At 39.6% G+C, this 274,767-nt stretch overlaps 4 protein-coding genes across 15 annotated transcripts; 3 read left to right on the forward strand and 1 right to left on the reverse strand.

Annotated features, from left to right (window-relative positions):
• The first annotated feature begins 776 nt into the window (after window positions 1-776).
• Window positions 777-54,632, forward strand: ttc27 (tetratricopeptide repeat domain 27). Of its 3 annotated transcripts, XR_010910738.1 has the most exons (21): window positions 777-1,080; window positions 7,843-8,026; window positions 10,578-10,701; window positions 13,505-13,645; window positions 14,639-14,741; window positions 17,803-17,961; window positions 18,045-18,187; window positions 19,516-19,628; window positions 22,815-22,881; window positions 28,117-28,230; window positions 29,166-29,261; window positions 30,546-30,668; window positions 35,465-35,692; window positions 36,446-36,544; window positions 36,689-36,741; window positions 37,298-37,463; window positions 42,332-42,529; window positions 42,918-43,029; window positions 48,838-48,923; window positions 53,435-53,535; window positions 54,316-54,351. XR_010910738.1 is itself a non-coding variant. In XM_067475941.1 (20 exons), exons 1-20 carry the CDS (start codon window positions 990-992, stop codon window positions 54,439-54,441), a joined length of 2,541 nt encoding a protein of 846 aa, XP_067332042.1. In that variant the 5' UTR covers window positions 778-989; the 3' UTR covers window positions 54,442-54,632. The 3 variants fall into 3 exon arrangements, 2 of the variants coding, with proteins under 2 accessions (XP_067332050.1, XP_067332042.1); XM_067475941.1 differs by lacking the exon at window positions 48,838-48,923 and having other exon boundaries at window positions 778-1,080; window positions 54,316-54,632; XM_067475949.1 differs by lacking the exons at window positions 48,838-48,923; window positions 53,435-53,535; window positions 54,316-54,351 and adding an exon at window positions 50,443-53,428.
• An 11,343-nt stretch (window positions 54,633-65,975) lies between these two features.
• ltbp1 (latent transforming growth factor beta binding protein 1) lies at window positions 65,976-208,143 on the forward strand. Of its 5 annotated transcripts, none has more exons than XM_067475988.1 (31): window positions 65,976-66,741; window positions 79,108-79,178; window positions 105,726-106,056; window positions 122,008-122,153; window positions 138,056-138,223; window positions 146,572-146,769; window positions 148,768-149,069; window positions 150,799-150,901; window positions 154,139-154,198; window positions 159,246-159,368; window positions 164,555-164,722; window positions 168,735-168,902; window positions 171,163-171,185; window positions 171,682-171,784; window positions 173,051-173,137; window positions 174,329-174,454; window positions 175,784-175,909; window positions 177,737-177,856; window positions 180,237-180,359; window positions 184,444-184,569; window positions 184,728-184,856; window positions 187,426-187,554; window positions 195,450-195,587; window positions 196,283-196,444; window positions 197,787-197,876; window positions 198,067-198,195; window positions 199,910-200,050; window positions 200,785-200,961; window positions 202,379-202,540; window positions 203,599-203,748; window positions 203,839-208,143. In XM_067475988.1, the coding sequence occupies exons 1-31, from the start codon at window positions 66,395-66,397 to the stop codon at window positions 204,009-204,011; spliced, it is 4,599 nt and encodes a 1,532-aa protein (XP_067332089.1). In that variant the 5' UTR covers window positions 65,976-66,394; the 3' UTR covers window positions 204,012-208,143. The 5 variants fall into 5 exon arrangements, with proteins under 5 accessions (XP_067332089.1, XP_067332068.1, XP_067332079.1 ...); XM_067475967.1 differs by having other exon boundaries at window positions 65,977-66,741; window positions 138,053-138,223; XM_067475978.1 differs by having other exon boundaries at window positions 65,977-66,741; window positions 138,053-138,223; window positions 171,166-171,185.
• A 1,417-nt stretch (window positions 208,144-209,560) lies between these two features.
• rasgrp3 (RAS guanyl releasing protein 3 (calcium and DAG-regulated)) lies at window positions 209,561-233,225 on the forward strand. 6 transcript variants are annotated; one of them, XM_067476059.1, is made up of 17 exons: window positions 209,561-209,675; window positions 220,401-220,542; window positions 221,596-221,698; window positions 222,524-222,586; window positions 222,997-223,128; window positions 223,619-223,766; window positions 225,065-225,238; window positions 225,593-225,709; window positions 226,537-226,815; window positions 227,215-227,295; window positions 227,464-227,577; window positions 227,680-227,795; window positions 228,001-228,148; window positions 228,376-228,412; window positions 230,413-230,562; window positions 231,193-231,557; window positions 232,583-233,225. In XM_067476059.1, exons 2-17 carry the CDS (start codon window positions 220,473-220,475, stop codon window positions 232,589-232,591), a joined length of 2,106 nt encoding a protein of 701 aa, XP_067332160.1. In that variant the 5' UTR covers window positions 209,561-209,675; window positions 220,401-220,472; the 3' UTR covers window positions 232,592-233,225. The 6 variants fall into 6 exon arrangements, with proteins under 6 accessions (XP_067332160.1, XP_067332151.1, XP_067332133.1 ...); XM_067476050.1 differs by lacking the exon at window positions 209,561-209,675 and adding an exon at window positions 210,998-211,240 and having other exon boundaries at window positions 220,326-220,542; XM_067476032.1 differs by lacking the exon at window positions 209,561-209,675 and adding an exon at window positions 210,998-211,240.
• Window positions 233,226-236,123: 2,898 nt separating this feature from the next.
• LOC137099321 (B-cadherin-like) lies at window positions 236,124-249,685 on the reverse strand. Its single transcript, XM_067476021.1, has 18 exons — window positions 249,305-249,685; window positions 248,048-248,162; window positions 245,803-245,891; window positions 245,230-245,448; window positions 243,249-243,389; window positions 242,597-242,752; window positions 242,175-242,319; window positions 241,689-241,861; window positions 241,452-241,580; window positions 241,011-241,196; window positions 240,684-240,928; window positions 239,342-239,484; window positions 238,968-239,059; window positions 238,741-238,873; window positions 238,202-238,420; window positions 237,325-237,455; window positions 236,926-237,069; window positions 236,124-236,800 (listed from the first exon to the last, which is right to left on the reverse strand). Exons 1-18 carry the CDS (start codon window positions 249,353-249,355, stop codon window positions 236,588-236,590), a joined length of 2,724 nt encoding a protein of 907 aa, XP_067332122.1. The 5' UTR covers window positions 249,356-249,685; the 3' UTR covers window positions 236,124-236,587.
• Window positions 249,686-274,767: the final 25,082 nt, after the last annotated feature.

A 274,767-nucleotide genomic window follows, 5' to 3' on the forward strand; every position in this document is an offset into this window, starting at 1 on the left:
ACACTGGTCTCCTCACTTCCCAGACATTTACAATTGTTAAAAGTGGCCTAGTAGCTCAATGGGGAGAAAAGCAGGATGGGTGATGCCCCGAAGCCTAAAAAAGACAATTATGTTTTGAGATGGTATTAGTACACAAACTCACTCACAGGATAAGATGTCAATTACTTCCCGAAAAAAGTACTCCACTACTAGTATCACATCAAATTCTTTACTTAAGCAATTACAAGTAGAAATACTCCATTAAGAAAACAATATATTAGGGTGCACTGATAACATAAGTCATAGGTTAATGGTCTGCACCTATATAGCACTTTTCTATCTATTGGCAGTGCTTTACACTGCTTCTTATTCACACACAGATATTGAGCAGCTATGTAATTTGCCATCATTCACTGGGGGAGTTGGGGTTCAGTGTCTTGCTCAAGGACATTTCAGTGTGTGACCGAAGGGATCAAACCACCAACTCTGGGAATGGTGGACGGCCGTTAGACCTTCCTGCGCCACAGTCACCCCAATAATATTCATTAATAATCCATAGTAATAACTTTAAAAACTTGATTTTGTAATAAGAATCTTCAAAATCGAAAAAAGTGACTAAAACTGTCCAAAAAACGAATTGGAGTCAAAGTACTTTATTTTCCTCTAAAATAGTAAAAGTACAGTACAAAATGCCCAACAATCAGTATAACATTACTTTTGGAAGCACAGCGCTTTGCGGTAGGAGGAACCTGGCATCAAACGGGTCCGTTAACATGAACATCTACAGACCTACGTTCATTTGTGTTCCCACAATGCAACGCGCATCTGTCATGGCTGCTCACTGACTCAACTCACAGCACATGGGTGGAAATAAACATTTTATCTGCGACTGAGAACCACCGAGCTCCGTCACTTAGCGCGATTCGCCGGCGCTGCTCATTTCCCGACTGAGGTCCCGACTGAAGGCAGCATCTCCTAGAGAACTGAGCAGGACCCCGAGGTGCTCAGCGATGCCACTGAACCTCGAGATCCCCGTGCTCCGAGGCTTTCTGACACCCAGTGAGGCAACAGAGTGGAAGCAGAATGTTTTTATTGCTGCAGGTAAGACTTGCTGATAATCACTGAAGAATTCCGTCCCGTGGAGGTGACACGCTGAGCGGGCTCTGTGCTGTAGACATGGCCGGACAGACAGGCAGTGACATTTCTGATTAAAGTTACGCAGCGGTGTCGAGGCTTTTCCCCGCTAGCGATCACCAGCTCCAGTGTTCGAGTAACGATCGCTGTGCTCGCAGTTGTGTTACAGCGAACTCTTCTGAATTTCATGACTGGATGTGAGCTGTTAGCAAGAATACGTGCTTAAACATTCCACCAGATTCCATTCATAAATGTGTTATTTTAACTGGCATTGCTTATGGGCAACAATGCACATTCTAATGAATAATATATAGCAGAAAATGCAAATCATTAGGAGTCGATTTGCTATTCGGCGTCCGCATAACCAACGAATTTGTGGTATTTAAAACGGAACATCAACTTCTTTCACAAAACCCGTCGTTAGCTTTTGTTCGTCCCATTCGTTCAACGTCTTTGAAAATAACGTTAAATAACGTTTTTAACCTGTATAAATATGTTGCCAAGCAGAGATGCAACTCGCTTTCTCTGACAGACTTAGTAATTGAAGTCTGGCGCGACGTTGCGTTCATGTGTCAGTCGCTGCCTGTGGAGGCTCCACTGAGGCAGCGCTGCTTGCAGCGCGTCCCATTCACTGTACTGTGCTGTCACGTTAGTGGATCCCTGTTCGCCTTCCTGTCGGGTAGTTTTAATTGCCTGGCTGTCGGCTTTGACTGAGACTGCTTTACCGAACTGCAACTTTTGGTCATGTTTGCGCCTCCTCAGCAGCGGTGAAGCACTGATGGAGGAAACCTGAGTAGAACTTAGTCCACTTTCACATCAGAGCCTTTTTCAGCCGCTCCTCTTAAAACTGCCATCGATTATTTTTAATTGAGACTCGATTGCCCGTCAGTGTCCAGCAGGAACTATATGTATGGTGTTAGTTTGAAGCAGTCATTTTTGCCTAATTTGGTCTGGATGCTTGCTATTGACTACAGAGTCAAAATGTTAAAAATCATTCCGTCACTATCCCAATATAAAGAGCTGACTAGTATTCCATCCTAACATATTCAAAATTAGACCTCTATTCAATACTGTTAAGGAAGAAAAGCCATTCAACCCTGCAGATACATTCTGAGCTTTTCCATTTTGTTCCCATGCGTTGTGCATAAAGCGGCTGCAGTTTTATCTGGCAGCATTTTCCTCTGTAGAATCTGAAATGTTTCAGTCCTTCAGTTACCACAGCAGGCTTGTTTGTGAGCTAGGCTGCTAATCCTGCAGTTAGGGAGCAGACTTGGACTTTCTGCATGCTGGGGTGGTAACGCTACCTTTTCGAATGATGGTAAAGCTTCTCTTACATCTTACATTTACATGTACTGATTAAAAATTACTCATCAGTTTATCATCAGCATCATTGGGATTTGCAATTGTAAGATAATTTTATCACACACTCCAAGCTGGAAATGCCAAGATGTAGAACTTTGCTTGGAGAAGGCGCGAGAACCATGTAGAGTTAGAGGTGTAGTAGGGTGTAGGTGATTGATGCATAAAGTGTCTGCAGGTGGATGAAGGGAAATGATGAGGGTATAACAGAATTTCTCTGCAAAGAAAGCAGAAATTAGTGTCTCCACTGCATCGTCACATTTCAGGACTCACGACTTCAAGTAAAACAAATGAACTCAGGTAAACATATAATTACTGACTCTAAATTGCCTGTGAGTGTGAATGGTTTGCTGTCTGTGTATGTCTCTCTGTCGGTCCCATGGAGACCTGTGCAGGGTGGACCCCGCCTCTCGGCCTATGACAGCTGGGATAGTCTCCATCCTCCCTATACAGGATACAGATAATGGATGGATGGACAAATGAACTCAAACACGTCATGCTACAGTTTTTTGTTGACAGAGAAACTTGCACTGTTCTTATTTTAAAAAAAAGGTCTGTTTATTATAACATCTTTTGCTCTGACTGAAGAGTTCTTGGATAGAGTTTGGATCCTGGAACATTTAATTCCCCCCAAAAGCTTTGTCAGTCATTTGATAATTCAGCAAAACAAATCAGCTGTGAATCACAAATTTCATTGGAAATCACAGGTGTGAATTACAAGTTGTCGAAACCTGAACCAACCAAAGGGGGAAAAATAAATCTCATTAGTTCCACGACCTAAAACACAAACAGCGCTATAGATCAGAAAAACACTAGAACCACCTTCTAATATAACCTATAACATTATAAAAGTAGAAATAATGATGGAGCTGCTGTATTAGATTGCATTAGATAGAACAGGTGTATCTAATAAATTGGCCAGTGAGTGTGTAACAATATCCCAAAGGATTGGTCTTTGTGATCTTTGTAATGATTTAGTTCCTAAACAAGAAACAGCCACGACTGTGTGCGCGATTGTTCATGTTGGAGCCACTTTGCTGCTCAGCCCTGCTCACCTTTGCAAATTTTATTTGCATTGCCTTATTAACTGCAGCTCATTGCCTGCGTCTTGATGAATTATAGACTAATTTTGGGGCCACTGCCTTTTTCCCCACAATTGCTGCCATTTCATCTGTAGAGTGGAAGAGTAGCTGAAACGCCATTAAGCATGTGGCCATACCTCAGGCTCTAATTTTTCCCCCTCATAAAGCCAATGCCTTCCTCTTCTGCTCATCCTCTCTGCGCGCTATTAAGACAGTCCCTGGGTTTCATTAGATCAATGGCGAGATGAAATTTTCCATCATTTTACAACAACAGTCATGCTGTAATTGCTTATTAAACCTGAGTGTGCAGTGAAGGGGTCATGTGACTTGCATGGAGACGTACCTTAGAGGGCTAGGTATCTGGATTTGTGTGGGAGTGTTAAGTGTCAGGAGTTGGTAGCAGTAATTACTTGGGCTCAGCTTAAACATCACAAAACCATTAAATGAAAGGTTAGGTGTACAACATTATTGCATTGGCTCTCTGTCGGTATCACTTAATGACAAGTGAAGAAAAGGCACAGGATGCCGCATGTCACTCAGTCCCCCATTGTATGTGACCACCTACATTGGTATAGAAGAAGGAGGGGAAAAAAAAGATGAAGTCAATAACAGGGATGGAGGCCATTTAGATGAACTTAGCTGTTCTTTGAGTGATCAGGCTTTTGGTCTTTTTGTCATTTTCTGTATATACATCACCAGGGTGACAATGTCAGAGATGAAAGTGTGTTGTAGTAGGTTTTAAGTGTGGACATTAAAACCTACTACATAAAACATGACTCAGGACTGTCCTTAAACTGAATTTAGCTGTCATGGTGTGAGGAGTCTGCATCACGCTGGCAGTGGAGGTGCTAAAATTGGCAAGTTGATGCTGACTCAACATCTATGACAAAGCAGAGAGGTGAGTGTGGGCCTGCATCCAAACGATTGTGTTGCTTTGAGGTATTTAAGTTTGTTTGCTTTACGTTGTGAGACTCTGTAGCAACTCTTACAATATCTGAACGTGGTGGGTTGAGGTAACTGGTTAGGGTTAAGGGATGAGGTTAAGGTTGTGCTAGGCTTTCAAAAAGTAGCTGAGCACCCGTGCAAGCCCATAAATGTCGAAGTGATGCTTACGATAGTCTTTCCTTCAAAGTAAGTCTAATGCTCACATGAACCAGTGTTTGTGAAGACCAGCAAAAGCACATGAATACAGGGTTAAACCTGCCATTGTTTTGAAAGCAGAACTGACATACTTTGTTTTGCTGGGTGTTACATGTTCCAATAAATGTCAAACCTTTGCTACAGAGATGCAAGCAGTTTCCTAAAAGGAACATTCAGCTGGCTTTTTTAAAACTTTCTTAATAGATTCACTGTAAATGAACAGGGCCAACTTAATGAGCAGTAATCCTAATGTGGACATTCTGAGGTCAGTTATCATCGGTGGTTTAAAATGATTTCCTAAAAATCTCCTACACATATTCAAGGTTCCTAGCGTCAGCAAGTCTAAGTTTGGTCAAATTTAACTCTCCTGTCTGTCTTGTGTCTCCATCAGGGAAATGCAAAGCAATCAATGCTAATGAGCCAAGCAAGTCTCTCTCCTCGAATAAAACGCTAATGAAAGTCAGGCAGATGTTGAACCGAGCACACGAGCACAATTATTCTTAGCCAGGAAGCAGTGGCCCAGTGTACATGCTGCGTCCTTTTAATAGGATAAGATCTTTCACCACCTTGCCTGTTCAAAACACAGCCCTCATGGAATCTGGTGGTGTGAGAGGGTGGTCTCACCTAATGCTCACGTGGCACATGTCTGTCTTAATGAAAATATCCAGTTGGAACGATGCTCAATCCGAAACACAGTAGACAAGTGAGGGAGGGAGAGTTTGCCGGAGCTTTGGGGAAGAATGCGGTGCTTCATTTTCTCCACTCACCAGTTTCTGTATGGCAGCAACCGGGAAATATGTGACTAAACTCATCAACACAGGAATGTTCTCAGTACTGTCAAAGACAAATGCCCCTGTTATCCACTTTTGACTCATAACCTTGTCAAGTCACATTTGCATAGAAATATAAAATCCAGGGAGAGGAGTGGAATTACACCTCACTGTACATTTATGAATGCAGATGAATCTGGATTCATGCACAGAATCTAAATGTCGTTCCTTTGCGTAAAGAAAAGCGGGATTCAAGATTAGACATTCTATTTGACAGAAAGAAAGATAATCCACTTACTTAAAAATGTTCACAGCTGTCTGTCAGCAGCTCCTGTCCATTTTCAATTCCATATCCAGATTTGCTCCACTCTACTGTTTTTTATTTTACACCACTTCTTCTCAACCAGTTTAAAGTCTGTGTAATGTTGCATAAAGTTGTAACTCTGCATTTTTGTCAGATACCTTCTTCTAAGAATAAGTGTGTGAGGGCAGTTTCCGACCTGACGGTGGTATTAGTGCATCTTTAATTGATTTAAAATGCGATAGAATGTTTTTTTATTTTTTATGAATGAGAAGACTTTATAGACTTAGCAATACATTACATTTTGAGTTTCACAGTGCATTTACATTAGTGCATTTGGCAGATACTTTTATCCAAAGGTGCAAAGCAGCAAAAATCTCAAGTTAAGGAGAAAACATCAAAGCAACGTCCCATCAGAAGAAGTGGGTACGTTTACAGTGGTTCAGTTGTATTTGATTATTATTTGACAGGTCCATGGCTGTGGCATATCGTATAGAACATTGTATGTCGTGATTAATTCCTCTCCATGATTAAATATCGGTCATATCATGATATTGATTATATAACTGTGTTATCACGTGCACATGCATATATGTCGATGTATATGCAAACCTGAACCAACAAACACCTCAAATTTGTTCCACCACTTCAAAGACCAACACCACCAATAGAAGGATGTGGCAGATGGTAAACTGACAATAGTAAGAAATTCTTATTATACAGAACAGTTGGTCTGAATGAATGAATGATACCTCGGTATGCAGTATATTTGATAAAGTCATGTGATATGCTCCTGGTCCAGGGGAACCTAACATGCTGCTTTCTGACTTTGTGTTTGTGTTGGAGCAGAGGGACAGTGGAGGGGGACAGAAAGGGAAGAAAGGGTAGACATACAGCTGATCCACAATGGGAAGAATATTTTCAACTAAAAACAGTTTTGACAATTTTTTTGCAAGTCCAAAACTTTTGCAGATTAAAATCTTGTGCTTGTGAGTTCAGTAGTTTTGCAAGTTTGACAGCCGTGTGTAATGGTGCATCTCTGTTGGCTACTCAACCAGTCAATCACAGTGGCTGCAGGTCTCTGACTTCAGAGCCCAATTCATTCATGTTCCAGGGTCCCAGAGCAGTACGACACGAAGTCTACTGCAAACAGACAGAAACAGAGCAGGATGTGAGTTCACACAGAAGCCGTTAGTGTTGAGAGATGAAGCCACTCATTGTGTGTATTAGCTATCTGTTGTGTTTACTACTATGCTTGGATGCAAGTCAGTGACATCACAGCAGCTCAGGACAAACCCTCTGACAATCTGATGCAATTTCGTTGTACACCTGTATGTATAATGATAAATAAAGCACTTTACTTACTTTACTTTGTTTACTTGATTAAGAATCACCGTCATACAACATCACCCTGTTAACGATCTCTCCTTTGATTCATTCTTTCACTCAGTTGCGTGTAACTGTCTGCCTTTGGTTACACACATGCAGCGTTGGAGAAAGCTGGTTACACACATACATGGCAAAGAAATTGGCTTTTTGTGACAGAAATCAACCTGGGGAAACCATGTTTTCCTAATCCCCTACCCTGATTTCAGAAACCAGCTTTTCCATTTACCTGTCACTTTCCTGAGAAATGTTTTGGGGATGATGATCACTAGGAGACACAGGTCAGATCCCTAGTTAATAACCTACAGCTTAATGAATGGTTTGTGTTATTTTTATAATCTCTTTACAGATTGTGGGTGAATTATTTCTCTATGAACAGAACAGCAGAAATCCCTGTATTACCACAATCAGTTCACCGTTAACATGCAGTATTAGAGAACACAACACCAGGATTATGATGGCACTGGGATTTATTTGAACTCAACTCTCTTGTAATTAATAGTCTTTAAGATAATTCTGACTGACTATATTTTAATGTATTTTCCAAAATGTCTGACACAATGCTGCTAGTTTAATTACGCTTTTCTGATGCAGTCACTTGAACAAAGTAATTAATTAGCTGTAGGCTGATGTAACACTACTGAAAGGCTTGATGCATAATTTGAACTCCTTGTAACCTCTATTCTTTCAGAGGTGGGGCCTCTGCTGGAGTCATTGATGGAGGGGGACTTTGAGGCAGTTTTGCTGAACCCATTGGTGTTAGAGTTACTCACTGGAGAAAGTATCTTCAGTGAGGGGGAGGACCTTGAGACCTACTTGGAGAGACGGGTCCTAAAGTACATCGATGGTGGCACTAACTGTGACCAAGCAAACAGGTAATGTGCAACGACAACACCCGCCAAATGAGCCAGATGATGTGAAATCTCACAAATGTGTTTGAATGGAGTCAGAGAGCTGCTGCCAAACATCGTGTAAATGTCCGCATCACAAAACTGACATTCTATTCAACACAAACCTATTCTGACGTGTTCAGCAGCTCTGTCCTCAGAACGACAGTTTGTCTGTGAGCAGAGCTGGGGGACAGAGTCAAAGCATTTGCCTGGAGACTATCCAGAGCGTCACTGGTCCACGTCTTCACTGTCCTTGTTACATGTGTAGACAACTTTAATTTCCTACTGTATGTAGGAACTAAGTTGACCAGGACATGGTAGCAGTGGCTCAGAGCAGCAGGGGAAAACGACAACATAAGAGTCCTGTCCACTGTGGTCTGAAATGACTTTGTTAGAGTTGCCCAGGTTAATGGAGTCTGGATCCCCTTTTAGACATGCACTGACATTATCTGACTTTTTTTAGGAGGGGGTGTATGTGTGAACAAAAATGTCAAATGAAATGCTGCCCACGTTATCCAGACTTTATCCTTTGAGCCCCCTGGTGCAATGTCCATATTATGTGCTTTAGCTCGTGCATGCAGCACATTTCTCTGCTCTGAATCGTCAAGAGGATTATACGTGTGGGTGTGTTGATGACTGAACCTTTTTGATTAGTTACATGGCTCTGATGTGCTGTAAACAAAAGAATGTCTCCCAAACTTTTAATTTTATATCATGTTATGGCTCCTGTGAGTTATGCGTCTAAAAGGCCACTCCGGGCAATGTCTGGAATTCTCCAGCTGAATTTTCCTAACATTTGCTGGAGTTCATATGTGAAACAAGCTTGGCTCTGTCACACTCTGTATCTGGTCAGCAGGTTTCACCAACTAACCACAACAGAGGATGCAAACTCCCAGGAGGAATAGAAAGTTTTACACTTAATAAAAAAAGATTCCAGTCAAACACAATCATGGATTCACTGCCACAGCAGAGAACATAGAATGTTTTTTGACTTTCTCAAGCAAAGTAACTGAAGAAAAAGTTAATGAAGGGGTCTGAAAAAGTTGCTGCTTAAACAAAGACTGACTAAACATAGTTATGATCAAATCTTTTATACTTTTATAATAATCTGCAGCCTTATGCAGTTTTAGAATTGCTTACACTGACATCACAGATGCCATTGAGAGTTTTTATCATCTGTGAGCTTTTTGTGCTTCATGCTGTGTTACACAACAGCTAAATGGAGCTTGAGCTGGCTCATTTGTTTACAGTGGGGAACAGTTGATTGGGCTGCAGCAGACCGACACCGTGAATTTAAGTTTCGTTCTGACTTTAAACATCCCAGACAAAATAAGGATCGGAGGAGGACAAAAAAAAGAAAGGAGGGAGCCTGGTGGTGTCATATTGCTCATGTTACTCTAGACCTGGCATCCTGATACTCTTTATGACCTCTGGTGATTTTAACCCACATCAACACTCTCCCCACCTTCACAGTATGTGGATTGTCACATCAGGGGGAGAAGACACTGGACCAGGTTGGACCAAAGTGGTCAGTGGTGGACAGTTTTGTTGACTGGGGTGAGCACCATCATCTCCAGCTCAATATCAGCAAAACAAAGGAACTGGTGGTGGAATTGACTTTAAATCTACAAGGTAGTTTGACTCCCAAAGGTTTAGTATTCACTTTAACTGTGAAGGACCACTTTGCAAAGCCTGTTTAAAGCTGAGCAGCAAGTCCATAATCAGTCGTGCTTATGTGTGATTAAAATCTCCCCAATGCATCACAATCAATAAATCTTTTCCTCCATCTTCTTTTTTTCCACACTGGAGTGGACACGAAAATCAAAGGGACGTGGTGAATAGTACGAGTGGAAATGTGGTTCATGCAATGTGCCCTCGTTTCCTCAATGACTGATATTTAAAAAACAAAACCAGGCCTATAAGTTCTGTCTACATTTGTAGTGAGTCTCTACTTCTCAGCAAACAAAGAATTCTTGTGTTTAGTTTGCTCGGGTCAGTTGAGTTGTAGCATATCAGGCAGCTTAAAAAGTAAACTGCTAATGTCATTCTGAGAGTTTACTTTCTAAAAATGTGTACTTGTTGAGCCATTTGAGCGATTTTTAAATATAGAAAGTACAAAAATAACTAAGATTGGTTTTAATAAGAATTATTCAAATAGGTAAATAAGATTGTATAATTGAGGGTTAGTGAAGCGAGCGCTCTAATTAAAATCTCCACAGTGGAAGTAACTCACATGTTTGGCCTTTCTGTTTTCACTTCTTCTGTTTTCTTTTTGGTCATGAATTATTAATATTTAATAAGGACAGATTAACATCTCTATTCATGCTCTCAGAGGAGGTGTGTGTATGTGTAAATGTTGAATGCTGCATATATTGCTGTTTCTTGCCTGCTGTTGAAGCCTGTTTATAAGCCAGTGAATGTTCCTTCAGCTAGAAAACACACTGTGTGAGCATATTTCAAAAACCTAAAGATATCGGGAAAGTGTGTTTTGTCCTGTTCACTAACTCAACTGTATATCTTGTGCCCCGTGTTGCAGGGAGCTGGTGGTGATGGTCTTGGCCGTCTCTTGCCTCCACATGTTTGTCCAGAGTAACTGGACTGGTCCTCCAGTCTCCATCCATATGTCTGACCTGCTGCCCCCGGCTCTGGTGTCCTCTGAAGTATGATATCCTCTCCTTACACTGTCTCTCTCTACGTGTAACGGGTGGTTGATGTAAACGTTGAACTCTTCTGAAGACCATGCATTGTTAACAAAAATAATTTTTTCTTTCATAACTTTAGATCTTTCATATCTAGTCCAACTGTGGTTAGTCATAAATTCAAAAAATGAAAAACTATTATCATTTTAAATGTCAACAACAAACATCCACAATATATTTGTGGACATCTGCAGTTGCATTGTTTCTAGTCATAATCCTAATTGTGGATATCTAAGGGGGATATAAATATTAATATTTTTACTAGTCCAAATATTATTTTTGAATATTTAAAAATAGAGCATTCCAGATATTCATAATCTTTTAATTTGAAATTAGAATTATGACTATTAACAATTTTGGAGTGTAGATATCTGAGAGTTTTAAGAATTAAGAAATCAGAATTTTATTGCAGAGCACTAGAATGAACATCCTGGAAATAAAAAAATTATGTTGTGGAGATCTGAAACTGAATTTCCAATTCACATAAATTGTTGTAGAACCAATAGATATTTAGTATAAAATAAGATGGTAGATTGTATATTGGCATGATGGCATAAATGTTTAATGCGTTTATCAGTCTATATTGTGTTTTCTTACATTTGAATCGTTGTTGATTAGCCCATCGAATCGTGGTCTTTGCTCTGTAGCACATCTAGAGAAAGCTGTCGGCAGACTCGCTGCAGATACAATAAAGCATCTCTGGGGTCCTAATTACACCTGGTTGTGGAGATTGCTTCCTCTCGGCTCTGTGCCACGGAGACAAGGATGGTGTGTTACACTCGGCTATTACACCAAGAGAAAGGCATTTCTTTTATCAAAGTAATTTGTTTTGTATCGGTGATTTATCTGTGCTGTCACACCAAGGTGCCTGTGTTATAAAGCACGGGGTCTACACATGAAAGACGGCCCAGGTTAGGGGGAGGACAAACGGGCACTGCTGTTGTCATGTGGATTTAATCCATCTGGAGACAAGAAAAGACATTCAGTGTACTTTGCCATACAATTAATACAGGTCTTCTTTCGAGATGAAGGCTAAGTTGACTGAAAGTTTATGTGGTCACCTCCGGGACAGTTGCTCATTGTGACAGATGCTTAGGCTGAACGACATTGGAAAATAATATAATTTAACCTGCTTTTTTCGTAAGGTTCCTTTTTATTCAGTATTATTTCTTGTGAAAAAGGTGCGAATAATGGTAAGAAAACCAACCCAACGTTGAATAGCTTGCCTGCCTCATATAAACTGCTCGTTCATGTGCTCATAGACACACTCAAACATTTGACCACTGTGCCAAGGCGGCGTTCAACATGTTTATTTTACCATCTTGTTCCACATGTTTTCGTGGTTTTGTTTAACTTTCATGTCCCTGGTCTGTTTCTCCTTGTCTATCGTTTATTTAGTTTACTTCCTTTACTACTTCGTCACGCATCCAAAATTAGTTTGTGTATTGAAATACTGGGACTAAACCTCCCAATGACAAGATGCAAACAAGCATCAAGATTCCTACTGAATCCATTATCCAGATCCAGAAGGAGTGATGCTCTTGCACACCTCAGCCAGTGATACCTGCTGAACTAGGCATGGTGTGGTTGACCCAGATAGAGGCTGGGGTGGGGCGAATATTATATACACATACTGTGTAAAGATCAGTACTCTATAAGTCCTAACAATAAGCTTACATTTTTATATAAATGGGGTCAACACCAGGTGTTCTCAACAGTGATTGAGGAAGACAGTGATTGTCTTGTCTCACTCTGCCCTCATCTGAAACAGGTACTCAGCAGTGGGTAGTGCAGGGAAAGAAAGAAAAGAAATGCAAAGACATGGTCTGATCTGCAGCTACTTGTGACTTCAAGGTATGTTATCAGATCACACAGCCAGAAATAATCATAGGAATGGTGGCTGGTTTCCATATAACTGCATGATAAGTCAAATGTCTGTCGGGAAAAGCAGTTACTTTTCAGAGAAAAAATAGGGGTCAAGTTCAGTCGTATGACCCTGAAGCAGTAGCTACTTGCTGCGTACAGGAGATGCAGTAAGGGACAAGATAAAGTGTTTGTGGGCAAATGCAGGCACCTTGGCAGATAAATTGAAGTGGATACTAACCAAGAGATGACCAATACTAATTCTTAATAATGTTGCCCAAGAGAGACGTGTGTATATATAAAGTGAAAAGTATTGGTCCTAACACAAAGCCTTGTGAAGCTCCATAACTAACTTTGTGTGTGTGGAAGATGCATCATTAAAATGAACAAATTGGAACAAATTTAAACCAACCTGCTTCAAGTCTCTGTAATAGATTGTTGTGATCAATGGTGTTGAATGCAGCACTAAGCTCTATTATTTTTTAAGCTATTTAAGTTTATTATTATTTTGATTAGGTAATAGTTCAACTATTACCTAATCAAAACCAAAGTCAATGAGAAAGCTGCAGTCTAAGAAGGATCTAGGTTTTATTGTGTATATAAAGATCTATCTGTGATAATTATAGGTAGGATCTGGTTTTTATTTTCTAATATTTACAATCTAATTTATAGAGAAACTCATTAATGCTGAGAGTCGAGGGCAAACTAGGCTAAACAGAACTTTGACTGTCAGACTGTCAGACAGTGCTGAATAGAAACCAAACCTTTTCTCTCTATTAATGATGAATAGTTTGTGGTACTTGCATAGTTCTTTATTATGCATTTCTAACCCATTTAACCCACCGTGTTCATTTGGCAGAAGCGATGACTTAACACTTATCTCCATATCTTTACCTGGCAGCCCCACACTCTGCTGGAGACTGTCCACTCCAGCCTGCTACTAGATGGGGAATCGTTGTACAGCCTGGTTGCAAACCCCTTCCTCCTCCTGCTGGCCAGGGTTATTCTCACCAAGTGCTCCTCCAAGATGGACAGCCTGCAGGTAAGAATGCTGCTTTATGATTAATCATATACTCTCATACAGTAAATATCTATGTTTCCAGAACTGCTTTCTTGTTGTTGTTTTACATTTGTCAAAGTCTGTTCAGATCTTTCAGAGGCTGAGACTTCTGAAACAGTACCAATGGTTTATATCCTGTGGTAAACCCTCTGTTGCATCTAGTGATGGCTAAGTTAATCTTCCAAAAGGATTTATTAATTTTGTTCCGCCCCAAAAAAAGAGTGTGACGGATGAAAGTTAAAGATTAACTTTAGGAACCCACTGATGCAGGATGTGATCAGAGATGAACCATGCTGGAGTCTCATCCAGAGTGAGAATAACCTCACTTTTGTCTCTGGCTCATCGTCTCTGAAAAGGCATGTGCTGTACAGTCCTCTGAGAATCAATCCTCTGGTCTGTAATAGTTCTATAAATAATCAAAAGGAAAATAATTCATTCATTGGCCTCAGCTGTCCGTATCTCCTAACCCCTTAGAAAACGAATCTGAAATCCTCTAAGAAAAGGAAGATCGGATTATGTGTTCTGCATCAGCTTTTAAATGCCTGCTCTGACATGTGAACTCAAGAGCAACAAGCATTTCTGCTGTGATTTGTTGGTGATTTGCTCTTTAAATGCTAATGATGATGAATGATGCTGTTTTCCACCTGATTTGGGGAGGGGGGATTTAACACATGACTTTTCGCCCCTGTACACTTTTTTACCTTAGCAGCATACACAAATACTTCCCGTTTAACGAAGAACTATTCTTGCTGTGAAATAGTGGTTTAGATAATGTGGCAAAACTATGGGCCTGATTGATTGATTTCACTTTTTGCACTACTCTTGTGTCTTTACCTCAGATTTTGTTTAACAGTCTTGTTGTCTGCCTGAGCAACACTAATATTTCAATATAAAAGCCTTTTCTTCCACATTCTTATTGTTATATTTTGTTGTTGCTGTGTTTTTATTTTTTATTTTTTTCATATGTATGTGTAGCTGCTGCCCTTCTGGACCCTACGCTATGTCGGCCTGCACCAGCAAATTCTGGAGGCTCGCTCTCAACAGCTCCTCAACTTGGCTCACAGCAGCATGGATACAGGTCTGTGAAGAACGAAATGTGGACAAATCCCTGTGAGACATATTAATCCGATAACTTAGGTAGTTTTATTTGGAAAGAATGAATCATGCCACAGTGAGTTGGGTGATTTTTGTATGTTAGTGCTGCAAATGTGCTCCTGTCTTTCTCCACCTACCTCGATTTATTCTCAACCCCACAATTTTAAGAACCCACTTTAATTATGTGCTGGAGAATATTTAATCTGTCAAACAAACAATTAAGCCTCTGACTACTGCACGTGCAGACTTGACTTGGTCATGGATATTTTCCCTTTTTGTATTAGGCAGCAAAGACATTGCACGTCCTGCACTGACTAGTACTAGTTTTTGTGGTGTTTGCCAGGATTGTCTTAGTACTGTGTACAGTATCTTATGTTAATACACTCTTGCCATTATCCTTTGCAATAAATTCATAGGTGATTGTGGCCGATTAGATAAATATTGAGCTTTTTGTTCATTAAAATGGACCCAGTGACTCATTAGGAACCCTGGCAGCAGTTCTATGTTCTTCTTCCTGTGTCTCCTATAGCTCCTTCGAATGACTCATAGCTGCTCTTGGCCTCTGTCACTGCTCCTCCTTGCACAGTTTTTCAGTTTTCATTTTTCTAAAAATGCTTTTTGATTCTTAAAGATCGATTTAACTGTACTCTGAGAAATATTCTGTGACTTGAAAATGTTCTTGTGCCCCTCCCCTGACTTCTACTAATAACATATTCACGGAATTACTTAGCAATTCTTTATTCTAATGGTGGAGTTTTTCACCTGATACTGATTCACCAGTAACTGGACTCTCCAGACTATAGTCTGTTGAAACACATTCATTGTATTCAAGTGAAAGTCTGAATGATGTTGCAATTCTCCGACACTTGGGTTACATGATATTGCTGTAGCATCAGTTTCAATATACAGTATATTGCAAATGACTATTGCAATATATCTTTTTCTGTGATAAATATATTGCTAAAACACACTGTCCTGTAGATGCCTGGCCACAGTGTACTGTAAGGAGCCTAGTGCAGTTATTTGAAGACTGCTGTTTACCCAGAGCTGTGTGAAACACAAAGATTCCTTTCACCCTGCAGTATCTGACTTTGAGAGATTCGGGCCCACTTTACCTGTACTGTGGCACTGAGCCACAAGACATTAAAGAAATACCATTAATCCACAAGCTCTTGTTTACTTTAATTAGAACCACTGTTAGATTTATTGGTTTAGAGAAGATTTTGTGCCTCGTTATGTGCATTTAATTACCTAGTTATTTAGTCATTGGAACGAGCAGCAGTGCTGTTTACCAGAGGACATTTTAAGATGTGTTGTTTGTGTTGGCTTTTTTCTCATCTTTTGGAGTTTTGCTTGGTAGAGTTATTGTTTAAAGGCAGAGTAGCGTCTGTCGTGTGATGGTTAACAGAGTAGTGAACAGTATGTGCAGACTACAGAACAGCCCGATCTGTACTCCAGAGGAGTTCGTGCCCATTCAGAATTTTTACGAGTAACATAGGGGGAGGGATGAGACAGTGAAATGTGTGAAATCTGTTCCCGTCCACATGGTATACAGCTATGGGGAAGTGCTGCCATGATGTCTGCTGTGGGTTTCTTTAGTTTGGTGCTCAGATGAAAGAGTGTTGTCGCCTTTATTTCCTGACCTTTTTAATTGCGCAGCTCCTAAAGAACAATAAAAAAGAAAAATATTATAAAGCCACTAGAAATTTTCTGGCAGTGTGAAATCACTGGTGCTGACAGTCATACTGCATGGAAATCGCTCTGCTTATTGTCTCTGGATACTGCAGTTTCAATTCATTATGGTTGAGTAGGGATCAAAGTCGTTCTGATTTCTGTATTAAACACCTCCTGTCTGCTTCTTTGCTCAGCTGAGAATAATCTCTGTGTTTTCATGATGGGCCTTCATCAAGGCTGAATTAATAACGAGATCAAATGAAAATGGAGAGAACGAGCCACAGAGCTCAGAGATTCGCTTTCATGCTCTGTGCTCTCTTTGTCTTTTTTAATGTGCCAATGCTTCTGGGGACTGGGGCTGTGACGACTGCAGCTGTTTCTGGTCTAGGAGTGGTGCTAAAGGGGCACCTTAGATTCCTGTTCCAAGTCCATGTTCTCTTTCCCGAATTGCAATGTTCCTATTACAACCTGCTTGATTTATGGGTTTGCGTGTAACTATGCTTGAGGTTTCCAAAAAATGTTTTGGTCTTTGGGCTTTGTGCTCTCATATCTAGACCCATGTAACCACAGCTATATTTAAAGAAAACAAAATGATCTGGACACTTTACACAAAAAAAGTCTCAAAATTACTGCTTGAAATTACAGAATGTGTTTCTGAAGTCCTTAGGATAACTGGCTTTTTTCTTCAGACCCCGTCCCTCCTTTTTTGTGTATTCTGTCAGTGACAGGCCAGGTGTGCAGATGACTCAGAGGAAGAACCTGCACAGCTTGAAATCTTCTTGCCTGAAACAGTTCTTGAAACAATTAGAAAATATTAATCGATGTAGGTGTATTACCAGCGCAATGATGTCCTGTGTCAGACAGAATAAAAGACCAAAATAATTTCTACAGCAGGGCTGCTCTTTGTCTGTTGGCTATGTGTACATTTATCCCTCCATGTGAGAGGACATGGTGAAGAGAATGGGACATTTATAGAGAAATTCATTAGATGTGACATTTAGTAGCAATAGAGGATTGTCAGGAAAGATATCACTGAAGTACTGAACTGTAGAAGTTGTGCTGAAATATGATGATAGAATAATCTGGTGTCTTGAGGAATTGACATGTCATGATGACCAGGATGATAAAGATGGTCCTGTAAATGGATTATAATTTCTTTTAAATAGTTTTTAAGAGAAAAAGTCTAAAATAAATTTAGCTTGGAAACCCAGTGTTCAGTTGACATTACATGGAATAAACTTTTAAAACCAAATATTTCAACACTAGTAATGAAGTTCTGATGACATTATAAAATTACGTAGCATACTTCTGGAAACTGGGTTGTTGGAAGACAACATTGCTACAGTGGAATTCTCTGTCCTCTTTAACAGTCCTGAAATGCCAGGCTCTGATGTCAGAACACAGAAACTTGGCAATCCAGTTCCACCTGGAGTGTGCTTACAGTAGTCTGACGTACTACGAGTACCAGCCAGCCAAGGAACACATCAAGAAGGCCCAGGAGCTCTCGCAGCTAGAGATCAACATGACTGGTAAGTAAAGTACAGCAGTGTCCTGCCCTGCCATCGTACTTGGTACTGAATTGAAGGTAACTGATTGTGTTTGGCTGATCAAGGTGCCCTTGGCAAACGAACCCGTTTCCAGCAGACATACTTGGCTCAGCTCATCCTTGAGGTCAAGAGGAAGCAGCAGCAGCAGCCTGACCAGATGAATGATGAGACCAGTCCCACCCCCACACCCCAGACCTGCCTACCCAAGGTATGAGTTCCTGTTGTCTTCTTTTTAACCTAATGTGCTGTTTGCCACTTTGAACCTTTTGTTTTTCAGCCTGGCATGTTCTGCTTTAATAACACCTACTGTACCTTTACTCATTTGTATGGACCTTCATCGTCATCACTTGTCCTTCAGTTCAATTCAGCTTTATTTATATAGCACCAATTCACAACAAATTCATTCCATTTTATATATATAATTACAGACAGCTGCATCAGGTTGTCATTATAAAAATACACCAAATAAGAAGCTGCAAAACTTACTAATGTTTAGCAGCTGCTAAACAAGGTCCAGTCCATCCTGTCTGACAGCTCCCATCCATTTCTTCCCCTCAGCCTCACTCTTTAGTCAGCCACTAGCCCACACACACTGCTATCACTATGGTAAATTTAAAATTAAAAAATACCGAAGGTACCATAATACCAACACACACCCTCACACCAGAACACCGACCAGCAAAAAATGGAATCATGGCAATTAAATGGTCCATTGTGATCATCAGGAGCTGCCAAGGCACTAAATGTGTTTTTGAGAGGCCGTTAAAATACACACTCACAGCACTGTGATTATCTAATCTTCTAATTTCTGTCATACCTCATAAGTCTCCTGTTCAGCCCTTCTGTGCATATTCTCCATCTCAACACGTTTTATTTTGGTCTCTTCACAGTCAGTCTCCTTGCTTCTTTTCTTCTTACTTTTTTTTCTTACCTGCAGTAAAGCTGGGTTCTGTCATCTAGTGTGTCATCAAGCCACATGTCTGAAGAGCAGATTTTTGAGAGAAAATGTCTTTTGGTAAACTTGCTGTAATCCCCCGTAGCTGGTAAAAACAATGTGATCTCAGTGTAATCGTCTCTGAGGGGGTAAAAACACAAAGCACAGGAAAATGATGTCAGATCAGAAAGGGCTCTTTTTTATGGAGAATTCAAAACGTTTTGTTGTTGAAATCAAATTTTTCCTCTAATAGCCCACAGTACATAAGTTAGAAACAGTAAAGGGTTTATCCATAGCTATATGGTGAAAATCCCTGAATCCCTGGGATGAAATGGAAGTGCATCTTTAGATCTCTACCTTGACTTGGGCCACATTAGACTCCTGGTTACTTGATATCTTGTAAAGCTGGCTGCTTATTGAGTGGTAGATAAAAAATGATCTGATCACCAGCAGCATGCGAGACAAAAACAGTCAGAGCTGGATGTCTCAGTTGTACTTATTGTCTTTAAGACTTAATCTGAGAAAGCTTGCTAGTTCCCTCAGAGGGTGTTATTTTCATGTGCAGTGGTTTATGGCTGTTACATGTGTTTCCATGCTCACAGGACTACAGTCTGGGTGACGACACCGTGCTGGATAAGATCAGTTTAGCTGAGCCGGATCAGTACCAGCTCCCTGACCTGACTGCAGAGGAGCAGGCTGTCATCCTGGTTATTTGGTAAGTCTGCCTCCTCTGAACTCTGAAATCTGTTTTTTTTTTTTTTTTTTTTTTGGTAGGTTTCTGTGACATCAATAAGTCTAAATAGAAACAGAATGCTTGATGCAGTTGTTAAAAACATCCTGCACTTGTGTATTATGCTACTCTCCCAGTGGCTGCACCTGAAAAACTGGATGGTTTCATGAAAAACCTAGAATTCTCAAGTTATCTGTCAAAAGTCAGGAGACATTGCCTCCACAGCCTGAAGACAAAAATACCACCATCCTGCACATCGGTTCAGAGCTAATGAGCCACTCAGCTCAAGTTCCTTTTCCTTATCTATCATTTTCACTTTATGAACATATTGAGAAAGTGGGTACTTGGATTTGTTAACTCATTGACCTTAAACATTCCCACATCACATAAGAGATCACTGGGTATTATTTAGGCAAGTTAACTGTTGTTGAGATTCCTCAACAATCAAAAAAAAAAAATCAAAAAAAGCACTAATGCTGACAGAGAAATGCCATGTGTTCTACATGGACACCATCTGTGGCTTGTCCAAAGAGCCATGAAGTCCAAAAGCTTTTAGACTGTATGATAAAATCCAGCCATCCTCAGAAAGTGGCTTTTCCCAACTCACACTTTGCCAGGTTAAGAATGAGGGTGGTGAAATGCTAACGATTAAAAGTTTTCAGAAAAGGTTGCAGAATAGGCCACTATGTCATCTAAGTAGACTTCAGCTCTGATTATTCACACCAGAATGTGTTTATGTGCATACGGCCTGACATGCACTCACTCTTTTTTTTTTTCTTTTTTTTTTAAAACACTACTGTCATCACTCCAACAAATATGCACTTAACTATATCTGAGTGCTTTTATACTTACTGTTTTGCACTTCAGTAACCTGGTTTTTGCTAATCTGCAACAGCCACATTTTTTGCCTCCTCATTTATACCTTAACTTATTTTAAATCATGGTTCGTAGAATTTTCTGTGTAATGACAGACAAATGCTGCTTTCACACTTTCTTTAAAAGGCGAGGTAGCATCGCTCTGTTAATAACCTCTCTTTTTATTCAGCCTTTCACCCAGCTGCCTGTCAAATGCAAGTAAAGGCTGAGAAATTCTCAAACACACAAACAAAACAGTAGAAACACCAATTCCACTATAAGAGCATTGGTCTCCAATTTCCCTTGGGTCCCATGTTAACTCAGCTGGTCACAGCTGTAGTGTGGGTAGAGCGGTCGTCCATCCATCCCACAGTTGTTGGTTTGATCCCTGGCTCCTCCAGCCACACATTGGCAACTTGCATAGCAGCACCCCATCGGTGTGTGATTGCCAGTGGGAACGAGAAGCAGTGTAAAGTGCTTTGAGTACCAATAGGTAGAAAAGCGCTATGTAAGTGCAGACCATTTACCATTTAGTCAGAGGAAGTAGAAATACACAAATTTGTACCAAAATTATACTTTACTATAAGTAAAACTAGAAGTCCATTGCTAAGTACATACACTCAAATGTAAGTACAGAGGTACACAAAACTAGGAATACAATAATAAAAAAAGCAAAGTTTTTTTTTTTTTTTTTTTAGTACTAATGATGATGTGAATGTACTGTACAAGTTTAGTCCAGATTTCACTTTCAAAAGCTAAAATTCGACTAAATACAGTATTTAATAAAAACAAATCAGGGCCAAAAAATCTCTCCCACTTTATGTATTTAATTTAATTTTTAATTTTAGAAAAATGTACGCATTTCCAGTATGTTAGTTACTTATATCTTTTATTAGGAATCTGCATCTGCAAAAAAAACAATCAACTTAAACTGCCATATAAATGCAGTATACTTACCACCACTAGTTGTATTATGTAGCAGTAAAAAGATGATTGAAATGAAGTTCAGTCAATAAGAAGAAGAGAAAATACCTTTTTATTGATTCAGTAATGACAATGTAGTACACATTTTCAGACTGTTGACCTTTGTTCACTCTTTGGAAGGTCCAGCATATAAATTTCTGAGCTGGTCCTGGAGCAACATGCAGGTGTACAGATCACTTCTAATTTAGACAGACCTAGTGCTGCTCTTCAATCATCTCCTAGCAATCTCCCTGACTGCTCCAATGACCTTTACCTTAACCTTCCAGCCCCATCCATGGCATGGGAATTAATCACTGACTCACTGGGAAGCTAACCAATTTTTTATGATGTCCAGGAGCCTGAAACCACTAACAAAAATTCACTACATAGGAAGTAAACAAAGAAAAAACTGTGATCTGCAATAAACAACATTAAGACAAAAACACTTGAAACTCGCTGCAGAGTTTATTTTCTAAAAGACAATCTGAAGGTACTTGTGTTAAGTTATGTGTGTGTCATGACTGTGAAAAGCCATCATCAGTGGAGCTCTGATACTATCATTCATCATGACGGGTAACGGCGCTCCCGTTTTAATCCATTGAAGCTAGATTGTCTGAGTTTGAAGCACATTTATCTTTAAGTCCAACAGCAGCAAAAGAGCCTTAGCTAGAAGAAAAGAGGTCAATAATAGACACTATCACATTTTCTTTAGTGTACTTCATTTACTCATTTAGTAGAAAACTTTCCTTTATGTATGATGGAGTGTTGGAATCTAAAGTTGGCACATTCATTTATTAGATGTATTTCTTAGTCATTTTCTGAGTGGGCACAAAGTGCTGTTGGAAGCAGAAGATGAAATTAGACAGCCTGACAAACGAGTGCATGTATAGATCTCTGATTGTTGCCTCTGACCCACTAATAATGATTTTAGCCAGTTGTGTGAGTGTAAAAACTTTGAGAGATGATCACTTGATCTGTTACATGGCTATGATTTGTATATAGGGTTTGAGAACTTAGGTGGTCATCAAGGCTTTGTATATTCTTCTGAAAGGGAGGGATTAAAACATATGCAAACAATTTTTTATATTGTATTCATTTGTAATATGTTTTTGCTAAAAAAATAACAAACTTAAATTTGACCATTATTCATGATGATGTAACATAATAAAAGATGAAAACTAATATTGAGTCATTTGTCATTAGATTTGGTACCAACAGCTTTGTATTATATTCATAAATGTATTAATTGTGAGTAAAAACACACCTACAAGTTTTAGTAGCCAGATGTCATTTTCCCACAATATGCTATATTTTCCCACAAACTGTGTCTTGACCGTGAGTGTTTTCTTGCAGCAATGACTTCCAGAAGAATAACCCTGTCTACAAACTTACTGAAGAGCAAGTCCTAGCCTTCACATCTGTAAGTCCATGTTTACTGTTTCTAATCGATTAGGTCATTCTGTTAATTTATTAGGTGAAAGTACCACACTCTAAGCAACAGTCATCAATTAAGGCCTCCTTTTATTTCTTTAAGTGAAAGTTTTCAGGGTCTTTTTGTTTTTCGAGGACGCTCGAAGTTTTTGAACTGTACTGCCACATGCTGACAGGTGGTTCTTTCAGACATGAGTCACTGATGGCTTTATTCAGCAGCTAAAGTGATGATGCGTTAATCTTCTTTCAAACATGCCAATACAATAACAGAGAGCTATGTGGTAGTGTGATGTTTGGAATGGAGACATTCGAAGGAGACATTTTCATGCCAATTTCATTGCTTCATATTATCAGGGACTCAATTCTGCTTCTTGTGTCACAGTTTTCGACAGGACACAAGAAGTGAATGACGGAATATTTGGTTGGAAGTCTAAAGAGAGGCTCTAAAGAGATTTAATAAATAGGGCATTTATTGCACTTGGCAGGAATAAACACTGAGAAATCAGGTAGGTCAGACTAATACTGTGTCAATAGAAAAATGGTAATAATAGTGTATTATTCTCTAGTTGATTAAACTGGTGGTGGCTGACATAAATGAGTTGTAGATGCACATTTCTCTCTCTTGCCCCCTTACATCAATCTGAAGTAACATAACTCACACATGCTTTGAGGACATTTCTGCAAATTTAGCTTGAACGTCTTTTCAGAGTGGGTGCTGGTGGCATTGGGTTGGGAAATAACCACAATCAGAATCTCTTCTAAAGGGAAAAAACGTTACCCAGGTAAACAGTGTGGGAACCTGTTGCCATCAGTCTGAAGTGAAAGTGAAGCCGCCTCTGATCCACACACACATTATCACACATACCATATTAGAGAGGAGGGTTTGGCCCCTTTTGTCACAGCTGTTCTTCTATATCACTTTAAATTTGAAACCCAAGCTGAAATTTGTTCAACAATGTGGACCAGCCAGATTCACATTCTCATCAGACATGAGGTTGTGTGGACACTGCTCTACTATGTCAGGGGAGAACTGATCCTCTGAAAACATTCAGGGTTGGAGCCATTCAGGTTGATGAGAATACTTGGCCGGATGGAAAACTGAAGCTGGCTTCCTGCTGGACTGATTGTTAGTCTCATAGTAAAGATGCATTAAGGTGCTTATCGTCTTCTTCCAGTAAAGAAAGCCACTGCTATGGGTTTGGTAAAATGTAATGATTGTTAGGCCCAACTTGTTATAAAGGTGTATAAATTACAGACTTGCAAGTGTGTGTGTGTGTGTGTGTGTGTGTGTGTGTGTGTGTGTGTGTTTCTTTCGTGCATTCAAAGTATGAAACTTTTTTTTTTTTTTACATTAATAAAACTATTATTTTACTAAAAATAAAAATTTGAATTAAATTCTTCATTATTATACATCAATTATTTATATTCCAATATTTTATTCCTTCATCTTCTCTTTAAAAAAACAAATTATGAACAAATTATGAATTATGTACAGGTCTTTATTCCCCAAACAAAAAATTGGGCAATTTAAACAGTGATGGTTTTACAGACTAATATTAAGTCTCTTCACAATATAAGTAAAGTAAGACCTTGTTACAGTGAAGTTAAAGGCATGTGGTGCAATCAGTTGAACAGCAAAATAAATCAGTCTGCTCAGCTCCTTATTGTTTGGTCTGTGCCAATATCTCTGTAGATGGTCGTGCTCAAGTTTTTTTTTTAGCTCGCTCATTGTAGATTCCTTGCTCTCACTAGATACAGCATCACCCTTCCTACTTGTGCCACATTGATTCGCTTAAATTTATATATTTATGTCATAAATTATGTAGACACGTTGCCCTGCCCCTACAAACAAGTCTCATGTACAACGCCAATTCAAAAATAAGTTGGGACAATGTGTTAAATGTAAATAAAAACAGAATGCGAGGGCAAATGTTCTCAACCCATATTTAATTCACAATAGGATGTAAACAACATACCAGATGTTAAGCAAACACGTCTCCAAAAAGTTGGAACAGGGGCAACAAAAGGCAAAAGTCCTCTACTAAAACTCCAGCGACTGGTCGTCTCACTTTCCAGACACCCTGATATGTTGTTTATGTTCTATTGTGAATAAAATATGGGTTGATTCATCTGTTTTCATTTACGTTTTAGACATCGTCCCAACTTTTTCTGGATTGGGGTTAGATTAGTTACATAAAGATTAGTTTCAACTGCAGGAGCAGAACCTGATGTCTGCCTTTTTAGTCACTGTGATTGTTTGACGGCAACCACACCAATCACTTATATTTATCAAATTAATGTTTTTTTTCTCAATGGGTAAGTAAATCAAAGGTAAATAAAACTTCCTCTACCAATTGCCAATATTTGTAGGGTGTTGTCTTTTTTTTTTAATTCATTTTATGTAAAGCACTGCTGAGGTTTTGGCTATAACATCGTGAGGCTCTGTGAGGGTTAACAAATACGGTGACTAAGTAGGAGAAATTTTGGCCCCACAGTTTTTTTTTTTTTTTTTTTTGGGGTGTTTTGTTTTATTGCACAGCCCTAAACCTGCACCATAGATGGAAAAATTAGATTCAGGGTAAGTGGGCACAGATGGTAAATGCATGTTGGTCTTATGAGGGCACTGCAAAACTGTTTCTGTCCTGAGGTTTAGCTCAGGGTGGCGAGAAAATGAAACGACCTTGGAAAATGGCAAACGTGATGGGAGTTTTGTAGGAGACCATTAGTCTCGTTGTTAGTCATGCTGAGACATGTCTCTCGTTATAAAACCAGAGATCTTTAATCCGTTTAGCTTCTGAAGGTATATCAGTTTGCCAAAACCTGTCTGTAACGACAGGGACAACCTTTGTGGGAAAAATATCTCTGACCTTTTAGTTGGCTCATGTCCCAGTCTAGTAACCTGGAAAGCAAACTTGCAGCTACTAGAGGGTCAACAAGATGCTTATGCTTCATACTGTCATCACTACAAACTTTGTCTTAGTGCAAATACACATATACACAAACATCAAGCCTCACTTATCACTAACTTAGGTTATTTTTGACATTTTATTTAATTTTTCCTGTGTCTTTTCTGTTATTCCTTCTTGTTGGGTCTAGTGTTTGCTCTTTTCAATTTTTTGACACAAATTTGTAACATGAAAAAAATCAACATTCGTTAAACAAATGTAATAAAATGTTGACACATTTAATGGAGCACATGTTGCAGTTGAGCCCACCTCCTGTTTGCAGTTACCTGGATTCTAACCAGTAACTGCAACATATTTGTGAAATCATTTATATTTACGTAGCTGGTGATGCCGTCCAAATAACGATCAGATAATGTTGTGATGTTCACTTTCTCAAAAGTTGAGTTTTGGTTGTCCCCCCCCCCCCCAAAAAAAAATTTGGCTGTGAGCTTGCGCTTGTTCTCACCATGTGATGGAGAAACTACTGGCTCTGTGAGCAGGCATCTTCCCAGCCTACATGTAGATCCAGGAATCTGCAGGCTGGTTAGATGGTTGTCACATGTCTGGCTGTTTTCATCGATAAACAACTTCTGTTGCCTTTTTTGAAGAACCAGAGTTAATTTCTATGATGCAGATTGGAGATGTTGAGCTCACTTTCAGGAGGAATCATACCTTTATCCATACGATATCTCTGACTGGCTCTGCTCTTTCTGTATTTCTTCTTCTTCTCCTAATCCCAGCTGTTCCCTTTCAGCAGGCAAAAAGCACCTAGCTCACACCAGTCACCCAAACATGCCAGCACATCAATGTCTGGCAGGTCATTGTTGCCAGCTTCCCTTTCTTTTCCCTTCCCCCCAACCCCAGACAAACACTGGGGGCCTAATGCTGTCCGTTATGTGAGTAGTTTAGGAATCTGATCACTTTAAAAACACAACTGTTTGGCTCATGGCCAGCTTATGCTATTTTCTTGATGTAAAGGGCGACTGTGGCACAGGAGTTAGAGCGGTTGTCCACCAATCCAACAGTTGTTGGTTCGATCCCCAGCTCACATGTAGCAAGACACTGAAACCCAACTTAGTTGCTCACGGTGAGTGTTGACCAGCTGCATAGCAGCTCCCCATCGCTGGTTGTGTGTGTGACTTTGGATGAGAGGCAGTGTAAAGCTTTGAGTGCAGAGCAATTACCATTTTAAAGTGTACACACAAAGGCAAGTGACAGGTCCAATTAAGATATAAGGAGAAATATCTGGTTTGAGATTTTGTTTATGCTTTGTGGGCATCAGGGAGATGCTGTCAATCTATGGGAGAGTCAGGGAATGTTTGTGACCAGAAAATTTCTGTAATCAAAAAATGTTTTTCATCTTTTGTAAATATGGAAAAAAGACATGGATGACGCAGGTGATGTCAAGGTTGAGTTTGCAACAAAGAAATTTCAGCTGGTGGAACTGCAGTACTAAAATTGTTTGAGGAAAGATGCTCCAGTTTTTAAAACTGAGTTTTCTCTCGTCTGCTCAGTTTTGATCCAACACTTCATTGATGTACTTAAATAAATTTTTCAGGTACCTCAACTTTATTTAAGTATGTTTAATTAAGGCTACTTTGACTGTTTGTTCATTACATTGAAGAGCATATATCTGTACTCCAGTACATTTCTAATCAAGTTGCTTTACACGCTACAATCACATTAGTTTACACATTGTTTTTTTTTATAAAACAAATCACTAACAAGACAGAAATCCCTTCACTAAACCAGGATCAGACATAGTGTCAGTTCCTCTTATAAGTCTTATTTGACACATTAGCATTACTCCAAGTGAGCCGATACACAGTAAATAAGTCTGGATCTCTACAGAGATCTGTATTTACTGAACAGGAGCACACACAACTAGAGTGAAAACCCCAAGACTGATGGTCTTATAGACATAAAGCTACTGAATTCATGGTAAAATGTGGCTTGAATTGGGGATCATTGAAAGCGGCGTCAGATTCACTCTGCCATGTCAAACTCCGGCCAAAAATGTTTCCTGAACCTGAACTTGGTGTTGACTCCTTCTCCTTCTCTCTGTGCCCTGCTGTAGGAAAGGAGTTATAGTTCCAGGAATCTCTCAGAATTATATTTGTGGAGGATGTTTTTGGATTGGCATTATTTTCCCTGACATCACATAAAAAAAATGACAGGCTTGGTTTGTTTAAGTGTTGGAATTGTTTGAGTCTTGAATGAGTTCATAGTGACTAAAAGGTGATCTGCTATGTCCCTGCTCCCCATCCCCATCCCTGCAGTGTATACTGTCTCAGCCTAAGTTCTGGGCCGTAGAAGTTACAGCACTATGCCTCAGGACTAAACTCGAAAGAGGAAGGTCCCGGTGTGTTGAGAGAGCCATGATGCAAACCCAGGTAAGGGCAGATATTATATATATATATATATTCATTAAGACTGCAAGTATCAGGAGTACTGCAAGTGTTCTTTTCATGCTGGCTTTCACAATCTGCCTCTTCTACATCTGAGAGCCTAGATTTTGTTCTAAACCCAAACGTGTTATTTGTTCACTGTAAATACTAATTAATTAACCTTATTTTAAAAAGGATGCAACCTGATACCTGTAAAGTGCCAAAAATGGTGAAATTGATTTTAGTATAAATAATATTATTTTGTACTAGCAAAGTACTTGGTAATTTACTTTTGGTGTACTCTTGCCTTGGTAGAGTATTCAGAATTACTATTTTATATAACTAAATAATTGTTTCCTGTCTAATTCATGTCATTCAAACATCCATTATACATTAACCACTTCACTTTCATTTACATGGCCTTAAGTCATGATTTGACTTTGACAACCTCACTCCCTAGATTTAACAAATGCTAATTACCACAGCAATTATGTTATGGACTGGAGAGAGAGCTAATCCGGTCCTCCATTAGCATATTTATCACAGCCGAGTGAGGTACCAACCCACCAACCTAACTGCAGGCTGCTGTGGTCTTGCCCAGGACAAGACGATCTTCAAAGCCTGTAATAGTCCCTGACTAAAATGTACACACTTTTTTTAGGGCAAGTGTGGAAAAAATGCTGTAAAGCAAGAGTGCTTTCAAAAATACACTTGGTAATAGGTTTTTTATAGTATTTCTATCAGGTCACACAATGGAAAGTAAATGAACAGAAGAGAAATCTAAATCAGATCAGTATTTAGTGTGACCACCTTTTGCCTGCTAAACTGCATCAATTCTTCTAGGTAGTGGAGAAGCACAGTATTGTTCTACATTATACATCTTGAGGGTGGAAAATAAAAGACCCAGTTACAGACGTTTATCTCCTCTCTTCCTGTTTTAGGTTCTACTAGACCACTTTGAAGACAAGAAGTGTCCTGTTACAGAGCGACTCAAAGTCTTCTACTGCTGCCAAGTCCCACCCAGATGGATTGTCCAGGTAATATTCAAACACATTTGAAGACATGAGGAGAAAATGTAAACATTGAGACATCTAGCCTACATTTACTTTATTATTTATATGTTTGACATGTGTGTCTTGTTTGTCAAGCTGACATTTGCTAATTAGAATCAAACGCAAAGCTAAAGCACAACCCTCTGGACTTTCCTGCATTATAGCCTGTGACAGTATAAGTGATGTATGAACTGGATAGAGGGATCATCACTGCTGAGTAATTTCCAGCCTCTTTCTGATTTGCTTTTAGCCAGAAAATGTCCATTTTCTGTTTTATTATAATAAGAAGTGCAGAAGGCGACAGCTCAGAAACAACAGGGAAAACCAAGGGTCTCACAGGGCTTTCGACAACTACACTGACATTTTGCACCATATAACATATTAAGATCTACAGCACAAAGACAAACCTCAGACATGCCGAAGTGTAACACTGCCCAGGAAAGAGCAGAGGCAGAATAATCTCTAATAGAAATGTTTAGGTTTGTCCAAGATATTGAAGGAGAGAGTTTAGAAGAGAGAGAGAGAGAGAGATCAGTCTGGGAGAAGACATCACCCAAGCAGCATATAATAACTGATAACAGCAATAAAGCTGGAATTGAGGAGTCTCTATTGCTGCCTGGGGACTGGAAAGTGGGTTGAGGAGGAGGATTGCTGCAGCTGCTATGATGCATTTTCTCCACACAGGAGAACCATGGCCTGTATTAACAAAGCACTGAAGGGGTTTTTATGGCTGGGGGAGAATTGTGCTTGTGTGTGCACAACTGACTGTTGTCCTTTGTTCCTGTGAAACAATTTTATTTTTATGCCTTTGAAGTGAGGCTGATTTATACTATATGTACTTTTTGTTTTTATGATTTCACATTACTGCTGGTCATTTCTTACATTTTACAGGTGATTCCCTTCTTTTCAGCTGTATAAAAATCTACTTTGAAGCCCAGAGCTCTGTGAATAAGGAGCAACCGTGTCAGTATTTTCAGCCTCTTTAGTAACATGGCTCCAGGGACAGTAATGTTGTTTGAAATATGTCAAAAATACTGGATGAAGTGTTTGAAGGCATTTTCTTTTGACACAATCACTAGGTCAAACCTTTCGTTTATCCACTAAAATATACATCTACCTGGTGGACGTGTTCAAAGTTTGGTAACAATATTCAAGGTTCCAAAATGGTGCATCCCTGTGACTTTTCATTTATTTCATGTTGGCATGTTGACAACACTACAGAACTGCTGCCATGGCTGTAGACCCGTAATGCTGTCTCCCTCTCTACAGAAACAGCTGGCCAGCCTGCTGATAGACCTCGGCTGCATCAGCTCAGCTCTGCTCAATTATGAAAAGCTGGAGCTATGGGAGGATGTAGTTATCTGCTATGAGAGACTGGGCCAACATGGAAAGGTATGTCACACACCCACATGCTTCGTATCTTTTCTGAAGACATTCACTGACATGTTCTTACTCTAACCTCATCTAATTGGTTGGCAGATACACTGGCACAAAAAGGTTTGAGAACTGTTTTTTGATCCATTTACAACCCTGTGATTGAACAGACCAACAAAAGAGGATAGAAATACACACACAAATGTCAAACAACTAATGATTTTTCAAGTATATTTGAGCAAAGAATACTGGTTATGTTGAACGTGCATGTTAAACTTTACTTTCATCAGAAAACTGCTAAAGGGAATAGCCTGCCTCTTCAGTATGGAGTGATATCCGTGCTGATTGAGGATACGAGGATCATTACACCTCAATGCTTCACTCATGGTGTCTCTGGAGACTATAGTGTACATCTTTGCAAAGCAAGCTTTAGAGCGCATTCAGGAACAACGGAGCAGCATGGGAAATTTGATCCCGCTGAAAAAATTGAACAATAGTAGAAAAAGTCATTAAATCAGTTTTCCCGGCCATCTCACCAAGAAAAGGCTCCGGACATTGACTCCCCCACTAGTTTGAAATACGCTGTTCTAAACAATACTGAACTACATGTTGGACACACAGTAGCCTGGTGGAAATAATAATAAGAATTATTATAATAAATGAGTCTCAGCTGACAGATTGATGGAGGCAACAGTGTAGTGATAAAAAGAGCAAATAAAAAGGTTACGGATTCATAAACCGCGCTTCTTGTGAATTTTTACATTTTAGACTTGTACAGGCCACTTTGTGTTAGTTTCAGTTTTAATAAAATGTGGTGAGACTCTGATGTAAAAACAAGCTGACCTCATTCCATGGTGATTATGTCTCTTATTTGCCTCTCTGCACTCTTACAAAGAGCTGGTTGGTTTTTTTAACAGCTGATCTAACAAATCTACACACCATGATAAAATCATGTAGCATATTCCCTGTTTAATACACGTAAAATCTAAATGGTCAAATCATGATAAGATCATTGACAGCAGTGGGAGGTGGTTTTTGTAGTTTAGCCAACAGCTGACACCAGCTTTTATCTTCCAAAACCAATTACAACATTTTAAAATGCTATGAAAACGAGCCAGTGCTGGAAACCAGTCAGTCGTTCTCTGGCAGAGAAATCCGCATGAAAAACTTAACACAGCATCATCCTAGCATTGAATTTATCTTTGAGCTTTAAAGACCCAGACCCAAAGCGGTTCTTGGACTTTAGCGGAGTAGTTGACTTAGATCACAGCGAATCACACAGGGCTGAAAATGTCGGGTCAAATGTATTAATATTGAGATTGATAAATTATAAATGAATAAATTGATGGATAAACTATTATACTCAAACTCATTGCATGTTCAGGTCAGACCTGCAGTTTTAGAGGCCGACATGTGAACTGCGATCACTTCAGTAGAAGAGAGAGATGCTAAATTAATTTTTTTTAATAGATCACTTGTCATTGTGTGAAACAGTCCCTGAAGTACATTTTGAGATGAAAAAAGAGGAGCTGCTCATAGCAGCCCATGATAAATAAAACTAACCCAAGTAATTCATGGAACATTTAACAATATTTACACACATCTATTATAGTGTGAAGAATTTCCACCATGAGCATCTGTGTAGTTTGTCCAACACTGGTGATCTGTAAACTTGTGCTTAGAACCAGAGGAAGAGAGGAGAACTTATTTTAATAAATAATGACCACTGGTTATGGTTCTTTGCTGGAACAACGTTGTAATGAAACTCACAAATCTGGTATTAAAGCACCGCACTTTACCAGCTCACCACTCTGGTAGGGAACATGATCAGATTTAAAACTAGTTTTCATCCACAGACAGTAGGATTCAGTACTGTTGACTGGTGGCTAAAAAGATCAAGTGCAGGTTGGATTTAATGAGCCTTTTTCTGAATGAATCACACTGCATTCCTGATGGAACCAGTAGGGCACCGTGGACACCAGAACCATGATACTTTCTTTTTTTTTTTTTTTTTAAAGCCCATTATTTGTAAATTATCTTTAATATAAGCATAAAGGACACAGGTATTTTGTCATTGTCATTTGTTCTGTTTTATTCTAATCGTATATTTGTTGTAAGTGGTGGTGGTGCACTCATTTTAGTGCAAATTGTAGCTAATGGGCTGTTGGGATTCTGAAGTAATTGAAGTGCTACTTCTGATAGTGTTGATGAGCAGCCACATCAGTGGGATGGCATGTTTGCATACAACATGTAATGTGGGCATCTTGGGCTCCTACAAACAGGACCATTGTTGAGGAAGGTGGAGATGCCTGTTTGAGTTTAAAAAAAAAAAGAAAATGATCCTGGTTCTGCAACAAATCAGATGTGAATAGGCTGTAATCTGTTCCAACAAAGGATGTCAGCATATTTACTTCACATCTTCATCTCAAGCAGAAACACCAGACTCTTTTAATTGAAAAGGTTTGGTCGCTATGTTGGAAAGTAGTTCTCCCTGCAATAAAACAAGTTAACTCTGGGACAAACTGATGGGAGATCGGTGATATTTTGTGTAGCCGAAGAAGCGATGTCAATCCAAAATAATGACGAGGATGAATTCCAGTGCATCACCAAAAGATTATCCCAGGTGCAACATGCTTTCAGTGAAAGGTGAACTTTAGTTTGGCTTTAAATGATGAAAAGGCTTCATCATTATTTATCACAAATTCTGCACAGCTCCTAGGACTGTCTGGTGCACTAGTGGCCAAAACCTATTCAATAGTATTATTTTCATACCATTTACTGTAAATTGTTACCTCATAAATACTGCAAGATATCTTGACATATAATAAGTCTAATTATTTTTAAATTGCCCAGCTGAAATATAAAACCACAGCTACATTACACAACAGAACGCCTTGCTCTGCTTTCATGCATTCCACACAAACTAGGGAACTCATACCAGTATTAGATCAGGTTTGGCCTGAATTAAAAGCTGTACTTTAAAAAAAAAAAAAAAAAAAAGAACAAAAAAAAAAAGGGACCACCCAGTGTTGATTAAAGATGTAACATTTAACTGACCGTGTTACTCTAATAATGGCAAACATGCAAATGAAAGGGGAAAAGGAGTCTGCTCATGTCATGTATGTGAATCTAATAATCGATTGTCTCACTGAGGATATATCTAATGTCCGGTATAAAGCAGCTGGCTATATCAATATCTACACTAACACACAAGTATAAAATGGGTAAACACTCATATAGATCAGCAAACATGTGGCTGATCAACCTGATTTGAAAGTACAGAAACAGATTAGCTGTAGACATCACGTGTATGTGGGGGATTATTACTGACCACACTCGTCCCCTATAGGATACCAAGCCTTTGTTAGTCAGTAACAACCTGCTTTCTTTCCAGTTCCATGACTTGGGTACTAATGGTCAATAATAAAATATCTCTCTCCTTATCTTCAAACAAGAAGTAGTCCTAGTCCATAGTTTTGTGGGTAATATTAATTTACATTCATTTGAATAGCTCTGGAGAGTGAATAATTTTTCCCCACAGGCCTAGTTGGTATAACACCACTTTTTGCTTCAACAAATATAATTACCATTTAAAAGTTTCACTTTTGCATCCATTATAACCTTGTAGTGAACAGACGCTGCATTGATAAAGTCCCCAAGTCCCTCAGCCACTTCCAGTTTTCCATTTTACTCACTTACAGTAACTTACAGTGCTTATAAAATGGACTTTGGAAGTCCTGTATTTTTTTTATTTATTTTTTATTAATGACTTTCTCATTTAAGTCTACAATGCTTCCAAGCAATACTTCTCCGACAGCGTCATGTCGTCTGTGTTGCTGAAAGGGTTGGGATGAACTGGGCTGAACACAGGATGTGGCTGTGTTCACTTTTTTGCTCCCAATTTTGAGTTTTTTTTTCTTTTTTTTTTTTCCAAGCATGATGAACACAGGTTTGCAGCTCATTTACAACTTAATACTTACTGGCAGACATGCTGACTATATTTCACCTTTTTGCTGTTTTTTTTAATAGTGTATAGCAGGAGGAAAACCCCATCCTTCAAATCTTTCAGAATTCATCAAAAAAACCAACAAACAAAAAGTTTTTTTGCATTTACATAAATGCAAATACAATTTTGCATTATATGATAATAAATCGTTTCATTTCAGTTACTGCATGTACCCATGATGTAGTGATGATGATTATGAAGGTTTTAGAGTTAAATAAAAGCAGTCGAGAAAAATAGGCACTTGTCCTATTGTGGACTACCTTTAATTTTTCACTGTCTAAGGTCATATGTGTGTTTGTTACTGTAATTTGAGACCACAGTCATGTCAGCATGAATGTGACTGTGTGGGTGTCTTCAGTACACACGGTGTAATAGAAGCTTGTCCATTATCTTTAACCTGTTCAAATGTGAATGTATATGAATGATGCAGTTTCTTGCTCCCGGGGCTCTTGGCCCTGACAAGAGGTTTCAGCAAAGGAATGCAGTGAAATCAAGACTCTGTCAGGGGCCTGAGGTAGACTAGTGATCGCACAAACTAACACAAGTGTGAGCCTTTGTTCCTCCAAGAACAATCCAGAGCATGTGGTGGCATGGTGAGGTTCAGCAAGTGATTAAACTGTCTCTCAACTTGTAACACGATCCTTCATTTAAATCACTTTCTGAGCGTTTTCTTCCAAGCTATGTTCTCTAATTGCTTCAGTTGTGGTAACACACCTTATTTTCCTGTCCTATACACTCTCTGTTGGTCAGAAGCTGTCCATCTTCTCCATCACTTACCTTCCTTTTTCAATGCCATCCATCTTCTCAGGCTGAGGAGATTGTTCGCAGAGAGCTGGAGAAGAAGGAGACACCTAGTCTGTACTGCTTGCTGGGAGACATCTTGAGGGACCATCAGTACTATGACCGAGCTTGGGAGCTGTCAGGCAGACGCAGTGCTAGAGCCATGCGTTCCAAAGCCCTGCTGCATCTCCATAACAAAGAGTTCCAGCAGTGTGTTGACTGCTTTGAGCAGTCACTCAAGATCAACACCTTGCAGGTACGTCTAAAGAACTGGCTCTGCTGGGGTCATGGTGAGCTTCACTAAAGTCTGTCACATGCATTGTATCAAGGATTGGAATCCGGTTTTGTGGACAAGAAACGTCAGGTTCGGCAGTCTGCGTCCTATTCATGAATGGCCATCTAAAGTGTGGCCCTCGATTACTTAGAATAAATAATTAGGATACTTTAACTTTATTTAGCTGTTAATCAAAGTCCGGATTTTAAATAGTTCAAAAGTAACGGACAGTATAAGTTCACATATACAGATACTATTATCAAAATTTCATGTATTTGCCTGTAGCTGGGCTTTAACACACTTAATATTTTTTTTCTTTAGACTAGAATTTGTTGTCATTATATTCAGCTTAGATTTACTGAGCACTGATTCCAAAGAGCTAAGAGTCCCACGACACAGTGATCAATATTCAGGTGACATCCTGAATGTGTTCCCAGTATTATTAATAAATTATCCTGTTAGTTAAATTAAATGACTTTCTGAACACAGATGACGTCCTATCAAGGTTTAACTAACCACAGAGGTGTTTGTCGTAATTGCAGTAAAAGATTCCATTTGGATGAGAAATGGAAGAACGAAGTGAATGAGTCCCAAAGAGATTCACACCATGACATGATATTTTGCAAAGACAGCATCTGTTGAGCCCTGTAGGCTAATATATCTGTACTGATAGGTACCGTGTGTGTGTGTGTGTGTGTGTTGTGTGCATGCCCGTGTGTGTGTGTGTTTGGACAGCTTGGTGTGTGGTTTTCTCTCGGTTGTGCCTACATTGCCCTGGAGGGCTATGAGGGGGCTGCCAAGGCTTTCCAGAGGTGTGTGGGGCTGGAGCCAGATGTAAGTAGTTACTCACATGCACATTCAAAACAAAATTAGAAACTAACTGATAATAATTTTATCATGTAAAATGGTGGATTATTACAGCACAGAACACAGGTCTACAGCTCTGCCTTATTATCTTCTTCTTCCTCATCATTGCAGAATGCAGAAGCTTGGAACAACCTGTCTACTGCTTACATTCGCCTCCAGAAGAAGTGAGTACACGTGTGAGTCTAGTGTGAATTGAAAACATTCTTGAGGAAGTGTGTGTTAACCTGTTTGCATGAGTACATGTGTCATACAGCATGACAGCTTGAGCTTTTCAACAACCAAGCACAAGCAATTTCAGAGAAAACACCTGAAGTTTCATTGTCATGTATCAACATGTTCAAGTGGCGTTTGTGCTCTCTTAATGAAATGTATAGGCCGGTTCACAGTCCTGATTGGTCTTTTGTTTTTTCAACATCATTGAATTATGGTTGATTTAATTTGCCTTTTTTGCAAAAAAAAAAAAAAATTCAAAAAGATTTCACATTGTGTTTTATCATTAATTTAATCAGTCAATCGTAAATTGTAAATGGCGATTTTGTGATTGGCCTTAGACATTTGGTTGTGATGGTTAACGTTAAGATTAATGGGTTTAAGTGACCTTAAAACGTAAAGACCCCACATTTGGAATGAATATTGCAGTGAACACAATTCATGGTATAGAATTGAATTAAATCTCCTTCGGTCTGTGTTTCCATTTGTTTCTATGCCTGTTGTTTGCAGACAAAAAGCCTTTCGTGCCCTACAGGAAGCCCTGAAGTGTAACTACGAGCACTGGCAGATCTGGGAGAACTTCATCACTGTGAGCATTGACACTGGGGACTTTGCTGAAGCCATTAAGGCCTACCACCGTCTGATGGACCTCAGGGAAAACTACAAGGACGTCCAGGTAAAGGACTTCATTTATGGCACCTTAGGTGTTATCACACTTAACCATCTGACTATATGAAGTATAGGGAGTGTGACCAATGTGACAAGATGCGACCAGGTCTGCAGGTTTTCTCTTTGGGTCTGTTCAGTCAGTTGTTGGCCAGGAAATGGTAAAATGTCTTAGTTTCAACATCGGATATGTTGTTTATGTTCTATTGTGAATAACATATGAGTTGAATTACTGGATTCTGTTCTACATTATATTTTACAAATCTACTCAACTTTTTTGGAATTGGGCTTCTACTTAATGACGGAAGACAAATCCATAGCATAGCAGTCCTTCAATAGTGAAAAGACAAAAACTTAGAATGTGGTGCTTTCAGTAGTAAAGCTACATGGATTTACAGGAAGTTTGCTACACTTTGCTTTAACCCTTTATTTATCTGATATGATGGTCTTGTGGTTTTTAAAAATAAACTGTAAAGAAAACATCTCTTAGCCTGTTGGAACGGTTAAAAGTCTCTTCTTGGAGACACGGAGACATCCTGTTCTCTTTACCCAAATGACATTACATTGTCTTTTTTTTTAATCTACACTGTTTTATGTCATTTTTTCTCCCAGCTTATTCTGCATATCGTGTAGCGATTGGCCTAATGAATAAGGCTGTGAGATGTAACAGCTTTTACTTCTAAGTACATCACTTAGCAAATGGAGTTTGGCTCAGTTTTTCTCCTTCAATCTTTGTGTTTCATGTCCTTGCCCCAAATAAATGATGTATGGACTAACTCCTCAGTCTTACAGTGTGAAATTCAAATTTGTTCGACTTAGAAAGGACAGGAAATTCAACATTTTATACATGAACGATGAATACATTAACATATACAGTAGTATTTGTCTAAATCATCCTCATTCTTATTAAAATTAGGAGAATGTATCAAAAACTACATCTCTCTTCGGGGCCAAACCGTGACAAAATATCTTTATTTTCTCTATTACCCACCAGTCAAACAAGGATTTAAAATACTAGATTTATAAACAAAATCAGTCAATTCCATGGTTGTCATGGCATGTTTCAGTGGCCCCAGCCCCCTTTTCTACTGAAAGCACTTTACACTGCTTGTCATTCACCCATTCACACTTACAACTAAGTTGCGGTTCAGCTAAAGCTGACTCCAACATGTGACTGAAGATTGGTGGACAACTGATCTACCTCCGGATCCACAGTCACCCCATCCTACCATGTGCCTTGGTCCTTGGTTAGTTATTCAGTTTTGGTGGACAGCCAACTCTAGGAGATGGTTTCAAGCATCGTCCATTTTATGCACTCGTAAACACTTAGCACTTTAAAACTTGGCACAGTATGAAATTCTTGTCCGATACACAGTAGCATGTTTCTTGATCACCTGATAAGGACATGTCACTGCACTGTTCAGATAACTGCACCGACTTCCGGCAGCCATCTGCATCAGGTTGAAGCTCTGACACTCTCCTACAGAGTGGTCAACTCATCAACAGCACCTTCCTTCAGGTCCACAATTCCTCTCTCCCACTATGCTCTGCCAAAAAGCAGCTGCCTGTGGTCCCTGAATATTATTATTATTATTATTATAAGTTATTGAAGGACTGTTAACTGACATAGAAAGACCTATACACAAAGACCACCAACACAGGTCTGAGCGGTGCCGCTGTGTCAGTCTTGGTGCAGCTGTGAATAAATGGACTGCTGTCCAGCTAGAGGACAGTCAAATTTTATTCAACATCATATTTTTACTTCCTGTGTATGAGAGCTGGAGCTGTAGTGAAGTAGAAATATTGGCAGGGACCACCATGAATTATCAGTTATCTGTTATGTGTAGTGGCCTGTTGAAAGAAGTGCTTTGGCTGGCTGAGGGAGGCTTAGGGTCACATTGTTCAGCTTTGTGCCTCGTGGGGTTAAACAGGATACACAAAAGTACATGCAGGCACAGAATTGGTTCAGAAAGAAAAGGGTAAGGTCGTCTTGTTGTCCACTGTCCAAAATCTGAACTTAAAAGGACACATCAAACACAGTCTTGTGGATGCCTGTATTTTCACATCAAATAGACTGATCATCCAAATAAACCTGTGTTGCTGTTGACACCTCTCTCTTTGTCTTCCTCCTTGGAGAATATAGAATTCAATTCCAAAAAGCTAGAAAGATGTGAAAATGTAAATGAGAACACAAAACAATGATATGCAAATCTTATCAACCCATCCACAATTTCATTAGAACATGACCAATATATCGGATGTTGAAATTTAATTGAAAATTTTAGATCATTTTGAATTCGAAAGCAGCAACACATCTCTAAAAAGGGGCTAGAAAAGTAATTGCTGCAAATAAAAAACAAATTAAAGAGAATTTGACAACTAATTAGGTTAATTGGATCACTTTGATGATCCCAGCATCTACAATGTATAATATAATCAAAAGATTCAGAGAATCAGGAGGAATCTCAGTGAGCAAGGAACAAGGCCGAAGATCAAAACTGGATAGATGTCATCTTTGGGCCTTCAGGCGGCACTGCATTAAAAAAAGGCTTGATTCTCTATTGGACATCACTGCAAGAGCTCAGGAACACTTCCACAAATCACTGTCTGTGAACACAGTTCACTGTGCAATGCACCAATGTAAGTTAAAGCGGTATCATGCAAAGAAGAAGCCATATGTGAACATGAACCAGTAAAACCTTTTCATTGCTGAACAGTACATAGAGGTTTTAGAACAACATATAATACCACCCAGACAATGTCTCTTTCAGGGAAGGCCTTGCATATTTCAGCCAGACAATACTAAACCACATGCTGCACCCATCACAACAACATGGCCTTACAGGAGAAGAGTCCGGGGGCTGAACTGGCCTGCCTGCACTCCAGACCTTTCACCAATAGAAAAAATTGGGTGCATCATAAAACAAAGAATCCAGCAACTTAGGCTGAGGACTGTTCAGCATCTAGAATCCTTCATCAGACAAGAATGGGACAACATTCAGGTCTCCTCAATTCCCAGATGTTTGCAAACTGTTGTTTAAAGAAGAGGGGACGCAATGAAATGTTAAACATTGTCCTTTATTGAGATGTGTTGCTGCCATCAAATTCAAAATGAGCTTTAATTTCCATGGTAAAATGTATCGGTTTGAGCAGCTGATGTTTTTTATTTTCTATCGTGAAGATAATAGGGGTTTATGAGATGTGTAAATTATTGCATATCTTCCCAACTTTTTTGAATTGGGCTGGTATATACTCTGGTGCAGCAAGTCACTAAGGAGCCCGTTTTGACCAGTGTGTTGAGGTGGGAGCAAATGCGGATGATGTGGCCGTCAAACTCCCCTGCAACAAGTTTCATGTCACTCTTGATACGACAGCGTTAGTCTGATACTTAAGATTCCAGTTGATTTATCTTGCCACTGCAGTGAATGGCCTCCCAATTACACACCAATGAAGTCTGACAGATGTGTCATTCATTACTGGATGGAGGGGGAGAAACTGTCTATTGCACATTTCAACTACAACCGAACTCAGGAGGCCAATAATGTTAAAGGAATGTTTAAACCCATAAAATCAAGTATTTTTGCCTCAGTCAACAAAGATTTGTTTGGGGAGACAAGGAGACAAGAACTGTTATTCAGCTTTGATGTTATGTTTGCACCCTGGGAACATTGCACAGATGCTGGAGAATACAGAATGGATTGTGAGCAGATTGTGAATGCAAACATCATGTGAAAAGAGTCTGGCTTCTTCAGCAGGACGAAGATAAAGCACAGACCTCAAAAATATTGCAAACCATTTAAAGACACATTAGCTGTTGCTTTTGGAAAGGTCCCCACCGAGCCCCAACTAAGTACTGAACTAAAATGTGCACACTTTTGAACATGCTACAATTATATTTGCTGGGTGACATTTTGGTTAACATTTAGTTAAATATGAGTTTGCAAGGCTGGAAGTGTTCCAATCCAAGTTTGAAACCAAATGGGAGAAATTTGATTGTGATGCTTTCTGCTTTGTGGTTTTAAAAAAACTGTTTTTTTCTCTGTCACTCACACTCAGTCACACACACACACACACACACACACACACACACACTGCATCCTTACTGTTCATTTCCAGCCTCTTTTTATTTAATATGGTTTGGATCTTTGGCTCTCTTGTCTTCTGAGTTGCTGATGAATGCTCAAACAAAACTCTATAGATAAACATACAAGTCTGTAATTTAATAATAGAAAGATTAGATCCAATTAATATCACAAATAAGGAGTTGATCATTTGTGATAATGAAGAGGTAGCTACTGTAATGTAACATCTCTTTAACTGCAAACAGTTTTTGATACGAGGAATATGGATTCACACAAGCAGCACTACAGCACTTAAAATAAGGATAAATTACGCTTTAATTTACTACAAAAATGCTTAATGTTAAATCTTCCCAATACCAACAGATCTGATTGCTTTCTTAGTCACAGCATGACATGAAGCTGTAAATAATTAAATGACACTGGCATTTTGAAAAACACTAAATTAGACTTCAGTTTGCTTTATACAGAATAAATAAATGAACATTTAAAAGATCAGCAATCCAAGAAAAGAGCCTTTAGGGTCCATAGGGTATTGTTACTGTGTCAGGCTTTAGTATTACATTTTTAGTACTTTAGTATTATACTCTTCTATTATAGAAATAATCTACGAGCCTTTTCAGAACTTTATCTTGAGCCACATCCTGATAATGCAACAAGCAAAATATTGTGACCAACTGTGTCAAAGACTTAGTGAAAGTCATGATGTTCCCAAGACGGTGAAGACTTTTTACAAACTCCTTATGGACAACCAGATAGTTTGAAATTTTGAAATATGTTTATTACATTTTTGTGGCAGATTCTCCAGATTCTAGTCAGAGCAGTTGTGGAAAACCTGACTGACAGCCAGGGGACACAGGCTGTAACCTTCAAGCCCAGACTAAAGGAGCTCTTTGGTCGGGTTACTTCCTGCCATAGCAGCAACTCTGAGGTGTGGCGGCAGTACGCTTTGCTGTATGGTGACGGCCACAGCTCCAACCCAGAGGACAATGAAAAGGTCAGTGCCAAAAATGGCATCGGTTTTCCATCACTCTTACGTTCCACATAACTGAACAAGTTAAATAATTCAAAGTCAAAGAGATTCTACTTTAGGCAAGTAACCATTAAACAATTGATTTTACAATGTATTTAATCCCATTTTATGACTAAAACCTCATCAAAACTTACCATGGTAAGGTAAAACTGTAAATGTGGATGAGAAAGACTGTCCAGTTGTAGGTGTGTTGGGTGTGCAAGAAAATATTTTGACCTGCAACAACTCAATTCATTCTGATTCTTTGATTCTTGTTGTCAACCCGTAATTTAAACTCCTGGACAAAAGAAAAGAGTTTGGTTTCTTTGTGTGTAAGTTATTCATTGGTGGAGTTTCTGTGGTGTTTTTTCAGGCACTACAGTTCTTGTCCAAGGCCCATCGCTGTGAGGTTCAGGCTGGTGGCTGGGAGAAAGAGCCCGGTCGCTTCAAGGAGGTGATAAAAAGAGCCATTGAGATGGGGGAAGGTGAGAACACCATCCACACAGAAACCATGTTATTTTATTCCACAGAATCTTTACACTTGCAAAACCAGGGCTTTTTGGCCTGACTGAACGACGTAAGCTCCATAACTGGGGGTCCAACCTTGGCTTTTATGGGGGCGGCTGCAGCTCAGTTGGTAAAGGCAGTCGTCCACAGACCACAGGGTCAGTGGTTCGATCCCCGGCCCCAGCTATATGTCGAAGTGTCTCTGGGCAAGACACTGAACCCCTAACAGCCCATTCCCCTCCCCAGCTGTGCAGTGCCGGTCCAAGCCCGGTAGAAATTGGGGAGGGTTGTGTCAGGAAGGGCATCCGGCGTAAAAACTGTGCCAAACATGCGGACAATGATCCGCTGTGGCAAACCTGAACTCACGGGATAAACCAAAAGGACAAAATAAATATGTTTGCTTTGGCTTTTACACCCCCACCCCTTTTCTTCTCATGCTCTGTGTATGAAATGCTGAACTTTATTTAGCTCAGATATTGGTATGCATGCACACAGAGGGTTGTCATGAGACATCATTTTAGTATTGTGATACCAAAATTTTAATTTGAATAAACAGAAAAGTAGAAAATGCACCCAGTAGAATGCATACATTCACCATGGAGGTGTATTGAATCATTTATTGTATTGTAATACTGCTGCAGTCAACCAATAAAAACCATGGTGGGCCACACTAAAAGTAGCTTAAATCAAGTTTATTATTTTCATTTTTCAATAACAATAAATAATTTAGGTGGCTGTGGCTCAGATTGGCTGCATGGGCACAACACTGAACCCACAAACTGTCCAACCGAAGCCATTGAGGTTGTGTGTTATCTTGTCTCAGTATTTTTTTCATGCATGATTTGGAATTTTAAAGCTTACTAATGCTTTTACATGGTTTTTGGAAATGTTAATGCCTACACATGGATTTTTGTCATTTCTTTGATTATTAACTGCAGGCAAATGGCACTTAAGCTGTGCTGAGTAAGACTCAAAATGCCTCCTTGTTAGAGGTCTCCACTCTGCTGAGCCCATTGTCAAGCAATAAAAATAATGATCTGCCTGGCTGCTGGAGTGCAATAGCAGCTTCTGATGAGGTCAAGATGACGGCTTCCCAATGAGAGAAACTAATTCTATGAAAGACCCCTGCTACTGTGGATGATACTTGATAAAAGCAACACCGTGTGCTCTTTGTACTGTTTACTGGTTCAAATCATAACTCACTGGGAAGGTTCAAACTGATGTTGGAGATGACTTCAAATCATATGTCCTGGTTTTTAGATAAAGGTTCCACTTGGATCAATTTTAGGCACTTTGTTTTTTATGTTCTGCACAGAATATGCTCCTACCTCCTGAGCTGTGTGAAAAGGTTGAGGTGTTGGCATGTAGCAGTCATCAGCAGACACACTTTTCATCTGTACAGCCTTGCTCTCGAAGTTGCACAGGTGTTTAACATCATTAGTGAGGTTTGGAATTGATGGGACGGCAGTGACTCAGTTGGTGAAGTGGCTTTTCTCGCCCTGCTGTCCCTGACCACAAAGTGTCACTGGGCAAGACACTGAAACCCCAACAGGCCATCCCCATCCCGAGCCAGGCAGTGCTGCTCCCAAGCCCAGTAGATATTGGGGAGGGGTGCGTCAGAAAGGGCATCCGGCTTAACTGTGCCAAATCAACATGCTGCGGCGATGGCATAAGACTGAACTTGCAGGATAAGATGAAAGGACCAAAAATAAATAGAATATAAAAATCATAAAGACTTGTAAATTATTTTGGCAGGCAGTAACCAACTTCTGCAACATTTGCATTTTTGCAGTGACCATAATACTGTGTCAGAGAAACATGGCTATTTCAGATTTTGCTGCAATATATTAAAGCCTTAAATGTGTCATATTTCAGGAAAGAATTTGGCTAATTATCAGACAGGTCATCTGTAGCCATCTCCTTTTTAACAGCATTCATTGTGGCAAGAAGTAACAGTCTGTACCAATTTATTGTGAAAGGTCTGGCAGCACGATGGTGGAGTGATTAGTGCTGCCACCTCACAACTAGAAGGTTGTGGGTTTGGGCCCTTACTGCCTGTGGTCTTTCTGCGTGGAGTTTGCATGTTCTCCCTGGGTGCTCCGGTTTCCTCCCTCAGTCCAAACACATGCATGTTAGGTTGACTTGTGACTCTGGACCCTCCCTCTCGCACTGTAACAGCTGGGATAGGCTCCAGCCGTCCTACGACCCCAATAGGAAAAGTGGTTACAGAAAATGGATGGATGGAAAAAAAAATATTTATTTATTTATTTATTTATTTATTTATTTATATTACCATAAGCTACTGGCCATGACCTTGTTACATTACACTGTATAGAAATGTATCTTCTGCGATCCCATGTTGGCCTTCTAACAAACAATATAAATGGCAGATAATAGGTGTTAATGTTGTTTATCTGTGGGTGTCTAATTATTATCAAATGGAACATATTCTGACCTGCTGTTTTACTTGAAAGTACCCATTTGTTGTTATAATCATTTTATAAATATTAGGTTGGATACAATTTTTTATTTTATTTATTTTTCTACTACCTTTCATTTCCTACTGTCTTTATATTGAAATGATCTTCCTTCCCACACATATCCCCTAGTAATCAACACATAATGGAATGTATCTCATTATGTGTGCATGATTTTTATTGCTGGTGTTTTCTTTTATTAGAGACCTAGAGATCACTAATCAAATAGGTGCAGTAGTGTTCACCTTTATGTGTGTGCATTACTGACCAGTTTAAGAGGTTTTTTCATATACGGCACAGTGGTGGGATTTGAGGGGCTCACAGGAAATACTACAGTCTTGAGGACTTTTCTAAGCAGCAGATTAATTCACGAAGGGACTCATGTTGTCGGTGACTTAAATGGATGAGTACTGTCAGGGTTTAAAACAAACACAGTGCACGGATGGATGTATTCAATGTCGCTTCGAAGGCTTTTGGGGCCAGTGACTCTTCGCAGATTCAGTCTCAGCAAGTTAGAATTATGTGACTATGCTACAGAAGAAGCTGACTACACCATGGGTGAGGGTGCTGTATTCAACCACATGACAAGACTCTAAAGGCAAAGAAACCAAAGGACAAATAAATCAGATACAGAGGAAAGAACATTCATCATTCATCACTAGGTCGACCTTTGCAGTCCTAGTAAAAGCACACGAACACACACACACACACACACACACAGAGAGAGAGACACTACAGTAGCAGGGAGGAGGCAGGAAAAGGCTGTGGAGGTTTACCTCCATATGATAGAAAGGAAGGAAGAAGGGTGTGCTGAGCTGGTAAATGGTGAGATACAGGAAGGTAACATTACATAAATATGGGCTATATCAGCCTTTGTTTTGGGAGGGCAGCAGCACTGGTCCAATCAGAAGCAGGAATGAACCTGAATGAGCTCTGAACGGGACAAAACAGCCAATTACTTGTCTTCTTTGATTACCTGCTGAACTACGTCTCCTTTATTTTTATTACAGTCAAAGTAAAGTGAAGTTGCCTATTTAGGTATAAATTTACTCACACTACCGAGCTGTGACTTTGTTTTAGGTCTGATTTTTGGATTCACTCTATTAATCGTATTTTAGTGTGTTCGGTCTACATGTAAAGCTTTTGATATTAGAACTAGATTAGATTAAATATTATTAGATTTTTTGCTGGCTTTACTTAATTGTAAGTTGCTTTGGATAACAATGTCTGTCAAATGTCTAGATGTAAATTTAAAACTTGTTTAATATTTCACCTTAGACACTATAAATAATTTTAAAAATACATCTAATTATTAAAAAAATATTTTTAGGAGTGAACATAATTATTAGGTGTGCCTCCTTTGATATATATTTAGCAATATTTCCCACACACTTGGACAAAAAAGTATATTAACAGTACAGTATGTTTTTATAATCTGTAATAACTTTGAAGTAATAAATTGTCTCTGAAGTCTCCAAAAACTCTCTTGCATCAGTTTCAGAACCTCTCATTTAAAATTTTTATATCATGTCAGGACATCAAACTTAGTTCTGAATTAGAACCTTCAGTGGCCAATTTGAAGCAAGCAGCTTGAACAGTAAGTACTTTCTTCCAGAAGAGGCAGGAACATAGGGTGACATATAAGAGCAGAGGTAGAAACACTCAGGTGGACGACATCTTGTGTAGACATTGTAATCTGAGAGAGATCAGTGACTGTAAAGTGTTGGTAGAGGACAGTGTAGCCAGACAACACAGGATGGTGGTGTGTAAAATGACTCTGGTTTTGAGGAAGATGAAGAGGACAAAGGCAGAGCAGAGGACGAAGCGGTGGAAGTGGAAAAATGAAGAATGTTGTGTAGTTATTAGGGATGAGATGAAACAGACTCTGGGGGGTCAGGAGGTGCTTCCAGACTGGACCACTACAGCTAATGTGATCAGGGAGACAGGTAGGAGGGTACTCGGTGTGTCATCTGGAAAGAGGAAAGTGTACAAGGAGACTTGGTGGTGGAACGAGGAAGTTCAGGAGTGTATACAGAGAAAGAGGTTAGCTAAGAAGAAGTGGGACACTGAGAGGACTGAAGAGAGTAGACAGGAGTACAGGGAGATACAGCGTAAGGTGAAGGTAGAGGTGGCAAAGGCCAAACAAAGAGCATCTGAGGACTTGTATGTTAGGTTGGACACTAAAGAGGGAGAGGTGGATTTGTACAGGTTGGCCAGACAAGGAGATAGAGATGGGAAGGATGTGCAGCAGGTTAGTGTGATTAAAGATAAGGATGGAAATGTATTGACAGGTGCCAGGAGTGTGATGGAAGATGGAAGGAGAACTTTGAAGAGTTGATGAACGAGGAAAATGAAAGGGAACGAAGAGTAGAAGAGGTGACTGGTGTGGAGCAGGAAGTAGCAAAGATTAGTAAGAGTGAAGTGAGGAGGACATTGAAGAGGATGAAGAGTGGAAAGGCAGTTGGTCCTGATGGGACAGGTGAGGTGGCAGTAGAGTTTCTGACTAGTTTGTTTAACAAGATCTTGGAGAGTGAGATGATGCTGAGGACTGGAGGAAAAGTGTACTGGTGCCCATTTTTAAGAACAAGGGAGATGAGCAGAGCTGTGGCAACTACAGAGAAATAAAGCTGATGAGTCACAAAATGAAGTTGTGGGAAAGAGTAGTGGAAGCTCGGCTAAGGGCAAAGGTGAGTATTTGTGAGCAGCAATATGGTTTCATGCCTAGAAAGAGAACAACAGATGCAGTATTTGGTTTGAGGATGCTGAGGAAGTACAGGGATAGGGAGGTACTTCCGGGTCACTGGTTGTGTGGTTGACTAGACAGCACGCAGAGTACCCTGTCTGTCATTTGCGTGTTTTTTTTGTACGTTTTATACAAGTTATGAAAGTGCTGTGCATTATTTATATTAGGAATATGTATTAAGTTCCTTGCTCCTGTGTAGTTTGAGTACTTTTGTGATGTGCTGTGCCTGTGCTGTCTTAACACAACACTAACAGGCTAACACTAATTAGCCAGCTAGCAAAACTAGCAAACGGCTTTAAAGCATGGGGTGACTGTGGCGCAGGAAGGTAGAGCGGTTGTCCACCAATCACTCAGTTGTTGGTTCAATCCTCGGCTCCTCCACTTTCAGGTGTTTCCAACTTAGTTGCTCTCGGTGTGTGTGTGTGTGTGATTGTGAATGAGAAGCAGTGTAAAGTGCTTTGAGTGCCAATAGGTAGAAAAGCGCTATGTAAGTGCAGACGAATTACCATTTACTTCACAAGGACTTCGTGCTTCTTTTGTGCTCTTGTTTTCATCTTGGATCACAGAGAAGCTACTGGAGAAGTTCCAACTCAAACTCCCACCCGACCCGACGGATACCCTGCACAACAATAAAAAGAAGGGTGGAATTAAAGTAAGACTTAAGCGAGGAGATGGTAAACAACACCGTGCACTTCGCTCAGTTATCTTTGCAAACATGCGTTGATTGCGCAATAAGACTAATGAACTCCAAGCACTCAAAGGATTCCATCAGTATTTCAATTGTACTACCCATCTGGATATATGCTATTGTTCAGTCATAAATGCCTACAGAGCTGTCTCCCTCCCCCCTCTCGGCCCCTCTGACCACAATAGCATACTGCTTGGTCCTGCCTACTTACCTGTGGTTAGGTGGACAGAGAAAGTACTAGGGACATCAAACACTGGACCCTGGACAGCATAGACATGCTGCAGGGTTGTTTTGAATCCACTGATTGTCTCAGGATACATCTTTCTGTGTAGACGTCATCCCCAGCAAAAAGGTCCCAAGCTTTCCTAATAATAAACCTTGGTTGACTAAAGATTTAAAAGTTGTACTAAATAAGAAAAAGAGAATTTTCTTTACTAGTTCAGAAGGTGAAAAGAAATGTCAACAGAGAGGTTAGGCAAGCCATAAAAACTGCCAAACAGAAATACAAAAACAAAGTTATGGAAACTTTGCAAAAGGCAACCCCTGCCTAGTTCGGCAGGGCCTTAAAAACATGGTAGCAATGAACTCTGTCTAGAGGAGCCGCAAATCCATTCAGGTTGCAGGCAGTAGTTTCACCTCCCTTCCCAATGACCTACATTTTTTCTTCACCATATTTGACAAAGGACAACAGCACCCGGTTAAATTAATTCATCTCCTCACTTAAACCTGACGTCCTCACCATTAACACATCAGAGTTGGTGAGAGCCCTTAGAAAGACAAAAACAAACAAAGCTTCAGGGCCAGATAACATCTGTCGACCGACCCAAAGGCATTGTTCTGAGCAGCTGGAGGGTGTGTTTCAGGATCTGTTCCGGAGCTTGTTGACTTGCAGTATAGTCCCTACAGTGTGGAAACACTCAATAGTGGTTCCTATCCCTAAGAAGGATACGGCTAATGTCCTGAGCAATCTTAGAGCTGTGGCTCTTACCTCTTTGATAAGGCCATGGAAAGGATCACCAGAAAATCATATCACCAAGGTAACTGACCTGATGATGGATCCGCTGCAGTTTGCTTACCGGGCTGGCAGAGGGGTCGATGATAAGATATTTATCTTGAATACCATCCACAAGCATCTGGAGACAGATGGCTGAATCAGTCACCACTGTCCTTCAGGGGAAGCCAGTGGAGATTGTGGAGGAGTATAAATGCTAAGGAACAATTTTTGATAGCCTGCTGAAGTTCTTCTCTAACACAGAGGAAATTTTAAAGAAATGCAGGGACTGTACCTTCTCAGGAAGTTGAAATCCTTTGGGACTAACAAGGACATTCTTATCATATTCTATTATGCTTTCACTGAAAAAGTAATAACTTTTTCTTTCACCTGCTGGTTTCACACTATTACTCTGCAGAACAGAAACCACCTGCAGAACCTGGTTAACGTCTGCTCAAAAATCAGTCAAGCGGCCTATTTGATCTCTTATAGGCTTATGTGACCAGCAGGCTGTGAAAATTGGACACAGGATTATTCAGGACTCTTCCCATATTCTGCTTCCTGAGTTTGAGTGGCTCCCCTCAGGACGCAGACTTTGCTGTCCAGGTTGTAGGACATGGAGGAGGAAGACAAAATTCATCCCCAGGGATGTCCAGGTTTTACGCACTGAACACTGACCTAACACTAAGAGAGCTACACTGCCTCACTTTTTTTAACTTTATTATTATTATTTTTATCTTAAAAAATATCCACATTTCATTAGAAGCGCTTTATAAACTATTTGTGTCTTTTTCATGAACAATGTCTGTTGTACTGTGTGGGTTGGTTTTGTGTCTATTTGATGTTTTTATGAGCTACTTTTATGATCTTTTAAATTGCCTCTAGGGGACAAATAAAGTGAATTGAATTGTGTCTTTATAGATTTATAGAAAGCGTATAGCGGGCAGAGAGAGGAGCTGTTGTATTGTATGAGGACGTCTGGAGTGGCAGAGAAGTATGTTAGAGTGGTGCAGGACATGTATGAGAGCTGTAAGACAGTGGTGAGACTGTAGGTGTGACAGAGGAGTTCAAGGTGGAGGTGAGTCTGCATCAAGGATCAGCTCTGAGCCCCTTCTTGTTTGCTCTGGTGATGGACAGACTGACAGATGAGGTTAGACAGGAATCTCCGTGGACTATGATGTTTGCAGATGACATTGTCATTTGTAGTGAGAGCAGGGAGCAGGTGGAGGAAAATCTAGAGAGGTGGAGGTCTGCTCTGGAAAACAGAGGAATGAAGCTTAGCCACAGCAAGACAGAATACATGTGTGTGAATGAGAGGGACCCAGGTGGAACAGTGAGGTTACAGGGAGCAGAGGTGAAGAAGGTGCAGGACTTTAAATACTTAGGGTCAACGGTTCAGAGCAACGGAGAGTGTGGAAAAGAGGTGAAGAGGCGAGTGCAGGCAGGTTGGAACGGGTGGAGAAAAGTGTCAGGTGTGTTGTGTAGATTGTGTTGTAGAAGGATGCTGAGGTTGGAGCTGCCAGACAGGACGCCAGGAGAAAGACCAAAGAGGAGATTTATGGATGTAGTGAGAGAGGACATGAAGTTAGTTGGTGTGAGAGAAGAGGATGCAGAGTATAGGGTTAGATGGAGGCAGATGATTTGGTGTGGTGACAAACAAATGGCACACAATAAATATTTGTACAAATTACATTGAGCATCTTTGGCATAAAACCTAGATAAACTCAGACTAAATAAGTAAATTTATTGTTGTACCCTGCCAAACACAAACAGTCACAGTGTGTCGAAAAAAGTATGCAAATGACAGAGCTACTAACTTTGGGCAATTGACGTCACCAAAGTGAAAGTCAGGAGTTAATCTGATTTTCATACATTCAAAGAGTGGATAGAGGAAAATGATTTAAACAAACAGGCCAAAAAAATTGTTTTTGTGCAAAATACTCTTCTTAGATATTTGTGAGATGCAATAGGATGTGACCCTTTCCAGTTCATGTTTCACTCAATAAGACAGTCAACTGAGAGTCTGGGTTTTTACTGAAGTCTGTGATCCTGTCTAGACAAGTTTGTAGATGTGTGTCATGGCTCAAATAAAAGGAGATTTCTGAAGACCTTAGGTGAAGAGTTGTTCACCAGGTTGGAAAGCGTTAAAAAGAATTTTTTTTTTTTTTGTAGATATCATCAATTTCTCTTTAGAAACAGGCTATGTAGCACAGGCCTATAAGGAAGCTGTAATTAAACCACTACTTAAAAAACCCTGTCTTGATCCAGGTGTTTTAGCCAATTACAGACCAATATTTAATCTAACCTTTATTTCTAAAATCTTATTAAAAAGTATTTTCAAAACAATAATGTTTTGCAATTAATCCAAAATGCTGCAGCAAGAGTGCTGACTGGAACTAGCAACAGAGATCATATTTCACCCTCACTAGCTTCTCTCCATTGGCTTCCAATAAAATCTAGAATAGAATTTAAAACCCTGCTTCTTACATATAAAGCTCTGAATGTTCAGGCTCCATCATATATAAAAGACCTCATAGCACCATATCATCCCAGTAGACCACTTCGTTCTCAGAATGCAGGCCTACTTGTGGTTCCCAGAATGTCCGAAGGTAGAATGGGAGGCAGAGCCTTTAGCTATCAAGCTCCTCTCCAGTGGAACCAGCTCCCACGTCAAATTGAATATAATTGAATTGAATGCTCCAATAATATTCTCAGTCACATGAGGAAGAGTTCTTCTTCTGTTTTTTCTCACTCTTTACTACTTTTTCCTGACAGTATTTACTGGTGTCTTTCCCACCGATCTAAATGCAGATTTTCAGTCACTGTTTCCATACTAGCTGGGTGAGCAGTATTTGTGACTGAAGCTCCTGCACCAATGGACCATCTTTCAAATTTTTCTTTCATATTTTTCTCTTGATCCAATGTCAGAATCTACTAGTCTTGTTCAGGATGTCATACCTGCCTCAGAGCACGATTGGCTGGTAATTATAGTACCATGCAGTGTGGAAGCATCTACATTTGTTTCTCCACTAATCTATTATGGTTTTACTTGCATTTGTCACGCAGCCTTTGCTTAAACAGAATAAACAGGGCTGACATTAGCTTTTTTGTTTGAATTGCCTGAACACCTTGCACAGAGCTGCTTTCTGACAAAATACAGACAATCACTTTGTAGGGTCCTTAAACAAAAATCACCTGCAGACCCGAGCTTTTTGACAGAAGCAGATGCTACGTTGGTGTTTCTTTCTGTAAATCTCACACACAAAGCGAAACGATCCAGAGGAACTGTGCCTGTGTAACAAGCCACTGCTGAAATCTCCCCTCATTTCGGGGGTTGGTGGTTGTTAATGTCTAGGCTTGAATATAAACCTTTGAAAGTCATAAAATATACATATTAATGTACCATTTCAGGAAAATTTAAAAAATGCATTAGCAGTTTATTCATCACACTCAACTGTTCTCTTTCTGAATCTTTGCCTCTCAGTGACCATCAGTTGCAGTAAAAAGAAGAGTAATCTAAATGAAGCTCTTCAGATGCTCTCCTCCACCCGCCTTAGCCTCCGGAGTCTTGCTACCAAAGCTAAGGTACAGTCCACCACTTAGTGATACATGTCCAACAGACAGTATTTAGGGATTCTCTGTTATGATTTTTGTAGTTTCAGACATTGTCAGTTGATATCAGCAGAGCTTAAAACACACTGTAAAACTTTCTCCACCCCTGAACATTAGGTTTTGAGGTTTTTCTTACCGCAAACATGTAAATAAGCTGTTTTGCAGGAGAAGTCTTTCCAGCTTTTCATTTCCACTATATAAACTATCATTAAAATGGAAGTTAAAGAGATTTATGTCAGTAAAATCCTAAGATGTAACTGATGCATGTAACTGTTTTACTTTATATTTAACAAAACAGAATTTTCCAATAGAGCGATAAAATGTTTGCATACAGTTGTATTTTGGTGACCGTTTACACGCTGGCTGAAACTGCAGTGATGCCAAAAAGATTATTGTGACAGTGTTGCTGTTACACAGTTTGTCCACAAGAGAGCACTGACAAGTGTGTTTTTCAAAAATGTACTTGGTGAATGCAGGACATTAAAAACAGCAGCATACACTTAATATTGAAACCTAAACTATGCCACAGTCATTAGGTCATTTTCATAGTGTATTTTTTGTGCCACAAAGAAATGTGCTAGTGTGTGTTTGTTCACATATTCAAGTTAAAATGAAATACAGTAATAGTAATGCTACTAACTCTAAATAAGCTAATAAGAGCATTATTAAATCCCACTAACCTTCCAATCAAACAATTTGACTATTCAAAAATGTACTTATTCCATCACTTTCCTTTGCATTGTTCTCCTCCAGCAAATGCACACAGATGTGGCAACTGGTCAGATACACGGCGAACTGCAGGACAGCGTTGCTTCTCTGGAGCAACTCATCACAGAACTGCAGGAGCTGAGTGCGGAGCTGCGTGGACAATCACAATGACCATGGGCGCAGAGCAGGCCCAGCAGGACCCGTGGCTAATAATAAAGACAGTTGAACCCCAGTGATCAGCCTGGTGTCCAAGAATAGACTGTGGTCTCTGTGATCATGATGTTTCTGTACCTCTCTCTGTGTCCACAATGGGATGTGATCAGTGGCTGTAAACGTACAGTAAAATATTTTAAAATTTTAAATACCTGAATCCTTTTTGTAACTGTGTGGTTTGGGAAAGCATTGGTCTAAAACTGCATGAGCAAACATTTTAACTTGACAGGGATCTAGGAATGTGTGTCTCACTCAAGGACAAACCTGTGTATGTGGGCTGGGATTTGGTCGTGGAGACTATTGTGCCCCTGATGGTCTGAGAGCTCATCTCTCCACTCATCTAGAGATGAGTGCTCACCCTCACACACAAACACTAACTTGCTAATAGTCTGAGGCCTGCTTCTGCAGTGAGTACAAGCAGGATTCCACTATCTTTTCTCAATTAGTTTTCTCACCCATCAGCAAAATGACCTTCATCTTGTTTTATTCGAATGGAGCTTGTGTTTTATTTTGCCTGGACCTTTTTATCACAGCACACTGAGCCTTTACTTCTGCTTTAAATGGAAAGACTCCTGCAATAGACTGATAAGACTGGGAAGGACTTGCTTGACATGATGAGACATGAACACTGTTTATGAAATCCAGTTTCCATGGATGATAGGGTTCTTAGCATGTGAGGGATTAGAGTGTTTCATATTGAATCCAGAATATTTAAATGCTGCTGCTTTTCCTCCCTTTACTCTAGAAGTCTACACAGCAAACTAACTCCAGTTAAGAATCCACATTGTTGCCTCACACACTAAAGTCAAGAACTAAAAAAGGCAAAATGGGATCAGCCAGCAGTGGTGACTAAGCTTCCTAATATGACTGCACCATTCCTCAGTCTAGTGAGCTGAAGTATATGAGAGTGATTTGCTGCTGCTCTGTCAACACCAAGAGCTCAGCACTACAATGAATTTGTGTGACTCCCAGAATTCCTGGTATTCCTCTGGAGGGAAGCTCTGGAACTGACGTCACGACTCACAAAACTCCCGTTACATCACATTCCATTGAACATGGGACAGTGAGACTTTTTTTAGTCTCAACAGAATCCTGTTAAGGTTGATTCATGAGCAGGCTTGTAGCAAAGGTGAAATGTGAATTATTTTCCATGAAAGTTCAGACAAGTGACTCCAGGGTTTGGTCTTTCCTGTTCAGGATGTGTTGAGATGTATTCATGAAGGCACGTCACTTAGAGTAAAGACGAATTTGAACGTGGTTGTTCAACATATAGAGCCTGTTCTCCACTGACCAAAGGCTTACAGGTTCAATCCCCAGCTTCTTCTGTCTAAATGTTGACCATGAAAACTCAAATCAGCTTGAGTTTGTGTTGACAGTTGGAGAAAAGCTTCTGATAAATGTCTACATTTTATAAACCAGTCAGTGGACGGGGATGGATACTGTACAGAATGGGACCGAATGGACAAGTGTCAGAACACACAGTGTATCACAACCGGCTCTGGAGCTGGTCTCTCAGTGCTCAGTGGGTTTGAAACCCCTTTTCAGCATGTAAAGAAGCCCATTATGTTTCTTTGTATTTAGTTTTTCCGTGCTGAGCCAAGACCCGACAACATGTTTCCACTACAGCCTCACTATGACGCACCCCTCTGCTCCTGCTCTCGAAAAGGGCCAACCATGACCAGCTCCTGTCTGTACCTTCCCCTCCCCTGTGTCCTGAACCTGTCTGTCTGTGTGGGAGACTAGAGACTATACACTCTGTGCTTCTGTGGCTTCTCAGGGGTTTGGAGTCGACTTTCACTTCTGTGTTCCTGTTTGTAGTTTGAAACATCTGCCTTATTGTTCTGTTCGCTGATTTCTTTCAGCTGTATTAAAGTGATGTGTCCCTGCTGTTTCTGCTGCAGACACTTAGGAAGGTTTGCTCTGCCGAACTTAAAGAAATGGACACTTTCTGTGCAGCTCAGTTTTTATTATTACAGGGGGGAATTGTACAAACTGGAAGAGCCTCAGCGACAGACGGTTATCAGTGCCTTACCACAGACCCCACACCTGTAATGTTTTAACATTAAATCCTAATGGATTTAATTAATACTGGTCAATGGAAAAGACTCATTCATATCAAAGTGAAAATAGGTCTCTAAAAAGCATTTTAAAATATGAAGCAGATTATTGAAATGCAAAAGTCGTTGGTCTGTTAAGAGCACAGTTAAGTCCATCATTAAGATATGGAAGGAACATGGCACAGATATAAAACTGAATTGAGCAGGTGTCCACACAAAACGGTTAAAGAAGGAGACTAGCAAGGGAGAACATCAAGACAGCTATGACTCCTCTGAGTCGTTCTCAAAATTAAAAGCTTAAGATGCTGAGATTAGAAACTGAACGGGGATGACTGTGGCTCGGGAGCATGAACTAGTGAATGAGAAGCAACTGTAAAACTGCAGCCCCTTTAACTGTTGCCCAGCTCCTTCACAAGTCACATCTCAGAGAATGAGTCTCAGTCGGAAAGATGGCGATATGTCAGTGTCCCTGGGCAAGATGATGAACCCCTAAACGACTCAACCCCAGCCATGCAGTGTATGTCTCAGTTCCTGTCCCAAGCCTGGCAAAAACTGGGGAGGGTGCCCGTCAGCAAGGGGATCCTGCATAAAAATGTGCAGATCAACGTGCGACCCTGGGAAACAAAGTCAAAGAATGACGCTGACATTAAAGCTTAGAATTGATCAGTAGGTTTGTGGGAGACTCTCAACTGGAAGAAGCTTCTGCAAGAAGATGAGACCAAAACTGACCATAAATTCTTGGGTCTGATAAGATGTCCTGTTTGGTGGGATTCGAACACTGCACATCATCAGACTCCCTCCCTGCTCTGAAGCCTGGTGGTGGCAGCACCGTGCTATAGTGGCTGCTGATTAAGACTTTTCCATGCAGGCTCAATGATGGAACAGTGGTCAAAAGTTCATCCGCTAAGTATTAACTCAATCATTTTCCACTTGATAAATTTCTATACTGTAGAAATGTTGCTACTATGACATGTGGTGCATGCGATGATTAGTGTTAATACATCATCATTTAGTGAGTCTGAATGAAGACTGGCCCACTGTTAATATAAAAACACTGATTAGGGCTGTACACTGGACACAATCAGTGAAACCTCCTCCAGCTTCACTGCTCTCAGCTTCAGTCCGTTCAGCAATGGCTCTTAAAGACACAGTTACATTAAAGTGACTTCTCTGTCTCTCAGCCATCAAAACTCTCACTATTGTCTATTCTTGAAGACATCCAGAGGACGTGAAGTTGACAGCACCCGTCACTCCTCCTCACAGGCCCCAGCACTCTGCACAGTGTCTGCTGCAGCTCACAGCTGAACACATGCCCTTAACTAATGGGGAACGTGAGCTGGGTTTAGACAGTGGTGAGACATGTTAGTTTTACCCTACTGATGATGTGTTGTTGCAGTAGTAATCCTGATCCTTGGTGACTGGTTACAGGCTCAGTGCAACTGCATTGCTCATAAAGATGTACTTTATCAACAGTGCATTGTTTTTATTTCCGGACTGAACCATTTCTCTCCCTCCCTTTCCTGAAACCAGTCCCACAATGAATGAACTCTCTGCCCTGATTCGAAAACATTGCATCATGTGTGAGTCCACATTATGGCTGTTGTCCTCTGAGTGTTACCATGTCTTTCCTCACAAGTCTAGCAAAGACAGCTTCCAGCCTCCACCCTCTGTTCCACAGTCTGCTGTTGGGTTCCCCTTACCTTCACCCATCATGGCTCTAAATTCAGCAGCAGGGTCCACAGACCCACTCTGTGTTCCACGCTCAGTCTCCATTCTGACTCTAAGGGGGAAAAGTCTCTCGGTTCAGTGTGTGAAGCCACTAACTAATCACATATTACATCACTGATCAGATGTAGATGTAAGAAATCAGCACGGTTCATTTCTTATTAGTATTGAGGCTCAGTGAGCAGCAGCTTCATGCACCATTTTCTGATTATTATATTTAACATGAGAGTAAATAAATTGTACAGATCAAAGAACGTGTCCTCAGCAGACTTCACACTAGTTAATCCAGCCACGTGTGTAACCAGAGAACCATTTCTTTATTGCTGGAAGCAGTTTGAGAAGTGATGGTAAAATACATAAAATCTCAACAGTGTGGAAAAATATGTGTTTTAAATGACTTTATGTAACCCAGAGGAGGGAAGTGTCTGGCTGATGCGTTTTTAATCATTTTCTCTGTGGCACAGCCAAACAAGCTGAGTAGAGACAAGTCATTTTCACTGTTGTCTGACTGTTGTGTGTTATCTTGTGTTGGGTCATAATTCTCTCTGCATCTGTAATCATTCTGCGGTCTGAGTTTGATTTTATGTCTGAAAAACAGTTTTTATTGGCTAAATAACTTAAATATGTTCTGTTCCAGGATTTTTCCTCAAGCTAAATTGCAAAGAAGTGAAATGATGAAGTCCTAATGTCCAGTCCACAAGACATACGTAAATAAATTGTTTGTGAAAAAAAAAATCACTCTAACTTTTCAGAGTGAATCCACAACTTACTGAAACAGAGAAACTTTTTTCTGAAGACAGGGGGTTAAAACGTCTGGACACCCCCACAGGGAACAACCCTTACTGCTTAAGAACTTAAGAACAGCCACTACACAGAAATGAGGCTGCTCTGACAGCCACTAGTAAAGCCTGAACACTGTATGAGGCTTCAACTCATTATTAATATGCCCAGAAATCAACAGAGACTGTTCCAAACTGCTCGAAACCATTTCAACTAAAAGGACCCTGTTAGCAGAAAAATCCCCAGTAGAAGCACAACACCAAACAACAGAGGAGAAAGAAAAAGACATCGGTCCCCCTCAACCTAAAGGAAGAATCCACTCTGGCATCCTAACAAAAGAATGTCTCCCCTCTTCAGTCTATACTGTCCCAGCACCACAAAAAGCTACGAGCAGCAGACAAAAGTTAAGTGCACACTTTTTATTCATGTCATTCCAGATGTGTGCCAGCACAGGTGAGAGTCATCAGTCAGTGTGTTCATGCAGGCTCATGCAGCCCCTTCGCAGAGAGACCCGTGACCCAAGTATAAGTAGAGGTCAAAGTGATGTTACGGTATAAACCTTACAAGGCTTTATTACAGCTGGTGGTAAGAAAATCCATCTCACAAACAGTACTCAGACCTTCATACAAAGACTGAAAAAGGGACAAAAGACAAACCCTACAATTAGGGAGACCAGGAAATAAATAGCTCAATAATTGACTGGTGGATCACAGGTTTATATAATCTTCTGACTTCTGACTCACACTCTCATCAGATTGCATCCGATTAAAATCTGTAAAAATGAGAGACTTTATCATCAGCCTCAGCTTCACAGTTTTTGCTTCTGGTTTTCTTAACTGTTAACACGCTAAATGAAGTAGGTGAGTCTCATCATTACCTGTTTTCTTTCTCCACTGCTCATGTTGCAATCATCCCACAGTATGAATTTACTGATATTTGTAAAATTCAGTTTTCACTTACAACATGAAAAATTGTGAACACTCTGAATGCACTTGAAATTCTGAGTTACAACTGCAGCAGTTTTAGATGAGAGACGAAATGCCTTGAACGTCAAAAAGGTCCAGTTGCCACTGAACAAGCAACAAATTTATAGTCCCTTTTTACCACCTCCACCTCCATGCTTGTCTTTCTGTACAGACATAGTTTGATAAAACAGGCCTTCATGTTGTAACAGCTTAATAGTCGAAATTAATTCCAAATATATTTAGCATGTTACATTCACAGATTTAAAGATTCATTTAATAATCCAGTTTAGGCACTTGTTGCTTTATATTAGCTAATTTCACATTGAAGGAGAAATATGTCTAAAGGCTGCTAATCGTAAAACATTGTGTTGCCACAGTGCAACAGCAATATTGATGTGCACTGACATTAAACAGTTGCTCTTGTTTCCATTAGTTTACATTAGTTGGTAAACAGTTGGTAAAGGCAGTCGTCCACAGACCACAGGGTCAGAGGTTCGATCCATGGCCCTGGCTATATGTCAAAGTGTCTCTGGGCAGGACACTGAACCCCTAACAGCCCGTTCCCCCCTCCCCAGCTGTGCAGTGCCGGTCCAAGCCCGGTAGACATTGGGGAGGGTTGTGTCAGGAAGGGCATCCGGCGTAAAAACTGTGCCAAATCAACATGCGGACAATGATCTACTATGGCGACCCTGAACTCACGGGATAAAGCCGAAAGGACAAAAAGAAAACATTTATTTGACCATGATGACAGAGAAAATGGTTGTTTGCCAACTATGTGCAGCACCTCTTTAAAGACTTCACAGGTGTGGGCCAAGACTTGTGTAGAGACTGATGGAAGCTCTGAGAAGGCACCATAGTGCCAAAATATCCGCTTATGGAATAAAGTCTATCCCTTATAGATGTCCAATCAAATCAATTTTTATTAATATACCACTTTTGATACAGGTTAATGCAAAGTGCTTTACAGATGATTGAAAAGGTAATAGCCATATCAAGCAAGGGTCTCTATTTGTACCCTAAGCACTTTACACTGCTTTTCATTCACCCATTTACACTCACAATCGCACACCAATGGGGGCCCTCACCAGGAGCACCCAAGGTTGGGGTTCAGTGTCGAGAAAAAAATACCTAATCAATGAAACATGCTAAAATAAAATTGCATGAATGTGAAAATTTGGATTTCACTAAGTTTCCACAAATCCAAACCTGATTCCTGTACCTGCAGGATGTGGACATACAGGGTGTTGGATCCATGGTATTTATTCTGGCTGTACCTGACTGGGCCCTGAAGATGAAGGTCCATCTACTAGATACTCACCACAAGCTCCCCTCCCAGGTCTGGCTCGAGAAGGGGGCCCCGTTTCCCTTTTCTGGGCACATTGCCATCTTTATCAAGTGTCTATGAATCTCACTTTGTGTGGACTTTGTACCCTGGAACCGTATACAAATGCCCCCTACTTTGTTGCTCTAGACAAAACAGCTCCCAGTGTTATGGCAACACAAAAAACCCCTCTATCACATTAATGCAACGATTCTTGGAGGGGGAATTTTGGGTTGTTTGGTATAAAGATGCTGAAGGATACTGACAGAAATACTGACTGAGCTAACGCATACGTTTTATAACTTGATTATCAGGTACAGGTACGTCACAAGTCATGTCACTATGACATGACTCAGCTGTCACTGGGCAAGAGGCAGGGTCCACCCTGGACTGGTCTCCATTCTTTCTCAGGGACAACACAGAGAGACAAACATTCACTCTCACATTCACACCTACAGGCAACTTAGAGTTACCCACTGACCTAACATGCATGTCTTTGGACTGTGGGAAGAAACCAGAGGACACCCACACAAGCACAGGGAGAACGTGAGAACTTTACACAGAAAGGCTGCAGCTGGCAGGTAGATTCAAACTGGAGAAATAAATCTTAGAATGTTGCATCAGAACCAAAAAGTTTTAGCTTTTAGCTACTATGTGTTACACAGATGGAGCTAACTTCCTGAGGGTGTCCGGCCACTTTTAATGCCAAATTGAACACTGCAGTTTTTCAGCATGTTGATTACCTGTTTTTTTCTGCTGCACTTTTATTTGCTCCATTTATATGGGGGACATTCATTTATGCACTGAAACTGCATTAAAGCTGCATTTCTGATCTACTTTTATTTTTGCCTAATTGTATTTTATTTTCAGTTTTGGTTTATTTCATTTTATCTACTTGTCTCTTTTTGTTGCATTATAAACAATTTTTTTATTATTGTTCTTAATCCCTATTGCTTTTATTGTTCTATTCCCTTTCCCTCACCTATATTATTCTCTGTGAATTGCCTCTTTTTGGAATCTGCTATATAAATAAAATTGCCCTGCCTTGCTCTAGACTAGCGATAAATGAACGTTTGTTATTAAAGCCACACCCGACCTTAACTATTATTCTTAATGACCCATCTGGACCCATTTTTGTAGAACACAATAACAAACTTTGGCATTGGACATTTTGTTTTTTCTGGCAATGGTGTTTTGCCCCACAGCAGTTGTACTGTGAACCATTTAACATTCACATGAATGAAGGTTCAAAGTACTGAAATGTCTTTTCCTGCATTATTTTCTTCGTTGTGAAAACACACACACACAGCATTTATCTGTAGGACAAACTGCTCTACTTTAGACAGAAACTAATTCATATTGACAGCTATGGGATGATTTAATGTAACTGTGAAATCGCATTTTTGTAGCCCTTGATATGAGATCAAAGCCTGGTACACCTCTTACAACTTTACAAACCTCTGGTGCAGAGGCACATTGCCAAAATATAAACTGTGAATATGTGGTCAGAGGGAGCAAGTGCTGCGCTTCATGGATGGTTTTAGGCTACAGACTAAGAGCCACTCAAAGGTGGTCCAGAGGTGTCTGCCTGTCAGGATGAAGGAGGGGAAGAAGCTGGAACAGAGACTTCAACAGAACAATACAAGGTAGGTATGGAGGTATCGAGGGGCATGAGGAGCATCACAGGCTACAAGACCAGCAGCCAGGTGGCTGACAAGAGTGTGAATTGTGTTATTAAAATGTATTTTTTAAATATATTTCTTGTTGGACCTCATATCCACCATCCATTCACACCCAGTGTGGCTTAACTCCCCAGTCTCTCCCCAAGATGACCCAGCCACCCTCTGGGACTCTACATACTCTCACCACATCAGGTAAGGAGTGAGCTGAAAAGACTTTGCCCCACCCACAGATTCAGCCTGGGGATGCTCAAAACCTCCCAGTTCTGTGGTGTGTTCCAGCACAATCTCCAACACAAACCTGAGCCTGAATATGAAGAGGGTTCCTGTGGGGTGGAAACTGTCGTGCTTGGTTCTTGTAGCTGGCATGTGTAGTGTCCCCAAACAACCACTGGTGTCATCTTCTCACATTCTGGAGGCTTTTGGGAGACTGATTGTCCCACTGGCCTCTTGTCAAACCCTGACTTGACCCCAACGAGTTCACCTACCAGCCTAAACTTGGAGTGAATGATCCCATCATCTGTCCTCTTCTATGCTGTGGTCTGCCAGGGCGGAAAAATGAAGGTGGCAGACACTAACAGACTGGACAATCTAATCAGGAGGGCTGGTTCTGTTGTGGGAGTAAACTGTTCATTATTTTTATCATTCATCCTCACATCCATCTTTTACCTACCTAGACTATCCAGCCCGTGGTTCCATTTATTAGTAGCCGGATCATTTACCTGCCATGCACTTATAGAGTGAAGTTAGCTTTATTAGCCAGTAGGTGTGGATCATATTAGGGCCTGGAACTGTCCAGCTTGTCCTACTTGAGAAACTCTCTTGGATGTCTTCCCTTCTTATTATTACTGGATTGTGTTCAGGAAGGTTGCTGTTGTCTGCTCTCAGGTCGACTAGCAGCTGAGTATTGTTGTCATGTGATACTTCCTTCTGCTGGATGCTATTCAGTATTGTTCACTCTCCAGCCATGGTGGGTCTGCCCTCATTTTTTACCTTACAACTGTGAGTATGCTTTGGATGGCTCAGTGGAGAACAGCTCGTTAACTCTCATGGCTTCAACTTCTCAACTACCTCTTCAGCCAGGTAGCCAGAGCTATGAGCCATTGCTTGGCAGTCTTTGGTATGGACAGTGTGTTGTACTTATAAGGTAGCCCTTTCATACTTTTCTGCAATTTTAATAGCTGCCTAACTTCACTTCAAGTGTCCTTGATCTTGGTCTCCAACCAACTTCTCCATGGAGTTTCCTGTTCCCTATGGGTTATGTTAAATCATCTCAAGGATCACAGTTTCTGTGGCTTATATTAGCTTGTTGGCCACATAGGTTACAGGTCTCCCTCTTATTATATTAACAGATCGTTTCTTATATTTTGGCCACCCTGCATAAATGAACGTTAGAACCACCTCTTCTTATAATGCACTCCAGTACGGCTCCACTACCCACTATGGCCTCAATAATAAACAGAGAGTAGATTTATCAGCTTTCTGACTGTTTCAACTTATAAACTGAGAAATTATAACACTGTAAAAGTAGAATTCATGGCAGAGCTGCATGTATTGGATTGCATTAGATTGTACAGGTGTACCTAATAAAGTGGCCACTGAGTGTATTTACAGTATACATAATTACATGTAGTCATTTGGCAGATGTTTTTATCATATTATTTATATGGATGTATGTATATATGTGTGTATACATGTGGAGCTGTGACAAAAATATTAAACCTTTTTATATTTCTACAGGAAATTTGCCCCTAGTTGAATACAATGAACTATTCAAATTTGGCTGTAAGAATGCAACTTAAAGACAGGTCACAAAAGAAAGGTTGTACTATTATTAAATGCGTTATTATGAAACTCCACAAAGGCAAATACATTTTAGTAAAAGGGTATTATGAATAATAAACTCACTACCCTCTTTTTGTTTCTTCACTCCAAAAGGTGAAGTAAAGTATGTATGAGTATAAAGTATGAAGAAAGTCCTCAAGGTGCTGAGGCATATTCATTTGTGCAGGAGACTTTAGTACAGTAATGCATAGCAAGAGGGATACATGCAGTAATAAGAAGAATATGTTGCTCCTGATTAATGAGAACTGTTCTGTATGAAACTGGCCCCTTGGGAAAAAATAATAACTGTAAGGCAGAGATTTGTTTCATTTAAAAATATTACAGACATAAGATAATGGATAGTTGGACTAAAATCTGATGTTACATTTGGAAAGTGAACATCAGTTCATACAAGAAATATAACTTGAACTTAATAATGTTCTTGAAATTAATGATAATGGCCAATTGAAATATATAATGGGAAACATATAACATGGGAATGAGATCCTTCAGTAAATTAATTTAAAAAAAATAAAATAAAAATACATCTAACGAATTCAAAGCAAATGTAATACTACTGGGGTGAGACCTGTGTAGACCAATTTTAATTGTAAATCAGGATTAAAAACAGTATACATGCATAAAGCGAGTCTAGAGACATTTATTACAAAACTGATTTAGTCCAGGGTCAGCAAACACAAGATGCTCTGCATCTTATATAACATTAGGAAAAGTTGACACCAGTTGGTGTAAATGCCTGAGTGTCTGATCTTTGTATTTACACTGATAAAACACTGATATTTCAACTGAGATTGGAAAAGCACCGATAGCAGGATCTGATGGACAGGCCTTGTGGCCGACTGCCTCTCTCAGCGTCCTCAGCACAGAAATAAAACCCTGATCAGTGACCTGCTGCCTGCTGACCATGCTGGACACATAGTGGACACATGGTGGACACAGACAGAAAGAGCTGTCACAGTGCCCACGCTGACCCCTGTCCACCCCAACACCACCACCAGGTGGGGTTACTACTGTGGCTGATTGGTGCCTGAATACAAGAAAGGCAGTCAGAGAGCCAGCGTGTGGGTGGGGGCTTTGCTTTGGCTCCCTTGACACCCTTGAGCCCCAAGAAGCTGTCAGCCAACTTGGGGTTGGTGTGCAGGCTCCCCCCTCCTGACGTCACGTCTGGAGGCAGGCTGCTCGCGCCGCTGACACCGTTCACCTCCAACAGAGAAACTTCCCCGGAGTTCTCAGGCTCCTCTGACTGCGAACCAAGTGAAACACAGCTCAGCAGCTGCCCCGAGACCCTCTGCGCCACAGGAAGACAAAACCCGGGGCTGGATCCACTTCTACAGCCGAGCAGCATTGTTACGTTACATGTTACTGTTTTCTTTCTAACTTGTCCAAGTGAAAGTCCGCGCTTTTGTCTGGGCAGCATTAGCTTCTCCCCACACCGGGCTGGAGGTCGGTAACTACAGGGATATGCTGAGGAATAGCAGCGTTTTTCTTCCTCCAAACAAGTGAAAGCTTTTCTTACGGAAATTCACCCTCTTCTTAGCGATGGACATGGCTTGGATTAAATGGGGCCTCTTCTTTTCAATGGGCTTGTTTCTCTCCCTGGTAAGTGTGTCAGTGGAGCAGCAGCAGAGCCAGAGCGGCTTCAGGAGGCTGTACGTGCTCCAGCCCGGGCCGGGGTCGGTGTCTGCCGGAGCAGACGGCGGGGTGCGAGTCAGCTCCATCTCGACGCGTCACGGCGCGGCGGGGCAGCCGCACACGTACAACGTGGAGCTCACAGCCAACTTCGGCGGCCAGATCCGGACCCGCCGGATGGGAAACCAAGCGGCTTCAGCCCCGCAGCAAACGGGATCGGAGCAGAGCCAGCAGAAACAGCTCACCAAGCTGTCCGGGTAAGAAAGTCTCGGGACAGAGGAATGTAAGCTAGTGGGAGAAAGAATTTAATGACTTCCTGTCAGCATTTATCACAAACCAAACAAGCAGCAGACACTTGGATTTTCTGCTGGTTTAAAATGCTGTAAAAGTAGGACACTGCTGTAAAATAGTGGATACTACACTCATTTGATCTTAACACTAGATTCTGCACATTCACTTCAGGTTCAAACCTGTTGGGAGGGGGGTCTCAAACTCACCACTGTGTGTCCCAGTGCTGTCAGCTTCTGGCTTTTCAGTGACACCATTTGGAGTTGACAGTGATTGGACAAGTTTAATTAATCCAAAACCTCTGATTTGCTGCATGGCAAGTGAAGTTAACAGCATCAGTCTCCAGGTGGTCATGTGCCTTCCAGTAAATCCCTACACTCCACCGAATCTTTGGTTTTCCAAGTGTCCCACCTTCAGCAGTATTCCTGTGGTTGGCTCAAGCTTTTAATCACTTCATTCCTGTGTTGTAATCTACATTTAGTGTAGATATCAGCGGGAAAGGTGGTAGAAGTGGCTATACAAGCTAAGTAAGTAGGCTGGAGCACTGGGCTACTTGCTACAAGAAGAATGAATCACTTCCAAGTTTTTACTGCAGTTTAAGTACTACAAGTCCAGAAAAAAAGTGTTTTAAACACTGTTGTTGCTGTTAATGGCACAATGTGCAAGTCGAAATTTAACCGATATGTTCTGACAGGTGGTGAGTCCAGTATAACACATCATTAGGTAATTATTTAGGTAATTAGAACATGCTTTCCTACATGATATGACCGGAGTGAACAACCGTTAGCTTTAATTCCTGATGTTGAAGCCGTCACTATATTCAGATTGTTAAAAAATAGGCATAATCCATGCTTCTCCAAAGATCTTGCAGATCTGATCAAAATACACAACAAACAATAGTCCTTAGCTAGAAAGACAGGTGCTGCAGCTTATTGGTTGACCTTCCGCTCACTGAGGAATAGATGTACTGTTTTAACCCAAAAATCCAAATCTGATTACTACTTGTCCATAACAGATGATGGCATAAATGTTAATTTGAAATTTAAAACAATTGTCAAATTAACACAAACTAAAAATTCCTCATGCCCTCTTCAACAAATTAAAGTTAGCAATTTCATCATTTCTGATAAAGTATCCATATCAAATGTCTTCAATACTAATTTTAAAAAAGCTGGCCGCATGTTTGAAGAACAATCAGCTCCTCCCAGCAGGAACCTGTCTTTGTCTTCACTCCATTCGCTGTTACTGAAGTTTGACATGCGCTTCAGTCCTGAGACTCTAAAAAGGCTCACGGTTCAGATGAGCTTGATCATATTTTCCTAAACTGCCTGCAACAATTGTTGCAAACCAGTAACTGATCTCTTTAATTGTTCCCTTTCAAAGGGTCCATTGCCTGCACTGTTGAAGTAAGCCTAAGTCAAACTGCTGCTTAAATCTGGAGATCATTTGGCTAATTCTAGACCCATTTCGAACCTCTCTGCACTGAATCTCTTGTTTTCCGATCAGTTGATATTACACCTGGACACTTATAGCATTATGAGCCCTTTTCAGTCTGGTTTCAGATCTGGATATAGTTCTGTGCCTGCAGGTGTAAAAGTGTTGGATGACATTAGGTTTGCATTTGTTAAGAATCACTGTGGCGTAACAAAAGCAACTGACCATACGCTTTTGTTGAACATCTTGGTGAACCTTTGTCGTGGTGCTGACGCAGTCAACTGGTTTCAGAACTAACAGAGGGTTTAATTGACCGTGTACAGTTTGTGAGGATGGGTAACATAATTTCTGATCCTGCTGTCTTATCAAAAGGTTCCTCAGCGTTCTATTCTAGTCCCACTCCTTTATTTTACTACATGTTAATAATGTTCATAACGGTATAAAAAAACTCACTGTATCACATGTATGCTGATGATGCAGTTTTTTACTCTTTTGCTTCATTTAACTTATTTACAGGATTCTCTTATTGACTATAAATTGATTTTAAATGCAAATAAAACATTTTGGTATTTTCACCAAGTAAAGGTAAAACACCGACATTATAACTGAGGTACAAGGCAGCAAAAATCTAAGTCAAGGAGAAAACATCAAAGCAAAGTCCAATCAGAAAAGTTTTTTTTAATAGATTTAAGTGCAATTATTAACTAATATTAACTATTAAAACCATAACTGGTATTCATATTACGTTTGTACATTCAAGTATTTCCACTTTTGGTTGGATAGAAATCTGAATTTTAAATACCACATTATGTAAAAAACTTAAATTCACACTTACTTTATTTTACGGGCTTAAGTCATGTTTTTTATATTCTGCTCATAAACATTTGGTTATTAGTTTGTTTCTGTCGCAGCTTGACTACGGTACAACTACTGTACTTCAGTTCTGGCTAAACGTGATCCTCTGTATCATTCTGCATTGAGATTTATAAAAAACTCTGGCTACAGAACACATCACTATGTGCTCTATAACCTGGTTAGTTGGACTTGTCTTTCTAATTGCAGGAAGCAGCAGTGGTACGTTTTTATTTATAAGGCCCTATTTCATTATATTGAGTCCATGTTTGTCCCTGTGCAATATTCAGACAATCTGAGATCCACCAACCAGCTTGTTGTTCCATCTGTGAGAACTGAAGCTGATAGAACATTTTTTTCATATTTTGGTTCTTGTTAATGGAATGGTTTGCAGACCCAATCCAAATTTTACTTTTTCATTTCATTATCCTCTTTTAAACAGAAATTAACTACAATTTACACCACGTCCTGCTCCTGTTTTTAGTGATGGTTTTTATTTTACTTTGTTTTGCCTTTTGTGCTTTACTTTATTGTCCTGTATTTTTCTTAATAGTTATGTGATAAACTTTTCTTTTTTAAACTTGCCGCCTTTTTGGCCAGGTCACCATTGAAAAAGAGATGATATTATCTCAACTGGTCTTTTTACCTGCTTAAATAAGCGTTAAATAATCTACAAAGTAACTAAAACTGTTAGATTAATATAGTGGAGTAGAATATACAATGTTTCCTGTTGAAATGCAGTAGGGTTTAAGGAATATAAAAAGGAATAATCATAAAATAAAAAGATAGGCTGAAAATACCTCAAAACTGTACTCGCATATAACACTTGAGTAAATATACTCTATTATATACTTATTTACCACATCTACTGCAGAATAGTGCAACACATATGAACTGTTTAACAGTGTAGAATAGTAGTTGTGAACATTCTACACCCACATGGGGGTTTTTACTTACTCTGCCTAATTGGATCCCTCCTGGACTGTGGGCTGTGTGGGTGGGTACTGTTATAGTTACATTGTTACACTGACATCTCCATGACCTTACTATTAGTTTGGCACCTGTTAGGGATTTTTTGGAACTTGTGTTGTTTTTACTGAGACTAGTTCATCATTGCTCCAAACAACAACTTGAGCAGAGATTTAACTTCTTTTCTTCTGCTTCTCAAATCATTACCTTATTCACTCATTCAGCAATGCAGTGTTTACTTCCACAGAGGATATTAAATAAAATGGACTGGTTCTTCCTCTATTTCTGACTTTTTCTGTCTCTCTGTCCCCTTAAAGGTCAATGCTGTCAAGACAGCTTGTCACTGGTCAAGACTGTTTATTTGTGTGTTGAAGTTCTCCAGTATTTAACTCTTTCACATTGATTTATGAAACTCTGGTCAAGTAAATTATTTTGCCTGGAAAATGAACCAACATGGACAATACTAGAGTTCATACACCTTTAACTGTATTACTCACACCGGTGTTTTAGTAGTGTCACATGTGAAAATGGCCTGTTAGAATTACAGGTTCACCATTATTAGTGGTTCAAAAAGCAGATGTCTAATTAGCCTGAGTATGTGTGTATGTATGTGTGTTTGTGTGTGTGTGAGTGTGAATGCAGGGCTTTTAAAGTCAGCCTGTGCACAAATGTAAATAGGGATTTCCTGATCAAGATTATTTGGCTCCAATCCTGATCCTGGTCCTTTAATAAAGCGAACTGACAGGGCTGTGTAAGAGAACTAGAGTTACCAGGAAGAGAAACCTACTCCATTCTCCAGAGAAGGATTTTGTTTTAGAGTAAACTAATATTTTTAGGCAATAATCTCTATGTCAATCATATGCGTATGACATTAGGGACACATTCAAAAAGCAGACAACTGCAGGCTACCAAGGACAAACCAAATGGGCGCTATTTTATTCCTGAAAGTAACTTTTATGAATTCTATATTAAAATATTAAAATTTAACTTTGACAAAATAAATAATCTCAAGGCACTTTAAATAGTAAGGTAAGGCCTTTCACATTTACAGCGGAAACCCCAAAAAATCCCTCTTGAGCAAGCACTAGGATTTGAGAGAGAAAAACTTCCTTTAATGAAAGAAACTGTGGGTGGGTGTAATATGTAAGACAAAATTTGAAGTATGAGAATTTTGGTAAATGTTTTGGTGAAAATCCTCTTAAATGTAGACACTCACAAAGATTTGGTCTACTAAGAACCATTGCCTGTTTTTTTTTTTGTTTTTTTTTAATCATTCCACAAAACTGTACAAAGAAACTATTTGTTATATTTCATGTGGCCTCTCAGTAGTCAATTTATGTAATGTGACACAGTGACAATGACATTGTAGTTCATATATGTACAATATGTAAACTACACTAATTGCATAAATAATGTATTCACAGTACAACATAAATAATCCTACTGTAAAATCATTAGTTCAAATTCTTAGTGAGTAATCTTAACTCAGAGACCCTCCAGAGTCATCGGGAATCTTAAGAAACAGATGTAAAATACTTGGTGTAGTGGCCTAAATTAGCTCCTGGCCAGTCCCTGTTATAGAACGTTATAGACGATACATTGCAATTTAAAAATGAGCATGTCAGTGAAAAAACAGCTACTTTGTTGTACATGTTACATGTACATGTTAGTGTCCATTAAGACAGAACACAGACGTGAAAAAAAAATTACTTTGGGTGAAACGTGCCATCCAATCCATAAACACTGCTCAGTGATGACGATACAGGGTTTTATAAGTCTTGAATTTGATATTATCATGCATGAGGGGGAACAGTAGAAATTAAGTGTTCATGTTATAGACTTAGCTTTGAGCTACACAAATTGAATGACCACCAGATTGCCTTGCTGAGTGATGGTGTCTTGCAACAGAAAGTGAGCCAGGATTAGCTTTTTTTGGACACTCTTTGCCTGAGTGCTTTGTGTTGGATCTTTCCTGCTCTGAGCGACTGCACTAATTTGAATGAATGATGGCTGCATTTTTTTATGCAGAACTACAGTTGTTCTGACCATGAAATAACATAATTACATGACTGGTTACCTTGGCCATCTGTGAAGTCATAATCATGGTAATCTCTTTCATCATTTCTGATTGGTTTTCCATTGGTGTGTTTGTGGATCTCACTTAAAAACCCTTTCTACAAAATCCATAATGCTTTTACAGTTGTAATATTTGACTTATTTCAGTGTTCAAATCCAATTAAAGTGATGTGTGTTGGTTATACTGTATGTTGACAATGTAGGTGCCATTGTAAGTGAGCCAGTGAAGGAGAAGTCACTTCAGATGTTAAGATCGGTGTAACAAGAATGGAAGGTGACACAAAGTAAGGAATGAAACAATAAATTGGTGTGTCTGAAAGAAACAGACCGGCAAATTCAATCAAAGCCAGTGAATTCGGCCTGACCTCGTAATCACTGTTCACTGCAGGTTTTCTACCAATTTGACCTAAACGCTGTACTGTCTCTGAACACATCGTGCCGGCGCAGCTGATGAGAGCTTTGTTGTGCTACCTTGTTATTAGTAAAACCTGCACACAAAGGGAAAAATGGGGGTAAACCGCTTTGCACCACAGACAATGTTGTGGTAAAAATAGACCTCTACCGCAGAAAACCAGGAGAATGACTGAAATGTAGTAACAGGAGAAATGAAAAAGGCTGTTGCATCTCCTTTTTTACTTGGCACTGCAGTTTTTTTGCAATGAATAAAACTGGCATTGCATTTTTACACAAACAAACCAGCAAAATCCTGGAGGGACTGAAGAAAGGCCACTGTATGGAAGAAGAAGAAAACAATGTGGAAAATATAGTTTTGAATATTTGTGTTCAGCTCTAAAAATGTATGAAGTAAAACTCAGGTTTGTTTTCATTGTTTCATTACTTTGTAAATGGCCACCTACTGTATATCCAAACTGCTTTACTATGGTCCTTCATTCACCCTTTTACACACACTCACACACACACCGATGGCAGTGGCCGCCATGCAAGGTGCTCACCGCACCCATCGAGAGCAACTTGGGGTTCAGTGTGTTGCTTAAGGACTAGTCGACACGTAGCCAGGACTGACCAGGAATCGAACCACTGACCCTGTGGTCCATTGACCTGAGCTACAGCTGGCATATTGACTTTGTCATCTGGGCAGCACAGTGGCGGAGTTGTTAGCACTGCCTCACATCTAAAAGGTTGTGGGTTTGTGTCCCTGACCAACTGTGGCCTTTCTGTGTTGAGTTTGCATGTTCTTCCCATGATTGAGTGGTTTTGCTGTGGGTACAGTCCAAAGACATGCGTGTTAAGTGGTGACTCCAAATTGCCCGTCGGTGTGCATGGTTGTCTTTCTGTGTTGGTCCTGAGGTAGGCTGGAGACCTCCTACACAGAATAAGCGCCTAAAGATGATGGACGGATTTACTTTCTTCTACTAAGCAACGGTGAGCTACACATTAATAGAACTACAGTTTCATCCAGGTACTTGATATGGTTTTTGCTATGTTTTCAATCATTATTTTCTTATCAATTCCGGTTCTTCTGATTCCAAAATGGTAAAAAAGTTTCCATCCATCCAGCCAGTATCTGCAGCCACTTATCTGACACAGATACAATGCACCTTAAGTATCAGTGACAATACGTTTCATGGCACGTGGGCTTGTGAACCAGTTCTTTCCCTCTGGGGAGCCGTCACAGAGAAACTGTCAGCATCCCACCATCTCCATCATTCTGTTTGCTTGAAAACACAGATGTTGACCATCTCACAATCAAAGATAAAAAACCTCTGCTCATTTGTCTAACTATACTGACAGAAACACTACAATAGAAAAAGTAGCATTTACTCACAGAAGGAATATATCAGCCTTTAAAGAATCTACATCCTATTCCTAATTAATTTGAATGTAACCCCTGACACAACTATTGATGATGACAGTAGTGATTTTAATAATTTACCTTTTACCTTTTCACGACAAATCTGCTTCTTTCTTATGCCTCGCTGGTAGGTACGAAGGGATCTGAGAGCCGTTCTTGTTAATGTGCCCAAATTTAACTAGCTGTTGCATAGAGACAGACGTTGTTGATTTATTAGAGGCTATTGTTTGTTCCATTGCTGTCCTTAAATACACCATTTAATTGTCCCCTTCTTCCTAGCTTGGTAAAACCAAGAGCAGCAATGAGTGAATGAAGAGAGGGAGCAGTGTTATGAGAATAAATGTGTAAATCAGAGTCTTTACTGATGGTTACACAGTGGTTACATTCTAAAACACAAACAAACTCGGTCACACCTCCACATAACACTGTAGGAAGGAATTTGTATGAACACAACTGAAGTTTACATTTCTCTTGTCTTCTCCTCTGTGGCCTTTTTGGTCTGCAGGTGTGTGCGCATGCACAACCTCACACTTAGATAGATGCATGAAATGTTTACAATGCAGAGCAGTGACTTTCAGTCTAACAATACGATCTTGGGCTGTTAAACCAAGTCCACACATAAGCGAAAGTAAATTATATATAACTGGCATGAGTAGCAGGAATATTCTGTTGTATATGCCACCAACATAAACAGCTTGTAAGAAGAGGAACATTCCAAAGAGCTTTACATGAGGCTCTCACTGAGACTTACAGGAGAAATTGTTTTTGAGCAATAAATATTCTTATTCTTAATAATATTCACTTTGTTTTCTAAGGTAAATACTGTATTTTATTTATTTTTATCTATTTATTTAAGTAAAAAATAAATCAATCTATATAATTTTGCGGAAAGCCAAGCAATGGCAAAAAAACCCAAACAATTAAGTTGGGATTTTATCATCTATAATGATACATTTTTAAACATTCATACAAGAGACAAGACCAAAAACCAATATTGTGGGTATGTGAGCCCTTAGGGGCACTGCTTAAAAACATGATTCCATTGTGAAAACTACTGAATGGGCACAGGAACACCTCTGAAAATCTTGGCCCACAGTTCTTCTTCCTGCCCTGGACTTTTATTTTGTTGCCCCTTTTCCCTGCTTCCTGTTCCTTGTCCTTTCCTCTAGCTTTACCTTTTGTTTTCTCTCATTATTGTTTACGCCTGTTCCCCTCACTATTTAGGTCCAGCTTTCCCCACAGTTCCCTGCCAGATCCTTGTTTCACTCCCCGACTGCACCTAGCATGATTGACCTGACCTGTGTCATAAACTGTGTAATCTTGACTCTTGAGATTTGGACTCTGTTTTCCTCTGGTTGGACTTTGTTACTTTTTGGTCTGAGGTTAGGTGTGTCCTTCATTCTTTTTCATTCGTTCTCCCAAGTGTTCATTTAAGGCAGGGGTCTCAAACTCAAATTGCCTGGGGCCTGGGTGTGGCTGGGCCGGGTCAAAAATTTCCCAAGCTAGTCTGCTTTTCCACTCACCTACCCAACAACGATGTTCCGTTGACTATATAACCGAGGTGGGTAAGCCCCTGATGAGGCTCCAGCCTGACTCCGAAGTGGGGCGGCGGCCGGGAGCTGGCTGAATGGCCCCATTGAAGGTCCACACCCCTCAGTGACTTCTTCAACGAAACATTGGTCATTGGTGGTCGTTGGTCATTAACGCCGGTAACATTGACTTTGTCCAGCTTGAAGTCAAACATGCTAATTTCAAACACAGTAACAAGTACTAATTCTATGACTGTAATGTGATGTTACACAGGCACCTCCATAGTTGTGCAATGTTTCTCCACTTGCATCAAGCCTGGCCGATGGCCTCGCCCCGGGAGCCATATACTTCACTGTGATTGGTAGAATTGTTCAGCTCCAGCTTGCACAAAAAAGGAACCTTCCTCACACGTGGCGGTACAGTGCCATTCTTATAAAACTCGCGAGCCCCACTAACATTGAGACCCCTGATTTAAGGTTTGTGTTCATTGTTTATAGTACATGTTTAGTCTGTTTTGCATTGTGTTCCGAGTCATTTTTCCAAGTGTTCATTTAGAGATTATTTTCAATAAACTGGTTTATTAGCTTTACCCTTCACTTGGGTCCACCCTAATTCAAAAACACATTGTTTGTCACTGCATCCATAAATGTGAGCTAACATCCTACAGTGCAAAGAAACAGGCAAACAGCCATATATAAACAAGATCATGAAATGCTGCCACCTTCTATCAGCCCAGGCTTATTTAAGTTGACGTAAGTTGAAGCAGAAAACTGTTCTGTACTGAGTGAAACTGAAACTATTGTTAGAAATTGTAGATGTTCTGTGTAAACAGATGGTGGGATTATCTGAATTGTTTTCACTGTTCAGTTCAACAGCACAAGCAACACCAGCAGTGGTGGTGTTGGGGCTAATTAGTGTGCACAGCATGGGTAACTTGCACATTTGTGAAGGCTCCATTACTGGTGAGCCACATATACAGGTTTTGGAGCAACATATGCAGCTATCCAGACATCTTCAGGGAAGGTTTTGCTTATATAAGTAAACACTACAACAGCATGGCTCCACAGTAAAATAGTCTGGGTACCATCTGGCATGTCCTTCTTAAAAACATTTGTTGATCGGCAATTTACAAAAAAATCTATCAAAAATAGGTTTTAAATGTTTTACAAATCATTGCATCTTACATTTTACAAAGCATTACACCTTTTCTGGTGATTTATGATGTATATAAATGAGAGAAAAATATAAGTAATCAATCATTAGAGTTGGCTTAGGTGCAGACTGTAGCTTTAAGTTATAAAGGTAGAATTGTGTGAGACACACTAGAAAACACACAGCTCTAAAGCTGGGGACACCTGCAGAAAGGGACAGAGAGAGGGAGACAGAGAAGGAGAAAGAAGACACAAAGTCAGACAAATAAATATGAGGTGAGGAGGTGGGTGCCTCAGCAGTCTAAGCCTATAGCAGCATAACTAGACTATAACTAATTATAAGCTGCCTCCCATTCTACCTTTGGAAATTCTGGGAACCACAAGTAGGGCTGCATTCTGAGGTCGAAGTGGACTATTGACATGGCATGATACTATGAGGTCTTTTAGATATGATGGACTGTTTAGAGCTTTTATATGTAAGAAGGAGGATTTTAAATTCTATTCTAGATTTTATTGGAAGTTGTAAAGTTGCTGGCTAAATTTTAAGCAGCCTCCTTTAATTCATTTCAGTTTCATTAAGTCATATTAATGCACTTTACATAGTAAGGTCAAGAACATGTACATCTTCCTTACAAAGGTGCTAACATCTCACATTACTCACCATTATAAACATTTGTCTTGCATTTTCACATTTCTAGTTCTATATTTAAACCTGTCGGCACAGTGTTGCTACTCTAAAAGTGAAGGTTGGCACAATAGGGTTACTTTCTATTGCTAACAGTGTATTGTGAATGCAAGCAGTAACATTAGCATGTGTATCGGAAATGTGAACAGTGTTACAGAGCGTTGTACAAGGGACTCTTCAGCAAACAAGACCGCTCATTCTGTTCTGATGATGCACAGGGGTCTTGTAATGCTGTCTCAACACTCTGCTACCTGCCCTCTGATGTCTGTAGAATCACAGCAATGCTGCCATTTTACACTCACCAAACAAATGTACTATTTATTAAACTTCTGTAACCGTAAAACACCTGTGGAATGGATGGAGGCCTACAAGTGTCTTCACATTACTTGCACATTTAGAGGCACTGTGTGCATTTTTGTACAAGTAATAACTCAATTATTAAAATTTCTTACAGTCATACAGCCGTATTAACCTAATTACTCCTGCCCCATCATCATCAAAGCTGGGGCTCAAAATCAGTGATGGAGTGGCATCACCAAGATAGAATTTAATATGTACATCATTTGTATCTTAAATTTATGCAATATAATCAAGGTGAATGGAATTTAGCGTGTGATCCAGCATTAAATAAGTGGCGGCTCAGTTGGTAAAGGCAGTTGCTTACGGACCACAGGGTGAGTGGTTTGATCCCCGGCCCTGGCTATATGTCGAAGTGTCCCTGGGCATGACACTGAACCCCTAACAGTCCATTCAAGCCTGGTAGAAATTGGGGAGTGTTGCGTCAGGAAGGGCATCCGACGTAAAAACTGTGCCAAATCAACATGTCAATGAAATCAATTATCCGCTGTGGCGACCCTGAACTCATGGGATAAAGCCGAAAGGAGAGTAGATCCAGCATCAAAGAAAAATAAAAGCGACAAATTAAACAGCATCTCATTCCTCAGTCACTCTGACTCTGGACAGTTAATTAATTGCTTCTGAAGCAAAGATATATATGGTAGGACTCCTGTTAACCACTTATGTGTGTGGAAGGAAACATTGATAACCATCTTAAATTAACTAGTTGAGCATGGATTTAACATGTGTTACCTACCATGTGATTCCACCTCTCCTGATGCAGAATTCAGTCTCAATTTGTATCTTAAAACTCTTCAAGAGGTTAAAGAGGCAGTGACTCACATAATTAGGTACACTCTTTGGTAATGATGATTATGATGATGATGAGTGGGTTGTGAGTTTCCATGCTGGTCTGGCTTTCAACAGCACCACTCAGTGAAGTCCCTGTGAACATTTTCCAAACCAAAGTTTTATAGTAAAGCTAAGTTTGTGCCTTTGCAAGACTAACAAACCACAATAAACACTACATGTTACTAATTGTATGATAGAAAATTTCTGCATTCCCAGACATGCTGGAGTTAGTATTTCAAGGCCACATCCCGTGAGCTCTGCTATTGGAATAGTGTTCAAGTCTGGAAAACATTTAGTAAGAATTGGTGGAGCCCATCAGATTTGTGCCAAAAATCAAGTAACTTTGGATGAACATTTTGATGATGACGTGACTTGTCTCAAAGGAAGAGTTGATATTGGCATCTGAGTAAAGGTCAACTGTCAGTCATCTGAAGTGCTCACTATTAGAAATATTATTTCTCCAGAAGTAGGAGTTGATTAGGACTGCAGTTTTGTTGGAGTCTTCAAACACACCTGATTTTGACATACAGTAGTAGAACTAAAGGGAGGAAAGGAAGGTCTTATGTTGATCAACTTCTGTTTTAGATTTTTATCTGTGTGTGTCTGATTGTTTCATCTGCTTGGTTTCTGTTTGCAGGATGAATGTCTGTGGAGGGCAGTGCTGTCATGGCTGGAGTAAAGCTCAGGGATCGCAGCGGTGCACCAAGCGTAAGTACACAATAGTACAAAGCACCATCCTCACAGTAATACAGTAGCACGATTTTACACGTTACATCACTTTGTGACTTTTAAATATCTGTAGAAATATACAAATGATAAGACATGAGAACGTGTTTTTAGATCTTATTCCATTATATTGTATTGAAATGTTTAAAATACACACACACCTATAGACAGATTGGGGAGCTGACATGCAGCTTACCAACCCTCACCGGGAGCAACTAAGTTGGGGTTCAGTGTCTTGCTCAAGGACACTTCAACATGTGACTGGAGGAGCCAGGGATCAAACCAACAACAGTGGGGGATTGGTGGATAGCCACTCTACCTCCTGCTCCACAGTCACCCGTGATCAATCACCCCTGGTCCCTCTGGCCATATGTTGTGTGTCTCCTGTGTGAGGGAGTCCACCAGTATGTGCTCGGTTTTAAGATATATGGCTAATTAAGTCAAATTGTACGCTATCAGTCAACTTTCTGTACAGTTTGTATTATTAACACATAAGTGGAGTAGATGGAAAACTGAAATATCACGTCTAAAATTTACATGTTTAAACTTAAAATAGGATTATTGTTTGCAAAGCGTTAATTACATGTAATTATCATAATTGTCTCTAACCAGACATTGTGTATATAATCTAAGTGTTCATAGCTTTAAATTCCATAGAATAGAGACATTGGCAGTGCAGATGAAGTTGTGAACTAAAGCCAGACTACACTATGGTCAGCTTTACAGGTTTAGTTTCACGTCATGTCCACATATCCTATATCCGCAATAAAATAAACATTTTAATCTGCCAAAACAATCAGAAAAAAGTAGCAAAAAAGTACTGAGATGAACCCCATTAGTTCTGGAATGGTTCTGGAAAGTTTTATGGACTGATTGGACCAAGATGAACCTCTACTGAAGTGCTGAAAAGAAAGGATTTGCTCATGATCCCAGACTAAGAATTTTTTAAATATATTTAATGTATTTATTGATACACACATGAAGGGGGCCTGAGTATTGGGTTGGAATACAGAAGGCTGTGGGTTTAAATCCTACCCCACCAGGAGTGGCCCTGCCCAGCCACCGGAGGCGAGCTTGGTGCCGGTCTTGAGTTCCACTGTGGAGACCCCTGAAGGGACAAGCTGAAAGCTGTTGAACTTTTGATTTGTATATACACAGTATAGCTGCTGGGTCTGCTGACTTGAAGATAGACAACTGGACGCTCTTGAATAGTCTGCTGTCTCTGACTCTATCTTTCTGAATACAAGTTCTCCTATTGTTTGTTCCCTGGAACTTTTTTGTAGTTAATTTTAGTTTCTGCAGTCAGATACTAACCTTTCTATTAACCATTAAACTCTTAGGAAATTTCTGAAGCGACTTTACAAACCCCCTTCTCTCCTCCTCAGCTGTGTCGTGCGGTAACTATCTCAGAACTGAGGTGGACAGTACCATCCAGATTGTAGCTAGTATCAAACAAATAAAACAAGGCTTTTACCTATACAGTAGACTGTCTGCTTAGAATCATGTGTTTCATAGTAATCCTCGTTTCATAACCACACTCACCGCAACAATTGCTGTTTTAACTCATGATGATAACAGCAGAGGAATGCAGATGTCATGAAAAAAAGGGGACATGTGGGGAGAACAAAATTTTAATCCACGCTTGTTTTATGGATGTATGAGTACTGAGAAACAACAGACATTTGTGCCTGATAAACACGCACACATTTAAATACACAGAGAACAGACCAGGCCTATTTACGCATATGTACAAATGAGACAGTAGCAGCACGTGACAAATGTCCGGTCCAACTAAAACACAACACATGTCACCAGTCTAAATGAGTCCTAATGTCTGGGCAGACTGTTAATATACTGTCTGACTGGCAAAAGCATGTGTCCCAGGGTAACATTCTTGTGATACATTATACCACTTGGCTGAGATCCATTGACCAGACCAGTTTCTCGTTTCCAGGTTCTTACTAGTGAGTTATTTAAGATGTAAACAACTTTGTCCCAGCGCTGTGCTCATCTGTGGGGAATCACAGGGAAAGACTGCTTATGTTCTCTAGGAAACATCACAAGTCCTTCGTGCTTTTGTGTTCAATAGATCCTGCTCACTTGCTCTTTAATCTTTAAATTACTGTAAACCATGGTAGGAACTGCCACCTTGTGTGTGTGGTCTTTCACAACAGAGGAGCCCTGTTCTGTACATGTTACAGTCAAATGCATCAAGTGGGTGCACTTTGAGAGAAAATGGATTTAATCATGCAGTGACACAGCAAAACAGTCTATATGCTTACTTTCATTGATAGGGCCGCTGGGGTCACTAAAACAAAAAGAAATGAGAGGGTCGACAGGTCATCTGGGCTGCTGTGTGAGACTTAAACTGGAAAGGCCAACAATCAGCACTGGCTAAAACAGCAAGGTGCTAACAATAATTGAACTTAGAATAACTCCCATGTGTGTAATGCTGTGCAAATCCACGTTATTGCTGCTCTTTGAAGATTTACATACAGGCTGACTAAGAATGTTATGTGAAGCAAAAGTGCAAAGATATTTTCTGTTCAGTGTAAAACTGGTGTAATGTACACCATGGTGGTCCGTGATAGTCTATGTTATTATGGAACACACTTATTGTTTAGAACCTTAGCAAACTGTGATTTATAGGATTTGACCGTGAAACTGAATATAACCCTTGCGATTAAAATGTAATCTGTGGAGTTTCGTGCAAACACACCTTATAACAACTTACAGCGAGCTCTAACAAACATTTTGACTGTGCTTTTTTTCCTTATTAATGTTTTGTACACAGTATATTGAAAATCAATATTGACCAATATGAAAAAAAGGAAAAATCCTACGGTTTATTTACAGGGGGTGATTTGCAGGTTATCTGAGATGATTCATTGATACTGGGTGAGGAGCTTATATCTCATCAAGAACTTCTCACTAGAATAGCAATTCATTCCTGTTAAATCCAGAACCAGCTAGTGGGGGCTGGTGGCTTAACGGATAGAGCATTGTTTGGGATGTTCGTATCAGCTAAAGACATTGTTCAGCATGGGTGGAGAGGCTCCTTTTATCAATACAGAAACGAGAACCCAAGCCATTTATTCATTGACCGACAGGACATTCCTCTGGTTCTTTGATAGTCTGAGTCATCTACAGTATACTTCTTACTGCCAGAGGCAAAAGGTGGCAAGATATGTAATGTAGAGGTGGCTGATGTCTCACATATACTCAATGTATTGGGACTTGGTCTCTGTGGGATGTATTAAATGACTATATTGTGAAGTTTTTTAGGGTTCAGACAGGTTCAGACTTGCTTTGGAGTTATGCTGTTGGGAGTGTATGTGGCAAATAAATCAGATGTGGGGTTCGGGGGGAAACAGGAAAAACACCTGGCATTGTTTTGCTTATATTTAACATTTAATGTACCACCACTGGAATTTCACATGGTTCCTCGATATTCACGGCGGAATGTATTGTATCATTAATCATAATCTAAATCCAACTCAAGAATTAAAGCCGCTATAAAATAACTGAGATATTTTGAAATAGGCATAAACACTAAAAGTATGCATGTAGACCTAATACTTGATTTCATTCCACTGATGCTAATATTTGCCTAGTTTGAATAAATACTGCTTTGTTAAATTTACCTTTTTAAATTCATGTTTAATACTATTACAATTGAAACCCTTAATGATCATAAATGGTTTAATGCAGACTTGTGTTTCAGGCATTTTTAGAATCATAATATTGGTGAGACTGAGTTAAATCCCACATTTATGAAATTACATTAAAATATCAAGATATACAGTATATCATGTATTGTGATATAGTCTAAAATTATTACGATACATGAAAGATCATAGTACCTAGCTTTAATGATCGAACTGTGCAATAGTGACATTTGTGGTATAAAATATATATACACAACATATATACTATGGTATATATGTTGTGGTATATAAAGGTAATGCTGTCCCAACAGAATAACTGTGTGAGTTATTAATTGGCTGGATTTTGTTCCAGCTCTACCTTACACATGGCAACAGGAGTCTATTAGTTACAGTGTATGAAAAGTTCTTTAAGATAAGTAGTTTTTTATTTATTTATTTAGATACAAGTACAGAGAACAAGACAAAAAACTAAACAAAAACAGGCAACTGAAGCTAATGTGTGTTTTAAGATTGTGTAGTGTGAAGCATCCTCTCAAACACACACTTTAGTGAGACACAGGCCATCCATCATCCACATTCAGCCATCAATCCTCTGTAAGCGCTTATCCTGTGCCGGCTCGTAGGTCAGGGTCCACCCTGAACAGGCGTTCAGTCTGTCTCAGGGCCAACACAGAGAGACGTACACAGACAAACAACCATTCACACTCACATTCACACCTACAGCCAATTTAGAGTCACCAATTAATCTAACATGCATGTCTTTGGACTGTGGGTGGAAACTGGAGGTTCCCGGAGGTAACCCATACGAAGTTCACACAGAAAGGCCAGGGTTGGTCGGGGATTCAGACCGGGCACCTTGTAGCTGTGCAGCAGGAGCACTAACCCCTGCACCACTTTACTGGCCATACCTAAAAGTATTACATTTTGTCTGCATCTGCAAGGTAACTACAGCGGTCACATACATGTAGTGAACTCAAATTATATATAAACTCAGTTGTGTGGTTACTTTTGAGACTGTAACTGCTTTGTTGTTGTAGCTATAGGAATACAGTCAATGTAGAATCTGCAAAATTAAATCAAAAATAGACTAATCATAACATTGCAAAAAGACCTACTGTAAATGCTCCTGATGTTGGTATGGGTTGTAGGCCTTGAGAATGTGAATCACCACATTTGTTTAGCTTTAGTCTGAGTCAGAAGTCATGATTTTTATTCCTATGCCAGCTGTCCTCATGAGAACAGAACAGAAACTTGTCTAACTTTACATGTTACAATGATGTTTGTGCTCTGCATTTAACACATTTAACACTCCCTGGGGGAGCAGTGGGCAGCCACAGGTGACTCAAAGTGTCTTGCTCAAAGAAAAAAATTTGGTCCTGGAGACTTCTGCATCCCAGCCTGAGGCCTACAGGCAACCACATTCTGTACAATTGGATTCAACTGAAGCATGATGAGGTGAGTTTATAGATGCTATCTGCCCAGGTACAACTAGTTCATTGTATAAATTAAGATGGTTTAGTTCCAGGCTCTGTGAGAAGGACAAATTAATGTTTGAATGGTCTGTATCTGAGCTCTGGAGTTGACTAACATTATGTTGTTGACCAGTTATGAAATGCATGAGCAATGTAAATGTAGAGTTGTTTGGCTTATATTGTAAAGTGTTTTGTAACTGGGGTTCAATAACCAGGGGTTTGTGTATTTTTCAATATTGGTTGACAAAAGTGACCAAGGAGAAAGACATTTGTATTAATTAGACAGATTAGAGCATGTAACAACTTTGTAACTGTAGCAGGCTTCTACTGCTCACATGGACAGTCTGACCCACTGACGCCACCCAGAGATTTGTGATGCACAGTTGTCGCATCCACTTCAGTCCTTCTCCACCTTTCCTCCACTGATCTCCATCTGTGTTACACTTCATGGTATAGTCAGTGCAATCTCACATTATAAATGTGTTAAATCAGCTTTTAGGAGGTAAAACCATTTTTTTTGGTTGTCATTAGTGACTGGCCCCAGGTTATGACTTGCAATGATTGTGTGCCTATGATAAGCTAGTAAAAGTAAATCTGAACTTAAAGGGTCATTGTTAGGAAACTTGTGCTCCCATCAAAATAAGTGTGAACACTCGCAGCATCATCTAGGAGCCTTAGCACTGACTGGTCTTGATCCATCTATTAACTGTGCAAATAGGGAGTTAAATTATTTTCTGGGTTATTTAACTCATAATACAAATCTTTTAGATTGCAAACCTTGCAATTAGTGTAGAAGTTTTTCAGGAATCAATCAGATATTCCTCTTGTGTGCTTTGACCCCAAAAATAAGAAACATACAGATAGTTGTTGGTCTTCTACTTGTTTCTTTAGATTTGTTTTTGTTTGCTTCTTTTCTTGACAGTCGTAGTTGACAACATGTGATTTATCTATGCATAACTCAACCGAGCTGAAGAAATGATCAGGAGACATTCCAGTTCCTCCTCCGGGCTGAATGCAGTCAAATGTCGGTGGATTATTGAATTGCAGGTCAGAATAGCGCTTTGTCAAACCCACCTAAATTGACATCATTGCTACTTTACAGACAAAACATCTTTGTAGCAAAGAGTTTTTGTAAGAAAAGAAAGCAGCCAAAATGTCCCTACACTATTACTGGATACACTATTTACTGTTTACTTTAAAAATCAAATGTCGCAGTGTTCTTCATATCACTAGTACACAATTCATCACCTGACCTCAGTTGACATTAGGACATTGTGGTCCTTATGTCCTGAGAGTCACTATCAGGGCCAAAATAATTCAGGCGCATATGATGAGGGACATTTTACTGTATAGGAGGCACATCAATTGATTTACATTAATTCCATGAGCAACTTGACAGCAGGCCAAAATGAAATTGAGGACAGACTGCACCCAGTTTGTAGTCTGCCAAACATATTTTGTGAGGGGAGTTGTACCCCGAGGAAAGGAAATTTACTAAGTTCTTCAGTGATATATTTTGTTGAGTTTTTTTTTTATTGCGCAAAGTTGGACTAAAGTTCTATCACAAATATTTATGTTTTATTACAAGCTCAAGGTTAAAGTCAAACCAGAGATCCAGTGAATTGAATTTGTATCTAACAAATTGTCATGAGGTGAAGGTAGTTGTGTCAAAACAAATTAATTTTAATTAATTGCCATTTAACAGAACTAATACTGTGGATCTTTGTCAGTTTTAAGAAATCACATCTTTTAGTGATATCAATAACTGTAAAAGCTCAGAATTAAAGCACATCCCTCGTTTATGTTAGAATTTAGTGGAACTGATTAACTATTAATAAAATCACAAAACACAATTGTCAAGCATTCTTGGGTTTTTGGAGCTGTTGAATGTCTTGTGCAACAGGGTGGTTGCCCATTAGTTTGTCATTAAAATGAGAGCCCATCCAATGTGGAATTCATGTGTGGAATTTGCATGTTATCCTCATGCTTTGTGGGTTTCCTCCGGGAACTCAGTTTTCCTTCCATAGTCCAAAGACATGCATGTTAGGTTATTTAGTGCCTCGAAATTGCCCATAGGTGTGAATGAGAATGTAAATGGTTGTTGGTCTGTGTATGTCTCTCTGTGTTGGCCCTGAGATACACTGGAGACCTGTCAAGTGTGGACCCTGCCTCTTTCCCTATGATAGCTAGCCCTTCATGACCATGAACAGTATTCACAGTTAAAGATAATGGATGGATAGGTTATAGTTTTTATAGTTTTTTTTTTATCATAGGCTACTCCCATGTCAATTTAAATTAAATTCAATTCAACTTTATTTATATTTCGCCGATTCACAACAAAGTCATCTCAAGGCACTTTACAGAATAAACTCAAGACTATAAAGACGTATAGAGAGAACCCAACAATTCCCCTTTGAACAAGGCAAAAGAAACAGTGGAGAGGAAAAACTCCCTTTAACAGAAGGAACCTCCAGCAGAACCAGGCTCAGGGTTGGCAGCCATTTGCCTTGACCGGTTGGGGTGAGTGGAAAGTGGAGAGAGAAAAGAAAAGAGGAACAAAAAGCAACAACACCACATTGGGCAGGTTGGTAGGACCAGTAGCTGCACACTGGAAAACACACAGCTCCAAAGCTGGGGACACCTGCAGAAAGGGACAGAGAGAGGGAGACAGACAACTACGAGTGAAATGGTAAATGTTCTGCACTTATATAGCGTTTTTCTACCTATTGGCACTCAAAGCACTTTACACTGCTTCTTATTCACCCATCCTGAAAGTAGGGAATTACAGTAGTCCAACCTAGAAGTAAAAAATACATGGACTAGTTTTTTGGCATCACTTTGAGACAGTATGCTCCTAATTTTGGCAATGTTCCGTAGGTGGAAGAAGGATGTGTTAGAGATTTGTCTTATATGTGAGGTAAAGGACAAATCCTGGTCAAGAGTGTAGTGCTTCTTTTTCTTTTTCCTTTCAGTTGTTCCCTTTCAGGGGTTCACAGCCAATGTCCTCTATCACTACCTCCATAAATCTCCTCTTTCTTCATCCTCTAGACCTCCTGCCTGGCAGCTCCAACCTCAGCATCCTTCTACCGATATATTCACAGTTTCTCCTCTGAACATGTCCAAACCACCTCAATCTGGCCTCTCTGACTTTATCTCCAAAACATCTAACATGAGCTGTCCCTCTGATGTACTCATTCCTGATCCTGTCCATCTTCATCACTCCCAAAGAGAACCTCAACATCTTAAGCTCTGCTACCTCCAGCTCTGCCTCCTGTCTTTTCTTCAGTGCCACTGTCTCTAAGCCGAACAACATCTCTGGTCTCACCACCGTCTTGAAAACCTTTCCTTTCGTTCTTGCTGATACTCTTTTATCACACAACCCACCTGACACTTTTCTCCACCCGTTCCAACCTGCTTGGTCACGCCTTGTCAACTGCTCTTCACACTCTCAATTGCTCTGAACCGTTGACTCTAAGTACTTGAAGTCCTGCACCTTCTTTACCTGTGCTCCCTGTAACCTCACCATTACACATCCAACCCTCTAACTCAGACATATGTATTCTGTATTGCTGCGACTAACCTTCATTCCTGTGCTTTTCGGAGCAGACCTCAACCTCTCTAGATTTTCCTCTATCTGATCCCTGCCCTTAGCCTAGCTTCCACTACTCTTTCCCACTACTTCATTGTATGGTTAATCAGTTTTATTCCTCTGCACTGTCTCTGTCAATCAGATAAACTTTACTAACACTGTCCTTTGTTCAATCCGGATTCTCAGGAAGTCCTACCATTGATAATTTGGTCTTGTATCCCTGGCAGACAAGACAAAAGGAGGTAAATGTGGTCCTCACAGTGTAGTTGATGTATTGCATCCACAGGTTGTACATCATCCATGAAGGGACTGTGTAGAAGAATATGGGTCAAGTGAACGTGCAGTCTCAGCCGTCTCACCTTACTTGTCATATGTAAGTGAGATGCTGGGTGATCTGTTGATTGTGCCAAGATTCATGGATCGTCCATGGGATTGTTGCAGCTATGGTGAAGAGGAGAAAAATGCAGGACCTGATCTTCCACTCTTTTGTTCTGAGTGGTTGCTCTTGTGTAGAATTCTCCATCGTTGGGCACCAGATGTCGCCTATGTCACCATCCTGTATTCACCCTTCTTGATGTTTGTTGGAGCTTGGGTGGGCTGAGCCCAATCTGCACTTCTCCCCCCTCACCAGGGTGAACAATTCAGGGGACGAATTTGATTGTCTGTACCTTGTTGGTCGTTTTCCACGGCCGTTGTCTCCTTGTCTAGTCGGTGTACATCTAGGTGTAGTTCCTTTTCTGGTTCCGGTGTGGGGATCCTCTGGCATTGGCTGGCGTGGACCCAGGCGACACGTCACTCCACCTTCACTGCTGTATTTGAAGTCAGTAGTACTTGATTTGGTCCTGTGAAACGTCTCTGCATCCAGTGTTTCCTCCGGTGGTCTTTGATGAGCACCCAGTCACCTGGATTTAGGTCATGCAGGCTGGTGTCTGCAGGAGTAGACAGAGCTGCTTAACCTGGGGATGAAGGGCTGAGAGAGAGGCAGAAAGTTTTGCACAATAATCAAGCATCATATCTTCATGACACCCAGTCATCAGACTTTGTTTGATGGTATTAATCCCTACACTAGGAGGTTTTACAAATCTGAGATGGACTTAACCCATGTGTTCTTCTTAATCTTGTACGCATATAGAATAACACCAATGGTAATGCTTCGATCCATGTCAAACCTGTTTCTTCACAGCATTTTGTTAGTTTTGTCTTGAGGATGCCATTTTGTCATTCTATTGCACCTGCACTCTGAGGGTGATAAGAACAATGATATTTGAAATTAAATCCAAAATAATTTGACAAATCTTTCAGCACTTTGTTGGCAAACCCAGGACCATTGTCGCCACTGATTGTTTTTGGAATACTCCTGCAAACAATGATATATCTTGTTAGGGCTTTTAGCACTGTGGATGCATCTTGTTTGGAAGAACGGAAAACCTCTACCCACTTTCCAAACATGCAAACCATGGTCAAGCAATATCTCTTGTTTTGACATGGTGACAATTCAATGAAGTCAATCATTCAATGTTCATAGGGCATTTCAGGTGGGGGGTGACCTTGCAATGGCATTTTAATGGAACCAGAGGCATACTGCACAGATTATACATTTTCTGCATATTCAGCTGCATATGTTGAAAATACCCTAGTGTACCAGTGAGTGTTGACATATGCACACCCCCCGCCCTTGCAGGTGTGATCTTTACCATGAGTTAATTTTGCATACAAATGGAAATAAGCCTTAGGCAAGAAAGGTTTATCATCTGGACCAAGCCATACCCCATTTTGTAAGGTTGCACCTGATTTTCTCCATAGAGTTTTTTCAGATCTGCTTGCCAGTGACTGCATGGATGACAGTTCAGCCTGTGGGTTGAGTTCCTGCGGGAGAGAAAACTGAGTTAGGCAAAACATTTGTTTTGTCCTTGCTGCTGCTTTTGCTGCAGCATCTTCTGCTGAATTTCCTGCAGAAATGGGATCTGTTTTGTTAGTGTCAGCATCACATTTTATTACTGATAGTTGTTTAGGCAACAGAATTGCATTTAAGAGTGCTGCAACCAGAGTATGGCGTACAATTGGTGTTCTGGCAGATGTCATAAAAGCCCTTTGCCTCCAGAAACAACCATAGTCATGAACAACACCAAATGCATGTGAGTCAGGGTAAATATTGGCTGTTTTTTCTTAGGCCAAATTACATGCTTCTGTAAGGGCTATCAGCTCAGCTGCCTGTGCAGACAGATGAGAAGGTAGTATACCACTATAAATGACAGTATGTTTAGTGACAACAGCAAATCCACCTAGATTTCTACCCGTTTTGATATCTCAGGAAGCAGACCCATCAACAAATAACTGTAAGTCAGCATTCAAGATTGGTGTGTCTGTGAGATCAGGTCTGGGAGTAAATACGGTTTACAGCACCTCAGTGCAGTTATGAGGATCTCCATCCTCCACTGTGAGAAGAAGAGTAGCAGTGTTCAACACATTACATCTTTTCCCGGCAATGTTAGGCATTTCAAGCAATACAGTGTGGTATCTTAACCAATGGTGAGTTGACAAATGTGCAGTTTCTCTGTGTGTAATGTGTGAAACAGTGTGCGGAACCATAAGAATCCAATCAGAATAGCCAACCAAATCATGTGATGCTAAAACAGCTTTTTCTGCTACAGCAACAGCTCTCAGACAGTGGGAGAGGCCTGCTGTTACTCCAGCTTTGATGAGAAATACACAACAGGTCGCTGTGAGGTTGGCATAATACAGAAGTCATGTAACTGTCTTTTTGATCAACAAACTGAGTAAAAGGCATGTTAGGATTAGGCAGACCCAGTGTGGGAGCTACAGTTGTTACAGTAAGTCAGACCTCGACCCAAAAGCAACACCAACACACACACCGGCTGAGGTACTGAGTAAGTATGGTTTTATAAGAACTGCCCGGAGGCTGGCAAGTACAGGGAAAAACATGGGCTGGATACACAAACCAAAAGCGCCTCTGAGAGCGAGGGATAACGTTAGCAAAAACAGGGGGCCAATACCTTATAAAAGTAAACTAAACAGACAGAGCAAAACAAGGAGGGTCACGTTTAGAGCATAAGCAGTTCAGACCAGGCACTTGCAGTGGGCAAAGGAAAACCAGACAGGCAGGACGGTCAGTGCCAGTAAACATAGACAGACGTGTAGACGGGAGATCTTGACTCCGGAGCAGGCAGAGGAATTCCCAACCAACGTAGAGTGAGCTCCTAGGCAGGCTTAAAAAGGTTACTGTCAATCAGCAACAAGTGCGGGCACCTGTGCCTCCCTCCACAGCACCAATCTGGGATGAGGCAATGACAGGGAAGGAGGGTGGCCAATCTGCACAGAGGGAGACAGGTTTAGAACAATAATAAATAAAGCACAAAACCCCTAGGCCTTGACATAACAACCAACAGGGGCCAGAACCGGGCTCTCCCGGAAACGCTACACTTTAGATACGTGGAACACAGGATGTATCAGTAGGGAGGAGGGAATCCCCAGTCAGACAGCAATGGGATTAATGACTCCGGTGACAGGAAAAAGGCAGAGGAAGCGGGGTTGCAACTTCCCTGCTCCACCCTTGACAGACACATCTTGTGAGGACAGCCACACCTTGTCTCCCACCTGGTACTCAGAGGCAGGAGTGTGGCGTCTATTAGCAGATAGGCGGATATGCTCCTGGTGCTTCAGCAGAAGAGTAAGAACTTTCTCTACTTACACTGGCAATGGCGCACAAAGGGGGGAAAGGGGCGGTTGGTAGCCGTAGGCAGCCTGGAAAGGGGAGTAGCCAGACGAGGGGATGAGGGAGTTATGGGCATATTCAGCCTACGGAAGTTGAGAAGCCCAGGAGCCAAGGAGATCAAGCTTAGTGAATATATTAGCCCCCTTCAACAAGTCAAAAGCAGTGTGTAAGAGAGGTAGAGTATATGTACTCCTTACAGTGACCTGGTTTAATAAATGATAGTCAATTCAGGGAAGTAGTCCTCTATCCTTTTACCCACAAAAAAGAAGCCAGCACCCGCAGGGGAGGAGTACGGATGGATGATGCCCGACTGCTGCCCCTCCCCGAGATATCGTTCCATTGCCTCTTGCTCTGGCTTCGTGAGGGGGTAGAGGTGGCCCTTGGGTGGCTGTGCACCAGGAAGGAGTTCAATGGCGCAGTTGTAGTGCCGGTGAGGTGGTAAGGATTGTGCCTTAGCTTTACTGAAGATGGCACCGAGGTCATGATACTCAGCAGGGACAGTACAGTGGTCTGGATGAGCTGGAGGGGACTTAGGCAAGGGAGATCATAGTAGAAATGCCAAATCTCTGAACTACCTCAGAAGATATGGGATCCCCATGTGACCCGGCGTCTATGAGAGTAAGGAACTCATCCGTATGCTCCCGGTGGGAGATGCGGATCCTCACAGAAGGTCTTGAGGGCGACTTAAAGGTTGACATGCAGCTCACCAGGTGCCCCCTCACTGGCGAGCCCCCCCCTTTTGCCAGACAGGACTTAAAGATAAAGTTTCCGGACTCTCCACAATACAAACAAAGACCTCCCTCCACACGCCTCTGCCGTTCCAATGCCGACAACTCTTCTGTGAACAGCTGCATGGGTTCCTGTGGTGGGGGAGGCTCGGATGTGGTGCAGGCTCCCGACCGGCCAACTCATCCTTGACGGGACCTGCCAAACCCTCATAAAAGACATCAACCTTGTAGTCCAAGACCATACGATTACCCTGGGATAGTCTGAGGAGCTGGGAGGCTGCGGTACGGTGGCGAGCCACCAGATCAAAAACGCTAATTAATTGAGTGGAGAAGTCTTTGAAAGAGAGCCAGTGAGCTGCTTCACTTTCCCACTCTGCAAGCCCCCAGTGTTTTGCTCTGCCCCTTATTAAACTAAGCGCATAAGCAACTTTACATCATTGGGAGGAAAAATCTCGGGGATTAAACTCAAATTGGAGCGTGCAAGCTGACAGAAAGGGACGACATTCCAGCGCACAACCATCAAAAGGCCCCCGCTGTCCTAGTCTAACAGTTGGGGAAGTAGGCTCAGGCTTTTGCTCCATAAGCGAGACATGGTTGTGGAGAGCATGCACCCCAGACAAACAAAACTGGAGCCGGTCACTAAACTCTGCGAGTGGCACCTCAGAGGGCAGCGGGGTTTCGCAAGCCAGGGGAGATATTGCTGGGTCAGACATCATTGGTTCGTAATGTTACAGTAAGTCAGACCTCGACCCAAAAGCAGAACCAACACATCCATACAATGGCTGAGGTAGGGAGTAAGTGTGGTTTAATAAGTACTGCCCGGAGGCTGGCAAGTACAGGGAAAAACATAGGCTGGATACACAAACTAAAAGCGCCTCTGAGAGTGAGGAATAACGTTAGGAAAAACCGGGGGCAAATACCATCTAAAAGTAAACTAAACAGACTGAGCAAAACAAGGAGCATAAGCAGTTCAGACCAGGTACTTGCAGTGGGCAAAGGAAAACCAGACAGGCAGGAAGGTCAGTGCCAGTGCCAGTGCCAGTAAACATAGACTGACGTGTAGACAGGAGATCTTGACTCTGGAGCAGGCAGAGGAATTCCCAATACGAAACAACATAGAGTGAGCTCCTAGGCAGGCTTAAAAAGGTTACTGTCAATCAGCAACAAGTGCGGGCAGCTGTGCCTCCCTCCACAGCACCAATCTGGGATGAGGCAATGACAGGGAAGGAGGGTGGCCAATCTGCACAGAGGGAGACAGGGTTAGAATAATAATAAATAAAGCACAAAACCCTTAGGCCTTGACATAACAACCAACAGGGGCCAGAACAGGGCTACAACAGTAGGTTCTGCCTTAAGATCACTAAATGCTTTTTCTCCTTCAAGAGTCCACTTAATTTTGTCACGTGCAGAAAGTTGTTAACCATGCACCATAGCAGACAGGGAAGCTTCATGCATAAAATAATTTGGGATCAACTGTCTGCAGAATGATGTCATGCCAAGGAAACTCATCATCTGTTTTTTGTAATAGGCTTAGGAATATTTTGAATTGCAACTCTCAGAATAGCCTTGAGGACAACGGGTCCAGGTATAAACCTTTCCTTCAAATGAAAAAGCAAACCAGTACTGCGTGTCCTTGTGTACAGGGACAGAGAAGAAAGCATTGGCCAGAATACTGAAAAATAAGTTGAAGTTACTTCTGGTGCACTTAGTTGGTCGACCTTGGTCTGTTATTTTTTTACCAGGAAATATTGCACTTCAGAATTGTTACATGGAATTATTACACCTGCGTTTAACAGAGAATTGAACACCGAACTTATGCCATCGATGGCTTCCTGCTTTAAAGGATATTGTTTCTGACATGGCCTGTAGTCTGATTTTGGATGTAGTGCATCTCTCATAAGACCTACATCATATTTATGGGCTGCCCAGAGAGATTTTGGAATTTGCTTGAGCTCTGGTGGTGAACTAGTTTCTGTGATGTTATAGGCTGCAGCCTGTGCGGTGTAATGGCCATCAATGAGCTCAAATGTTCTATAAACTTGTACAACTGATGTAAATTGTGTACGATGTACATCACCCTTCCTGCTGTATTCTGTCCTAGGATCTGATGCTATTGGTTGGAAATCCTCGAGGAACAGCCTGCTCTGCAACCATGGGCCCAGTTCTTGCCAACTCCAGTCAGAAGGTTTAGCCAAAAATGTGGAGTATCCCGCTTAAATAGTACTTCGTATTTAGTGGAGAGTGAGACAGAGGCAACCGCAGCAGTTTCCAATACATATTTGTCAAACATATCACTTCAGATTTCCCATTTTTTACATACCACTGACTTTCATATTCATCTGGTCCTACATTTATGTGTGCTGTGCAGTGTAGTGGATGTTGGAATGTTTCTTCATGTGTGTGTGTGTGTGTGCGCGCAAAGTCAGTAAGCTGCTGTGTATCAGATGTGTTGTCAACAAGTTGCCACATATATGCATATTTTGAATGGATATTAATCATCCGTGCTGTGATAGATATTCTTTAACCAATCAAGAGATAAACATAGTGCTATGCCAAATTCACTTCTCTACCTAACGGATTTACAGTTTACTGGACAGTTTTGTGACATGTGTTTGATGTTCTGTTTTCCCAAAGTGAATTTGAGAAGAACAGAGCAGTTCTCTAAAACAGGTTTTCCACTAGCACCTACTGTAAGACATGATCTACCACTCAGTTTGGGAGGACTTGGTAATGAGCCAGTCTTTAGAACAAAGCTTGTAGCTCCTGAATCAACTAAGAAGGTCACTTCATGATTTTCAACTAAAGGCAAATCTCTGGTAATATCTTATACTTATCAGAATGACTATACATGGTAAAATTTTGCAGATGGTACCTGGGTTTTGTTTTTGTGTTTGTGAATGTGCGGGTCACCTGATCTGATGTCTGCTCCTGTATGGGTGTCACCTGATCCAGCGTCCGCTCCCCCTGCTCTCCCACTCAGTCAGCCTGTTGCTTATTCACAAAGCAGCCACTTCTTTGTCCTTGGCCACGAGCTGTCATGTTGGCCATGGCACTGAATATGGTCTATTGTGCAGAATCAAGCTTATGTTGGCACCTGTTTTTTTTTTTTTTTTGTTCTTCATTTGGCCTCTGTGTCTCTTCTGCGTTTTCTCCATGTTGCAGAATGTCTCTAAGTGGACAGATTTTCCAAGTCAAACAACTGTTTTACTGCCATTCTGTTTAAAAATGCTGTTTCCCAATCCGTCCTCTGGTGGAACATGACCACTGTGAATGTCATATGCCTCAGTTAATCGGGTGAGAAATGCTCATTTGGCTCCTGCTGTATGGCAGTGATCACACTCATGTCTTGCTTAAGTGCGAACTTTGCTCTCACAACCTGCACCAGTAGTGTTATAGCATTTTTGTATAAAACATTGTCTTTATGTTCCCAGTCTTGCTGCTTCAGATGGAGCTTAAGATTGGAGTTGGTAAACAAGTATCTGACCTTTGTGTGGCTGCTTCATTGGGGAGGGCTGTCTTGGATTTCCTCCTGATGTGATGGCTCCTCTATGGTGGGGGAAGCAGTGGAGTCCAGATCTGGATCCATCTTATGAAACTCAGACAATACAGGATACAGTGGTTTAGTGTCAGGACAATATATTTGGTATATACGATATGTTCTGGTTCAGGGCTTTCATGTTCGTTTGTATTCTGTCTTCTAAACACTCCATTTTCCCTCACATGACATTCATCCTTCCACATGCTAAATGCCTGCCAGTCAGCTTGGAACACCTTGTGCTTTGTTTTATTTTGTCTGGACAAGGACTTGTGATGCTCTGCGCTCTCCCTTTCTTTCTTTTCCAGTTTATCTTTTAACTGGGCTAACTGTCTGTTACTCAGACTACCTTTTTTTAGGAAAACCCAATTCCCACCATTCAGTCAATTGGTTACAACTACCCTTATACTTTTTTGACATTTCTTCACACAATGGTGACAAATTAGTTGGTAGACTGTGCCCAGGCCAGGTGCTTATTTCTCTTTTAGGACCCAGTACTAAACCCATTTCTCTAGTAGCGCATTCTTTAGCGCTTTCTTTCCTCGTGCGACTCAGATTTTACTGCACTGCATACAATAGTAGAATAACAATGTTATGACAACGTCTTTTCAACTACCCATCCAGAAGTGAGTTTTATAGAGCTCTCTTACCTAGTTCTTGTCTGATTGTGTTTCTCCTTTGCTATTTCATCGCCTTATTATGGTCTGTATCGCTCCTTGATTGGAGCGGCGGTTGGGCTCCTCAGAAGAATAGCTGTAGGGAGGAATTGTGTGCACTGCTACTGTACGTCCCTCAGAGTCCAGACTCCATCCCACTTCTGACACCAAATTCCGTTGTGGCAAAAACTGCAAGGCAAGTTAAGAGGCGAAAAGCAACTCACAAGTGAATGGTTATGGTCAATTTAATTAGCAAAATAGAGAAAACATGCAGCAGAACAATACTACACTCTAGAGTGGGCCAAATCAGATTTGACCCAGCTGTGTAGGCTGTTCAGCCTTTAAACATTAAGCTCAACAGCTGGGTTTACACAAAGAACAAAGGGATGAGTAAATGCAAATCAACCTTTATACATTGTGCTCAGGATTTTAATTAACAAGTTCTTGTCACTTTGTCCTTTTGTCTTCAATGTCTTTGAAGTCCTTGAGACTGATCATCTGTGCTGGTTCCCGTGGGTTCCCTGATAGGAAGCAAATGTTCAGATGCAGGTAGTTTTATGGTTGATATCTAGCTAACACACTTCTATGTGAAGCCAGATCTTTTGCTGGGGAACAAAACGTGAGGAAGCACTGGTGTAAGCAGGTTTGATACTGGGTCTGTCAGACGTGTGAAAACAGTGTTACCTAGATTTTGAAATTTCTCTCACAGTCCACTTTTCCCTTTTCCAATACAACACAGAGTACCCTTTTAACTGTCTCCCTGATCACATAAGCTGTAGTGGTCCAGTCACCTGGAAGCACCCCTTGGCCACCCAGAGCCTGTCCCATTTATTTAATTGAATGCAGTCTTGAGGCAGTTACTGTCAACATCTACATGAAGTGGCACAGTTGGTAGAGTGGTCGCCTGCCAACCATAGGGTCGGAGCTTTGCGCCCCACTTTTCCGAACCACATGTCGAAGTCTTTCTGGGTAACCCCCAACAGCCCATCCTCATCCCCAGCCATGCAGTGGCAATCCCAAGCCTGGTAGAAATTGGTGAGAGATGCATAAGGAAGAGCATCTGGTGTAAAAACTGCCAAATCAACATGCGGACAAATGATCCACTGTGGCGTCCTCTTTGCAACAAAGTTTAAGTAAGACAAAATAAATTGAATTGATGATCACTTATTAAGTCATTTGCTAATAGATTCAGACAAGGGAGATCTAATGTTTAATAATCCACAGTTAATTGTTTTGGGGTTTTGTTCTGTAAGAGTAGTGATCTTAACTTTTATTAGGTTATTTTGTTTAATAATAATAATAATAATAATAATAATACATTTTATTTATAAGCGCCTTTCATGACAGAGAGATTTCAATGTCAATAGAGATTTCAAAGCTTTCAGATTTGGTTAGGGTAGATTTAGTTCTAATAAGTAAGATTTATATTTTATATTCATTGTTTAATTTGAGAAAGTTGCATTTGAGCCAGGATTTTATATCAAGGAGGCAGTCAGTGAGGGAAAAGGGAGGCAGGGTGGAAATAGATTTGGAGATACAGAACTGGGTGTCATCTGTGTAACAGTGAAAAGTAGCTGTTAGGATACTGCAGAGAGGTGTGTAGGACTGGATCTCTGAATCCTAGGCCCAACTCTGGATTGTCATACTTTTGGTTGTCTAATAATACCAGCCATAAGACAGCTACATCACCTAAAGTAGGATCGATGCCATTTGTCCAGATCAGCCTAGGTTTGCCCCAAAAATATTTCCAATTATTTATGTAGCCCACATGATTTGCTGTACACCACCTAGACAGCCAGTGGTTGAATGGTGACATGCAGCTGTACGTGTTGCCACAGGTCAGATTTTGCAGGAGTCCGACATTGTTTTGGCAAAGTTGAACACCAATTTAACATTCATTTTAGTGACCTCAGATTTGCATAATTGGGCAACATTAATAATCTTATGTATTTTCATTTATCTTCAGCTTGAAGCTTAAAATATGATTTATTGACGTCCACTCTGGTCCCAGTAAAACATATGACTATGGCCATTTGAGACTAACTTTTGCATTAGATCTCTTACGAACCATCACTGAGCCACCTGAGAGGGAGACATAGAAGCCATTGCTAACAGCTACGTGCTAAGCTAGCTTAGCTAAAATGGGTAAAATTTGGAATTAACGTTAGTTAGTTATGTTATGTTTTAGAAGAACGGATGCTTGTGTAATACACTCATATGTCACGTCTCAAGTAGTAATTCTTGTGTAGAGAAATCACATATTTAAGTAAAGTAAGAGCTGCGATTAATCAGTGAACAGTCATTTAGCAGAAACCCAACAGTGTGCAGAAACAGGAAGTGACATAATAAGGTTACCGAAGGAGGAGCCAACTGGGACCATAGGATTATGGGACTGTTTTTGTGCATGAGTGTGTGGTTTTGTCTTAGGTCCAACTAAATAATAAAAACTAACACCAATTGACTGTAAGAGTCTACAGTAATAAGTCATTTTCCTCTGCAGAGCTTTTAAAATGCACACATGGTTTGTGCCGTGATGGAGCTGCTGACGCTTCGTTCTTCTCTTTTCTCACTGTGTTGTGTCCTGTTCCAGTCTATCAGCTGTGATTAAAATAGTCTAGTCTTACTATTTCTACACATGTTTTAGGCTACTCCAAAATAAAATTAAGTGTTGCTTAAATACAGTTAATTCTGAAATAATCAAATAATCTGAAGCTATTTATGCGGAATGATTGCTGGATGGTAAACTACCAGCATGATCCAGTGCATGTGCTGAATTGAACACAGATTAAGAATAATGCTTAAAAAACACACTGATTGGTTGTTGTGTCACAGATTTGCAGCTGTGTGTTTGAATTTCAGATATCACTGCATCTTCTAAATCTAAAATGGAAAAACATGAAAAAAACTCTAAAGTCAGCAGATCTTGGATGTTATATTACAACAGGTAAATAAAGAGTGATAAATGTAGTGCTGCATTCATTCAAAAGTATAACACATCCGAATGTAACCTCAACATCAAATATGTTCTCTACAAAACGAATTTAGTTGTGAAGGTTGGCTTTTTTATGTAACATTACTTGATAGTATCTTCAATAATACTCACGGTTTACAGTAGACCTTGATCATGGGTTTTTCTTTAATAAATTTTCTAAGTAGATATAGCCCTAAATTGTGCTGTACCACACTAGTGTAAGGTGAGAGCCGCCTACAAACATTATATTGTACTTTACTTTGTACTATACTTTGACTTGACTTAGGTTGGTTTTACTTGGGACTTTTTATTCAAAACTTAAGACTTATGACTTGCGAAACAATGACTGGCATTTTTTGTCTTCATGATATACTCAATTAGTGCTGTATGAGCCAACAGGAATTTTCTTGGTTTGTTTAGTTTTTTCCGTGGTCGCTGTGTCTTGAAAGGTTAGGTACATTAACAAGTGTATGTATAAGCGTACTGATGATGTCATTGGTGAACGACATAACTGCCACTGAAGTTTTTGCCTTTGCAGTTTGCCTAATGAAGTTTGGATTTAAAAACCTTTTCAGTGTTTGTCATAACATGATCTCTGGCGTGGATCATTTTTGGACCACTGGACACGGGGAAACACTGACTTACACAGATATGTAATTAGACTCAAGTGATCAAAAATGTTTTACTTTTTACTCATCAAAATAAACCAGATAATTCTAGTAAACCTGTTGCCTTTAATCATCATCACAGTCTGTCCTTAATTATACATTTATGGTATATTAGTTTATAAAATTCTGAATCAATTTATAAGTTGTGCAATTTAATGAAAGTTATTTCGGTTTATATCTGAAATCCAGATAGATAAATTGACAAATAATATTCAAAAGCTCTATTCAAGTGGCAAGATGGCAAAAATGACTACTTTATCTTTATTTGGTTTGGCAGGGATTGATTTTAGGGAGGTTTATATTATACTTCACAGAATCCAAATCATGTTTTCGTCTTCTGATCTGTAAAACTTGACTATGGACAGAGTCCAACAGGCCTTATTCAGAAACTCTAGTAATGTCTCAGGGAAAATGACCTTTAATACAAAAAAGGTAGACACCAAACAAATGCAAACAAAATAATCTTCATAGGCATAGTAGCAAAATAAAATCGGTGTTTCACTTAACTGTTTGTGCACATCTGATGAGAAGTTTCTAATGTTATTTTGCTATTCTTTGTTCTTGCAAGATTTTTCATCTGATTTTCAAGACAAATAGGAGAAAAGTTCCTGATAAGCTATAAATGCATTGGGCAAATTAAGAGCACCCTTTGAGGACAAAACAATTATGTCAAATTATCTCAAAGCAATTACGTGTGCCTGTCAGCACAAAAAAGCCTTTGATAGACTGGCAATCTGTCCAGGGTGTATCCAGCCTCTTGCCCAATGACAGCTGGTATAGGCTTCAGTGCCCCCACGTCCCACATAGAATAAATGGTGACAAGCTAAATCAAACATGCTCTGATGAAACCTCCAACAGTAAGTGTAATTTTTGTAGCAAATATGACAGAAATCTGTTTTTGTGTATCATCCATGTCTGAGTATTTACAGTATGGCAATACTTAGCACAAAAATGAGAGAGGTGTTAACCCCCATCTCCAGGAACACCTGGCAACTTGATGACTCAAATAGCTTGCAGCTCGTTGTCTAGTGGCCAACCCCCATTACAGGTCATTATTGTGTCCATCAGCGTTGGCTCATTGTCATGGGAGTCAAAGCATTTAAGACGCAGCTAGAGCTGGGTATTGTGTCTGGAGGAAGTCCAATGATTTGCTGCAATGAAAGCTAATAGTTCATCCTGGCATCCTGGTCATATTGGCTAGTTCCAGGTTGGGTTGGTAGGCTTATTTTGTCATGACCTAAGCAGCTAGATGTGTTCTCTGTTCAGATTATTTCAATTAATGTTTTGCTGTTGATTTTAACTGTTCCCTTTAAAATGGCACCAACCTGTGCAGCTGCATTGATTTCATCCAGACCTTTCTCTTTTGGTCTATCTATATAAGTGGATATTTAGTAGTATCATTCTCTCTCCTGGAAAGCATTAAAATAACTTAGATGACTCACTGTATATTCAGGGGCATATATTCATTATAAGTCATACATTGATCCCATATCCTTATCTATCAAATAAAACCATGTTTGACCTGGAGTTGAAGGGTAGGAGCTAACACAGCAATGTTATAGCAGCAGCTGTGTGTTTGAATTCCAGCAAGCAGGTTGAAAAAATTTAATTAACCCTGAAATGGGAAAATCTTCCAAATTATAGATGAGAGTGAGTTCAATCAACTATTATAATTCAGTGGAGATAAAAATGTCAATGTGTCAATCAGCTGCAGCAGTGCAAGAAGTTGTAGAAACATTTTATATAATATCTATTCATTCATTATTTAGCAAATTTACATTTCCTCAATAAATGTTGCAATCAGTATAATCTACTACTCTCCTTTAGGTTAGAAGTGAACTCTTTACATTACTGTGAATAACTGCAAATAATAATAATGATTCCTCATGAGTAGAGGAATAGTGAGGCTCAGAAAATCTTATCAAAGCTCATCTCAACTCTCACAGCCAACAGTGACTCAGATAATGTGGAATTCAATACCTTCATATATCAGTGTCACAGCTTTCCACTGCTACCTGCTCCTGAATTCAGTCCACATGTGTCCCATGTAGTTAAAACAGGCGGCTGCAGTTACCATGAAGTCTGAGCAATTTTCTTTTCTCCTTTCAATGCGAAGGTCTTGCATCAAGGCAGTGTCACAAAGAAAATCATTCTGCCTCCCTAACACAAACATGACCACACTCACACACCAAAAAACTTTAACTCTTGCAGAGCTTGTGGGTGTAGAGGGGCACTGTAAATGCTAGGCCAACATAGTTTGATCAAAAGCACGAGAGGATCAGCAAGGCTAATCTATTTCCTGTCCCCAGCAAACAACTAAATTACCGTCACTTAGTCTGTCACCATCACCACAGAAAAGAGCTCTTGTGTAGCTGACCTCAGTCTAAAAGAGAGAGGGAGAACTATTCACAGACCAGATGGCAGCCTTGGGTCAAGGCCAGAGAGGCGTGGGGGGGAAATGAAAACTATTTACACTAGTTGGTAAAGAAAGCAAAAGAATCTTTGCCCAATGTGGAAAATTAACTGTGGGGTTATTTCAAAACGCTAACATAACTGGGGGGGGGGGATAATACAGCAATGAGGTAATCGCTCAGTGGAAGAGGAATGTAACTCCACTGATATTACATGTTGGTTGCATGAATTGGTTGCATAAACCAATTTTCTCATACTTCAGATTTTCTTTTACATTTACATTTAGTCATTTGGCGCTTTTATCTAAAGTGACTTACAAGTGAGGTACAGAGCAGCAAAAAAACAAAAGTCAAGAGAGAAAACATCAAAGCAAACTATCAGAAGAACTGTGTCTATTTCATGAGATACAAGTGCAAGAAACCCAGTTTTGTTGGGTGTCTTCTGTGTGGTGCTAGGACCACCAGATGTGTTTTGTTGGCAGATCCTAGCAGATGGGAGGAATTGTTGACCTGAATGATGACTTTAAGGTTAGCAGGAGCTCTTGAAATGACCACCTTATAGGCAAGAGACAGAGCTTTGAACCTGATGCGGGCGTTTACAGGAAGACAGTGTAGAGATCTGACACGAACCTTTTTGGTTCATTAAAAATGTGGCAGCACGCCTCATCATTAAACAGCCAAAAAAGATTAATCTCACATGATTAGAAATGTGGCAGCACGCCTCATTTTTAATCATCTGCCGTGGTTTCCTTGTGCATATCGGTAACCCCCTTAACAAGGCATTGCAGTAATCAAGATGAGATATGACCAGCGCTTGCACAATGAGCTGGGTTGTCATTTTGTTTACATTTGTATATTCCGTGAGGTAGGGTCTGATCTTTATGATATAGGACAAATCTGCATGCCCCTGAGACTGAAGAGATGTGGTCAGTAAAGTTCAGTTGGTACGATGTTGGTTGTCGGTGGGAGCAATACTGCAGATCCAATGCTTGAATTTCAATTTAATTCACCTTTATTTGTATAGCACCAATTCACAACAAATGTTGTGTTGTGTTGAAGGTCTGGCTGGGAAGTAAAGAAATTATGTCTTAGAGGTTGAGCTGAAGATGTGTGATGAGAGAGTGGAGTCATCCTGTGGAAAGGACAGGAGGAGCTGTGTGTCGTCAGCATAGCAGTGATAGGAAAAGCCATGTTTGCAGATAATAGAACCCAGGGATGGAGTATAGATGGGAAAAAGAAGCGAACCAAGAACTGAGCCCTGCGGCACATCAGTAGAGAGGCCAGAGAGGTAGATACATGCCCCTGCCAGTATACCCTGAAGGTTCATCCCGATATGTAGCCAGGCTAGAGCTGATCCAGACATGCCTAAGTCAGAGAGTGCGGACAAGAGGATCTGATGGTTCAAATTTTCAAAGGCTGCAGATGGATCAAAGGAGGATTAAGATAGTGGCCAGATTACACAGGTGAGAGTGGATTCAGTTTTTACACACACACACACACACACACACACACACACACACACACACACACACACACACACGTAACAAGTACCAAAGTAAAAACACATAGTACCAGCTGTTCATTAATTACTTTCACAAATCTTCAGGTCTCTAATTAGACAAAAAAAAACTTTGTGAAGAATCAGAAGAATGGAGAATGAATGAATGGCCGAAGTTTTTCTGAGTCATTTCTTCTCCTGGTTGCACACACAGTCAAACACCCACACACACAGTGGAATGCTTTCAGTACAGAGTATTACTCAGAGATGGTCAAGTGTGTGTGCATGTCCTTCTGTTTGGGCACAACCGGTTAGAGTTATAGTAAGAAAAGTATTTAGTTTCTATAGTTTTAGTGAGATTACTATTACTATTACTAAATGACTATATTCAGTTTGAGAGATAAATACAGTGATATTAAGGTCCAAGGGTGTGTGTGTGTGTCTGTGTGTGTGTCTTATCTGCTATCAGCTTCCTTGGTATGGGTTAGCCAACCACATGTATGCATGTATGTGTGTGTATGGAGGTGTAGCATGTAAACTTCTGCATGCTGCCTCTTACACATGCTTTGTAGCTGATAAATGGATGCTCGTATCATAGGCCTGGGGCAAACAGAGCCTGTGTAATTACAGGCTTTTTGCTGCTTTCCTGTGCAGATACATAAAAGCCTGCATGCACACACACACAGAGATTCACATATAATTCCAGAATGACATCACTTAAACAAGTATCGGGAGCTAGATTGATCAAACATTTAACATGCCTTTAATATGTTGGGTCTGTTTCAGTCATTAGGCCTATTACAATAATTACGCTACCTTATTATATCATATATGGAGGATTTAAAAACGTTTACCCTGGCAGCCTTACTTGTCATCTGTGTTTTTGATGTAGCTGATTAGTGTCGAATGAGTTGACTTTGTATAACTGCAGTTTTTTAAGGCCACATTAAATAAATAAATAAAATTCAGGCCCATATTTATTGTCTCCTCAGGTTTACCATTATTTGTATGGACCCAGTATTATCTGAAATGTTGTTTCAACGTTGCAAGAATCAGATAAAATACTGTTGAGGTTTCAAACTATTTTCATCAGTGAAATATTCTTTTGTAACAGTTTGGGTAGTTATCGTGATTTTAACCTTAACTGGCCTTTATGATGTCACAGTTTATTAATTACCCCAGTAATGTTTGGGAAGCATCTGTTCACCAGTGGTCTTGTGTCCACTAAACTTCTTAGCTACCTGTTTGAAATTGATGGGATACCGTTAAATCATCTATTCCTATTAATACGCACCACTTTTTGGGTTGGTTTGTATCTGGACCCTTGGGTCATAAATTGTGCATATGTGGATAAGGGACAAAAAAGAGATGAGGATGGTGGGCTGTTTCATTAAATTTCACTTTTATATTACTAAAAACACATTAAATTATGAATTCATGACTGAGATGCAGTGTGCAGGAGTTTACATTTCAAATAATGAAGTTAAGTCTTGTATCATAATTGTTTGTGTGAGATCCATGACCATCATCACTCATTTTTCATTCTCCACATGTCTTTCCTTCCTCTTTCTTTCGCTTCCTTCTTGTTTTTGTGCTACAGCCAACTGCATCCCTCAGTGCCAGAATGGAGGAATGTGCCTCAGGCCTCAGCTCTGTGTCTGCAAGCCGGGCTCAAAGGGGAAGGCATGCGAACAGAAGATGGTGCCCGCACCCCCCTTTCCAGCACTGCCTGGGAATGGACCTAGCAATGGGCACACCACTGGTAACGGACATAATGTGGTACCCCAGCGGCCCATACCTCAGCAAGCACCTCCCAGTGGTTATGCCTCAGCCCCATCACCATCTAGCAACACAGCTCAGATGAAACTAACTGTTAAGCCACCCCCCCAGGGTGTGCGACCATATTACATCCAACAGCACATCCAACAACAGTAAGTACTGCCAATGCAGCTGAGCTCCATGCTGTTTCACTAAATAAACTATAAAAACACACCAAAGGTTCTTGATTCCATAATGATTTTTTGCTGTACTCTGAAGACATTTGCGTTGAAGAATGATATGATATGTTGATAGGTTAATATAGCACCGTTTGCATCAGATGGCCCAAATACTTTTAAAGTAAGTAAAATGTGGTTGCAATAATTGCATCAGGCCTGTGATTCACATAAATAAATATTCAGTTGGGCACAGGTCTGGTGATTGACCTAACCCTAACCCTGCTTACAAAAAGCCATAACATTTTTATTTATCTAGTGATGTTACATTTACGACTAATCTGCTTTTCATTAAGCATTTCATTAATCTGCCTGTCCTACATCCACTTCTTTTTTTATTTGAATGACAACCAGCTGTTACAAAGAGACAGGCATTGTTGACTTACTAAAGGCCATATGATTTGTTCGTTGCTGTCCTTAAACACAGCATTTAATTGTCTCCTCCTCTTGCGCTCGGTGAGACTGAGAGCAGCGGTAGATCGACATAGTGAGTAAATCAAGAGAGCGAGACAAAATATGTAAATCAGAGAAATCAAACAGAGTGGTTAAAACCCAAACAAACATGGTCACACCTCCACACAACCCTGCAGGAAGGACTTTGTATGAACACAACGGAAGTGCACATTTCTCATGTCTTCTCCTCTGTGGCCTCTTTGCTCTGCAGGTATGTGCACATGCACGACCTTCAAGTGAATGCATGTAAAGTTTACAATGCAGAGCAGTGACATTAGGTCTGACAATATGATTTTGTGCCGTTAAACCAAGTCCACACATAAGTGAAAATAAATTATATATAACTGGCATGATTAGCAGAAATATTCAGTTGTATATGCCAACAGCATAAATAGCTTGTTAGAAGAGAAACATCCCAAAGTGCATCCAGTGAGACATACAGGAGAAATTGTTTGCGTGCAATACATACTTGACCCTTATATGGACTTTACTAAGCAATGGTCCTGCACACCAATGTGTGTGTGCGCAAAACCTCTATTATCCTTATGCCACCTTGCCTGAGAAATTTTCTAGGGGAAACACTGCAAACATGCATGTCTTTGGAAGGTGAGAGGAAACCAGAGTACCTTGAGGAAAGAAAGGCGACTGCTAGAGGTAAATACGAACCGGAGACCTTCTAGCTGTGAGGCAGCAGATTTTCTGTCATTTCTCTTGAGTCTTTGTATTTAGTCTGTTTATTATAGTGTTAACAACTGTAGCTAGAAAGATTTGCTCTTCTGATGAAGTCGATATTTGCTGTTAGTTTTAGCTTAGTAAAGCATTTACACATTTGACCTAGAAAAGCATTTATCTCTTATCAGAAACTCTCTTATTCCTTCTTGTAATATTTTTCATCTGATAAGATGAAGAATAGCACAGTAACATCTCATCATTTTAAACACATATTTGCAGAAAATCTGATTTTATTTGGCTACTGTGCCTATAAAGGTTATTTTGTTTGTATTAAAGGTCATTTTCCTTGAGACATTCCTAGAGTTTCTGTATAAAGCCTCCAGGCAATTTAGTCACAAGTTGTGTTCAGTTTGGCGTGTGGGAGGAAACTAAAGTACCTGGAGGAAACTCATGCGAAGAGAGAATATGCAAACTCCAATCAGAACGGCTGCAGACGGCCGGGGTTGCGAGCCCACGATCTTCTAGCTGTGAGGTGGTAGCGCTGACAGAATTGGTCAAACACGCTAAAATTCTAAGAACGGCCTGCTTTTCCATGGGCTATAGAGAAAAAAAACACAGAGCCACATTATTACGTCAATGTATCGTAGGGCTGTGTTATATAGAAAAATTATGCAATTGTTTTCTCTCTGCAATATCTATTGTGATCTTTCTATCTTCCTTTTGTATCCAGTTCATTGCACATGCACACATTGCAATGACAATGCTGAAACATTATGGCCGTTTCTGATTATGCGATATTCTCTGTACTTACATTCTCACTGACTTATTAAACGTCATCAGTCCAAGTCCAAGTACTGTTCCAATTCAAAGTTTGCATATAACCAAGTACAGATCAGAAAATCGCAAGTGTTCTCACTTGGCCCCTATGTAGAGGATGCTTTGGGAGCGGACCGGACTTATGGTAGCCAGATATCCCCGAGTTCCTTGAATGCCATCCAGCGGTCAACACAATAGAAAACATAACAGCTAACCAGCGGTCTTGGTGGAGGGTTTCAGCTAAGCTCAGAGCTGAATAAAAATTACTTTTAGTATTGCCATGCACCACTTCATCAAGTTTTAATATTTTTTCATGTGAGAAAGTACCCCTTTAGATTTTTAATACGGCCCGTTTGTCCAAATCATTTATATTTGTAAATTTGATCAGATGTTTTCGGGACTCTGAGAACAGTTAATTCAGATGTGGTAACGTCAGCAGGCTGCAGCCAAGCTTCTGAGAGGATCTGAAGGATAATATATTAAAAGGTGTCTTGGATTCACACAGATCAATATAGAAATACATGCATGCATATAAAAGGTTATATAATTGAAAATTTTAGTGCAGTTTAAAATGCATTGTTTTTAATATACATGCCTACATACAACCTACAAGTTTATTCGTTATCACAATCAGTGTCAGTTGTTTTTTTGTGAAAAAGTCAGTTTTTGTAAAACGTAAAATGATTTTGTCACTGTATATCAACTACTGTACAGTTGTGTTTCAGGGTAGTTATCACTACTGAGCTAAGCTGCTGTTGTTACATTTACATTACATTTAGTCATTTGTCAGACGCTTTTATCCAAAGCGACTTACAAGTGAGGTACAAGGCAGCAAGAATCTAAGTCAATGAGAAAACATCAAAGCAAGGTCCTATCAGAGAGTGTTTATATTTTATGAGATGCATGTTTTAGATAGAATACATTTACATGTGGGAGAGTTCTGTTTTATACTTGGATGCAAACTTGGAGTCCGGAGTCCAAGTTTGAACTTGCCAAGTCTGAACTCCGGACTTAGCGTACTCTGTATTAAGAAACGCCCTGTGTAACACAGCCTTACTGTAAATATCTGTAGTAATGTGAGTCTACAGATGTAGCCATTGAAGGCGTCAGTCTCTGCCACGTGACTTTGTCACTCTTACAGTGATTGCTCATCTCGATTTTTCATCCATGGCATCTGCAGTTGGCCCTCAGCTTACACGCAGAGTTACAGCTCCCTGGTGCATGAACACATCATAGTCCCTACCACAACCTATGGTGCCAGTAGTACTGTATTTGTACACAAAAATGTGATGGAGTAGAAGATAAAGCCAGTATTTTTCAATAGATAGGAGAACAACATACTTTTCCCAAACATAAAGTTTAAAGGATCCTACATATGTTGTTGTTAATCTGACTTTATCAAGTGATCCCACAGATTATGACTGTTCAGACATGATGGCTGCTTTCAATGCTTTTATGGGAGATTCAAAACTATGTGCACTTTACTGTGTTTATTTTTTCCAAAGCCTATCCTCATAAAAGAAAAGTGAGGCTTATATGCAGTTATGTAACAATGTTCAGTTAAAATCATATGCGTCATTTTTAATTCTCAAGTAAAAACTGGTTTTACCTGGGAATAAAAACAATGACTTGAATAATGCGAATTGTTACGTTAATAGGAGCGACTGTGGCACAGGAAGGTAGAGTAGCTGTCCACCAATCTCGTAGTTGTTGGTCACATGTCGTAGTGTCCTTGAGCAAGACACTGAACCCCACCCCAGGTCCCCCATCAGTGTGTTTGTGATTGTAAGTGCGAATGGGTGAATAAGAAGCAGTGTAAAGCACTTTGAGTGCCAATAGGTAGAAAAGCGCTATATAAGTACAGACCATTTACTAAACAAGAAAAATGTAGTGAGAAAACAGAAGATAAACTGCACCTTAAATACTTTACTGGTAAAACATGAAAAATATGAATATGTGTGGTTACAGGAAGAGAGAGAATAAACCTTGTTCATATTCAGATTTCAGGAGACTAGGTGGAATCATAAGGCTCTATTAGACATTGCTAGGACAAACCAGCCTCGGACATTGTCCGGAGAGGCCTATCAGACATGATTGCCCGAGTGAGAAGCGTCCTCAGGTGTAAAAGTCCGCTTAATTTCCAAGTGCGATCATTGTGCACAGGAGGCACGTGTTATAAAATGTGTAATTTTGGAAACAGTGTTTTGTTTACGGCACATCAGAGCCCTGCAACTCGACTACAGTTGTGTAACACAAACATCATGAATACGCCCACTCAATTGCTTTTAATCCTCCAAATGATTCTTGAGCAAGATGCTGCACAAACAAGCGTGCATTATATGGACATCGCTTGAAGGGGCTTGTAGGATATAATCAGCAGCGTTTATTCGGACATTTTCTTTCACACATACAACGACTCCTAAAAAAGTCAAGATAATGTCAGAATTCCATTCCATGTCTGAAAGGGGTTATAGTTACTGTAGTTTCTGTATTTGTGTTTTTCCCTAACCTTAAAAGGATGATTAACAGCTGCTCCTTGTGTCCCTGTTATCAGAGACACTTTTACAGGTGGAAACTGTCTGTTAGATGTTAATAACACTGCACATTCAGCCGGGTTACGTGCGATTTCTTTCCCTGAAAACTCAAACAAAACCAAGTATGCAGGTACACAGCAAAATCACCAGTGTTACATTTATTCTGAGTGTGTTACACTGGTGATTTGTATATACACAGGAGAACAGGCTGATCATCTCCTCAGCTGCGGACAGGAGCTGCTGTAACATACATGTAAGAGGTTTTACTTTGATCTAATTTGATCGCACTGTAAGAGTAGAACAATTGTCAGGTTTGGTATTAGGCTGGACTCAAGTGCAACAAGGCGAGAGGGGTTTGGTGAGAATATAAGTTTTATTAATAATTATAAAGAAAGACCATAAGAACTACTAACACAAATTCAGTCCACGAGGAGGAAACTGAACTAAACTGACACAATTTCGGGAGGAGACAATTAAACTAAAGACAAGATATTAACTCTGCCATAGGCACACATATGCAAACATTAAGGGGCTAAACAAGGGTTGAGCTGACGTGCTGAAGAATGAGAATGAAAAGAAAACATGGACTAAACAGGTGAGGCAAAAACTAAAACTGAGGTGTAGACACTAGAAACCGGAAGACAACCTTTACTATGGACTGTGAAACAAAAACCTGAACCTTAATATAAACACAAGAGAACTAGGACTTAAACACAGACAAGGGCTAAAGATACTACGGAACTCAGTAAAGGGATAGGACCTAAAACTAAAACATCAATGTGAAATCATTAGCGAGACAAATCATGAACAAGGAAACAAGGAATTCTCAAAAACCCGAAAACGAGCACAGATAAGGTGACTAAGACCAGAAATGCAAACCAAACCAAAGCTCAGACCAAGACACAGATAACAGAAACCCACATGAACAGGAGTCAGGAGTCCAAAAACCATGAGACGGGTAAACTTGAAGACGCGGTGTGGCATGGATCACAGAGATGAGACAAAGACAATGATCTGACAGGGAGTGAAAGGGTGAAAGGGGAGGAAAGAGGTACAAAATAAAAGCCCATGACAAAAAGTGCATGTGAGGGCCAGACCGTGACAACAACAGTAGAACCAACCCGAGGCCTGCAAAGGTTCGGGGTTTTAATTCATATTTAAATGAAGTCATCATTCACATCTCAAACTTAGATTCGTACAGGCCACTTTGTGTTACTTTACTTTTATTCAAATGTGGATGAAATAATTTAGCATATTCAGAGTCTAAATTCTAAACATGATGATCTCATTGACAGCAGTGGGAAGTGGTTGTTGTAGTTTAGCCCACAGCTGACACCAGCTTTTATCTAACAAAACTAATTACAACATTTTAAATGGCTATTAAGAAAGCCATCACCGGAAACTGGTCGCTCGTTCTCTGGCAGAGATTTGCATGAAAACTTAACACAGCGTCAGTCCTGGAATGGAAGTTAAACATCTTTGAGCCTCGAAGATCCAGACCCTGCAGTTTTAGAGGCCAACATTTGATCTGCCTGTGATCACTTCAGGAGAAGAGAAAGATTTGAAGTGAATTCTAATATTAAAACATAAGGAAAATAACCGCAGTATTTTTTATAAATCATTTGTCATTGTATGAAAAATTCACCACAGTCAATGTTGAGATGAGAAAGGAGGCGCTGATTAAACTGGTTAGTTCTTTTGTGGAACAACATTGGAATCAAACTCACAAATCTGGCATTATAGCACCTCACTTTACCAGCTCACCACTGCAGTAAAGCGAAGGACAAGTGTTCACGCCTGTCTGGTAAATGTATTGATTCATTGAAGACATTTTAATCCAAATATCACATGTTCCCTTCAAAATGATTTTGCAGTGTTTTAGGAAACAGGGTGACTGAACGTGTATGAAAGAGTAATGTAATCTGATCACGACCCACATAAAGAGATAGAGACACACTCTATTGGAAATCTGTCCATCACATCATCTGACACAGTCAAAATAAACACAGGGTTATGGCAGCAGCTGTGTCATAGATCAGATTTAAAACTAGTTTTCACCAAGAAGTTATTAATGCATATACAGATATTACATAAAATTCATGGGCTGGGGACGAGGACGACACTTTGCAATGCCTGGCGGCTGCAGCAAGGATTTAATGAGCCCTTTTCTGAATGAACCCCACTGCACTGATGAAGGAACGCCCCCAGTAGGGTACCACCGACAAAAACCATGACACTTTCAATGGCTACATCTGTACATTTGCATTCAAACACGATTGGTGCAATGCGTTTGTGCTGCTTGTGGTAATTGCTATATATGTTGATTACATTTAATAAGAAATGTATTACCTAATAGGGCATCATGCTTTTTACACTGAATTTTGTGAATGTTTGTGAATGTAAGCCTTTGTTAGTCATAGCCTTAGCTTACCCAATTTAGTATTATGCTGCAGTTAAATAAATCTAATAGGGGTGCATTCATTCTCCAAATCCACGGTACATTTTTTGGTTTGTTTGTTTTTTTGGTGGGGAGCAGTGACGGTTGATTAAGAAAGGAACAAGGAAACAAACAAAACCTACAGAACACGGTCGCAAAGTTTGTTTTGTCTATGACACAATTGCCTGAACTGGAAAACCAAAATGTTTGTATCGTCAGTGCTTATCTTTACAAAGATGCAATGGTTGGTCTTGTTAGACCTAATGACTCTATGCCCAGCCCTTGTGGAAAGTGGTTCTTGGCCAGCAAAGATTTGGTGTGAGGGCTGGTGTTTGGCTTGGACCCAAAACGTGAGGACATCAGAAGTGAAGCAGTTATTTTTTACATAAGGGAATTAAAGCAGGTGCGGTGGCGACTGAGGACTAGGGACGAAGGGAGTGATGTCACGGGGAATGTCTGTGCTGGTGGGGAATCCCCCTCTCAAAAATATTGTGTAAAGAAAGCAGAGGTTAGGAAGGATAATTAGGTAACAGGACTGAATGTGAGGGTGAGTAGAGAGTCTTAGTACTGAGAGTAATGAAGATCTCCAAGGTGACGTGGAGAAGTCCCGAGGTATGAGAGGTAAGGCTGGGGTCCGGTGGTGGCCATCGGTGCAGGTGTGGGAGTCCTGAGTCCAAAATCCAGTGACAAAGAATGTAGGCAAGAATCCAATGTGGTGGATTCAGTGGATTGTCAGATAAGTGGAGTGGGATTGGGAGGGTGACAAGTGAGGAGGCTGATGAGACAGAGAGTCAACAAGGGGCGAAGGTTAATAGCCGACACAGGTGTTGAAATATTGTGGTGACACAAGCTGGGTGAGAACAGTGATCAAAATTAGAGCCAGAAGTGGTCAACTCCATTCCAATACAAGCAGAAATCAAAAGTCCACACAGAAGCTTTAATCCGGGTAGTCCAAGATAGTAGTCCAAGTTTAAGATTAACAAAAGTTATGCATCCAATAAATACATCCGAATTTCCACATCCAATAGTCCATCCAAAGAAATAGTAAATTTCCAAGTCAAATTTCCAAATCCAAGTCTCTAAATCCAAAAACTCCAGAATAGAAAATGTATGATTTACAGAATGGTGGGTGGCAGGCTTGCAGTAGTGGCGTCAGATAATCAAGGAGCATCAAACAAACAGGCAGGGAGATAAACAATCAGGTCAAGTAGTCAAAAGTCTGCCCATGTGACAACAAATGATCGCAGGGGAGCCAAGTAGGGTGAGTACAGAAGACAACGTGGCGGATAGCATTGATGAGACGTGCTATGCTGAACCGCATATCGAAGCTTGTCCCGATGACGTCTGAAGCCTCAGGGGTGGGACGTAGCACGTGACTGGTTCAGTAATGGGCTCGTGATTTGACGCGCCATTCAAACTATGGGGAAAATGTTTTATTTCCAAACAAAAATGAATAAAAGAGTTACAAATACACTGTCATCCCCCCAATTTTATTATTTCCACTTTCCTTGGGTCCATTGTAATTTCAAAAAGTTAGCGTTTAAATCCAAGAAAAATACACATTAGTATTGTTATGGGTGCAAATTTACTGATAGATTTATTTATTTATTTCAGTTCAATTATTTATTTATTTTAATTCAAAAACTATACACAAACCATGTTACAATGAACCCTTGTAATAGCTTGACCTGTTCCAGTAGATGGCTTAGTAGAGTAAATGAAGCCTCACCAAGCTTTGCCCTTGGGTGAATGAAAAGCTTCAGTGCTTCATGAAGCTGGATCTTGCCATCACTACTGGATAATGAGAGTTGTGTAAATAGAAAAGAGCACAGGTGAAGTTAATCAGAACTGATGATGGGAGGTAAATCTTTTGAGAAAAAAATAACCGGATGTGTGAAAGAGGGACTACAAAACGGGCAGGAAATGAAAACGGGCGGTGATTTGGTGCCGCTCCAGGTTTCCTGACCGAGAGCTTTGGATTCTGTGTTGTGAGCGTAAAAAAACGTTTTGGACATTTGGCACTGGCTCCAAATTAGCCCTTGGAAAAGAGGCATGCGTAAACTAAGTAGGAACCAACTGCGTATGCACAGCATTTCTGGCAATTCAGAGCGTTTAGGACATGACCAAAATTATTCTTAAAGATATTTGTGGATTCTCCTCACTTAGATTTTCCAAACTCAATTTAACCCGTTATTTTAAAAAATGCACCACTGTACTTTAGGTGGAAGAACATTGACTCAATACAGCAGATGTATTTCCTATGACAGCTGAGGAAGTTCGACCTGCCAGAGGAGCTGTCATCGAGTCTGTCCTGTGCTTCTTCATCCCAGTCTGCTTTGGAGCAGCCAACAAACAGGACAAGAACAGACTGCAGGGGCAACTGTGGCGCAGGAAGATAGAGCGGTTGTCCACCAAGCTCGCGGTTGTTGGTTCAATTCCCTGCTCCTCCCTTCACATGTCGAACTGTCCTTGAGCAAGACACTGAACCCCAACTTAGTTGTTCCCCGTTGGTGCGAGTGTGTCTGTGTGTGAAACAGTATAAAGTGCTTTGAGTGCCAATAAGTAGAAAACTGCTATATAAGTGCAGAAGATTTACTGCAGTGGATGGTAAGAACTGCAGTTCACGCTCCCGCTCTCCAGGACTTGTACACATCAAAAGCCAGGAAGATAACCAACACTGACCCCTCTCAACCTGGACACAACCTCTTCCAGCTTCTCCCCTCTGGCAGGTGCTACAGAGTTCTTTCTGTCAGAATCATCAGAGGCCATCACCCTCATTAACACCTGACCTGATACATGGCTGCTCTCCCTTCTACTGTATACACTGGACACACACACTTAACCACTACATGCACACACTGCACTTTAAGTATACACAAGTAATTACATTGGAACTGCCACACGCACTGCAGCAGGGTCTTATTTCTTTAGTCCATTCTTACATTGTTCGTAGTGTTTTTTTTGTAGTGTTATTTCTTCATTTTCATATTGTCTCTATTGTTACTTTTTACTCTATTGTCCTTGAGAGCAACTAATACTTGGTCAATAAATCTGATTCGAATTCAGAGTAAATCCTTTAAAAAACCTGGTATCGTGTATCTTAGGACACAGCTAATTTGATTTTAATTATTGACTGTAACATGATGCTTACATTTATTTATTACATCTCTTACTTATCATGTAGTATGTAGCTAGTACTTAAAGAAGAGAAAGGGTGCAAACAAAAAGACAAACGTCAGGGGAATGTGTTGTCTTTGTCAATAGTAAGACAAGGAATTACATTGCTGTTATTCACGTGTTTTTATGTCCCCGTAAGACCAAGATGTGCAGAGCTCGTTCTGCTGTACCACATGGGACCACTGAGCTGAAGAGTGAGAGCTTATACTGTGTGGTCTTGGAAGGATCATGTTTGCAGAGCACAGATTTGGGGGCATCATTTCTGTTTTACAGCATAAATGTAAAAGATAGAATACAAATTATTTACAAATATCCGAAATGAATAGATTTATGATAAAAGCGAAAGAGAAATTGATATTGTACAATGTGCTGAACTTAGGCTGATGAATGATCTCAACTCTCAGCAGCATTGTAGAGTTGTTTAGTCATTCATGTAGGTATGTGTTTCATGGATGGAAGTCATTATGCGCCTGGGAACAGTTCTCATAAGACCTCAGTGAGTTGGCAGAACGTTATTCCCTCTTTAACATTACCCACTGTTAAGAAATGGTGTTATTTCCTCTTGTTTTTGTTCTTTTTGTGTAACAGTCAAACTACGAATGCTACACATAAAAAAAGTTTCCTCTAGTTTTTTGCTTGGATGGTGGGGGGAGCTGTGTAATACTTGGCTCTAACTTGTGTATAACCTGGAGGAAAGATTTTATAATGGGCAACATCTGTTGTCAGCACTTGTGTATGTATGCGTCAGTAGGTGCATATCATCTGCCATCCTCAGCACAGGGCTCTTGACAGGGTCCTTCACTGTACCACGTGAACCTTAGTCTGTTTCAGCATCACGGTGTGAAAGGTTCTGTCACGCTTTTAAAATCGCAACTTTCTTACAAAACTGTAACTCTTCTTCCTTTACATTAATCTGAGTGGTCAGAAAACAGGAAGATGGAAGGATTTAACTCCAATATGTGGGAAAAAGGGAAAGCATGCAATTCTGCATTTGGAAACAACATTGTTAACATGTTCAATATCAACTTTTGAACATGGGTTAAATTTTATAACCGATAACGATTTAACTGTAAACCTGCATATAAATTATGTTTGGGGTTTGTCTCAAACCATTAAAGCTGTTCCTGCATTTTTGTTGAACTTCCTGTTTATTTAGGAGGTTTATAATTTTTTTTATAAGGTCGCTGTATTCAAATGAAAAAAATTATAGATGTTAGATTTCATTTGCAACATTTTAGTAATAATGTTGAAAAATATATACTATATATATATATATATATATATATTTATTTGCTACTGTATATAATAATGCCCAAAACATCTCCCTCAGTAAGGAAAGCTAGTGGTGGTGAAACAACAGTGGCCTATACTTTTAAAAAAGTAAAAAAAAAAAACAAGCAGCCATTATAACCATATTTAGATTTTTTTTTCATTACAAGTGACGGTGGTCAATCTGCTCATTGTGATGACAAGAGTAATATGGGGCTAAAACATTATGTGTGAATAAATAATAATTATTTATCTCAGGTGCAGCAAATTTGTGTGTATAAACGACACTGGCTAAGCTCCTATGAGCTGTATGAGAGCTCCAGAGTGGACATCATCGCTGACCTATAATGAAAATATGAGTAGATTATATTTAGCAGTACTTTTGGTAACTGGAGCTTCATAACTTTATACGAACTTTACTTTATGTTTAAATCTTGGTTTATGGTGACTTTTTGCAACAGCAATGAAGAAGAAGCTAAAAAGTCATGTAGTTAGTGACCTAACTCAATCAGCAGTAATAAGTAGCATGTAATAAATTACTTTTGAAAAGTCATAGTGAGTAATTGCCAAATACCAGTAAGTAGGGTTAGAAGAGTTTAGTTAATTTTAAAATATTACTCAAATTTTATCCATTGTTAAACGTAAATGTGGAAACTGGGGCAGACAATTGAAATTTTATATGACTTGAGACTTGATTAATAGTTATGACTTGAGACTTGCACGTATCTGACTTACTCCCATCTCTGCAATCAACACAATGCATTTCCAGTGTTTCCTTTAGCATTTTTCTTATAATGCAAACCCCCATTGGTGTGTGAGTGTGTGGGTGAATGAGGATGAATAAGAAGCAGTGTAAAGCACTTTGAGTACCAATAGGTAGAAAAGCACCATAGAAGTGTAAACCATTTACCATAATAGTCTGAGATACAAAGCCTTCACATTGCTTTACCTCCGGAAGAGCCAGGTGAGGCTCAAAGCATTGTTCTCTCTTAAAATGCACTGTCTTGCATAATCTTTAGTATTTATACAAGTAGAGCCAGGATTTCTTCAATCTACCAGTCAGAATAAAGCTTTGACATACACTGCAGAGATAGTGTTTTTCATCCATGCAGTCCTGTTCTTACCTTAATATTACTAATATGTGAGAGAGCTCTGAGGTTCAGTGGGTTCGTTATGGTAGACCAGAGTATGTCAGCACTCGTGGGGAAGTAGACTTGGACGACCGCAGTGTAGAGATTGGTGGTGAGTATGATTGCGGCCAGAGCAGTGAAGGCCGAGACTGAACAGATTCACCCTCCACACACACCCACACACACATGCACACACACACGCACTCACAACCCCTTAACCCTGACTCATAATCTGTTTATGTAGAACTGAGTAAAACTTTCTTGCTGATATTTAAGACATTCCTTGGACCCTCTCCAAACTCTTCTTATTTTTTCTTTTAATGGTGCAGTCATTGCCAGCACACGTGGTCATGCCAAATATTGTGTTGAGACTGGAATGAGATCTTATGTTTATAACTTCTGTCTTGACATCACTTTTCTCTCTGTCTCACAGCTCATTTTTGAAAGTTTTGTTGTTGCCATATGGACTGAGCTTGTGTAGATGATAACTCAATACCATAACATTTTGTGGACAGAACAGTTAGTACTAAAGTTCCTTACTGCTTTGGCTTTTCACAGTATTACATTTGTTTTTACCAGGCCCTTGACTCACACAATTATGTGTGTCTGACTAAAACATTAAAAGCAAAGCAGCCTCACGGTAGTAGATATAGAACAAGGAGGAGAGAGTAAAACGTAGCACCACAAACCTCATTCATTTTAAATAGGGTGGCCAAAACATTAGAACCACCTCCCCTTATAATGCACTGCTGAAATGCAGGATGACTCCACTACCAACTTTGGCCTCAATGATAATAATAATAATAATGCTCGATCTCTGTACATATATAAATAGTATCTTGTGCTGTATTTTAGGACTGCTAGATATGCACCTGTCATTATAGAGGAACACAAGTGGTGTGTCCCAACTCTAGACAGGTGTGTATTCCAGACAGAATAGCGAATGTATTAGTTTTAACACTGGAGATACAGTAAACATGCTCAAACCAGTATCAGCATACATACAGAATCATCTTCAATAAATAGTTCCTATTCTCCCAAAACAGAGTTTTGCTTTACATCTGACAGTCACTGATATTCAGCCCATAGGGGGAAGTACTAAGGGGGGAAATGCTAAGTGCTGTCAAGAGCTTTCGCAAGAGTCACTGTCAGGGTTGAATCGTTCCAAGTTCGAAAATGACAAAAATCTTGAAGTACGCTCAGAGCAGCCTACTACTCAACTCTGCTTGAGGCAAGCAACTTGAGGTTAATTTTGCACCATGAGAACAACAAATGTGAGTCTCTAACCAAATTGTCAGTGGCCAAATTGCACTGCTGTTAATTTAGGCATTGAAAGTTAAGATGAATGCTTAGAATCAAAACATGAGATTGTTTGCATCTTTTTAGATTCTTAAAAAAAAAACTGTACATTGTGAATAATCGCACAATAATCGAATAATACATTGTGTGATAATGTTATTAGTAAACCATGTTAACTCAGTATTAGGGCTAAACCATTACTCATTTTCAAACCAATTTTGTAATTTAATAGGTCACAATTTTTAAATTACAAAAACGTAATGTAAACGACGAAACTTTATTAATGCTACTTTTTATAAGTTACTGCAGACTTCACATGCAAGATTTCACCTCCATGGTCAGAGGGATGTTATTTTAGGTTTGTTTCAAATGAGAGGATGTGCAGAAGGAACAGGTGATGTAGTGAAGTGACCACACAAGGTAGCATCCAAAAGTCCTCCAACACTGGTTTATATCTAATACTAATATCCAAATGCTGGGTCAGCTAAGCCAGGTATCAGCTGACAGGCATCTTTTGCCGAAGTGTATGAGAGCATCACTTCAAACAATGGATCAAAACTGACTTAATTTAATGTAGTATATTGTCATTGTTTGCTATGTTGCTGTCAGCGTGAGTAATCACCTGGAACCTTGGCAACATTGTTGCTTGTTTTTTGAGTGCTGAAAAAGGGAGAAGTGCAGAAAGAGAGTTGGTAGGAATAAAAAGAGTCTGAGTTAAGAACAGAATTAGTGTGTGTGCATGGTTAACAGGAGAGAGTATTTTATATTATATCCTGTGAAATCCTAAGTATTATCATTTCTAACTTGTTTGCAGTGAAAAATACAGAAGAGGAACTATAAAATAAAATTGCATGTTAAATCACAATGTTCAGTTAGGAAGGTGCAGTTGATTTGGCCCAGTCGTAGTTGTAGAGTGTCATTTGCTATAACGTCATAATCCTCTCAGGTCACATTTGGTGCTGCAGTTGAAAATACAGTAAGACTAGGTGACTCAGTGCCTCAGGAAGCAGCAGCTGCAAAGCAGGAAGTAATAAGCATAGCATAGAAATTCCTCCTGCTATTATGGTGCAATCTTCACCCACGGCTGTCTTTATTAAAATAAGTGGCATCAGGGCAACTTGCTGCCTCACAAGGTTACAACACATACTGTACCCTCAGCCCACTAAATCTTGGGTTTAAAATTAGCCGTGACACCTTTATGACATGCAATTTCCTTAATATCTGTTCAGTGCTGTCTGTCTAATGGGCCAGAAAGAACGATTTATGATATGCATTCTGGAAAGGAAGGAAACCATAATTTCAGAGGATTCTGTTTCCCTGCATCACAATTAATTTAGATATGCAAAACCAAAACCATTAGATGACTGCCTTGAGAATTTCTTGCATTAATTGTAATGTGTGATATTTTCAGTTAAACACTAAAAACTACAACCTCAAGAGTTTCTTTATAGTTAGTTCAATGAAGTTTTAAAGCTTAGTCTTAGCTAAAACTGACCATCGTGAGCTAAAGTGTCTAGTCTAATGATGGATGGAACTCATGGTTGGAGGCAAGGCAAGTCCTCTAAGTCCTCTGGCAGATTGCATCTTCACAGGTATTTTGTGTACTTACTTTTCACCTGATCACATATATGCAACACCTAAATCCAGTATTTTCACAAAAACTACATTCTGCTGATCCTCTTTGTTGGACTGTCGATTCACATGTTGCACATATTCTTTCATTGTACATTTATTTAAAAATGGAAAAATGCACTTTTTTTTTCATTTTGCAAATGTAAAATCAAAAACTGAAATCAGTTTTTTACAATGTAGAACTGTAATTAAGTACAGTGGACGTCACATCTATTTTGCCGTAGTTACAGTTTTAAGCCTTTCTACACATGGAGGCAGTGTTTCCTATTATTCAGTAATGAAGTTGTACTATGTCCACCACAGAAAACAATGAAGGGTCAAAAATGCCCCCTGATGGGGGTTTTCTACCTTGTATCCAGAACGATGTGCAGGACATGGCAATAATTCCCTCTTGAACTGGTGTAAAAATGTTATTTTCTATATCAGATTATTTAGCTTGAATTGACTATGTTTTCCTCTTCACCTTCAGGATCCGGCCCCTGCATCCACCTCAGAGCCAGCAGTATGTTATAAAACCCAAATACTACCACACACACACGACACACACAGAGACGCACGTCCAGTCCCACCCAGATAGGCCGATCCCACTAGCAGTTGGACACCACCCCATCCATGGTAAGTTGTCCTACAAATCACGTTGTTACTTTAATGTGGGCATCTTAAATGCATTTTCTGGTATGTCCAGTTTTATGTGTCCAGTTTTTAGTTTTTGATTTATTTGACTTGAGATACATACTGCTATCTATTACAGTCATATATTGTGACATTGTGGCTTTCTCTCCATCTATCGTATGAATGTCTTGATTCTAAAGAGTGTAGGTCATATGATAATAACAGTGAGATACCTGGATACACTTTTCAGCAAGACTTGGTTTACAATTAAGTTTGCTATTAAAACATCAACTGACAGGTCGAATGTGGGGCTAAATGTTTTAGTAGAGAAGTGAAAGTGCAGAGTAACATCTGCAAATAAAATTTGGCTCAATCAGAAATGAAGACCTTTATTCGGAATTAGAGCCGTAGAGCAGGGTGGAGAGTGGTTCAACACATTCAGCATCCGCAAGAATGTCTGAATGTTATATCTAAATAGTAATAAACAACCCTTCTTCTTTCTCAAATCACTAAACAACAGGGCAGAATGGCTACAGCAACAAATAATCATATATCACTACTGCTAGCATTGACATGTTCAGGTCAGTTTACTGTATGAAGATGCTCAAATGCTGGACCATGGTCACTGTAGATGGGATCTTATTCGAATCTGATCGGATTTATTGTATTTGCTTCTCAACTTAGCCGAAGACGGGTCATTGTACAAACAAGTATAAGTACAGTAATCTCACAAACACATCCACAAACAGCTTCAACAAACAAGTTTCTCAAAGTAGAGAACCGTGTGCCTCCAAAGTTACACACTGAACCTTTCTCTTCTACCTTGTTGCAGTCCACACCCCCTTGTAGTCCGTTCCTCTGCTCCAGTTACCACGTCACATCTATAGCCTTCAGTAGCTGAGCTGAACAGCATCTCTTGTAACAAACCCTTTGCATTGCATTGTTCCCTTAACCACTGGACAACACCCTTAAAAGGTAAACTACAAAGGCAACCATCAAATCTATATGGTGTCCCCAGGAACTAAATTGCGGTTTGCATGTTTCCATTTTTGCCACCTTTGGAGCTCAGGTTGGTAGGTACTCTTTAGCCTCTTTAGCCCAACTTTTACTCTAAAAGAGATCTGCAATGTACTGGAATTGTCTCCATCTATGGCGGGCAAAAGGATCATCTTTCTGGAAAACTCCCAGAGGTATCAAAGGCTGTGTTTTTAAGAGAAGAAGGTGATTTGGTGTCAAAGTCCCCACGTCATTTGGATCATCAGAAGGTGTAGTTATAGGCCTACTATTTATAATGGCTTCCACCTTGCAGAGTAATGTCTGCAGACTCTCTTCATCCAAACGTTGATCTTTCAATGTAGCTCCGAGTACGTTTCTAACCGATCAAATAAAACACTCCCACACCCCTCTATAATCAGAAGCATATGGAGGATTAAACATCCACCTGATGCTACACTGAGTCAGCGTATTTTGAGGTGAAATTTCATCCTGAAAACTCTTCTGCTGGCAATGACGAATTATTTCAACCTCTGCTTCCAGGAACTCATCCACAGTAAGGTTCTTCTTTCTTGTTTTGTAGTTCAGCATTTTTCTTTGAAGCTGAATATCTTGGACGATATTTTCTAACAGCTCCCTTTTCCTTCCGGACGTTGTTAGAAGCATATCTTTAAACCTAAGAATCCAAGCTACAGCCCGCTTTAAGCATGTCCATGATAAGTACTTTATCACGCTTTGCATTACATCAGTGCTTTCTTCAACTGCGAGAACATTATCTGTGACATTTCTTCTCACCTCAGGATCGGCTACATCAATCTTTTGCAAGTCTGGATTTCTTGGCCACTTCTCAACTGCTTGTGTAAGGAAGTCAGGTCCAGATATCCACAGTTTATTTCGCAGAAAGGCTTTCACGGTCTGTCCCCTTGATGCACCATCTGCCAGATTAAGGTGAGAGTTCACGTAGTGCCACTGTGAAACTGTTGAGGTCTGATGAATCGCAGACAAACCCTATTAGCTACAAAAGTGCGAAACCCTGATGTATCTTTGTTGACGTATCTACAGCACCGCTGTACTGTCAGTCCAATACACAGAGTCCTCCAGTGGAAGTTCCAACTCCTTCCTTAAAACTGCTAAGGTTGCTGCAGTAAGCTCCAAACGAGGGATAATCATGGGCTTTAGGGGGCAACTCTTGCCTTTCCCATCACAAAGGCACTGTGAGCTTGGGTACTGATGTTTCGCTGGACTTTAAGTTACGTTTACGACTTTACTGTTACTTTAAGTTACTGTCCCATAGCCATCCTCCCTAGGGTCTCCAAAATGATGCAGTCGAGCAGACACGGTCTGACCAAAGTCTTTTGGTTTCAAACGTCTCACAATTCCAAAGTTTAGCTGCTCTAGAATTTGCACCCAATGGGACCACATTTGGGCAAGGTGTTCAGGCACCGTCTCATCCCATCCCAATCTCATCCTACAAAGCTCCTCCATTATTTTCCCAGCATATAAATTCACAGTGGCAAGCATTCTCAATGGATCATACACTTAGCTCAACATGGATAAAATCCCTCTTCTGGTGGGGGGCTTACTTTGAATAACGACCCTGAACTTGAATTGACCTAACTGAATGCACCATTGCATGCCCAATACCCTTTCCATTGGAAGTGCATTTTGATCCATATCTAGATCCATTATTTATGTTGCCTTCTCCTCCTCCTCTGGAATGGCTGCTAATACCGATCCATTTATTTAACCTGAAGCCACCCATCTGACATACAGTCTTCAAACTGTGGTAAAGAGACTTTTTAACAGTCTCAACTAATTTTAGACAGTCGTCCTTACCGTATTTACTGTGCAGGCATCAAACAGATTTGTGTTTTCTTCTGCGCATGGCCTGACTGCATAGCTAGCACAACTGGGTGATGAAGTGGCTCCGAACAGATGCACCTCCATCCTTTATTCTGCCATTGGTTGACTAACGTCAACATCTGGCCACCATAAGAATCTGATTGGTCAGCATTGGCTGACGAGACCTTTACCTGGTGGAACATGGCCTCCACATCTGCCACTATTGCCACAGGCTCTTGACGAAACCTAGTCAGAACTCCAATTATTGTGCTAGTAAGATCTGGTCCCTGAAGGAGCTGGTCATTCAATAAGGTTACAGTACCTGATATGACGCGCCACAGTCAAACACCACACGGAACTTAAGCTTTTTAGGATGGTACACCCCATGATGTGGAATATACCAAACCTTTCCATCACTGCGGCCAAGGTCCTTATCTGGAACCTTCACTGCAAATTGTTTGGTGATCGTATCATTCATGAAGGAAATATATAATCCACCCTGAATGAGGGATTCCTGAGAAACTTCTTCTACAGAGTTGTAGCACATTGTTCTGCTACTGGCTGATTGTTTGGCATTTTAATGTCCAAATCCTTCAATGGCAGATTAAGGCAGTAGTGTCCGTCTACCTATCCATGAAAAGACAATCTGCCTTAGACATCTCATACTCCTCCTCATGACCACCCTCAGGAAAGTCATTGATTGATTCCACAGGACTTCAAGCTTGGCAACAATTGGATGCAACTTGCGTTATTTAATTTTTGGCTCTGTTGCAACCGCCTTCTTTCATTGGTCCATTGACCATCCAACCCAGTATAGATCTGACTGCATAAGGCCCCTTGTTGACGTTAGGAATGACCTCCACTGCTTCCATTGCCTTTGCAACATTAGTTCCAATCAACTGCCCTATATCTGCGCTGATGAGAGGTATTTGCACTGCTTTAAAATGTGGCCACTTATCTACATCTTCTTGTCATGGGATGTTATCGTTGCTCCCTGGAATACCTTCTGTGAAAACACCTCATTTAGCTCTATGAAGTTATTTGATTCCAGTTGACTTACCTCTAACTCTGTCACCATGTTACTGGTCACAACATTGTTTTTACCCATAGTTGTAAGGAGAAGGCTAAAATTTTTCCCATGTAGCTTCAGCACATCAAGAAGTTTATCTGTGCAATACATGTGCTGCCAGTATCCAAGAATGCATACGAAGTAATTACTTTGTTGCCCTTTTTGCCTTCACTTGGACAGGAATTATGGCAAGGATGCCCTCTGTGCCCTCAGACCTGTCATCGAAGTTTTGATTACGTTTGCTGTTCACAAATTCGCTGATCACTGTTCATCACCATCCAGGGACTGCCTCTCCTTCTTGATCTTCAGGTGCAGCAAAGTAGGGTGCATCCCTGAGCAGAACTGATAGTTTACCACCCTGTGACAGCGCTTGCTCATATGTCCTGGTTTCAGGCATCTGAAGAATAAGCCTTCCTTCCTGAGATCTCTATCTTATCCTTGTCAGAAAAATTCTGGAGCTTTTTACAGGGCTCAAGAATATGCTCCTCATGGCAAAATAAAACAAGACTCAGGTGAGGCTTTGATGGTACTGGAAGGGCCTGCCGTACTAAAGCCAGGCTTGGAAATCACAGCAGGGTGCCTCAGCTTTTGTGCTTCCACTGTATCCAGCACCAAAAACCCTCCTATCACTTTCTTCTCTTGCTTCCGCAAACTGTACAGCCGCATTGAGGGAAACAGGCATATGTTGTCTGTGCCTGACTAAGATTTGTCATTGCTGACGTTCGGCCCACATGACGCAGCGAGGCCTGCAACTTTCCTTAAGATCTGGCTTCGGGCATTATCAATTATTCTTTCTCTGCCTGAAGCTTAGCCTCTTGCTGCTCCCTTTCTGCCTGAAGATTAGCTTCTCGCTGTTCTAGAGCGTGTCTTTTTCTTAATGCTCCCACCCTCAGAGTAGAGTAGATTAGCTCTTTCTAGTTCAACCTCAAGGCATGCCTTTGAAGCTGAAGATGCTACAGAACATGTTTTGGACTTCCTAGATCTGCTTGAGGAACCCACAGATGCACCGTCCTCAGGATCAACGCTTTCATTTGCCTTACGTGCTTCCTCAAGACGTAGATGTGCCTCTGTTTACCAACGTGCAACATCGTCACCAAGTTTTCTGAGTGAATTTAACCTTGGCTCGAAGCAGCCGTGCTGATCGGCATTCATATCCTCTTCGAGCTTAAGCTCATGGAATGTTTCTTTGAGTGAGGTATTTATGCTACAGAACTCACCAAACCAACTTGTAGCAGTTAAACAGCGTATCTTGCTCTTTTGTGTCACCAGCTGGTCCAACTTGGCCTTTCTTTTGTCAATCAGTTTTTTCAAAGCATTCTTCACGGCCTTGAAACTTGGCTTTGCCTGTCCTTTTACCACATTAACTAATCAATTTCTTCGACCATTGTTCGCTGAGTAGTGTTTAGCCCATGTAGAAAAGGTTTCTTACTAATGTAGAGGCAATTTTACTCGAATCTGATGTTCCAGCAAATACTTCACATTGAACATTTATTGTATTTACTTCTCAATTTAGCTGATGACGGATCAATTGTACATTTCCTAAAGTATGGTTTAACTCACAGAACTCGGTAAGTTGAGCTGAACAGTGTCTCTTCAAACAAACCCTTTGCATTGCATTGTTCCTTTTACCAACGGACAACAATTTTAAAAGGTAAACTACAAAGTCCACCATCAAAACATAACACGACAATACAGTACAGTTCACAATACAAAATATATACTTTTAAATTTTTATAACTCATAATTATTCCCAACAAGGAGATAGACTCAATCAGTGTCTAACTGCAAATTGGATTTTGATGCCGAAGCTGTCCCACAGACTGACAATTAAACTACAGTTGAGTTAGGAAGATGTCATCTGGAGGCACAGATCAACCTTCACAGTATGAGGAACCAGATGGCATCACCCAAGCTGAAAACCTCCTTCAGATTATGTCAATTGGAGGGTTGTTTTTAGCCAGAAGCAGAGAGATATTTTCATATAGGAAGTAGGTGCCCAAGTAGTACACTGCTGTTTGATAATAGCAGAGATGTTGTCCACAAATAGGCAATTTTATGACACATTTATCCTGAGCTGGCCAAACCATTTTGACAGAAATAAAATATGTATTTTTATATTTTCCTAGCAGTTAAACCTCCTAATAGATCTGAAAGATCAAAAACACTCATAATTCACAACCTCGTGGTTGGTTATTGTGGCTTGTTATAAATGGAAGGCTGGACTCTTCACAATACATCTATGAATAAGTCAGTATTTTTCTAATATTCTTCCACTGAGTGGCTGTGCCTGTGGCCACAGCCAAACAGACTGACTGAGGGATTCTAATGTGGAGGTCAGCAGACAGGCCAATGTTGATGTTTGCTTCTGTCGCACTACAGACTCTACAGATTCTACAGACCAGAACCTGGCCACAGTGACCCAGAGCCCATTTCAAAATAATATCCTTGTTTTATACTGATTTAAATTTGGCTATCAGTTTGTACATACAAGGGAAATTGCCACATATCAAAGATACAGAGGAAAGAGGAGCGCAGACAATAGTAGAGAGCAGCCACCAGATTGTCCACATCATTTATATTCAATTTGCTAGTGGGGAAGCTATAGAAAAAAATAACCTTTTTTTTTCTAAACAGCTTCCAAATTGATATTAAGCAATGTCTGGTCTTATTTTATTGTTTGCTGTATCTGATGTACTATGTTTGATGTACAAGAATGTGGCCTTATACAGGCTGAAGGTTTCTATTGAACAATTATTCCTTTCTCGTTGAGAAACCAGAGGGTTTACTGTAGTATGAAAAAAACAGAGCTTTCTAAAGTAAAATAAAATACAATGTAATAATCTTATGTAAGTTCTGTATATAAGTATGTATTAGTTATTTACATGTTTTTCAAAAATGTAACTATAAAGTTAGTTTCAAAATAAAAGGATCTGATAATCTGCTTGGCTTGTGATGCTGTGTCTCCACAGAAGGCATAGTGTGTCCACCGAATGTGAGACTCATGTTTGTGTCCAAACCAAGTACATGCTCACTCGTACACGGCGCATTTTGTTTATAAAGAAGAGTCTACAAGAACAGACCTAATAAGAGAAAACTGTTTGAAATTCAGAGAAAGCACTAATAGTGTTATTATGAGGTAATAAAGCTTTCTGGGTTTTTTTGGTTTTTCTGTTTGATCATGAAAATGTAATAGTACAGGTTGGGCAGCAGTTGGGCAGCACAGGCCCAGGTTCATATCCCGGCTGGCTGTGGAGTTAAGATGCTCAGTCCAAAGATGTACACGTTAGGTTAATTGGTGACTAAATTGCCTGTAGATGTGAATGTGAGTGTGAATGGCCGTCTGTCTTTGTATGTCTCTCTGTGTTGGAGACCTGTCCAGGGTGTCTGCCTTTCGCCCAGTGACAGCTGGGATAGGCCCCAGTCACTGCGACCCTGAACAGCATAAGCTTGGCTAAGGGCAGATAACGTTGGTTACAGATAACGTTACATATTGTAACTCCTATATCTTTTAGTATAGACAGTAGCATTAATGTAAGAGAAGCTAAATAATTAGTTGTAACAATGTGTACTTGATGTATTTGTCTGTATTTTTCTGCAAAAATATTTTTGTTTGGGTGGCTCTCTGTTCAGTGCTTTACGCATGATCTGCACACTAGAATGCACAAGTGTGAGTGATACGTGAGTCAGCAAACGGTTAGTGTACAATAGACAGCTGGGTTGATTTTAATAAGAGCATATAACTTATGTTATGTGCATAAGATGCATTTTTCAAAAACAGGGACTTTGTAGCCTTCAAATGATTAAAATACATTAGGGGGGACTGTGGCGCAGGACAGTAGAGCAGTGGTCCACCAATCTTGCAGTTGTTGCTTCAATCTCCGGCTCCTCCAGTCACATCTAGAAGTGTCCTGGAGTATCCACAGCGTACCATGTGCCTCCATCTAACCCTGTCCTCTGCATCCTCTTCTCTCACACCAACTAACTTCATGTCCTCTCTCACTACATCCATAAATCTCCTCTTTGATCTTCCTCTAGACCTCCTGCCTGGCAGCTCCAACCTCAGCATCCTTCTACCGATATATTCACAGTTTCTCCTCTGAACATGTCCAAACCACCTCAATCTTGCCTCTCTGACTTTATCTCCAAAACATCTAACATGATCTGTCCCTCTGATGTCCTCATTCCTGATCCTGTCCATCCTCGTCACTCCCAAAGAGAACCTCAACATCTTAAGCTCTGCTACCTCCAGCTCTGCCTCCTGTCTTTTCTTCAGTGCCACTGTCTCTAAGCCGAACAACATCTCTGGTCTCACCACCATCTTGAACACCTTTCCTTTCATTCTCGCTGATACGCTTATATCACACAACACACCTGACACTTTTCTCCACCCGTTCCAACCTGCTTGCACTCGCCTCTTCGCCTCTTTTCCACCTTTCTCCGTTGCTCTGAACCGTTGACCCTAAGTACTTAAAGTCCTGCACCTTCTTCACCTCTGCTGCCTTCAACCTCACTGTTCCACCTGGGTCCCTCTCATTGACACACATGTATTCTGTCTTGCTGCGGCTAAGCTTCATTCCTCTGTTTTCCAGAGCAGACCACCACCTCTCTAGATTTTTCTCCACCTGCTCCCTGCTCTCACTACAGATCACAATGTCATCAGCAAACATCATAGTCCATGGAGATTCCTGTCTAAGCTCATCTGTCACCCTGTCCATCACCAGAGCAAACAAGAAGGGGCTCAAAGCCGATCCTTGATGCAGACCCACCTCCACCTTGAACTCCTCTGTCACACCTACAGTCTCACCACTGTCTTACAGCTCTCATACATGTCCTGCACCACTCTAACATACTTCTCTGCCGCTCCAGACGTCCTCATACAATACCACAGCTCCTCTCTCTGCACCCTGTCATACACTTTTCTAAATCTACGAAGATACAATGCAACTCCCTCTGACCTTCTCTGTACTTCTCCATCAACATCCTCAAAGCAAATACTGTTGTTCTCTTTCTAGGCATGAAACCATATTGCTGCTCACAAATGTTCAGCTCTGCCCTTAGCCTAGCTTCCACTACTCTTTACCACTAATTCATTATTTGGCTCATCAACTTTATTCCTCTGTAGTTGCCACAGCTCTGCACATCTCCCTTGTTCTTAAAAATTGGCACCAGTACACTTCTCCTCCAGTCCTCAGCATCCTCTCACTCTCCAAGATCTTTTTAAACAAACTAGTCAGAAACTCTACTGCCACCTCTCCTAGACACTTCCATACCTCCACAGGTTTGTCATCAGGACCAACTGCCTTTCCACTCTTCATCCTCTTCAACGTCCTCCTCACTTCACTCTTACTAATCTTTGCTACTTCCTGCTCCACACCAGTCACCTATTCTACTCTTCGTTCTCCTTCATTTTCCTCTTTCATCAACTCTTCAAAGTTCTCCTTCCATCTTCCCATCACACTCCTGGCACCTGTCAATACATTTCCATCCTTATCTTTAATCACACTAACCTGCTGCACATCCTTCCCATCTCTATCTCTTTGTCTGGCCAACCTGTACAAATCCACCTCTCCCTCTTTAGTGTCCAACCTAACATACAAGTCCTCATATGTTCTTTGTTTGGCCTTTGCCACCTCTACCTTCACCTTATGCTGCATCTCCCTGTACTCCTGTCTACTCTCTTCAGTCCTCTCATTGTCCCACTTCTTCTTAGCTAACCACTTTCACTGTATACGCTCCTGAACTTCCTCGTTCCACCATCAAGTCTCTTTGTCCACTTTCCTCCTTCCAGATGACACACCGAGTACCCTCCTACCTGTCTCCCTGATCACATTAGCTGTAGTGGTCCAGTCATCTTCACATTCTTCTTTTTTCAACTTCCACCACTTCGTCCTCTGCTCTGCCTTTGTCCTCTTCATCTTCCTCACCACCAGCATCATTTTACACACCACCATCCTGTGTTGTCTGGCTACATTCTCCCCTACCAATACTTTACAGTCACTGATCTCTTTCCCATTACAACGTCTACACAAGATGTCGTCCACCTGAGTGGTTCCATCTCTGCTCTTATCTGTCACCCTATGTTCCTGCCTCTTCTGGAAGAAAGTGTTCACTACAGCCATTTCCATCCTCTTTGCAAAGTCTACCACCATCTGTCCTTCTGTGTTCCTGTCCTGAAGATCTAACTCACTCCAGAATTTCTCCTTCTCTTCTAACTCCCATCCTACCTGTGGGGCATAACCACTAACAACATTGAATGTCACGCCTTTAATTTCCAGCTTCAGACTCATCAACCTGTCTGATACTCTTTTCACCTCTAGAACATTCCTCACCAACTCCTCTTTCAGGAGAACTCCTACTCCATTTCTCTAACTATCTGACCCATGTTAGAACAACTTGAACCTTGGTCCTAAGCTTCTTGCCTTGCTACCTTTCCACCTGGTCTCCTGGACACACAGTATATCCACATTCCTTCTCTTCATCATATCAATCAACTCTCTAGCCTTCCCTACATCATGTATGTTTCCCATGAATCCTTACCTACTGTCAGTCTTACATTCTTAGCTTTCCTTTTCTGCTGCTGTATGTATATTTCTAGTAACCAGCTTCTTAAATGGATGTAAACTCTGTTGAATAAATTTCCAAGTTTAACAAAGCATCAAACAGCAACGGGCAACTGTTGCATGGGAAGGGAAAGCTGTAGTCAAACAATCTCACAGTTGTTGGTTCAATCCGCGGCACCGCCGGTCATACGTTGAAGTGTCCTTGACCAAGACACTGAACCCCAACCCCAACTTCAACTAGAAAAGCGCTATATAAGTACAGAACATTTACCATTACTGTTATTGACAACAAACCACTAGTGTGCTGCAGTTTTTGTCATTTTCTGTATCTCTGTAACACACATCCTATCCTGCTGCTCTGCCCATCGATCCACCAGGCCGCTTAAATGAAAAACTTATTCTGGATGTGGGTCTTACAGATACTTAGCTAATTTTGAAGTGTTAATTCCTTTTGTTCCAAAAGCTCTGAGACAATGTTTGAATTCCGACTTTTGAGAGCTAATAATTTGTCCCTGATTTAAAAGCAAAGCATCTTCATACCGAAGCTTTTGTGTTTTTTTCCACCTGCTGTTGCAGCCAACTCCCAACATTTCACATCATGTTGTTGCCATTATAGTGTTACCCGCCATCTCTTTGCATTTAATGTTAGACAAATCAGTTTTGTTTTTTTACTTCAAAAGAATTTACAATCTAAAAGAATGTATTTAGTGTACTGCAAATAGGGATGGGCATCGCATTTTACTGAATCTGAATGTAGCCCGTCTACTCTCTTTTAGGTGTATGAGGGGCCCTGAGTTCTTTTACTTAGCTCTAAACACAATTTTAATTACTTGAATATTTTTTATAGTCTTGAGTTTCACCTGTAAAAGCAGATTATTACTAACTTCAAATACACTAGTTTACTCCCCTTTAAGAAACCTTTTTAGAACTATCTGAAATTATTGAAGCAATAACATCACAAACAGTTATAGTTTAAACTTAAATCCTTATTTAATTGAAAAGTAAAAATAAAAAGATATATAAATATATATATATAATAACTTAAAATGTTTGCATTCCTTATTCACAAATAAAATATATTCTCAAATATATGGCACAGTATCAAAACAAAAAAAAAATACATTTACCCTTCAAGGCTGTTTAACCTGAGTCACAGATGTTTAACTGTCCTTTTATCAAAAACTCAATTAATTAATAAAACCAAAAAATAGTTGCAGGCCTGAGTCGGTGCTCGGGGGCGTTGTGACCAAAAACTCAGTGGCCGCTTCACTCCAACTAGAGCAACAAACAAAATAAAATGTGATACCTTTTTCACAGGTGAGCAATATATCCAACCAATCCTGCGACTCCTTCTGTCCTTGTCTCCGAGTCAGACGTCTGTAGAGCTGTAGAGCCTGTCCAAAGGTGTCTCTGTCCTCCAAATCAGCAACAGTTCAACACGACACGTGTAGCTGGGTTAGCGTGGTTTAGCTAGCTGCCTCCCACGGTCGACGCTGTTACTACTCCTCATCGAATTGATGAGCAGGTCCTCTCCTGATAAACAATTCGTATGTCTCGTTGAAATACTTAGTCCATCAGAAAAAACTATACACTTGAAGATTATCGAGCTGACAATCTAAGACTGTTACCACAGGTTACTAGCGTACAGCTTCAAACTTTTTCCCTTTCAATTAACTCGTTAGCTCGTTCACATCCTCTCCCTCTCTCTTGATCACGTTCTCAGCGCATGTTCACATTCACTTCCGTTAACAAAATAAAATCCTACGTTATCACCTCAAATAGATCCCACATACAACGAAACATTTGAAACATTTTAACCCATGAATTCAACATTTTATATCAGAAACATTTTACAACCAATATAACAAAATATACAATTTGACCCAGTTTTACCTATTCATCTGTGCATTTTTAAATAATTATTTATCTAACAAACTTTGTTTATTTATCTATTTAAATCACTTATTAATATATTTTAAATATTTAAATTTATCACTGGGCTACATGAATGTAGACTATAGAATGCAAACTCCAACAGGCCTCATTTAAATGTGTCTACGAGTCATTGACATTAGACTGTAGTGTATGAAACATCTATGAAAATACTTTGAGTCCCAGTTACTTTTTAACTCCTTTAAATGTATGTTTCTTCTCAAACTAAGTCACATTTCAGCCCTTGAATTTACCTGAATAGTTACCTCTAGAGTTTGCTGCTTAAGTGTTGCCTTCATAATCAGTCCCCCTCCTAAAGGAAGGTTAAGATGCACAATTTCAGCTCTTTATTTCCCAGAAGTTATATTTACATAAGTTAAGCATTGTACAGTAATATAACAATAGCCTAAAACAGTGCTTTGAGAAACGTAAAAAGCATCTATGAATACATTTTAAAGGACTGATATTGAACTTGCTTCCCTTGGTTCTAGTATGGTTAGTACATTTATATAAATGCCATTAAACTTCCCTCAGACTTCCCTACATTAAAATACACCTCTACTTCAAGCTGGAAAATGTCTCCAGAAGGCATCGATTGGAGGAACCTTCAGTTCAGATTTTGTCGTCTTGCTGCTCACACTATGACGTCTGTAATCATGGTCAACCTGCTTTTCCACAGCCTCCCCCGATGACATCATCTGAACTCCAAATAATGAAAAACTCTCATCTGGAAGAGTTTTTCAGCTAGAAGAAGAGAAATATTTTATCAAAGGAAAGTCACAGGGACATTTGAAAGCATTAATGTAGATTTACACCTTAAACTAAAGCCACAGAAAGTTAGTAGAAAATTGCTAAAGTCACCCTTAAATTTCATTAACATCATGTATGTTTCTCATGAATCCAGTGTATTAGCATACTCTGCTTTCTAGTTTTGTATTCTAGCTGGATAATATCTATTGCTTGAGTGCTCCTTACAAAGAATGGACCACTGAAGCAATAGATATTATCCTAACTCACATACACAGGGAGTTAGTATCCATGGTCAGTCAGCGCTGCATTTTATGAAAGTTGCAAAAACTTTAGCACTTCCAGAAACTTCCTGTTAGTCTTGTCCCATGCAGGAAATGGCCTGTCACTAACTGGCTCCTTTGCCACATCTGGGAAAGTTATTCTTTGACTCTCCTAGGGCTGTCCCATATCCCCTGCACACTTCCCACCATCACTAATGGCCAGATACACTAACAATACCATCATGATGTACAGTACATCTGTACATCTATAAAACACTTATAGGTCCTCATTCATACCTCCTGCAAATATGATTTGGGGAAATATTTTAGTGAGACATAAAGGGAGGAGATCCGAGGAGTATCAGCAGGAGTCTTGTCTTGATGGTTGGTTGCTTCATGACTTACTTTAGCAGGAGTTAGGACAATATGGCAATCTGTTGTCTCATTTTATAGACAATGAAAATATGTTGTTGGCTGTTTTTCTTTACTGCTAACAACATGTTTTGTCTGATATATAGATATGATAGATATAGTATTGTTCATTTTCTACATTACGTAAATTGTATTTTAACAATTCTCAAACAGACACTAAAACCAACAGTAAGTTGCCTCCACTCATGTTTAGTGTCCATCAGTCTGTAACATAGATCAGCTGCACCAGAGAGACTTTGGTCCTCTGGGTGAAATGTCTCTTCATTCCAAAATTTGTAATAGAGACATTTTGAACAAATGTTTCCTCAGAGGCTCAGAATTTATGTAAATTGTTCAGAGCATTCGGAGCAACATTTGTTAAAATGTATCCACCAAGCACTTTCAAATAAATAATCAAGCCAACCTTTGGACTGGTGTGTCTGGCTGATGTGTTTTTAACACATCAACAAAGGAGCTCTGCACCTGACAATTAATTGTTGATTTAAGTGTCTGTATAGGAATGGTTGAAAATATGATTAATTTAGAAAATAACAAGTTATGCTTTAAAACATTATCAAACTTTGTGGGTCACTGTGGCAGTTGAGTTGTCGTCCACTAATCTCACACTTGTTGGTTCCATCCCCGGCTCCTCCGGTCACATGTCGAAGTGTCCTTGAGCAAGACACTGAACCCCAACTTAGTTGCTCCCGGTGAGTGTTGGCCAGCTGCATAGCAGCTCCCACATCAATGTGGGAGATTGTGAGTGTGAATGGGTGAATGAGAAGCAGTGTAAAGCGCTTTGAAACCCAATAGCTAAAAAGCGCTACATAAGTGCAGTACATTTACCAAACACATGATGAAAATAAGACAAAAGTAAAAAAAAAGTCTATAGTGGATTTTCTGTTGTTGTGAACCTGACATCCACTGTATAGAAATTTCAGTTATAGACTTTTTGATTGAATAATCAAGCCAACTTTTAGCTCTGCTGTCATATTTGTGTCTGGAGTGACTGCAGTTTTATTCCCTTATTTGCATAAATCCAATGTGGCCCGAGACATTAATGACCCCCATCAGTGTAGTATTTACACTCTACTCCATCCCTGCTCTACTCTGCAGCCTTACTACAGTCTTACTAAATCTTACCCTGAACATTTTCCTTCATCCCAGTGGGGTGCTGTCTGTGCTGTGATGCTAGAGATGCCTACCTGACATTCCATATGCTCTTCACAATCTAACTAATGTGCCAGGATGTGCACACACTTACAAAGGCACGGAGGTGAAGTTGGAGTGAAGAGGAAGGTTTCAGAGGAGACAGAAATTTGAAACCTGCTCTTCAGAGTCTTATGAAAGGATCTTACATGGTAGGATTACAAGGTGTGAATAGTATGGTGGTGTAAAACATGCAGAAAATACTGCCTGATCGTCACTCCTCTCTACTTCCTGTAAGTCTGTACTGAGGGCTGGGTTTCTTGAGGGTGGTGAGGAAGAGTCAGCGGACAGGGAGATGGGTAGATAAGCATTTACCTTACAGTACTTTTAAAGCTTGTTGCGACTTCTTTCTGATCTCAGCGTGGACTTTTCTTTATTTGATATCTAATAATTCTGGAACATTGATAAACCTCAAAAGCAAAGGGGGAGCAAACAATGAGAAGAAAATGAGAATAACTGGTATATAAGCGTATGCTTATATACCAATATGCACTTCTCATGACTTACGATGAGGAATTGGATAACATCTCACAGTTTTGTTTGCTGACTTTCTTTCTCTCCCAGTTGTATTTTTTTTTTCCTTTATTGCTGCTCGGCTTTCAGAGGCGCCACTGGATTTAGGAGCAGTGGAGGAGGAGTAACAGATAGAGAGGGGAAGTTGGAAGTGCATAAGTGCCAGGAGGAGACACATCACAAGTTTTCAAATTACAAATTACACAGTGGATTTTTTGTTGTTGTGTTGAGTCGGGTCTCACCAGTTGATTGTGGCAAGCTTAAACCTGAAAGTGATTTCACATTTTCTAATGGATCAAATAATAACCAAGCTGCGTCTGCTTTCCTTTCCCCTCCTCACGGCTTGCGTCATATTTTCGGCAGCAGTGGGCAACCATACAGGAAGGATCAAGGTGGTCTTTACACCCACCATCTGCAAATTAACCTGCATCGGAGGTAGATGTCACAACAACTGTGAGGTGGGAAACACCACCACCATCATAAGTGAGAATGGCCACGCCACAGACACCCTGACAGCACCCAACTTCAGAGTAGGTAAGTGATCCAAATATTTTGTTGCTCACAAACACACACAGACACACACACACACACAGTCCCTGTGGGGACTTTCCATTGACGTACATTCATTCCCTTGAGACTTACTCTAACCTTAACCATAACCACTAAATGCCAAACCCCAACCTAAAACTAAGTCATCACTCTAAAATGCAATGATTTGATCTCCATACGGAAAGCAAGTGCGCACAAGTGGATGTGTAAACAGATTTTGGGCCCCACCAAGTGACAGTTACTAATAATGATCTGTCCACATATTTAACTCAGAGTTGCTGTCACTTAGTTCCTATTATCAATTATGGCGTGATAAAAAAGTTTTCTATTGTTCATGTGTCTCTTTGCCTGCAATGATTTGAGAACACCAGGTGCCCATGATGATTGTTACTAACATTATTTCAGTCAATAAACTGCAGTTGCGAAGCTGACCTTCGGTTAAGGGTCAGGGTGCTGCATTTCTCTCCTAACCTTTACAAGGAGATTGACCATCTTTCAGATCAGTGTTTTCATTTATGGCTATCAACTAAGCTGTTTTGGTATAAGTCCACTTGCATATGTCCTTAAATTGACTCGTATCCAATCTTGGGCTTTTTAACAGCTGTCAGAGAGTTTATATTAGAATTGTCCTCGTGTAAATACTGTTCTATGGGTCTCAGGTGTCTAGAAGCCATAGTAAACATCACTTAGTGAGACTGTTTTGATGCGTTTGGCTGTAATCAGAGAGCAGGGTTAATGTCCCTGTATTGAAAGTATACAATGATATCGCTATCTCATGCTCCTGTGTTCTGGAGCACATGACGTGGATGCTCTTTAATGTTTTGCACAGACGTGACAAACTGTGTCTGAACTTGCCTCAGTCTTTACAAAGAAACATGGGGAGAGTGGAACAACATGAATTCCTGTCTGACACAGCTAAAAAAATGACTGTAACCGGGGTTAGACTAGTTTAAAGGAGAAAAAATGACACCAGACTCTTAACTCTGGATGACCTGCGGGGATGCTTTTCTTTTGTTTACTGGAATGGAGTTGTAGTTATGTCTGGATTCACTCACGGCAGTTAAATAAATTCCTGTGGCAAAAAATTCAACATGTGCAAACATGGATATGTGAATATGAGCCACTGACCAATGACTGAATATGTTTATTGTAATTGGAGGAAATAGTGAAAGAGGAAGAAGAAATAGATTAGGTTAGTGTTTTGATATTTCTTTTTATTAATTATTTTCAGAATAAGATGCTAAATGGTCTGCAATTATACAGTGCTTTTCCACCTATTGCACTCAAAGCGCTTCACGCTGCTTTTCAGTCAGTTATTTGGCTCACAATCACACACACACACTCACACATCGATGGGGGAGCTGCTATGCTCAAGGGCACGTGTGGTCGGATGAGCCGGGGATCGAACCAGCCAATGGGGGATTGGTGCTCACCTACAGTACAGGAACATTTCATTAGTGTTTCATGTTAATGGCTTAAAAAGGGTGTTTTAATAGCTACGTCCTGTCAGAAGTTCAATACATGTTCCTGTGTCTTATGGGGACGCTGTTTTTGAGCTGCAGGGGGACAAACTGCTCTTGTACTTTGAACACATTGTTGTAGTTATTTCATGTAGTTTGTTTTTGTAGCATAGTTCACACAATTGTAATTACAAAGATTTTACAAAATTAAGTAAATAATTTTTTAAAAAGTGATACGATGAAACCTCTTTTTATTCTAGGACACTTACTCTTATGTGCATGGCAGACTGCATTTTACTGCTGATCTATTTGTCAGCCAATGAAATCTTGCACAAAGTCATTGTTTAGGATTAAATACATCACTGTTTTTTTATATAACAGTTTTACAGTATGTAATAAACCTCCAAACCTAGTTGTACATTATTCTACAGGTATAATGTTTCTGGATCGTGTTTTTTAGAAATTTGTTGAGTCACTTGGATTTTCTCTGTAAGTTTATTATCTTTTGTGGGTTGATATTAGAAATGTCCCATTAAACCCATAAATCAATCAAACATATCAGCACTTACAGGTTGTTTGTGTCAAAAAAAGCATAACTTTTTTAACCAGCGTTTTATGTTTTGCTACTCAGTCTTCACACTGCACCTAAGTCAGACTGAAGGTGAATAAGCAGAGCCTCAGACTCATGTGCCTGTCCAGACTTGTTTCATTCCTCCTCTAGCCTCAAGCTTTTTTCCCCTCCTCCCTCCACCTTGCTCATCCCTGTGATATGGAGCAGACTTGAGCCATGGAAATGGGATGATGAAAGTTTATTTGCAGTCCAGGCCAAGCTCAATGATCAGCGACTTATTGTGTGCCCAAAACTGTAGGGAGGAGTGCGCTAAGTAAAATGCTTGCAAAGAGGCAGCGGCATTTTGATGATTGTGCAGTGTAGACTTTTCTGAAGACTTAAACTAGATGTTTTTGTACTAGAATGCCCTCTGCACAGCTGTAAGGACTAAACACATCACATCATGTATAAGGCTTCCAAAGCAGCTTCTGTGTTTCAAAGAGATCTGATGTCACTAGCTCTAATTCTTGCTAATGACTGTGACAGTAAATAAAAAACATTATCATAATATTATGCTGGTCATACAATAATATCACTGGTAAATTGGCCCTGTCCATAAATACATAAAAAATACATATAATACCTGATATACTGAGGATGCCATTAATAAGGTTATGTATTAATAAAGTAATTTTTGGTGATTTCCCAGACTTTTCCTCTAAAGTCAGTGACAGGTCTGACGTTGTGCTTATTCAGTGAAATAACTTGACATCTTGAGCCAGTTATAAATATTTTGAGAAAATTTATTTGTATTTGGTGGGAATGTGATCTGACATTTAACTGACTTGGCTGTATGAGATGCTCACGAGATTATCCAGAGTTTATCCTGCAAGCCCCCTAGTACAAAGCCCATATAATGTGTGTGAACGTGTGCATGGAGCACACTGCCCTGTTGAGGATGTTTCTTTTGGTCTTTTTTTTCTGCAGGTGCACGGCTGATGTGCTGTAAACATAACAGTTTCCCTTTTTCTTTTATGTTGTGCCTCCTGTGGCCCCCTACCTGAAATCCAGCAGTTCTAGCTCAGTTCAAATCTCGAGTTCTGTATTTCAATATTAACAGTATTTCAATGATACCAACAACAAGGAATGTAGCTTGTTGTGCCAAAGCTACTTGGACATGCTGAATTAGCCAGTGCTCGTGCATGGAAGCATGCATTCATGATGGGCTACTTTGTAACATGAAAGCTCGACTTCTGCTGTAACATTTGAGATCATTACACCAATGAAACTATTTCCTCTGGAGCTTTACAGTCTTGTCTGTGAGTATTTCAAAGCCCTGTTCTGTGTGTTGGCCTCTAACAAGCACTGTCTCTCCAACTGGACTTCCTGGACTGTATTTTTATTGTCTCTCTCAGCCCCTACCCACAGCCTCTTGAGTTGTATTAAGGGCCTGGGTTACAACACAGCTAAACAAAGCCTAAGTTGCATTAATGTCACATAGTTAGAAATGGAAAAAGGTTCCAATCTTTATGACTTTGAGGAATCGTGCCATCAAGAGAAGTAGTTGATTACAGAGGTGGTCATGGGAGAATTAAAATGACATACTTTATCAACAGTATATCCATTACATTTAGTTTTAGTCTCATCTGAGATCCATTAAGCATTAATATGCTAAGTTGGATCATCAACTTTCTAATTGTCATTTGAAAGTTGATGTAAATGCTATTACATGTGCAATTGAAAGAGAAAGTAATGGCCCTGTTTATGTCCTGGTTTCTGTATGAATTGATCTAATCTTCAGTATATCTAAGCTCATGAAACATGTTCATGATCTTATATTGTCTTTATTAAACACAACCAAAATCCATACAAAGTGCAAAAAATCATGGCTTCTGATCTGACTAAACTCCAACTGGAGTCAGCAAATGTGGAGACTCATTATGGGAACGAGACGTGGTGTTTAGAACTACCCTGCCTTATAAAAACACTGACAGTATGATGGGAGCCATGCCTCAAAAAAAAGAGACCTCAGAAAACCTACAATCATAAGGTGTTAATTCGTGTCTAGCTGGAAAGGGTCACAGAGTAAAGTCAAACACTTTAGATATTCATCAGTCCAGTTTCCAGACATATTATCTATGAATAGAGACAATTTGGTACTGCTACTCTCCAAAGAAATGGTTACCCAGCCAAGTTCACTCTATAGACACCATGCAGACGGCTCAATGAGGAAAAAAATATCTCAGAGTAACAGCTAAAGACTTGAAGGATTTATTGGAGTTGGTTAACATCTCTGTTCAGGAGTCAGCCATATGCAAAATATTGAGCAGGCATACTATTCATGGCAGGACACCATGGAGGAAGCCATTACTCTCCAAAAACAACATTCAGTGCTTTTACCTGGACCTAAGTAACCAGGTTACAGTCAGCTTCCTCAGGAAAGCTGATTTCTTAGGCATCATGTAAACGGGAAAGCTGGTTTATCAGCTGTGTCTCTCCCTTTTCTTTTCCTCTGTCTTTGTGCTGTCAGTTTGCACCAACATGAACACAACAAAAAGAAAGAAAGAAAGTCTGAATGTTTTCGTTACTATACAGTTAAAAATCTGTAAAAAGTCTGAGGTGGAGGAGAAATCACATTTTTGTATATTTGTATATTTCTAGTAACCAGCTTCTTAAATGGATGTAAACTCTGTTGAATAAATTTCCAAGTTTAACAAAGTATCAAACAGCAACGGGCAACTGTAGCAGCAGTAAGTCAAACAGTCTCACAGTTGTTGGTTCAATCCCCGGTTCCTCTGGTCACATGTCAAAGTGTCTTTGAGCAAAACACTGAACCACAACTTAGTTGCTCCTGGTGAGTGTTGGCCAGCTGTATAGCAGCTCCCCCATCGGTGTGTGAGTGTGAATGGGTGAATAAGAAGCAGTGTAAAGTGCTTTGAGTGCCAATAGGTAGAAAAGCGCTATGTAAGTTCAATTCAACTTTATTTATATCAAAATTCACAACAAAGTAATCTCAAGGCACTTTAAAGAATAAAGTCAACACTATACAGATGTATAGAGAAAACCCAACAATTCTCCCTGGAGCAAGTCCTAGGCAACAGTGGAGAGGAAAAACTCCCTTTAACGGAAGAAACCTCCAGCAGAACCAGGCAGTGCAGATTATTTACCATAATGTCAGTGTGCAGTCTGCAAGCTGAGGCACAGAAGAAGCTGGATGATGGTTGTATGTGTACATAGCAGAAAATGGCTTCCTTTTAAAGTGGTCCAGTCAGAGCCATCACTTTAATGGTGGATGGTCAGATTTCATGTATAATTTATTCAAATAACCAGAAAATTACAAAGAGTGTCAGTCCTTTTTCTTTTACAACCGTATGCTGCATGTTTTAGTGATTTACAGTTTTCGTTGTTCATACAGTTTAGTTCAATTAATGTAACAAGTAATTAACCATCAAAAAACAGAAATATTTTAATCAAGAATATGACAATACATAATTATACATAATTTAACAGTGACAGCTATGGTTACATTATAATATGACTATATTAAAAATATATTTACATGTTATGGGACTAAATGTAAATGAAACATTTTTAGACCTGATCATCTGCAGTTTAGAGTGACTTTGTATTGAGTTTCTATTTAAAGAAGACGAAGCAAAAGAAGAACAGAAGAAGAGATAAATGTGTACAATTCTTTAACTAAGTGAAAAAAGAAAAGAAATTACCTCACACATCCACGATCTTGCTCAAACCCTAAACTCTGCGTGTTTTTTGCCTTGGCCTGAACAGACACAGGACCCCGGGGCCAGACTGGGGGAGCCAACCCGGGTCGCTGGCTTGTGGGTCCTGTGCATCGCAAACCTCACACACAGGGAGATGTTTTTTTATGTGCATATACACATTCTTTTGTAGATCACGTCTCTTATCCCTAAAGAACACCACCTGTATGATAAACAGTCAGCTGTATAGGAAAGGCTCAATTTACTTGTCACATCACATGCAGTTAAGTTTGTTTCCTTATTGTTTGTCATGAGCATATAAATATCTGATATAGTTTGCAGATGAAAATCTAGGTCATGGCAAATGGGGTACAACAAACTACTTGGAATATCCATGATAGGTTGGTGATAGCTGAAAATATTCAGAGAATTTATTGATTCCACTATGAATATAATTTCTTAAATTGGAGTGATTCTGTCTCTCATATGCGTATCTCATTTGGCTTGTGTCAGGCCCTCGAGAATGAATATAAGTGGTTTATTTGTAGCGCATCTGGCACATTTTCTCCCAGGTGAGTGCAGAAGCTCGCCAGTGCTGAGAGCTTTCTGGCCCTCTGCTCCTGCCAAAAAAGGGGGGTTTGGGAAGTGAGTTGAATGTAGAAGGGAAGGCCTTAGGGCCTAAAGCAGAAAGACAGTTGTAGCACTTTATTCTGAGAAAAGTTTTGCATTCCCCTCATCATGCTCTTTCATTTTCTATGCAATAACTCCTATATGTGTCATATTGTGCAGCCATCAGAAGCAACAGCGGATTCTTTGCTTTAGGTCCCTTAGTTTCAGGTACTATTCTGAGCTGGTGTTGAGTGGAGCATAGCAAAATTGTAGGAGGACATTAAAAACACAGAGGTACTTTGATTGGAGCTTTCTAGAGATGCCAATCTAGTGCAATCTGGCCTTTGTCTTATAGGGAAGACAAAGAGCATGTCAATAAGGATTTGGACAGGGACTCAACTCTGGATTTCCTTCATGTTTTAGTTCTATTAATCTTTGTTGGATTGGAGCTGTCCCTCACAGGACAATGGTACAAAGGTGCACACATTTTTACTGCCTATATAGGGCACACTTGTAGCAAACAGTTGTGTAGGTTGTATGAGCGAGTAGGCACAAATGATCTATGTGGTGATAAAGGTGGGACAACCTGAAAACTCCAGGCTGTTGTAATGATCTCAAATGTTTCAGCAGAAGTCCAGCTTTCATGTTACAAAGTAGCCCATCATGAATGCATGCTTCCATGCACATGCACTGGCTAATTCAGCATGTCCAAGTAGCTTTGGCACAACGAGCAAGGTTCCTTGTTGCTGGTTGTCACAGTTGTTTAGAAAAACGTACAATATTACTTTACCTAGTGAATGAAGGTCATATAAACGTGTATATTTAGTCATTTTTTGTCCTTTCGGTTTATCCCCTGAGTTCAGGGTCACCACAGCAGATCATTGTCCGCATGTTGGTTTGGCACAGTTTTTTACGCCGGATGCCTGAAAATTTATTTTACATACATATTTAGTAGACACAAATTAATTTTAGTCTGGATATTAATTATGTAGAGATTTTGTTAAATTAGTTATTTTTTTTGTTTATTGTGATTATTTGAAACCATAATTTACTATATTGTTACTAAAGTCAACACATTTTGGTTATGGCTTAGTATTGGCTAATCTACTTAACTTATTTTTAACATTTTACTCAAACCTTTATCACTTAAAACCTACTCCAATATATTTAATCTCACTTCAGTTATACAAAAATATGACTTTAGTAATCCACTGTAAACACTGATAGAGAGTTTGGTGAGTTCTTGTATATCATCACCTCCTTTGCTCTGAGGTTTGCGATGCACAGGACCCACAAGCCAGCGACCCGGTTGGCTCCCCAAGTCTGGCCCCGGAGTCCTGTGTCTGTTCAGGCCTAATCAAAAAACCCGAGTTTAGGTTTAGAGCAACATCGTGGATGTGTTTAAAAGCGATAAAACATGTTTTGTATAGAATGACTGTTAGATTTAACTCTATTACCTCGATCTTCCCCAGACCCCAACCAGATCCTGTACCTGCTTAATCACAACCATAAAATGCTTTAATAACACTGTAGTCAAACAAAGTGGACATTGTACTGCATTTGGTATTTGACAAGACTACTAGAATTATGAGTCGGCTTTCTGATATGTGACACTTATGGGTTACCAAGGCAACGAAGTGGAGTGGCCCAAAGCAATGAAATCTTTGGAAAATGCTTCCAGTGTCCTATTGAAATATAAAAAGTTACTTTGCACTAGTTCCTCTTAAGTCTTTCAGCCTGCACTTCCCTCTCTCCAAGGTCCTATATTTACTTCACACTGTGTAAAATTATCAGGAAGCACACTCACTATAAAGTTAAAACCCTACTGTTCAGTCTGTATCACTGATGTGATGGGATTTTCTTCTTTTTAATTTGTTCAAAAATGTGATTCCACTAAGTCATATGTCGATAATAGTAAGTCTTATTTATGTGTGTGTTTGTGAGGGGGCGCTCAGTGCATCAACATAATGCTTCCTTCTTCCTTTCTTTTCTCAGTTGTGTGCCACCTGCCATGTATAAATGGTGGCAAGTGCAGCACCAGGGACAAGTGTCAGTGCCCCCCCAACTTCACTGGGAAGTTCTGCCAGATGCCGGTTCAGAACAGACACCAGCAGTCAGCTGGTGGCTACAGCCAAACTCAGGTCCACTCCACACACACACTGCCTCTGACCTACAACAACGGACAAAGCACTGGTGAGTTAAAGTAATGACTGTTGTGCCACAGTAACAAACCAGCAGTTCGGTGACTTCCTCTAAAAGAAGCATGCTTCAGACTAAAGGCGACATGGAAGATTAAAACATTTCACTGAAGATAAAAATGGTAAATGGGCTAATATGTTTGGAAACACTAGTACAGTTTTGGATGAGTATTGCAAGCCCTGCAATGCAGCTGCTTTGTGGACAAACAGAAAAACACCTTGTCAATAAAGGGACCATGTAAAAGTAACTGATCGTACAGTATGATCCTTGGCATCAAAAAAATGATTTGTTGCATATTTAGAAACTTTATTAATCCACGGAGGGAAATTTTTGTGTTGCTGTAGCTTCTAGCTGTTAAGCATAATAATACATTATACATACACAGTAATAAGATATCAATGAAGTTAAAAAAAAAAACTATACTATTAATACACTATACATTGTGCAGTTTAGTGAGGTGAACAGTCCTAAAAAGCCAGAGGTATGTTCCTGTGTTTTCCATTAAAATGCCTTAGTGCAAGCTGTGAACTGTTTGTACTCTACTTATGTGCATATGCAGAAAGAGTGGCTACAGTTATTGTTAGGTTTTGATGAAATAGTGAACGTCTGTCTCCTGACACTGCAGAGAGTCATTGTACAGACTTATGGCTGTTGGCAGAAATTACCTCCAGTACTGTTCTGACCAGCAACTCATGAGAGGTTGTGAGCTGTTCTCCATGATGTTCAGCAGTTTGAGCAGCAGCATCCTCTCCACTACTAAATCCAGACGTTTATCTCCAATCCCCCCTCCTAATGTACCACACTTCCCATACCCCAAGAATCCATGACCATTTTTGGATATTGGCCACCCAATGCTTTTTAAAAATCTGTCGCTGATGCTTAGTGTGTCTCTTACTACACATCAGACTGTACACAGAGAATCTCACATATCCAGCTTTTTTCTCATGCTGTATGCGAGTCTTCTAAATCATTTTGTAAGAAGCACATATGAGAATCACACAGGTGTCCTCTCTCGATTCATGTAGTTTGTGAGATTTTATGTTCAACAAAACAAAGCCTAGCTGCCTTAAAATGAATATAATGTCTTTGCGGTTAAAAGATAGCTAATCCAGACATTTTGATGCAGGCGGCAGATAAAAATCCAGAATTTTGCTCTGGAAATGACAGCTGTCAAAACAACCCCACTGCATCCCATGAAACACGTTGAGTGCTTGGTGCAGTATTATATTAACACTTAAAATGCTGGTTCCAAGTATAAGTTTTAAAAGTATTCTATGCAATAGCTACTGTATGCAACACCTTTATTAGGCCTACATTTAGTTCTACATAGTTTTTGTGGTGTTAAAGGGGCACTACAGTGATTTATTGCTATGAAGTTGAAGGATTGTGAGTATTAGTTAGTACGGCCTTATTGCAATTTTGAATCATTAATAGCATTGCTTATTCCCCACGCAAGCACAAGTAATTATAGGTTTCTTTTCATGTCCACACATACTCATTGCATACATACAGGGAAATGCAGCGTTTCTGACTTTGACCTGAAAGCCATTTAATAGAGAGCAGAGTGCAATGATTTTAGTCGCAGTTCAGCACAGTAGACAGTGTGATTTCAAACAGTCCATGCAGTAAATGTGTTTCGATTCATCACCTAATTACAGTAATAAATCCTCTTCCAATCAGTACGTCCACGAGCAACTGCTGGTGGTCTCATCATAGTTCTAATAGTTCATATAATTGATACAAACCTCTGTGAGAGGTGGGCCAAATAAGATCTGAGATATCTGGACTTTTAGTCCCTGTTCTGCATCAATGCGAAAACAATGCATACTTCAATTCATTTAATGACCCACAGGTTCAGCAGCCCCACTCATGATAAGTAAAGTAATTTGTTAATAAATAAAAATTGCACATCTTTCCTGTTTCAACTTAAATCACGTTAAGAATGATAATCTTATAGTGATGTTTTACTCCTGTTGTCCTGTGTGTCTATAGTTTTCAGCCCCAGCATCGTCAACATCCACATCAAACATCCTCCAGAGGCTTCTGTCCAGGTCCACCAGGTCTCTCAGCTGGACAACTATCACAACAATGGACACCAACTGAAAAACTCCCAGTCTGGCTCCTCTTCATCTACCAGCTACACCTACCAACATATAGAGAACAGTCAGAAAATCCAGCACCACGGCTACAACATAGTTTATCCCAGCCATCATGACTACCAGGTTCCTCAGTACCAGCCTGTAAGCACCAAGAACACGCTGGGCCGCTGCTTCCAAGAGACCGCAGGCAATCAGGTACACATTTCTTCTATATGTTAGCTTAGTGCAAACATCCATCTACCTGTGTTTTTTATGTAGCCAGGTAATGGTAGCATATTTTCAAGCATTACACTAAAGTATAGAAGCTAGTTAAGAAACCCACAAATACACCACCTTCTGACCACCTATAAATATATATGTATAAAATATATATGTGATGTTTATACTGTCCTCGCTCAGATGTTTATACTCGTGAAAATAGTAGCATGTATCCACCTGAATCCCCAGCTGACACAGACACCCCACTCTGCTGCAGCCTTTGGATAAACATAACATGCCATTAAGTGGCAGAGACACCAGTCACACGCACCACTCAGCATAATTATACCTAGTTAAAGATTTGTGTATAAAATAAGACTTAACAGACTTTAGATTGTGACTCAATGACTTATTTTTAGCTTATTTTTACCTTACACTATACTGTAGGTCTTAACAAAACAGCTTTATACAGATCGTAAACTGTCAGCAGCAGAAAACCACCAACAGAACAGTGTTACATTTGGACACCATCTAGTGGCTAAATTTGACCATGAAACAGTGTTAAATTATGTAGACTGACGTCTTGTAGGGAGGAGGCCAGGGTTGGTGGTTGGCTATGTTTTTGTTGCTATTTCTGCCATTAGGGAGATATGTAGATGATGCTGGGTATGTGATGCCGTATACATGATGCATGTTGAATAACATTAAGGAACAAGCCAAACCAAGACATTTGTGCATAAACCCCACCAAATTGCTGTGTTTGCACAGTTATCATTCAGCATTTTTCAAACGGTGTAAACTGCCTGCAATTTTGGAACTATTGGAATAGATGGCAGGCACCATTTTAGTGCCTGGAGCCAAAGGGGGTGAAATTTCATCAGATGCTGCTGGTATAAGGGTGTTATTGTAGCAAATGGTTCCATGTGGGGAAATAGGGACTACTACAAAGGGCTAATTCAAACTTTTTACATGATAAAATGGTAAACATTTAATTCAATTAAGTTAAACTTTATTTAAATAGTGCCAATTCACAACAAAGTCATCTTAAGGAACTTTACAGGATAAAATGATAATAAAGACTATAAAGATGGATAGAGAAAACCCAACAATTCCACTTTGAGCAAGCCATAGGCAACAGTGGAGAGAAAAAACTCCCTTTAATGGGGAAACCTCCAGCAGAACCAGGCTCAGGGTGGACGGCCATCTGCCTCGACCGGTTGGGGTGAGGGGAAAGTGAAGAGAGAAAAGAAACAGAGCAACAAAAGCAACAACAAAACATCGGGCAGGTTGTTAGGACCAGTAGCTGCATGCTGGAAGACACACAGCTTCAAAGCCCAGGGACACCTGCAGAAAGGGACAGAGAGAGGGGGACAGAGAAGGACAAAGACAACTACGGGAGAAAACACACAGAGTTAATGTCACACAGTGGTGACAATTGTGGAGTGAGAGGAGAGGAGAGAGGGTCAAGAGGAGGAAAAGAGCTCAGTGCATGACTATAACTAAGTATAAGCTTTATCAAAGAGGAAGGTTTAAGCCTAGACTTAAAAGTAGAGAGGGTGTCTGCTTCCCAAATCTGAACTGGGAGCTGGTTCCACAGGAGAGGAGCTCGAAAGCTAAGTCAGAAGAAACATAAAAAATATATATTTTTTAATCAAACTAAAATACTAACTTGTCTTCCTTTCCCCCTTTCTTTCTCTCCCACACTGTGTCTTTGTCCATTTAATAGTGTGGGAAGGCTTTGCCAGGTCTCACTCAGCAGGAGCAGTGTTGTGCAACCATTGGGACATCCTGGGGTTTCCATAAATGCCAAAAGTGTCCAAAGAAACCATGTAAGTCCAGCTGCTTTTCTGTTAATGGTTTTCTACTTCGGACACCTGATTTATTCTTGCTTTTACAAAGCTCATTTTAACATTTGAAGCAAACTGTGTGTATTCTCCTACTTAATAACACTACAACAAAATTCCAATGTATTTATTTAATTCAACTTTATTTATATAAATTCAACAAAGTCATCTCAAGCCACGTTACAGAATAAAGTCAATACTATAAAGCTGTATAGAGAAACCCCAACAATTCCCCTTTGAGGAAGCCCTAGGCAACAGTGGAGAAACTGAAGAAAGTTCTATAGGGGATAGAGAGAGGGAGACAGATAAGCAGAAAGACAACTACGGCTGAAAGAAGAAATAAATGTGGGGTGAGCGGAGGAAAGGAGCTCAGTGCATCAGGGGGTGGGTCCCCCAGCAGTCTAAGCCTATAGCACCATGACTATAAATAACTATAAGCTTTATCAAAGAGGAAGGTTTTAATCCTAGACTTAAAAGTAGAGAGGGTGTCTGCTTCCCAAATTTGGTCTGGAGGCTGGTTCCACAGGAGAGGAGCTTGATAACTAAAGGCTCTGTAATTTTAAAACTACATTACATCTGTAGAAATGTCAAATTAGTAGTTTCACTGAGTTTTACCTTCAACTTACCTTCAACCGACTCTTATTTCTGTATTTCAACTTTTCACAGCCTAAATAAACATGACATAGTTGTATATTATGCTGCTTATGAAATCTCCTATCAATCATGAAGTAACAGGTTTAGAGGTACCTTGTGGATCTGTTTATGTCTAATTGCACTGTTATTTGTGGATACACACAAATGCACACAGTCACAGATACGTCACAGTCAGAAATATACCAGCAGAAAAAGGGAAAAAGACTTAATTTCTGGGTATCTGGTATGAAATGTTTTAATGTGTTACAGGGTTTGAAAAGTTTCTAAACTGACATTTACAATGAGCTGTATTTTGTTAGCTACATCTTTTGTTCTACTGCAGTCCAACCTTTTTCCTGTAGCTCATGTTGCAGGAGCATATCACTGCATGGTATCACAAATAGTGTTCAACTTTCTCACCAGCATCATTACCAGGTATTTCCCACACAATAAAATCAGATCTTCACTGACAGTGTGTGGTTTCTTAGCACAGGTAAGGTGGAATGAGGTTAAAAAGCCCAGCCCCAGGGATCTGTTGGGGACACAGGAAGTTAACTGGTGCTCCTATTATGGAAGAATTCCAAAATGGTCTCTGTGCACAAATGTAGAGCTAAAAGTTCCAACACAGCTCATTGAGTGTCTCTTGTCATCTCTTGCCTCAGCTAGCAACAGACAAAATAAAGATGCTGAGCTAGAGCAATTAGGAAATGTTATATGTACCCTTGTGTTAGGTTATATTATAGGAAAGGTTACTTTAGGCATAGCAGTTACTTCCAGAGTGAGGCACTAAAATACCTTGATGACATGCAGTGCTTCCCAGCTGATTTTAGAGAGGTTGCAGCTCAGCTAAAGTGAATGTGTGGGGGTGTGGAGAGGTTGAGAAGGGGGTTGTGACTATTCAGTCCTTCTCCCTTTATAGAACTATGGAACCTCTCTTCTTAAAAGCCAAAGTTACTGGGTGTAAAGTATGAAGGGACATGATCTTGTGCAAGAGTCACAGTACCTTTCCTAGTTCAACTGAGGAGACCCATTCTCATAAAAGTAAAAAGTTACTTTCATAAAAACCTACATACATAACCCTGATGTATACAGTTCATCCCAAAATAGGTCATTGGTGGACTGTAAGATTATTTTCTTTAAAGCACAGCATTAAAGGCTATTCATGGGTTATATGAATACAAATATCTATGCATTTAGGACATTTCTCTGCAGTTTAACCTTGGAGCTGGTCCCAAGCCCAGATAAATGGGAGGGTAGTCAAATGTCTGCTTTCATTTCAGTAGGAGTCACTACAAAGCTAGAGGTTTGTCCTGGGGCATGTGTGGATTTTTTTCCATCACAGTAAAGTGTGACACAGCCCCATGTGCTGTGGAGCCACTGGTACCAGTGCTGTGAAAAATTGGCTTTACTAGTAAAACAAACATTGCCTTGTTTGCTGAATATCAATCTGCTTTCAGGTATTTGGGTACCACCTCCCCACTGGTGCCTTTGTCCACCATCACAGCCAACCTAGTCCCCAGGCTGCAGCTGAGATTTCCACAAGTTCTTTTCAGTCTGTTCTTTCTTGTGAGCTACTGGATGCATTCAGCAGTCTCCCCACTTCTTCTTTCTTTCAGTTGTTTCAATCAGTCTTTGTTCATTTTCCCTTTATTGTCATATTATTGTCTTTTTTATAAGGAAGCTATGGGTTAAGACTGATTTGAAATACAGTGGTAGATATGATAACATCATATGATACATGTTTACCATTTCAAATCAAATTTACCTTCTATCTTTTTCTGTCTGTTTTGAAGTATCACATTTTCAGATTAAACCTATGAGACAGCTCTTTGACTTGATGGACTTTGTAAACGAGTCCCACAGAACTGCTCCACAGGCTAAGAGATGAAGCTAAATTCTAGATGCTCCTTTCTGGACCATTTTTACATTTACATGGAATTTCATTGTTTATGCTTTCTATCTCAGCACAGTAGAATATTAAACATTGACAAAACTGATTTAGTGTCTAGGATTGAAATATGCTTAATTTTAGTAATGTCACACTGCATTATTAAAAAAAGGTATAATATTAACAATCAAAAGAAGTTATTTGGAAATTTTGATTTTTTTCAGCATTTCCCACAATAAACATCTACAGTATGTGCATGTGTTTCCTGTCCTCACATGCACAGTCCCATGAAAAATGAAAATGAAAATGAAAATGAAACCACACAGACTATTTACTATACAATACCAGGCTATATAATACCAGGCTGGAACTTATACTGGATAATGTCTGGGTATTATTATTATTATTAATTGCAATATTGAAAAATCAATAGCGGTCTGCACTGATAAATCCCTCCTTTTTAAAAATGAGCTCCTGGCCCTGAAAAAAATGTCATGTCTCTGAAGGATGGTCTATCTGCTGTGTAACAGAGTAAAACTCAGTGTCTGAAAACCAGATACTGGATCTATAATCTAAAAGATTTTGACTCTGTTTGGATAAGGAGTAATTTCCCATCTCTGTCTTTGTTTCATCATCCATTAAATGTATGAATGAAATGACTAACACGACTAACTTCTGTTCTTTTTATCCCTTCTCATTAGCTATCCCTCTCATAGACTGTCCTCAGGGTTACAAGAGAATCAACAGCTCCAGTTGCCAAGGTAAGAGCTCATGCTTTTTGTTTTTTGCTACATGATTCTATCAGCATGCTTTATGCATTCCAGCACTGCTCTTGTCAGCTCATCCCACACAGTACTCATAAAGTTCATAATGGATTGGAACAAGATGTGGTAGAAATATTCCTGTTATGTAATTTTTGGTCATTTCACAGACTGTGGCCATACAGTCTGTGAAATGTCTGTTAGATATATACACTGTACCACTTGCCATTTGCCACAAGTTGTGAGCTCAAACAAAAAGGTAAAAGACAAAGTTTTTCATTTCCTGAAACCAAGAGAACACTTTTACAGCCTTTCCCCCTCATGTGCTCCGTGTAAATGCAACAAAGTAGAATTACAGATGGATTACAGTTTGAGAAATAAGCACTTACCTGCATTATTCCTATCCGGTAAGCTGAAATAGGGCTTACCTCAATTTAAATCTGGCCTGGGAAGAGAGATTACAGTGATACAAAGAATCAGTACCAGCCACAACATTAATACCAACAGATTAGCTACTAGATCGATAGATCTTAGATGAGCTTATTTGCCAGGAACAATTTATTAAGTTAATCAGTTTTATAATTTACAGCAAGGATAGTATTTTACTCCTTACAAAAATATGTTGCTGTGTGCTGGACTCACTATTACTACCAGTTAAGAGGCCCAGTGCCATGTTCTCGTCTGTCAGCTCTGTGGCTGGGAGCAGAGGGACACTGACAGGGGGGAGAGAGGCTGCTGCCAATTCAGGCTGCTTCCAGAAAAGGTGGTGTGTGTGCGTGTGTGTGTGTGGGTGGGTGGGTTTGGCTGTCCCTCAGGTCACTCACATCCTCTCTTTCTGTTTATTATTATGATTATTGGTATTGCTCACCTCCCTCCTGTCTTTTACTCTAAGACAAACTGTAGATCCGTTTGGATTTGGCTTTAATTTACTGTTTGTACCTAAAAAACTAAGTTATTAATCTAATCTAACCAATCAGTTCTTGCGGGCTAACATGCCTGATTTCATGACAGCCTTGCTAAAACATAGTGATGCATGTTGCAATGTATTTATGATGTTTTATATTGGGAGATTGGACTAATCTCAATTACAACCGCAGTTCAAAAAAATTGGTATGATGTATTAAACCTAAATGAAAACAGAATGCAATGATTTTGCTGATCTTATCAATCTTATCAACCCATATTGTATTTAAAATAGAACATAAACAACATATCAGATGTTGAAACTGAGATATTTTAACATTTCATGGAAAATATTAGCTCAATTTGATGGCATATTTTTTTATGTATGACATTTCGCTGAAAAAGTGCTATATAGAGATGTCTCTTGTATGAGTCCAATGTTTCTTACCTGAATGAACATTGTTACAGCAGTATGCCTACTGATACACAGTATAGGATTCCAAGCACACTGTACAGTAAATTCTCCATATCCATTTCAAATATCAACATATCAATAGGCAATAATAAGCTTATTCACTACATTAGCAGTTTGTTGGACATAGTTTGCAGAGCTTCACTCTATACACCACAAAAGCTAAGTTTAGGAAATGGGAAACAGTTTAGATGGAAGTCGGGTTAGAATGGAAGGAGAGTCCTTGGGCATCTAGTGGCTGGTTGGAGAATAGCAGTTCATGAAAATTAGGATTCTGAAGAGCAAATCTAACAAGCCTCAGACAGGAATCAGGAAAGGTGAATGTTGCCAAGACCTGATGATTAACATACATGTTCTGGAGCATCTATTCAATTCAATTCAAGTTTAGTATTTGTAATGTGAAATTTTACATTTGTTTTTATTATGGACATCACAGATAATATCCTTTGAAAGAGAGTCACATTGAATGTCTTTGTTCAGTCCAGTCCGAGTTAAGACTCAGATGAATGAGTGCGACTTTTGACTCAAATAGCTTATGTTCTGAAGATTTCCTAGGACCTTAATAGCTCAAATGAAATCAGAATCTATTTCATTTGCCAAATATGCAAAGATACAAATAATGTGCCTCAGTATTAGTTTCCCAATAATTATATAAGCTAAGAGAAACAAATAATATCGCACAAATAAATAATGCACAAACATGTTGATAGGTTGGCCAAAGCAAAAAAGATGGGCCTAGACAGAGAGAGACGATGTCGGTGTGAATCTTGTAGCCAAAAGCTCTCAACAGGGTTTAGACTGAAACTAATTAACCTCAGCTTAACCACAATAAAACCCAAAGCTAACATCAGTGCTTGAGGGATGTGTTCACCTGCTAAATATCTCTTTTGAGGGCAGATTGAATTGCCTTTATTAAACCTATAGACTCACAGTCTACATGTGTTGGGTTAAAGGTATCTGTCCTGTGTCCTTACCACAGTCTGTCTATAGTCTCTTCTCTGGTGTTTGCAGAGGGTCACAAAAGTTGTAATTAACAGACTTCTCTACTCTTTTGGCACCAAGCTGGCCAGTTTGTCTGTAAGAAAACAGTGAGACTGTAACAGTGAGGAAATTGTCTCAAAGTAACACTGGTTTTCCACTGGTTTCTGCTGTCCTATGCTGTAATTTTACTAACACTCAGTATGTGGCAATAAAGATTTCTTGGATTTTAATAAGAGAATGAGACAGAGAACCAAACCAATAAAAGACCAACCACTACTGGGCTGTCAATACCCGGAAAATGTCCCCTGGATATCATGTTGGGACATGAGTCACAGTCTGAGGGATGGGCCAAGTGTGTCATAACTGAAGGAATGTGGCTTACTAAGCTGTACACACTTCACATTTGAGTTGAATCTGGAAGTTATTATTCTAGTAGAAGAGCGACCTTAAGACAAACATAGTTAAGATTGGTCAGTAGGTTCAAATGGTGAGAAACCCCAGAAAGATTCCAAAAGGCCTCAGTCAGTCTCAGATCTTTGAATGTAGGCAGGTCCCTCTCAATATTTGAGCAGCAGAGGAAACTGTAATACTTCAAATAGTACCTTGTATGTGACCAATGTAGTTTTAGTGTTTTTTTAATTTTTAACACATTAACACTTCTGAACACCCTTCAACCTGGTGCCCATCATGCATTAAATAAATGTCTCGACTGTTACTTTTAGACAGACAATCAAATATATCTATCGGGGTGAAACAACACTGTGATATCTTGCAATTAACATATGTCCCAATTTTCGTTCAATCATAGTGGAAATAGGGGATAAAACAAAAATAGTCAGCCTGAACAGATACCGGGGGTTTTCTGTTCAGCACTGTAGCCAGGCTGACTAAGAGCCATAGTTCTGTTGAGCCTAGTTTTCCCTTAACTCTGAGCAGCAATGACTTCATGACTTTCTTTATGAATAAAATTGTAGCTATTAGGGAAAAAAATTCACCAGATCCTCCCTACAAATATTACAGATAGATCTTCACAAACAGCAGTGCTAGAATCATCAATAAGGCCCCAATCCCTGTTAGACTGCTTTTTACCCATAGATCTCGCTGAGCTAACTTCAACTATTGCTTCCTCAAAACTAACAACATGTCTGTTAGACCCTGTCCCAACCAAATTGCTCAAAGATGTTCTACCTTTTATAAACAAGTTCATGTTAGATTTGATCAACCTATCTTTAGAAACAGGCTATGCACCAAAGGCCTATAAAGTTCCTGCAATCAAACCACTACTTAAAAAACCTTGTCTTGATCCAGGTGATTTAGCCAACTATAGACCAATGTTTAATCTCCCGTTTATTTCTAAAATCCATGAAAAAGTAGTTACAAAGCAATTATGTGATCACCTGTACAGGAATGATTTGTATGAAGACTTTCAGTCAGGATTTAGAGTTCATCATAATACAGAAACAGCACTGGTAAAAGTCACCAACGATTTTCTCTTGGCTTCAGATAATGGACTTGTGTCCATACTCGTCCTACTAGACATTAGTGCCGCATTTGACAAAACTGACATTATTGTATTTTGGCCTAAAAAGTCGAGGAATATGCTGTCTAACAATGTAGTTACTTTAGATGACATAACTTTGGCCTTAGTGCTGCGGTGAGGAACCTTGAAGTTATTTTTGACCAGGATTTGGGGTTTACGTCACATATAAAACAAATCTCTAGAACAGCCTTCTTCCACCTACGGAACATTTCTAAAATTAGAAGCATCCTGTCTCAAAGTGATGCCGAAAAACTGGTCCATGTACTTGTTACTTCTAGGTTGGACTACTGTAATTCCCTTCTATTGGGGTGTCCTAATAACTCCCTAAAAAGCGTTCAGTTAATCCAAAATCCTGCAGCAAGAGTACTGACTGGAATTAGTAAGAGAGATCATATGTCTCCTTCACTAACTTCTCTCCATTTTCTTCCCATAAAATCTAGAATAGAATTCAAAACCCTCCTCCTCATATACAAAGCTCTTAAGGGTCAAGCTCCATCATATTTAAAAGATCTCATAGTACTGTATCGCCCGATTAGACCACTTCGATCCCAGAATACAGGCCTACTTGTGCTTCTCAGAGTTTGCAAAAGTAGAATACGAAGCAGAACCTTTAGCTATCAAGCTTCTCTTCTTTGGAACTGCCTTCCAGTCCAGATTCGGGGGGCAGACACCCTCTCTACTTTTAAGACTAGGCTTAAAACCTTTTTTTTTTGATAAAGCTTATAGTTAAAACTGCTCACTCAACCTGAACTAGCTCCTACTAAGACGCTCTGGGTTTAGAGTGTTGGGGGACTCCCGCAAGTGCAATGAGCTCCTCTCCTCTTTCTCTCTATACATTTATTTGTCACCACTGCATGCTATTAATTTTGTGCCTTCTCTCTCCCGTAGTTGTGCTTCTCCCTGTCTGTCCCTTCCTGCAGGTGTCCTTGGCTTTGGAGCTGTGTGTTTCCAGTGTGCAGCTACTGGTCCTACCAACCTGTATAATGTTTTGTTGTTGCTTTTGTTGCTCCTTTCTATTCTCTCTCCACTTTCCACTCACCCCAACTGGTCGAGGCAGATGTCAGATACACAGTGATGGAAGAAATCTTGGATGTGCCATATGTCCTTCATTTGTGTTTATTGTCCTTTTTTTTCCCTTTGCTGATTCACAGATTTGGATGAGTGCCAGCTGCACGGTGTGTGTCCCAATGGAAACTGTGTGAACACTGTGGGCAGCTACCGGTGCATGTGTAAACCTGGATATATCCCTGACCCCACACTCACCACATGTATATGTAAGCACTGCAGTAATTTGATTACATTCTTTCATAAAACTCAAGCAAAGCAGCAACCCAACAGTGCAGAAATATGACATGGACGGTTTGGAATGCATTATGTTTGCATGTCCAGCTCTGATTTGCTCATACAAAAACTTTCTGATATGCGTTTGATCTTTTCTATATTTTCATCATGTAACAGTAGACATGGAATCCTCAGCTCATAATTCCGCTAAAACTAAAGCCTGGTTGTGTGGTTGGATGTACATTGTTCAGCCACAACCTTAGGTACATTGAAGTCCTAGTGGGATGGTCATACTGGAGTCCATTATATTCAGATGTGCTTCTAATGTAACCCACTCTTATTCAGTTTAACCTCTACATGTATACCTAATGTTGTGGTTGATTGTACATATGCATTATAGTGCATGGAAAAAAACATCATGTTTATTATATAATCAAAATTCCACTCAAGCATGAACTGAAACAGAACATTCAAAAATATAACACTCATCCAGAAAAACCAGGATGGAGATGTGGAGGGGAGGGTGGATGGAAGAGTTAAAAGGGGGAACAGAGGGAAGATGTAATTAGAAGTAGATGTCTTTATGGATCCACTTTGTTCAAAGGAACCAAGAACCAAGCTGGGACCTGAGTCAGGTCTTAAGTCTGTGTGAGGATCTGAATAGACCCAAACCTGACTGTTTCATGGGTGTTTTTGAGGTGAACTTCAGAATGAGAGGTGGAACTTCGTTCGATGAAGGAATTGAAGCCCAGTTTATTTTAGATCAGTGAGTAGATGATTTATACCGAAAAACCTGAATGAACATATTAACGATGCTGTAAGTTGTCTGTCTGCCATCCAGTTTGCTGCACACTGTTTCATTGTCTTTGCACAAAGTGGGAATAAGATTTTCAATGTGTCTTTGAATCTTAAAACCAAAGGATCTTTATTCCTTTTAATGTGCATACATTCTTAGGTGAACACATTTTAGGTGGTCAGGTCTTATTATCCTCTGGTCTAATCTAGTGGTTCACACCATTTGTGGCTGTACTGGTGACTGGAAAGAAAGTATCACCTATTTTAAGTGTCACCAAGCTGAAATTTCTGACTATTCATACTTTTAGATTTGACCTTTTTGGCAAACTAGTGTGCATTGAAGGCTTTCTGCTTCCGGAGAACTTTACCATGAAGTAATGCATTAGTCAGCAAGTGGGAAACGCCTCAAGGTGTTCTTTGGAAACCCTTCCTCACTGTGGCAGCATGAATTACAATAAATGGTTGAGCACTAACGATGACTGGGTTTAAAATGAACTCAAAGTGAGGTCAGTAAAGCCCAACACAAAACTGATATTATCCAGTACCAGTAAGTTGTTGTGATCCAGTGTTGGTGTCATTTCCCGCTTCTATTACCATTAGGTAACTGGATCAAAACAAAATATGTGGTTGTTTTCTACTTTTAGCTTAGGTTCTTGGTGCTATTTTATCCAAAAGTGAGTCTATTTAACCCAGTGCTTTTTATGTGCAGTTTCTTATGGCTCAGCTTGATGTGAATATTCCCCTTTAAAACAAGACAGTCCCTTTGCTCAGCTATGCTTGAAATAGATCATGTTTTATGATGTGTCATCTAACAATTTCTAAAGGCAAAAGTGTAGAAGTTGTCCCAGTAGCCACAGCTAAGGGCTGTCTGAATGTTGTTCAGTCTCCCCAGTGTCTCATAAAGACTGCTGAGTGTTGTGCATGTCTTTGTTGTCTCAACATATTGAACAATTTATAATAATAAATCACACACTGGGACAGTCTCTGCTCAAAGGGGTTTATAGTATAGCACTCAATGTACCGACAATGAATGGTAAAAATACTAAAAGTACTAATATTTCAAAGGCAATAATATTGGAAAGATATAAATGAAGGGCTTTTCAGACACTCTCACATAATCTGACAAGCTTAAAGTCTGAGATAGATTTTCTTTGAAGATTTGGTCTTTTTGATACTTACCTTTTACCTAATCCTGATCTGATACTGCTGCAACTATCAGGCAGTGGTTTATTTTGTTTTTGGCAAATGAGTTGCACAGCATTAGGACCAAGGATTCTAATGTGTGTTTCTTGAAACCACAGAGCCATTTTACTCATGCTCTCACAGTCTTTTAGTGGAATTTGGCAAACTGAAGTGGCTCATTCTGCCCACTCTGCCAGGACAGCCAGCTTGGCTTAGTGCTGCATGCAAAGTTTCCTGTGGTCCAGGTTGTCCGATACAACCAGACCGTAGACCAGGAGGACATTGATTTCTTGGTTACCTGCCTGACCAAGGCTCCACTTGCTATTTACTCATATTGGCCAGCTGTAGGAAGACCCTTGGTGGTTTTTAAAGTTCTTTCATTTCAAATCATGGTGTTTACTTCCTCTGGAAACCTACATTTTGAAGATTTTCTGCACATTTGCTAAATTCTCGGAAGATTTTAGACCAGAGTTAATTAAGTTAGTTTAACTATGATAATCACTGTGTAAGTGTTTTTTTTATTGAGCACAGTTCATGGAAAACATATTTCAAAGTGCTTTACAATACAAAACAACATAAACACCACAGTCAGAACAACAATGTTGGAGCATGAATAGAAAATTCTGCACCTCCTACATTAAAGCAGGTGCATTGTTGGAAGAGCAGCTGTGCACGTGAGGATCTAAGATCACACACTGGAATGTAAGGTTTTAGGAGTTCTGTCAAACATGATGGGGCAGAGCTGTGAACCGACTGGTAAGCTAATAATGAAATAAACTTAAAATCTATTCTTTAGACTACAGCCATTGCAAGGAGGCAAAGTGTGATGTGATCTTTTTTTCTTTGTTTGGCTTAACAACCTAGTAGCAGCATTCTGGACAAGTTACAATCTGTTAATTGATAAAGTATGAAGATGTGTTAGAGGACTGTTGCTGTAGCAAAGTCTGCTCAGGATAAAGGCATAGCTGAGTTTTTCTGTATCAGACTGCAATAAGATAAAAAACAATAAGGAAAAACACATAAGCAGGCTTGTGAAATGTCATCAGTAAGATAAGCAAGTACTGTTTCAATTCAAAGTTTGCATCTAACCAAGTACAGATCAAAGAATCGGATGTGTTCTTAAGATTGCTTTGGGAGCTGACTTGCGTGGAATTGTGTGAACTTGCTGTAGCCAGAGATGTGGTCGTTTATCCAGGTCTTAGTGTAAATGTGACCAGATGTTTGAACTGGTGAGAGAGTTGTCAAGTCAGCAGCTTGCGGCACAGTTTCTGAGAGGTTCTGAAAGATAATGTCCACTCTCCTCCACCCGGGGACAACAGACTTCTCAGTAAGCTGTGTGGTAGGTTTACTGCTAGCTCTGTTGTCTGTAAGTTAGTATTTACTTTGGAAGACAAACGTTTCTCAGGGATACAGTAAAATATGTTGTTGCTAGTTTGAAGAAAAATATCATATTTTATTGGATATTACAAACGCCATTGGACTCAAAATCAATATATGAATACATACATGTACATAAAGGAATATTAACAGAAGTAGTGCAGTGTCAATTGGATTGTTTTTAATAAATAAGCCTTTATTCTACAAGTTTATTTTTTATCACAATCACCATCAGTTTTTTTTGTCTGTTTGTGTAATTGTGTAATTACTTGCATTATTGTATGTTTGATTTCTGGACAGTGGGCTAACCTCCAGTTTTTATGCTAAGCTTAAACAGCACATCGGCATGAAAAGGGTGTCAGTTTTCTGATTTTACACGGAATAAAGTTTCCCAACATTTCTATAAAGTGTAGGGAAACTGTTCATTTACAACTTGAACTGAAGTGTAATAGCTACAGTCTGTATTGAAAAAACCACAGTGGGCTGTATTAAAAAAACAGGCATCAGCCAGTATAATCCAGTCTACAGTAATATAGTAAAATAGACATTGCTGATATTTTGAAGTTAGATTATTTATGGGGAAACTAGGTCAACACTTAAGAATTGCAGTTTACTTCAGGTCAATATTTTCTGGCAAAGGGGAAACATTTTCAAACTAATCCAAGCTCTCCTGCATGCGGCCAGTCCTTTTTTCAGTAGTGCATGTGAAAAATTGGCATGTTTTTTTCTTTAAACATGTTGTCTCTACTTTTTATTTGTGCTGTGTCTGCTTTAATTCTTTACATGCAGTTGTTTTTGTCACCACAAAGTGTGATTGCCTGTAAAATGCAGTACCTATAAACTGTATTCACTCCCCTTGGAAGTTTTCACATCATTTTTACAACATTCAATCATTGTCTATATATATATATATATATATATATATATATATATATACACACCAGATCTCGACAAAGTAATTTTAATGAATTAAAACACTGAAACAAAATAAGTGATTGCATAGGTATTTAAACCTTAACTCACCTAAATTATCAGTGGTGCAGCCAGTTTTTAGTAGTCGTACTGTTTGTAAAATGACTGCAAATCACATGCAGTGTGATGCAATAAGATGACTGCAGGGAAATTCATTTGAGTGGAAAGTCCAATTGCTGGTGAATAAGTATCCTGGCCAAAATACACACCATGAAGACAAAAGAACACCCTAGTCAACTCAGTAAATCCATCATATGGCACAGATGTTATCCTGCCTAGAGCGAGTTGCAGTGAAACACTGAGTGACTGTGAAAGAAGGAAACTAATGATGGAGCCCACTAAGACACCTGTGACTACGGTGAAAGACCTAAAAGCTTCAGCAGCTGAGATGGGAGAGATTGTACAGTTAACAATTGCTGCCCATGATTTTTACTAGTCACAGTTTTATGGAACAATGTCAAAAAGAAAAAAGCTCATATTAAATCTTGGTTTTTGGGACATTCTGATTAGACCAAAATTGATCTTTTTGGCCATCAGACTAGATGCCACAACTTCAGGTCTGAAAAAAGAAAGACAAAAGAAATCAACGCTGATTCAGTAAATTTTCCAAAGGCAGTGCACATACTTTTTATAAGCGCTGGATGTATGTTTGCTAAAGACTCTGGTGATGTTGTTGACTGTTTATGGCAGGAATTTGTAAAGGAGCTTTCTTTGGTGACGGGTTCCTCCTTACTACTCCACTCCCTGTCCTCTCTTTCCCCCATATATGTGTCTCCTACGCTGTGGTACACAACTTCCTACGCCACGCCCCCAACCTCCCTCTTCTTTGTCCTGCTCCTTGGCACCTTCTCAGCCAACACACCTGCCATCCAAGAGGAGAAGGGGGCTTGCTTCCGTTTGGTCAGCTCAGGGAGGCAGTGTTTGCACCCAGTGTCTGCCCAGCTGAGCAAACAGCTCTGCTGCTGCAGTGTGGGCAAAGCCTGGGGCCCTCATTGTGACAAATGCCCCCTCCCAGGAACAGGTAAGGCATCCAGCCATGTCAAACATTTTTCCTGTCTCAGGAAAAACTAAACAGAGACAACTTCATCTTCTCTCATCTTTTCTGCCACACACAATTCATGAGCCTTCCAGTTTGGCCTTGCAGATCAAGCTCAGTGCATCTTATAGATACCGGTGTCCTACAGGACATTGCCCTTAAAGTTTACAATCCAAAAGCCAGAGATCAGATGAATGATCAGTTGTGTGAACTTATTATCTTTTTCAATCAGCACAAAAGTTGTTGAATACATTTATGATTTTATTTATTTGTATTTAATAAAAAAAAAGTAATATAAGATCACAATGTTAGGATTTTTGAGTAAAATATTTTGAAAGCTCCTGTATAAATTGACCCAATGTTTGGTGCATACAGTTATGTTTCCTTTATAAACTGTAATAACTTTGGTGATAACACTGTGACATTTTTTATTTAAACATGTCCCAGAAATTACTGGAGAGATGTAATAACAAAAGTCATCCCCTTTAAGTTCATCTAGCACTAATACCAGTTAAAAATGTGATGAATTATCTATTACTGTATGACTAAATTCCAGAAATTCCCATCAGCCTTTGCTGTACTTTAGTTTATTCAGTTTATTGATTTGGTACCGAATTGGAGCAAATAAAGGTAAATTCAAGACCTGCCTACCTTCCTTTTGTTAAGACAGTGTTAAAGTAAGCAAAGCACTGACAGCTGGGAAACTTTGAACAGAACTAGGCTCAGGGTGCCCAACCATTTGCCTTGACCAGTTGGGTGAATGGAGAGCAGAGAAAAGAAAAGAAGAGCAACAGCATAAGACAAAGCTCTGGGCAGGTTTGTAGGGCCTGTAGCTGTACTTTGAAAATGAATAGCCAACGATACTGAAGTAAGAACTGCTTATACAGATTTTTTCTTAACTGCTGTGTTTCAGTGATTTATCAGAATTAGTATTTCAATGTTTCTCTTAGGTGGGTATGAAATTCTATATCTTGTCTAGAAGGGCCTAGATCTATCATTAACAGACAAACTACCTTTCTCCACAGAGGAAATTAATTATAGTTACTTATCAGAATTGAAATCAAATGTGAAACATAAATGTAATTAAAACATACTGCACTAAGTTAATTTGCTTTTGATATCAACTTGAGGTAGAAGTTAATGATTTCTTTCAGCATATTTCATCACAGCAGCTCCTATGTGGCTAAAATCCCTCCCTGCTCTGCCTCTGGGTTTTAATCCAGGTCCAGTAAGAGACGTGTTTTTGTAACCTCATGCAGGCTGAACCATTGCCTCTTTATTTCTGTCACAGTACACCAGCTCTGTTTGCATCTCACTGACAGATTTAGGCCACTAGTAAATTTTTCTTTTACTTCAGCTGTCTTAACTCTGTTGTTTATTGTGTTTTCGTTTGATGGTTTCTGACAGCAGACATGAAGTTCCACTCTGTGAAATTCCTCTTTTTATTTCCATGTGACATTTTTGTGATTGATTAATCATTTCTATCCATAAATCCATATATCTATAGATCACGATGTTTCGAAAAGTAAGATTGGTTATTAATTTGTTGCTATGTGAGACTACAATGGCATTGTGGTTTAGGATAACCTAATTTAATTCTTAATTCTCAATTTTTTTTAGGCAGTTCAAAGACTTACTGAATCTGATCTTAAATATCAATTTCCATGTTTCATTTTTGACTTAGAATTTTAGAAAATGTCACATTAACATAAACGTTAAAGACTTCACTCACGTGACCAACTTCTACAGTAAACAGGAAGTATCGTGTTGTCATGGAAACAAAGAGTAACACTTCACACAGATACGGATCTCGTAATTACGGGAAACATTACTTGATTAGAGGAAAATTAGAGACCTCAGGAGATAAGATGAATGCAAAGCCCCGCTGTAGTGTTCAACCTGACACAGCTGTGTGAATATGAAGCAACACTCTTTAGTAGCACACCTGACTGAAGACTGCTGCAACCACACTTTTGACCATTTTTGTGTTCATAAATTTTAGTTATAACAGAGACTTCACAAACTAAATAAATGCAGCTGCAGGACATGGTTACCGAAGTTCTGTTTGACATAGACCTAACTAGAGCCTGGCTTGTAATAACTTCTATATAAGGACACATGAAATGTTTTTCTTAATTCATTTTGGAATGTGGATGCCTTGACGTGGGAAATATTCAGTCATTGCATTATATTATTATGACTAATGAAGGACTACAACAATGTAAAGAGACAGTATCAAGCTAGAATACTTATCACACACACACACACACAAAATAAATAAAGTTAGTCCATTGTGATTCTTTTACCCTGATCATTTCTGTCTGCATGGGTTTCACTGCTTGGCAACTATAGCTGCTTTTAGATAGCATCTATGTTTGTGGTAGTTCTTTCACACCCACTACTACTTTCCTGAAGGTTTCCATAGAGTACATTATGTCAGTACACTGTAGTTTAGCAGTTAGTGAATTTTTGACATTTGCTGTTACTTGCATCTCTGAGACACCTGTGCATTTTAATATAATTGAAACAGTTTATTTATGGCTCACTACCACTTTTTCCTTTTGATCACTGTATTTTTGAACAACGAGTTGGAAGATAGATTGTAAATGTTGACTTTAGACGTGCTGTTGCATCATGTTAGATAAAGAAACAATATTAAATGTAGTGATTTATAGTTTAATCTAATGTACACCTTTAGCTGCACTTTAAGTCATGAAATACTTTTACTTTCTTGTGGAAACTGTCAATTTACATGGTAAAAACAGTCTTAGTTTCAGCTAATTGTCAACAAAGCACTAATTACATAGGTTGCAAGTTAATGCAAATCTTTGTATTAACTTGCAACTATGTAAATAAGTATAAAATTGTGCTACGCTTTTTATGTCATATGACCTTTTTTGTGGCTTTCACGATATGCACATTCTTATTTGTAAAGATGGGGTTTGCTGCTTTCTCATATTTATACTACAGTATAATACTACAGTAATATTGTGGTACAAATGTCAGCACACAAATGTCAGCTATACTGAGAACACATACATACAGTAACTCTCAGTCAGATTTATATTGAAGCTTACAGACATAGACTTGAGTGTACTAAAGTTGAAATTGTATGTGTAAAAGTAAAATGATGTGTTTATTTTTGCATAGACATAATACAATGCAAATGTAAATACAATGTTCTCAGGGAAGAAAGAGAGGAACATCGTCAGCATATAGGCTTATTGTCACATTTTGTATTAAGACGGACCCAAGTGAAAAGACGGCGAGAGGGAGTAAACTAATAAACACGTTTATTTAAAGAAAAAAGTCAAAAGTTAACAAAGAACGCACCTAAGAGGAGGGTACAAAATAAAACGTGACAGGTAACAGAACACACTGAGCTATGCAAAACAAGAATATTAAACCTAGACTAAAAAAACAAAATAACCACTATGATGAATGACTAAGGAGACAAAAAACAGAAGCTCAGATCGGGAACAGGGAACAGAGTCAGGAATCTAAAACACATGTCAGGTAAACCAATCAGCAAGGTGCACTGGCTGGGAGTAAGATGGAGGATCTGGCAGGGGACTGTGGGTAGAGCTGGGTAAAAATGAACCAGGGAACATGAAAACAATCCGATGGAGATTGGTGGAAAAGTCAGATCTGAGGGCCGGATCATGACACTAGGTTCTACAGCAGTAAAATACAGTGCAGTGTGTAAAGGGAAGCCTACCATGTTCCTTTTACCATAACTAGCCAACTGACTGGAATTCAAAGTATATCTGACAAATTTGTCTTCAATACTCAACATTCACCAGTTATTATCCAGAACCAGTCATTTTAGGCTCATTATATATAGTGCAGAGCAAGTTTGTTGCAAGATGCTTGGCTTGACAGCGGCTTTAACCTTTCCATAAAGTGATCTACATTATTTGAGAGATAAGAGCTGTGTAATTTAATATGTCATTGCTTTCCTTCTCCATCATCTGTCTGTCTTCTTTTTATTACTTAGCTACATTCAAAGAGATCTGTCCTGGTGGAATGGGCTACACTGTTTTACCAAATCCACCTGTCCATAAGCCAGTAACTTACCAGGAGCACACTGATCTTACGCCCCAGCCTCTGCCGACACCAGAGAGACCAGCGGAGGATTCTTGGAAACCAGAAGAGATCATACCAGGTGAGTTTTCACCATGCGATTGCAAGTGCATGTTAGTTGCAGCATGGTTAGTCTAATTCCATAATCAAAGGACATTGTAGCTAAAATTAGTTGCTAATCACAAGCTACAGAGATCTTTGCAAACTGTTGAGGGTTTCAAATTAAAGTTAATGAAACCAAATTATGAGACCAATTATGATTATGGTGTACTTAAATAAAACAATGACAGACTCCTTTTTTCTCTGTTCTTAAGAAACCTTTTAAACCAAAATCTTTTTACACAGTATTTTTTTCTGATTCTATTGGGCATCAACAGGAACTGAAGTGAATTATTAATATTCTGTTCCTTCTATCAGTCAATCAATTTCAATCAGTCAATAAATCAAAGTAAACTACATTTATAGGGGGCTATACCCCTTTCATACAGATAGATAGAATTCAAAGTGCTTTAAAGATGATTCAAAATAGTCAAGACAGTGATGTTAATTAATTAACATCACTGTCTTGACTATTTTGAATCATCGTAAAAATCGTATAACTCATATAATTAATGGTGAAACTTATTGCAGCCAAACAGATGACCCTCATGGTTCAGCTTGCACATGAACCGTGGACTACAAAGCTATAATGTGCCTTAAAGCTAAGAGTAGTGTAACACTCTCCTCCCAGCCTCCCTCTCCCCACTTCACTGCAGCTCTGTTTCATTCTTTTTATGTTTTTGACTGCTTTTTTATTTAGTTGTTCAAAAGAACAAGAGATCCCAATGAATTATATTGGACTTAATTTAGCAACTGAACATTCAATGTTTTATCATTTACATTTAAAGATTAATTTGAAGACTAGATACGATGGTACTTTGCCTCTTATTAGTTATTTCACAGTCTCTGGTTTAATCCTTTTTTACATCAGCATTTCGGAAGAAACAACAAATACGCTTTTTGTTGTTTTGTGGAAGGAAAAAACAATACCACAGCAATGATTATAAAAAATGTTTGGAATATTTTTGAATATCATATCAGCATCGCAACACTACCTGACTCCTTTGAGTCAGGTAGTCAATTTATTTGCACATGAATAAATAAACTGAGTAAGTGTTCTAGTATTGTGGTTCATTGACTGACTGTGATTGTAAGATTATTGTTAATTGGTGTTAATGTTCATCTTGGGAATGCACTATTAGTTGTCATCTGGACATCTGTAATTTATCTGGCATGCTTTTTCATTGTCAGTCATTTCTTAAGGATAGTGAAGTGTATGAAGAGAAAGCCTTGATGAGCTGTGGCTTTTATTTACCAGCCTCACAATGCCAATGTCTCAGTGAAAAATAGCTGTAGGATAAACAGCAGTTTCACTTCTGCAGAGCTCCAAAGAATCATTAGAAATTCTCCTTTAGGGTCCATGTGGTATGGAATAAAGACCCCCCTCCATTTGTTTGTACAATGCATGGATTAAAGTGTTTTGGTCATTTCACCTTTAGGAGAGATCGAGGTGAGCGTCACCATCTCCTGTTATTATTCAGAACCTGGTTGGCAGCCACAAAAGGGAAACAGAAACTTTACAACCTTAGACAAAGTCCAATTACTGCTAAGCTTCTGTAGAGCAGAGGAGTAGGGAGTTTACCAGGCACACTATCTGACAGAAATCCACCCCCCACAATCTGTGTAGTGTTAGTGGATATCAACAGGGACATGGCAGAGCAGAAAGCTGCAGTGGGTGGAAGGAAAAGAAGATGAATTATGTTTATATCCTTATAGTTCTATTAGATTTCAGACCTGAGAGGATAGTCTGCAATGTTTGTGACTTTTATCCAACTGTGGGCTTCAGGGGTGACTTTTTGAGGGGAAAAAAGAAGAAACTAATATGGCCCTATTCCCTGTCCTAAACCAGAATGAGACACGAGATAAAGTATAAAAAAAGGAGAGCCATGGTTTTTTAAGTTAGTGAATGAACCAGCCAGGTTGTTGACTCTTTGTGACTACATGTATTATTGTGACTAAGATACGTCAGGGAGCCAGGAAATAGTCCTTGCTGACACGTTCATTACCAAGAGCGTCGGCACTGTAGTGGATTATTGCTCACACACTGTCATGCTGGCCTTATAACTTGCTAATGAACCAAGTTCATCACAAAGTACCAAGAAACAGACTATCATGATGGTTTGTCTTTTCACTTTTTGACAATAACAAAGAAAAAACACTGACCTGGACCAATAAATTGAAGCTTTAATGTACTAAAGATGCTACAAACCTACACATTTGTTTTTGCTTTTTCCTTTGGTCAGTAGCAACAACTGCACCAGATCAGGTAGGTTGTGTGCTTTAAACAGTGCAAATGTACGAGCAGTTTGCATGCACGGACACACTGCTGCCAGCTAATGAAGAGATGCAGAATCACCCATGCATGAAGTCAGCAACATTTCTGCATGACTCTGGCTGGTCAGCACAGAGCACCTACTCAGTGTGTACATGTATACCTTTCATATGAGTATTACCATATGTGTAGTACCAAAAATACAGACTGAAACCCTTGACTCTATTCCAGAAAAATTCAGACAGTCTGCCCTAAATGGGCAGGCTGTTTTTGCTTCCTGGCTTGCTCGCTGAGCTGTTCATTCTGGCTCTGTTATTAAACTGCCATCAATTGCCATGCAAGCTGAATGCTAATCTGCTTCAGAGCACATCATGTACATTGCATGTCAGAAGCAGTGTGCAAGCTTAAGTGATTACATTTGGTGTAAAACCTATGCACACAGTTGTTTGTTGACACTGTCCCCTTGGTATTATTGTCTGTCTTGTTGAAGGAGCTGGTAGTTCCTGTGGTTAGTGATAGGCCAGTAGGTGAACCTGTCCTGTCCCAGCTGTCTCCTGGTGTTTCCACTGTGAAGATGGAGGCAGCATACCCAGGTGTCTGCTTTCTACCCTTTATTCTTTACAGCAAAGCCAGTAGAAATACTACAATAAGCAACACATCTTAACTGAGAATAGACTAAAAGAATGAAATATGTAATAACACAGATTATGTAAATGTAGCAGGACAGCAAGTATTTACAATGTAAAGTTATAAAATGCCAATTCATGGTATATTAGGGGGTCTCACAGCCTAAGGAATGGAAATGCACTGCAGTCTAATGATATGATGGCATATACTTCTGTATAGCTTGTCAGATAATGGCTGTGCACACGAACCCCATCCTAAACAAAATACTAGTTATATTCACATCCCAAGCCAGTTTGTGATCTTCCCTGTGCAGGTGCCTTCTATTGCTTTTACTGCATCTTCTTTACCAGGGTGATATGTATGACTTGGGTCGACTGCTACAAAGCAGTTATGTACATATACAGGGGACCAGACACTGCAGATTTTTATGCACAGGAACAATATTCGAAACAATGTGTTAAAAAAGCAGGAATTACATCATCTACTTGAGCCCTACTAGGTAGCTAGGCATGACACGACAGCAAGGCCTTAGCATGTTACCAGTGTGATCAGTCGTGGTTTGTATTGACCACATTCACCATTCATATCACCATTTTATAACCAATACTCAGTCGTCTCTAGACACCAGGACGAAGTGTTTCTTAATTTTAAAAACACTGAAGAGTTGCATATTCAGAATTGAACTTCTAAACATTGTACATAGAACATCGATGCTTAACCTTGCAGGTCTGGTCCTCCCTGACCCCTCTCACTATCTTTGTGATTAGGATCGGGCTTGTTATTTGACATTTGCTGGAAGTGTTACCAGAGAAACATGTGGTGTGATTGGGGTGACACTTGACTTTCCAGTTGCCACATTCAGTCAGAAAAAAGGGTCAGGATTAGCCTCAATGGCCATTCTGAAACATCCATCCATTCATTATTGTATTATTATTATTATTGCATGTATTTTGTGTGTTCAAGAAAGGTTAGGATCTGTCTCTGGTTGTCCTGTCTCTCATTGTGCAGAGTCTGTCTAGATAGGCTTGTGAACTTCACCCAGGTTCTCTTATGTTTTTTGAGCCAAAGTTAGCTAAACCATTGGCATTATTTCAATCCAAAACCCATCAAAATGGAGGTTATTTGTATGAATAGTACATTTGTTCATTAACATCTGGATCATGATATTAATTTAATCATTGTAATTTAATTGAAAAATTAATATCTGCTGCTGTGTGTTTTGGCTTTGGTAGAAGTTGTTGAGAGGAGCTCTCCACCTGCACCAGTGGAGGTCCTCCCATCTAATGCAGGCCAGGACATTGCCCCTACCCAGTCAACTGGTAAGAGTGAAAATATTTTTTCCTTATTGTTTCTTTTTCTTAGTTTTCATCGCTCTGTCTTGGGTTGGACCAGCTTTTTAGTGGTTATTAGATATACTGCACTCATTTTTTCAAAAGCAAAAGTTTCTCAGTTTATAAAATCCCGGTCACTGCCATATTTGTTTTGGCAGAAGAACATGAGAAAATGGAAATTCTCACTGGTTTTGCAGGTTTATCTACCTTATAATGTTCAGTCAGGTGTGAGCTCCTTTCACACTGCTAGAGAATGTGACTGTTGGTGGAAACAGTATTTAAGGGTGAACTGTCCAGTCCTTTAAAGTTGTCACCCATGTCCTCACTAATATTTGAACATTGTCTTCCAGCGTCTTTCATCTAGAAGCAAAACCGTTTAGTACTCATATTCATACTCTGCATCAGCATGTTCTCAAATATAAGTAGTTGAACTGTGGGAAAACGTGGCATTGGGACATCTCTAGTAAACAGATAATTATGCTATGTTAGCTGACATTAATACGTGTGTTCTCATTTACAAAAGTATCCAGACCCTTTATTCAGTACCATGTAGTAGCCTGTTAAGCAAAAATTATAGATTTGTTTGTTCTTTGTAAGTCTGTACAAAGTTTGCACACCTGGATTCGGGTGCTTAATCCATTCTTTGATCAATCCTCTCACACTCTCACACTCTCTCACAAGTGTCTGGTAAATGCCATCATTAGGATTCATCACAGATACTGTGGGGTTTAAAGACAGTCAGAGTCCTGAAGCCTTTCCAACCTTGTACTGAATATAGACCTCCACTAGAGATCTCTTTAAACCAATAGCAAACAGAATCCATTTTATCACAATTTGGTTTGCCATAACAATTTCATTTTAATAAGTTTGCAATTTTCACTTTGGGTTCATGGGTTATTGAGTGAGAAATTTACACCTCGAGTGAATGCAGACCTGAAATAATGATACATAAAGACATTAGAAAGGGGGTAATGTAGGTTATTTATTTGGGAGATTGTCTTCATAAATCATTTGAATTCAATTTATTCTTATTTTATTGCTTTCAGTCCCCCTCTAGTCAGTAGCTTGAGACTACTTTGTGTCACATCCTGTGATCTAGTGTGTTGTGATTCTCTGTGGACTCTTTATTATCTCTGAAACTGATGCTGCATTTATACTCTCTCCCTCTCTCTGGTCTAGAGGTGAATGAGTGTCAGATCAACCCTGACATTTGTGGCCAGGGGATTTGTTACAACACAGCTGAGGGTTACACCTGCCACTGTTATGAGGGATATCGTCTGGATGATGCCCAAACCACCTGCATAGGTAGAAAGTCCAGAAGATAAAGTTGGTTATCGAGTTAAATGATCATCTTGTGCATGTTCAATTATTGTTGTCATTCAGAAAATGGCCTTGGCCTGGGCTTTGTTAGTGGACTAAGTTAAAAGGTTTTTTAACTATGTCTTCAAACAATGCCATCATGTCTTAATGTACATAACAGTCATTGTATCATTGTTACTTTCTATACTGCCCCTGAAGGTAAGTGATGGAGTATCTTTGTTCTATGCTTTAACAAAGAAGTGAAGTCTGAAAGTAAAAAAATACGTCTTTTTTAACCTTAGCAAGAAAACACAAAGATTGGAAAAGGGAACAATATGCACTTGATTAATTACTCAGACTGCTGAAGCTGCTTCTATGTTCATCTGGACGAAAAAGCCCTGAGTTTATAGATCTGTATCAGGGGTGATCCTGACAAATTTTAAAGGATATGTATTGGCTAAAACACGGCCTATCTAATCCTGTTCTTTACTTACCTGTTAATGTATCACTTCAGACTTTATATTGGCACATAACCAATATTAAGATCTGGACATTCCTAATGTGATTTTTGTTCCTCAGGTGAAGTGAAACAAACTTTTCTTTCATCGTTCCTGACACTCTCTTTACAAAAACAATGTTTATCTGATGTAGACAATACGATGATTCTTTGGACACATTCATTTATTTTCTTTCCTCATGAATACCACTGGCCCACACTCAGAACTTGATGCATAAGCACCGATAAGGTCCAAGGTGGGGCTGTGGCTCAGTTGGCAGTTATTCCTGAACTGCAGGGTGAGTGGTTTGATATCTAGGCTCAGCAGTGCACATTTAAGAGGGTTCTTGGACGACACACTGATCCTCGAGGAGCAGTGCATCAGAGGTCTACTTTTTTGATATTTGAAAAACATGGTCTTTGATTTGATATTGTTCGTGTGTATGCGGAGCCAACAGATTGTCAGCTCAGACAGAAGAGGACTGTAATGCATATAAGGGGAGTCTGGTGTGATTTATGATCACATAAATGTTTAGACTTGCTGAAGCCTGACAATTCTTGTGTATGCTCCGACTGAGTCACGTTTATTGGAATGAATAGGGTCATATTTGAACACACTAAATTCTCTTAATATGTCCATGATAACCATCCATACAGTGTTCTGTGGCTTGAAGTAGCAAAACATAGCACCAACTACACACTGGCCTGATTAATCTTTGTATTACAATTTTTCATCTTTTCTTTTTATCTATGTCTTTTATTAGAAAACAACAAATATAGACATCAGCAGGTTTCTGTTCTCTGTTCTGATGTTGTCCTACTCTGCTTTGTGTGTGCAGATGTAGATGAGTGTTTGGAAGACTTGTCTTTGTGCTTTGGTGGTCGATGCAAGAACACAGAGGGCAGTTTTCTGTGTGTGTGTCCACAGGGATTCCTGGTCGATAAACTGGGAACCAGTTGTGTTGGTAAATACACATAACAGACACACACACTGTATATAACCAGATTGCCTGTCAACTCAAGAACTGCTTCAGTATTGGTTGGTTGTACTGAGTTAATTGCCATTTCACAGAATGTAATGAATAAAGGGTAAATGATCTGCACTTATATAGCACTTTTCTATTGGCAGTCAAAGCACTTCACACTGCTTCTTATTCACCCATTCACACACCAATGCACTCACCGTGAGCAACTAAGTTCAGTGTCTTGCTCAAGGACAATTCAACATGTCACTGTTGGAGGTGGGGATTGAACCAACAACTGTGAGATTGGTGGACAACTGCTCTACCTTCCTGCGCCACAGTCGCCTGATCAAAAGTGACGGAGGAGGAACTATGCATTTTTCTCCACATTAATCCATTTATGGATGTTTTTATTTTTTTGTACATACACTACTCACCAAAAGTTAGGGATGTTCGACGTTTGGGTGAAATTTCAGAATGCACCTAAAATGCACTATAACCTTTACAGGTGAACTTAATTTAGGCCTCTCTAAACTTTTGAATGCACAACTGTTCAGTGTTACAATTCTTTTTCTGTTCTCTATGAGAAATTGCAACAAGTGTCTGGTCCATGAATCGACGACTAAATGTTCATTGTCTCATCATTCATGCTGTTCACATTTTGACACCACATTTTTGTGGTGTCAAACCACCCACCACTGTTAGCGTTTGTTTCAATAAATTGTGTGAGATGAAGAAAGTACCGTTGCATACTTCTACTTAAATGCCCTACTTTCATGATATAATATAGTATAAAAAATTTACATTTTCCATAAATTTTACCCAAAATTCAAATATCCCTAACATTTTATGAGTAGTGTATATCACAAAAGCTGGCTAAACTATAGCTCAGTTGGTAAGGCTGCCGTCCATGGACCAGAGAGTCAGTGACTCCTGGTCACGTCCTTGGACAAGACACTGAACCCCAAATTGCTCCAGATGGCTCAGGTGAGCACCTTGAATGGCAGCCGCCACCACCGGTGTGTAAGTGTGGGTGAATGGGTGAATGAGACACTGTAGCATTGCAAAGTGCTTTGGATAAAAGTGCTATATAAGCAAAACATTTACCAAACACATGCACATTTTATGTCAAAGCAACATACAGCATCACGTTTTAGACACAACCTCTGCTCTGACCAGTCTTCTGTCAAAAGTACTCAGACATACAGGACATTAACCCTTTGCATGAACTAATAGACGTATAAGTATGTGGAATTTTGAAAGACACAGCGACCACACCAGCATCTGCACCACCCTGCTCCCTGCTTCACCTCCCTTATTGGGATATAAATATAAGGCAGTCTGTCATTACGTGGTTTCCTGCCATTTCAGCGTAGCTTTCCCCACCCACCAAAATGATACTGAATTAAGCCTGTGAGGGCAAACGTCTGATGGTTGTTTTCCCCGTTCTGCAATAAAAATCACTTCTCCTCAGCTGTAGAGGATGAGGGATCAGATTCTGACTTTTTTGTGAGCTTCAATTACAACCAAGTTAGCTATTAATAAGATCAATACAAAAACAGGCACAGACATAGGAATTTTTAAACTATTCTAAAAACAAGTCATTACATGGTGGTATATAGTCAACCAACCAGATTTTCCTGTCCTACATATTTGACTGCACTGGTGTTTTTAAAGAGTAAACTGGAAGCCACTGTTCAGTCAAATATTGCATTTTAGAAATTGTGGGAATATGGCTATAATTTCTGCACAGTTCGTACAATAATTTATGAAACATATGTGGACCTGCTACATGATAATAATTTTGACAGCTTTCTAATATATTTCCAGATATTGATGAATGTGTAAACAGGACAGTGTGTCCATCTGGGATCTGCTTCAATGTGCCGGGGAGCTACGCCTGTGGCACCTGTTCTAGCGGCTTTTTGGCAAAGGGGGGCCAGTGTGTAGGTATGTGTAGCCCTCTGTGTAGATGTGTGTGTCTGTGCCATCCATGTGCTTATTCTTTTGAATCTGCTATAGATAACTAACTATAGTGATTCTGAAAAGCGTCACCACAGTAGGTCAGTGCTTCTGCATTACCTGGCTTGTGAATCGATCTTGCGCCGAGTAGCTGGAAAACTGTTCTTTTGTTTCTCCAAATCTCATTGCTTGCTATTGTCAGGAACTACTTTTTAAGGAGGACCCAAGAGCAACAAGGCTAGAGGGGTTTGGTGAGATGAAAAGGCCTTATTTAAGATTAACAAGACAGGGAAAAACAACTAACTCGCTCCCATGATAGAGGACAAAACAGGCACCAACTCTGAGGGAATACTAGAAAAAAAAAACTAGAATCACAATAGGAGAAACAAAAACATTAAAACCGACAAAGGGGAAGCAAACAAACCAAGGAGGGGAAAAAAGGTGATCTAAATGGGAATTAAAACGACACCAGGAAATGACAAAAACACTGGAAAAGCTAAACATTCCTGAAACCCATCAAATAACCCTAAGCACACTAGAAAACACATTACCCACAATCAAAAACCACACACAGGGAAGGACTGACACAGAATGAGAACCAAAATCAAACTTCAGACCAAACAGAAAACAGAGTACACAAAAACAGGGTCAGGCGTCCAAAAACCACGAGTCAGGGGAACTAGAAGACGGCGTGTTGTATGGAGGGCAGTGGCAAACAAAGACAATGATCCGTCCAGGAACAGGGGGAGAGCTGGGTTTAAAAAGGGCAACTTTTTAGCCAAGCAAAACATATGCAGGTAACCTATTGTAACCACTGTAGCAGACACAGGCAAACAGACAGCATAGAACATAAGATGGACCCCAAAAATGAGCATGAATTAGGCATAATTTCACATTCTCTCTACCTATTATTTATTCCAATTACTGTGTTTTAAACAGGTCCCTGTACCTGTCTCCTCATCTGACTGCTTTTTCTCAGCCTTAACTCTGCCAAGTCTAAACACACTTGCAGTGTAATCTGATTACAGATACAAATACCAGACACGTTATGTATTTACATTACTTATTTTGGGCACCATCAGATACACACAGTAGCTTTGGCTTTTACCACTTTTATACTTTTTTATTAGAAGTATTAGAAGTAATTGTAGTTGTTTAGATTTAGAATCAAATGTACTGTTTCTGAAATAGTTAGATTACATCCTAACCTGTCATGTGGAGCAATCAACACATGCAGGAATGAGCTCAGGAAACACATGCAGGGTAAAATATTCCACAAATCAAGCAGTCAAGCCAGCAAACCATTCCGCACAAACAGTATGGGCCTATGTTTTCCAGGAAGTGCTGTTATTTCTACTAGAAACCAAAGGTGTGCCCATCTCTCCTCTTTCAGTAGGTTTCTGCTCCATTTTGACTGCTCACACACTGCATTCAGCAAGCCAAGCCACAATGGGGTGGCAGTGAATGGGGAGGGCGGCGAAAGGAAACAATTAGGCCGTGCACCCTTTATGGAAGTTAATAAGCTGACACACAAAATGTTTGTGTCAAACTGCTAAACTTGTCACCAGACTCTGTGTGTGTGTGTATCTAAAGTTGGGCTGAGCTGGTGCCAGAGCTCATTCTGAAACCCTTGCCACTAGTTTTTAACTAATATTAACTCCTCAGTCACAGACACAAAAGATTTTCATTTACTTCTAGTTATACTGGTTTACAAACAGACCGATCAATGATCTAATTCAAACAGATGAATAGAGAACAGTGGAAATACATCAGTGACAGTCTTGAGGTGTCCTTCTTGCTCATGTAACGGAGGTTTCATTTCTCTTTTTTAAGACTAAGATGGTCATGTTTAGGTGCTAAGATAGTCATGTTTATTACAGTTTTGAAAGAAATTATTCTGTAAATATCCAGAATAGACTATAATTTATATAATTTATGTGTAGATTTGCAACTATTAGGATCTGAATAATACATTGTATAACACTTATCACACCTGCATAAATTTCTAAATGATGCTCAGATAATGACACTTTCAGCCCTGTCAAGTTAAAACTTTCAGGCCTAATAATTTCAATATTTTCTCAACATTGATTTGTGTATTACATACAGTGAATACAGTTTAAGTAGGAAGTTAAGAGTCTACACAATACTGCTTACTCGGTATAATAACGACCATTTAAAACGTGACTCCAATTGTCCTGCCTGTATTTTTCTGGAGTGTTGGGTCTTCAAACATTTAATTAGATCAGCTTTCAATACTGATTCAACAGTAAACTATATGTGAGTGTGTGAGTGCAAAAAGACATGAGGAATATCCTTTGCTTTCTGTTGCTGTGTTGTAGTTGTTCCAATGTTGGTCCTGTTTCAGATATCGATGAGTGCCAGGATCAGCGGGTCTGTACCAGAGGCCACTGCCTTAACACTGAAGGCTCATTTAGGTGTCTGTGTGGGCCTGGATTCAAACAGTCAGCAGCTGGGGACCAGTGTGATGGTAAGATGTAGTCTAATCTAATTACAAAATGTGTTATAACATGTTCATGTTTATCATATAATAACAGTGCCGTGATTAAACAGTGACTGTATAGAGATTGCTTAACTTAACTTGACAATTACTTGACAATAAGCAGATAGATTTACCATTAGTTCAGCTTTTGGCATCAGGCTCAAAGCACATATCTTCTATCACATAATCTTTGTTTGATCAACTTACTTCCACATCGCAAGCCATCATAGTTATATTCAACAGAGTTCATTGGGAAGCGGCTACAGGCCATCTTGTTTAGTCTGCACTAAAGTTTCACTAACAGACGAAACAAACCACACTGAACGAGAGTTTGTTGGGTGTGAAAGCACCAGCATATTATTAACAACAAACGGTTGACAGTTTGCAATATTGCTGATCATTTTCCAACTTCTACACACTTATTGAAAGTTAAAAGAAACAAAGGAAGAAGTTAATAAGTAAGAAGTTGACATTTAAAATGAACATATTTAAAGAGAAGTTGATATTATAAAGGTTGAGTTCAACACAAACAGTTTTTTATCATTTAAATGCTAACATTGGGATAAAAAGAGGTATTTTGAAAAACGAACAAAAATGCAGCACTTAAATCCAACAGCACTATGACAGAGCACAAGCCAGAGTCCGCATTAATTAGAAGGTTATTTATGACATGTAAAAGAGCTGTATCTGTGCTGTGCTTTTTGCAAAAACCTGATTGGAACCTTTAAAAAATGTTATTTATTTCCAAAACTGTCAGCAATTGCTGCAAGACCAATTTTTCAAATATTTTTGAGACATATGGCAATTTGGAAATGGGGCAGTAGCTATCCAGGAGAGAAGGATCAAGACCAGGTTTCTTTAAAACAGGCTGTATGCAGGCAACTTTGAAATAATCAGGGACACAACCAATATTCAGTGATTTGTTTAATATGATCAGCAAATGTGGAGCTACGCAATCTAACACTTCCACTAAAAACTTTGTTAGAATAATGTCAAGTTGATTAATTGATGCTTTTATATGCAATATTGTGTCAAGTAGCTTAGACGGTGTAATTGGTGAGAAAAGATTCCGGGAGTTCCAGACCACATCCAGAAATAAAGGATTTTGAGTGATCCCACCCCTAATTATGTATAAAATAGAAATCTGGGATGTTGGCGATGGCCCAAATGAGTTGTGAGAAATAAGAGGCATCCTATTGAAAAGTAATACGTTTTCTTTCATATAATAAGATGTATTGTAAGACCAGATTTCTTACATTTACGCTCACACTTTCTAAATACTCGTTTACAATTTCGTATGTTTTCATTAATCCATGGTTGTTTCCCTGTCAATGGATCAGGTCTGCTATAAGGGCTAAGGTTGACACGCAAAATGAGTTAACAGAATCAACCATTAGTGCAGGTGCAATCAAGAAATTCTGTGTCCGCAGAATTAAAAAGAGTACAGTCATGGACAGTTCCTAACAATCTGTTATTCATAGCTAAAAACAATAGGCTTATGGTCAGATACAGACAAATCCAAAATTTTCAGTTTTGATATCCCCAGACCCAGACCCAAGTTCCACCAGCTACATGTTTCTGAAAATTAAAAGAGCTCATTACATTTAAAAAGTCTGTGGCATGAATATTAGAAGAATTGTCAACGTGAATACTGAAGTCACCACAAAGAACAACTCTATAATACTTTACAGTAAGACCAGATAAAAAAATCTGAAATTTTCAACAAGAAGGAACTAGCTGTTCCTGGGGGGGCGATAAAATACAGCAAATACAACTGGGGAGGGGTCACTAAGTTTAAACAGGGGCACTTTAAAAGGAAGAGATCATAACCTGTAAGTAGCAACAAATCCACCACCTCGTCTACTGGTCCTGGGGCAACTAAAACAAGTAGTCGGGTAGGCACAGCTCAGCAAACAGACTGTACTCACCCAGTCGTAGCCAGGACTCAGTGTTAAACAAAAAATCAATGGTCCATAGAGGTGATGAAATTGTTTAGAATGAAAGTCTTATTTAAAAAAAGATCTCACATTATTCAAAGCTATGTTAAGCGTCCTGTGTTGCACTAAGGAAGGTGCCAGTCCTGGATGTTTAGTCACAATCTTGAACAGCAGGTGGAGCTGCTAACATGGGGAGCCAGATTCATGACAGGTTTGTTTCCCAGTGGGCATCTGGAATAAGCATGACTGGTAGCAGGTTGGAGTGGACCTAGATCGGTAGGAAACACAAATTCAAGACTGAAAAGAGAAGAGAGAATGGAATAATTGGTGGAATAGTTCTGACTGAGTATTTTAAGCGGTGAGGCATTCAATCATGTAGGCAGACCAAACGGCATGCGGAACATTGGCAGCAAGCATTCGCCTGCCAATCTGTTGGGTGGATCCCATCAGGAGAGTGGCCCCGAAAGATGCGCCTACCTCCCAAATTGTCATAGGAGACCTGAGAGGAATCCAGATCCCGGGACACAATATCCAGAACTCCAGGCGCGGGAGATGGGGCATGTCGGGGCAATTCCCCGGACTAGGAGGTGGAATCTCAGCTGACTCCAAGCTAGAGAGACCTCCAGATTGCCTAAGCACAGCCTGCCTAAGGATCCTATGATGTGGCCTATGCCTGTGAGCAGGGCCTCTGACATCTTAGAACCAGCATAACCTTTTTCAGCTATTTAAACTACAGTAGCTTCCTATACGCATTATTGAGCCTTGGCCTTGGCAGTGTAAAAGCTCTTTACACTGCTTCTCATTCACCTATTGATTCACACACTGATGGGGCTATGCAACTGGCCAACACTCACTGGGAACAGCTAAATTGGGGTTCAGTGTCTTGCTCAAGGACACTTCGACATGTGACCAAAGGAGTTGGGGATCGAAGTAGCAGTTGGGGCGATTGGTGGACAAACCCTCTACATATCTACAGTATCTATGTTTTCTTCTACCAGCACATTTACTTCAGGGACAAAGTGTTCCCTTGCTGTCTAATATTACTCCCGGACTTCCAGTTTCCATTGGTACAAGATAATCAATTTTGTTCATTTTACCTTTCAGGTGTCATAATGTTATCATCATGGTTCATCTATGTTAAGGCACATTACATGACAAGCAACAAATCAATACCATATAGATTTTATGAAATAGGATGCATGATGACAAAAGAAAATAGAAAGAACTAGAGCAGTCACTTTTAAAGAGAACAATATTGAGATTTTGTTGTATAATTTAGAGATTTAGAGTCCTGGAGAACACTGTGAAAATAAAGTGTGATAGAGCAGTTTGAAAGTATAGATCAAATGAATGTTCCCTCATTCTCAACACCTGAAAAGCAGCTGCTGAGCATCAACATTTTTCATAGCAAAAGCAACTGAATTCACATTCTACTGTCTGTAGACTTATTATTTAGGTTTGATTTAAGTTAATTATAGCTGCCACATGTGAGTAGAGGACATTCATTGTTGGCTTTAGTGTCTGTATGTGCATTATTGAAAATAGGATGAATTTGAGAGAATTACCTTTAAAAAATCCCAGACATATGTTGTACTTCCCATAATTTAGATAGTGAGAAAACAAAATCAACTTCTATGTAAATGTATGTACTGATCTCTTAGACTTGATGGTAATGTTGTATTTGGATCTTTAAATCAAGAACATCCTTCTCTGCCTTATCTTTGATGGTTGGGTCTAATACCTTAGAATATTAAAGATATAATAAATGATATTTATTTTACTCTAAAAAGGCATGTGGACATGGTGGGAGGACTTTTTTGGCCTGAATAGTGTCTGCATGACTCCCAGGTTGAATAAAGTTCAAGGGAAAGCCGCCTGTACAGCTAGCACCTGCTGACTGCGTTTGTTATTGTGAGTTCGTAGTAATAACTGAAAGGGCGTCAAGTAAGTGTAGCAATATTTTTATTAGCCCTCCACTATGCTGTTACCGCTCACTGTTTAAAGATAATATGGAGAATGGAAGTGAAACTGTAAAAGTCAGGAAGTTGGATGATTCTACTACTTACTGTTTTACAAAGGATCTGTTTCACCCTGAAAGCCTTTCTCTCACTTAGCTCATGTACTATGTATTTCAGATGTGGATGAGTGTGTAGACACAGCTAGTCCATGTGAGGATGTAGGAGAGTGTGTTAACAGTGTGGGGTCCTACACCTGTACCTGCCCTCTGGGATACAGACAGATCAATGGCACAAGCTGCAGAGGTGAGTGCTGAGCGCAGAGACGTCCTCTCACCAACAGACGTATTCGTTTCAAGTGTTGTTACAGTGACACAGTGTATGCAGTGCTGCTTGGACTGGTGAACAGATGAACACGTACAAACACACACACCTCTCAGTAGTTTTTGTCTGTGTCGTCATAGATGTCGATGAATGTACAGATGTGTCAGAGGTCTGTTCCAACCATGGCGAGTGTCTTAACACAGAGGGATCCTATTTTTGTGTGTGTGAAGGTGGATTCGCTGCCAACCTCGACACAACCTCCTGTGACGGTAAGATACAGCTACAGTGCATCCAGGAAGTCTTCACTTTTTCCACATTTTATGTTACAGCCTTATTCCAAAATGGATCAAATTAATTATTTTCCTCAAAATTCTAAAAACAATACTCCATAATGACAACATGAAAAAGGTTTGTTTGAAATCTTTGCAAATTTATTAAAAATAAAAAATGAAAAAATCCCATGTGCATTATTATTCACCACCTTTGTTTAACACTTTGTTGAAGCACCTTTAGCACAAATTTCAGCCTCAAGTTGTTTCGAGTATGATGCTACAAGCTTGACAAACCTATTTTTTGGCAGTTTCCTCTCAAGCTCCATCAGGTTGGATGGGGAGCATCGGTGCACGGCCATTTTCAGATTTCTCAAGAGATGTTTAATCGAGTTCAAGTCTGGGCCACTCAAGGACATTAACAGAGTTGTCCCTAGCCAATCCTTTGTTAACTTGGCTGTGTGCTTAGGTTTTCATCAATGATGTCTCTGTACATTCATTTTGCTGCATTCATCATTCCCTTGATTGTGAATAATCTCTCAGTTTCTGCCGCTGAGAAACATCCCCACAGCATGATGCTGCCACCACCGTGCTTTACTGTAGGGATGGTATTGGCCAGGTGGTGAGCGGTGCCTGGTTTCCTTCAGACATGACGCTTAGCTTTCAGTTCAATCTTTGTTTCATCACCCAAAAAAATTCACCAAAAAATTCATGTTCACTCATGTTCTGATACTCCTTTAGGCAGGTTGTCATGTGCCTTTTACTGAGAAGTGGTTTCTCAGCCACTCTACCATAAATGGTAAATAGTCGCTTATATAGCGCTTTTATCCAAAGCGCTTTACAATGTTGCTCCCACCGGGAGCACCGGGATCAAACAACTGACCCTGTGTTCTATGGTCAAGCGCCTTACCAACTGAGCTACAGCAGCCATATAGGCCTGATTGGTGGAGTGCTTTAGAGATGGTTATTCTTCTGCAGGGTTCTCATCTCTCCATAGAGAAATGCTGAGGCTCTTTTAGAGTGACTGTTGGTCAACCGTTCGTTCTTGGTCACCTCCCTGACTAAGGCCGTTCGGCCTGCTCTCTGAAGAGTCCTGGTGGTTCCAAACTTCTTCCATTTACAGATGAAGGAGGCCACTGTGCTCATTGGGACCTTCAATGGTGCAGAAATTTTTCTGTACCCTTTCCCAAATCTGTGCCTCAATACAATCCTTTCTCGGAGGTCTACAGACACTTCCTTTGGACTTCAAGGCTTTGTTTTTGCTCTGACTGTGGGACCTTATATAGACAGGTGTATGCTTTTACAAATCATGTTCAATCAACTGAATTTCCTAAAGGTGGACTCCAATCAAGTTTTTAGAAACATCGCAAGGATGCTCAGTAGAAACAGGATGTATCAGAGGATTTTGAGTCTCTTGGCAAAGATAGTGAATATATGATTTTTTTGTTTTTTTTATGTTTAATAGTTTTGCAAAGATTCCAATCTACTGTCATGTTTTTTCCTCATGGGGTATTGTTTGCAGAATTTTAGGAAATATTTGAGGAAAATAATGAATTTGATCCATTTTGCAATAAGGCTGTAATATAACAAAATGTGGGAGAAATGAAGTGTCGTGAATACTTTCTGGATTGACTGTACATGAAAAGTTAGACACAAATAGCTTCATTGTGTAAAGAACAGAAATTTAGAATAAATCATTTTCATGTAATGCTCACATTTTCTGTTGGACATTTCTAGAGCTGCTGTGAATGTCATGAAAAGATCAAAGCCTGTGTGTTAGTGTCTCAGTACTTAACGGTTCTCTGTGGCTCTAAGCTGCAAACTTTAGCTCAGAAATATCCTAAAACAGCTGGCCCCTGCAGTTTTTTTTTAGCAAACCTTATTTAAACAGGAGGAAATAGGGTTTAATAAAGATTGGTAAAGATTGGTGAGTGTTACTGCCAGAAGGGCAGTACACTCTGGAACAGATCCAAAATAACTTAACTTTACCTCCAGCTCCACCAAGAGGACACATTGTCCCCTTGTAAGTTTTCTGTAACACGTCTTAACATCTACTGGATGAATTGACATCACTTTTGTACCCACAAAAACCATGTATCCTCCTTAATTCTGTGATTCTTGTCTTTACTCTCCCTCACATATGTTGCCCTCCTTTTTTGCTGCTTCTGCTTCCACTGTGGTTGATTCTTGCAAGTCTGCTCTTCAGCCAGAGCTATTTCTCGCTGCAATAAGAAAAAAGAGAGGAAAAGAAACAGACAGAAGCCTCTGAGCTGGCTGTCTAGACAAAGAGGCATATTTGTAGTTCTGTGCCTCATGATTTATGCACAGGCCCCAGTCTTGAGTGTAAGCATGTGTATGTTTGTGTGAGTATCTGCTTTTATGAAACCACTCAACAACAGCTGCTTCACTTGCAGTTGTCGGTTTCTCCTTCTTTCCAATGCATTTGTGTTTGTGTTTAAAGTGGTTTTCTAGTGGAATCCTCAACAGAGAAGTACGTAATACAGAAATGATGGCGCACATTACTGAAGGTACACACATTTGATATTTCTTGGACTTATTTGTTTTTCAGATATTGATGAGTGTGGGTTAAATGGGACGCTGTGTGGCCCTCATGGCTTCTGTGAGAACATACTAGGTTCCTTCCGATGTCTCTGTGACCAGGGCTACCAGGAGACCCTGGATGGCCAAGCCTGTGTAGGTAGGTGTTGGAGTAAAATGTATTTAGTCAAAGAACATCCTGTTCGTACTGTCTAAGTCTACCTCACTGTAACAGTCTGCAAATAAAAGGACAGGAAACTGGTAAATGATGTTAATATGTGTGTTAAAAGGCAACAGAAAAATCCAAAAAACATAAAATGCTCCACACTACATTTGTGCCATTTAGGATATTTGAATAATGTGGAACAGAAGCACCATGTCTTATACACGTAGCAGGGAAACACCTGAGAATTAGCCTTTAAATGGAGGGGGGCACAAATCTCCCTTAGGAGAAATTATTGTGTTGTTGTGAATCAAGGACATTTCTGCACTAATGGAAATAACATGTCCATCATAATAGAATACATCAATAATTGCATATATTATAAACCTACCAATATTGGTGATATCACTTCGATCCCACCCATTCACACTATTCGCACATGCCCACATTTAGTTCAAACCCTATTACACACCAACCTTTACATCCTCACAAATACAAACACTAATCAGTTGCATGAGTGTCCCCCTACCCTTCTGTCTGTCCTTGCAGAATTCAACATCACATGCTCAGATTTTGACATAAGAGAAAGAATCCTAATAGCCTGCTGAATGATTGACTACTCAAAGATAACCTAAGGGGGCGAGAAATGACAATGTTCCAATAATTTCTCCTGCTTTCTTGGCTAGATTAAAATTTGAACCTTAGACAACGATACCCTAGAGCAAAACAGACTTAACAGCAGGTCTATGAAAAATTAGCATGATATTCCTATAGAAACTAAAAACTGTAAGTCTAAGAAATTGAGTTGCTGATGGATTGTTGCAAACACTTGCAACACCCAGACAAATAGAGTTTATAGATCTATAATGAGAAATGTATAGTTTGTATTCTATTACAATTTTATTAATTTTACATAATTTATGCAAAGGAAGCTCATCACACTTCTCACAACTAAGCCACTAAACTCTCCACATCAGCATTAAACTGCCAATACTAGAATCTCTTGTACTGTAAGTAAACTACTGTAACAATAACAGTATCAGCAGAAAATGTCACATCCAATTGATTGGACTGCGAGTTAACAATAATTTGTGTACAAATTGAACAAAAAGGGTGAATTAACACATCCTGTTATTTACTGCTATATCAGGAAGAACTGGACTAATTTGTATTTGTTGTGACCTTTTTAAAAAGTAAGACTGGTACAACTTATTTAAAAAGGGGTTTGAATTTCTCTGAACTATTTTGTGGAGTGAAATATGTGCATCAATACTGTGTTAAATGCTTAACTAAATATCAATAAATATTATTAATACGTAGGCAACAGAACTTTGTAAATGCATCATTTGTGCTAATCAAGGAACAGCTCCCTCTGCCTGAAGAATTCCATTTTCAAAATTATCTCCAAACATTTTATTAATTCCAAAGCTCACTAGCTTCATCCTGAATATTCCAGAAAATGTATATTTTGACACATTACACAAGTTAATTCCTTCCACCAAGTTTGAATGTGTGACTGGAGGGATATGACATAAATAAAAACTTAGCTTATGCCAGGTCCAAACCAAATATCTTTCTTAAAGATGGCCACACTGATGAAGGTGTAGCTGCCCTTTTCCATGTTCTATGTTTCCATGTGTTGCCATGTTCTGTGGGATGATCTAGATTTCTGTCCCAGCAACTGAACAGCTGACTGTGTAGCGAAAACTGGGATGAAACAAGCGTTATTGTCTGCAAACAACAACAGAACAATCAAATTCACCAGAAGAGCAAAACATCTTAGCTACAGGTCTTAACAACTGTAGGGAGACACAGAGTTGAGGTGATGGTGATGGTGTTCGGATGACGTAATCGGGAGATTGAAAACACAACGAAGCCACGGACCAGGCGAAATGGGTTTCCTGGAGTGGACTTCTGGAATCCTGGAGTGGACTCGAGAGTTCTCTGTCCTCTGACCAATAGGAATACTACACCAAACACTAAACTTGAACTCTTTAATGTCCAATCCCTTTCAAATAAATCCTGTTTGATCCATAATCACATTCTGGAGAATGAGACTGATATCATCTGCCTGACTGAGACCTGGCATAAACCTGAGGCTTACTCAGTTTTGAATGAATCCTGCCCCCCCGGACCTTGCCCCTACCTTGAAAAAGCCCGCACCACTGTTCGCGGTGGGGGCCTAGTCATAATCCACCGTCAAGATCTGAACTGTCACCCCTCCCTCTTCCTAAACTGTCTACCTTTGAATGTTTGGCAATTAAATGTAAACATCCACTCTCTATAGTAATACTTCTTATTTACCGGCCACCAAAGCAACAGACGAACTGCTGGACTGCTTAAACCTGAAGCAGAAAGTTGAGGTCCCCACCCATAGTAAGGGCCACATCCTTGACTTAGTCATTACAGACTCTATCCCCATTTCTAACATCCAATGGACTTCCTTTCATATACACTTTTTTCCAACCCACAGCGTTGTATCCGGTTCAGGAATGTGAGAAACATAAATCTCTCTTACTTAAACGCTGACATCAAGAATCTCTCAATTGTCCCACAACTCCCCTCAGTCTCTAAACTAGTGGACTACTATAACAATAGCCTCCAGAATATCCTTGAGGCCCATGGTCCTGTCAGATCACGTGTGTTCACTTTCTCCAAATCTGCACCGTGGTTTACAGGGGAGCTCCGACAGATGAAAACAGCTGGGCGGGCCCTTGAGCGTCACCTTGTCTCAACCAACTTAACTGTCCATACAATTGCCTACGGGGATCATCAAAAAAACTACTCCAAAGCACTTGCCACTGCCAGATAAAAATATAACTCAAATATTATCAATAACAGCCCGGGGAACTCAAAACAACTCTTTTCCATAATAAATCATCTACTCAAACCTCAAACCCACACTGGCAGCAACCACACAGAGGAGCAGTGCAACAGTTTCATAGCACATTTCACCAGTAAGGTTAAAACTATCCGCTCCTCATTGTCTGTCAAAGTTTTTGACTGCTACTGTGAAAGAAGTTGAAGTTATCATACAGAGGATGAAACCCTCAACGTGCACCGTGGACCCACTCCCTTGGTAAAAGCTAATGTCTCAAACATAAGCCAACTCATCACCAGCATCATTAATTACTCCCTCCAGAGTGGCACAGTCCCAACATCACTGAAAACCGCAATAATTACACCACATTTAAAACAAAACCTCCCTGGATCCTGAAGTCATGGCAAACTATTGTCGGATCTCCAATCTTCCATTCCTATCAAAGGTCTTGGAAAAAGCTGAATTAGCCCAGCTCCAGAATCACCTCAAAAGACACAATCTGTTCGAAAAATTTCAATCTGGCTTCCGCCCCTCCCACAGCACAGAGACAGCCCTGGTCAGGGTCACCAACGACCTCCTAATGGCTACTGACCAGGGCTTCCCATCTCTTCTCATTCTTCTGGATCTCACTGCCGCTTTTGATACAGTTGACCACAAAATTCTCCTCCATCCTCTGCATCATACCGTTGGATTTTCTAGCACTGCTTTGGGGTGGTTTGGTTCCCATCTCACAAATAGAGCTGAGTATGTGGCACTAGGGGATGCCAAATCTCAGTCACACTCTGTCACCTGTGGGGTGCCACAGGGGTCAGTTCTTGGGCCAACCCCTTTCAACATCTATCTGCTCCCACTGGGCCGCGTCATTGGCAAGCATGGAGTCTCCTTCCACTGCTATGCTGATGATACTTAGCTCTACGTGAGACTGAGCCCAACCCCACCGACACTTCCGTCAGCTCTCACCTGTTGCCTGGAGGACATTAACGCGTGGATGACAGAGAACTTCCTTCAGTTAAACAGCACCAAAACCGAAGCCCTTCTAGTTGGCACCACCCATCAGCTTCATTCCTCACTCAATAATTGTATCTCCTTTTCTGGTCACACTATTATCCTCTCCAACTCTGTTAATAACCTGGAGGTCTAGTTTGACCCCCACCTGTCATCCAAAACATGTCCAACACCTCTGTAAAATTGCATTTTTTTCATCTCAGAAACATACTGAAATTCAACCCCTCCCTCTCTCTCTGTGACGCTGAAAGGCTGGTCCACGCCTTTGTCTCCTCCAGTCTGGACTACTGCAATGCACCTCTCATTGGAATCACCGATAGGAGCCTTCAAAAGCTCCAATATGTTCAAAACAGCGATGCCAGATTCCTTATGAGAGTGCGGAAACAAGAACACATCACTTCTGTTTTCTGGACACTTCACTGGCTTCACATCCACCTTCGCATTGATCACAAAGTCTGTCTACTTACCCACCAGTGCATCCATGGAAATGCCCCACAGTATCTTAAGAAACTCCTCACATTGCAATCTAAAACTAGACACCTTCGTTCAACCTACACTTATCGCCTCTACCTAATTATTATTTTATTATTATTTTATTATTATTATTATTATTTTACCTTGCTATTTCTAAAGTATTACCCAAATATCGCCCTGTTATCACTAAGCTGTGAAGTGCTACCAAATCAACTTTACATGGTCCTTAAAGTATGTATGTAAAAGTGGTCACAGGAATTTCTACAGACAATCTGGACTGAAGATTCCTGCTGTAATGACAAATGTTTAAAAACAAGGGTCTAGTTTTCTCTTTAGATGGGTTAAATAAAGGCCTCAGCCACTTCTTCCCCTCCTGTTACCTTTTTTTGAAATTATCTTAGAAAGCTACATTGCCAAGTATTGCGGACGGATGTTCTAAATGAGGATGCAATGAACTAATGTTGAAAATGTGCAGTTTTCCTTAGAGTTGGCTTGAAATAAGTTGAGCTAATGGGTGCTGGTGGTTTCTCTGGCCTAACTGTACCTCTACATCTCCCATCTCCTCCAGTTTCCCCCACCAGGAAGGACTGTCTGAGCAGACTTCCTCCTTCTGAACTCTGATAGGAAAGCACCCCCCACACACACTTTCCCGGTGACCAACCCTACCACAACACATGCCTAGACACATTAAGTATTTTACCAGAGTTACCAACACGTTCTCATTCACAAACCTCACTACAGTTTGTGCCTTATACACAATCACACACTTCCCATCTGTGTTTGGCATTGCTACTTGGTCGCACCCAAGTTCAGTCCAGCCAGCTGCCGCATCCTCACTGCCAAACCATTGCTGCTGTGTGGCTAGTGCAGATGGACTCACTTACACACACAATTCTTGAAAACCAGCAGCGGTGGTGCACCGCTAATCACCCCAAATGTGTCTCGTCTCTCTGTCTTTCTTCCCCTCCATCTATCCCTGCCCTCTTATCAGCCAACTTACACTGCTTTCCTCATTCTTGTTTTTGGTTTTTATCCTTCATTGTGCTTGGTTTTCTCTGCTCCCTCTGCTCCCAACAGATAATCTTGTTCTTGAGCCAGGGCAATCAAGTAGAATGTGAATTGGTGTATGATGCTACAACCCAATTTTAATAAAAAGTTGGGATTCTGTGTAAATTCAGTCATTGGAATAAAAAACTTTTTCAATTTAAGTACAGTAGTACAAAGACTGAGAAATGTGATTATTTTTAAATTTTTGTTCACTTTGAATTAGATGTCAGCAACATGTCTCAAAAAACTTAAGACAACTACAAGTTAAATGTTTTTACATGATTGTATACACATCCCCACATTTTGGAACTGGGGCTCACAGCTCTGGATATATCTGATCAATTCTGGTCTATATTGGGAAAAATTAAGATCATGTAGAAAAACAGTGATCCATAAAGGCCCAAATTAAAGCCACAGTGACTTAGTGACTTATTCCCAAACTGATTTTGTGGTAAACAACACATGGCTCAATTGGTTTTAGACATATCAGTGGTCTTAATTATGTTTTATATAGATATGGTTTTGTTTTATCCTCTACAACTGTTCTCTCTACGGGCTACAAAATGACCCAGTATAAAAGAAATTGCTTTTCAAATGCTGCTTTAACCAACATATTAAATAATGAAATCAGTTTGACTTACAGCCCAACTGTAGCCATAAATCATTACCAAAAATCAGTGGATGACCATTTAAGGCTGAAAGTAAAATTCTGCTCTGTACTGTTCCAATCATTTGGGATGATATGTCGAAAAATAGTGCAGGATAATTCAATTCAATTCAACTTTATTTATATAGGACCAATTCAAAGATTTAAACCAACCTAGTGCAGTTGCTTTAATCCCAATTACATGTTACAGTCTCTGTAATAAAACGTTGTGATCAATGGTATCAAATGCAGCACTAAGATCTAACAGAACAAGTATAGAGATGAGTCCAGTATCTGAGGCCATGAGAAGATCGTTGGTGACTTTTACCAGTGCTGTTTCTGTACTATGATGAACTCTAAATCCTGACTGAAAGTCTTCATACTAATTATTCCTATGAAGGTGATCACATAATTGTTTAGCAACTACTTTTTCAAGGATTTTAGAAAAAAGGGGAGATTAGATATTGGTCTGTAATTGGCTAAAACACCTGGGTCAAGACAGGGTTTTTTAAGTAGTGGTTTAATTACAGCTACCTTATAGGCCTGTGGTACATAGCCTGTTTCTAAAGATAGATTGATGATATCTAATACAAACGTATCTATTAAGGGTAAAGCTTCCTTGAGCAGCTTAGTTGGAATAGGGTCTAGCAGACAGGTTGTTGGTTTAGATGATGAATAATTGAAGTTAGCTCAGAGAGATCTATGCGTAAAAAGCAGTCTAACAGGGTTTGGGGCCTTATTGATGATTCTAGCACTGCTGTACATGAGGATCTATCTGTAATATTCTGGGGGAGGATCTGGTGAATTCTTTCTCTAATAGCTACAATCTTATTCATAAAGAAAGTCATGAAGTCATTGCTGCTCAGAGTTAAGGGAAAACTAGGCTCAACAGAACTATGGCTCTTAGTCAGCCTGGCTACAGTGCTGAACAGAAACCAGGGGTTGTTCTTGTTTTCTCCTATTAATGATGAATAATACGCTGTTCTGGCATCACAGAGAGCTTTTTTATACATTTTTAAACTATTTTTTCTGGCTAAATGAGATTTTTCTAAATTCCTGGAACGCCACTTCCTTTCGTGTTGCCCGTTTGCGTGTTTGGGAACTATACCATGGAGATCGCCTCTTCTGTTTACTGGGGCAACACTATCGACTATTGCACATATTGAGCCTGCAGAATTGTCAACAAGATAATCAACTTGTGATTAAGGTGCCACATTAAGATGGCTACTTTCCATTGTATTGGCAAATGGTGAAGCAACTGATGAAAAAATAATTTCTTTAAATTTGTTTACAGCTTTTTCACTTACACCTGCTATAGGGGATTTTTTCCTTAACTGCTGTATAGTCTGTTGTTTCAAATGTTATTAGAAAATGTTCAGACAGAAGAGGAAATATTGTTAAATTATCTTCTTCAATTCCATATGTAAGTACAAGGTCTAAGCTGTGACTAAAACAGTGAGTGGGTTTATTTACAGTTTGGGAAAAAGCAATTGAAAAATAATAATGAATTAAACACAGTGCTCAGGCAGTTACTGTCAGCATCTAAATGAATGTTAGAGTCACCCACTATAATGACTTTATATGTACTAAGCACTAAATCAGCTAGAAAATCAGAAAATTCAATCAAAAACTCTGAATAAGGGACTGGAGGACGGTACACGATAACAAATATTAGTGGTTTTTGAGTTTCCAGTTTGGGGGTGAAAGGCTAAGAGTAACTCTCTCAAATGAGTTATAGCTATGTTTAAGTCTAGGGTTAAGGATAAGTAGACAGCTATTTAACTTTGTTTACCCTGTTTGCAATTGAGCATGTAAAACTCATATCAATCATATTAGGTCTTGAGTGTGAAGAGGCTAATGGCATTATCATCAATATATTCTTCTGTTCCTTCTCTACAGATGTAAATGAATGTGAGCTGCTAAGCAGTGTGTGTGGAGAAGCTGAGTGTGTGAACGTGGACGGTTCCTTCCTTTGCATGTGCCCCAGTGGCCAGGACTACAACGTCATGATCGCCAAGTGTGAGCCTGTTCCCACAGGTGACTCATCTTCAGCCTTTGTACACTTGAACATAGAAACTAAAGACTCTTTACATCGTGTTTCATTACATTGCATTTCTCCATATGTGTGAGCAAACTCAGGTGAACACACTTTCCAGTACATAGAGACAAAAAATGTACATATAAATGTTCTGAATGTTGCATGTCCGCTGCTCAAATTATTCTCTAGGTATAGTGAATATAGGTATTTAGAGGTATCTAAATACCTACTTATAATGACCTATAATTAGAGATAATTAAAGGTAATTAAAGTGTGATAACTGCACAACAGATTATACCCGATTTCCAGGAAAAGTTGGACATCAACTCTAAATTTGCTTATGATTACATTATATAATGAAGTTGGTCAGTGAAAAAACTGAAACTGGTGTTTTTTTTCTCTTCCCTACTATGAATAAAGGTTCAAGTTATTTGACAAATTAAAATTTTTCAAATTACCCAACTTTTTCTAAAGCATTTGAAATTTTCAGGTATTTTCATCAACAATATTTGAGAAGACAATTAAGAGAGAGGTGGTAGAATGGCTGAAATATGGTGGAGAGTCTTTCAAGTCTGGTGGCCCTTAGTGACAAAGCATGTACAAATACAAAAGTGCAAACAAAACGGAACTGCTATTTGATACATACAACAAGCACCATACACTGAATTTCCTATTTCCTTTATTCATGTTTCAGCCATGCCAGTGGAGCGTAAGGAGTGCTACTATCACCTGAATGATAAGAACCTGTGCGAGAGTGTGCTGACCAGCCATGTCACCCTGCAGGAGTGCTGCTGCACGCTGGGAGCTGGCTGGGGTGACAACTGTGAGGTGCATCCCTGTCCTGTCAATGGCACAGGTGAGTTAGAGGAAATAGATACACAGCTCAGGGGGAGCTGTGGCGCGGGAGGTAGAGCAGTTGTCGTTGCTCCTCCGGTCACATGTCAAAGTGTCCTTGAGCACGACACTGAACCCCAACTTAGTTGCTCGCGGTGAGTGTTGGCCAGCTGCATAGCAGCAGGTGTGTGAGTATGTGCGATTGTGAGTGCGAATGGGTGAATGAGAGGGGTAAAGTGCTTTGAGTACCAATAGGTAGAAAAGTGGAGAGTGGAGATTTTCTTTCTTCTATTGTGTATTACTAAAACATAGTTCCATTAAAAAACTCTGTTTAAAAGTTTTTAAAAGAGTCTGTTTAAATTATTTATTGATGTTTGCAGATTATTGCACAACCAGAGACTGAATGATTTACTGAATACCCTGTTCTCTGTATTTGGATAAATGAGTTAACTTTATTTGATCCATGACTAGACACAACTCTTGTCCTTCTAACCAATCAGAGTTTTAATTATAGTGCTAGTTATAGAGATAGTACAAGCTCAAGTTGCATATTAGGTTAAGTAAATGTTCTTAGTTTTTTCCACCTCTGAATTGGAGCTACAGTTCAACTTCCTGGAGTCTCCTTTGACTGCAGCCATTCCCAGCCAAGAAACGGTCGAGCACATCACTTCCTATAAAACTGTGAACCACCTTTTTTATTCTTTAGTAAAGGTTAAAAAAATTTATTACGTTAGCTTTGGAGGTGCTGGACTTTTGGACAGATCATTGCCATTATCCCCCTAATCCCAGTGTTCATGGTGAACTAAGCTGTCATCAGAAGGTTTATATTGATGGGAAGAGAGGAGATTTTTATCCACCAGAAAGCAAATAAATATATCATGTTTTATATATTCCCAATGATATTTTAGAAACCTGGGTGAAGAAAGGGGTTGTGTTGCCAAACATTCTGGATGTAGCTGCATCAGTTTTTAAGTCCAATTGACTTTCACATTGTTACTAATAACATTTGACTCCCTCAGAGTTTCCTTTCTTGGCTTCACCTACCTGAATCAAACATGGATGACTGAAATCTGAGCATATCACACAGACCAACACACTGCTCTTGTTTCACCATTAGTATCTGAATGTCTCTAAGTGTGTAAGTTAGGTTGCTTTTTGAAATAAGAACAACTAAACTTCTCTGTAGGCCTACGCAGAAAATATAATAAAGTATGTTAAAGGTATAGTAAGGCAAGCACAAACAGACACACACACACACACACACACACACACACACACACACACACACACACACAGACACACACACACCCCTAAGTGCACAGTTGAAAACTCAACCTACAGCTTCCAACTCTTTCCCCTTTCAGATCACTTTAATCAGATGTGTCCATCTGGAAGAGGTTTTATTCCCGGAGAAGAGTTTCTGTTTAGAGAAAGCACTGCTGACAGCTACAAAGGTAAGACCAGACTACCTTAAAACTAAGACTTAACATCAGACATACTGTACATATATATGGAAAAAAGACAGGAAGAGCAACAGAGAAAAACCAGCAATTTGCTGAGTTCAGTGTTTCACAGGCTTGACTCAGTGGGTATAACAACCAAGTTTGAGTTATTGTAATTCACTCCTCTCTTCTCTGTTTACAGATGCAGATGAATGTACACTGTTTGGGAAGGAGGTGTGTAAAGGAGGCTTCTGTCTGGATACTGTGGGCAGCTTTGAGTGTTACTGCAAGAGTGGACACGACTATGACCCTGCCACCCTGGAGTGCAGAGGTTAGAGTGTGTGCATGTCTGTGTTTGAGTATGTGAGAGAGACAAAGACATTTAAGATGCTTCCCCACATTACACATTGACCTGGCAGCCTGAAATTTCTCATAACTAGCCAAACAGTGTGTTCAACCTGCAGCAGCTTTAAAACCTGATTAAACAACCATTACCTGCACCATACAAACCAAATTGGAGAGGAACTCAATCTACAAGTAAACATAAGAGAGCAAAGATTTACTAAGAAGGTTGAGCAGGCAACAGCAAGTCTTATGCACATAATGATCAAAGCTGCTAGGACTTTATTATGTAGCAATCAAAATTAGGTTTGTGGACTCAAAACTTTTGTCGACTATAAACTGTAGAACTGTAGTAATGACCAACAGAGTGGGCTGAACCAACTGTTTTTCCTACAAAGTTGTCCAAAACAGAATTCAGGCTGCAACCTCAAAGCTTCTTTTCACAGTGCACAGCTGTAGCCTGGAGGACTGCAAGACTTTAAGATAGTAGTTCAAAGTAGGAGCTGTGGCTCCTGGTGTTGTAGTTTAAATAATCCTAACTGAAGTGAACTGGATTTATTTCCAAAGCTTTCAATCACATCTCACAATCTTTATAAACCACTTCCCTGATAACTTTTAAGACATCTCATATTTTTATTAGATTTTCTGCCCTTATGGCTTAACTGATCATAGGTGCTATGAAAGAAAAGAGCTGAATAATAAAAGGTAGTGTTGTTGGACATTAGATGATTTCATTAAACATTAATTATTGGCAAGGTTAAAAAGGAGCTTGCACAGTCAAATTTCAAGACAAAAAAGTGAGTAAAAAAGCTAATGTGAAGTGTACTTTGAGTTAAAAGCACTTCAAATCTTCTCCTCAAGGTTCGTGGCTTGACAGAAATCGAGCCTGGCTCACACTGGGTTGGACAAATGGTGGAGAAAGAAATCTATAGAAACTTGTAGCAACTACTGCTTAGCAAAACAGATGGCAGCATGACGGCCTTTTACTGAGGACACTTTGTTTTTTAGCACATTTCAAATTCGGATCTTAACATTTGTGAAGACATTTTCACTCTGATATTTACATTACATTTTACTATGTGATTTTATATTTGTGGTTAAAGGTCCCAAGGACCCAAGCTGCAGTGATCCTTGATTCCATTAAACAATTTTTTGTGACATCCAGCTGGCTTTGAGGTACTCAGTTAAGATAGACAGACTGCTGTGATCCAGAGTGCAGTGTCATATAACCAACGGTAAATTAAAATGCCCCATTTAAAAGATACAAAATAATATATATACATGCATAGTTTTTGGAATCTCTACCTGATTGTAGGACTGCAAATTCATTTTTAAGAACAAAACATTTTACAATTAACTTACAGAAATGTCTCCCCCCAGGGCAATCTATAACAATCTATATATTCTACATTCATTTTAGCATAATAATCTTCCACAACTAGTAGATAGAACAAATTAAGGAAAAGGGAGGTTATCTAGCACACATCAAAAACCAGTCCTGATCTGAGTCTTTGTGCTAGAAATGTGCAAATGAATGAGAAATTATGGATTTATTTTTTTTTATATGAGTTAATTATGTGTGTATGCGATTGCATTTTTCCATCGTCATACAGCATGGGGAAGTGCACAAGCATGAAGAATGTTCGCTGTCTTAGATGTGTTGTTTTTCCATCAAATGTTCAGTTTGCGTTTCCTTTTTTCAGACATCGATGAGTGTCTGGATGAGACAGTGTGCGCTGGTGCACAGTGTCTGAATACAGATGGCTCATATATGTGTTTCTGTACACACCCCATGGTTCTGGACCCCAGTAGTAACCGCTGTGTCTTCAGTCCTCAGGTTGATGGTAAGGAAGCATTTGTAGAACTTTATGCAAATTCTTTCCATCCCCCTCCTTTTTTTTCCAACACAAAATTAGCATCTGCCTTCACCTAACAGAATCCTGCCCAGACTGGCAAAATCAGATTAGGTCTCATCAGTGTTGATCATCACATCCCTCTTCAGTTGATAATAAGTACCAGTCAATACTGCAACATGTATTCATGACATATACGGGATGCATTTGGCCACAAGTTCTCATCAATATCATATATTAAATCTTCCTCTTCTTGTCATCTAATCCATTCTGTTTCCAATCAATATTTCAATTTATTCTAAATATTAATAATACAGTTTTAATTTTATAGAAATAATACATAAGCACCATAGAATCACCATCTGTTGTCAAAATTACCAGCTCCCTTGGCCAATATTATCTCCTCTGTCTCTGTCTCCTCTGTCTGTCTCTGTTTAGTACTAAAGACACATTAAATTATATATTTAATTGAATGATTGATTCAGTGTGTGTGATTGTGTAAAAAAATGTATCATTTCTTCTGTAATTAAGGTTAAAAAAATATATTTTACAAAGATACATTTTAATTTTTACATACCTTACAGTATATACATATATTATATACTTTATTAATTATAGTAATGCTCTCTGTGTGTGTGTGTGTGTGTGTGTGTGTGTGTGTGTGTGTGTGTGTGTGTGTGTGTGTGTGTGTGTGTGTGTGTGTGTGTGTGTGTGTGTATTTTCAGAGGACCATGAGGCAGAAGAGACAGCTTATCAGGGGATTTGCTGGCAGGTGGTTACGGAAACCATGACTTGCACCCAGCCACTGGGCCTCAACAAGAAGACCACATACACAGAGTGCTGCTGTCTGTACGGACAGGCCTGGGGCATGGACTGTGCCCTGTGTCCTCCTAGAAACACCGGTACACAATCCCCCCAAACACACACACACCGTATGTAGTACAGGCTTAGAATATATCTGTGTATGTTTTATGAGCAGTGTCTATCTGAAATGACATTCCTTTGAGCTATTTGATCAGTATTTGGATTGACATGTTTCCAGCCCGATCAGCCAGATTTGCTGCAAACAGAAAACATTGTTGCAACAAGTGTTGCGTTGTGAACGGAGATGTTCACGGAGCGGAGGCAGTGTAATTCTTTAACCAAGCAAGGATTGCTGAATAGCAATCTGAAGCCAGGTGAAAGGCTGAACTTTAGTAGGACCAGGACAATAAGTAACTGTGTCATCAGCATAAAGATATATACATCTTAAACTTTTGACGGAGGAAACTTCTAGAAAAGCAAAATGACAAAGGTCCTAGTACAGATCCCTGAGGCACCTCGTTAGCAATTGCAAGGGAGGATGATTTGAGGTCTTCAGCTTGCACACATTGCTGTCTATCCAACTAATAATTATCAAAGCAACTTATTGCATTGTGTGACAGGCCAGTAATAAATAGTCTAAATTAGAAAATATAATATTGTTATTTAGCCAGTCTTTTAGCTGTTACAGAGAGTCTAACATCTTCTCTAAGGCCGAGAGTTTAGGAATTGGCCTTTAATTGTTTAGCTGAAACGGATCATAAGAATTCAATAAAAGCTAAACAAAAGCTGTCCTCCGAACAAATGGAAATTCATTTGAGTTCTTAGAAAGATTAAATTATCATTGTCTGCCAATTTTTGAACATCAGACTTCTTAAGAGCTTCACATATCCACATATCTGTGTACAAGAAGTGGCAGTAATATTAAAAGGCTCCTCAGTAGATACTGGTTCACATCCACACAGTTTTCAGTAGGAGGTTGGTAGCATCAAACCGATTTGAAGTTGCAATGAAGTTGATCAAGCATAATGCTTTTATCCACAATTCTAGATATGAGCTCAGAACTGGACTTATTGTTATAGCCTAGTGATTTGATGTTCTTCCATAATTTCTTTGGATTGTAAGCTTCATATTCACTATACTTAATGTAGTTAATGTAAAAAACTTAAAAGCCTAAATGTAACTACACCAATTTCTGTTATGGGCAGCAGATGTGTCATCATTATACGGCTGCAGTAGTTTGTTGCTTATATGTTAATAGGAATGTACCACACTTACAGCAAGTATGTGTGTATTTTCTCTAAATTACACTTCCATTTCCTATTTTGAGCTTAATTGTTCATTTTTACATTTCATTTGCCATCTGCATCCACAATACACAGCACATAGTCTACAAGTTCAGTGAGTGGACTTGTCAACTATGGAACTGTATATTATCAGTAATATTATGTCTTAGCAGCTCCCGGCATCACTTATTATCATTTATTTATGTCTTTTCTATAATTTACTCTCTCTCAGATGATTATGCATCCATGTGTAACCTTCCTTTGGAAGGCATGCGGCGGCCTTACGGTCAGGATGCCCTTCATGCTGGCCCCATCCATGAATATGAACCCAGACCAGGCTATTCACCATCATCTGAGCAACAGGCTGCCTTGCCCTTGCATGACAATGAGGAGTGTAAGTCATGTACAGTTTTATTAACAGAGTAACAGCTCTCAAACAGAGGATTGTTTTCTACAGGGAGACTTTCAACAGAACAGAATTCATAGAGAAACTAAGGATTCAAGTTTGAGAAATCAGTGAACTTAAACTAGTGGTCAGAGGTCTACAACGGTAAAGAGGAACAGGATGATGTGAGACGTGTTGGTGACCAAATTCCAAATTCAAATGGCCGCTGTTCAATTTTTTAAGTCAAGTGACCAAGATGTGGATTATTTCTGTCGAACTGAGCATTGTGCAAGTTGACAAAATGTCAGGGATTTTTTTGCAGACAGTCCGTACAAAGTCATTTTTCTGAAGGGTTTTTTCTTTAATTAGAAACTAATAAAGTGTATCCTTAGGGTAACTGGCCATAAATAATACTCTAACACTACAATAGTGCTCCAGTGGTATATTTATCCCCAATAACTGATGGTGTGGGGCTCATATCCAAGTTTTATTCCAGGTCTATTCAATGCAAAGATTTGTTCCTTCAGGGATGGTTCAAAACTGAATCTACAATCATGTATAGAAATGAGGTGGACAAAATATTAGAATCATCTCCCAGTTAACCATAATAATAACATAACAATCTGCAGCCTCCAAAATGATCAGTACATTGAAGTGCAGGAGGAGGTTAAAAAATCTGTTCATCCTCATTTTGGTGGACTGTTTCTTATTGGGCATCATACTAAATATGCAGGCCCATCATCTCTGATGGTGAGGGAGTAGATGTCAGGTGAGGTAGTAGTCAGTAAACATGTTTTTTGAACCAGTTCTCTCTACCAAGCCTTGCTAACCGACTTTTATTATTCTCTGACCACAGACAGATGGTGTTAAACAACTCTTTGCTGCCATCTTGTGACAGTCACACTTAACAAGCTGCCTGAATGATTACAGTCATGTTATTGCTCAACTATGAAAGCTTTTAATGAAATAAAAGAAGAAAGGAACTTACTTCCTGCTATTTTACACCAGCAAACTTTTGTTTTGAGTCTCTTTTGTTCACTCTAAAGTGTGTGACATATTGATTTCAGATCCCTACAAAGCATTTGAGGGTTTGCGAGCAGAGGAATGCGGAATACTGAATGGCTGTGAGAATGGTCGGTGTGTCCGGGTTCAGGAGGGCTACACCTGTGACTGCTTTGATGGATACACTTTGGACCTGTCCCGTATGGCCTGCATTGGTAAAGGAGCATTCACACACAAGGACAAAAAACATAACTTTCAAATATCTGCCATATCTTTACGTTGTTTCTTTGCTCTTCTGTCCACAGATGTGAACGAGTGTTCAGAACTTAACAACCGGATGTCTCTGTGTAAAAATGCAAAGTGCATCAATACAGTTGGTTCCTACCAGTGTGTGTGTCTGCCAGGCTTCACTGTCTCAGACAAACCTAACTACTGTGTGGAGGCAACAACACACCAAACAACAACACACACACAGTGAGCATGGACAGACACTATAGGGCGGCAAGAGACACAAAAATCACGCAAGCTTGTATTACTATACTTGTGAGGACATTCACTGACTACATTCAGTTCCTGCAACATCATCAATGGCATGTTTAAAGTTCAAATCTGGGGTTGTGTCAACCTGGAGGGACGTTTTAGATTGAGGGGGTCACACCAAAATCAAAAAGTCTACATTTCTGCAATTGTTCAAAATCTTGCCTTCGAGTGCTTTTAGCCCACGTTATGGTCATTACTTTTATCCACTTTCTGCATTTCCCTTTTTGCTTCTCACCTGTTGTATTATTGTTTTCCAATCAGGATATTTTAAGTAAACCCTTTTGTACCCTTAAAGGCACAAGGAGAACATGCAAACACCACCTAGAAATGCCCAGAACCTCCTGGCTTTGAGGTAACCACCGTATCCCTTTACCTTGAACAGGTTACGACTGACAGAGGACACATTAAAACGTCGGTCTGAAAAACAAAACACAGAAATATATTAGCAAAGCATGAGCTTCATTCAGCTTCTTTACATCATCTATGGCTACATAGGAGGCATTCAGGCACAGCATTGAGTGTAGGTATCACTGCACTCAGGGTTGTGTTTATGGACATATAGCACTAGGAAAACACAAGCCATGCTGCTGCGTGTGTGGTCCCTGGACCAGTTGAAAATAGAAGTGGATCTGTTCAGTCAGATGCACTTGAGATTGGAATGGTAAAGTGCAGCTGAGAAATGCAGTAAAGGAAGACTTCTTTCCTGTGCAAGGTGGAGTAAAAGTCCTGTGTGGTGTATTCTTACATTGATCAACGAAAGTATTTACTACAAAATGTTAAATTCTATACAGAAACCAAAAGCTGTGTACTGTTGTTTGAAACTTACTTTTCTAACACAGTATGCAGCAAATATACTGATCGGCCACAGTATTAAAACCACTGACAGCTAAATTAATGGCACGGACTTTCTTGTTACAGTGTCATGTGTTTGTGGACTAGTCTACCAACTGAAATACAGCTACCCTACTGAAGAACCACTGTAACCGAAAAATGTCATTTTTGCCACTCAGTGCTTCTCAGCTTGCAGAGTGCTGATTCTGTTTTTAATATTGTGGCTGATCTGTGTGTACTGTAATTAGGAGAAGTTATATTAATGTTATTATTTCAATATGTAGCTTTACTGTCATGACAAGTCAAAATATCTGCTGTGTATGAAATAACTTACTCTTTTACTTATTCACAAGTATTCAATCAGTGGTTATCCCAAAGGTGCAACTCCCTTCCTTGAATCTCTGGAAGACACTTTGCCTCTCATGTAAAAGGTTTCATAAGTTGGGAAAGCTAAGTACTGAACCTTTGTGGAGTCCTTAAGTTATTAAACCCGTCAGGGTTGTTTCATTCAGCAATAGCATAAGCATATTTTTTCATTGTTGCACTGTGGAATTACCTTGTAAACAGGTTAGCATACTCCAAAATAGCTCACAGAGCAACTTCTGCAATGCAGACCTCACATTCACAATGTTTTAAACAAGCGTTTTTAATGGCAGTCAATGGAGGATGAGCCTACACTTCATACATGTAGAGGCAGGGCTGCACAGCCCCCACACCCGGATGTTTCTGCAGAGGCCACAAACAGGAGAAAGTGCAGAAAGAGAAAACGGCAGAGGCAGGCACTGATTTGTCATCTAATAAGTTTGTTGGTGATAGAGTGGCTCAATGTTCATCTGTTATGTAGATCATTATTTTTACATTATACATAATGAGAATACATCAAGGCCAGTCAGGGACCAAGCTGCTGTACTGATGACAGCTGTGTTCCTATATCCAGTCTGCAGATTCCCTTCAGACAAAAGCCGACATTTTTCCGGCAACTGTTCTTTATTGTAACTGTCAATCATTTCCTTAGTCTAAATGTAAATTATTGCTAAAATATTGTGCTGTTTATCAAGTGTTGATAATGTAACTTTATTTTGAAGGCAATTTATACTTCCTATCCCATATTCCCATTATATTATTATTATTATTATTATTATTATTATTATTATTATTATTATGTTATATTCTCACAGTTTGACTCCTGGTAACTTTAGTCACAGAAGAATATGGGTGTTTGACTGATGGGCCTGTGGAACTGTCCATTTATGTCAAACAATGCTAATTGTGCCTCTGGCTACGTGTTTTTAACATTTTATGTTTTGTCAATAAACAAATTGCTGATTATATGGCTTTAAAATCAATAATCTAAATAATTGATTAGCATTATTGATGACATGATATCACCAGAAAACACATTATCTCACAAATCAACACCTCCCTCTGCCTTTTCTTTTTCTTCTGATTTCCTCTTCCTAATGTTTGGGGTCTATTCCGGAATGTTTAGTTCGTCCCACACGTCCAAAGTGTGGCCCGCTCCACTTCAGGCTGCCACGAAGGACTTCTTTGTTTTTGGTCTTTTTCGGGTCATAGTTGAAGTTCTCCAAGTGGCCACGTGGGGCAAGAGAAATAACAGCAAGGCTGAGTTTTGGCACCGGATTCCACTCTCTTATTATGTCCATGGGAACAAGTCATTGACAGATTTATAATTCAGCTCGTTTTCTACGGGCCCTACATAGAGGAACCATTCACACTGACAATCATAAAATGGCAAAGTTTAATAGTTAGCAAATAGCTTTTGGAGTCTACAGCTACATGCAGATGTTTAGTAGTAATGCAACCTAACATTTATATCATGTATTTTTATATCCATCACATGGTTCGTTTAGCCTGGATAAGCCAAAGTTTCAACAAACTTATTGCTGTTATGCTACCTGAGGAACTAACAGCCGCTTTTTGCTCACTTGAAAATGTTTACTAAATTAAAAAGCTTCCAATCATACGCTTGCTTGTCTAACTGCACTCCACTGCTCCCCACTCTAGCAAGTGTGCTGATGGTTTCAAACATGAGAACTGAAGGGGTCTGACAGCCCCCCATCAATAATTTATATTCAGGTTTAGCTGTTACATTTAAATGCATTGTGCATTATAAAGCTTTACTTGCTATTAATAACATACAGTGAATGGAAAATGAAGAGTTGAAGCTCAACTACTTGTTGCATGAGTCCAGTAAAAATGAAAACCGTGTGTTTTGCAGCATGTCCTTGAGCTGAGCTCTGCCTCCTTTCTGATGGCTGAGAGGACATTTGGTCCTTAAAAGTATAGAAATGCAACCCACCCACACACACACACACACTCACACACACACACACACTTACCTAATCAAAGCTCATATATTCTGCACTGTACAAGATTCACACTAAACAAAACATTTTGTCATTTTACTTGAGATAAACATTCAACTTAACCTACTACGTGGTGCCTTCAGTATGTGTGGGGTTGAAAGACAGAATTTTATAAAATGTTTGATTTGTCTTTTCTTGTTTGTTTGTTTCCTTCCTAGTTTTGTTTTTAATTGGACTTTGGTTCATTTAGTATCCTGACAAACCCTACGGACTTGTGCTGGGGGATCCAGTTGTATTTAGTACCCAGCCAAAGTGATTAGGGATATTTAATTCTGTGAAGAGGCCGGCTTCCGGCTCCCTCTGTTCCTCCTTCTGCTTTAGCGATAAGCTGGTTAAAACTCGCTGAACTACAGCATCAACACATCATGATATTTCTGTGGTACAGCAATATGCACATTTTGATGTACTAAAGTCTTGTCCTGGAGGAATATGCTTTTTGTAAGATTTTGTCTTTTTTGCAAAAAGAGTAAAAAGCCACCATCTAACTACTTGTTGTTTGGGAAATAACACAAAGCCAAGTGTCATGTTTCATACAAAGAGCTACAAAGAGATTACTTCTGTTATCTGGTCCTGTTACCTTTCCTGTCTGTGTTTGTGTGTTGAGATGACTGAAATTCTTTTTGTTGTATGGTTCATACTCTTATCTATGTTTCACTGCGAAGTCTTGCCAGGTGGCAAAGCTGCTATGGGACAGTGATGGGAGGTAAGAAACTTGTGTACATTTAAACAAAAGAGTGCAGAAAACAACTGATGTGTTTGTAATTTGTACATGAATAAATTGCGTTTTCTATGAATTCATATTACAATGTACATTAAACCTCTTGGTATTAAAGCTCAAATTATTCTATTTAACATTGTCTGGTTTGTCATTTTTAAGTGTTTGGCCCATGTGGATGAGCTGGGAGAGCAGTCCTCCATTAATAGTATAGTCAGTGGTTTGATTCCCACTTCTTATTGACCCCATATTGAAATGTCCCTACAGTGGACAACTATTCATTTACCATTTTCCTGGAGCTGAGGTGAATTGTTGTCACTTTTAGTTTAGAAATATTGGAAAGATCCTGCCAAGCCCAAAATTTCTGGCTGTGTATGTAGAGTTCAGTCAGTTACACTGGAGGGAGCTTAATTCAAACTCTTTCACAATAATAGTGGTGTTGTTAGAAATATTTAGAAACAGTTTCACACTTGGTTTTTCCATAGACATTTAAGTATGTTAAAATGCTCTGAATACAGCATCGGCTTTTCACACAAACAGTTCTATTGAGTGGCCCTGCCGACCTTTGTCCTTCCTCACATTTCTAACCAGTGATCATCTTAAGGCTGTTCAACACATTCTCATGCCACAGAGATCCGTAATAACACTGCCCTGTTGGATACCCCAGGAAAAAAACGTTACATACACACGTGTGGTCAGTTTAGACAAAATAAAACCTCAGCAGAAGGTTCAGTTAAAAGACAAATGACATAATAAAACTTCACACACACACTTCCTCACTATAAATATGCTAATGTACAATAATTATCACAGCGCACAATGTCTCACACTGGAATCAAACCCTGCTCACCTGTGGACCTGTGTCTTGTACATCCAATCACCCTAAACATCTCTGAGAACATTTCTCTTTACATACTACATCATTACTTTAGGTGTCAGATATTGAAGTGTGGTGGTCTCTAACTGACACAAAGGGGTGTGTTTGGTGTCAGCATGTAAGGCCAAGGGACTAGACAGATTGGAACTTTTACACGCCTTGGGAATGAGAACCAGCTGGGCTGGGCCATTATGCTGCTGGCATTAGAAGAAAAGTCAAGGCATGTCCACAACCAGTGGGAGGGGCCCAAACTTTTGTCTGTCCTACCAACTATCACTTTGTCTACAGCTTCTCTACCTTCACTTTAACTAAGAGCTAATATTTGGCCACTAAAAATCCTTTGGATATAGAGTTGTGGAAGCTACAGGAGCATCTGTATATTACCATCAATCCAATTGTTTCTTAATCTCTCAGTTTGAACAGCCTACGCATCAACTAGCTCACATACTGTTACACACTGACCGACTATAAGAACAGAGATTCTTTCTGTCTCTGGCTCAGTCTGCTCCTGTCCTTTGTCTTTATCACCAACAAGGACAATCTGGGATATTTGCAGAGCTGTCCAGCACACCAACCTTTGTTTCCAGTAAACCCAGAAGCTATTTATAGTTTCTGTGTGTGTGCGTGTGTGTGTGTGTGTGTGTGAGTGAGTGAAAAGAGAATGAGAGTGTTTATAGAGGGAGACAGAGCTATACTGCAGAACTTAAACCTTTAAGTGTATGATTCGTGCCCAGCTAGCACAGGACTCTGACAGCGGTCACTCACAGTAATGTTTGTCTGCATCACAGTAAGGTAGGTGCATCTGTTAGCAGTGCTGCAGCTTTACTACTGTCTGCTGCCTTTGACAAGCAAAACCTGGTGTACATGTTTGTATTAGTACTTTCTTTTATTTTCCGTATGAATATGACTTAAAACCTGGTCAGAGTTGCCTAATGAGTCTTAAAACTAGAGAAAATATAGCTCATGATACAACTGAGAGCAAAAGTGACACATATTCATTTACTGTGTTTATTATGGAAAATGATCAAATCTTAAAATCTTGCTTTTGGTAAAAATTATTCAAACCAAACAGTTATACTTTGGTCTAAACCGTCCACCGAACATTCTTCTAATAGAATTCTGGTTTTGCCACATGGCCGTGAACAAACTGTAGACAGGCACCAATGTTCTTGTTAGAGGGCAGTGGTTTCCTCCTTGCAGCTCTGCCATGCAGAACATTGTTGCTCAGTGTTCTCCTGATGGTGGACTTCTGCAAGAGACGCCTTCAGTTTTCTGCCTTGGTGTTTCTCTTTTGACCTCCAGGACAATTCCACACTTGCACTTTTGTGTGTGATCTTTGTGGGGGCGATAACAGTGTTGACGTTCTGTACATGTTTTGCCATAACTGTCATAATCAGTTTAAAATACATTTTTTTTGTACTGTAAGTAATAAGCAGATCATGCTTATATGAGTTGTGCTTTTTTCTGTGTTCTTGAAACACGTCTGTGTAAAACATCATTGGTCACCGCACAGTTATTTAAGTAAAAAAACGCACATTAACATCTTCATCCTGTTATAGAACAGCGCCAGTGGAGAAAATTGTTAAGTCCTCGTATCCCCAGAGTGGTATGGCCCTCAACTGAAAATGTGCGTGAGACAATAAACGCTGCAGTCCAATTCTTTTTGTCCAGCCAGGCAGCAGGATGTGCAGTCAGTGTTTTTGTTTAGGGGGACATTTTTAGAAGTCCAGAGAGACAAAACAATGTGAACAACGTCATTAACGTGGAATATGAGATGGGTTGTCCTTCTCACACAAGTACAGAAAAACAATGCATGAACACACACACACACAGAGAACACACACACCTACACAAACACAAAACCCTCTGCCAACTTGGTACCATGTGTTCTTTGGACATTTACTGGACAAAGTTATCATGGGTGTTGGATGAATGGATTTGAGACAGGAACACACAGACACAAACACCAATGTGCGCACACAGTGATACATTTCCTGCTCTGTTCTTTTTTCCACTTTACCTTGTGTGGAGCCTAAATTTAGCTCCATCCAGGGAAACCAACCAACACAGGCAGGAAAACTAAGTTGAGAAAGAATTGGAGGAAGTCTAGTGGCCATTTAGACAAACAAGTCACACAGTAGGATCAGTGCTGGTTAAAGGTGCTGCAGTACATGGCTGAGACAGACAAAGGGCTCCAGAAAGAAAGACAGCTATCTAAAGGAAGGACTGCTCTGCTGGTTTTTACCAGCAGCCTTGTGGATCTAACTGGACTTGGATTCTGCAGTGGATTTACATTTACATTTAGTGGAGACAAAAGTTGGATTTATGTTGACAGCGGTTAGATCTCAGCAGATGAGGTGAGGTGAACATTTGTGAATCAAAACTACATTAAAAGTCTTTGTCAATTATCCTGACTTATCTTTCTGAGATTAACGGTCATGTAAATATTGGATGGACAGTGGTCGTGGAAAGACTTCCTGTCTAAACTTGTTTGATTTTAAACTGTTTAAGACAGTATGATGAGTGATCCATTCACTGTGAATTTATCAAGGGTGTGTATCTGATCCCCTGAACATATATGACTTTCAAGGAGAACTGCATCTTGCCATGTGCCACAATGTGGGTTTTTACCTGCTTCTCCTGTGTGTGTTTTCATGGCATCGTGATAACAACTGGCCTTAGACAAAATCATCTTTTAATGCCTGTTGGCTCCAAATGTGCTGTTGATGCGACACAACACTGAGACAGCTTTAACTTATGAGGCTTCAACTTTTAGAATTAGTCACATTAAGTTCCCCTTTTTGTTAATATCCCATTTTTGCAAATCAAGAGTAAAACTCTGTCCAGGATAACAAAACTCCTCAGTGAAAAGTTAACCCACTTTACCACAGTTATCACTGTGTGTCCACACATTTGGACTACAACACCACAGGGCCTCTGTGATGACAACTCCTCATTGAGAATGAGCAGCAGCACAACAGGCCTGTGCAAAACCCAATTAGCATAATTATTTCATTGGTTGTCACCTGAGAAACTGAGCAGAATAGATTGATGAAAGAACTAGTATGAATTCACAAAACAGTTTACTTATTCAACATTCCAATTACCAGTCTGCACTTTACTTTGAGTTTAACTCCTGTCATCACGTGAAAGGTTTCATCCACGTTTTTAGTCGTCCCCTTACTAAAGAAGCAGAGGTGCAAAGACACGAGCACTACAGGACAAGTCACTTAGGAGGACAACTTTGTTTTCTCTTTGGTACAGAAACAAAAGTCATGTAGTTCTGTAGATTTGCTCATATTTTACTTTCTTATTAATATTTTTATTTAGTATTCACAGCTCTTTCCTCAGCTGATATCTGGCTTTGGGTTTGATCCAAACTCATGTCCAATCAAGCTGAAACATAGTGAAACTAAACCCTGGAAGTGTGTGTGTGTGTGTGTATGTGTATGTGCTCGTGCACACACATGACTGCCTGTCCACATATCAAACACACGTGGCTGTTTCTGTGTCGCTGTGACCTGCTGAGGACACAGCATCAGATCAGATGTACCTGACTGTGGGTGGCTCGACTCATCTGATGTCACTTTCGGCCTAAACACACACACAAACACACACACACACACACAGCTCAATTTGGTCCCTTTCAGTTGTTACCTACTTAATAAATAATCTAAAATCTGAAAATATGCAAAACGTAATGCTTGACAATACTTACTCTTAGAAAGTATTAGGTACATGTTCATGTATTCAGTCAGTGTTCTGTGTTTTCTGTGCTCCTCAAACATAAGTTGACCTATAACTTTTGTTTTCCATTGCTTTCATTTAAATTGCTTTAAGAAGAGATTCTTTCGTGGCCTATACGCACAGAAAGAACAATACAACCACCAAGACCTGTTCCATAGTTAAGGGTCGTGGTCTATGGATGAGAGGCAGAGTCCACCCAGTCTGTCTCAGGGCCATCACAAAGAGACATACACAGACAGACAATCATTCAAACAGCTTCTTATTCACCAATTCACACTCACAATCACACACACTCAGACACCAATAGCAGAGCTGCTGTGCAGCTGGCCAACACTCACCGAGAGCAACTAAGTTGGGGTTTAGTGTCTTATCAAGGACACTTTGACATGTGACCGGAGAAACCAGGGATTGAACCAACAACTGTGGGATTAATAGATGACCGCTCTACCTTCCTGAGCCATGACCTGTGTAGCACCTGTACATTAAAATTATTTTGAACAAAACTCTCCTTTACGACTCCTCACTTTAATTAAAAAAAAGAATTTTAGTCATCATCAATTAATCATCTTTCTCTAAAAACGCACTTTCCATCTTGTGAAACAATATAACAGTTGCTTAGTGTGATGGCAATGTCCTGCCCAGGAACCTCAGGCACAGTTCATCTGGACTTGGACATGTAGTGTGAGCGCTGTGACTGTGGGAAACAAAGTCACATGGTGGTGGTGATAGGTGTGCTCAGGCATGTGAGGTCCAGCTAGACAACCTGTCTCCAGAAAATGACATGGCTGTCTCTGCAACTAAACCACAAACCTGATTGTTTTAGAAGGAATGTAATAATTAGGATTAATTAAAAATGTGCATAAAATAACAATTTTCTCTATTATGCTTTGATCTTCCGCTGCTTGTAAACAACTGCTGTGAGGTTCTGAACCCAACATCCTGTTATAAGATGTAGTCAAACCAACTGCCTGTTTTCTTGATACGTTCAGTATCAACGTATTTGCAGCGTGTCCTGTTTAGGTTCATACAACTGTAATCTGGTTGTAATTACGTTCCTCTGGAAAACATGTTGGTGTTTGTAGGAGACAGGGTTGGGCCAGTGGGGGGGTGGGGGTGGTATGGTGCTAGAGCGTGGTACAAGGCAATGGGTACACATAACACTGTTTTTTGCATTAGAGACCCCATTTCTAGAAAAGTTGCAGCTTATTCTAAAACAAACTAACAACTATAATCTTTAATTTGTTAATTCACTTGAACCTTATGTGATTAAGGTTCTGTTTGTTGGTTGCTCTGACCAACATTATTGTGTTTTCTATTTAAAGTTTGATGTCTGTACACACTGAAAAAAAGGTGGGACAGAGGCCAGTTTATCACTGTGTTACATCTCCTTTGCTTTTAATGGAACTTTTTAACAAATTCATTTAAATTCTCTCAGCACTGAGAACCTTTGTGGTGGCAGTCAGAATGCTTTTAGCGTTTTTGTAGGTGTGTCGTCCTGTTGTACTGTACCAGGAAACACTGGGAGCCGGCCCCCATGCCAGCCGGCTGCGATCTCTCTTCATTAGTGTGGTTTAGTGTGTTTAATGCCTAAAAACAACTCATAGCAGAGACAAACACAAATGTCAGTCACCAAAAAACTGGATAAATTTTGATGATTAGAGAATTATTCGTTATTTGACCTTGTCTCCAGTCATTTAATGCCTTTAATCACTTGGTACTGGAACAGGTTTTTAAAAATGAGTAAATGTAAAAATGAATCAAAGAGCCACATTATTAGAGATTATTTTGTATATTTTATTTTATAATGATAGATTGTTTTGAAAGTGTTAAAAATCAGCTCCACCTTTACCAACAGTGAGCTTTGATCCTTATTTTTTTATTAATTACTGTACATGTTTTACCATAATTAGTATTGTCGTAAAATACATTGTTCTCTTGCAAATACTCAGAGTGGCCATGTTGACCCTGGTCGTCCATGACATTATTGGGACCCCTGGTATTAATGTTGTGGCTGATAATATCACTTGTTAGAAGCTAATGAAGTGCAGGGATTAATCACACACACTAACGATAGCTGTGGAGGCAGTGTACGGACTAATAAAAACAGGTCATGAACACACTCACATATTCAGAGTCATAAACACACAGGCCATCTGCTTGTTTTCCTGCCAGCTGTCTGAACCCAAGGTTGGAAGGAACATCTGTCTGCAGCTGTCTGACCCGTTTAGTCGGCTCAGATCATCACATTTGTTTGAAACACACTACCTGTCCCATGTCTGCTTTTAGTTAAGCTGTGTCAAGTGATAACTCTGATGCATTTTATATTTACATCTGTTTGCTTTAGATTTGGAGATTTGTAACAATTCTTGACACAAATTGTCATTTTATTAAAAGTGTATAGTATGTTAATAAGATGAAATTCACTTTCTACAGTTTTCAGCACATTTACTAATAACACAGATAAAATCAGATGTTAAAAGACAAATTTATATTTAATAGATATTTAAACTTAATATTTAACTCAGGAGGTATCCCGTTGAAGGGGTTTGCTCTGCCACCTCACAGCTACGAGGCCTCTGGTTCAAAATTCATGACTGCTGCAACCTTCCACCTTAAGGAGAAGAGTGACCATCTGATTTACAATCAGTGCTCATTTTAAAGCAAACATCTGTGTTGCTTATTATTGGTGGGTACTTCATGGGTAAGTCTGTGAAGGCTACATTAATGCTATAGTCCAAATCTGCTCTATAACTTATCTGATTGACCACATCTCTCAATGACACAGACTCTGGCAGCAAGGCAAACATATTCCATTCTACAGGGTGAGGCTCACCCTTCTGACCAATCAGATAAACCCTGTGTATCATATTCAGCCATGAAAGGGCACCTGTTTGATGTATTAATCATTGCATTCTCACTGTATTTACATTTTACAAAGAATTTTAGTTTTTAGTTTTCATGTTTTCAGCTTAAAGGTGCAAACCAGCAGATTAACAAAGGAATCAACCACTGTAGCTGGTGAGCATAGGGAGCATTTAGCAGCTCAAAAGGCCAAAAGCTCAGGAGCCGGTGTGAGCGGTGGCCTAGAAAACCTAATTAAAAATTGCTTTGAGAAATTTATGTGAATTTGATCACTTTTAATTATTTCTCCCAAAAAGCCAATGTTCCTTCTGTATACATGCTAGTTGTTTGTCTAACAGGCAATGGAAGCACGTCTTTGGATTTATAGAAACCTGGTGTGTGTATGTGGGTGTGTGTATGTGGGTTTGTGTGTAAGAGTGTGTGGAGTGTGTGGAGTGTGTGGAGGGGGGGGGGGGGGGGGGGGGGGGGGGGTCACATGGCAGGACTACTGTTGCTCCAGGCTGCTGTGTTTGTGGTCAGAGAGTAGTCTAATCTCGACCATGGGAGTCTCTCTCACTTTGACAGCCAGTAGCAGCCTGCAGCATCCAGCAGCTGCTGCTCTTCTTTCACCGAGAGGACTGAACTTTAGCCTGGATGGGTTGTGACACACTGCTGTGGAGGGTAAGATCTGACGTATGATGACAGTTTACTATAATGACGTCTAGTGTAAAGTCAGTGTTGGGCTGAAGTAGTGTGTGTGTGTGTGTGTGTGTGTGTGTGTGTGTGTGTGTGTGTGTGTGGTAACTAGTACAAGTCAACAGTGTTACATCACAGCTGTGTCTCTGATTGTTGGATTAGTGTCTAGTGAACAACACTAACGCATCACTTTAAAGTACACTAAAGTGCGTACAGGTCTGTGTTGTTTCTGCCTAAACGTGGGTCTGTTCGTACACCTAAAGGCAGAACATAGTCCAGGAACAACTGAACTATGCATAAGCAAACAATGACGCATCCACAAAGCAGAGGCAGACACACAGTGACCCATTGTGGAGGCAGAAAAGCACAAGGCATGTTAAACAGCACAGCTGACTGCGTGCAGCGCCGAGCTGTGAAATCAGGAGGAAGTCCAAAAGTGTCAGTGTGCGAATCCCACAGCCAGGGACAGCAGTGCAATGTCCTTATGGACAAAAGGAACACCTTGACACTGAGACAGCTCTGTTCTCTACTCCATATTTACTAGAATTAAATGTGTGATAGCAACTGCTTTATGATTCAATCATGAAGTAATGTCTGTTCGGAGGACTCGTCTGTGATGAGTGTTTCCTCTGGTTTCCTTCGCCACACAAAAGAAAAGCAAAGGACTGCAAATTACACTTATATGTGAAATTGAGTGCTTAAGTCTTGTGATAGATTGATGACCTGGCTGAGGAGCAACTAGCAGAAAGTGACGTGATAATGTGAGAACTTTCTAATGTTACGCATGTGAGCAAAAAAGTAACTGAAACAAAAGTTAAAATAGAAAAAAGGAAACAAAGAAGAACAAGAAAAATTAAGCCGTAAAACTAAATATGTTTTCATCTTGTTTGCAGTTGTCACAGTAGTCGAATACCAAAAGTACCTTCCCACTGTCAGTATTCCATCAAGGGTATGATGACAGTAAGAGGCCCTGATAGTGTACTTACACATAGTGAGAGTCACATTCACCCTCCGTGATGGTTTTCAGCCTTTAGTCTGCTTTTTGATGTCAAAGCGAAAATAATCTAAAAAAATTAAACCATTTAAAAATGTACTTAATACAGGTTCAGTCGTTCACATTAACTTACCTAAGACATCACTGGTGCAGCCAATTGTTTTCCAAAGTTACACAGTTACAGTAGTTAAATAGAACCTGTGTATAAATACACCTGTATCTGCTGCAAGTGAATCAGTGTTCTGGACAATATCTACACCATACTCCAAAAATATCAGGAATATGGGACATGAATGTTTTCAAAAATGGGAGGCCACCAAGATGCTGATAGTTGTGAAGGAGCTGCAAGTTTCCGTGGTTGAGATGAGCAAACTGTTCATAGAACAACTGTTTTCCAGGTTCTCATCAGGCAAGTTGAGAGGGTGACAAAGTGAAAAATAAATAATTAAATGAATCTTAGCTGAAGGATTAATGCCTTTTAGAAACGATAGTGACTGAAACTGAGCAGATAATGTTGAGTTAGAGCAAACAGATGTTGAACAGCAACAGTTCTTTTTACTTAAATTACTACAATGCAGGAAAAGGCGCAGAAGCCTGATTAGATGGTCAGTGTGACCACTGAAAGTAGTGAGCCAGAAGGACTAAGTGGACCAGTCACAGTTGTTGCATGTCTATGTGTCTAAGTCTAGGGAGGTGGACATCTGAGGTGTAAAGGTCCTCAACTATGCAGAACCTACTTGAGAATGTCTGCGTGGATTTGAAACATGAGTACAATTCAAGCTTTTTGTCAGCACACATCACATTTAAGTCTGACTTCAGAGTCATCTGTGGGTTTAGGTTTAGGCATCAAAAGCACTCAGAGAAAAAAAAAAGGTCAGAGAAAGATCTTGGTTTGGTTTACAGGTTGATGAAAAGTATAAAAAAGGCCACAGTCTTTCTCTAATCCTGAAACTCTGGAGAAATCTGAAATAGGCTGTGTAAACACCCCCCACCACCACTCATTTTCCATAATGTACACTAAGTAGTTAGCAGTCGATTTCCATTTTGACACTTACAAATTTTCTCATCTCTAAACTCTGTAGTGCAAATGCCATGTACTGTACTTTTACTATTGTCTGGTGGATAGACACTCAACACTCACACACTTCTACAAAATGGTGAACACAGCATATAGTGAGTAAGGGAGGATTTTCAACATAGCCATAGTCTGTGACCGTTTTACTGATCACAGGGCAACTGTGGCGCAGGAAGGTAGAGTGGTTTTCCACCAATCTCGCAGTTTGTTCGATCCCATGTTGAAGTGTCCTTGAGCCCCAACTTAGTTGCTCACGGTGAGAGTTGGTCAGCTGCATAGCAGCTCCCCCATCGGTGTGTGAGTGTGAATGGGTGAATAAGAAGCAGTGTAAAGTGCTTTGAGTGCCAATAGGTAGAAAAGCGCTATATAAGTGCAAAACATTTATCTTTAATATATTCTGATTGTACCATAAAACCTGGTTTTTGCCATTTTATCACCAAATTTTGGAAATTTGGCAAATTCATGTAGAATTCCCTACAAACATGTTCCATGAGCATGCAGCATGTGTTCTAGAGTGTGACCAGGGGAGACAGTGTTCAGCAAAGACATACTGAGAAAATATTACAAATCAATTCAATCTGTCTGTAGTCTCCAATGTTTTTACCACCAGCTAATGTTTGATAATCCTCTAATGTGCACCAGGCCTATAACCAGTAGGAATAATACTCTTAGTGGATACATCTATACAAACTTCTCCCACCTGGATTTGAACATTTTATCCCATTCTTGCTGACAAATTCCCTCAAGCCCTTTCAGACTGATTTGTAGAGTACATTGATAACTGGAAGCAAACATTGTCACCATGTTACATATCCAGGGGGGTGGGAAGCAAATTCTGATCTGACTGCAGCTTTACTGCATTTCTCCCACGTTTCTGTAGAGAGAGGAAAAATAGAAAAAATATGTTACAATATACAGCCAGAAACTGTCAGTAGTAGTGTTGACCTTTTAATTTAAAGCTGTATTAATAATAATTTTTATGTTTGCAATGGCTCAGTTGACTCGGTTCCATGTAGTGATTAAGAAACATCACTACATTTTGAACATACAATTCTGAAGATTTTATCTTCAGAATTTCAGTTCTTCTTAGTTCTATGAAGAAATGTTGAAAAGTTGGAAGTGGTGTCTTTTAGCCAGTTATGGTGCTTTTACTGCCTGAAGCATCGCTGTTCTGGTTCACTGGTCTTTCGTGTCTTGGAGTTTAGTAAAAAAGAAATGTGTTCACACAAGCTACACAAACATCACAGTTTTAAATGGTTTCAGCAAAAAATGGCCGCAGCTGAATTACATACATAGTGAGTTACCATGGTTACAAAATGATGATGCACTTCACACACAGAAATCGCCAACATAGTCCCCTAAAGTTCTCAGCCATTTACACATCAGTTTCTTGCACCCATACACACACTGACGCTGATTGAAACTTCAGAACATAAATCAAATGTTGGCCAGTGACGTCCTTCTGGTTTCACCAGGGTGATGGCAGCTGAACCATTAACAAGGTCCAAAGCCCTAGAGTCCCACAATGCACTGCTAATCCTGGTAATTTCCTGAATATTTCCTGTGAAACAGATGTCTTAGCAGTGCAATACCCCGACCTATACTATACTATTCTTTTCTCAGCTACTAAATGTTCATTTAAAACCTGCACATGTGTCTGAAAATAGCCAAGTTTGAACAAAGCAGGAATTTATTTGTGCCTTTAGTACATAGAGATATCACACTGGCAGTGCTCTGTGAGGCCTTGTGCTCTAGCAAAATGCACATCACTTGTCTCAATTGATGTGACTGACTCAGGCACTGCTGGATTTCTTGGTTTTATAACTCTCCGCACAGTGAAATACTACCAGTGACAGAGATTCACCTGCCCCCTAGTAAACACTCCTTATCTGAACACCTGCTGCAAACGTTTGTTTTCTTCACCAGACAAAAAAAGGAACATAATCTCTCTTCCAGGTCTTCAATGTTGAAGAATGAAATTCATTCTTTCCTTTTTATGAAATGTTTAAGTTGATACATGTTGATTGTTTAATTTAAATGCATTGTTGAGGTGGTGTGCTGATGAAAACTGTTTCACTGTTAAATTTAGTGATTTAGACCAAGGGTCTCTAAAATCAAGAGAAGAAAAAAGAAATTGAGGACTATGCTTCTCTCCTGCTCCCAGGAAGACTGTGAAAAGTGGAGTGGTCCAGAGTGGTGACAGGAAGTGTTGAGCTGTGACTTCCAGATCGGCACTATGGGATCTCCCACACTGGGAAAGGCAGCGTCTCTTGATGCTCTCGTACACGAATGCATTGAAGCATTTGGTGAGTAGAACACCTTCAGTAAAGTGTTACCATGTTGGTGAGTTACAGTAATAAGCATCATTACATAACCTGGTAAAAACAATTCTCTTTCTACAGTGTTGTTACGAGCCAGAGCTACAGAAAAATAACCCAAGTTGTATATAACCTAAGTGCTGCTTTGCAGGTGTATTGACTTACAGAATAAGTGAGTTTTTATTCTATAGTTTTGTGAACAAATACTACAAAACGCCAAAATCAACAATATCATTCTCTGCATTACATCCAGTAACCTGTAATTTGGAAGATTTGGGAATTAGGAAGAAAGAATCCATTTCACTTAGTAACTGTGAATGTGATAATGATGTTGTGTGGCCTGTATCTAACACTTGTTCTACAGCTTTCCATTCCCTTGGCACAACCCAGTGTATGGAGGACCTGTTAGGCTTTATGTGTTTAGTCCAGACCAAAAATAGATTGTTGTAATACAAATGAATATGATCTGTAGATATGATATGATATGTAGATCTACAAAATCTAATCCATGTCCTTGCTACACACGCATTCCGAATTTAAACCTTGTTAAAAATGCCATGAGATTGTGACACTGTGCCCCTTTAAAATAACATGTCCTGCAACATGACACTGCGGATCTTTTAATGGTATTTATCATCAGTAACGAAAATACATATCAAATATCAGCTCAGTTGGTAAAGGCAGTCGTCCACGGACCACAGGGTGAGTGGTTCGATCCCCGGCCCTGGCTAAATTTCAAAGTGTCCCTGGGCAAGACACTGAACCCCTAACAGCCCATCCCCCTCCCCAGCAGTGCAGTGCCAGTCCAAGCCCGGCAGAAATTGGGGAGGGTTGCATCAGGAAGGGCATCCACCATAAAAACTGCCCAATCCACTGTGGCAACCCTGAACTCACAGGATAAGCTGAAAGGACAAAAAAAAAAAAAACACACACACAAAAAAACATGTTTTTGTGGGTAGAATCATCGTTAGGGTTCCCTATTGGTGATTAACCTGTTTCACTGGTTCAAATCTGGTGACATATTGTGACTTGTATTCATAGATGACAACGGGGAGCTGCAGGCCAATCTACTTCCTCGCAGTTTGCTACTCATGCATCGCTGGTATGTTACATCAACAGAACTGGCAGGAAAACTACTGATGATATATCCTATCTGGGAAAATACTGCAGGAACTCCAATAAATACACACTAACACAGCATTACCACAATATGTTGGAACATACTGTAGCTGTTTATTGTGTATCCGGCGGCTAAAATCTTTGAATTCATGCAGTGCAAATCTATATCGTAGGCATGGCTGCCTTTTTCTTTACCTCCTGATCTTTCTGTGTGCATTTAGTGCAGAAAGGTTAGTTCAGCTTATGGCTTAGGACACTAAGACATGATGATTTGCAGACAGAAGCCTGTACAGTAGGAACATTCCTTCAATAAACAGTCATTTAAAACAATTATTATGGTCCTCGGTATTATGGTCTGACTTATGTTTATAGAGCCAAAGTACATTTTAAACACATCTAGAGCATTTTATTTACTCATAGTTGATCAGATTTCTTTAAATGTAGCTTTACAAAAAGCCCAGGTTCCCTTCTATCAGTCCATTTGGAAACTATTAACATAAGTTTTGCATTGTTCACGAGCCCCTAGTCTGATTGGCTGAGGTTACCACTTTCATGTTTGCCCCCCCAACAAAATTACCACCACCTAATGAACAAGACATATTCTCACAGTGGGAGCATCTTCAACATTCCCCAGTCATCAGAGAGAAGGTCTGAATAAGTCAAAACCAGTGCTGAGGTAGGGCTCAGTAATTCACCAGCAAAGCAGGCTCCCATCATCACTTTAAACCACCCCAACTGTGTTTTATGTTTGTTTGTTTGTTTTCCATCATTTCACTTCTTTCATATGCTGATTTATTCATGACTGTGCTAGTTTGTCTAATTTTGGAAATAGACCTTAACATCACCCCACATACAGAGACTGCAAAGGTGACAACTACCAGAGAACCAGGCTGAAGATTTGTTATTTGATGAGGTAATGTGCTGCTATTCATCCATCTCAGAACATCACAACATTTCATACTAGACTTGTCAGCCTCTTTGAAATGCAAATCCCTGATCACAGAAGAGTCCAACCTTCTCTCACTGAAGTTATTCATTAACTTCTTAGAATTGTATAATTAGTTTATTAAGTTTAAGATTTCACCCTTGAAGCTCACAATTCACATGTTGGTGTCTACGAAAAAACTTATGAAGTCGTTCAATGTAAAGCAAACAGTAGGAGACATGAGTTACATGGGGCAATGTCAGTATCAGCCTCAGTGGAGGGTTTGAGGTTAAACCTAAATGTTTTTGCTTAAGCACATGTTAGTTCCAGCTCCATCTGTATCTTTTCTGTTCTAGAATGTTTCTTACAAAACAGAAAATATGAATGTGCATCTTCAGGTACTGGATTGTGACGTTCCCTGCAGAATTCAACCTGGATTTGGGTTTGATCAGAATAACAGAAGAGTTCCGAGACGTGGCTGCTCAGCTCGGCTGTCAGGAGCATTTCAAACTCATCGATATCTCCACCATGTAAGATATTAAAGGATGACAGATCTGGCAGTGCAAATTATTGGCTGGAATTGAATGGAAAATATCCTGTGCCCTTTGTGTCCCTGCAGTTTTATCTCGTTTGGTTTATGTTTTGCCAGAAACTGATGGCTCACTATCGTTTCTTTAATGCAGATCTCACATCTCTCTCTTAAGAAAGTTATTTGAAGCTCTTTCCTTTTCTCTTTCAGCATATGCATTGCAATTGCAGGTTTGAGACCTAGATCCTCGTGTAATGTTTTATTATATAGAAACAAGTATAAGAATAATCTGTTATGAAGTAGTTTGATTTTGTGTTCATAGGGAATCCAGCAATAAGAAATCTCTTTAAGACTAACAGCATTTCTGCACTTGCAGCCAGATCAACATCTGTTAAGCTCATGAAGCTCATATCTAAACATTTTCATGTCAGTGTATTGACTCCATATCTGTATTGATCATGCTGATTGTATGTAAATATTTTTTGTTGTAGTCCATCATACGACTGGATGCGTAAACTGACCCAGCGGAAGAAACAGGCTAAGAAAGGCAAGGCCTCGCTGCTGTTTGATCACTTGGAACCCATGGAACTGGCTGAGCATCTCACGTTCCTAGAGTTCAAGTCCATTCGAAGGATATCGGTATGTCTGCAAATAGTAAGGCTTTTGTCAAGATTTTAGTTTGGATTCCCACAAAACTATTTATCTTCAGCGTCTTGAGTTAATGCTGTAGTAAGCTAAATACAGAGGCTTCCCATTAATTCATATAAAAGTGTTTCCATTATAATTAGATAAGTTTAAGCTATGGAAAGTTATAACCAGCTAATGCATGAACTCAAGATATTTCTGGGAGTTATGATCAATTGCTTTTATCAACTCACTTTGCAAGCTTTGCAAAGTGCTTTGCTTTGCAAGCACCAGCATGATAATCTGTAACATTTCCCAAGCCAACGTTCATCAGGAAAGCACGATGACAACAAGTCACAGTTTCTACACAACAGGAAAACCATCTGCAAAAATCAGCCAAATAAGATAGAAAACAGAATAACAGTCAGTATGTTTAGATGGACTTAAGTAACCAGGTATGATGTGTCTCTCCCCTTTTTTCCCTTTTTCTCAGCTGCAACTCACAGACACACAAAATAAGAAAAAGAAGAAAGCAGCGTTTTCTTTCACATTTACACATATTATTACTGTTATTATTGTTTAATTAGTTCCATCTTTATACTGTGATTAATTCACTTACATCAGGGTTTAGTTAACTGAGGCTTAAATATACTGTTCATTTAATAAATGCTTGAATTTAGTCTAAAGTTTTTCTCAAACAGTGAATAATGAATTAACTTGCTGCTACAACCTCATTCAGTCTTTTAGAATTTTATGACTTTGTCTTAACAATCCATAAGTGCTGCTGTGTAAGATTACAGATTAAATGAAGTAAACATTAGGCTCAATTGATAAAGAATCTTGTTGCCGAGCTTTGATGTGAAGCCATGTGGCCTCCGTCCCACTGGCTAATGGTGGTTAATATGGAACACCATCTCCATTAAGACCAAAGTGTATGTCCCGGGCATTATTTGAACTGGGATGAAAACAGGAACTGACAATGAAACGAACACTTTGTCAGTGTTTGCCCTTGGAATGTAATATATGCAGTTATATGGAAAAGATACATTGAAAACAAACAGGGAACAAACAAAGCCATGAAATACAAAATGTTCCCAGAGTGATAAACCCTTTAACTTGGAAATTACGACAACTTGTTCTGTACCATCAGTGCTTCTAAAGCACCAAGAATAACAAAATTGCTACTATTAATATGGCTGATTGTGTTCCTAGGTTAAATAGGCTTCAGAGACCCTTTGAGCCTAAGAAGCAAATTAGCCCCTGAAGATTGGATTAGAAATTAGCCACTGATCTATATTTAATGTTTCCCCTAGTTCACAGATTACCAGAGCTATGTAATCCATGGCTGCTTGGTGGAGAACCCGACTCTGGAGCGTTCCATCGGGCTGTTCAATGGAGTGTCACAGTGGGTCCAGCTCATGGTGCTAAGCAAGCTAACACCGCAGACTCGTGCAGAGGTTATCACTAAATACATCCACGTGGCTCAGGTAAGACAGGAAGGACCATTTGGTAGTAAAAGAAAAAAATGCTTTGCAATTTTCCGCTCATTAACTTATTCACACACACACACAGGAACAAGAATATTAATGTGATAAAAGAAATACCTTGCACCAGATCACCCTCACTGTAGGAAGGAGTGTTTCATTTTATGGTAATTTAAAGTTTTTAAAGGCTAAAGGTCTATTTTTAAACATCCATTTTACAGCATGGATAAATACAGACAAACACACTACATCCCCGATAAACAGCTGGGGGAATTTCCTAATAGAACAACAGAAGACACACAATATATTTAATTAGTGAAAATTAGAAGTGTGACAGTTCAGCTTTGTCTCTCTCAGAAACTTCTGCAGCTGAAGAACTTTAACACTCTGATGGCAGTGGTGGGAGGTCTGAGCCACAGCTCCATTTGTCGACTTAAGGAGACTCATTCTTATCTGGCTCCAGAAGTTATGAAGGTAGGTCAATATGACTGCAATGCAATCCAATAGAGTAGCATGAATTCTACTTTTACAATGTTATAATTTCTCTGTTTTTATCTTTTTTTCTCTGTCAGAAAGGTGATAATTCTACTATGTGTTTATTATTGAGGTCATAGAGGGTAGTAGAGTTGTTCTGGACTGCATCATAAGAAGAGGTAGTTCTAAAGTTTTGGCCCGCTCATTCATTTAAATAGTATAAACATAGCATAAAATTGTCACCTTTCTGAAGTTTCAACTTAAAAACTGACAATGTAAAATTAGAATTCCTGGCCATTATAAAGTTTGTGCAGGGATAGTTTGAAACCAAGCAGGACATGTCAAAGTGTCCCTGAGCAAGACACTGAACCCCAACTTAGTTGCTCCTTCTGAGCGTTGGCCAGCTGCATAGCAGCTCCCCCATCAGTGTATGACTGTGTGTGTGTGATTGTGAGTGTGAATGGGTGAATAAGAAGCAGTGTAAAGTGCTTTGAGTGCCAATAGGTAGAAAAGTGATATATAAGTGCAGAACATTTACCATTTACTCTGGCTCTTGAGGACCAGAGTCAACCACACCTGGACTGGGCAATGGCAGGTCTGGTTGCTCGTTAAGCCAGCTTTGGTTTAATGAGTATGTCATGTCACTAACATGATATAAACATAGTAATGAGCTCAAAACCCCTAAAGCTGGAAATTTTTTAATTTCAGTGTTCTGTCTCACACAAGCAATAAAATGATCAGTGAAAATGAAACATGTCAATTTCTTCAACACAGCAAACTTAGCTTTGACCGACATACTCATTCAAATCTTTTACTCACTGCTTTAGATCTGGAACGAGATGACTGAGTTGGTCTCTTCCAGTAACAACTACTCCTGCTACAGAAAAGCCTTCAATGAGTGCCAGGGCTTTAAGATCCCCATCCTGGGTGTGCACCTTAAGGACTTGATTGCAGTGCATGTGGTCTTTCCTGACTGGGTTGATGGCAGCAATAAGGTGAACCTGGTGAAGATGCATCAGCTTTACATGACCTTTAATGAGCTGGTGTCGTTGCAGAGTGCAGTGGCCCAAGTGGAGCCTAACATGGACCTCATCTACCTGCTAACGGTGAGAGTCACAGAATGGATCCATAGCCAGACCTCTTTTTTTTTACCTTTGATCATTTTTGTTTTTGATTTTATGGTTATTCCTGATTTCATCATTAATTTCATTAATGGTATTACACATTCAATAGCCATACATAGCCAGTACAATAACGTGGACTGTCCTGACAAAGAAAGAAACCACTTGTATACTGAGCTGATAACAGAAGCTTTGTGAAAGCTGAAAGCCACAGTGATAGTGACTTATTAAAACTGAAATTCTGAACTTTTTCTTCATTTTATGCCCAAATGTCTTCAGTGTACTGCATTCAGCGGGTGATAAATGACTAAGATTCAGTGAGCTTACACTGCCCCTATCCACTGTACAGAGCTTTAAATAATCCTATCTCTATGTATGTTTCAGCTTTCTTTGGACCTTTATTACACAGAGGATGAGATTTATGAGCTGTCGTTGCTAAGGGAGCCCCGTAACCCTAAATCACTGGTAATTTTCCACTGGTTTGTATTTTGTGATGGCATTAGTCCAAACATTGATGCTGAAATGTTTTTACCAACTAAAGATCTTTTTACATGAATCTTTACTGAAGTACTGAAGAAAAAGTATGTTTGGTGAAACTCATGATTTGCTGATGAATATACTGTGTCTTCACAGCCTACCTCTCCCACAACTCCCAACAAGCCCCTGGCCCCACTGGACTGGGCTTCTGGTGTCACCACCAAACCTGACCCCTCTGTGGTAAATAAACACATCAGGAAGGTGGTGGATGTGAGTAGACAAAATCTCTTTTGAGATATTGCCAACAGCATGCAAACACCTACTCCTTGGACAGGTTTGTGAGTAATATGTTTCTTGTCTGGCTTTGGGAAGTCTGTGTTCAGGAATTATGACTATGACCATGATGGCTATATTTCTCAAGAGGACTTTGAAAGCATCGCTGCCAACTTTCCCTTCCTTGATTCCTTTTGCGTTTTGGACAAAGATCAGTAAGTGCAGAACACTGACTTATTCATTTACTTGGCTTGCAGACCTCTGACACTCAAGCAGGGTTAGAGTACTGATGCCAAATTCAGCAACATGTCTACTTTAATCTTTTTCATTACAGCCTTTGGGCTTCAGGCTGTTACAAATACTGCATTTATTTTCTTGCACTGATACTGATTCTGATCACCCTTCCTGTCTTTCTGTCAGAGATGGACTGATCAGTAAGGATGAGATGATAGCGTATTTTCTTCGGGCTAACCCTCTGCTCCAGAGTAAGATGGGACCAGGCTTCATCCATAACTTCCAGGAGATGACCTACCTGAAGCCCACCTTCTGTGAACATTGTGCTGGATTTGTGTGTATCTCTAACATTCTGTCACTGCACAGTGACGGTGTCATTTAACAGACTGCCATGAGCCAAACAGCAGCACTAATCATGTCCTTAACATGGACACAGCCAAGTATTGTGCTCTGTTTGTTAATGATGTCTACTTTTAAGTTATGTTATTTCTTAATAATCTAATGTTATTCCTTGTGTTTTCTGCACCCACCACCCCCTTCCTCACTTTCCTGAACCTCCAGCTTTGGGGAATCATCAAACAGGGCTACAAATGCAAAGGTACAGTTTCACAGGATTCTTCTCTAAAGGCATTAACAATGAAATATAAAGTTGTAATATTTAATGTTACCTATTAACTATTTTTGTTTTATGCAAATTAATGAATTAAAACTGTCGTATGGGATCCATGCTCTTTGTTTCCCAACTGTCTATGCACTACCCACAGCTGGTTAGAAAGATTAAGTGTGTTCAGTCAATCTAAAGCTGGAGGAGCAGTGGGTAGGATTTAGATTAACCGCTAACAAATCTTGTATTACACATCTATGACTTCTTCCTTACTGAAAAACAAATTTGTGGTAATTGGTGCTAATTCTGAGTGGACACAAGACGACTTTCTACTTCACTGACAAGTCCATTATCAGTGCATGAACAATATGTGCATGTGAGTCATATAAATATACACTGATCAGGCATATCATTAAGACCACCTGTGCTTAATTCAATTCAATACAGCCCTGATGCGATGAAATGCATTTTTACAAGGGTATAATTTCTAAATTTTCAGATTGAAACTGTCAGAAAGAGGATATGTGTTTATTATTGAGGTCAAAGTGGGAAGTGGAGTGGTACTGAGTTCATTATAATAAGAGGTGTTTCTAATATGTGGCTGCCCCCATTCATTTTAAATAGGGTGAGAAATTATAACATGTGGTCTACTGGGATGACATGGTGCTATGAGATCTTCTATATATGATGGAGTCTGACCATTCCGAGCTTTATATGTAAGAAGCAGGGTTTGAAATTCTATTCTAGATTTAATGGGAAGCCAATGGAGAGAAGCTAGTGAAGGTGAGATATGATCTCTCTTGCTAGTTCCAGTCAGCACTCTTGCTGCAGCATTTTGGATTAATTGCAGACTTTTTAGGGAGTTGCTGAGGCATCCGGAAAGTAGGGAACTACAGTAGTCCAAACTAGAAGTAACAAATGCATGGAATAGTTTTTCGGCATCACTTTGAAACAGGATGCTCCTAATTTTAGAAATGTTCTGTTGGTGGAAGAAGGCTGTTCTAGGGATTTGTTTTATATGTGAGGTAAAGGACAAATTCTGGTCAAAAATAACTCCAAGGTTCCTTGCAGTAGGCCAGACTTATGCCATCTAGAGTAACAATATGGTTGTACATCATATTTCTGAGATTTTTGGGCCCAAATAATATGAATTCAGTTTTGTCTGAGTTTAGAAGAAAACAATTGTGGGACATTCAGTCCTTTATGTCAGGCCTTTAAGCTTGAAGCTTAATTAACTGATTTGTTTCATCTGGTTCCATAGATAAATATAGCTGGTTATCATCAGCATATGTATGGAGTGTTTTCTAATAATGTTGCTTAAAGGAGACATATATAAAGTAAAATGTATTGTATCCTAACGCAGAGCCTTGTGGAACTCCATAGCTAACCTTTGTGTGCATTGGAGGATTCATCATTAACATGAACAAATGGGGTCAAGACAGGGTTTTTTAAGTAGTGGTTTAATTACAGCTACCTTATAGGCCTGTTTCTAAAGATAGATTGATGATATCTAATACGAACGTATCTATTAAGGGTAAAGCTTCCTTAAGCAGTTTAGTTGGAACAGGGTCTACAGACAGGTTGTTAATTTCGATGAGGTAATAATTAAAGTTAGCTCAGTGAGATCTATGGGTAAAAAGCAGTCTTAGAGGGACTGGGGCCTGATCATTTTTGATGATGATTAGAATATTAATTTGAATATAATCTGGTCTTCTGCTCAATGAAAAAATTTAAATTTTCTATCTCATTTGTATACAGCAATTCTGAAGCATTCCTAAACGTTCAAGCAGCAGAGACAGGAATCAGCTGACCGGGACACAGTGACTCACTGATATACTGTAGCCACGAGGGTGGAATTATTAATGAACCAATCTTCCCTGACCTATGTCAAATGCTTCCCCAGGAAGACAAATACCAAACTTAGCTGCTGATCTGAAAGTTTGGAATCGGTTTGTCCTGAGTAGAAGCTGATTATGTCTTTATTTACTCTGCAGACTGTGGCGTTAACTGTCACAAACAATGTCGAGAGCTGCTGGTTCTGGCCTGTAGGAAGCTGATCCGCTCCAGCTCTGTGGGCAGTGTTTCCCCTTCAAGACTGACCCACAGCTCCCTGCCCAGCAGCCCCACACTGCCAACATGCAAAGGTCAACTTCAGCTACACCTACTTATTGTATATACAACAAGTATACACACAAATATTGTGTAACAATTTTTACCTTTACAGCAAACAAAATTTGGAAAGCTTTCATGTGTTCTGTGTGAACACCATGAGTCAATCAGCAGATTTTTAATTAGTTAATATTCACTGTAAAAATATAGCTTTTTAATTTTAGGTTAAGTTAGTTTAAAGTCAGAAATCTGAGAATTCTGAGTTTAAAGTCAGAAGTGGTACTGTGTAACAGCCCCAATACCAGAGAAACTGTGAAATCTGATTTTTAAGTGATATTACAGGAGTCAGTCAGAGACTCCCCAGGGCAGAGGTTGGATGCCAGACAGCTCTGCCTCTTTATAGGTCTTTGATAGTTTCACACTAAACGTATGAAATGTTAGTGACAAACAATTTTCTTCAAACTTGCCTGGGCCAAACCTAAACTGTTTCAAAGTTTAAAAAACAGTTTGTAGGGCTTTAACTGCATAAGATAAGATGTGGTTTAACTGTGATCAGCCAATTTCTAAACTTGTGTTTCAATTACTCAACCTTTTTATTCACCTAATGACACCAGGATGTTGCATGTACTAATTCATTACTTTGTAATCTGTGTTCCCTCCTTCAGATGAGGACGAGGTGTTTGAGTTCCCAGCTGTCACATCAGCAGGTCCAGCTCTAGACACGCAGTCCATCACCTTGATGACTGGCTCAGCCCAGAGAATCTCTGTGCGTCTGGAGAGGGCCACCACCAGCCAGGCCACCCAGACTGAGCCCCTGTGGTCTGAGCACAGCTGGGGGGGCACAGACAGCGGCTCCCACACCTTCCCCAAAATGAAATACAGGACTCATAGGAAGCCCTCTAAAAATAAAGGTTTTGCCTGCTGGGAGAACCAGAAAGACGAACAGCACCAGGCAGTTATATCACAATGCAGTGTAGAGTCGGAGGGGTCAGCAGAGGTCGTACAGAATGGGATTACACACAGAGGGAAGGTAAGGTGACAGGTGGCTGTAGTGACAGATAGCATCACGTTGAAGAACGTGAGAACTTTGAAGTGAACAGCACAAAATCTACTTCCCAGTGATGCTTTGTTACTATGATCACATTTTTATTATTTTATCTCTAAAAACTAAAGTAATGAGCAGTAGTCCATTGCAATGGTCAAAATAAATATCTCCATTTATCGCATCAATACATTCACCTAGAATTATTAGAAGCATGTAAAAAGTCCTGGTTCCAGCATTGTCTCTGCAGCAGCTGAAGGAGCCCATTTTTTAATATGATGAGCATTTACCATCAGTTAGCCTATTACATGCTAGACCATTAAAATATTGTGTGCTTACAGTGGCTTCTGCTTATTTAGGTTTAGTTTCTGCTTTTATTTTCTGTTGCTTTGTTAGTAAATTTTGATATTTTGCTGATGTGGGATCCAAATTTTTCCTGCACATCTTTTAGTGAGTTAACATGCAGGTGATTTTGTCAGGAGTTCAAACTTAAAAGAAAAACAGGTTTGTTTGGGACTTGATAAATAGTCCCTTGATGATGGCAAAAATCTAAGTGTTTGGCAACATATCTATTCAGGATTATGTTGTGCAGTGGAATAGATATTTATCATGCAGTCCAAAGACATGCACGTTAGTTGGCTGTAACTGTGAATGGTTGTCTGTCTGAGTACGTCTCCCTGAAATAGACTAGAGACCTGTCCAAGATAGAGCCTGTCTCTCTTCCTATGACAGCTGAGATAGGCTCCAGCCCCCTGGGACCTTGAACAGGATAAGTGGTTAAAGATAATGGACGGATGCTGGATGTGTGCCAACAGCCTGTTTATCACATAGAGCACCAGGACAGATGTGATTGTATAGAACTGAGATATAAACCAACTGAACATCTTTATTCTTTTAGATGTTCATTTAAACTCAATACAACCAAGGCTATGATGAAAGATATACAAGAAGAGTGCTTTAGAGTGGTTCAGCAAAAATCCAAATGACTAAATATGTCTGCTTTTCCCCTCCAGGACAGCTGACTTAGCCTGGGTGGTAAAGGCCAATGTGGAGGGTCCAGAAAACCCCTGGCAGCTGCAAGGAGCAGGAAGCTCTTCTGTCTGGGGAAGGTGCTGAGCTGTCTGAGGTTCCCCCTGGAGTTATCACGTCCTCTCTAGCTAATGTGTGGATGCTTTGTAGCTGCCACCAATGAGATGAGCTCAGTGGATCATGGACTCACATGAAGCATGCTTCCCATGGAAAGACGCCTGGTTACTACCATGATGAGGAGGTTTCACTTTTTAAGAAGAAAGAATGTAAGTGGACCAGTGGCAGCCAATTCCTTCACAGCAGCCTACATTAAAACAGAAAATGGAATGATGAGCAAAGCCTGGCTGATGTTTGGAGAATCTGTATTTGTACATGCAACAAAAAGGGAAAGTCGACATGAACACTCAAGACATCCAACCCCACAATCATGTGGCGCAACAATTCTGCAAACACCTGGATGCATTATCGTTTTAACTGGTGACGTTCAACACTTTTTAAATTATTTACACTGACATTATTTGATAACTACAGCCTGCTAAGAGCTACTGCTGTTTTCAGGGTCAAAAATGATTCACACAATGATTCCACACAACCAATAACTGTCCCAAAAATACATGTTCATCTATATCTTGCTGTGTGATAACTTCTGGTCTAACACAAGCAGTGGGAAAAGTGAAGTAACAAATCATGCAAAAACAGACAAAAACACCTGAAACCCAATTAAAAACTTGCAGGTGGGGTTAATGTGGTGGCTGAATGATAAAGCAGAGCAAAGAACACATACAACTACAAACTCTTTTTTTGTGGACAGGTGGGTACTTTTTAACAAATCTAGCAAAGTGTCCACACTTTAGAAGTCCAAAAAATTGGGGAGACTCATAAGAACCCAAACGATGATCATATTTACGGTCAAATGCCATTCAATCAGTTTTAATGCTGACTGAATCTGATCACATACAGACATACCAGTCCATGGAACTTCCAGATCCTACCCAACCGAAAATGTTTCTCTACGTGAGGTCTACCAATGGGCAAAAGTTGGATTTGAGGAAAATGCAACTAAAAGTCTAAATGAAGTGTGTTTGTGATACATATGGGGATTAGGACATAATTAATTTAATAGTGTGGTGCACATAGATATTTATATTGTGTTAAAATTATGAATACAGAGTTATACAGCAGTTTAAAGGCCACTGGTAGAAAGGAGCTCTGTGGAGCATCTGAGTGTCTCCCTGTATGTTTTGTATTTCTCCTGCAGGGCAGGTTGGATGTTGTTGAATGCACCAGAGAAATAAAATTAAAAAACATAATTCCGACAGAGGCCCCAGGGCATGTCCAGGTGGGTGTAGGTGTAGTGGAGCACGTGGATGATTGCATCACCCATTCTTGGTTGAGGCTGGTAAGTGAACTAGATGGGGTCAAGTGAGGATTTGACAAGAGCGAGAGGGACTCCACAATCCGTCTCTCAAAGGCCTCCAGAAGTCACCAGTATGTAGTTGTTTGTATCCATCTAACCATATCTGGAGATGGTCCCTGTGGGGTGGAAAATGTGATGCTTGGTTTCTGTACCAAAGATTGTTTTGGAGCTCATATCTGGGGAGCACAGGCTGAGAGTGCCCTCAGGGTACTTCCATCCGAACCCACACCCTATGAGGGTTGAAGCCTTCTCAGTTCTCTATGCAGAGATGATCATTATGAAGGAGTCTGAAAATGGTGTCTGGGATGTGTGAAAAGGGACTGTGCAGCCTATAGTGACACTGCTGGCAAAATAAAAATCTATTTTTAAAAATTATTAGATTTATTGGCCAATAAATAAAAAAATTAGCTCAGTTGGTAAGGGCAGTTGTCCACGGACCACAAGGTGAGTGGTTCGATCCCTGGCCCTGGCTATATGTCGAAGTGTCCCTGGGCAGGACACTGAACCACCAGCTGTGCAGTTCCAAGCCCGGTATTTGAGGAGGGTTGTGTCAGGAAGGGCATCCGGTGTAAAAACTGTGCCAAATCAACATGCGGACAATGATCCGCTGTGGTGACCCTGACCTCACGGGATAAGCCGAAAGGACAAAAAATAAATAAATAAATTAGATTTGTTGGCCAAATACACACTCTCCTCAGTCAACTGGCTGCTGGTCTTGTAGCCCGCGATGCTCCTCACCCCCCCCGTGCATGGTGTCCGTTGCTCCTGTAGCCTCATTTGCCTCTGTGATCCACCTACATCTTATTCACGTGACCTGAACGTCTTAGTTTTGTCATTCAGGATTGCTCCAGTGTCCTTGTTGACCCACAGCTTATTGCCAACAAATTGGTGAAATGTTTACAGGATCTTGTGGGTGTCCACAAGTTGAATATTTGCCTTTGTCTACCATGTTTGTTTCATTCATTTTAACAACTTATTTACAACTACAGCTGTAAAGATTGAACACTTGGTGTGAAGTTAGCCAAGAGTGTGTGTGAGGGGAGGTAGCTGCCCTACATTGCCCCCTTGCAGATCTGGTACAGGGGGCAAAGTGCAGCTCCTAACTTGTCAGCTCCTAACTTGACATACTGTTATGCAGTCATTGATGACATGGCTCCTGACAGTATAGGCTCTCACACAAACACTCACTGGCCTCTTTATTAGGTACACTAGTACATTTTAACAGAATAAAAGTAGAATTCATGGCAGAGAAGCTGTATTGGACTGCATTACATTGTACCTAATTTTTATTTTATTTTTTTTAACAGCACCATTACTTTCAATCTGATACAGTTTATCGTATGTTGTGCTGCCCCAAAGGCCCTGGGTTGGTTGGTGAATTGGGATCTGCAGGCAATACATGAACTGTAACGTTAGGCCCCATTTACTGTTTCCTGCTTAAGGTGGAGATTTATGTTGACATTGCTAAATCAAATTACATCTGGCTCAATTTTATACAATTCTTGTTTACTAGGGACACATTCCTAAAAATAGAGAATTGTCATTGTATTCTAATTTACATTCAGCTTTTGGGGGTGTTGCGCCACTTTGCCACTCTCCATTTCAGTTAGTTGACATTTAGCACTAATCCTTTTCTGTCATCCATCTGAATGTCAGAACTACTGATTTCAAGGTCATTTCTTCCACATTGGTGACTGTAAGGGGTTAGTATTAATAGGACTGAACCTTTTTTTGTGCCCCAGTCCCATAAAGTGGTATCCAAAGAAAAAGAGTGTAAAGGTAGAACGGCAATGGTGCAATTTGTCTTATAAAAAAGAAAACAAGAAACTTGAGTTTGTTAAAGCACTACAGTAACTTCTCATCTTTTTTGTGGTGGGGGTGGGGGGGGGGGCAGGACTATCCTGTCAATACTCCTTTAACTCTGAATGTTTTAGTGTATTCATATTGGAAATTAGTGTTTCATTATAAAGGTTCATTCATAAGAATTTAGATAAATTTACACCAAGCTTGAAAGAATTTTTAGAATTATTTACAAGTACCTTTTGCAGGCAACTGAAAGAGTCTTAACATTACAATGCAATAAAGATGTGACTGAGGAGATACTTAAACATTTTTAAAATCATTTATTGATAACTCTAATCACACATTTGGAGGGTGATGGGAGTTTGTTGGCTAAGTGGATTTCACCTTCCTTTGTAGTTTTCTCAAAAATAAAAAACAAGGAAATATAAGTGTAGCAGTAGTACAAAATTACAAAGAATACATAATATACCATCCATTGCCATAAGATCAAATGTTATCAGTGCAACTGCAAGCATGTGTGTAGTCAGTGTACCAGTAAGCAACTGTTAAAGGCAAAGTCAAATATCTGCACAAAATCCATGCATCTGAGGCTGAAGACCTGGCTCCAGAAAAGACAAAAAAAACAACATCATCCTTTGACTGTAGTAAAAGGACACAGTGTGATGGCTGGGAGCAATTTCTTGAAATGCATTCACATCAATTGATGTTTACTGCAAAGTCACATTCATGCAGCCATCTGTGCATCCATGTTGTCTGTTCTCAGGTACATTTACAGCATGTCATCTTCACCTCCTCCGTACATGTCGGCCAGTTTTTTGAAGCGGGGTCCCCATTCGCTGAGGCAGTTGTAGTCCTGGTCTCCGCTGCTCGATGAATTCAAGGAGGAGAGGCTTCCTGCATCAGAGCCACCTCCCTCATAGTCAAACACCAGAAGGGAGTCATAGGGTGGCGCTGTTGGGTCATTGTCTGCTGCCTTTAGGTTCTGAGGACAGCACATGATATACAGTCAACTGGGTTAACAATGCAATATTAATAATAATAATATTTCAAAAACTTAGTTTCTGCTCATCAGATTTTAAGCATTTGAAAAGTCAGTGTTTAACTCACATCATCAATGAAGTTGCCAATTTCCTCTGGGTTGGCAGGGCGAGGCCGGTACTGAGGAGCCGGCATGAAGTTTGGCATCACATCATTCCTGAACACCTCAGGCCGGTTGTCCAGACCACGGTGAAGAACACTTAGATCGTAGTCCTGATTGGGACCAAACAAACAAAACACACATCAAGGGGGGGGATTACATATCAGATACTGCATATATATTTTAAACAAGATGTCTCCAATAAAAGCACTGAGTCTATATATGGATGGAGATTTGAATACATCTGTCCTGTATGTACCAAATGGGTGAGAGCCACCCTTGAATTTTTACATGGCTCACTAACAATCTCAACTGTTTGATATCAGACTTAAATCTTATAACCACATGATGAAAAGCTCTTCATGTACCTGATCATCCTCCCCACCTCCCTCTTCATCATAGCAATAGATGTTGTCTCTGATGTCACTGTCCTGCAGTAGAGGCTCCTTCTTCTCTACTTTTCGCCGTCTTGCAAACAGCAGCAACAACAGTACCAGCACTTAAAAAAATAAAATAAAAAAACACAAGACAAATGTTAATCCTACTAAAGTGGTAAAAGCTGAGCCTCTCAGCAGTAGAGTTTATCATTGTCACTTCTGGACAAATTATTTAAAAAGACCTTTAAAACTGTCACCCATTAGTTAAGACTGTAATGTTAGTACCACTGCATGCTCAGCAGCCTCATTCATAATGTTTTTTCCACCTAAATGCAAAAGTAAGCTGTTCTTAAAATTGAGAAGTCAAATGTTGAAGACTCATAACACTTCAACAGTCCTAAGCTAAACTGAGTTGTATCGTAAAGTTACAATTGTATGGGTGGTTTGGGGAAAAAAAAACAGGCACTGTAAACAGCTAAATTGATTAAATTACCCTGATTAATTGAACAGTTACAACATACGATAAATTGTATCAGATTGAAAGTAATGGTTCTGTTAAAAAAATAAATAAAAATTATTAGGTACAATGTAATGCAGTCCAATACAGCTTCTCTCCCATAAATTCTACTTTTACTCTGTTAAAATGTACTAGTACCTAATAAAGAGGCTAGTGAGTCTAAAAAGATGGAGCTAATTCACTGTGTGGACATTGTTGTGTTAACAAAACCGTGCAGCAGTTCTTGAATCACTTAAGAGTTTCTCACTGCCAGCAGCTGGTCAAATGAATAGCACTACATTGACATTTGCAGTGTAGATTTTTCCAATAATTACAGGACCTAAATAAAAAAATAAAATAAATCAGACTTACTGAGTAGCAACAAGATTCCTCCTAGTACTCCTAGGATTGCAGGCAGGTTGTCGGAACCTGCAAGTCGGTTGTCGCACGCCCCATATTCCCTAGTGCAGTCACACACAGTGGCCTTCACAGTGCAGTCCTGGTCCTTGCCCTGGTTGTCTGCAACTCTCAGGACCACAGTGTAAACTCCACTGGGCAGCTCAGTGGCCAAATTCAGGATTATACCAGTTTCTATAAGAAAGAACAATTTAGAAATGTTGAATTCATGAGCCCTGCATTATCCTAATTGGTAAATGGTGGTAACAGAGCAGGAGGAAGCACTACCTGATATACTGTTGTAAAATCTAATGTCTATTTTGTTTTTCTGTAAACCACCAGGCATGAACAATGAGGAAAATTATAAGTGCCAAAACATTAAATGCTTTTTTCTACAACTGTACTAAATGTTTCTATCAGACACTGCTATTTGACTGGTTCTTACTTATGAGTAAAAACCATTTCCTCAGGGATTAGACAATTCATTTTTAGCACTGTATTTATAATGCACATACTTGAGCTGTTCATCCTAGCGGTCCAGTTGTTCTTGGATGAGCCCTCTAAAGAGACAGTGTATGGAGAAGTAAAACCTGGGCCATCTTTGTCCGTCACTGACAGCAATATAGGTATTGGGTCCTTGTTACAAAACTGCAGAATGTGGAGGCAAAAATAAAACAATTTCAAATTAAAGATTGCCAAAATAAAGTCACATAATAACCATTCAAGTGTAAAGAAAACCTACTTTAATCTCTCGTTCCTCTATAGTAGGTGCATTGTCATTGACATCTTCAAGCTGAATTATGAGCGTGCCAGTTCCTGTGGCTGGGAGGGTATCTAATAAAAATTAGAGACACATCAGCACACAGTTGAACAAAAAACTGTAAATAGCTTTTTAATTGGACCATTTTAGACTAATGTGATTGACACAATTGACTCATGAAAAACATCTGTTTCTTTGTAGACCTGAACTAACACATTTTAGACCAAAAATGCATTAACACAACAACGGCCACAAGGTCTGAGCTTTCCACTTTTCCAAGAGTGCAGCCCTCCTAAATTTCATTTTAGTAAGTTTTATTTCAAAACTACAAAGGTTAAATCTTGATTCACACTTACCATCATCATATGCACCAATGAGTGCTGTGTATTTGTTGTCCCTGACAAAGTCAGACTCCCTGTCCATGAGGCTTTTCACTCTTATGAGGCCTGTTTCCTTTGTCACATTTAGCCAGCCTGCAGGGTCACTGATTATCTTATACCTGAATAACACAAAGATGTAAATGCAATAAAACTGAACTAAATGTGCTTCACAGTGGGGAATAAGACAATTCATCACAGACTAGGGTGAGTCCCACAACTTTCAAAAAAAGAGTGTGTAAATGATAGCAACCAAATGTAAAAGGTATAAATAGAAACCAGGAACTGAATATTATGCCCTGTTGTGGATTGTGGTTGTAGGACAAACATAATTAAGTCCTCAGTTTGAATAATTGTAAATAGGGGGGAGATAGAAAAAAAAAAAAAAAAAACCACCTTCAAATTCTTATTTTATGGCGCACCATTTACTCATGACGGATTAAACAATACCAAAGTGCCAGCCCGTGTATAAAGTACAAAGAGTAAAAAAACCCATATCAATGGGTATATCGCTTTGAATTCATTTGATTATTAATTTGAGTTAATTATGTTCAAATTCCTTTCTTGAAGGACTCAAATCATTTCACAACTTAACTTTTAATTTTATTTGCATGTAAAATTCTGAGCTGTCTTACATTAACAGGAGCACTTCATCAATGCGGTTCTGAAAACTTGCTTTAAATTTTATTCATTCATTTATTTATTTATTTTAAATGTACTTCTGCATCATCTGTACCTTGTGTAAGAATTGACTATTCTGTAAAGTGCCTTGTGATGACAGGACCATTCATCCATCAGAAGGGAAGAACCAAGTTTAACCACGACACGGTTTTTACATGTTGCCTGCAATGTTTAATGTATCCAGCAGATGTCAAATATACACCAATACTGTCAGCACAGTAAGGGAAGTACCATGCACTCCATGAGGTGTTGTCTACCCATCACTACCATTTACAATTAGAAAGAAGTTTAAAATTGTTCAGAAAAGATGCAATTTTTAATTTATATTTCTGCATATTTGTTTATACTTTATGTAGCATTCTGATCCGCCTTAAGTTCTCATCCCTAATCACCAGATGAGCATTTAAGAAAAAATGTGTTAATAGAATAAGCCAACATTAAGAACAAAACCTTTAGTAGTCTAAGGAACTTGTACCACCTTTCCTCAAATTTTAAATTTGATCACCAGTAAAGGCTAAAGGTAATAAAAAGAGCACTTCGTACTTGTGGGGATTTACTTATAACTTCCTCTAGCATTGATAACCTTTCAAATAGATCTCCAGAGAGACAAGGCATTGCTTTCATTCAAGTTTGATCTTACATCACTTTCTGTTTGCGTGCGGTGTCTGGGTCAGTTGCAGTGTAAGTTGCCACATCACTGTTGATGGGTAAGTCTTCAGGTTTTGACACAGTCTTTTGTACAGGATCAAAGATTGGAGGTTCATTAACATCCTGTACATTCACAGTCACTGTAGCTGTGGCCGTGATCAGCGGAATAGCAAAAGGAACCTCATTTTCCACCGCAACCAACAGAGTGTGTCTGCTGTTCTTCTCATAGTCAAGACCCTGGATGAAATGAAGGATTTAAGGATTTAACTCAATATTTATTGAATGTAGTTCAACTGACAACTTCTGCTTCATTTCCTACCTTAGTGGTAGTAATGATTCCCTCCTGTTTGTTACTTCCTGTGGTCACGTTGAAAAGTCCTCCAGGATCACCAGCCACAATCCTAAACTTGGCATTCCAAGCTGGGGTATATGGCTCATCACCATCGGTTACCAACATCTTAATGACCACAACATCCACTTTGTTTTCATCTACTGCTGCCTCATACTGAGAGAATTTAAAGGATGTATTAAAGGAAAGAGATCAACAATTAGAAATAACCAAAACCACAAAAGACTGTTGATCATCAAGATCATTTAGTTCAGTTCATTTCTGTGCAAGTACAGAATAAATATAGGCCACTTGCTTCAAGCCAAGACCTGCTCAGTTGTCACTGCCAACAACACATTAAGACCCAAAACTTGTGAGCCCTCTGTATGGGGGGGTTAGCAAAGAGTAAATTTCCAGTTAAGTGGTACTTACAGTGGATTCAGTGTAAACTGGAGCATTGTCGTTGCTATCTGTTACAGTAAGAATTACTTTGGCTTCTCCACGCAACCCATCTCCTTTCATGTCTGCTGCCTGCACTGTCAGAGTGTACTTTGGCCATTTCTGTTGGAAGAGAGAAACTCAGTTTTTAACCATTTAGAATCAGAGGCAGAAGACTTGTTAGACTGTGGGGCATTACATAGGAATTTCACCTAATTATAACTGACCCACCTCTCTGTCAAGCCCAAGAGCATTGACTCTGATGACCCCAGTGACTGGGTTGATGGTAAATACTGAGACAGTGGGAAACTGCGGGTCCTGGCTCATAATATTATAGAGGAGGTCTGAGTTGTCAGTACCTGGTTCATCAGCATCTTTGGCCACAACTGTAATAACCTCAAATCCTGGAGAGAAGGAATTCACAAACAAATGTTGAGGCTTAACATAATAACAGAACAGACTATAATAAATTCTTCCATTCCTTTAATGTTATCATTAGATAACTAGTTTGCGTTACAGGTTCTTATTTATTGGATCGGGTGATGAGTGATTAAAATTATTTCCATAATTAAGCAGCTCTAGCTGTATCCTTCTCTATTTCCTTGAGAACACTTTTCTGGCTGAAAGTGAATCCACTACAGCCCCCTGCAGCCCACCCTGAACAGGATAAAGGATTACAGATAGTGGATGGACGGATGGAATAAATCCACTAAATACCCAGTGGTGAGGCCTCAGCAACTTCGCCCATGTAGGTATCTTGAGTGAATATGGGTTTGTTGTCATTTTGGTCGATTACATTCACTACAATTTCCATGGGTGCCTCAGCATTTCCGGCACCTTCTGCCAAAGCATGCGCTTGAAACTGCACACAGACAAACATTTGTATCATTAGTGATATTTAAAAAAATAAATAAATAAAGCATGTACACATTTTATTCCTAGTCTAAAACAATACAAAAGAACAGAACTCAAAAGTTAATTCAAAACAACGGATTGTGTTTGCCCACTGCATGTCATATGCACTGTTGCAGAATTTGACTCAATATGGGTTGAATTTCTCTTAACTTTCAACATTAAACTGCAGCACACCATCAAATTCTGCTCATGTAGAGAAAACATCCATGAAACTGGTTGCTTACTTTGTACTGGGCCTGCTTCTCTCTGTCCAGTGGTTGTGTGACGTACAAGATACCAGTGCCTCTATCCATGGTGAAAAGGCCCAAAGGTGGCTGATCAGCTCCTGGACCAGTGATGTTGTAGTAGATCTTCTTTAGTTTGTCTTCACTAGAGCGAATCTAAAAAAACAAAAAAAACACACAACAGCAGTTACATTACTGTCACCGACTACATCGATCGTGACCAGTAAGGTGCCCCTAGATCTTGCATTCATTCAACTACTGTCTTAAGAAATTAACTTTTCAAAGCAAACAACGTAAATAACTTTATTCCAAGTTCACATATCACAGGGTTAATACAAATTCATGTGCAGATGTTATTACCCCCTTATTTTGAACCTGGTATTTTAATATGAAAAAAAAAAAAAACACATTTCTGATGAAGGAACATTTGACATAGCTAATTGTGCATTAAATATGTCAAAATATTTTCCATTTGACAATAAAGGGGTACAACTTTTGTTTCCTATACAGGAAAATTCAAAGCTCTATTTAATTTAAACTGTAGACAGATTAAATTACACAGTGGAAGCAAACACATTACATACAGAAAGAAATACGTAAAATACAGTTCCATATCAAATTCTCTGTCACAATGGGCTTTGTCTCCTCTTACCTGTGATATTTTAAAAGGAAAGGGTCCTCTGGTATTCTCTGCAACATTGATGTCAGGGATAACCCACTCTCTCTTCTTTCTCTTTAGCCCTCCACTAGACTTTGGGAAATTCAGGACAGGCACCTCTGGATCATCTGCACGCTACAAAAACACACACACATTTAGCCAGCAAACGGTTGAATTGTACAATACCCATTAGAAACAAACCAAATGCAAAACAAAAGCAGCACATTTTCAGATCATGACCCCATGATTGTCCAAGGTGCATTATTAGTAACACCAGATTACACCTGTGTGAAAGGTGGTTTTTGCCAGTAAACCCAACAGCAAACTCATCATGGTCAGCTACTTTTATATCATATCAGCGCAGTAGGACATGATCACACATTTCTAATAATTTCTTAATTCAGGTATGTCTGACAACCAAAGCAGAAACACATGTGAATGGAACAATTTCAAATTTTTAAATGCATAAGCAATAGAGGTTAAACAGCCATGTAGCCTACTGTCAGGTCTGTTTTAGTACAATAAAGCCTGAAAGCTTAACACGCATTATAGTGTCTGATTAAAACACTACTGAGGCAATAGCTGCTTAAAATAGTCATTAAAGCACAATATGCACAAAGTCATTTTATAATATGCTGTGACAATTTGAAAAACAAGGCAGTAAAGTAGAAACCAAGTTAAGGAGACTGAAAAATCACCTATGTAAAAGACTTTCCTTAAAAAAATATATATAAAAATCCTTTCTGCTCTCTCGCACTTGCATCTCGTGAACTGAACATTTTTCTGATAGTACTTTGCTTTGATGTTTTCTCCTTGACTTAGATTTTGGTTTGCCTTGTACCTCATTTGTAAGTCGCTTTGGATAAAAGCGTCTGCAAAATGACTAAATGTAAATGGAAAAACACATTAGGGGAAAGAGAGCTGAACAGAGTCAGGACACCTAGGAGCAGAGAGGCAACCTGCATTTGAGACAAGTTACAGTCAGTCGATTTGTTGTGAAAGCAGGAAACTTCTAACTGGTAGATGTGGTGAGCTTTTAATTCAATGTTTGAAGTCTGACGCTCAATGGGTTGGTGCAAGCATACGATTTCAGGGTTTCTGCCAAAGGGGGAAATAATTATACCTGTAGACTGGTTACAAGAACAAAATTCATTATTATCCTGGATGGTCATGCTTGGGAAGGCTAAGGCTACCAAGAAGATGGTGCAGCTTCAAGAAGAAATAAATGTCACAAAGTCATACCACCGCTTTTGTGCCTCTGAAACCATAGCATAGTATGACACTCGTGCCAACCAGTAGTTCATTTTATATAATTGACTGACCAATGCGTTCTTTTTGTCCCCCACTCCTAAAGAAAGCAGCTACATGCATTAGTGCCCAGTGGGCTTGCGACCATCCACGGTGTTTACTTTGATTCAATCAGGTGCAAATATTACTACAAGAGAACCACAAATTGTCTTTAAGGGATTTCTGTGGCTCTGTTCTGTGATTTCAAGAATTAAACACAACTGAATGTCGAGAGTTGGAAATAAGCTCAGAATTCACAGATCTGTTACTGACAGTATGCTGTTTCGACATCACAATAATACATTCCAATTTAGAAGTAAAACTGAAAAAAGCATCAGATCATAGCTAAAAACAGCTTCAGCCCATAATTTGCCTATTAACATTAATATAAACATACATAAATGTAAAAAACCAGCACCCCGTCAGTAAGCCAACTAAACTAAAAACTACAGATTGGAACCACAAATTTGTTGCTATTCACACACAACCACAGAGGGGCAGTGTTTGTTAAAGTCTGTGTTCAGAGCCTTTTCACTGTCAACTTAGTTCAGTAACAGTCTTTATTATTCCAGTACCCTGAAATACCAGGAATTAGGCACGTGAGACAAATCCATTCTTTCATTTTTATTTTAACTAAATTGCACTGTAAGTTTGTTCAATACCCTGTCAATAGTGTCTCCAGTCCTACCTCTGGGTACTTAGTGGAGTCCACTTCAATAAGATGGTGCTGATGGTTGTGGTTTCCATCATGATCCTCAACATTTTGATTGTGATCCTCATGCTGATGAGCATTGTGATGCCTTTGGTACAGTACCCTGACAGGAAGGGTCATTTTTCGACCTTGTGAATCCCATGAGTTGATGAAGAAATCCCTGTGTCCCTCATGAAGATCTACAGCTCTCTTTACCTGGAAGAGGGGAAAAAAACAAACAAAAAAACAAAAACAAAAAACAATACTCAGTAATAGCCAATATACTGGTAACAAAAGTGCAAACTAAACTTCTGAGGCAATTTGATAATATTCTTTGCTAACATGTAATGACATTTACTCAAAATACTGCTCATAGATACATAACGATGTGTGAGATTGCATTTTGTTACAGCACATTTACAGAAATCACCTAAACCAAGATTTTATATTTTTTTCCCTAAATATCAAACTATAGATCTATAATGGCCAAGTATTACAATTCAGAGGCAGAAAAGCACATTAGGTCTTTGAAAAAGTGAGCATTTTGCAATCAACTGCTTAAATACGCACCTTTAACAAGCCATCTGTCTGTACAATGAAACAGTTGTCATCACTGATGAAAAGAAATCTTGTGCGGTCTGTGCAGTCAGTGAAACCCACTGTGATAGGAAAAAATAAATAGTTATCCAATACAATTGCAGTGCCAAATAGGAAATAAAAACCTGGTGAGTGTTTATCATTGATGTCATAGTGGGTAGTGGAGTCTAATGGAGGTGGTACTAAAGTTTTGGCCACCCTATTTCAGAGAGTTTACAAATCACAGAACCTATTCACATTCAATTTGTCACTGAACCTTTTCAAATTAAAGAGGAATAAACTCTTCTAAAAGTGCAAGTTTGGCCCTACAATAGTCTCTAGGCTGATGTGAAACATAAGTCTTTTAAAACAGTGGTTTCTCTGTGGGTTTTTTTTTTTTTGTATTTCTAACATGTATGAAAATCCTGTTCTTTGCTTATGTACCAGATAAGAGAGTTGTAACACATTTGACTATGAACTCATATTACAAACACGCAGAGCTTCCCATCCTGCTGTCGCTGCAGCATTCTGACAGTATAACTAAAAATGACAAATCTCTGTACGTTTTTTTCCCCCCATTATAAACATAACATTTTTACTTTGGTATCACCAATCCCAAACTGAAACTCTATAAATAATTTTAGTTCTTATAAAGATCCAGCCATTAGCCTTGAAAAAACAAAAAGTGTAAAGTATCTAACTTTAAACTGGAGTTTATTTCTACAGGGCAAGTGTAAAGCCACCTACGTTGTCAGAGAACCCAGGGTAGAGCAAACTGCCAAGCTAACTGCTCTCTGTATTAACAGACAATTTGCACTTAATATTTCACCAAGTACCTCAGAACTTTCTTGCAGCTTTAGGTACAAAACATATCACACTCAGTCACCTGTCAGTTTTATGCTCTTTCCAATATATCTGACCAAAATTTAAAGCACCAAATCTGAACAACTACTCTCTTGTTCCTATGATTTTTCCAGCAGGTTAATTTTATTTCACCTTTAGCACTTTACTCTTAAAACACCGCAATGTTACACAGATTGTCCCATTATTCTAACTGTTCATCTCCTCTCTGCTATACAGATGACATTAAATAACTTAATTAATTTGTTCTTTATCAAAATTATCTTTCAAGAGTTGCACAACATCATTCACAGTTACATTTCTCTCCAGACAAGAACTGAAACTGACTTTACTGTGTGTACATCCACCCATTATCTTCAACTGCTTATCTTGTTCCGAGTTGCAGAAGCTGGAGTGTATCCCAGCTGTGACTGGGCAAGAGGGAGGTTACACCCTGGACAGGTCTGTTTCTCTTAGTGGCCCTGAGATGACCGTCATTCACACCTACAGGCAATTAACCTAACATACATGTCTTTGGACGGTGGAAGGAAACTCACAAGCACAGGGAAAACGTAGAAGTCTATACAGGGACTTTCTAGCTCAGAGATGGCAGCACTAACCACTTCAGATTTATTTATTACATTAGTCATAGCCTAACAAAGTAATGTGGAGCTGTGGTATTGCAAACAATGTGATAAACCGAACAATTAAAATTATTTTACTTTCTGGTCTATGTGAGAAGTTACTATTAGGATGTTGTTACCCTCCAGTAAACTAAGATTCCTTCTGTGGTCAGTAAATGGTCCTTAAAGTCTGCCAAAATGCATGGTGAGTTTGTTTTTATGTCTTATATAGCCCAAGCAGGTGGTGAATTGATAGTCAATGATAACATGCAAGTTTCTTAAGTAGGGATGCAATGCAAAAAGTAGAGCTATGACAATGCTCATAGGTGATACCCAGCAGTAGCAGTTTCAGACTTCTCCAGTTAATGTTAGTGTTCCAGCTGTCTCTCATAAGGAGCCAGTTTATGCATTGAAGTAATACAATACACTAGTTAATGAGAGCCTGCAAAACAGGCTCAGGTACATTGTTTTGCCCTCCAGGTTCATGCACTCCATGAAGTGACTGCAAGTTGAGACGTTGGGTTGTTTAGGCTAAATGTGAGAACAGCTTATCTTCAGAAGGACATCTGAGTAAGAGCAGTGCTAGCAAATGCTAAGGAATTTCATATACTGCTTGGGTCTAGCTGCACCCATAGCTGAAAACCCTCCTTTCAAGACGGAAAACACTAAAATAATTCACACAGTACAATGAGACAAAAATATTAACACTACATAGTTTCATTAAGGTCTGTCCATTAGACAGTGAGTAAGAGAGTAGCTTCCTGGATTGTTCTTACCTTTGCCCAGTCTTGTGCCCCGCCTCAGGTGCTTTCTGGTTACTTTGAAAATCAAGAAATCTGACTCAAACCCAGATACACATGTTGCCTCTTCTGCAGTCTCTATAGCTAAGACCTAGAAGAATGGAAAATGGAAAATATGTATACTGAAGGCTACAAAACACATTTAGAAAACTTGAAATGGCAAAACATTTAAAACACTAAATTTATGTTAAGTGTTCCCAAAAGAGATAAACTGGAAAAACTAAATATTAATTACAAATTACTCTGTGAATACCGTTTCAGATTAATTGTTAAGTGGCCGATGAGCCCAAAACCCTTTGGACTCTAAAGTAGCATTTAAGTAGGATATAAGGATTAAAAAAAAAAAAAAAAAAAACAGACAACGCTGCAAATATACATGTGAAAATGGTTTGTGTTCACATTTAGCAGACGCTTTTATCCAAAGCTACTTACAAGGCAGCAAAAATCTAAAAAAAAAAGCCAAAGCCAAAGTGAACTGGTTTGCGTGGGGAACAACATAAGCATCAAACATGACTGCTCAGGGGGTAGAAGGTTCACATTAATAGGAACGAGCATTTTGGGGAAATCATTCTGTGCGTCACTCACTAATCCCAAACTTTAAAATCTAACGCTAATCGCTAAGATTAACTTCTTGATGAATGCTGACAGCGTTAAAAACGCAAAAAAAAAAAAAAGTTTTAAATAATTTCTATAAAAACACGACTTGACAAATAAGATATGGGTTAAATCGACTGATATGAACACATTTCCTACTATTCGCATGAGACCATATCGAATTTAAAATCGTTGGAATTTAACCTGGAGACGTCATCAACGGAACAAGGGCGAGGCTGCAAACTCAATGACTGAGAAGGAAACTAACTACAAAAATATTCGATTTTAATAACTAACTAAAATGGCGATTAACACATTTGTGTGTGTTAAGAGTTTTAATCGTTTCTGCAGAAGTTGTTTAAGACCGGTGTGAATCAAGATGGTCTCTTGAAATCAGTCTTATTCCCTGAAGCGCGTGACGGCCGCTCCAGCCATTAGTCGCGTCCCCCACAGTGCGATTTGGATAAAGCTAAAGATTTACTGCCATAAAACACTTGTTTAATGCAAATATAATGTACTATACTTCAAATTGTTATGCCAATGTTAAATGAATGAAAAAAAAAGGCTACAACATTAACCAGCAGTGTTTCAAAGTTACAAACACGACGAACGCGGCTACAGGTACAAAGAAACACTCACCTGAAAAACGAAGACTAAAAGGCCCCAGACTGCGAACCGAGCGGTCCTCATCTCTTGTCAAATCCCGTCCCAACACTCTCTTAATCACAGTTTAAAAAAAAAAAAACAACGTCAATCGGATAAATTCTAGGTATATTCCTTGGCGACCTGTCGTCGTGGCTCCTTTGTCTTATCTCCAGCAGGTAGTTTCAGACTGAGTGACTTCAGCTGGATTAGGGAAGGTACTTTCAGCGTATGACGTCAGTTTACAGGTGCGCAGTTTCCGTGTTCCTGATATGGTCATACACACCTGCCCAGATAGATACCAGTAGTTTCTGTTATTTGTTACTCATTAATAGTTATTAGATACTAGTCAACACGTTGGTGGCGTTCTTATTCACTAACAACGAGTTTGATCTAAGCTTAGTGAGCTGCTGTTCCACTTTCTGTCTCATTTCCTCTTACTGAGAATTTCTAACCAACCCCCACTCCTCTCTCTCTCTTTCTCTTTCTCTCTCTCTCTCTCTCTCTCTCTCTCTCTCTCTCTCTCTCTAATACAAACAAGCACACACTGGAAGTATCGGCAAAAACGTTTTATATTCCAATAGCCAAATACTCGACCTCGACAAATAAAGTTAGTAATTTCATTTTCAACATGTGTAACATTTCAACTACACTTTTTCATCAAGAATGACAACCATGTATCATGTCGAAGAATGCTAACAGTTTTTTTATTTGTCAAATCGTTAGTGTGACATCAACCTAAAACCATTTGTTAGTCAAGTGTGAATCCAGCCTGAAAACCAATCAGTGGCAGTCAGTTCCTCATCTTCATACTACTAAATGAGATCTGTACACATCTAAAAAAATGTGAGACAGACAGAACAGATTTTGGAAATTCATGCATCAGACTGTAAGGCATGATCTGATATCATGCTGTGTATACACAGTACACAGGTAGATTTACTAGACACCAGGGCACAAAAAGACCTGCCTGTCAGTGAGGATACACAGTCTTTATTTTGGCTGTTGCTGATTTCACAATGTTTCCACTTCACTTTCTATGTAATCTTGTATATTCAGTGTGTCACTTGCCTATGCAATATTTCTAAATCCCTTGTTCATAGGTTGTAGTAACCATTTTGCAAAGGTACTCATTAAAGTCCATTCTGTACAGTTGTAAAAACAATGATTAATCCATAACAAAAGAGGACTTTCTTAATCAATCCATACTTTTCTTCCCAGTCTATCTGGACATCAGCTGACCGAAGTGCCTGTACTCTGACCTGAGTTGCAGTCACTACATACTGCCCAATAACTTCCATGGCCTGTTATGAAAATCTGGTTAATGAAAATATTTGATTTTGTTTGTTATTTATCCCAATTGCTTGTGGTAAACTGGAAAAAGAAATAAAAAGTAAAATAATACTTCTATTTCTGTCACGTGTTTGCTTTTAAAGTCAAATTTCTGGCTTACTGATTGGTACAGCTAATGATGGCTGTTGTATAACAGTCAACATAATCACTGCCATTACTGAAAGTAAGTGGAGCTTTGTGTGTATATATTCTGCATATATATGACTTTACAGAAATTGTTTTTTTACAACAATAATTGTATTTTTTGTTGGAGTTAAAAATTTGCAAATTGTCTTTAGTAAGGTTGTTCTCTCCCCCCAACGCCCCCCACCCCACCCCACCCCACCCCCGACCCCCTAGAGCTATGTGATGTTAATCTAAAGCTAATTTACCTTCAGCTGGTTTAGTTTAGATAAGCATGACAATAGCTACGTCCCAACCAACCTGAAGGATCTAGTTAACGGAGGGGGCTTCTTTCAAAGTTGTAGTATTGAAGAATTAGCTAAGCTAAAAGACAGCTGCTAATATTGTTAGCATCAAAACAAAACAAAAATACAGTAATGATGAAAACAAAAATGGATTCTGAGAATGTATATCAGTTGCATTTACCCAATATATACAATCCCTTGCTGTTTAAGTGGTTTTCAAATATGTTTGTAAATTTTAAGGGCATTTTCCTTCTTTCACTGCCAGCAGTGTTTCAAGTTATGCTAATGCTAATGTTTCCTAATTTAAGCTAGTTTCAACTCACTCACTTTGCTAAACAGTTTTACAGCTTACAGTCGATGAATAAAAACAAATAAAGCAGTAAATTTAAGGTACATACCATGGGTAACATCAGCTGGCATTCTCAAGAGGAAATAATGTTACCTGCTGAGTCTGTTTCATTGCTACTGTTTTTTTTTTTCTTTTTTTGGTGACTTTCTGACTTGAGGCCAGATGAAACAACAAGTAAACAACTGCAAACTTTTAATAGGCTTTTAGGGTGTAAAATGTACTGTTTGGCCCCCAAATATTCAATAAAACTTAGAGTTTGTCTGCTGAAATTAAAAAAAGTTCAATTTATTTAACTTGGATTTCTGTTTGCAGTGTGGCTACATAAATGTTCAACCCTCAGTTGTATGTTGAGGTTAATTAACAAACAGTAGCTTGCTCACACAATATTAGCATTCTCGGGTTAATTGTTGACATTTCTTTATCCTGTCAAAACTATAAAATAGACATAAGTATATAATTTAAATCCATTTCTCCTCATTCAACTATTTATTTTCCAATGTGTACACAGTCACATATGTTGATTTTCTTACATTAATTAGCAAATACAAGCTTTTTAACTCTACCTATAAAAACTGTGGGGAATACTGGTACTGCAGTACTGGTACTGTACTTGTTCTGGTTAGCAAGGCATCACTATTAATATCTAATTACTATCTTAATTTATACTGGGTGGGTGGAGGGATCCACCCTGGACAGGTTCCTAGTCTATCGCTAGGCTTCAAATTCTAATATTTGCCATAAAAACATAGAAAACATTACCACTGTTAGCACACTGGTCTACAGTGTAAAATGTTTCTATAAAATATTTGCATGTAAAGAGATTAGATACTTGATCTATAATCTAAGGTTCTCACAGCTTCATTGTGAACAATCATAAAAAATGGGCGTCTTTCTAAAAGCAATTAAGTGATGTTATTTTTTGCTCTTCCCTCCATCAGTCACAGAAACATCGAGGGATGTGGGGGCAGCAGAAAGAGTGGTCAGTTTACAGTGACCAGCACTTACCCAGTTACGACAGAGAGGAAGAGAGCAGAAAAGCAAGAGGAGGAAGAGATTGAGTGAAGGAGGGAGTTTCAGATTACAGTTTCCTTTAGGATGAAGAGTGAGTGATTCACTTCCTTATGTGTGACTGTGGGTGTGACCAGAACTCTAATTTCTGTGTTTAACACTCGATTCTTTGTCATATTACTACCGATTCATTGAACTTGCACATACATTGGACTCAAAAAGTGGATATAAAGAAGCAGTAGAATATACGACATGCAGCATATACAGATTATTTCACAGGAAGCTTTTCCAGTTTCAATTGGAATATTAAATCAGTGAATCTTTGTGGTGAAAACATGTTAGTTGGTTAAATTAATGGAAGTAAAATGCAACAACTGTTTTTAGAGGTGTTATATAGGTCATGTCAGTCTGTAGATGATGCTGTTTGATTAGGTTACCTGTGGGAAGAGCCAGGCTAGCTGCTCTTCTGTCCTTCTGATCTTTGTGCCAAGCTGAGCTGGACAAGTGTGGCTTCATATTTAGCAAGATGTGAAGATGAGAGCAGCAGAAAGTTCAAAGAGTTAGTAACAGTAACAGTAACAGAGTTACTGTTCAAATATTTTTGCAGGTTTTTCATAGCAGGGTAACAAATCAGTCTATTGTTTTATGCACACATAAAACCTGTTTATTGAAGCATGAACCAGCCTAGGTTATGTGGTTAAGGAATTACAGAAGTCACATCAATCTGTAAAAAAACACTCACTCATTTCTACAATGATAATCTGATCTTTAGATTCACATTGAAGCCATTTAGCCCTCTATCACCTTGTACCTACTTCCCTTTGTGTTTGCTGTGCACCTTTACATCACTTGTTAAATCACACTGAAGCGTGAATAGTTCAGTAAATGTAAAGACAACAAAATTCTTATTCAAGTCAAACCAAAAAAAGCCACTGGCCCTGACTGCGTTTATGTGTCAGCTAAAAGACAAAGTTTATTCTAACCCGATTTCTTATCCATTGTGGAATTTCTGCGAACGAAATATTTGCTCTATCTCACCCACTTTCTCACACAAACAAGCAGTGTGTCCTTCTACTATCAATGGAATGTATAACAAGCTCCCAAACTCAAGATGAACTTGGATCTGATTAATTGCTGGAGAAAGACATGCAGTGGGAATGAGAAAGGTGGATGAAGAGACGGAGCAAGCAGGGAAATGTTATATCTGTATAAAAAAGCTTGTAAAGCTGATTTTAAGGAAACAGAATATATACAATGTGAATTTAACATAGTAACCAAGACTCAAGACAAGCCACAGAGAACAGGTCTAATGAAATGGACTCATGTTTTACTGGTGAGGCATTAAGATTAGTGTTTACTGTTCACTACTGTAATGTGACCGCATTAAAGCAGAACTGTGTCTGTGTGTAACCTCACAGAACTGCTTGTGTATAAAAACCCACAAACTAAAGCTTATGATCAGCAAATAAAACCAAATTAGAACTGATCAGGTAAAGGTTTGATTTTAGTTTGCTCCATACGTTCAGCATGTTTTCTACTGGACATTAGTACGGGCGACTGTGGTGCAGGATGGTAGAGCGGTCGTACACCAATCGCGCAGATGTAGGTTTGATCCCTGGCTCTCTCTCATGTTGAAGTGTCCTTGAGCAAGACACTGAACCCCAACTTAGTTACTCCCAGTGAGCATTGGCCAGCTGCATAGCAGCTCCCCCATCAGTGTATGAGTGTGTGTGTTATTGTGAGAGTGAGAATGGGTGAATGAGAAGCAGTGTAAAGTGCTTTGAGTGGCAATAGGTAGAAAAGCGCCATATAAGTGCAGAACATTTACTGCTGCTACTTATTAAAAACTCCTTGGTTGCAAATAAACATGAACTTATTTGATTAGTGTCAGAAATACACTCTGTGCTCCTTTGTCTGTGTTACTGCAGTAGATTTTCTCTCCCAGAGTCAAGGCCATTAATGGTGGCTGCTCCAGGGACATCATGTCAATTATTAACTGCCAGGTCAATGTCTATGTGAGGACACATAGAAACTGTTGGAAGCAACAGAACTATCTAGCACTCAACTTAAACAGAGGTGGTGAATAACCAAGTACGTTTACTCAAGTACTCAAGCACAATTTGGAGATAATTGTTCCTTCCTGGAGTAATGAACGTTACAGTTATTTGACAGTTTTATTTAATTAATCCTTTTGTAAATATGGACTCATAATTAAAATGTAACATAATAAATGATGATATTTCTAAATGTTTACAGCATTTGGGAGTGAATTCCTTACTATTTAAGAATTATATTCATTTATTAAGGGAGATCATTGCAAATTTGACCATAATAAACAAGTTATCATTAGGTGAATTTAAATAGTTCAAAGAGCTTCACCTCTACCAATTACAACAGTTAAATCCTGCTTACTAATTGATGCTCTTTTGTAATTGATGCATATCATAGACAAACTACTACAGAACAAAAAGTAACAAAAACTATTTCTCAACAATTCTATGTGTCATTTAATGTGAACCAAGACAGAATTACTGTAATCCATAAACTTTTGAAGCTGAACAAACAGGTTATACACACAAAAATGGGAAAAACTAACAATGCAAAACAAAAATTCCATAGAGAATTTTTAGCAAAAACTTTAAGGGCATGTGTTTCTGAGGAAGTGAGGGTCACAGATTCAGTTGTTCAGGCAATTCAGCAGGGAGATGTAGTGTGGACTGAGACAGTGGACTGTATAAAGCACAGTACAGAATGAGTGTGATAGAGTTCCTCAAGCAGGTTTATCTCTTTCATAGACTGAATTATCGGTTTTATCTGTATTTGGATTGGTGTTGGTGGAAGATGAGAGGACAACCTGTCAAACTAAAGGTCAAAAGGTCAGTTAAAATTCCACATTTGTTTGTTTAATAATGCTGTGTCATCTATATAATGATATAATTTTTAAGAGATTGCATTAACCCACATACAGTTCACCTTCCATCTGGCTCCTTGGTCTTATCAATACACTGGAATGGAAGATTTGTTGGACAGAGAATGGCAACAGCTCCCACATGGGGATCATGGAAAACAATAACTGCAACTGAGATTTACTGAATGTGTGTCCAGTCCCTGGTAACTTCACGAGACCATTATTTGTTATCTGCCTTAATACTAGCATGTAATCGATGTTTGGCAATGTGAAAAAAGCAGTTTTCGACAGCCTGCTTCATAAAACTATGTAGATTTATATTTGAGAGGATCAATCTTTTTCTCCTATAGAGCAAATCACTTACCTGGTGTGACTGTTCAAACTGAGTTTTCCTGATAATTGACATTCATTTGAGTCGTCCAACCTCAACCACCCTGTAGACACATAACCAAGGCTGGGTTTAGACAGACACAATGGTTCAGGGGACAGAAAGCATCTATTAATGAGACGTTTCTTGGACGTACAGTAAGTGGACACATGTGAGCAGGGACATTGTGAAGAAGTGAAGCAGGGTGTATGCAGACATGCTCGGCCAACTGTTCCTGCTCAGTTACTATCAGCACTCAGGGATTACAGGAAATGATTCACTGAGAGGTCAATGTATCAGCTGCTGCCTGTGTTGCTCTCTCTCTGCTGGGGGTGTTACAGAGGAGTCTAGTGCCGTTTCTCTATATGTCTGCAGCTGACTACAGCATAAAAGCTCTCCCATCATCATCACTGGACTTCCTGTTAAAAGCCCATCATCAGGCCACTCATAAGCTTTTAGTTCCCATGAAATCTTTATGGCTGTGAAGCCTTTTTTGCGTTCTAATAAGAATGAGATGTGTTGTGTGTGTGAGATGCATGTGTTGACATAAACATGCACATACATACACACAGACACAACAGCTGGTAAGTGTAAAAGTCATTTAACCGCTGGTTGTCTAGGTGGTGCCCAGCAAACAATGTGGGCTACATAGACAATTGGAAACGTTTTGGGGGAAAACCTAGGCTGATTAGGAGAGATGGCATCCATCTCTCCTTTAGATGGTGCAGCTTTCTTATCCAGAAATATGGCTGGTTTTATTAGAAAACCAAAAGTATAACAATCCATAGTTGAGTCTGAGATGCAGAGATCCAGTCCTACGCGCCTCTCTGCAGTATCCTTACAACCGTCACCCCCCACAACTCCCACATACCTATAGAGACTGTGTCTGTTCCCCAACCAATTAAATTAAATAAACTAAAAACGACAATAGGAGGAGTTAATCATGATAACGTAATAAAAGCTACTCCTCTTACAGCACAAAACCCCAAAACAATTAACTGTGGATTATTAAATATCAGTCTTAGCCTCTTAGCCTTTCACACCCAAACTGGAAAACTCAAAAACCACTATTATTTGTTATCGTGTACCATCCTCCAGTCACTTATTCAGAATTTTTGATAGAATTTTCTCATTTTCTATCTGATTTAGTGCTTAATACAGATAAAGTCATTATAGTGGGTGACTTTAACATTCATGTCGATGCTGACAGTAACTTCCTGAGCACTGTGTTTAATTCATTATTAGATTTAATTGTTTTTTCCCAAAATGTAAATAAACCCACTCACAGTTTTAGTCACAACTTCGACCTTGCCTTACATATGGCATTGAAATGGATAATTTAACGATATTTCCTCCTAATTTTCTTCTGTCTGACCATTTTTTAATAACATTTGAATTTACAATAATAGAATAATAAAATTCCACCATAGCAGATGCTTAAGTGAAAAAGCTGTAAACAAATTTAAAGAAACGATTCTTTCATCATTTGCTTCACCATATGTCAATACAATGGAAAGTAGCCATCTTAATATTACTCCTACACAAGTAGATTATCTTGTTGACAATTATGCAGCCTCACTACATACAATACTCGATAGTGTTGCCCCTCTGAAAAAGAAGGCAGTAAACCAGAAGAGGTGATCTCCGTGTTATAGTTTGCAATTACGCAACTTAAAACAAGCAACACGAAAGTTAGAAAGGAAGTGGCGTTCCAGAAATCTAGAAGAATCTCATTTAGCCTGGAAAAATAGTTTAAAAATGTACAAAAAAGCTCTCCGTGATGCCAGAACAGCGGTTTCTGTTCAGCACTGTAGCCAGGCTGACTAAGAGCCATAGTTCTGTTGAGCCTAGATTTCCTTTAACTCTGAGCAGCAATGACTTCATGACTTTCTTTATGAATAAAATTGTAGCTATTAGAGAAAGAATTCACCAGATCTTCCCCCCTAAATATTACAGATAGATCTTCATGTACAACAGGGCTAGAATCATTAATAAGGCCTCTATCCCTGTTAGACTGCTTTTTACCTATAGATCTCTCTGAGCTAACTTCAATTATTACCTCATCTAAACCAACAACCTGTCTGCTAGACCCTATTCCAACTAGACTGCTCAAGGAACCTTTACCCTTAATAGATACGTTCATATTAGATATCATCAATGTATCTTTAGAAACAGGCTATGTACCACAGGCCTATAAGGTAGCTGTAATTAAACCACTACTTAAAAAACCCTGTCTTGACCCAGGTGTTTTAGCCAATTACAGACCAATATCTAATCTCCCCTTTATTTCTAAAATCCTTGAAAAAGTAGTTGCTAAACAATTATGTGACCACCTGTACAGGAATAATTTGTATGAAGATTTTTAGTCAGGATTTAGAGTTCATCATAGTACAGACACAGCCCTTGTAAAAGTCACCAACGATCTTCTCATGGCATCAGATAATGAACTCGTCTCTATACTTGTTCTGTTAGATCTTAGTGCTGCATTCAGTACCATTGATCATAACATTGACCAACAGAGACTGGAACATGAAATTGGGATTAAAGGAACTGAACTAGGTTGGTTTAAATCTTATCTATCTGATAGATTTCAATTTGTTCACATTAATGATGAATCCTCCATGCACACAAAGGTTAGCTATGAAATTCCACAAGGCTCTGTGTTAGTACCAATACTTTTTTTTAATATATGTCTCCTTTAGGCAACATTGTTAGAAAACACTGCATAAATTTCCACTGCTATACTGATGATACCCAGCTATATTTATCTATGGAACCAGATGAAAAAAATCTGTTAATAAAGCTTCGAGCCTACAAGACATAAAGGCCTGGATGTCCCACAATTTTTTACTTCTAAACTCAGACAAAACTGAAGTCATAGGACTTGGGCCCAAAAATCTCAGAAATATGATGTCCAACCATATTGTTACTCTAGATGGCATAAGTCTGGCCTCCAGTACTACTGCAAGGAACCTTGGAGTTATTTTTGATCAGGATTTGTCCTTTACCTCACATATAAGACAAATCTCTAGAACAGCCTTTTTCCACCTACGGAACATTGCCAAAATTAGGAGCATCCTGTCTCAAAGTGATGCCGACAAACTGGTCCATGCATTTGTTACCTCTAGGTTGGACTACTGTAATTCCCTACTTTCAGGATGCCTCAGTAACTCCGTAAAAAGCCTGCAACTAATGACTGGAATGAGCAAGAGAGATCATATTTCACCTTCACTAGCTTCTCTCCATTGGCTTCCCATTAAATCTGGAATAGAATTTAAAACCCTGCTTCTTACATATAAAGCTCTGAATTGTCAGGCTCCATCATATATAGAAGACCTCATAGCACCATATCATCCCAGTAAACCAGTCTATCTTAGAATGCAGGCCTACTTGTGGTTCCCAGAATGTCCAAAGGTAGAATGGGAGGCAGAGTACCCTAACCGTAACCCTAACCCTCTCCTGTGGAACCAGCTCCCAGTTCATATTCGCGATGCAGACACCCTCTCTACTTTTAAGTCTAGGCTTAAAACCTTCCTCTTTAATAAAGCTTATAGTTAGTTATATTCATGCTGCTATAGGCTTAGACTGCTGGGGGACCCACCCCCCAATGCACTGAGCTCCTTTCCTCCTCTTGACCCTCTCTCCGCTCCTTTCTCCCCACAATTTTCACTACTGTATGACATTAACTCTGTGTGTTTTCTTGCGTAGTTGTCTTTGTCCTTCTCTGTCCCCCTCTCTCTGTCCCTTTCTGCAGGTGTCCCCGGCTTTGAAGCTGTGGGTTTTCCAGCGTGCAGCTACTGGTCCTACCAACCTGCCTGATGTTTTGTTGTTGCTTTTTGTTGCTCTTTTCTTCTCTCTTCACTTTCCACTCACCCCAACCGATCAAGGCAGATGGCCGCCCACCCTGAGCCTGGTTCTGTTAGAGGTTTCTTCCGTTAAAGGGAGTTTTTCCTTTCCACTGTTGCCTATGGCTTGCTCCAGGGGGAATTGTTGGGTTTTCTGTATACATCTTTATAGTCTTGACTTTATTCTGTAAAGTGCCCTGAGATGACTTTGTTATGAATTGGCACTACATAAATAAATAAAGTTGAAAGTTAAAACTGCAAGTCAAGGAATCAGAGAACAGTATAGACACCAGGTTATGGTGTGTGTGTGTGTGTGGGCATGTTGGCTGAGGACAGGCCCAGTCACGATTGTTTGCACTGGAATGTGTGCCGTGCTCTGGGTTCACCTGAAGTGCCAGGTAACGTAGTGGGGGAAGGGTTTGAGAGATCATCTTTCTCTTCTTCGCTAACTGTTTTAACAAAGTCCAACCAAACTAATTCTGATGAAATGAATGAGATACACAAAGTTTTTTCTAACTCCGCGAAGAACTGTTGTTGTCTCTGAGGCTAAACATCTATTTCAATGTCCTTGACACTGTTGTGTTTCAGTGAGGATGTGTGAAATGTGTCCATATCTCTAACTAAAGTGTGAGCAGGAAAACATGATCAGCCCTGTACACTGCACTGCCAGCACAGGCTGAGAACATTAAAAATTATTCTGGTAAATTGTTCCACAAATTTTTGTGGAACAATTTACCAGTAGTAGTAGTTACTGTAGTTCATCAGTACTGTCTGCAGAGTCCATATAAGGCCATGATTGGAATTTTTTCTTACACATGAACGCTCTTTCACAAAGCCTTCCATGTTTTTGCACCACTGCTCTCCTTTCTTACTCATAGCCTGTATTACAAGCAATGACTTCTGAATACACCCCCATGATATGTGATGATGAAACTGCATCCTGTTAATCAGATTACACCTCAGTGCGGCTCCAGGAGGTGGAGACTGTCATATGTGGTAACATTCATCATCAGGAGTTTTTTTTTAATATTGCAATTTGTTGTGACACATTAGTGAAACATTTACTTCATTTGAAAGACAACATTTTCAGAAAAGAGGTGCAACACTGTGTTGAACAGGACAAATCTATTTGAGATGTCTGGCATCAGATTTTCTCAGTTTCAGGAATTGATATGATGCCTTTTTTATTTTCAATCAAAAATTGAAAATTCACACCACATAAAGAAGTGTGGTGTGAATTACAAAATGATTATGTATCCTCTGGTCTTTAGTCTCACCATGAAGCACAATCCATTTCAGATGGAGTTGGAGGATATTCTGTGTCTACATCCCAACAGAGAAAGGAATATTTCTATGATTTTCAACCTGATATAAAACAATCATCAACTACAAACTAGAATAGGAATCTGACTAAGAATTGGGGGTATTTCCAGAAAGAAATCTTGCAACTAAGCCTCGAATGCACATAATCCTCACAACTCACAACATTTAGCAATTGAAAACACTGTCATCTACACAACTTGTGCCTCTTTCCATGGATCGAATCACTGCTCTCAAATCAAAGCATGTGCCCAGAAACTGGCACTATGATATTAAAAGCTAAGCATTCAGTGAAAGACTTCCTGTCTACTTCACAAAAAAAAGTTGATATTGCACTTTACAAAGCACAACTGAAATATGGTTACTGTGGTAAACTGTGGGAAACCTGTCTCTTCAGAGAGAGCATTGTCTGTGGTATGTTAGTATACCAGGGGTGTTCACGTTGTGTACCTATGAGTTTTCCGTATACATCTTGGGAGGGAGGATTGGAAAGGGGCCATGATATTGGATGAAATTCCCAAATGCATTTGTTTTAAATTGTCAAAAAAAGACAAAGCTAATTTCACAAAAATTAGGTCATTTAAAATTGATTTAAAAGCCATTTATACTCATCCATCAAGTTACACTGTCGAACTGGTACTGTAGTTGGGGTTTGAGTAACTGTGCCACCATGCTGAGCTTCTTCACTCTGGTGAATTTGTTTGGTTGTGACGGCCCTAGGGCTTACGAAAGCTCTCGTTTACGCCTGCCTCTTTCTTTCTTTCAGGTTTACCTTGATCCTTGGCACCTTCTACCTTAGTGAGGTTATAAGGTCAGGTGGCACTTTTACTATTTTCTGTATTTTTTATAAATTACTTGTATATTAAATCGATGCTCTGTGCACCTCCCTTCTTTGTTATGTGTTCCAATAGTCACTGAAACTGAGCAGATAATGTTGAGTTGGAGCAAACAGATGTTGAACAGCAGTTACATTTAAATAATATTTCTGCAAGGCAAGAGGAGCAACTGGACCAATCACAGTTGCTACTGTAACTGTGACATGTAGTTAGTTTTCTAGGGATGTGGACAGAACCTACAAAAAACCTAGTGTATAGGCAGTACTAGCATTTCCAGATTTTACTCTGTGACGTAAGAAGACATTTGTGCTTATTGATGTTGTGTCACAAGCTGTTGCCCACTAAGATGAGTTCCCTCTTACATTAACTTGTGTTTCATATAGCACTTGGTGGTTAGGATTAGGACAAGGTTAGGTTCAGGTGTTGGCCGAGAAGTGTGTTGACAGCACACACAGCAAAAGCAAAAACCCATATCTAATGATTCCTTTTCAGTTTGGTAACACACTTCCTGAAAGGAGCATAATTGATGTGTGGTGACAAAATTATTTTGTTCATCAAGCTAAGTGCTCATATGCCTAGAATGACCAGCCCTCCAAATGTTTCCTGACTTTGAAATTTGCTTTGCTTATGTCTCCTTTAGTCAGTGCTGAGGACATGATAGAAAGTAATGCAAAGTGAGCTTCTTACTGTTACTGTGCTGACAGCTCAGCAGAGTGGTCCCAGTTTATTTGAAATCAATATGATTGGATAGCCCCCTTTGTAGAAATATAAAGTTATTTACAGTGAAGGTTCACAACAGAAAAAAATATAGGAATGTATGTTGTAGGTCTTGGATACTGCAGGGATGAAGACATCCAGGAGCTGTGCATTGATTTCTTAAACACAAGGATGTTATAAATATGTTATGAGGTAGAGTAAACTACTTCATCTAATTCATAGACTGAATAAAAAAGATGTCAGGATGATTTATACATTTTTATAATGTTTCATTTTCCAGTAATGATTCTCCGCAAATCCCTTTATATGTTTACCACTTTGTGAAAATGTTGAGTTAGTTTCTGGAGCAGGTCAGTTTATTTATAGAGGCTAAACATTATTTATTGTTTGACTGATAAATGCAATCAAACAAAACACCAGATAATCTAATTATATAAAACATAAATAATCTGAAATACAACTATTAATAAAAGCGCTGGCAAGGAAGTAACTATTAAAAAGCTGTATAAAAAATAGATATGCTTTACAATGGGGTTGAGAAACATCAGTGAGGGGTGAACAGTTTAGAGCTAAAACTGGAAACTGTTTCATTGCCTTGTGATTTTAACTGAAGGCCATGGAACAGAGAGCAGGAATTGGTCAGCATACGAAGTTGAGAGATTCACACAGATTATTTCACAACAACAATCTGAAGAGACGTGACATGTCTTCTTAGTCCTAGTAAGGAATCATTCTGTTTAGGTAAGAGGAGGCTGACTGAAAGCCTTCAGTGGATAGGAATGGATACAGAGAAACAAAACGGTCACAATGTTATGATAAACTGGTCTTTTCACCTAGCGCCACAGTCAGGTCCACATTTACTCTATCCAATACTTTGTTAGGTTAACAAATATCTGTAATACCCATCATCCCCATTTCACTATACTAATGTGCCTAACAATGATGGCAAATATGATGAATGTGATAATTGCTAACCATTAATTGTGTGTTAGCATGACGCCAGTAGGATTTCCCTTAAAGCACAGTGGCCATTACACCCCACAGATCTGCTTGTGTGGTTGTAGTCTGTGGTAAAACAAGTAATACACTTAGGTTACAGGCGTGAGATTGTTTTGTGGAGCATGTTTATTTGCATGCTGTGTTTTGACTGGACGGTTGTTTTCTGACCATCGTTCTTTTTCTGTACCGGTAACTTATGTTGGATAATGTGTCGTACATGTAGTAAATGAGTAAACTGAGGGTGAGGTGATCGTCTTTTCCTCTGTTTTGTTAAAAATGATCATTTATCCATCATCTGTAAGCACTTATCCTGTTCAGGGTGACAGGGAGCTGAAGCCTTGTCCTGACCACTCCTCCACCGAGCTGCCTTTTAAAATGATCATATTTGCATGCAGTACAGCTTACCTCAGCTTTTCCTCTCATGTCACTAGTTTCCTTTTGTCTCTAGCTCCCACATGTGTGTGTGCTGAGACAGAAGACGTATGTTTGATCTCTTATGAGTGATTAATATGATATTTTGATACTCTGCCTCTATACAACCTCTTGTTTGCTCTGATTCTCTGTGTGTGTGTGTGTGTGTGTGTGTAATTCCCCTGAGGCACTGTGAGTCATGCTTTGATGACTCTGTCAGTCATGCTCTGAGATAGAGAGAGAGAACTCAGACAGTAACTGTTGAAAGAGTCCACCCACTTCCCACCCTGGACAGAGATTTCTCTCACTTCATCTCGTAACATAATGTGTCTTCTATTGTTATACAGATGACCCCCCCCCCCACTACCTTGGGTCTACCAAACCCATCTGCAAAACTCTTTGTAGCTACTAGTGGTTGCTCAAGTTTCAAATCTTTCAGCCAGTGTATAGATAATGGGTTCCAAACAGTATTTGTTAGTGTCATAATTACTGACACATACTATAGAATTTGTATATTGTGGTTTCCAATTATAATAGGACAGAAGCGAACCCCCTATGATCACAAGTTTGTACACGAGAAATGTTGATCAAGCCGCTGTTGAGATCAGTTGATGAAGACTTGTCATGATGGACTGGTTGCATCAGTTTGTGCCTTTTCCCACACAGGCCATTTCCTGTCATGTACTCTTTGAAGTGCAGTATCTGCTTCCCTTTTTATGCCATGAAGATCCTCTAAGTGATAGCAGCTAAAATTCACTTGGACAATTAATAATGCACAGTGCCGGACAGCTGCTGCAGGAGAAGTAGTGTTGCCAGCTGATAAACCTGACACCACACAAAGAGACAAAAGGTTAATGTTTGTCTGAATGAGTTCTCAGTTTGCTGCAAATTGTCTGTGTGAAGAGGGTGAGTTTTTCTTGTTGGGGCAGAAAAAATACACAAAGCCTGGTATGCTGTGTTTTATAGAGCAAAAATGTCATCCAAACCCTGGAGGGTTTGTTGTTGGGTAATTTCTTCATCACCATGAACATTCACTATTTATTCATCCCCATAGACACTGTCTTATTCCAAAAAAAGTCCCAGTGCATTTATCTGCCACTGACATTGTCCCCAACAAATCTCATCCTGTTTGAATTGTGAAACTACTGTGGAGTTGTTACAGGAAGTTACTGAGCCTTTTTAAAAATCAAACTATCGAGTTTCCTTGTGAGGTGAAAATACAGTAAAAGGGACCATTGGGAACCAGTTAGGGCTGATTGCCCCCTGCAGGGTAAGATGGATTGAAGATGGATTAAACGGAGATAAGAAATGTAGGAAATACAAACTGTATATGAGGAAATGTCATTTTGACATAACATGAAGCTGTTCTGCTGCTGGTCTTGTGTGTTTGCCCAACAGTAGTTTGTCGATGTGCTTGAGAATTGTCTCAGTAACATGGACATCCCAACATAACCAGAGGTATGTGTGTGAGCAGCTTCTTTTCGATGGCCTTTTTGTTCCTAAGTGGGAATTATGGAAAAAAAAGTTGCTCTCCGCTGGAAATCTCAGTGGACGGTTAATTGCATGTGTATGAATCAAAGCCAGAAGGACATGTCTTTGGTTGGTGAGTCTTTCAGACAGAACATACTACTACAATAAAATGAATGCAATGTTGGATGATAGTAACATGATAGTAAGTTGTCTTTTCGTGCTAAACACGACTCTATTTGCTTCCACAGATATGTCCTGCATGCCTCCCATTGACATAGATAGATAGATACAATGTGTTTCTTTAAACTAAGGACAAAGGTCAGTGTTACTAGAGACCTGACAATTATGGAGTGGAAGCTCATTCTGCTGACAGCTGCTTCATCCATAATAATACTTCAGCCATCAGTAAATTTACTTTTAAATTAATTCATTTAGCAGATGTTTTTATCCTAAAGCGACTTACAAGTTAAGAGGCAAGACAGGGAGAAAACATTAAAGCAAAGGGCATAGGAAGTTGCAGCTGAGTCTGCAGAGTTTGGAAGCTCATTCCACCATCGTGGAATAAGAACAAGAGTTTTACTTGGGACCTTTTACTGAGTGGTGATGGGACCACCAGACCACCGTTCATTGGAAAAGCACAGTGAACAGGAGGGATTTTAGACCTGAATGAGGAAGTGGAAATGAGCAGGTGACAGTCACAGCTTTGAACCTGTTGCTACAGAAAGTAAAGTAACTAGAAACTAAAACTGTGACATGACCATCTGAAATATAATGGAGTCAAAATACAAGTGATGTAAAATGGAAATACTCCACTAGTTACTAGTTAGATTACTAGTACAGAAAGTAAATTCTAAATTATTTTAAGAAATGTACTGGGCAAATATATTTTCAGATCAGGTCTGTGCTGGGGAAACAGTAAAAAAATAATAATTGTTTTTTATTTATTGATTAGTTCCTCTAGTTTACTCTGCTGTGGTGCAACAATGGGCTGGGAACCTTCCCCCCCCCCAAAAAAAACAGAAGTTCATGGCTTACAAAGACTATGATATACACTTCACTTAAAACCACAGATGTCCTTATGGTGGTGTGCGGGACATGCATATGCTGAAATTACCCAGATGTGAGTAAGGACCCAGATGTATCCTTCAAAAATGTTGCTATCTAAATGGTCTCCACTTATATAGCGCTTTTCTACCTATTGGCACTCAAAGTACTTTACACTGCCTCTTATTCACCCATTCACACTCACAATCACACACACTCACCGATATGGGAGCACTGGCCAACACTCACTGGGAGCAATTAAGTTGGGCTTCAGTGTCCCCCTCAAGGACACTTTGGCAAGTGAATGGAGCAGCCGACGATTAACCCAACAACTGCGAGATTGGTGGAAGACCCCTCTACCCTCCTCTGCTACAGTCGCCCCTGCTGTCTCCTGTCATCTGCGAAAAGGGCAGCTCACAGGCATTTCACTAAGCTTCGTGTATGGGAAGTCACTGAGATTCAGGAGCAACTTGCATTTAGCAGAATATCTTCTTCTTTCAGTGCGGCATCTGCTGACATGACTTATTGGTTGTGTTTTTGTTCTCACTTCTGTGTGTGTGTGTGTGTGTGTGTGTGTGTGTGTGTGTGTGTGTGTGTGTGTGCGTGGGTGTGTGTGTCGTCACTTCATAACCCTGATCATGTTTGATGTTGACACGCGTTCTAAAACATCAGCTTCCAATGTAACCTGTGCTATCCTGTTTTCTACAGTTGTGTTTGTGTGTCTACATCTAAAAATCTCTCATACCCACCACACATTCATGTCCCTAAAAATGCTTCTTGTTGTTGTCCCTTTATGGGGGACAATTTGAAAAACTTACCAGCACAATCAGTCTGTAAATATGTTTGTGTGTGTGTGGTCTGTTCTACCACTGTGGCAATTGACTGATTTGCAAAAAGCTGAAAAATTCGTCTGCTTTCCTAACTGTCCCCTAAAGACAAAGCATGTCTCCTGACCACACCCTGCATTGTAACCTCTCTTTATCCTTACCATGTGTGTTTAACTACACCTCTATTGTCATGGCTCTGTGACTTTAGGTGTGGTTCCTCTTTAGAATTACAGTCATTAGCTAACACAGGGAGCTAAAACACCTTAAAGAAACAGGACAACAAGCCTTAGTGGACACTGTGATAATAAAAGTACCTAGTTTTCACGTTTAGCTTGGCTTCAACTGATTTCAGTTTTCTTTCAGGTTCAGACACATCTCTGTCTGTCAGCAGAGTGGGGAGGGTGTCCTCTATTCCAAAGCAAATAGACATAAACACACACACACACACACGCACGCACACACACACACACACACACACACACACACACACACACACACACACACACACACACACAAGCTGCAAGATGTCTTATCAGCCGTAAAAGCTTGTCAGTCAGGTTGCAACAGGCCTCAACACACCCACAAGCCTGCATTACAGGAACCAGGGAGTGTTACTCATTAAACAAGAAGACACATGAGGAGTAAATGACAACATGCATCTCCGTACTTCCCCTGCACTGTATTAGTCAGATCTACATGGAATGATTAACTGCTTTACTTCCATCCTCTCTGATTTTGTGCTGTAGCCACAGTGGGCAGCTGTGTTTGTGCACAGCTGGGTCACACCCACCATCCATTGCCTGCTCAGCAGAACACAGGAGCAGGTGAACAGAGTGGAGCATTTAGCTGGTTGATTTTTTTATTTATTTATTTGTTATACACATGTCAGTCCTCACAGGTACAAACACTGCATGATGGTGAGTGGGGCTGTTTAAGCGCCATTCACCAATTTATTGATATTTAGTGATATATGAATTATATATAATATAAAACAGAAGAAAAAAAGGCTCTATTCAAATACAGAAGACAGACACTTGTCTGCTGGAAGACAGGCTTATGTAGTGTTATCTAAGCCGAGGGTGTGGTAGGAGTGATAAGGATCCACAGCCTCTTGTTGTGGTGATGATTGAGGAACAAGTGGTTCACCATGTTTATAGTAATCAGCGATGTGAAATAACGTGTTAGTGGAGTATTTCATAATTCTTAAACTGTAGAATTTAAGAAAACTCATAAAATAATATTATGTTCTTATTACAATAACTATTACAACTTGTCAACGTATGTAAATGTGGACTTATTCTGTTCTTATGTGAGACCTAAAACACTGGTAAATGTCAGAAATTCTGCATGAAAGTGTAATTGAGAGAAAAAAAGAACGGCTGGTGAATGAGGCCCAGTGCTTCTAAAGCTCCAGAAAGCTGCATATTTATTTTTGATACAAGTTCTTAAGAACATTTTAAATTCATGACTTTCACATCCATCCATCCATTATCTGTAATAATCTTGTAGTGAGCCAGTCTTGTCCAAAAGCACAGGAGTTCGAAGACTAATCCGAAGACATTTGAGTGTAGGATCAAAGAGGGATATGAGAGAGAAGTTTAGATTTTTATTTGACAGTGTAAAGCTTAAAGAACATAGAACCTTTTGTTTCAGATAACCCACATTTTAAGTTGTATTAAAACATGATAGTTATGAGATGAACTTTGTAAACAATACCTAGATTTAACTAGTGACTATTAAGCCTTGGGTTTTGGCTATGAAGACTTTTGTTAAGAAGGATTAATCAACATGAAAACTTAATTTAAAAAACTTTAATTAATTAAATTAATGTAATCAATTTCTCACTAAGCAACATTTGTAATAACTGGATATGTTGAATAAATTCTATGTTGATGATCAACATAATATTTACTCTCTTTTGCTATTTCTAAATAAGGGAATGCAAACTTTGGCACCCAACTGTATTTTATGTGCTGCATTTGCAAACTGGTAATTCAATTTTAACCATAAACTATATAAATTCAGTCAGATGTCACTGAAATTGTCTGAAAAATATCACACGGACACATGATATGAGTCTTAAGGTCATCACAGGCGGATACTGTATGTTGGAAACTGACACAGGCATCTACAGTAAGTGAAAGTAACCAAGGCAGTAAAATGGACTTCACCATTACAAACCACAGGCTGCTGCAGACGAGGCAGGTTGAGACTTGCGCTGACACACAGACAGGAATGCAGCAAAGCCTGAATCATCAAACTGTTCAGTGAGTTAGGTTTGGACATTTAAAGACAAACCAAAACGGATTTTCACTAGATTTATTCATTACAATGTTAATTAGTTTTGCCAGTGTCCTTTTGTGAGAAGTTTGTTTTTTGCCTACTTCAGTTTTTCGTGCTACAGTCCACTTTGTAGGTACTATATGCACATGTATGAGAGTTTGTCTCCATCTGCTGTGCACCTCTGGATGTAACAGCTTGTAACAAACCCTTCATTCCAGGACAGTGTGTGTGTGTGTGTGTGTGTGTGTGTGTGTGTGTGTGTGTGTGTGTGTGTGTGTGTGTGTGTGTGTGTGTGTGTGTGTGTGTGTGTGTGTGTGTGTGTGTGTCCTGTAGTTTTGTAGTCACAAGAAAAGGATTCAGGATACAGCCGCTATACTTCTTTAAAGTCTTCCTCAGTTTTATTAAAAGACACCGGTGACAACAGCATAAAATACCCACATATCACTTATACAAATCTACAATAAATACTTCATGACTTATGCTGATTTAACGCACAGGCATGCATTCCTGTTGCTCACTAATCACTAATAGTAGTGAATATGATTATAGTTAACACTATAAGACCCTTCACAGATCATTAAATTAGTTAGACTTCAGTTGTATAGTGACAAAAAGTTATATTTGAGACCTGGACCCCATGTTTTTTATGTGTCTTAAGAGATCCGAGATCAAATGACTAATGTTGGCTGCTGTAATGCTCGATAAGGTTATCCACTTATATTTGTTCTTTAAACCCAATTGAGAATTGAAGAATAGGAGCCCGAATATAAGTAACATGCCATTTATGTATTGTGAATTAACTTAAAATGCCCAACTGACCTACACAATTTACCAAAATAACACAATGGCCTACACAGTACATTTTCATGAAATTCTGATGAAGTTATTGTGTTTGGTAAAGAGCCTGAATGACAAACTAAGCAATTTGGATTTAACAACACTCTGAACTCCTGGTTACATATCAGTTCATGTACGCTATGAAGTGGAAGTTCTTTTGCCAAAAAGTCTTGTTGTTGTTGTAGAGTCTGTTGTTTTGCTGTTATCTGAAGTAATTTCAACAAAGGACAATGCAGTTCTGTCTGTGGTGGTGATGATACCTATAAGACACATACAGTAAATGCAAAAGATAAAGGACAAAGGTCAGACTGTGGTTTATCTTCACTTTATTGACAATCTGCAGCGTATAAGATGTCAGTGTTATTAAATATGTACATGGTCACCTCTATTTTGTATTCAGTGTCCCCTTTACACAAGAAAGTACTCACCTTAGAAGATGGAGGTGTATGTTTTGCTGCATTGGCATCAATTTGAACCTACAAGAGTAAAAAATATTTTTAAATGTCTTTATATATTGTATTACTCTACATTGGTTCTATGAAAGAAATCCAACACTAATCCAATCTAGAAGCGTATACAGCATGTTAAACACAAAATACAGCATTATTAATCCTGTAAACCCTTTAACCTCTTTTATGCAAATATGGCTCAGATGGTAAGGCAGTCTCTACAGACCACAGGGTCAGCGGCTCCTGGTTATATGTCAAAGTGTCCTTGGGCAAGACACGGAACTTTAAGTTTATCTCAGTGGTTCAGGTGAGCACCCTGCCTGGCAGTCACTGTCATTGGCGTGTGAATGGGTGAATGAGAAGCAACACTGTAAAGCACTTTGGATTTGTTTAGTTTTTTTGCCCATTCGGCTTATCCGGTGACTTCAGGGTCGCTACAGCGGATCATTGTCTGCATAATGATTTGGCAGAGGTTTTTTTTATTTTTTTACGCCAGATGCCGTTCCTCGCGCATTTTCTTCCGGGCTTTGAGCGGTACTTCACAGCTGGGGAGGGGTACTGGCCTTGTGGTCCGTGGACGACTGCCTTACCAACTAAGCTACAGCCACCCTTTGGATAAAAGGGCATAATAACCAGACCCTTTCCCATTAAATGCTACCACCAACTAAGCCCAACAGACTTGTAAAATACATTTATTTTAATATTTTAAAATTAATCAACTGATCAACAGATTTTCTTTGAAATCATTATCATTATAAATTAGTTTAATATATATTTAGAATATCCAAGAGAGAGGGCCAGTTGACATGACTCAACTTCCAGATAACTACAAGTGGATGACTGAGAGCCTTTTCTGACATGACATTTTACAGCATGTGAACATGTTGTTTTTCATGGTTCACTATGTTGACTTGTCAGAAGCACAGGTGAAACACATTTGAACTCAATTTCATTTGTATTGTTTCCCCATAAACCGTCTCCTGGCTATGAAAAGTTTGAAACATTCCCAATGTGTGCTGCTCCCTATAAAGACGTTAACCAGGTTTCTGAAAACTGTGTTAGTACTTAATGACAGAGGGAAACATGATAATGATCAGAAACCTGGATTTCATGTAAACATCATATCCAGAATTAGGTCAATAAAATCCAAGGACCAAATTAGTAAATGACTCAAAACAGGTATATTAGTGTCCCTGCCCACATACTCAGTGACCCACCATGTTTATTGCCAGGTCCCTTGAGATTTCATACCTGAATGTACTAGAAAAGTTATTTCAAACCATTTAATAAACAGAAATAGATAGTTATACATTAATGGTAAAAAAAAGTCTACTCTAGAATTACAGCTATATACCAAATAATTAAGGTTAATTAGGAAAAACATAACAACAGATTACATTATTTATTACAATAATAAGAAAATGTAATTCCATCATACTGGAGTTAATCTATTTTTCCACCTAAACATCTAATATACTGTACAGTAGCAACACAATAGCCACTTACAGTGAGCACAGCACGTAAAATTAATTATTATACTGATTTGGTTACATTTCACTCTTTTAAGCAGCTTCAACATAAACATTTGTTGCCTAAATGTAACCAGACAGGAATCCAAAGCCTGTTCTCTAGTGTCAGTGACCTGTACATTTAACTATTAATTCCAAGCTTCTCATCTGTTGTGAGAGTGGCATGCAAATGGTGAGCAAATGCTGCCTGCTTTATGGTTGATATTCACTATCCTATGCCTTACACTTTCCCTTTTTAGTTGACAAATTCTGAGTGCCACCACGTGCTCGTATGGAGAGTCATCTCCTTTTACGCAGGCACAGGACATTGTGGTTAGCTGTAGGCTGTAGTCTGTGGTATGATCAAGTGACCATTTTTGCCCCAGACTAAGACATAAAACAATCTAACAGTTATGTCTCTGATTTGTTTGATGCGGGTTGGGTGCCTCTGGCACTGTTATATACAAATGTAAAAATGGGTAAAATTCAGTTTTTCTCTTAAAAGCCAGTTATGGCACTAAGACCTACCTATCAACTAGTGATGGATGAAACAATACTGAAGCGTAGGTGCATGTATCATGCAAAAAGAGCGAAAACCCCGTATCAATGTGTGCATTGCTTTGAAAAAGGTCACGTGACAGATACAGCTGCTGTATCCTCAGGAAGTGAAGCGCCACATTGTTTTTAACGGTAAGCTGTACTTTTGAGAGGAGGAGAGGAGACTCTGTTTGGTGCTGTTTGTATTAGTTTTTGTTTTATAATTTTCCAAGGATATTTATGGAACCACTGAGAAAAAAGACATTTTCTCAAGTCTCTGATCATTTTGGTCTTATAAGGTTAATACTTTCCATTCTTATTTCCACTTTTGCTCAGTTTTTATTTGAGTTAATTATGTTCGAATTTCTGAATTTCTGAATTTACTATCTGAAGGACTCTTCATTAAATAATTTCACATGTACTAACCTTTACTTATTTTTGCAGGTAAAATGTGGGCTATGCCTCATAGAGCCGTCTTTAAATGGTAAAATGGTCTGCACTTATATAGTGCTTTTTTATATAGTGCTTTTCTACCTATATGCACTAAAACACACTGCTTCTTATTCACCCATTCACACTCACAATCACACACACACTCACACACCGATGAGGGAGCTGCAATGCAGCTGGCCAACACTCACTGGGAGCAACAAAGTTGGGGTTCAGTGTCTTACTCAAGGACACTTTGACATTTGGCCGGAGAAGCCGGGGATCAAACCAACATCTGCAGGATTGGTGAATGTGATTAAATGATTACATAAAATGTAAATGATTTAACCTTTACCTAGTTTTACCTAGTTATAATGGCAACTTGTACTTTTAAAATGTTGCTCAAACTTTGTCTCATATACATGTTTTGTCTTGAAGTGTTTGCAGAACTGCTCCAAGGTCAGTTATTGTCTAACAGCAGATCATCCCACACTGTAGTGACCCAGAGTGACTTCATGCTCACAGGTGCTTATCAAAGTGCTGAAAAGTTAAACGGTTTCTATAAAAGGAGAAAAGGGCTGGGAGCAGTAGCCTGAGGGTGGAGAATGTTCTGCCCATCAACAGAAGGTTATAAAACTAATGTGTGATGTATGAAGTTTAGAACTGCATAGGATGGAGACTTGAAACTCTGTTCATGTACTTCTCTCTTGCAAGATAATAAAACCCTAAAAGACATCCTGATGTTGAAGCTTCTTTACTGATCACACTTGAGGTGTGTATTGGTGTCATGTTTGCCATGACAATTTGGTGTCAGCAGTATCTGTGAGTGGTCACCGGAGGAGGCAAAGTGAACAGTGGTTTGCATGCACCCTGGAAAAGAAAAGAACCTCTGCTGAAAGCATCAGTGTAGCGAAGGAGAACAGAACACAGTGGCTATAAAACACACCTCGCCCTCGTAGAGACGTCTGTGTTGAAGGCTGTGCACTGACTTCCCATGGGAAACAAGGGAAGTAAGGGGGCTTGGAGCCCTCAGGGTCCGATGTTGAGATTATGAAAACCAAATATGGTGACATTTATTAGGGGAAAAAGGCACAAAGGGAATTCTTTGTCTCTGTTTGCCTTCTAAGTTTGTCATTCTTAAGACCCAGTCACAGTACCCTGTTACAGGGCAGAGGTGTTTTGGCATTGCCTTACTGGAAGTGTGGCAGAAAGTGAGCACACTAGGACTAAGCCCTAGGAGTCGAGTGACAGTGAAAGAATGGAGTAAATAGAGGGCAAACAGACAGCAGAGAAAATAGTATATTACTCCAAATGTTATGATATATGATACTTTCTAATCTCTGCTTAGCTCTTTACCCCAGTGATGTCTATATCACACAAAAACAGTGCCTGTATTTCCAATACAACATTATCAGGATGTATATTGAATCTCTATGAATTTGTACATCTGATGACTTCTGTTGTATGTCTTGTGATTAAAATGCAATTACCTAGTTATAATAGCAACTTGAACTTAATGTATTTTTGAAGGATGTTTAAAATGGTGTTCAAACTTT

The sequence above is a fragment of the Channa argus genome, chromosome 1 (genome assembly GCF_033026475.1).
Source record: "Channa argus isolate prfri chromosome 1, Channa argus male v1.0, whole genome shotgun sequence".
NCBI lineage: Eukaryota > Metazoa > Chordata > Actinopteri > Anabantiformes > Channidae > Channa > Channa argus.

Excerpts from the sequence above, each read along its gene's own strand:
- LOC137099321 (XM_067476021.1), bottom strand. The coding sequence starts at position 249,355 with ATGAGGACCGCTCGGTTCGCAGTCTGGGGCCTTTTAGTCTTCGTTTTT. Across the intron at positions 241,862-242,174 it reads TGCTGAGGCCTCACCACTGG|GATTTGAGGTTATTACAGTT; the intron begins GTATTTAGTGGA and ends CCTTCTCTCCAG. Across the intron at positions 241,581-241,688 it reads CTCTTGGGCTTGACAGAGAG|AAATGGCCAAAGTACACTCT; the intron begins GTGGGTCAGTTA and ends CTCTTCCAACAG.
- ttc27 (XM_067475941.1), top strand. The coding sequence starts at position 990 with ATGCCACTGAACCTCGAGATCCCCGTGCTCCGAGGCTTTCTGACACCC. Across the intron at positions 19,629-22,814 it reads GCTGTCATCCTGGTTATTTG|CAATGACTTCCAGAAGAATA; the intron begins GTAAGTCTGCCT and ends GTTTTCTTGCAG. Across the intron at positions 30,669-35,464 it reads GACTGGGCCAACATGGAAAG|GCTGAGGAGATTGTTCGCAG; the intron begins GTATGTCACACA and ends CCATCTTCTCAG.
- rasgrp3 (XM_067476059.1), top strand. The coding sequence starts at position 220,473 with ATGGGATCTCCCACACTGGGAAAGGCAGCGTCTCTTGATGCTCTCGTA. Across the intron at positions 220,543-221,595 it reads CGAATGCATTGAAGCATTTG|ATGACAACGGGGAGCTGCAG; the intron begins GTGAGTAGAACA and ends TTGTATTCATAG. Across the intron at positions 228,149-228,375 it reads GTGAACATTGTGCTGGATTT|CTTTGGGGAATCATCAAACA; the intron begins GTGTGTATCTCT and ends CTGAACCTCCAG.
- ltbp1 (XM_067475967.1), top strand. The coding sequence starts at position 66,395 with ATGGACATGGCTTGGATTAAATGGGGCCTCTTCTTTTCAATGGGCTTG. Across the intron at positions 154,199-159,245 it reads CAACAGCTCCAGTTGCCAAG|ATTTGGATGAGTGCCAGCTG; the intron begins GTAAGAGCTCAT and ends GCTGATTCACAG. Across the intron at positions 184,570-184,727 it reads CAATGGCACAAGCTGCAGAG|ATGTCGATGAATGTACAGAT; the intron begins GTGAGTGCTGAG and ends GTGTCGTCATAG.